Genomic DNA, 288,358 nt, shown 5'->3' on the forward strand with positions numbered 1-288,358 from the left:
GATGCATCCTTACACCCTTACTTATGTCTTTCTTTTAAAAAATATTTAGGAATAGACCAAAATAAAATCCGCTGCCGAGACCAAACATAGACGGCAAAACGAAAATCTAAATCGATCACCGGTGGACAATGGCTATATCTGCGTTAGTATGGCAAAATATGTAGGTCACAGCTGGGGCTGCGTAGCCACGTTATGAGAAATACTGTATTCTTCATTAATCTTCGAATTCGTTATTAGGCCCCCAATCGCGTAACTACTAAAATATTCCCATTTTCTCCAGCTCGTGCAAAATCTAACCGTTTTGCATAATGTTTGAATTTTTGTTAACTTATTTGATCTTGCACCGGTTACTAACCCGATTACGAAAAATCCCCCGAACACCGTAAGGGGAGGGGAGGGGGGGAGTTCTAGGCTTTCACCAGTTCGATAGTCTAAATCTATTTGAACAATAGTTTTTGTAAGTAAAAGGACGCGTAAGTAGATTCGTAGATTCTAATGTAGATAGAGTTTTTATATAGATCTAGTCGACTAGTTCGACTATAGCTTTCTAAATTCTAAATATTTTAGACTGCTTTAAGAGTGGAGGAAATCATACATAAAGAGTATTGTTGAGATGAGAGGTCATTATTGATATCTTAAATATCTAGATTAATTGATTATCTAGCCTAGGGCTAGGTCTAGACTAGAGTGTCTAGACTAGATAAGAGTTAAGAGTAAGACTAGATCTATCATCTACTCTTGTCTGAGAATGTCTCTAGATTCTATCTAGACTAGGTCTAGTCCTACCTAACCTAGTCCATAGTGACATAGGCCTAGTCAAGTGGACTCTAGATCTAGATTTATAGATCTGGCTCTACTTGGACTTGAATACAATTACCGTATTATCATTACGTTGTAAATACTTGTGATGATTTTCTTTTTTAGAGATTTGAGTTGGATTACGAGTACAGCAGAGACTTTAATTTCAATGCTTGCATTGCATGGTGATGGTCTGAATGTCAAAATGAACAAATAGCACTAAAATTGAGTCAAATTACTCAAAAGATGCCTCATGGAACTTATTATTATGGTAAAGATGTAAGTAACATTTTCAGGAAGTCATCACCCCAGACCCCAGCACATCAATGAAACTGTCAGTCTTCTTTGATTTTGATGATGACCTAAGCAACATGGGTTTATAGTACAGAACATTTTCATGATGTTCACATCTTAGTTGACTAACTTTGATGTTAACACCAGAGCACACAGAACACATACATGTTAGTACCTTGGCTAACTAACTTTGTTGTTATCACCAGAGCACACAGAACACATACATGTTAGTACCTTGGCTAACTAACATTGAATGTTAACACCAGAGCACACAGAACACATACATGTTAGTACCTTGGCTAACTAACTTTGATGTTAACACCAGAGCACACAGAACACATAGGGCCTACGTTAAATGTTAGTACCTTGGCTAACTATCATTGAATGTTAACACCACAGAACACAATCTTAATGTTAGTACCTTAGCTAACTATCATTGAATGTTAACACCACACTTCACAGGACACATTATATTAATTTTATTAAATTCTTATTTTTGAAAAGTATTGCAAGAAAATCCTAAAGACTGTCTTAGAAAGGAAACAAAATGAAGACTGCATCAGTTACAAAAAAAAAACCTCTTTGAGGAGATGAACTACCATTTGCCATGATCATCTTTTTTTTTTTATTAGAGCTATGTTTTTGTGAACCAGGTGTCAGAGATGTCCATACAGAAAGGAAGATGATTATGTTCAAACTCTGAACTATCTTCTTATCTTATATAATACAGACGTTACTTCAAAAAAGAAGATGATTTTGTCCTACTTGTCATGCATTTTGTCATGCATATTAACCAATGACCTAAATTCTGCCAAGTTACTGGTTTTCCTGGCTAGCTCAGGCAACCCATTCCATGCTCTAATAGCACTAGGGATGAAGGAGCATTTGTACTAATTTGTCCTAGCATATGGAACAAGGAATGTGCCTTTATCTTTGTGTCTTAACTATCATGACAACAGTCTGAAATGTATACCACATGTCAATGCAGTCATGATTGGCTTGGTCTGCACATTGAATTTATTAATAGTATATTCAATTACTCTATGAATATACACCATTAAGCTGTCTTATCTGTAAATAAATGATGATTCATAGGCTTTGATACTTCAGTCTGTCATTATTGTTAAAAGTTAAAATATTTTTATAACATCTTTATATTTATATATATTTAGTGAGAGATAATACTTCACAAAAATGGCAGGCGAAAAAAGTGCCTCTTCAGATGTACAAGCTAAACTTTGTCGAGATATCATCAGGTGTGCTAATTTTGCAGCCTTAAAACACAAAGATCAAAGAAGGAAAGATGAGATTCAGACGCCTTATGTTAATCATGTCATTGGTCAGTATAACCTTTATTTTTCTTTAAACTATTATGACAGAAAAAACAACAACTAACAAATTGTTATTAGCAACCTTGAAATTCCGATGTATCTAGAATCTGACATTTTTTTTACCTGATATTTTGATTGAATTTCAGTAACCCAAGACTCAAAAGTTAGACTCAAAAATAGTATTTCCATATAGTGGCTTAATAGCAGACAACCCTAGAATCTATATATATATATTTAATTCTCTTCATGGCTCAAGAGCTTGGACAAGAAGTAAAGGAAAGATAACTCTTATTTCTGCACGTCAAACTAGAGTTACCCCACATAACTTTAGTGTCAAAAAAAAAAGAGAGAGAGGGGGAACAAGTAGTATTCACCTGTCACTAAATAACAGGGCTGGATGTAACCATCGTGACCTAGAAGTCATGGAAAGATCACTCTTTTTTCTGCAAGTCGGACTAGAGTTAACTCAACATAGCGAATTATGCGGGACCAAGTTTGGGTAAGGAGGTCAAGTTTGGGTAGGGATGCGGATAATAAGTGAAAATTAAGAATTTGTATTAGAAAATAAATGCGTATTTGGATTTTGTTCATTCTTTACTACCTACAGAACTACTTTACGAGCTTTGCGTTTAGCAAAGCCATACAGTATATCATTAAAATTCTGTTTCCTACATAGATCACACTCAATAGCAAGAATTACCAAATGTTTCAATCTATCTTTGAGAATTGTTGACCTCAAGTAATTCTTCATTAGTTTGACGCCAGGAAAACCAGTGACTTGGCAGAATTTAAGTCATTGGCTAATATGCATGACGCATAGGACGTAATCATCTTCTTTTTTGAAGTAACGTCTGTATTATATAAGATAAGATAAGACGCACGAGAAGCTTCTTCGCCAGATTCCACAATTACGAGTATTGCATAATGCCGTTTTTTTTTTTTTTTTGTTTTTTTTTTCGCGCATGGGATTGGCATTTTTCCATTTATTATTGCTAATGAGATGCTTACTATTGTGTTTGTACCAAAACATATTATCATTCACTCTATCTTTGTTAGATTCAAAGTTTCTTAAAGGACTTACATTTAAAGTCAGTAATAGGCAACTCTTTTTGACCCATTGCTTTTAACACTGTAAGATTTGTTTCGTTTTTGTTATAGGGTTCAGGCATTTAAAAGATATAAAACTATAGTTTAATGTATTCTGCTACAGTTCCCACATTTATTCCTGTCTTATTACTATGGTAGAGAATCCCTGCAACAAAACTATGGCATCTCTAAGGTCCAGTGGTACACATTTTGGTGCTTGTTTACATGTAGGGGCATATCTAAAACTATTTGTGGCCAGAGATTTCTGATACTAGTTTCACACCAGAAAGTTGGTCAATGCATTATGATGTCTAATATGCTGTACACAAATATTACATATATATTTAATGTTTAGCAAAACTAACTAATTAGTCATTTAACAATTGGCATTTAATTATTTTGTTTGAAAGTGACGAGGGAAATTAATCCTTCAGTAATCACAGGTATGTAGGGTTTGTTCCCTCTATTTCTCAACACCCATTCTCAGATCAAGTTACAATTTTAAACAATTATTTTTTGTACCTAACAAAACATGAATCAGTTTAAAAAAAATAAACCAATTAGTCAATTAATTATTGGTTATTATTTTGTTTGAAATCCAATAAAAAGAGAAATAACTTCTGCATTATTTAGAGATAAGCTTTGTTTTTATTTCTTAAATATTGTGCTTGTTTTACTTTGAATTTCAAATTTTAAAAAAAAATTATTTTATCATTAAAAAGTAAATAATAACGAACTCGAGGTTCTCCAAAAAGAAAATGTAATAGGCCTACTTGCAATTTAAACTAAAGAAATATTCAAATTTTAAAAAACTACAACTAATATCATAATCTTGTTTTGATCAGGTGTAGCCCATATCTTAACCAATGAAGCTGGAATATCCGATATTTCTGTTATACAGGTAAATTGATAATTTGCTTGAAATTTAAATAGATTTGTCTAGTTTGCCCTACTCAAATACACTACACTGGCTTCCTATTAGTGCCAGATAACATTATAATAGTAAGGTAAAAAAAAAAAAAAAAGGTAAAGTAAAGTTTCCCTTTCAGACCTTGCAATCTATATGGCAGATGATGTTAGGGTCATCTGTATCTTTGGCCAATGGTGTCATGTGGCCAGCACAATGACTAACCACCTTTACTTTCCCCAACTAAAGTACCCATTAGAGTTAATTGGACTCTGGGGCGCCCTGAAATTCAAAATCGCAGTCTTCAACGAAATTCGAACCCAGGATCCCATGTTTGAAAGCTAATGAAACACTCCTGATAAGTAAAAATCAATGGGGCATATCTCTGCAAGTGTAAATATATATGTAAAATGTAAATTGATGACCAACCACTTCCAGGTTTGCTTGGGCCTGCCCATTTTCCTCTTTCCTTGCAGATTCCTTGCCTGCCTTCCAATGTTGGTACTTGGTTCATTATTTTTATTTTCATTCGTTGGAGTAATCTGGTAAAATATTTTATTAAGATGTAAACTTGACTAGTCTATATCTAGTTTACTAGTCTAAATCTAGATTTAGATCAAGTTTTAGACAGCATTTATATATATATATATTTTTTTAGGTTTGTGATATAGTTCACACTAGAACCACAGTTAATCGTTAAACGCAGAGAAAGAATTGAGAAAGAATCAAGTTTGTTATCTAAAAAAAAAAATTCATATTTTAAGTTAGCTAGCAAATTTAGTCTATGAACTTTATAAATACGGATCTATTAATAGACCTAAGAAATTTCTATATTGTTTAAATTTTAAATATGATTTTGTAACTGTTAATTTTCATAAAACAATATATATATTAAAGAGGTTAATTTTACATATTAATAAACCTACATTTATTTATGCAACTATTTCCTAGTAAAATCGGATACATAAGATAGCATAAGTTCAGAGCCTAAATAAATACACAGTTCTGAGGTAAAGTATCTGCTATTTTTCAGGTCTTCTTTAATTATAATCTGTATAGGCTTTGGTTCAAACTCCTCATATTTTTATAGAGAATTTTGTTCTCTATCAGTTACATTGAGATGTTGCTATGGTACAATCCTACATTCTACTCACTTTCCAACAAGTTCAGGCAAATGGTTCACCACTTTCAAGAAGAAAATGTACTTGAAAATAAATTTGAATTATTCTTTAAATGAGTTTTAATATATATTATTTTTCTAAATGCATTGTGCTTGCAGATAGTTTGTCAACAAAGTTATAGAAAATGAAAGTATTTGACTTAAGTATTTGTTTTATTTATTGAACTATACACAAGAATATAAGAAAAATGAAAAGAAAACAAGTTTGAATCATTTATTTTTACACCTCATTTTGTTTCTCTAGGAAGATTAGTAAGAACATTTTATTATCAGGAAACTGAATTCTATGTTCTGTTATGCTCTTGTCTAGGCTGCTTTATTACATGACACTATAGAAGACACAGGGACAAGCTTTTATGAACTTCAAGCTGAATTTGGTGAAGATGTTGCAAGTAAGAGAGTTATGTAAATTACATCTCTTTTTACAAAACTTATATCAATTCACTCAATTGCCTGGTAAAAAGTTTGTACACGTTATTTCTCCCACACCCATTCTCGGATCAAGTTAAAACTTTGCACAATTATTCATTGGCATAGACAAGACATGAATTAACAAGGTTACATAGACAGTTTGTGTGGAAACAAACTCAAAATCGGCCCCCGAAGTGGTCCTCCCAAGCAGGCTTCAATATTTTCAGAAAGAAAATCCAAATGAAATTTCATCAAAGACAAATGAGAGATAAGAATGGAGAAAGAAGGTTGACAGATCTTGTGTAGTGCCCCAACGGTCCAGCAGATCAAAGTTAGATGTGAACCTGGCCTAACTAGTTCCCCTTTCAGACCTTGTGGTCTATAGGGCAGATGATGTAAAGTTCATCTGTTTTTGTGGCCTACGGTTAACGAGGGTGTCATGTAGCCAGCACAACGACCAACCGCCTTTACTTTTCCCCAACTAATGTCAGGTACCCATTAGAGCTGGATGGACTCAGAGGCGCCCACAGATTCCGAAGTTGAAAATCCCAGTCTTCACCAGGATTCGAACCTGGGATCCCCGGTTTGGAAGCCAAGCGCTTTACTGCTCAGCTACCGCGCCTCCCCTGGCCTAACTGAAGTCTTATAATTGATGTAATTGTTTTGAAAAGGCTTAATCTCTTATTCAAATCCTAAAAAAAAAAAAAAAAGTTATAGAAAATACAGTTTAGAAGATTACTATTCGTTTTAAATTAATGCATACTTAATAGCCTTTTCTCTTTAAAAAACTGCTTGCATAAGTGATTTAAAAAATTAGATTTTTCGCGTTCAGAATAAAAAAAGTAGTCGTTGCATCAGAACTTTGAATATGGGTGGGCAAATTACGGCCCGCGGGCCATATGCAGCCCGCCGAAGTGTTTTATGCGGCCCTCGGACACCTAAAAAAATCAAGTGTGCCCACACATTACACTGATAAAAATGAAAATATATCAAAAATAAATAATTGTAAATATCTATAGAAATTATCGAAACTTTTTATTCTTATCACTTATAATGAAGAGTCTATAGAAACATTATCTCTTAACGTCATTCTAAAAAGTGCAACGTAAACCAAGATTATTTTAAATGGAAATATTTCGAAACATTCAGTCAAAGACACAAGCCCAGGCCAGTATTTATAAAGAACTGTGTGGCAAGTGTTGGGTTGGCTTGTACAAGATCGCAAGGGTAACAACCAGGGTTCGTAGCCTCCTTGAAAACCTGGAAAACACCTTGAATTTCATATTAAATTCAAGGCCTTGAAAAAGCCTTGAATTTTGTACAAAACGGTGAAAAAACCTTGAATTTTAAAACTGGACCTTGAGTTCTTTCCCTCCCGATACCTGGTGTTTATTTTCGTTTTTTTCCCAGTTACATTGAGCTGACCAGTGATGACGCGTCTACACCCCCTTTCAGCCACCTGTGAAGCGCGACCTCGTGATTGAAAACGACCTTGGCTCAAGCAAGCATTTCACTTAGCATTATTTTTCTGAAGGCAGTGTAGAAATGGTTGTTTCCTTTCACTGTTACGACTGAAGACGCGCTACATCTAGTCTGTAGTGACTATTGTCTATAACTAGAGCAATTAGCAGCCTAATGTGAAGGCTACACCCCTCCCTTGCCGAAAATCTTCTTGTTGTAACAGTAAGAGTGACTTTGCATGGAAAGTCCGTATATTATTTTATCTTTGTGTCTTTCTGAGTATTTTATTAGATTTTGTATTTGGAGATTATGATTCAGTGTTTAAGTATAATTGCTACCGGTACTTTACTTTTGATTCTTCTCACGATCCATCCTTCTCATCTAGCTAGAAATAGTATCTAGCTTTTGATCTAAGTTAGATCTAGTGAAGATAATTCGCGCTTAACCTGAAAACTCTGTGAATTTTAGTTAATTTAAGGATCTAGATACAGGTACATCTAATGTCTAGATTGCTCTAGAAATACGCTAGATTTTACATTTACGCTAAATCACTAGAATCTAGTGAAGATAATTCTCTCACAGCCGTTTAAAGTCTGCGAAGTTTAGTGAAATTGAGTTAGAATCTATAGAGTCTAGATCTACGATAGATTCAGTGAAGATAATTCGCACGCAGCCGTGAAAAGTCCGCCAATTTAGTGACTTAATTAGATCTAGACTGTAGAACAGTGACAGCCGTGAAAAGTCCGCGAAGTTAGTATTACTATTAGTGACTTAGCTCTAGACAGCCGTGAAAAGTCCGCAAATTTTAGGGACTAGATTTACGGTGATTCAGTGAAGATAATTCAAAAAAAGTCAGCGAATTTAGTGACTTAGACTTAGATCTAGACTTAATTTACGCTAATCCAATAGAATAGAGTGAATATAATTCTCTCACAGCCGTGAAAAGTCAGCGAATGTAGTGACCTAGAGTCTAGATCTACTGTAGATTAACGAAAATATTTTGCACACAGCTGTAAAAAGCCCATAGAGTTATTTTGGTTGTAATTTACTTAAAACTGACGGAAAGCAAGTCAACTGCTATAGTAGGAATGAAATATTTTTTTTACAAATCTATGTCAATTAAAGAAAATTTCCAACTTCAGATTGCCACACTTTTAGCTGAATTACATCTCATATTTTAAAAAAGTTATTTTTCTGTAGTGCAAGCTTGTGTGTGTTTTGTAATGTATTAAAAAGTTGCATTTAAATGCTTAGGAAACACTAGAGATGAATTTTGGAGGTATGATTTCAACTTATCAGCATACATTTTCATGGGGGGTTTTAAATTTAATATTTATATATATATATTGTTCTTTTTACATATTTATGTCATATGTATGTAAATATATATACATATATATTGCTTGCTATGGTGCAATGCATACCTTGAAAATCTAAAACTCTACCTTGAAAACCTGGAAAATACCTGGAAAATCATTCATGAAATTGGCTATGAACCCTGAACAACTACTGGAGCCAGTGCTTGGCTGAGAAAAACAGGCTTTCTAATAAAATAAAGAACTATAACTCAACCATAAATTCATTCAAAGTTTACACAAATCTGCATTGACTAACAAACATTATTGATGTAATACATTCACATATAATAAGGCATAGGGCCTGCCTTAAGCATAGGTGAACCATGCAGTTGTTTAGGGCCTATGATTGTTGAGAGCCCCGCACAAGAAATAGCGAAACTTGTCCTAACTGTTATTGTTGAAGAACATAAGATTTTTTATAAGCTGCATAATTAAAGTTTTTTCCCTGTTAATTTATATTTTACTTGGAGCCACCAAATTCACTTGGCTTAGCGCCTCCAATTTTCTGAGGCCAACCCTGACTGACAGTTTCGAAAAGTACTTGTAGATTTGGAAACAAAACATTCCGATGTTCGGTAACACAGTGGTATCCGCTGGCCTAGCATTAGAAGAATATGGAATCTCATGGAAACAATTGTTAGGTTCCTTGAAGGACATTGACTGTGACTTTGTTACTAATATTTCTAATGAAGAGTGGAATGAAAAGTGGAAGACAGACTTCATGTTTATCATTGGAGACATTACCATTTGTTGTTTACACATGAAATGTATATGCATCTTAGATCTTTTCAAACAAAACTATTCCATTCTTGAGGCCAGCAAGTAAAATTAGGCTTTATTATTTTCCTTAGCTAAAAGGTGAAACTATTTCTAGTGAAATGGTTGAAAAGTACAAGACTTATATGGATTCCTATAACATGAAAGAGAAGTTCCAGTCAGTTCTTTCGCGGGAACTCATGTATGTCAGAGCATTATATCGGCACTTAAAAAAACTTTGATGCTAAACTTTCACATTATTAGGACCCACATTCATCTGTGAACATGCTTTTTGTTTTGGTTTGAAAATGATCGAGGGAACAAGTCGACGCAAATTTTTAAAATGCGGCCCTTGGCAGAAAAAGGTTGCCCACCCGTGGTCTAGAATATAGTGATGTCAGATTTTCACTATCTTTTTTAGTTTACGAGATCTAAACGGGACGGACAGACAGACATTTCACAGAAAACTAATTAGTTAATTAAATACTTGTAATTAATTATGTAATCAATTATTTTGTTTTCATACCAACAAGGGAAATAAATTCTTGAGTATTCAGATACCAAAACCGGTATGGATAAATTTGTAGGGTTTTATTGGTAGTTTATTATCTTTTTATCATGAGGAAAAGAACTTCTACATTATTGAAATATATAGTTGTAAGGATGGGGTTCTTCCACTTAATAAGCTTTTGTTTTTAGTAAAGGATTGTTTTTAGATTTTGCTTGTTAGATTTTTTTTCAAATGACATTTCAGTTTCTATCAGACTTCAATGTAGTCTATAAGTTAACAAGTCTAATTAACAAATAATCAGTAGGGGACAGGGACAGCTACTTAATATCACTAAGCACTGAGTTAAGTTTTTAAAGATTTTATTTTAAAGAGTTTTTAATTTAATACAAGCAGTTAATTATAAAAAACATTAACAACCAAAAAAAGCTAACCATGGTTGTTTTAAAGTGTATTAACATGATCTTGTTATTATAAAGAAAGACATCTTTGTTTGGTTTATGTTTAGATCTAGTTAAAGAAGTCACTGATGATAAGACATTACCAAAAGAAGAAAGAAAACTTCAGCAAATACTTAATGCTCCAAAGTCAAGTTACAGAGCCAAGCTTGTGAAACTTGCTGATAAACTGTATAACTTGAGAGACTTGCGTCGAGCCACACCCGTTGGTTGGAGCAAAGAGAGAGTGGACGAGTATTTCCGGTGGGCTTCTCGGGTAGTGGCAGGACTTAAAGGTACTAACAAGGCTCTAGAGGACAGTTTGAGGGACCTGTTTGCTGAAAGAGGAATTACTATAACATAGTTCTATTTTTATCAACATGCATATTTCACTTCATGTTTTGATTGTTGTTTAATGGTTCACATCAATTAATTTATGTGTCTTACTGGTGACCTCATGCCACAGCCTTTCATTCCTTCAGTACTAGAATGGTTCACTATTGCATGTATGCATTGGTTGAGTGTATAATCATTCCACTCCTTTTGTGATGTTCCATTTTGAAGTCTTTGGTGTATCCAGTGCACAGAAGAGGAACATGTTGATAATCAATGTACCAATATATAAAAAAAGTTGTTGCACATTTTAGTACTGCAGTATGAAATGTATAGGCTCTTAATGCTTGTAGAACACTGTAGTTTAGATTACAACAAGGATTTTTCAAGTGTCCTTGATGAGGTTTATTTTGTCCATTTCAGTCTCTCCCAATCTTCTTAATTAATTTCTTATATTTGTCTTTAGGTTCCATTATATTACCCGCGTCCCCCCTCCCATTACTAAATTGCTTTCTTTTTGTTTTCTCTTTCTATATTTTGTTGCATTAGAACTGTAAACTGGATTCATAAATTTCAAAATGCAGGCCTATTGCTGTATAAAAAGTCCGAGTAGTTGGACTTAACTGGTGATCATTTGACTCACATAATAGTAAAAATGTTTCAATAAAGCAAAATATCTATGTTGTTATTTATGTCATTACATTTACAGCCTTGCTGTTGTGATTTGTAATAAATGGGCTCTTTTTTTTTATCATTGACCCAGTTTTAAATATTCCTTTTAAACTTTTGTGAGGTAGCTTTATTATTTGTCACAACATTATGACCTGCTCATTATGATATAACCTGAGTTACCTTTTTTTTCTTTCTTAACATTTAGAAAGAAATATATTTGCATAACTTCAAGCTAAATGAACAGTAAATTGAATGTCTTCATTTGTACATAATTATCTGAAGGTTAAAAACAAGGATTAATGTTAATGACATTCTACACTCTGTTTTTCAATTCATTCAAATAAGTGATGAGTATCAATATCCTAAACATTCTTTGATTTTGTTGGCTTACTTTTGTAAGTTTTTAACAGTCAAGTTTGCCTACTGAATCTTACTTATGAAACACTTTCTGTCTTGTGTGTTTTAGAACTGCTCAGATGTTAAACATACAATTTTAAGTGCTAATACTTCTTGATCATTGTCCAACAAAACCAGTACGGTATAATTCAATTAATCTCTGCCATTCAATAGCCCACAAGTGAGTGACTAAGTAGGTTGATATGTAAGCCAACCTCTAAGGTTAAAATGTGTACCCCAGTACTTTAATACAATTATTTCAAAACTATTCCCTATATACTTCTTGAATAGCTCACAGTTGCTTAGGAATTGTTGCTCTTTATAAAGCTCTTTAACATTATTACTATCTATAAATATCATGTTGTGATTATCTTGTTTGATGTTGTCATTTGAAATAGTTTCTTGAAGTGTTGATGTCATTGAATGTTATGTTTGTTCTCCAAATAATTTGATTTGTGATTTGGTTCTTGATGTATTGTAACTTAAGTCAATGAGCCTCAATGTTGATGATTCACAGTATTACTGATACAGCACTGGTAATTAGATATCTTAATTCAGCATTCAATTTACAGTAAACAAATATATTTGATGTGAGTATTATAACTAGGATTGTGAATAATTAAATATTCCTTTTTAAAATCCACTAATGTATGTGTGGCAAAAAAAATCCCAACTCATCTCATACTGTTTAAAGTGAATCATAGCAAGTGCAATTTGTGGAGGTAATAGCTGAAAGTTATGATATGAATTTATATTAAAATGTTGAAAATAAAATTTAGTTAATAAAAAAAAACACTATTTTACTACATAGTTCAGAATTTTATAATTTATTCTTTTTTTTTGTTAAACAATCTGTAGAATAAATCTTCTGTAAATTAAAAAAAAAAGATAAGACTTTAGAACTAGATATTGGTGGTGAGAAAGGAATTATGAAAAGCAACAATTACTCATTACAAATGTGTCCACTGTCATGAATGCTAATACTTGTTCACTGAAACAGTAAAAATCTCATTTCTTTATTTATATCCTACAGAATGTCAGACAAAATTAATTGGTGACAAAATAAAAGAAAATATGGATTATACAATTTAGTTGTATCCTTCAATCATAGAATACACAATTATATAAGGAAGACATTTCTTAAAGAAACAAAACAATGCAGAAGGAAAATACAAAATGTGAATCAAATGCTGCCAGAAGAAACAGTTACACAATTCAATGGATCCACCAGTCTTTCTACAAGTCACTTTTTAGTCTCAATGGATGCAGTAGTCTTTCTACAAGTGACTTTTTAGTCCCATAATTCAATGGATCCAGCAGTCGTTCTTTTTTATAAACTCTTTCACTTTCTTAATCTTACAGAAACAATCTTAACCAACAAAACCAGTTTTTTTTTAAAAAAAAAAAGGTCAATGTTCATTCCAATTCATTCACTCCAAATAATTTATAACATTATGTACAGACTAAATAAAACCCTACACATTACTAACCTCATCACAGATACACAACTTCAGATCAGTAATAAAAAAATAATTCTGTAACATTTTTGTCTGCAGATAAATAAAATACATACAAAACCACTGACCTATACATTGACTTTAAAAAATTTGAAAACTGAACCAAAACTTTGCTCAGCACAAGTGAGACCATTCATTATAGAAGGCCTGAATACTGACCTGCAATGTCACAACCTGTGGGCAGTTTAGACCAACAGCTCAATGTCACATCACAGGTCTATACAACGTAGCAACAAGGTCAGTGTTGAGGTCTTCAATAACGAATGGTCTCTGCACAAGTCCCAGCAGTGTGAGCCAGCCACATCGGTCACTAAGTACATGTTGTTGAAGGAGAACTTAGTGTTTGTCAAGCTGACACTACTAATTTAAAAGTAATGAACTCTTACTGAACTCTTTTAAGTCATTTAAAAGTAATGAACTCTTACAGGTCATTTAAAAGTAATGAACTCATATATTTGCAGCAGTTTCTCAGGGTCTTAAAAAATGACATAAAATTTTTCAATGACATCATTTATATGTTGTTTTTTTATTTATTTCCTTTCACATTTTGAAAGAATGGAGTGACACTTGAACTGGTTCATTAAAAAAAACACCAACTTGCTGTTGTACAATTTCTCATTTACTTCTGACTACATTTCAAATATGGTACCCCATACTAATTTGTATTTAAAACAAACATGACCAATCCTAATTTCAACTCCAAATTGATATATGTTCAATTTAGAAAAATAGTCACTTTTAAAGAAGTTGTAACTCTACTTCAGCTTCGTTACTAAAACATTACTGCAAAAAACTTGCACAAATCTTGACTGGCCCTCATAACTGAAGTTCAAACTTGTAAAATGAAAACTATTGAGAGTGTTGAGACATTGAGATTCAAACAAAATGACATAAAAAGATGCCATATATTGACATAAAGACTCATAATTCAATGAATAACCAGCACAAATATACAAATAATTACAGTCATTTTGATATTTAGTTTCAATATTTTTGATGACTTTTTGATAATCATAAAACAACATTCTTTTACTGACAGTTCCTTGGTTATGGATATGTCAAAAGAAGCACAAGTAATCTCCCTTGAAGTGAGGCTACTACACATCTGATGGAAATAACTTTTGAATGTTGCACAAATGAACAAGTAACATCAGCATTCATGTCAAAGTGTCTGCTTCTCACAGCATAGAAGTAATGGCACAGAAAACACTTCATGACCTGGCACTGAAGTTCCCAGAACTATTCCCTGAACTACTGCCACTACTAGTGTCAACAATTTTGGGACAGAGTTTTTCTGTTTTCTCAGCTCTGTCACCTGTTATTAGTTTCAGCATGTTAAACAAATTTTTCTTGACACGAAGAATTGTCAGACGAGATCTCGGATTTTGTGCCCAGCACTCACAAATAATTTTTGTCATTTCACACATAAGCTGTGGATACAAATAATATCAATGATGAACTACTACATACTATATAAATACAAATGGCTTTTTCAGGACACAAACAAAAACTTTACACAAATCCTAAAAATTCTTAACAAGCAAAAGATATTTGTAAAGATCTATAAAGAAATTGTATGAAATTTAAATGAGTACAAATTTAAAACTGGTACATACACAGTATGAAATGCTGACATTAAAAAATTAAAACAAATAAATGTTTTGATTCTATTTTAATATTGGTCAAACAAGCATTCTAAACAAATAAATGTTTGATTCTATTTTAAAACTAGTCTAACAAGCATTCTAAGTTGTTTTTTTTTTTAAATAATACTTTTATATAGAACATCTTATTTCTTATGCTCAATGCACTCTGGGGAAAAGGGGGGGGGGAATCAGAAGTCAGACTCCCTTAGTAAGGGTAAAAAAAAAATGAATTAAATTAACTGCTAACTCAATTGATAGGCTAGACTATAAATTTGGCTAAGGTATATTTTATAAGAGTGATATTTCACTGAGTATAGTTTTAAAAGTCTGGTACTTACAGGTTCTTTAGACCATTTGTTGGGAATGGGGGGCCGCTGTTGTTCTTCTGCTACTACACGTATCATATCCTCAAAGCCAGGATCAGCTGGTACCACATCCCAGTAGGGGACTCTGTACTCTTCAGCAAATGCTGATAGAGGAAAATATGGAAAGGAATGTATTTCACTTTACACATATTAAAACCTGTACCTTTGTGCTAGAATCAGAACAAATTAAAACACAAAATTCTTTTTCAATGAACTTCATTGTTTTTCTCCATGTTTTTTTTAATTTGTTGGTATAACCAGATGGGAGGAGGCTTCAGACATTGCCAGTGACAGATCATTATGGAGACAGCTTGCCGCCCAATGCGCCGAACGGCGCGGGAGGACCTAAGTCTAAGTCTAAGGGTTTCATAGAAATGACATGAAACTAATTTTATGCAACGCAAAGAAATATGACTAAGTTATCAGTTCCTTTTTTTCTTTCTTTATCCTAAAATATTTTTTACTTGACTATTCAATGAAGAAAATGTTTTAATTTAAAGTGCTTAAAAATTCCTTAAAAAAATAATACCACTAATTCTATCAAAAGACCATTTTCAAATGTATAGATTATATTCAAAGTTTCAAATATTAATAATTATTTACTAAAAGAAATATTACATCAATTTGTTTTCATTATATGCTTAAACAATAAATACTGTTTATGATGGCACAGGACTCACTTTCTATTAAATAGCAGAAAAAAAAACAACTAATTAGCATTATTAACTCTTTATCTCTGGCATTACTTTCCACATTCTGAGGGAAGTATTCACTTTGCCAATATAATTGTACATGTATCTATACACACATGTAGTACACTAACATATTATGGTTTTACTTTTATCAGAAAATATAACATCTGTTATAGAATATATTAGAATAGGATGTCTAAGAGAAGTGATTCAGTTCAAAGCACTATGAACATTTAGGGAGGAAAGACAAACGACTATGAGAGCATTCCAATAATTTGTTGTTTCAGAGACAAAGTGTTTAGTAACTACTCACGTCTTGCTCTTCTTGCTATTTCCCATAGAACTAAACCAAAGGAATAAACATCTGCACTTTTAAAAGATTCAAAGTAGGCTGGATTTAAAGATTCAGTCAGTACTTCTGGGGCCATATATCTCTTGGTGCCAACACGCTGAAACAGTAATGCAGGTATAAAGTTTAATGGATATTTGAAAAAGAAAAGAATTTTGTTCTAAACATTGCTAATTAACTTTGTTACCAGAAGGACTAAGCCATAAGATCAGGTCAACTTTGCATAAGTCATGATGTTTTTTTATTTCACCTTTTTTTAATACTAGTGTACCTTTCTAAATACAGTTTTTTCTTAGCATAATATAACTCAATAGTAATTTAACTAGTGATGGGAACAGACTTTACACAAATTTTAGGACATTTTTTCCCCTGCGTTTGTGAACCACCATGTTGTGGTGACCTAAATATGAATTTGAGGAATTCTTTTTAAAAAAGTAGAAATTAATTATATTTAATATTTTCTTTAAATATTGTCATAAATTAATGATACTCCATGAGCTTTACTACAAACATACACACAAAATCCATGCAAGGCACTATTGTATGTACAGCTTATTTTCATCTCTTGCCCTTGGCATTTAGACTAGAGCTTTTTATATCTAGTCCAAGCAGTCTGAACATTCAATAATAACCAGCCATATGGAGAAATGATTTAAAGGGAGAGAATGTACAACAGAATTGCATATTAAGTAGATTACTTTAACTTCATGGCTTCCTTGAGGGGCTTTCTTGCTAGCAAACATGGCAGTTGATGCAAGAAGTGAAGCCTAGTCTTTAGTACACACTACTACATCTACATCTAGACTGAAGTCAATTATCAAGTGATAATTAATGTAGTCTAGGTGCTAATCTGAAAATTTTGTTTTGCTTCCAGGAGATTTGTGATCCTAACCTTAATACCCCTAAAAAAATGTTATCATTTGTTGTCAATAAAATCTAGATTTGAACTATCTATCTCTATCTACTCACAATCTCACAGCAGAAGATCATCTTGTCTTGATATAGCTCTAATCTAGAATCTAGATTTAGAATAAGATCTAGATATTAGATCTAGATCTATATCCAATCTATTCAATAGCTGTAGACCTATACCTAAGATAGATCTAGTTCAAGATGTGCAAAGGCAAAGCGCACAACCAAGGCATAGACCATAGCTGCCTGATCTGTCAGGCACACCACACCAGGCATGACCAGGCATCCATTTTAAGGTCTAGATCTAGATTATATTATTCTTCTAAAAATTTTTGATGTTATTTTGTCAGAGAAATATCAGGGTGGAAAAAAATCAGAATTTCAGTCTGAAAAAATGTTCAAAGAAAAAGCAATATTCAGAAGAAGAAAGAAAAAAGATTATCTTTAAAAAAAATAATTTATAAAGACAATCTTTTCCCGTTCAACTTCCATTTTTGATACTTACCAGTTTAGTGAGATCTACATCAGTGTCCATTTTGTCATTGCGAACAGCATGACCTAGATCACCAAGACAGCATTGTCCATTATCTTTCACTAAAATATTCTTAGATTTGATATCCCTAGAGAAAACAAGAGCTATTGGTTAGTGTAAGCTTAATAAGTGAAGGTACTTGTAATAGTAATACAACAAATATTTGAGTGAAGTTTACTTGTAGTGCATCAGTTCAAAATATCTGGCTTCCAATTCATCATTTACTTTTACTGTGTACAACCTTTTTTCTGCCATATTATACATGACTTCTATTACTAGTAACAAAGTAATGATGTGTTATTGATATACTTTGTTTAACTCCAATGAAGCTTTGTTTTCAAAAACTTTTAATTCCCTACCTGTGGGCTATGGCTGGTTTCTCATGCTTTCCTGTTCCTTCCTTTATCTCATTATGGAGGTGGGCCAGTCCAGCAGCTGCCGAGTGAGCCAAGGTCAACATTTCCTCCATGTCAATGTCACTACGCTAGATGTAGACAACGTTGAAAATGGATGAGAATAATTAAAAACAAAATTTTCCAGGACAAATAATTACAAAAAACATAAACCAGATTACGAAGTGTTCCACCCAAGCAGGTAAAAAGGCAGGTTTCAATATTTTCAGAAAGTACATCAGAATTAAATCAAAGACAAATGACAGAAAATGGAGAAAGTAGGTTGATAGATCTTGTGTGGTGCCCCAGCTGTCCAACAAACCAAAGGATAGGTGAAAGTGAATGTGAAGTTAGATGTGAATGTGACCTAACTGATGTCTTATAATGAATATCTAATTGATCTAATTGTTTTGTAAAGGGTCAATCTCTTGTTCAAATCCTCAAAAAAAAAGAAAAAAACATTTCCGTAAAAAAAAAAAAATTCCTTTAGTTAAGTGTTCTATGGACACTGCTCAGCTATGCAGTCCTATCAGCTATGTAGTTCATGTGATAATATGAAAAACTACTTAGTAATTGTTGTTTAAATTATGTCTTATAAGTATACTATATAGATTTTTTCTCTTAAAAAAAAAGTAAACATTTATTTTTAGGTAAATCTAGTAATTAGTAGGACAGAACTTACATAACATAGCAATAAAAATGTAAAAAAAAAACACTTTTTGTTTTGACAAAAAATCTAAAACCATTTGCATAAATATGTTAAAAATATGGAAAATGGTCATCTCCCCTACTAAAGAGCCTCCAGTGTTTGTTACTATTAATAGTGAATAGTTGTAAAAGTGGTATATTTTTATGAAAAAACTGCTTGCATAACTAATTTCAAAATTAGATTTTTCGCTTTTAGAAAAGAAAAAAATAGCCTTTGCATTAGAACTTTGAATGGACTAATATATTATGATGTAGGATTTTCACTATCTTTTCTAGTTTATGAGATCTAAATAGGATGGATGGACTGACATTTCACAAAAAACTAATAGCGTATTTTCCCCTTTCAGGGGCCGCTAAAAATAGAAAACATGGTTAATATAAAAAAATAAATACGCCTGAGTGTCTTTTAGACTTAGGAATGTGATACAAAGAATAATAATAATAAATATTGAATATGCAAAATGATTGTAGAAACAAATGATTTAGTTTTAAAGTGTACAAAAATCATCACTGACCTGCAAGTAATCATACAAAGAACCATTATGATGATAATGAACAATTAACCAGTTCTGTGTACATGAGAGTATTCCTACAGTATCTGAAGCATAGTAGCCCAAGATGTTCTCATGGCGTAGCATTCCTGTGTTGTAGATCTCTGTCTCATGGTTCCAGCTGGTCTCATCAATGGAAGAAAATGTTTTCACTGCTACATCTTCATCCAGCCATTTCCCTCGCCATACTTCACCAAATCTTCCTTTACCTGAACAAGATATGAGACATTTTCAACTACCAGAACAAGACATCAAGATATGAGAAATTTTCAACTACCAGAACAAGACATCAAGATATGAGACATTTTCAACTACCAGAACAAGACATCAAGATATGAGACATTTTCAACTACCAGAACAAGACATCAAGATATGAGACATTTTCAACTACCAGAACAAGACATCAAGTTGAGACATTTTCAACTACCAGAACAAGACATCAAGATATGAGACATCTTCAACTACCAGAACAAGACATCAAGATATGAGACATTTTCAACTACCAGAACAAGACATCAAGATATGGTACATTTTCAACTACCAGAACAAGACATCAAGATATGAGACATCTTCAACTACCAGAACAAGAAATCAAGATATGAGACATTTTCAACTACCTGAACAAGACATCAAGATATGAGACATTTTCAACTACCAGAACAAGACATCAAGATATGAGACATCTTCAACTACCAGAACAAGAAATCAAGATATGAGACATTTTCAACTACCTGAACAAGACATCAAGATATGAGACATCTTCAACTACCAGAACAAGACATCAAGATATAAGACATCGTCAACTACCTGAACAAAATATGAAAAATATTCTTAACAAAAAGAAAATAAATTATGGCATCGCACTGTGAAAACTAGTGCACTAATTGCTGAGGACAAGAGAACAGCGCTGGCATAAGAAAAGCTTCAGAAAAAAAAGCAAGGCCAATGACACTAGCTCCAACTGGAATTACCTGCCCAGTATGCAGCTGAAAAATTCAGGCTCACATAGAACTCACCAGCCACATGAGGAGGCACAAAACTCCAGTGACAAAGCCCTCAGCCCCTTTTTGACAAAAGTGGTCATCATCAAACCACAATGGACAAACTATATAAATTATGAGAAATAGTCACTTCATTAAAGTATAGTTTCTGTAGTTAAATGCCATCAAACATTAAAGAAAATCCATTTTAGCAGAAATGACTTGTACTCATGTCGGAACATTTTAATAGAAGATAGCATGCTATTCAGTTTATAAAGGCCAAGTTGAGTGTCGGAACATTTTAATAGAAGATAGCATGCTATTCAGTTTATAAAGGCCAAGTTGAGATCTACATACAAAAAAGTAGGTTACAAATAATGTATGTTGAGGGTAGTTCTTTAGCAATTAATGCCTTATTTTCATTTTCAACTTAAGTCCAGAAATAAATTCTACTCTTCACTCCATACATTTTGGCACTGTTAACTCAGGTGTTTTGGATAGGGCATCAGAGATGCAAAAGAAAATTGAATACAAATACATTTCAGAACTATTTATTGGATTTAAAAAAAAACACTTTATTTTCAACATAGCAAAACACAAATTGCCTTTTGAAACATGTTTTAAACCACATGTGCATACAATACACAAGCTCAATTTAAAAAAAAAAAAAAAAGTTGCTTTAGCCCCTGTTTTGAATAACAGCAGTGGTGAAATAAGATTTTCTATTCTGCCTTTAGTCTCAATGTGACAGAAATACAGCAATGGCAGTTTTCTGTTTATTTTTTAAAAAATTACTTTATCCTTTTGGTTATTATGTCTGTTGGTTTTTAAATATGTACAAATGACTGACAATATTAAAGTGTATAATAACTGATGTCAGTATTTCCAGATTAACAAAATTGTAAGAAATCAAAACAAGTCTCTGAAAACTATTGAGTACCTACCAATCTTTTCAAACAAAGTAACTTGTTTACCAACAGTTCTGCGTACAAGTATAGGTTGACCAGAGCCACTTCCAGTTGACCATTGGTCCTATTGATATATTGATATAAGTAAACAAAATGGGGACATAGTAAGTGTACATCAAGAGAAATGTTTCTCTCTCTTTTTTTTTTATAGCATCAATAAGTGTGCTTGATGTTAAGACACTGTGTTGGCTTGATACAAAGATAAAGTGTATGAATGACTTTGTCTTCAAGTCTGAAGATTAAAAAATGAGTGCAGTATTTCAAGTGACTAAGCAGACCCAGATGTGACCTGCTTACTTTGTCAAATCTGCTGCAAACAAAGCCATCAAGACAATGTGTATATAAGGACTGTCAAGAGCAGGGGTGTGTAAGATGTGAGATTGTGTGTTTGTTTATTTGTTTGTATACTTGTGTGTTGTGAACTGTTTTATTATTATTATATTATTCAAGGGCGTTAATAAGGTTTCCAGTGGTCATTCTAGTCAGTTGGTGAGCTGATCTGGTCTTGGTCAGAACAGTTTTTGAGGGGGATGTATTGTATTGGGGTAATGTCTCAGCTCTCATTGACTAATTACTTATGATTTAAATGTATGTTACCTAGCTTTATGTTTTGGTGCATTTTAAACCTGTTAACACTAATTATTGAGAATAATTTATATTGCACATGACAGTATTGTAAATAAATTCTATAAAATATCATCACCTAGTGTTTCTTTTTAGTATCTACGTTGATCATACTAGATTACTATAAAATGATAATTATAGGTAACACTTTATTCATTTATTAAGCTTACACCCCACTGATTGAATTATACCCCTACACAAGTATAGAACTAAAACCTAGAAGTTCTTTACAAGGACAACATGAATGCCTATCCTAAAGACACTGTATTTGCTTGAAATGGAGATAATATTGAGACAATTTACCTGTTTGAGACCATCTTGACCTCCTTTGTACATGCAGTCATCTTCTAGGAGTCTTGCTTCAGCATTGGCCAGCAAACTCTCAGCCCTATGTTTGTACCAGAAGTGTCTTACAAATATGACAAGGAGGAAAAACACAACACAAGCAAGAAACACAGCACTGCCTCCAATCACCAGTTTCAATACAAAACTCATATCATCATTTTCTGTGGATTTAAGGGCAAGGATACAAGTAAACAATGAGAAAAACTTTTTTATTCAAACCACTAAAAATCAATTCAAGTTTCTTCACCACAATGCTATTGCAAAGTTCTAATTATTCACATCTTGATCCCGCTACCATCCCTTTAACACATTGATAGATCTGACATTTTATTCAACATCACAGAGTTTGAGTTTGAGTTTAGGCACATCAGCACAATTTAGGCCATGTTGAGCCCATTATCCTTTAAGGATCACTCTCCCTTTATACAACAAGGGCTAAATTCTATAGTATCTATACAGTTAAATCATTAAAAACATGGTCTATTCACAGTTAAAATAGTAAAGGTAGTAAAAATTTAATAATTCGGTCAAAATCTTATGTAAATATTATATGTTCATACAATTCATAAATCAGATCTTCGTAGACAACCCCACCTCCCAGACTCAACATCACATTTGAGCAATTTAAAGCTTTCAATATGAACAAAAGATAAGTTTTTCTTTCTTTCTAAACTTGACTTTTTCAAGCAAGCTTTAAATTCCTGATGTTTTAAATTTAAATTTTTAAATGTGTGAATACCAGCACAAACATTGATAGGTGATGACTGTTACAAAGAGTGATATGTGATGACCAACATAGACAGTGATCACTAGTACATTGGGTAATGTGGTGACTAGGACCACAATTGAAAGCTTTTTATTTTTTTTTTTCCAACCAGATATGAACTCATTAAATATCTTCAAATGCACACTTTGATCATGATTCTTTCAAGAGCATCATCACTGAGCCAACACTTTCTTGACCAAGCAATAAAATAACTTTTATAGTTTTTGTTGCATGTCAACATGAATCAAACAAAGAACTTACCAACAACTGTTGCTGGCATAGGGTCTACTGTTAACTCCTTGTTACAGTAATGACCCTGACAACACTTAAAAGATGATGACTCAACATTGGAGTAACAGTTCAGATTGGAATGCTCCACAGAGCCAAAACAATTTCTGACAATCAAGTAGTCTCCATTCACTTTCTGTTTGTGAACAAAACACTGAAAGCACAAAGGTTTCTAGTTAACATGGTCAAACAACTTTTGCTTTTACTTTCTTCTGAATATTTTCTTTCTAAAATGGAAAATCTTTGTAAGGAATCTATTGCATTAATATGTAATGACAGAACTCTATCCACTATCATGTAATAAATTTTTAATAGATCTAGACTAACAATGATAAATTTGTCCGATTGAAAATATTTTTATTAATTGCTTTTGTGTAGCACAACTTTCTTGCTTATAGTGGACCAGGTTTTTTTTTTTTTTTTTTTGGGGGGGGGGGGGGGGGGGGGGGGGATGGTTTCTAAGTTGCTTTTTAAAAGCTATTTATAAAAAAAAAATTGAACTCAAGGTCTAGAGACTCCATGTTGGGAGGCTGTCATGTTGGCCACAGAGCTATACAAAAACTATAAAAATAGGGGTTTTTATATACAAAAAGTCATAAAAACATTTTTAGCCAATGACCTAATTCTCTTATCTAACCACAGGCTGAATACATGTCTATATACAACTAAATGTATTAATGACAACCAATGGATAAACTAATTGGTTAATATTTAATGACTGATTCTTTTTGTGTCATCAACAATAAATAACTGTGCTAAAATTCAATTAGATAGTAAAATGGGAAGTGGGAGAAATAACAGATAGACAGAGTGAGCTGATAGAAGCTTTGTCACATCTTTTACTTTTCACAAAGGACATACATTCTAAGACAAAAACTTGGTCAGTGAAAGAAACATTGTTTAATTATTTTCACAAACTAAAGTATCAGATATATCTAGGCAAACTAGCATATGTCTATAGTAGTATAAACTCCAACAAAGTATTTATCTACAAATTAATGTAAAACAAAAATCTCTTACTTTGCCTGGAGTCCTGCAGAATTTATCATTGTTGGCTGGGCCACAATCTGGGGGATCACACACACATGTAAACTCTTGACTGCCATTCTGAGAAATAGGATTACCTGAGGAACAACAACAACAAAAAAATAGTGTTTTTTTTTTGTTGTATTTTTGCAAAATATGCAAAGCAGCTGAGCTTACTGAAAAAATACACAGACCAAACTTGATATATATGTGTCAAATCAAACTCTCCATTAGATTGAAATCTTGATGTCACTCCAATGCAATTAGTAAAGTTTTTTCTATATACTGTCACATGTAGTTACATTTGTTAATCAGATCAACTGATTATTCCTATTATACTTACCAAAAATATCTGACAACATAAAAAATGTTTATACAGTTGGAATAGCCATGATTCTGAATAAAAGAAACTGTGTCAGTAGTTTATAATGTAGTAGCTTAGAGCTCTTGAACAATAATTTCACCACAAGTATACAAAGGATGAATTAGTGTTATGTAAGTATATAAGCAACTAAACATTCTTTTGGGTTTACAAAAAGTCTTTGGAAACTTTTATAAGTGGAAATAAAATACTATACAAACTAACACAACTACAACCATATCTATCAACAACTACAACCATCTATAAACATAGAAAATGTGTTCAAACAACCCTAATTGCCAGTTCTTTAGAGCCAAGTATGATGAGATGATGTGGACATTGAAATGACATAATCAGGTCATTTATAATGAAATCACTTAGAGCTCTTAGTGTTACAACACTAAGCAACAGTTCATAGAAGTGGAAGTCTGTTAATAAATAGGTTGTGTCCCTTACGTAAGTAAACAAGTAAGTAGACATTTTTCAAGACAAATTCATTACTAGAAACAAATTCATTACTAGAAACATAATGAAACAAACAAGATATTTTAGTTATATAGCTCTACATAGATAGTGTGTGTAAACCAGGCAAGATGGTGTTTGCAATAAAGATAATATAGTGAAGTAACTAAAGGAGGAAAATATTTCATTCAATGCAAATAATGGAAAGGTTAAATGAAAACATCTGCTGAAAACTTGTAAGGATTTCAAAAGAACAAGGGAAGATAATTAGTGCTAGTGCTTATTTATTAGGCTGCTCAGTGCACAGTGTCATTAACACAATTAGGAAGCTTTTTTTTTTAATTAGCTAGAGTCTGGTCAGGGCAATGTTTAGTCTGGCTGCAGCATTAGAAGAAAATTAAGACCAGTCATTGTATCCCTCTATTCAACATAGACAAAAATCTACAGAAGATGATAAAAAAACAAAGCAAAACAACACCAGTCCATTTTCATCTAGGCAGTCTTCTGTTTGCTAGACAATGCAGGTCAAAAGGCCATGAGAAATGGATGACAAAAATTTATATATACATATATAAGTCTCAATAAACTACAAGATATTTCCTGTAGACTCAATAAACTAAGCTCATCCATGACACGACCAAAACGATTCAATGACAAATAGTTCACTGACAACTGATTCATCAACAATTAATTCATGACATCTGGTTCACCTGACAAATGGTTCGGAAAACTGGTTCACACACAAATTACTTATGAAAACTGGTTCACACACAAATGACTAATGACAACTGGTTCACACACAAATGGCTTATAATAACTGGTTCACACAACAAATTACTCACAGACAAATGGTTGTGATGAACCATTTATTGTGACCCCCCCCCCTTTCCCAAAAAACATACATAGTGATAGGCCAAATTCAGTAATTGCATCCCCATTGTGAGAGATGTATTTAAAGGATATCAAAGAAAGAGAATTTTGAGAAAAGTATTTACCTTCAGAAAAAAAACAACAAATCAGACTGTTTTTAAAAAAAGAACAGTTCACAATGAAGTCTAAAGGACGTGTTCACAGAGTTTTCTCCTAGTATGCTTGCAAATAATATACAGGTTGGCTTCATTCCATAGTAGCAGAACACTAATCATTTGTACAACAAGCTTTGCCTTTTCTAAGTAAACTGTATTACAAACATTCCTTTAAGTGGTTTACTTATTTTTAATTTCAGTAAGTTATTCAATGTTAAAATGTTACATTTCTTTACTGCATTCATAACAATTATGCCAGTACAATTTAGAATAGATATAAGAAAAGAAAATACAAATGTTTTTGTTTCTTAGAATTTGATGCTCACGGTTTTGAGCCAGAGGGCAGGAATGAAAGGCCAAAGCCCAACTTTTTCAGGGCTAAATGTCAGAGGGCAGGAATGAAAGGCCAAAGCCCAACTTTTTCAGGGCTAAATGTCAGAGGGCAGGAATGAGAGGCCAAAGTCCAACTTTTTCAGGGCTAAATGTCAGAGGGCAGGAATGAAAGGCCAAATTCCAACTTTTTCAGGAATAAATGTCAGAGGGCAGGAATGAAAGGCCAAAGTTCAACTTTTCAGGGCTAAATGTCAGAGGGCAGGGATGAAAGGCCAAAGACCAACTTTTTCAGGGCTAAATGTCAGAGGGCAGGAATGAAAGGCCAAAGTCCAACTTTTTCAGTGCTAAATGTCCAGGGTGTACTCCCGCAATGTATTGAGCCACCAATACAGAATATGATGCTTCAGAGGAGAGGGTTTGGGAAGGAACAAAGACCAGCTAGCCCTCTCTTCTTTTAGCACCTGCAATGCACTCAGTGCTTTGGAAGCCAACTGTTTCCCTATTTCATCTAATAAAACTTTCCACTAGAAAGCCAAAAGAAGGGTGGGAAATCATAACTTTGACCAAATGTTGCCATTAATTTGAATTAACACAAGATTTATTTGTGTCTACTCCACCTACATTTCTCTTGTCTATGATAACAACAAGCTGAAACTCACTGCAGTGGGTGTGAGTAATCAATGGCACTCTTGCTTACAATCAATATTTTGTATGGAAAAGGTAGGATTCTAGATTTTAGTAGCTAAAGCTTACGAAATGTTTTTTAGTGAAAAAAATATTGATACGTCTCCCTGCATTGCGGACCTCAGGGGCCACTTCTAAGTTTGTGTGTAACACTAACTCTCTTAAAACAAAACAAAATGTAATACTGCAATAATTTTTTTTCTATTGTTGCTACTGTTAATAGTAATGTTTTTAACAAGTCCATTTCAGTATTCTACTGCTTACGTTAGTAGTCATAATGTACATGTTATGATAAATTTAGTCTTATTCATTTTAAATAATATTTACACGTACTACGTTACTGCTATAGTGCCTATAGATCTATGTAATATATATGCTCTGACCATAGCATAGGCTTAGTATGGCTCATTTACTGTTACATTGTTAAAGATGATTCAGGCAGTTATAGATCTATCAATCTAATATTATTAACGATTTTAATTAATTATTTTTTTTTTGGCCACTGACACAAACAGCCTACTAGCTTAGGTTAGCCTGCAGACTGGCCCACCTAGAGACAGAAAAATGCACTAAAGGTCAAGCTAACTGGCAGCTAGATCTCTATCTGATCACGTGATGTTTGTTTTCATCTCCTGACATTCAGCAGCACACACAGCACAAGAGCCGTAACACACCAAGCACACACAGCTCTACAGCACAAGAGCCCTAACCCACCAAACACACACAGCTCTACAGCACAAGAGCCCTAACCCACCAAACACACACAGCTCTACAGCACAAGAGCCGTAACACACCAAACACACACAGCTCTACAGCATAAAACACACACAGCTCTACAGCACAAGAGCCCTAACCCACCAAACACACACAGCTCTACAGCACAAGAGCCGTAACACACTAAACACACACAGCTCTACAGCACAAGAGCCCTAACCCACCAAACACACACAGCTCTACAGCACAAGAGCCGTAACACACTAAACACACACAGCTCTACAGCACAAGAGCCCTAACCCACCAAACACACACAGCTCTACAGCACAAGAGCCCTAACCCACCAAACACACACAGCTCTACAGCACAAGAGCCCTAACCCACCAAACACACACAGCTCTACAGCACAAGAGCCCTAACCCACCAAACACACACAGCTCTACAGCACAAGAGCCCTAACCCACCAAAAACACACAGCTCTACAGCACAAGAGCCCTAACCCACCAAACACACACAGCTCTACAGCACAAGAGCCGTAACACACTAAACACACACAGCCTACAGCATAAAGCACACACAGCTCTACAGCACAAGAGCCCTAACCCACCAAACACACACAGCTCTACAGCACAAGAGCCGTAACACACCAAACACACACAGCCTACAGCATAAAGCACACACAGCTCTACAGCACAGGAGCCGTAACACACTAAACACACACAGCTCTACAGCATAAAACACACACAGCTCTACAGCACAAGAGCCGTAACACACTAAACACACACAGCCTACAGCATAAAACACACACAGCTCTACAGCACAAGAGCCGTAACACACCAAACACACACAGCCTACAGCATAAAGCACACACAGCTCTACAGCACAGGAGCCGTAACACACTAAACACACACAGCTCTACAGCATAAAGCACACACAGCTCTACAGCACAAGAGCCGTAACACACTAAACACACACAGCTCTACAGCACAAGAGCCGTAACACACTAAACACACACAGCTCTACAGCATAAAACACACACAGCTCTACAGCACAAGAGCCGTAACACACTAAACACACACAGCTCTACAGCACAAGAGCCGTAACACACTAAACACACACAGCTCTACAGCATAAAACACACACAGCTCTACAGCATAAAACACACACAGCTCTACAGCATAAAACAAACACAGCTCTACAGCATAAAGCACACACACATAAAACACACACAGCTCTACAGCATAAAACACACACAGCTCTACAGCATAAAACACACACAGCTCTACAGCATAAAGCACACACACATAAAACACACACAGCTCTACAGCATAAAGCACACACAGCTCTACAGCATAAAACACACACAGCTCTACAGCATAAAGCACACACACATAAAACACACACAGCTCTACAGCATAAAACACACACAGCTCTACAGCATAAAACACACACAGCTCTACAGCATAAAACACACACAGCTCTACAGCATAAAACACACACAGCTCTACAGCATAAAGCACACACACATAAAACACACACAGCTCTACAGCATAAAACACACACAGCTCTACAGCATAAAACACACACAGCTCTACAGCATAAAACACACACAGCTCTACAGCATAAAACACACACAGCTCTACAGCATAAAGCACACACAGCTCTACAGCATAAAACACACACACATAAAACACACACAGCTCTACAGCATAAAGCACACACACATAAAACACACACAGCTCTACAGCATAAAGCACACACAGCTCTACAGCATAAAGCACACACAGCTCTACAGCATAAAACACACACAGCTCTACAGCATAAAACACACACAGCTCTACAGCATAAAACACACACAGCTCTACAGCATAAAACACACACAGCTCTACAGCATAAAACACACACAGCTCTACAGCATAAAACACACACACATAAAACACACACAGCTCTACAGCATAAAGCACACACACATAAAACACACACAGCTCTACAGCATAAAGCACACACAGCTCTACAGCATAAAACACACACAGCTCTACAGCATAAAGCACACACACATAAAACACACACAGCTCTACAGCATAAAACACACACAGCTCTACAGCATAAAACACACACAGCTCTACAGCATAAAACACACACAGCTCTACAGCATAAAACACACACAGCTCTACAGCATAAAGCACACACAGCTCTACAGCATAAAACACACACACATAAAACACACACAGCTCTACAGCATAAAGCACACACACATAAAACACACACAGCTCTACAGCATAAAGCACACACAGCTCTACAGCATAAAGCACACACAGCTCTACAGCATAAAACACACACAGCTCTACAGCATAAAACACACACAGCTCTACAGCATAAAACACACACAGCTCTACAGCATAAAACACACACAGCTCTACAGCATAAAACACACACAGCTCTACAGCATAAAACACACACAGCTCTACAGCATAAAACACACACAGCTCTACAGCATAAAACACACACAGCTCTACAGCATAAAACACACACAGCTCTACAGCATAAAACACACACAGCTCTACAGCATAAAACACACACAGCTCTACAGCATAAAGCACACACACATAAAACACACACAGCTCTACAGCATAAAACACACACAGCTCTACAGCATAAAGCACACACAGCTCTACAGCATAAAGCACACACAGCTCTACAGCATAAAGCACACACAGCTCTACAGCATAAAGCACACACAGCTCTACAGCATAAAACACACACAGCTCTACAGCATAAAGCACACACAGCTCTACAGCATAAAACACACACAGCTCTACAGCATAAAACACACACAGCTCTACAGCATAAAACACACACAGCTCTACAGCATAAAACACACACAGCTCTACAGCATAAAACACACACACATAAAACACACACAGCTCTACAGCACAAGAGCCGTAACACACCAAGAACACATATAGTTACCAGTTGCTGTACACCCTCCCCCAGAACATTCTGGAAATAAAGAGCCGCTATAAGTTTTAAAAAATGGCACGCTAACATCCCCCCCCCTTTTCCCCCCTATTTCCAGTTTAATTCATTAAAGGGCCTACTTTCCAAAGCAATTAACTCTCGGCTGCTTTGAGCTACACAGAACAACACGGAGAACAATTCGACAAAGACACTTTCGTAGGTTGGTGTTTTTTTTTATGAATGAATTTTCTTTGGAGTAGACTCCCGTACGAGTCGTCTGACTGGTGACGGCTTTAGAAATGTCAATAGCTGAGAGATTTCTTCACACCCTCACTTCAATAGTCTGCTCAAACACAGGGGGCGGGGGGGGGGGGGGGGGGATTCCTCCAGGTGCTGGTTGACTGGGTAGAGCCAGCATCAATAGTGGCCCCACAGTTAATGTCCTAGACGTGACCTGGTTAGATCAACACTTGTAGACAGCAACTAGACTCAGACTCCATGTATTGTAAAGTGGGACCACGCGACCAGTAAACTCATGCAATACATTCATTTAGTTATTGAGTTCAAATTTTAAACAAGAAAAATATAAAAATTAATACAAAAAAAAAAAAAAAAAAACTTATATTAAGTGTAATTATATCACTTAGTCTGAATCAGTCATGTAATTAAATGTGTAATAGATCTAGCTAGGCTAACAAATATCACTTAGTCTGAATCAGTCATGTAATTAAATGTGTAATAGATCTAGCTAGGCTAACAAATAATAAATCTGTGCAATTAGATTTTTTTACCAATTGTTTTTGTTTAGCGCAACCTTATCACTTATCTGGACCAGTTTGAAAAGGAGGGGGGGGGGGGAGGAGGAGTATCTGTTGAATGTTACAATGATCGATTTTTTTTTAAAAAAAAAAGGTGTTCGACTTGACTTCGAACTGATGGCTCAAGCCTCCTCAAGCCAATACTGTGCCAGCTAAGTGTTATGAACCTATAGTTATCTATAGTATAGTTAGAATGATGCCATGGTCCAATTATCTACACAAATTATACATCCGTACTAAGAAGAATTGGTCTACTCCTGAGTTCAGTGGTATTTAGAGAGATCTGTGTGGAATTCCAAAAGAATCGTTAAGGGTTTACTATAAAATAATAAACTATGATCATAGATGCAGGTTTAGTTAGTACGATTCTACGTGTTCCTTTGGACATTTCTTTTTTAATTTCAAAGTCCGCAAAGTCATACACATACACTCTTACACTGTTAATTAGAATTTTTTTTTACCAGTTGCAAGAGAGGTAATACACACCTTGCTGCACATTAATACGATCTAAATATTTGCACTGAGCAATATAATACAGTACAAAGAAATATTGACCAAACGGTTCGGTTCACAGACAATTCTTTATGTTGAGTGCTTAAAAACATCGGAATTTTCTATATAGCTTTACGAGTCCACTTTACCACCAGGAAACTGAGATTTACTTTTAACGGTAAGATTTATTTTAAAAAAAAAGATTGTCAAGAATTTATTTGCTAAATTATAATGTTTTGAAACCGATACAATAGGTTTTTTTCTGATTAGAAAAGATCTTTCGATGTGTTGCTACTGAAGGACTGTGGTGATGGATATTAATAAAACTTGGTATTGATGTTCCTCAAATAGTAGCGGTGAAAGAAAAACAACAACTCAATGTCTCTCTATTGAAGAACGAAACAGTTCAACACATCGAGAAAACTCATTCACATTAGCTTTAACATGTCAGCTAAACCCCAGTGTCATAGTCTACTTTCATTTTCGTGTGACCATTCAAAAGTGTTAAGATAACATATAATTGATTTAGTTGCCAAACGTAACGAAAATAATGTGAAACTACAAAGTGACCAATAACATTTTATAAAAAAAATAAAAAAATAAATAAAAACAAGGTTACAAAAGACAGTTTAACTCAAAATCGGCCCCCGAAGTGGTCCACCCAGGCAGGCTTCAATATTTTCAGAAAGAACATCCGAATGAAATTATATCAAAGACAAATGAGAGATAAGAATGGAGAAAGAAAGTTAACAGATCTTATGTAGTGCCCCAACGGTCCCGCAGATCAAAGGATAGGTGAAAGTGAATGTAAAGTTGGATGTGAACCTGGCCTAACTAGTTCCCCTTTCAGACCTCGTGGTCTATAGGGCAGATGATGTAAAGTTCATCTGTTTTTTTTTTTTTTTTTTGTGGCTAACGAGGTAGCCAGCACAACGACCAACCGCCTTTACTTTTCCCCAACTAATGTCAGGTACCCATTAGAGCTGAGTGGCCTCAGAGGCGCCCAGAGATTCCAAAGTTGAAAATCGCAGTCTTCACCAGGATTCGAACCCGGGACCCCCGGTTCGGAAGCCAAGCGCTTTATCGCTCAATTTCTTATTCGAATCCTCAAAAACGCTTTCAGAAAAAAAAAAGTAGCCATTGCATCAGAACTTTGAATGGTCTAAAATATTGTGATGTCGGATTTTCAATATCTTTTGTAGTTTACGAGATCTAAACGGGACGGACGGACAGACATTTCGCACAACACTAATATCGTCTTTTCCCCTTTCGGGGGCCCTTAAAAAACAACTTAAAATCTGGGTTTATAGCAAAACTTTTCCTATACAAACAAAACTTGGGGAAACGAAAATGTTCTGTTTCCAAACTTTTTTGAAATTACAAACTGGAGGTGAAGATTTGCTTGCTTAATGTCACCACTTAACTGCTCTATATCTGAACCAAAGATTTGAAAACATTCACCGACTAGGTGTTCAACTAATTTGCCCGTGGACTGTCATACCTCAAACACAGTGCTTACTGAATTATAAAACGATAGGTCCAAAAAAAAAAGTTTTGGGAACCACTGGTCAACATTGTAGAGTCAAGACATTAGAATTAGATACAATTCGGAACCTTTTAGATTCTGGTGAATATGTATGCCACAAAAAAAAAAAGGGAAGGAGGGAGTGAACTCACTATGTGGAAGAATGGGTTGCAAAAAAAAGGACTTCAGTGACTATTCAAAGGAATGTGAACAATAGTGTTTTAGAGTCGCTTTTATTACCTCAGAGTCAAAGGTAAATAAACACAGCAAATCGCAGGCTTTGAGAACGAATAAAAAACAACTACAACGAGCTAGATATATCCTTAATGTGAGGACTAGGATTGTATAGCACTGGTTATTATCACAAGCTAGAAGTGTGAGGACTAGGATTGTATAGCACTGGTTATTATCACAAGCATGGAGTGTGAGGACTAGGATTGTGTAGCACTGGTTAATATCACAAGCATGGAGTGTGAGGACTAGGATTGTATAGCACTGGTTAATATCACAAGCATGGAGTGTGAGGACTAGGATTGTATAACACTGGTTAATATCACAAGCATGGAGTGTGAGGACTAGGATTGTATAGCACTGGTTATTATCACAAGCATGGAGTGTGAGGACTAGGATTGTATAACACTGGTTAATATCACAAGCATGGAGTGTGAGGACTAGGATTGTATAGCACTGGTTAATATCACAAGCATGGAGTGTGAGGACTAGGATTGTATAGCACTGGTTATTATCACAAGCATGGAGTGTGAGGACTAGGATTGTATAGCACTGGTTAATATCACAAGCATGGAGTGTGAGGACTAGGATTGTATAGCACTGGTTATTATCACAAGCATGAAGTGTGAAGACTAGGATTGTATAGCACTGGTTATTATCACAAGCATGGAGTGTGAGGACTAGGATTGTATAGCACTGGTTATTATCACAAGCATGAAGTGTGAGGACTAGGATTGTATAGCACTGGTTATTATCACAAGCATGAAGTGTGAGGACTAGGATTGTATAGCACTGGTTATTATCACAAGCATGGAGTGTGAGGACTAGGATTGTATAGCACTGGTTAATATCACAAGCATGGAGTGTGAGGACTAGGATTGTATAGCACTGGTTATTATCACAAGCATGAAGTGTGAGGACTAGGATTGTATAGCACTGGTTATTATCACAAGCATGGAGTGTGAGGACTAGGATTGTATAACACTGGTTAATATCACAAGCATAGAGTGTGAGGACTAGGACTGCAAAGCACTGGATAATATCAGACTTTGTGCACACCAAGTGTAAACTTTGAGAAGCTGCTAATTTAGTCAATCTGTACTGCAGGTGTCGAGTCAAAGTCTGCCGAGGTAGCCGAAGGATTGATGAATTTATCAGATGTTACAAGAGCTTCACAGAAGAAGGGTATGTGTGAATTGCTAGCACTTTTTGACTCGTGGTTGTTCCATTAAGTCTACAGCTGGGGAAGTAAGTCTTCTAGAAGAAGATTTTTACTGAAATCTCCACCAACCCTAATTTTTATTTTACTTAAGCATCAGTCACAAATCACACGTACATAGATTCATATATAGATCTACTGTCATTAATTTACTAGATATTTAGTCTTTTGTTAGTGCAGTGCGGGCAGTCTGAGAGTGTGTGAGAGAAAGAAGAGAGAGAGAAGGAGAGAGAGAGAGAGAGAGAGAATGTGTCAAAACTGGGGTGTGTGCCAGGTAAACTAGGTCCATGTTATCAAGACATGCCAGCTGTACAAACATGACCACAAATGTTGTCCAAAACTTGGCTTTACGACTTGTCTGAGAAAACACTAGAATGGGTTTCGGAGAATGAATTGGCTGAGGGGATTGGCTTTACAGCAAATTTATCTGGTCATTAAAATTAAGTCGTTGGACGCTTTATTCTCAATAAGAAAATGTTCCGAATATCTAGACCTTCCATTAAACAGTCACATTTACTTCGAAGTAAGCCTTTTTGTAGTAACAGTTTAAATCAGATGACGAGCTACTCGTGTAAAAGATGCTACTTTGAGAGATGTAAACTAAGGATCTCATCTTAAAATGATCTAATAGACAAATGGAATTAATGTGCACAGTTTTATAGTTTGGGCGAGATAACGAGGGTGGAGAGACAAAAATGTGTATTCCTTTAGATGTATATTTTGTCAACTTGTATGTGTGTAATTTTGTCTAACAGTAAAAGTGAGTTTCGAGCTATAAAATTAGAAGATTACAAAGAAAGTTTGTGTTTTCGTATAAACTCAGAGGCGCCTCCCGAATGGACGAAGCATGAGTTATCCCTAACCGGTACACGAAACTCTCATCAACCCTAGTTTTTCATCCAAATTGACGTGTGCGGGGCGAAAGTGTTGCCGTCGTGATTGTATGTTTGGCCAGCTGACCATTAGTACATCGTTAATTAATATTCAGTGTATTCAATGAAGTGGTTGCCATGAAGATCTGAAAGCTAAATGGATTCATTGATCATCTAATTAACACTTGATCTACGAACTAAGGGGTTGGAGAATGAATGATCAATAGCTCATTTGGCTCCTTAGGAAGAAGTCCTCCCATTTGATCACGTGTCTACGTCCTACTACGAAAGTCAAGACAGATGATGCATATATACATATATATATATTTGTGGCCACTTAATTATATTATGGTTCATGGCGAGGAAAAAACTATTAAGCATAAACTTGGATCTTGATATAATAGTCATAACCTTGTTGATTCATTTACCGAATTTACAGAAACGATTTTTTTTACATTTAGTACGTGAAAAATATGTCTTAACACAAACACTCATGCAAAACATAGATATGAATAATTCTTTTAAAAGAAATAATACAATAAACGTACATAATGTATTTCGCGCCAAAACGTCCTGCTTCGATAATTCACCGCCTACACACACACACATACATTAAGAATTAAGCCCAAAGAAGGAAAAAACAAACGCATCTATACTATACACTATCTTTCTGACAAGAACTAGACATTCGGTTTCTTGATTTTGTATACACTATACACAAAGACACTAGTTGGGGGGGGGGGGGAAGAGAAAATGTCAATGTGTCTTATTAAAAAAAAAAGAGTTAAATATAAAAATTACTTAAAAAAAAACAACAAAGCTATAGAGTGACATTGCAAAAATAAATGTGAATCAATCACGTAATTATTTTTTAATAGACCTAGACTAACAATAATAAAGTAGAGCAACTGGAAATGTTGTTATTAATTGTTTTATTTAGCTTATGGCTTAGTGCATTGTGGTCCTATCACTTTTGTGGACCAGTTTGGGGGGGGTGTCCTGAATGGTATCTGGAAGAACATTTCCGTGATGCCTTTTCAAAATCAATAAAAAAAAAAAAAAGTTGCTGAGTCTGAATTGAAACTCGACCCTCCACGAATGGAAGCAGACATGTTTAGCACTGAGCTATTCAAGTACTGATACAAGTTAGAAAATGTCTATTGTTACTTTAAAATTTTTAGCCAACGACTTAGTTCTCATAACGAAGTTTATCTCCCCTTAGTTAGCTTAATACATTTTCTACCTATAACAAAATTAGCTAATTACTACTAATTGTTTTTTTAAACTGATTAGTGTGCTGTCATCAACAATTAATAATTGTACAGTTTCAATTTGATCAGAGAATGGGAAGTGGAAGAAATAATGTGTTAAATAATGCACCCAGACAGACAGTGGAAGTGAATTAATATAAGCTTTGTAAAAAGGAATTATCAACTTGCGTTCATATAAATATATAACAATTTGGAGGACACCTGTGACCAATGGGAAACAAACAGGGAAACACAGGGGCACTTTTCATTAAAAATCTGCATTTCACTACTCCCAACTAACTACTGATCTGGAAGCCCTCCCACCCTGCCTTGTATTGATTAGAGCACCGGTAACCCACAATAAATTAAAAGTTAGTAGGATCTAAAATAGGTAAGGGAGAAGGTAAATAATGAACTCTTAAAGAACAAGGTTACAAAGACAGTTTGTAAGGAAACACAAATGCAAAATCGACCCCCGAAGTGGTCCACCCAGGCAGGTAAAAAGGCAGATTTCAATTTTTTTCAGAAAGAAAATCTAGTAAAGACAAATGACAGAGAAGAATGGAGAAAGAAGGTTGACAGATATTGTGTGGTGCCCCAGCAGTCCAGTAGACCAAAGGATAGGTGAAAGTGAATGTGAAGTTAGATGTGAACCTTGCATATCTGATGTCTTATAATGAATATCTAATTGATCTAATTGTTTTGTAAAGGGTCAATCTTTTATTCAAATCCTCAAGAAAAAACATTTCCTTAAAAAAAAAAAAAAAGTTTGATGTAGTGGAGTAGTTCACGCGATAATATGAAAAACTACTTATTAATTGTTGTTTTGAATTATGTCCAACTTATATGCATACTAAATAGAATTTTTCTCTTTAAAAAAAAAGAACTTTTTTGTGTGTAAATGTAGTAGTTAGTATGACAGAACTTACATAACTTAGCAATACAAATAAAATACAATAAAAAAAACATTTGCAGAAATATGGTACACACTCATCTCCCCTTCTAAAGAGCCTCCCGTGTTTGTAAGTATTAATAGTTGTAAAAGTGGTGTAGTTTTATGAAAAAAACTGCTTGCAAAAGTGATTTAAAAAATTAGATTTTTCTTTTTCAGAAAAGAAAAAAGTAGCCGTTGCATCAGAACTATGAATGGTCTAAAATATTATGGTGTCAGATTTTCACTATATCTAGTTTACGAGATCTAAACGGGACGGATGGACAGACATGCCACACAAAACTAATAGCATCTTTTCCCCTTTTGGGGGCCGCTAAAAAACACAATAGCAGATGCCAGGTAAGCCCAACTGTGCCTTGGAGAACTACACAAGTTAGCATTTGCCTATCACTGGTCAGCTTAAGTAAATTTGCCTTGGACAATGGCTACTATGGAGCAATTTACATAGATAACAGAGAAAAATGAGTATCCCCAAGTAATATTATACATTTAAATACATGTATGTATAAAAATAAAAGCATACTGTTTGAATATAATTTTAAGTTGCTCTTAGTGTTCAAATACAACTCCTAAACCTACCATGTCCTTTAGAGTGAAATAAACCCTACTAGCTAATGGCCATTAATCCATTCATCATTGAAACACCAACCCTGTGGGAGTTATTCTTATCCTACATTTTAATACATGTAAGCTTTCTTGGTTACAAATACGCCTTTTCATATTTTGCACAAAGCTAGTCACAGTGTCACAGCATTGCAGAGATTTGTGAGCTCAAACTGAAATAATATTTTAAGTTCAATATTACTTGAGCTCAATTGAAAGTTACCCAAAACACACACCCTTAACTACACTTTGGGGTAGTGGTAGACCTTGCTAAAACTGTGGGGCTTTTAAACAATACCTGACCTATTTTTGTAGTAAACATCATTTATAAGAGTAGTGTTTCTCACACTTTTACCAGGAACAGTTTAGAAGCAAAACAAAAAAGTATATTCATGCCCCAGATGAGAGAGAGCCCAAGAGTGAGAGATGTCCTCTAACACTACACTTCTATGAATGAAACTTCTGTTTTTCTTTAGCATTATTAACACTTTTAGGAGTGAAACACGTCTAGCACTACACTCTTATAAACATGTCTGTTATTTCTAGCACTACACTTCTAGGAGTGAAATGATCTATGATAATTTTTTTTTTAAATATAATATTTATATAATAATATATATATATGGCAGAATTTAACAGACTTTCCATTGAAAATGCATTTTTGGAGTTTATAGTTCATTATCTCTTTATATAGGCCATCTGTAGCATATTTGGTTATACCGAGGGATAGATTTTTGTTTGTGTAAGCTTCCTTAGCAAAATTTTGTAGAAATTTGTTTTTACAAAGATTTTATGAATTTGTGAATTTCACCAAGTATGAAAATGATGACCAACAGGTTTTACTTATATTATGGATTAATGTGATTCCGTTTGAAAAGGTAAGAAACATATTATTTTTATAATTTTATGAAAAAAATTGCTTACTTACGATTCAAAAATAGTTGTGTTGTAAGTGATAAAGAAAAAAAATGTAAATAGAAACATTGGTTTGTCTTAAAATTAAAAAGAAATAGCCTCAATGCCATTCACCCATATATATTGTTCGTTGTCAGATCATGTGTGCAGATTTATTTCTACTTAAATATTGCATACTTTAATTACTAAATGCATAATTTTAATTTAAGAAATCCTAATAATGCATTCTTTTTAGTAGTTTAATTAATATTTGAAATGTAGATCTAGACTTCTCTAGATTCTACATCTGATCTATCATCTGTCTGCAGGCCTTAGTTTGGGTATTACTGATCTAGTGGGGTGGATTTAGATATTTCTATGTCAAACATGGCCAAGGTTCCCTTCACATTTTTTAAAACTTAGGCAGACTTTACCACAAAAATTAAATTTAGTCAATTAGTGTAGGCTTAACACAAAAAAGTGTTAATAGATATCCCAGTTTTAAAATTGTCATAATTATCAGAACATAATTGCACATTTCTATGGAAAATTTTATTACATTATCTTTAAGCGTTAAAAAGTTATAGCAATTTAAATGTATAAGCTCCTCCTTTCGGTCACAATTTTTTGGGTATTTTAATTGGCTAATTTTCAGACACTAAAATGGTCATAACTTATGTTCTAATTAACCTAGAAGCATAAATGAGGTATCAATGAACTCCATTCAAAAAGATCTATCTAACTATACTAGTTTCATTTAGATTCATTAAAGTTGAAATTTTTATCAAAGTACCTAATATAGATCTATAAGAGTAAGAGTATTTTTTTTAAATAGTTTTTTTTTTCAATAATCTAAATAGTTGTTGTTTTTTTAGTTTCTTCTTCAATTATCTAAATAGGAGTATAGATTATAGTAGATGATCTAGCAATCTAGCTAGTGACACTAGATCATAGATGCTAGAGCTAGAGACACATTTAGTCAATTAGTGTAGATCTAGATCTAGTACCATATTAGGAGTCACTAAACTAAACAATTACAAGTATTACAAGATCAGATTTACTCTTAGTAGTCTTAGACTTAAGAGTACTTAGACTAATAGTACTAATACTTAATGAAAGTTAATGTCTTAATACTCTATATAGACTCTTTTATAGAGTACTTAACTTAGACTTCTTAGACTTAGAGATCTAGATCTACATTTAGATTAGATCCCATTGCCCGTGGATCATGCCGATTATGGATGATCATACTAGATCTACATTAGATCTAAAAAAAAAAAACATCTTAGAAACAATTTACTTTTTTTTTTTAAACTGACTCTCACTCTGACTGACTAAAAAAATAAAAACATAAACAGACTTGATGTCGCTCTGTGGCGCCGCTCTGTCGCAGAGCTTTTTCCGAAGTTACACGGCTTCACATGTTCTTATTTTCAACAGTATAAAATATATTCGAATGTTTTGTTAATTATTGATAAAAATGGATTAACACTTACCAAAAACTGATAGAATAATAGCCAAAAACACCAAAATATTCCAAAGGATCGACATCATTCCGCCATTTGCATGACCTCCAACCTATTGAGTTGCCAATGTGAACTATAACCTCTCATAAATTCAGATAAAGTACGGTGTTCGGCTAGTTTTCATCCCACTGTAATGAGCTGTGAGAGGTGGCGCGAAGAGACCTGATCTAGTGTGCGGGGATAATGCCAATTGAGTATGGCAGATGAAGCGGGTGCTTGCAGCTGTAAAATCATCTGTGTGTTGATCCAGAAATGCCTTCCTCATCGACTGCTCAATCTAAACAGACTGTGTTTTGAGAAGAAGAAAAAAAAATAGAGCAAAAGAATTAAGATTACAATATTAAGTGCAGGTGTATTTTAACAAAAATGCATTAATTGTTTGAATGGTTCTAAAATGTGGTTTCGGCAAAAGGCTTCAATTGAATCTCAAGATTTTCATTGAATATTTCATATTGAATCTTTTCAAAAATTCATAATAACTAAACTTTTAAAACACATCTCGGCCTGCAATATTAGACGGTTAAAGTAAATTCAATGATATGTCATCATCTGCGCGATTGCATTAATAAAGACATCATTGCTCGGTTGATTTATTCTAATAATAGTAATCGTTATAATCATGACATTTGTCTTACAATTGTGTGCATTGTACTTAACAATACACGAGAAACACGAAATATAAGTTTATTGTATTATCACGCCTACATGTGAATTGTACACCACAAATAATTATTTCATTGCTAAGGGTAAAAAATGAGTTAGAACTTGTGTCTGCTTCACTGTGACGTTTATATTTATAATCTTTAGATCTTTCTTATAAATGTTTCCTCGATTAGGTGTTCAAGTGGGGTTTGTTTGTTGCCAATCATCTAAATAGGAGTTTGTTTGCTTTAGTTGATTTTTTTTTTAATGTCTAAATAGGAGTATTTTTTTTTAATAGTTTTTTTTTTTCAATAATCTAAATAGTTGTTGTTTTTTTAGTTTCTTCTTCAATTATCTAAATAGGAGTATTTTTTTGTAGTTTTTTTTTTCAATGATCTAAATAGGAGTATTATTTATAGTTGTTTTTTTTTAATGATCTAAATAAGAGTATTTTTTTAAAGTTGTTTTTTTCAATGTCTAGTTGCCTAACCTGGCAGAGATGTTGAAACTTCCAAATCTGCAGAAGTTTTCCATTATCAGTTTTAGATAAATTGACTGCACATTAAAATAGCTTTTAAAAAGTATTATCCAAAGGATAGGCCTACACATGTAAATATGGTAACTATAATTTTTAGTCTTTATTGGTGAGAGAGGTTGAACCTCACCACCTGCAATTTGTTGACGGTATTTTGCTTTAGTTTTTCAGACTCCTGCTTGAATTTCACTTAAATTTTTATCTATTTTCATTTGAGAGCGATAAACTCAAAACCTGTCTTTGCTACGGTCATAGAAAGTGGCTCAAACCTCAAAACCCAGCCTGGCTACGCTCATTGAATGCGGTGTTGAAGGTTCGCTAAAGTTTTATTTATTGAAAACTCTCTTGGTTAAGCTTTTGGAATTTTGGTGACTGTAGTTTTGCTTTAGTTTAAAAAAAAAAAAAAAAAAAAAAAGCAGTCACCAAATGATTTTATTCAGGGGAAAAGGTGGTAAATGCCCGAAACCCCGCCCCCCCCCCCCCCCCCGCTACACTGGATTTTTTATATCCATTTGATATCCGGCGGGAGTCGGATGAGATCATATAGTAGAATATTATATTCGACCTGAGCCGGATACTTCTAAATAGCTTGTGTTACTGAACATTTTGCAAAACTTCTAAAGGTCATAACTGAAGCTGAAGAATTCAAGCCTTTGAGAGTAAATGCTACAAAAAAATGCTGGGTATCAGATACCAAGAAAAGAAAACAAATGAGTTAGTATATTTACAACACTCTAACTGGCAAAGGGGCCAGAGCCGGTGGCACTTTAAAAAGACGAAAGGTGAGCTGGTTTGTGTTTATTGTAAGACATGACTCACTATCAAAGTCATTTTTTAAGGTACAGTGGAAGGAGTACGAAGATAGGGTCGTCCAAAATAATGGATGGATAACAAAAAAAAAATGGACTGACCTCTCTCTTGATATCTTGCTAAGAACAGTTGCTGACCAGGAAAACTGTCACAACCCCGCACGATGAAAGTCAATTGACAGATGAGATGACAGATTTTCATATTTATTTTTTTTTCTTTTTACTTTTATTTATGTTATTTTTTAAAACTCTAAGAGTAATTGAGTTTATTAACAGATATGGTCCATCACAAACTTATCTGTGTAACATGTGTGTCTGTGTCTATGTACAAGGCCAACAACTGTGTGTGGGGGATGGTCAATATATAAATGTAAATTTAATCATTGTAAATATCTCAAAGGTAAAGATAGATAGATAGATAGATAGATAGATAGATAGATAGATAGATAGATAGATAGATAGATAGAATAACTAACATATTCATTGGTGGATACATGCATGGCCAGATGTGTGGCTAGATTGATTGATAGATAGATAGATAGATGCCTATTTTACTGTTTTGTGGGCGGTGGTGTTTATCCTGCATAATGCTTTACTTTATTAGATAAACCATAATCGTTTTGCTATTAAATCGGCCAATTCGATAGGAAAAGCTTTAGTATATCAGAATGAGAAAGCCACCTGGTTGACCGTAGGATAGCTTGACTCCAAGCTGTGATTGTTCTGTCCATCGGACACTATTCTGTATACAGTGTAGACAGCTACACTTCATGACCTGAAAACTGCGTTCCCTAGTCAATGAGCTGTGTATCCCATATCTGTCATAACATGGCGCACTGCTTGGTGGGTCTGATGTACTTCATAAACATATGCTCATCAACTCAAAGGCAAATAGATACACTTATCAAACTTATGCAACTGTAACTTAAGTTGTCACCCCTTGCAGATTGTAGATCTATGTGACATCCAAAATTTTCCATTCTTAATAAAAAAATAAAAATAATGCATGACTCGTTATAACTAAATTTTCAATAAACACTACATTTTAGATATTCACATAGATTGAACACTATATTAGAATTATAATAGGTTACGATACAGTGGTAAACCTTATTGCGAAGTCTGTAAGGAGTTATTGGGTTGGCACATGGGCGTAGCCAGGATTTTTTTTGGGGGGGTGGGGGGGGGGGTTTGGGGGGGGTTTTCTCTTCCCCCCTGGCCCAAAAAAAAATATATATCTATATATATATGTGTGTGTGTGTACATAATTAATCTTTATTACATTCTGACCCTTCATTCTTTCGTAAGACGTTTATTGTACCCTACAATAGGTTCTTCCTAAAGTTAGTGGGAAAATTGTAGACTCTCCGCCCTTGCCAGGAAGGGGGTCTGGGGGAGCGCTGAGAGAACCCCAATCGGGGATCGGGGCGGAGCCCTGCCGCCAAACACAATTTCCGGTATTGAAAACCAACAAAATGCAAATTCTGAGGTATCTACAGTGCACGATCCTGGTATTAAAACCCTTTTTTTTTTTCAAAAAAACTTATCTGCTATTCTTACTTACTTAGATCCACAGACGCCGTTCGGCGCATTGGGCGTCAAGCTGCTTCCACAAAAAAAACTGTCACTGGCAATGTCTGAAGCCTCTTCCTACCTGCTCTGAGGTCCTCCATGAAAGTTTGGCACCAAGTTACACCGAGATTTCCCATTTTTTTGCGCTTTCCTCGTAATGGCCTCAATGTCATCGCAACTATTATTATGCTTAATTCATTTTGTCGGAGAACATGTCCCGCAAACCTCATGCGACGCTCTGTCACGACCTTACTAAGGGGTTGACTCCCAGTTCGGCATACTATATCCATGGTTGAGACCCGATCTCTATAACTGACTCCTAAAATCCATCTTAGCCATATTTGTTGAGCCACATTTAGTCTTTTTCAATTTTGGCAGATGACTATTCACTGCACTTTATTAATGGAGCCCAGCCACTGGTAGAAACTTGTAACCTCTCTTGGCTACGCTATTGGTGATTGTAGTTTGTGTTAGATTTTATATCGAAAAGGGAAGTTTTATCGTCAAAATAATCTGTTAGGGGGTTTTAAACTAAAAAATCTCTGGAGTTGTTGTGTTTTTTTTAACATATTCAAAACTCCCTAAGCTACTCTTATATATAATTTGGTGGATTTAGTTTGTTTTAGAATAATATTGAAGAGAGAGGTTTTCAACCTCAAAACTCTCTGTAGGGGGATTTTAAACTCAAAACCATCTCGGGGTTTCAAAACAATTATATCAACTATAAGACTTCAGTTAGGCCAGGAGAGGTACGGTAGCCGAGCGCTAAAGCGCTTGGCTTCCGAACCGGGGGCCCCGGGTTCGAATCCTGGTGAAGACTGGGATTTTCAACTTCGGAATCCTTAGGCGCCTCTGAGTCCACCCAGCTCCAATGGGTACCTGACAGTAGTTAGGGAAAAGTAAAGGTTGGTCGTTAACCGTAGGCCACAAAAACAGATGAACTTTACATCATCTGCCCTATAGACCACAAGGTCTGAAAGGGGAACTAGTTAGGCCAGGTTCACATCCAACTTTACATTCACTTTCACCTATCCTTTGATCTGCGGGACCGTTGGGGCACTACATAAGATCTGTCAACCTTCTTTCTCCATTCTTATCTCTCATTTGTCTTTGATATAATTTCATTTGGATGTTCTTTCTGAAAATATTGAAGCCTGCCTGGGTGGACCACTTCGGGGGCCGATTTTGAGTTTGTGTTTCCACACAAACTGTCTTTGTAATCTTTTTAAATATATTTTAGAGGTATTTTTTAGAATCAAAAGCCGCTAAAAGGGGTTTTAAAGTCAAACGTAGAATTTTGAGTGTGTAATTTGCTTTTTTTTATATTGAATAGATATTTCTTAGCTTCAAACCCCGCTGGAGAGGGGGGGGGGGGTTAAAGTCAAAACCCTTTTTGGCTACACTCATATAATTCTGAGTGTGTAATTTGCTTTTTTTTTTTTTTTACATTGAAGAAGTATTTTTTAGCTTTAAATCGCGTTGATGGGGGGTTTAAACTCAAAACCCCTTTGGCTATGCTCGTAGAATTTTGAGTGTGTAATTTTCTTTTTTTTTTATATTGAAGAGATATTTCTTAGCTTCAAACCCCGCAGGAGGGGGGTTTAAAGTCAAAACTCACTTGGACTACGCTCATAGAATCTGGTGACTGATGTATGAATAGTCTTATATCGAAGAGGGGGTGTTTATCGTAAAATTCGGAGGGGGGTTTAAAATCAAAACCCCCCTTCACTATGCTCTTGGAATTTGGAATTGTCGTTTACATTTTTTTTGTTTTGTTTTAAAGAAGAGGGGGATTTAACTGTAAAACCCCCCTGGTAGGTAGTTTTAAACTCAAAACCCGCTTGGTTGCGTTGGGGCAAGAAATGGTTTAGTATTAAAATATCTCCTAAAATAAACAAAATCAAAGCAAAAAATCAGTCACTAAATTTCGACTCCTTCCCCCCTGCGGGGGGGGGGGGATTTCATTTTTTGTGGTGTTGGTTGGAAACCCTCCCCCTTGGCTATGCCCATGGTTTGGCATACGTAAGAAAATTACACGGCCATAGGCCTACATTTAAATATGTTTTATTGGTGCATGTAGACCACTACAATAGATTGAAGTTCTACTTTTAAAGTCTTTGTGCATGTAGACCACTACAATAGATTAAAGTTCTACTTTTCAAGTCTTGGTGCATGTAGACCACTACAATAGATTAAAGTTCTACTTTTCAAGTCTTGGTGCATGTAGACCACTACAATAGATTAAAGTTCTACTTTTAAAGTCTTGGTGCATGTAGACCACTACAATAGATTAAAGTTCTACTTTTAAAGTCTTGGTGCATGTAGACCACTACAATAGATTGAAGTTCTAATTTTAAAGTCTTGGTGCATGTAGACCACTACAATAGATTGAAGTTCTACTTTTAAAGTCTTGGTGCATGTAGACCACTACAATAGATTAAAGTTCTACTTTTAAAGTCTTGGTGCATGTAGACCACTACAATAGATTAAAGTTCTACTTTTAAAGTCTTGGTGCATGTAGACCACTACAATAGATTAAAGTTCTACTTTTAAAGTCTTGGTGCATGTAGACCACTACAATAGATTCAAATTCTACTTTACGACTTAGCTGAATTTAACCTTTTATGTCAACAGCTCACTTCGACGTGACATTTTCAATCTTATTGACACAGTCTTTTGTCACACGTTCAAACACAGAGTTTCATACTGTAAAACTGACTTTTTAATAGTTCTTTAATTATAGTTATATTAACATCTCGACTAAACTTTGAGAACAGTTGATCTGTCATCTCTAACCTTCCTTACTTCCTATCTATCTATCTATCTATCTATCTATCTATCTATCTATCTATCTATCTATCTATCTATCTATCTATCTGTCTGTCTGTCTGTCTGTCTGTCTGTCTGTCTGTCTGTCTGTCTGTCTGTCTGTCTGTCTGTCTATCTATCTATCTATCTATCTATCTATCTATCTATCTATCTATCTATCTATCTATCTATCTATCTATCTATCTGTCTGTCTATCTGTCTGTCTATCTATATCTATACATGTAAATATAGATAAATATATCCTTCTCGCTCTCTCTCTCACTATATGTAGGCCTATATATATGTATACATATATATATATATATATATATATATATATATATATATATATATATATATATATATATATATATATATATATATATCTTCCAGTACAATTTTTTTTTTGTGGGAGAATCAACGTGTACAAACTTTTTACTAGACAGACAAAGTGAATAGATAGAAGCTTTTGACTAGACAGACAAAGTGAATAGATAGAAGCTTTTTAAAAAAGTTGTACGACTTAAATTAGAACTCGAGTCTCAAGACTCCTCAAGGGGACTAATTCAACTTTTACCAACACATCTGTCAAGTGCTATTTATATCCCTTGTTCGATACCAAACAAAATAATTAATTACAAATAGTTAAATAACTGTAGTTGTTTTTTTTTTTTAAATTGATTCTTGCTTTGCCAGATAAAAGAAATAATTGTGCAAAATTTCAATTTGATCCGAGATATGGAATGAAATAAATAACGTGTACAAAGTTGTTCACAGACAGAGTGAGTTGATAGAAGTTTTGTAAACAGAGTGAGTTGATAGAAGTTTTGTAAACAGAGTGAGTTGATAGAAGTTTTGTAAACAGAGTGAGTTGATAGAAGCTTTGTAAACAGAGTGAGTTGATAGAAGTTTTGTAAACAGAGTGAGTTGATAGAAGCTTTGTAAACAGAGTGAGTTGATAGAAGTTTTGTAAACAGAGTGAGTTGATAGAAGTTTTGTAAACAGAGTGAGTTGATAGAAGCTTTGTAAACAGAGTGAGTTGATAGAAGTTTTGTAAACAGATTGAGTTGATAGAAGTTTTGTAAACAGAGTGAGTTGATAGAAGCTTTGTAAACAGAGTGAGTTGATAGAAGCTTTGTAAATAGAGTGAGTTGATAGAAGTTTTGTAAACAGAGTGAGTTGATAGAAGCTTTGTAAACAGAGTGAGTTGATAGAATTTTTGTAAACAGAGTGAGTTGATAGAAGCTTTGTAAACAGAGTGAGTTGATAGAAACTTTGTAAACAGAGTGAGTTGATAGAAGCTTTGTAAACAGAATGAAAATGAAGAGAAAGCGATATGATTAAATTTAGAGACGATAAAATGGAACTAAAGAAAAATGTAAGAAAATGAAATGAAAAGAGAGAAATAGTCTAGCTAGATAATGTCTACGACGCCATATTAAAAGATCACCGTTGCCAACTAAATAAGAAAACATTTCTTAATGCTAGAAGAGAAAAAGATTAAAAATGCTAGAAAACATGCAAAAGAAAATAATAAGATTTTAGAAATAAAAAAAAACATCTTGAGTCAGGATTTTGTAATTTTACCATACAAGATACAAGACACCTATTACAATAACAAACAGACAAGAAAACTCCTTTGCTCTTTTAGTGTGGGAACCATTGAATACAATTCTACTATCTGTTATAAACATTTCACATGCAAATTTAAGAGATATAAATATATATTTTGTATTCTACAGTTATTTGTGTTTTGCTTGGCGTAATGCACAAATTGTAAGCCAGATTTCCTTATGGATAATAAAGATTATTATTAGTATTAAAACTGCCAATTAGTCTATGGCTTGCTTTTCAATATTTCCGTATTCTGAAAACAAAGTCGTGTTATGTCTGGATATGTCTCGATGGATACAATAGGTTAGAACGTGAGATTTTTAGATTTTTAGATCTAGTATTCAATTGAGCAATTTTAGTTTATTCAGAAGATATTGTTTGTTTGCAAAATGTTTTACATGTTTCGGATGTTCTTTCAGATTGAAGATAATTTACTTCCGAAGTCCAAACCTCTCGCAGAACGACAGAGGATGGAGCGTGCGGAGTTTGAACCCGGGACCATCGATAAAGTCTGAAAGACAGCCCAGCACGCAAACCGCACGACCAGGCAGCCATTCAAAGACACTAATCCCTTGTCAATAAATCTATTCTTTACATATTTGCATGGGTTGTATGTTTGTAATACAAGTAAACATTCCACCTAAAAAAATAAAGCAAATTTAGGAAGCTCTCATCTAGTGCAGTGAAAGCTGCACTGCTCTGATAGTGGACCAAACTCTCATTCTAATATGTAGGAAAAAAAGTATTATTTATAATAGTGTTAAAGGTAGAGCTTTGATAATAAAAAAAAACATCTAAAATATATATTAGTAAACTAGATATCTAAAAATAATTTCGTACTTTTTAATAATTAGTAGCAAGGGACACTACCGTGTTTCCATAAACATTGAATAAAATCTAGGGGTTACCAGCCTTGCTATGTTTTTCTTTAAAAAATTAAAGTTAGTAATCATTGCTGAATCTTGAGAGCATTTTCAAAATTTTTAAATGGAATAATATTGAAACCATTTTTCGAAAGAAAGAAATTAAACCAATAAAAACGTTTTATAGCCATATCAATTCAAATTATCATCTAGTCGATCTTCAACATTTCTCAACCTCAATGGCTAAAAGCATGGGCGTAGCCAGGGGGGGGGGGTTGGGGTTCAAACCCCCTCCGAAATGAAATCCCACCGCAGGGGGGTGTCGGAGTTTTGTGACTGATCTTTTGTTATAATTTTGTTTATTTTAGGTGAAGTTTTAATACTAAACCATCACTTGCCCTAGCACAGCCAAGGGGTTTTGAGTTGGAAACCCCGTACCAGAGGGTTTTGAAGGGTTTTGAGTTTGAAACTCCCTACCATGGGGTTTTGAGTTTCCACCCCTCTCCTCTAGATGGCTTTTTTAAAAGTTTAAAACCCCTCAAGATAGTTTTGAGTTTAAAATCCCACTACAGAGCGTTTTAAGGTTGAAAGCCTCTCTCTTCAATATTATTTCTAAAGCAAACCACAGTCACCAATTTCTATAACCGTAGCTAAATGTGGTTTTGAATTTAAAAAAACAACAACTCAAGATATAGTTTAGTTTAAAAAAAACCAACAGATGATTTTGACGATAAAACTTCCCTTTTCGATATAACATATAAAGCAAAATAGTTACCTAATTCCAAGATCGTAGTCAAGAGAAGTTACACATGTCTACCAGTGGATGGGCTCCATTAATAAAGTGCAATGAAATTGAAAAGCACTAAATGTGGCTCTACAAAGATGGCTAAGACGGATTTTAGGAGTCTGTTATAGAGATCGGGTCTAAATCAAGGAAATCCTATGCCGAAATGGGAGTCGACCCCTTAGTAAGGTTGTGACAGAGGTTTGCGGAACATGTTCTCCGACAAAATGATTTACGCATAATAACAGTTGCGATGACATCCTAGTACAACTTGGTGCCACACTTTCATGGAGGTCCTCAGAGCAGGTGGGAAGAGGCTTCAGACATTGCCAGTGACAGATTTTTGCGGAAACAGCTTGCCAGCAAATGCACTGAACGGCGCGGGAGGGTCTATTTCAGTAAGAATAGCACATTAGGTTTTTTAAATAAAACTTTTTAATTGCAAAATAATGCACTGTAGGTACTCAGAATATGCATTTAGTTGGCTTTCAATACCAGAAATAGTGCATATGTACACACACACACATCCATCCATACAAACACACATATATATATATAAAAAAAATCCTGTCTACGCCCATGGCTAAAAGAATCAGAGAGGGTCTTGTGGCGTGGATAATGACGCAAGCGACTCAGACCACGCGCCTGATAAGAGAGGGTGGGGTGGAGGGGCTCTTTAGTCACCTTAAGCAAAATCATACGAATAAGGGACCTCTGCCACACCTACTAATGTATCAATCAATTCTAAAATGAAATTCGAGTGCTGGATTTCTTCGCACTCCTTTGCATTGACCAGGACTCTATTTATAAGAACTACTAGACATATTTTACACGCGACCCGCGGGTCTTTATTTGCGCATTACTGTCGATATAGTCACTGAGAGTGTTTTGTAAACAATTAAACGAAATAATAATGTAATAAGTAAAGCGAATGTGTCAATGTAAAAAAAGCTAATAGGCTTAAATCCATTTTTTTTTAAATTAAAACATTTGCTTTTGAATAATCTAGTGGATTGGATTTAGATGTATGTTAAACGTAGCTAATAATCCTTTCACGTTATTTCTCTTTCGCTACGAAAATAAAATTAGTTTTGCGAAAATGGTTTACCCGAAGTCGATACATTCTTATCTATTAAAAACGAAAAGAGCGATAGCTTTGTTAAATAAATGGGATTATAAAGTGAACAATTAAACGAAATAATTTTTAGTACGCGAGTCATGAATGAATATAGATCTAGGCCTATCTCAACTCGGCTTCGCAGCTTTCGTAAACGAATGTAGCTTTAGAAAACCAAATTTGAATGTTTATTTGATCAAAATATGAAATGAATGGACTTTAATTAATATGTTTATGTGTTAAAGTATAAGACTATCTGTGCGAAGAGAAGTTTTATCATCTTAGTGTTGAATTAGAGTTTTAGATCTAGGGATGGGATTATAAAGTAACAATAAAACGAAATAATTTTTAGTACGCGATTCATGAATGAATATAGATCTAGGCCTTTAACTCGGCTTCGCAGCTTTCGTAAACGAATGTAGCTTTAGAAAACCAAATTTGAATGTTTATTTGATCAAAATATGAAATGAATGGACTTTAATTAATATGTTTATGTGTTAAAGTATACAACTATCTGTGCGAAGAGAAGTTTTATCATCTTAGAGTTGAATTAGAGTTTTAGATCTAGGGATGGGATTATAAAGTAAACAATTAAACGAATTAATATTTAGTACGCGATTCATTACGGAATTGTCAAATGAAAGAATGTTCGTCAGGAAATCTGTAATCACAGATATAAGGAACTAATTAATGTAAAAAATGCTTTTGAAACACAAAATTGAAGGTTAATTTTATTATATAATGAAATCAATGGATCTTCTTTTGTATTTTCATGTGTCAAAATAAAAAACTATCTGCGCAAAGTGTGTTTCTTAAAATTAGATCTAGGTCTAAATCCTTTCGATCTTTTATCATGTCAACATTGTTAACCATGGCCTAGATCCATAAATACTATAGCTTTAATAGAGTCGGACAACTTTATTTATTTTTAGGGTCTTAATTTTGTTTTAGGGATACAATACATACACTACGGTCTAAGTTGGTACCCAAGAAACATTCCTGCCAAGTTTTATCAAGATTGGTCAAGCGGTTTTGATGTCTATAAGTAACATACATACATACACCTTACATTCTACTTTATAATATAGATTAGAAGCCTTTAACAGCAGAAATACAAAAACAAAAATAGAATAAAAGCGCTTAGTAGTCTTAAAATGATATTTTCGGTTTGAAATCTTACACGCTTCACTCACGGATGTACACTGAGGTGATAGGCAAGAACGACCTACCATCCAAAGAAAGATTTATTGCAGACCAGCACATAGTTAAAAATTAAAAAAAAATAGCATTTACACCCACAATTTCAATTTAAGTTGATCTTCTCTATCACGTGAACAAAAGTTGATCTTCTCTGTCACAGGAACAAAAGTTGATTTCTATGTCACATAAACAAAAGTTGATTTCTATGTCACATAAACAAAAGTTGATCCTGTCGCTTGAACAAAAAGTTAATATAGTATGTTATATGAACATTTTAATTTTCTCGCTGGTAGATGTTGCAGTTAGCCTTGTAATTACGTAATGAGTAACATGTTTGTTTTACATGTTTCAGATGTTCCTTCAGAGTTGAAGATAGTTTACTTCCTAGTACAAACCTCCCGCAGGACGACGGGGGATGGGAGCGGAAGGCTTTGAACCAGGGACCATCGATAAATCCAAACGACAGTCCAGCGTGCAAACCACACGACCAGGCAGCCATCGGGTATTCGGGTTACACACTAAGAAAAGGATTTTGAAATAAGATAAGCATAGTACAAACTTGCTAAAATGGCAGTCTGAAGATTTAAAGAAATGGCTCGAAATGTTGTAGGTCTTGCAGCGCGTTAAGAAACTTTGTAGACAAACTTCGGTTAAAACCATAATAATAATAATAACACATGGGAAAGGCAGATTGCCACATGCCATAGGGCGTGTAGAAAGTTAAAAAAAAAACGATTTTTTGTTTGTTGAGAAAGTCTAAACATATTTCAAGCCACAGAGTGAGGTCGTTCCGAGCTAATTGATGAAATAGGTCTATCATTTACATTTCATCAAGATGTGACAGGCATGCTTCTAGGTCTAATTGTTTGGTGCAATCACAGTGTGTTCAGTTATGCCTAACATGTTTGGTTTGATCAGGGTGTGCTAGGGTTTGGTCTAAAAACAATTTTTAATGTAATCAGAGTGTGTGATGGTTTGGCCTAAAAGTCATGTTTGATGTAATCAGAGTGTGTGAGAGTTTGTAGCGTGGTCTAGTACGATTTAACTTGGCTTGTCTTGGCTACCTATGAAGGGGGCTTGAGGTTCGACACCCGATTTGGGAAGAGTTGTGTTTACTGAGCGCCTAAAGGCAACACGGAAAACCTACTCCTAGATCCCCCCTACCCCCCCCCCCCAACTGGTCCACCAATGAGATTGGACCATAGCGCTCTGAGCATGCTATAAGCATGAAAGTAGCGCTATATAAAAGCGATAATTTATTTTATTTATTTTTAATCAGAGTGTGTGAAGGTTTGGCCTAAAAGTCAAGTTTGATGTAATCACAGTGTGTGAGGGTTTGGCCTAAAAGTCAAGTTTGATGTAATCACAGTGTGTGAGGGTTTGGCCTAAAAGTCATGTTTGATGTAATCAGAGTGTGTGAGGGTTTGGCCTAAAAGTCATGTTTGATGAAATCAGAGTGTGTGAGGGTTTGTAGCGTGGTCTAGAGGCTAAGTACGCTTTAACTTGGCTTGTCTTGGCTACCTATGAAGGGGGCTCGAGGTTCGAGGTTTGGCCTAAAAGTCATGTTTGATGTAATCAGAGTGTGTGAGGGTTTGGCCTAAAAGTCATGTTTAATGTCATCAGGGTGTGTGAGGGTTTGGCCTAAAAGTCATGTTTGATGTAATCAGGGTAAGTCAGTGTTATAAAATTAAGGGAATGTTTTATCATTGACTATACCTTACCAAGTACTCGCCCGACTAAATAGTTCATCCAGCATACCTTCAGGTAACATGGCCCAGGTAGATGTATGTCTGTTACAGAAATAGTAACACACATGGGAAACGACAGGAGAGATGAAGATGATGGAGGCTGTGATGGTTGGGGAGGGGGAGCGATAGATGCGTGAGTTGAAGGTGAGTCTGAGGATGTGTGGGGAAAGGAGGGCAGGGCTCCCACCACAATAGTTACGTTGGGTTATTTCCACTGTTGTTGAAACTTTTGTGCTGGAGAGTGTCTTTAAGCTAACAAACAAGCGAAGTCTGTAAGTACTATTACCTAATGGATTTTGAGTCTAACCTTATCACACTATGTCTTACTTTATCACTGTCGTAGTGTCTTGTCTAGTTCTATTGTGCGTTAGTTTATCACAGTGTCATAGTATCTTGTCTAATTACACTTTGTGTTACTTTATCATAGTGTCATAGTGTCTTGTCTAATTACACTTTGTGTTAGTTTATCATAGTGTCACACTGTCTTGTCTAATTACACTTTGTGTTAGTTCATCACAGTGTCATAGTATCTTGTCTATTTACACTTTGTGTTAGTTTATCACAGTGTCATAGTGTCTTGTCTAATTACACTTTGTGTTAGTTTATCACAGTGTCACCGTGTCTTGTCTAATTACACTTTGTGTTAGTTTATCATAGTGTCACAGTGTCTTGTCTAATTACACTTTGTGTTAGTTTATCATAGTGTCACCGTGTCTTGTCTAATTACACTTTGTGTTAGTTTATCATAGTGTCACCGTGTCTTGTCTAATTACACTTTGTGTTAGTTTATCATAGTGTCACCGTGTCTTGTCTAATTACACTTTGTGTTAGTTCATCACAGTGTCATAGTATCTTGTCTATTTACACTTTGTGTTAGTTTATCACAGTGTCATAGTGTCTTGTCTATTTACACTTTGTGTTAGTTCATCACAGTGTCATAGTGTCTTGTCTATTTACACTTTGTGTTAGTTTATCATAGTGTCACCGTGTCTTGTCTAATTACACTTTGTGTTAGTTTATCATAGTGTCACTGTGTCTTGTCTAATTACAGTTTATCATAGTGTTATTAGTTACTAATTACACCTTGTCGTCATGTCTCAATATCTTTCTCATTTTATAATTGTCTCAAATTTTTTCTCTCCTTATCAACTGTGTCTTAAACTATCATTAAGTTATTTTACGTGTCGTAATGTTTGTATACATCATCAAGTTATCTTAGTATCGTAGTGTAATTACCAATCAATGTATTGTTATCATTATTATTATCAATGTATTGTTTGATAAAAGTGTCATTACATGTTATATTAATGACTTTTATTTTTTGATTGTCCATTCCTTAGATTTGTGTGTGTGTTATAAAGGAGTAGTGTTGTTTGATATTGTGGGTCTAGTTAATTGTTAATATCTACATAGGCCTATGTTTGTGAAATTATCCTTGTAATAATAACTATATCTGTGTTTGCTGACAGTTTCAAAATGATCTCTACCCATTTAATGATGTTTTTTTAATCTATAGAGCCCTATTTTATCCATGTCATCACTACAGCCATAGAGGGCTATTATTACAACCAGATTAAATCAATAAAACAAAATGTAATTTCTGTTTTTATTAACCCGAATCAGCTTATAACAAAATTATTCTAACCAAGATACAGACATTTAGAACATTTTTACAAAGCTTAAAGCAACTCTCTCAGTCTGTCTGTCTGTCTGTCTGTCTTGTACAAATCTTGTACACTTTTTTCATATTTACCATTCTTAGATCAGTGGAAACTTTGCACATTTATTCATTGTCCAAGACAAAACATTAATCAATAAAACAAACAAACAACTAAAAAAACATTTAGTTTATTAGTTAGTGTTAATTCCTAAAATTTCTTTTATATAGAAAAATGGAGTACATCTTTCAGTATTGAGAAACATAAAAATAAATGTGCGATTCTTCCCCATATATAAGCTTTGTTTTTTTATAAAGTAATTTTTATATTTTGCACCCTGCGTGTCCACCGTTTGGTCAATTGGCAGGTTTCGATATTTTAAGCTCGTCAACTAAGAGGCTTACAAAAAGTCCATGACGTGATATGTGTGTGTGTGTGTGTGTGACAATCATAAAATATGAACAGTGACCTAGTCTTGTTGTAATTGTTAATAAAATATGAACAGTGACCTAGTCTTGTTGTAATTGTTAATAAAATATGAACAGTGACCTGGTCTAGTTGTAATTGTTAATAAAATATGAACAGTGACCTGGTCTAGTTGTAATTGTTAATAAAATATGAACAGTGACCTAGTCTTGTTGTAATTGTTAATAAAATATGAACAGTGACCTAGTTTTGTTGTAATTGTTAATACAAAGAACTAAGTGTACCTTTATGTTAAGAAACAAATAGGCACTACCTTAGCCATATCAGGGTCTGTCCCCCCCCCCCCTGGCACTACCTTAGCGATATCAGGGCCTGTCCCCCCCCCTGGCCCTACCTTAGCCATATCAGGGCCTGTCTTCCCTCTCCCTGGCCCTACCTTAGCCATATCAGGGCCTGTCTTCCCTCTCCCTGGCCCTACCTTAGCCATATCAGGGCCTGTTTCCCCCCTGGCCCTACCTTAGCCATATCAGGGCCTGTCTTCCCTCTCCCTGGCCCTACCTTAGCCATATCAGGGCCTGTCTTCCCTCTCCCTGGCCCTACCTTAGCCATATCAGGGCCTGTTTCCCCCCTGGCCCTACCTTAGCCATATCAGGGCCTGTCTCCCCCCCCCGGCCCTAACGTAGCAATATCAGAGCCTGTCTTCCCTCCACCACCCCCCAGGTTGAAGAGCAGGACATGAAAAGAAGTCAGCTGTAATCTAAAACATTCAGCAAGTTTGTGAGTCAGCTCAAGGTTTGTAGTGCAGACATATGTGCTCACCTTTCTGATCTGTAACAACTACAACATGGTGTCGGGAGAGAACTTTAGAGACTGTGTTAGTATTTACTTAGAAACTATCAAGTCAATGAGTAAAAGTATTCACTTAGAATCTGTCAAGCCAATATCAACTATGTCTACTATTCCATTGCCATTGTTAGTACTTACTTACAAACTATGAAGTCAATATCAACTATGGTAAGCCATTATATGTATTCACATAGAATCTATCTAGACAATATCATTTATGTTATGCTAGGGCTCTTTTTCTTAGTAATTTGTCAATGGAGATTTTCTAAGAACGCCGCTCTAAGCCTGATGTATGCATGTAGTTGTAGCTAATAAAGGTATTGGACTCACATTCGAGTGTACAATGTAATGAATTGGGCTATACAGACCACTGCCAGAACTCAAATAGTTGACGTCAGTCAAAATGTGCCACTATCTGGGTGTGTAACTAAATGCATTTAACACTGTGTTGCATGAACATCCCAACATTACTCAGGTGTGTCTTTTAAACGATTTAAAAATAACTTTTACTTAAGGTGAGCGCAGGTCAAGGTCATGTTTAAATTTAGGAAAGAAGAACGAGCCATGCATTTTAAAGGAAAAAAAAAAACAGGCGCAAGCAACTCGACTCTAGATAGGAATATATCAGAATGAAAGATTTCATTGAGATATAGAGCTAGTCGTTAGGAATGAAATGATCATAGTTCTCGCGAGAAGGATTTAACCAGACATGCGATAGCAGAAATATTTGTCCTTTAAAACTAAGACTAACTGGCCAGTGTGTATGTCAAGTCAGGTGAACCAAGTTACTTCGGGGACAAAGTATTCATGTCAAAAAGTCAACCTGCAACTAATTACAAAAACGAAACAAACACATTTAGTCTTAAAGTTCTACAAGTGAAGTATTATCCATTTCTAACCGTTGCTAAACTTATTTTTTCCCCTAGATTTATCAAGGCAAACGTTCAGAGTTTCAACTCCGCTCATCATCGTCAAACTCCAATTTTAAAGGGTTTAATATCAAACTCAGAAAGACACAATGATAAAGGCACATGTTCCATAAGCTAAGACAAATTTGTACAAATACTCCTTCTTCCCTTGGGCTATTACAGCATGGAGTGGGTTGCCTGAATCAGCCAGGAAAACCAACGACTTAGCAGAGTTTAAGTCATTGATTAATATGCATGACTAGATGCTCTTGGGACACGCGTCGGACCTAATCATCTTTTTTATGTAACGTCTATATTTTTTTAAAAAATAAGATAAGAATCAAAGACATATATCACATAGATAGAATAAGTTAACTGGTTAAAGAGTGAATCAAATGAAATAAGTTGGAAGAAATGGTTTAGAAAAGGACAATGTAGGATCCAGCAAGGGTTTTATCAGTTCTGCTTTGTGAGAGAAAAGAAGAATCTTATTTTTTTTTTTTCTTAGTAAACAACTTAAAAAAAAAAGTAAAATTGCTCATGAATTTTATTTTACCCTAGAACGTAGATCAAATTATAAACGAAGTAAAATGTTAATAGAAGTAAATTTCTTCAAGTTCAGGTGAAAGTATCTATTTATAACTCTCCTGAAGCAGGGTTCACATGCTTGCATGGTGATTGTTTCAAAGCTTTACAATCGGTTAAATGTTAAGCTAACTGGCACAAACGTATCCTGTATTTAGTCAGACAATAGATTTCCTTATATTGCTTGTGAAATGTATCGGTGGTTCAATGGTCTTTTCATGTCCTTACCAAGTCCTCTTGATCAGTGGCGTCACTAGGGTGGGTGTCACCCGGTGCGGTCAGCTCAGGGTGTCACCCCTCGCCCCCCCCCCTTTAAATCCTGTTTTTTTTTTTTTTTTGCTTGTTTGTTGAGCGTAATACATATATTGTATAAATACAACTATAAAAGGAGTATCTATTAAATTTTAGAATTGTTTAATAAAATTTATCTATAGTATACGGGGTTTGTGTAGGTGAAACTCTGCAATCATCCTTAATCTTCGGAATGGAAGACATTGCCCATTCATCTATAGTTCAATGTTAAAACAATGCAAGCATAAGTAAATTACACTGTTGTTGTTTTTTTCTGCATCTTAAACTTGAAAACTTATCATTAACTTGATCAAAGTTAATGTCATTAACGATTTCAATTTTTAATAAAATTGCCCTTTGTGAAACTGTCGTCTGTTCCTATGTCTCAAAAAGTTCTTATTTTTAATTTTAAAAATCCTTTTACACATGACGCCAAACATATGCAGATGTTAATAAACTGTTAAAGGCGTTGCTAAATGATTTAGAGATATTCTTTAAGGTCTTAAGTGGCATATACATCATGCACTATCATTTTATTTTCTTCTAGAATCATTGTTACTGCCTTTAGATCTCTTCTCAGTCATGGTATTTCAGTTCGAATGTCGCCTTTTGAAAACTCATCATATACGCCAGTATTTTGAAACTGACATCTACAATACTTCGTCGGTTGTTGAGCTAAATTTCTGGTTGGATTGCTCCAAATGTATCTGCCACTTCAATGATTGCTTCCAGTAGGACTTGAAGCTCAGCGTTAAAAATGATCAATGCACATAAGAATGAATCTCTTTTTTCTCTTCTTAAATAGTGAGTTTGGAACCTTGTGATTGCTCGCCTGACATTTACTTCTTGTTTTTAATATTATTTTCTGAACACTTTGAACTAACGTGTTATGCTTTTGTTAAAGCAAAGGTTTAATTAGTCACCACATTGTCTATAGTTTAAAGATAGGGCTAGTCTTGTGTATCTTTGGCCTTCTAGTATATCTGCCCCCCTTCCCCCCCCCCCAAAAAAAAAAAAAAAGATAGGTAAAATAAAAGATCAGTGTGTGCTATGTCAGGTGTGCTGTTAAACAAGATACAAAGGTGCTTACAGTCTTTCTGACTTTAATATCAAAAACGTTGTTTGCTAAAAGAATTATAGACTTTTTAACATTAAAGTTGTACTTTCAGTTATGAGTTTTGGTTGCATAACATTTGCACCATCTCATGGAAATTCTTTATTCAATAAAAACTCGTAGTTAATATAGTCACAAAATGTCAAATATTCTGCTTTTATAGAAACAGTCCGTGCAATATTTCCTTCCATTGTTTTTCTTCTTTACATCAATCATAGCAACGACTTCCTTTTCAAGTGTATTTGTAGCCAGCTGACCTTGTTTTCCAATTTTCTAATACAGATGAATTCTTCAAACGTCTCTTAATATTCATATTTCGGACTTTATTTCAACCACACATTAAATTAAGTCACAAATTTCTATTTCATTTCTATACAATTATTTGAAAATAGTCAACAACAAAAGAATACTGTTTTTTTTATTAATGATCAAATCGTCCCAATTAGGAAGCATAAGATTAGAAACATTCTTTTGGCATCTTGCGTACTTTTCCCTTTGCTCTGGATAATTTCCTTCGTAAATCATGTGGAATCTGCACACGCCAGACAGAAAAATCCCATAAAATATTCAAGTATACCATTTGAATGACACATTGTAACATTTCCTTCAGCTTGGCTAGAGTTTCTTTTACTGAAAAATGAAATTACATCACCATCTTCAGAAATCTAAATGGCCACTTAATTACTTTCCGATTCTAAAAATGTACAGAGTAATTACACGCGAGGTTTCAATAATATTTTATGTCGACATTTGTTCAACACTGACTATTGGTTGGTCTAGTACAGTGCTAGCTACTAATGCAATAGATTCGATACATTTGTTCAACACTGACTATTGGTTGGTCTAGTACAGTGCTAGCTACTAATGCAATAGATTCGATACATTTGTTCAACACTGACTATTGGTTGGTATAGTACAGTGCTAGCTACTAATGCAATAGATTCGATACATTTGTTCAACACTGACTATTGGTTGGTATATTACAGTGCTAGCTACTAATGCAATAGATTCGATACATTTGTTCAACACTGACTATTGGTTGGTCTAGTACAGTGCTAGCTACTAATGCAATAGATTCGATACATTTGTTCAACACTGACTATTGGTTGGTCTAGTACAGTGCTAGCTACTAATGCAATAGATTCGATACATTTGTTCAACACTGACTATTGGTTGGTATAGTACAGTGCTAGCTACTAATGCAATAGATTCGATACATTTGTTCAACACTGACTATTGGTTGGTCTAGTACAGTGCTAGCTACTAATGCAATAGATTCGATACATTTGTTCAACACTGACTATTGGTTGGTCTAGTACAGTGCTAGCTACTAATGCAATAGATTCGATACATTTGTTCAACACTGACTATTGGTTGGTATAGTACAGTGCTAGCTACTAATGCAATAGATTCGATACATTTGTTCAACACTGACTATTGGTTGGTCTAGTACAGTGCTAGCTACTAATGCAATAGATTCGATACATTTGTTCAACACTGACTATTGGTTGGTATATTACAGTGCTAGCTACTAATGCAATAGATTCGATACATTTGTTCAACACTGACTATTGGTTGGTATATTACAGTGCTAGCTACTAATGCAATAGAATCGATACATTTGTTCAACACTGACTATTGGTTGGTATATTACAGTGCTAGCTACTAATGCAATAGATTCGATACATTTGTTCAACACTGACTATTGGTTGGTATAGTACAGTGCTAGCTACTAATGCAATAGATTCGATACATTTGTTCAACACTGACTATTGGTTGGTATATTACAGTGCTAGCTACTAATGCAATAGATTCGATACATTTGTTCAACACTGACTATTGGTTGGTATATTACAGTGCTAGCTACTAATGCAATAGATTCGATACATTTGTTCAACACTGACTATTGGTTGGTATAGTACAGTGCTAGCTACTAATGCAATAGATGCGATACATTTGTTCAACACTGACTATTGGTTGGTATAGTACAGTGCTAGCTACTAATGCAATAGATTCGATACATTTGTTCAACACTGACTATTGGTTGGTCTAGTACAGTGCTAGCTACTAATGCAATAGATTCGATACATTTGTTCAACACTGACTATTGGTTGGTATAGTACAGTGCTAGCTACTAATGCAATAGATGCGATACATTTGTTCAACACTGACTATTGGTTGGTCTAGTACAGTGCTAGCTACTAATGCAATAGATTCGATACATTTGTTCAACACTGACTATTGGTTGGTCTAGTACAGTGCTAGCTACTAATGCAATAGATTCGATACATTTGTTCAACACTGACTATTGGTTGGTCTAGTACAGTGCTAGCTACTAATGCAATAGATTCGATACATTTGTTCAACACTGACTATTGGTTGGTCTAGTACAGTGCTAGCTACTAATGCAATAGATTCGATACATTTGTTCAACACTGACTATTGGTTGGTATAGTACAGTGCTAGCTACTAATGCAATAGATTCGATACATTTGTTCAACACTGACTATTGGTTGGTCTAGTACAGTGCTAGCTACTAATGCAATAGATTCGATACATTTGTTCAACACTGACTATTGGTTGGTCTAGTACAGTGCTAGCTACTAATGCAATAGATTCGATACATTTGTTCAACACTGACTATTGGTTGGTATAGTACAGTGCTAGCTACTAATGCAATAGATTCGATACATTTGTTCAACACTGACTATTGGTTGGTCTAGTACAGTGCTAGCTACTAATGCAATAGATTCGATACATTTGTTCAACACTGACTATTGGTTGGTATATTACAGTGCTAGCTACTAATGCAATAGATTCGATACATTTGTTCAACACTGACTATTGGTTGGTATATTACAGTGCTAGCTACTAATGCAATAGATTCGATACATTTGTTCAACACTGACTATTGGTTGGTATATTACAGTGCTAGCTACTAATGCAATAGATTCGATACATTTGTTCAACACTGACTATTGGTTGGTATAGTACAGTGCTAGCTACTAATGCAATAGATTCGATACATTTGTTCAACACTGACTATTGGTTGGTATATTACAGTGCTAGCTACTAATGCAATAGATTCGATACATTTGTTCAACACTGACTATTGGTTGGTATATTACAGTGCTAGCTACTAATGCAATAGATTCGATACATTTGTTCAACACTGACTATTGGTTGGTATAGTACAGTGCTAGCTACTAATGCAATAGATGCGATACATTTGTTCAACACTGACTATTGGTTGGTATAGTACAGTGCTAGCTACTAATGCAATAGATTCGATACATTTGTTCAACACTGACTATTGGTTGGTCTAGTACAGTGCTAGCTACTAATGCAATAGATTCGATACATTTGTTCAACACTGACTATTGGTTGGTATAGTACAGTGCTAGCTACTAATGCAATAGATGCGATACATTTGTTCAACACTGACTATTGGTTGGTCTAGTACAGTGCTAGCTACTAATGCAATAGATTCGATACATTTGTTCAACACTGACTATTGGTTGGTATAGTACAGTGCTAGCTACTAATGCAATAGATTCGATACATTTGTTCAACACTGACTATTGGTTGGTCTAGTACAGTGCTAGCTACTAATGCAATAGATTCGATACATTTGTTCAACACTGACTATTGGTTGGTCTAGTACAGTGCTAGCTACTAATGCAATAGATTCGATACATTTGTTCAACACTGACTATTGGTTGGTCTAGTACAGTGCTAGCTACTAATGCAATAGATTCGATACATTTGTTCAACACTGACTATTGGTTGGTCTAGTACAGTGCTAGCTACTAATGCAATAGATTCGATACATTTGTTCAACACTGACTATTGGTTGGTCTAGTACAGTGCTAGCTACTAATGCAATAGATTCGATACATTTGTTCAACACTGACTATTGGTTGGTCTAGTACAGTGCTAGCTACTAATGCAATAGATTCGATACATTTGTTCAACACTGACTATTGGTTGGTATAGTACAGTGCTAGCTACTAATGCAATAGATTCGATACATTTGTTCAACACTGACTATTGGTTGGTCTAGTACAGTGCTAGCTACTAATGCAATAGATTCGATACATTTGTTCAACACTGACTATTGGTTGGTATAGTACAGTGCTAGCTACTAATGCAATAGATTCGATACATTTGTTCAACACTGACTATTGGTTGGTATAGTACAGTGCTAGCTACTAATGCAATAGATTCGATACATTTGTTCAACACTGACTATTGGTTGGTATATTACAGTGCTAGCTACTAATGCAATAGATTCGATACATTTGTTCAACACTGACTATTGGTTGGTATATTACAGTGCTAGCTACTAATGCAATAGATTCGATACATTTGTTCAACACTGACTATTGGTTGGTATAGTACAGTGCTAGCTACTAATGCAATAGATTCGATACATTTGTTCAACACTGACTATTGGTTGGTATAGTACAGTGCTAGCTACTAATGCAATAGATTCGATACATTTGTTCAACACTGACTATTGGTTGGTATATTACAGTGCTAGCTACTAATGCAATAGATTCGATACATTTGTTCAACACTGACTATTGGTTGGTATAGTACAGTGCTAGCTACTAATGCAATAGATTCGATACATTTAAAAAAAAACAAAAACAAAGCAGTGTTCATATACATACATGAAGCTTAGCAAATATCTGAAAGTTATGTTTCACGTTTTCCTTGTGATATTAAAAATAATGTAACATTTTAAACATTTAGTCCAAAGTGCATTTTTTACTTGGGTGTCAGCCCCAGCACCCTCCTAGTGACGCCACTGCTCTTGATATCTTCTAGTGTCGTTGGAAGTTCGGTGGCCGTTTATCCACACACCTTGTACTAGCATTATCATTGTGAGGAGCTAAAAACAGGCCGCACTCTCTATAGAAAGCATACTTTTCAATCCGATAGAGTCCCCTTATTGCTTCTTCAAAAAAACAAAACAAAAAAAAAACAACCAACGTATAAAAATGTCCTTATTTCATGTTAGTGAAAAGACCTTGGCGATGTTTTATCACGCTCACATCTGCAATATTTTAAATTCTAATATCACTGCCTGGTATGGCAATGTGGACATTAAAAAAAAAAAAAAACTTCATAAAATCCTAAATGCTGATGGTTGGGAAAAAAACAAATCCCATTTTGGCAGTTGTTTGAGAAAATCATTCATAAGATTTTATAAATAAAAAAATCATCCTTTGGATCAGGATTTTGTGATTTTACCAACACAAAAGAGATACAAGACACCGATAGCAAAGACAAATAGACATACACATTATTTTGTTCTCTTGGCAACCATAGCATTAAATAAAATTCAACTATCTGATATAAACTTTTCACTTTTGTAAATTATGAGGGAGTCCTGTGTGAATGTATATTTTGGTTTTCTATAGTTATAATTTTTTTTAATGTAATGCACACATTCTAAGACCAGAAATAACAAGAAATAAAGGAAAGATCACTCTTGTATTTCTGCGAATTAGAGGTACCCCACGAAAAAAAAAAGAGGGGGGAGAACAAGTAGTATTCACCCGTCACTAAATAGCATGGCCGGACTTAACCATTGTGACCAGAAAGTCATGGAAAGATCACTCTTTTTATTTATTTCTACCCAAGTAACTTTTACGACGAAAAAAAAAAAGGGGGCAGAGAATAAGTAATCTACCCTGTATTCACCCGTCACTAAATAGCAGGGCCGGACTCAACCGTTTTGGGGCACTTTGCGAAACGGATTTCATGGGGCCAAGTTTGGGTAGAAATACGGATGCCGAGTGAAAATAAAGAGTTTGTATTAGAAAATAAATTCGTCTTTTCATTTTATTTATTCTTTACTACGTAAAGCGTGTAGCCAAGTCATACAGTATATCATAAAAAATCTATTTCCTACATAGATCATGCTCATTCGCAAGAATTACCAAATGTTTCAATCTATCTATGACAGGGGTGGGCAACCTTTTTGTATCGAGGGCCGCATTAAAAAAAAATTCGGAATGGCGGGCCGCACATACATATATATATATATATATATATATATATATATATATATATATATATATATATATATATATATATATATATATATATATATATATATATATATATATATATATATATATATATATATATAACTTAGAAAGATACGCTAGCTAACACGTTTCTTTCTTTTTTTCCCCACACTCCACGTTGAAAAAATACAACAAAAAATAGCAATTTTTGAAACCAATTTTACGATTTAAAAAAAAACTGCTGTTCTCTTTTTAAATCACAATATCCTCACAAATATACAGTTGTACTTAATGTGCCATTTTTTATTTTTTACACTCGTGCATAATGTTACGGAACTGTTAAACTATATTACTAGCTGTTGCCCTTGTGACTGCTGTCAAATTACAGTCAGTCAACATTGACCAGTGATTATCCTTATTTATTTTCCACAAAAAAAAACAAAAAAAAATGCTCACTGAATGAGACAATTTACCTTCCGGAAGTTAAATGTCGAGACGAGTGAAACCTGCTCTTGTGGAGTATCATCAGAGAATGCTGGCTATGTCATTTAATGGTGTATACAAAATCAAGAGGCCTGAACAAGACTCTAGTCCCAGAGCCCTCCAAAGACTATTCGGAGAACTGCCTGATCTGGAAGCCAATGTGCGGTTCATCTCAGATATAGGATTACTGATCTGAACCCTCCAACATGTAAAATGAGAACGAAGAGGAGCAAGAAGAACAGATGTATGTGTACCCAAATAGTATGAACAGCAGCAAAGTTTGTTTTTTTTAAAGTGTGGAAATACAGCTTCTGGCATCAATAAGACTCCCGTCTAAGTACTGACTTTAACTGAATCAGCTTCTGCGCTTAAGGTGAGCTGATGGTATTGAACAAGGTTCTTGACGTCTTAAAATTTGCTTTTACAAATTGCACAATTATGGAATCTAGTGTTGTACTTTTAATCATTTCACTAGAAATAGTTTCACCTTTCAGCAAAGGAAAATGACACAAATTATTTTCTTTTGCTTGCATGTAAAAATGGGAAACCTTGTTTGAAAAGATTTAACACACATTTACATTTCACATGCAAGCAATCAATTGCATTAGAGCTCATAAAAAATATAAAATCTTTTTTCCACTCTTCATTAGAAATATTGGTAACAAAGCCAGAGTCAATGTCCTTCAAGTAACAACAATTTCTATCTTAAGAATTCATATTCTTCTCATTTGCCTTGCCCATGCTAAGCAAGCGGATACATATAATTTATTTCGTTTATATATCGGAACTATCCGTAGTTACGATCCTTAGCTCTATTAAACTTCTTTACTATGCTTATCTAGCAATTGTAATGTTGAAATTTTATGCAGCTTTGTGCAAACTTTCCTGTTTAAAGTTTATGGTTGGAATATTTTTTATTAAACAAGGTTACAAAAGACAGTTTGTGTGGAAACAAACTAAAAATCGGCCCCCGAAGTAAAATGTTTTACATAATTCGGATAATCCTTCAGAGTTGAAGATAGTTTACTTCCTAGTCCAAACCTCCCGCAGGACGACGGGGGATGGGAGCAGGCAGGGTTTGAACCTTCGATCGTCGATAAATCCAAACGACAGTCCAGCGCGCAAACCGCACGACCAGTGGTCCACCCAGGTAGGCTTCAATATTTTCAGAAAGAACATCCGAATGAAATTATATCAAAGACAAATGAGAGATAAGAATGGAGAAAGAAGGTTAACAGATCTTGTGTAGTGCCCCAACCGTCCCGCAGATCAAAGGATACGTGAAAGTGAATGTAAAGTTAGATGTGAACCTGGCCTAACTAGTTTGTGGTCTATAGGGCAGATGATGTAAAGTTCATCTGTCGTTGTGGCCTACGGTTAACGAGGGTGTCATGTAGCCAGCACAACGACCAACCGCCTTTGCTTTTCCCCAACTAATGTCAGGTACCCATTAGAGCTGGGTAGACTCAGAAGTTGAAAATCCCAGTCTTCACAAGGATTCGAACCCGGGACCCTCGGTTCGAACTAAATAAGTTAATTTCTTTGAAAAGGCTCAATCTCATTTTCGAATTCTCAAAAAAAAAAAAAAAAAAAAAAAAAAAAAAAAAATTCCGCTATATAGAAATATGTTCACGAAAATGATGTTTATAAGATTACTATTCGTCTTAAATTAGGTCTAACATATAATGCATACTAATTAGCTTTTTCTTATAAAAAACTGCTTGCATAATTGATTTTTAAAAATTAGAATTTTCGCTTTCAGGAAAAAAAAAGTAGCCGTTGCATCAGGACTTTGAATGGTCTAAAATATTGTGAAGTCGGATTTTCAATATCTCTTCTAGATTACGAGATCTAAACGGGACGGACGGACAGACGGACAGACATTTCGCACAAAACTAATAGCGTCTTTTCCCCTTTCGGGGGCCGCTAATAAAAAACACTATTTTTCACAGTCAAAGATCGAGCTCCATCAGTTGTTACACTTGCCATCTTGTTCCAAGTCTACCCAACACTCAGAGATTGTGTCTTGAATTGAGTGTATTGATGTATAGCCAATAAGCATAATCTTCGTTTACTTGAAACTTTTAATAATGAGACAGGGCAAAACGGATTTCTGTAGGTGTCGACGGGCCGCATAAAACACTCCGGCGGGCCGCATGTGGCCCGCGGTCCGTAATTTGCCCACCCCTGATCTATGAGAATTGTTGACCTCAAGTAATTCTTCATTAGTTTGAGGCGCGAGAAGTTTCTTTCACTAGATTCCACAATTACGTGCATTGCATAATGTCGTGTTTTTTTTTCGCGTAGGATTGGCGTTTTCCATATTGAATAACACCCCAAAATGACAATTAGTCATTTTTATATATGTTAGGAGATTTGTATGAGTTTTCAAAAGATTTTAATTTTGTTTTTATATTTCCAGGACTTTTTCATATATTTTGCAATTTCAGGAGATTTCCAGGAAAATCAGGAGGCCGTGGGAAGTCTGTTATAAGTTATAAAATGGTTTAATTTAATAATTTAAACCTAAAATTAGTGCGGGTCTTATGAAAGTGCGGGGCTCACTGCGGTCGCATAGGTTGCAGTGGCATATGGCCGGCCCTGCAAAATAGCGGCGTTTGCTACGCCATGTGTCGACTAGTTATTATTATTATTATTAAATTGAAATATCACTAAAATTCCATATTTTTTATGCACATTCTTTCATTTTCCTTACGTCAACTTATTTTTAATTAGCCTTAGGCCTACGTCATTTCCGCTTCTGTTTAGACGCGCTCTAAATAAACGAACAAACAAACTAATCCTACTAGCATCAAAAAGATCTGAAGTCTATGTCAATATTTTTTTAGCGAGAGAGAGAGGGAGAGAAAAAGAGAGAGAGAGAGAGCAAGGAATGAGACTTTGTAGCACTGTCACTTCTCTACACCTGCACAAAAATACTGGGAGTTGGGATAAAAATTATTCAGGTTATAAAAAGAAATGACTTGAAACAAGCGTGTGAAACTACACATTTACTTTATTTGACAGTCATTTACTCTGTATTTTTAGGACTAAGTTATTTCAAGTACCCGCATTTTTCGATGCACAATTTTAACTTGAAAAAAAATGTTTTATTTTTTATCTAAAAAAAAACATGAATAACCTATTACCGATAATGATTTTTGCAACGTTTTTGCATAACATTAAATGTAATATAAGCTCAATAATATGGCTCAACAGTCTGAACACCAAGAAGTCATGGAAAGATCATTCTTTTATTTCTTCAAGTCAGATTAGAGTTACCCCACGTTACGTTAGCAGCGAAAAAAAGAGGGGGGGGGGGAGAACAAGTAATTTACTCTGTATTCACCCGACACTAAATAGCAGGGCCGACTTAACCATTATGGAGCCATATGCGAAGCGGATTTCACGGGGCAAAGTTTGGGTAGGGATACGGATAGTAAGTAAAAATTAACAGTTTGTATTAGAAAATAAATTCGTCTTTGCTTTTTATTCATTCTTTACTACGTACAGAATTACTTTACGAGCCTTGTGTGTAGCGAGGTCATTCAGTATATCATAAAAATTATATTTCCTATCAATAGAAAGAATTAGCTTATGTTTCACTCTATCTACGAGAATTGTTGACCTCAAGTAATTCTTCATTAGTTTGAGGCTCGAGAAGTTTCTTTCACCAGATTTCCCAATTATAGGTATTGCATAATGCCATTTTTTTTTATCCCGCATTGGATTGGCATTTTCCATATTGAATGACACCCCAAAATTAAAATTTTTGTCTATATATTTCAGGAGATTCGTATGAGTTTTCAAAAGATTTTAATAATTTCCTGAGATTTCCATGCATTTTTCGTATATTTTGCGATTTCAGGAGATTTCTAGAAGCTCCTGGTAAGTCAGGAGGCCGCAGGAAATCTGTTATAAGCTATAAAATGGTTTAATTTAATAATGTACACCTAGAATTAGCGCGGGTCCAATAAAGGTGCGGGGCCCACTGCGGTCGCATAGGTAGCAGTGGCCTAAGGCCGGCCCTACAAAATAGCGGCGTATGCTAAGCCGTGTGTCGACTAGCTGTATACTATTTTTTTTTTTTTAGAGTTTATAACTAACCAAACGAAAATGTGATCAATGGCTAGAGTTAGTCTGACTTTCAGTTACAACTTTCATTAGGAATATTTCGCAACAAAAATAATCATAAACTGAATATTTGGTACTATTAGCCCCTGTACTATTTGACACGAACTCACATTTATACCAAAAAATAGACAAATGTTAAATATAATTTTTAAAAGCAGTAACTTTATATTTTGAAATTTATTTCAGGGGACACAATCTAAGAAAATCAATGGAGTCGTTGGCTGAAAGAAAATCATTAATTTTGTCCCTTGTGTAGTGATACGGCATGGTTGCGTTGACCTTGTAGCCTGATCTTTCCAAGGATGCTGTCCGACTAACAAATGAGAACTGCATTAGTCTAAAAGAAATCTCTGCTTGAGATTGACACTGGTTTAGAGCCAAGAAAAGATGTCCACAGTTGGCCCACAAAAGGAAGGATGCTTCAGTGCGTGCGAAACAAATTAAAGGTAATAGATCTACTTTCTGTCTTCCTAAAGCTTGTCTCAGACCTGACTGGCAGCGTTATCAATCAGTCGCTGGGAAGGGTTGACAATAAGCGCCCCAAATTAATTAGATTAGAAACTAATTACTTACACTAATTGTGTGGTTTATCCATAAAAGTCTAAGTTAAATAAATGAGAAGAGATTTGAATCGCCCTACCGGTTCTCCCTAGGAGGGGGGTTCATGGATACGTTTAATCGCCCAAACACCTCCCTCTCATTTTTGTTTCTTTAGTTATGATTCAATTTTAGATTCGAAAGGATGTCTAAGTGGGTTAATATGTCAATAAGAAGCATATATTATTTAAATAAGCAAGTATATATATAGAACCCTATATCCTGTGTATGTATGTATGTTAGTGTGTGTCTGTTTGTGGTATGTGTGTGTCTAGGTCCAAGTCTTTATACGAGTCAGTTACTAATTATGTATGGAGGTGTTTTAGTGACAGTCACCTAATTATGTCAAGTTACTGGGTTCAATAGTTATGCATGCTCAAATGTTATGCTAAATAAGAGTTTTAAAAAAAATGGATGCATGAATGTTACTATGAATTATGTAGGTCATAACGGGGCGACCATTTGTGTGTGTGGTTTTAAATCCAGGTGGCAGCTTGTGGTTTTTATTCTTCTAATTTCGTTGACGTCCAGTTCTGATGTCAACGTTTGTCATTTTTATTTATTTGTGTGCTGTCTCTAAACGCCATAATGAAATCATTGACCACAGAAATTGTTGAATTGAATTTCACCTGGCCAATGACATTACTGTCATCTTTATATAGCTTAAAGATGTTTAATTCATCTATGCAACTTCAATGGTTTAACCACTTTAAAAACATGTTTGAGTCACTGGCGGATCCAGAACTTTGGAGTGGGGGGGGCGATTTTTTTCCAAACCCTAACCCTAACGCCCAGTAAACCCTAACCCTATGCATAAACGTGCGTACAGCATATATATAGTATATATATAGTATATATACATTATTTATCAATGGGGTTCGGGGAGAAGCCCCGACGTCAAAACCGTTTTCTTGCATTTTTCACGGCTGAAACGCATTCTTCTGATATCTACAGCTCATTACTTATTAGTGGTGTTCGGGGCGAAGCCCCGACGCCAAAAGCGATTTCTTGCATTTCTCACTGCAGAAACGCATTCTACTGACACCTACAGCTCATTATTTATCATTTCTATATATATTCGACATATGAGAATAAAATAAGACTATTTCTCAAACTTCGGCGAAAAAAACAGAAAAAAAAAACGGTCTTTCTCTTGCAAGCTTGGGGGTCTGGGAGAGCGCTGTAAGCTTCTTCAGTGGGGTTCGGGGCGAAGCCCCGACGCCCAAAAGCGTTTTCTTGCATTTTTCACGGCTGAAACGCATTCTCCTGACATCAACAGCTCATTATTTATCAGTGGTGTTCGGGGCGAAGCCCCCACGACAAAAGCGTTTTCTTGAATTTTTCACTGCAGAAACGCATTCTCCTGACATCAACAGCTCATTATTTATCAGTGGTGTTCGGGGCGAAGCCCCCACGACAAAAGCGTTTTCTTGAATTTTTCACTGCAGAAACGCATTCTTCTGACATCTACAGCTCATTAGGCCTACTTATTAGTGGTGGCCCAAAAGCGTTTTCTTGCATTTTTCACGGCTGAAACGCATTCTCCTGACATCTACAGCTCATTATTTATCAGTGGTGTTCGGGGCGAAGCCCCGACGACAAAAGCGTTTTCTTGCATTTTTCACTACAGAAACGCATTTTTCTGACATCTACAGCTCATTATTTATCAGTGGGGTTCGGGGCGAAGCGCCGACGCCAAACCGTTTTCTTGCATTTTTCACGGCTGAAACGCATTCTCCTGACATCTACAGCTCATTACTTATTAGTGGTGTTCGGGGCGAAGCCTCGACGCTAAAAGCGTTTTCTGGCATTCTTCACTGCAGTAACGCATTCTCCTGACCTATAGCTCATTATTCATTCTATAATAAAGTGTCTTTTGAATAATGAGAAAAATATTCTAATATGAATTTATAGTCCCTTAATACATTGCAAATACAACTGATTTGTTCTTTGAAAAGATTAGATACCCCACATATTTAGATTAAGGTTTTGAGGATCGCCGCCGAAAAAAAAAATTCGATTAATACTATTCAATAAAATTCTAGCATAAATTGTGAGTTATAGTCCTAAATTTATTTAACTAGAAAAATATGAGATAGAGTAAAGGTTGGAAAAAGTCGACTAGGAAAAGATTATCTGGCTTTTGAACTCATCTCAACCGTGACTGTTATATTTAAAAATTTCGTTTGAATTATAACTTTTCCAAAGCAAAGTCTTTCTTAAAATAGTTATGATAAATTCATGTCAAATTACACAAACTCTGTCTGGAAAGAGGAAGGGCGGTAAAATGAAAACGATTAATTCTCGCTCCTTTTTAAAATTTCAGCTATTGATTTTGCATTAAAGAATAGGGGATGGGCGACTCGATATAAGAATTTACTTTATAGCATATATAAATTATATTAGTGACAGATTTTTTTTAATTTTGTAATTTCTTACTATAATACAAAAAGAAAAAGTATTGATTTGTCTGATGGGGGGAAGGGGATTGCATGTATCACACTTCCACCTGTTTATATTATATAGATATTCGACTAATTTTGTTCACATACTATGATTTCTCCATAAAAGTAGGACCGCCCCCCCCCCACTCAAAGGGTTTAGATGGGAAGGGCGGTGGAGGTATTCGCTCTTCCCCTTCCAATCGGCCAACAGGTGAACGAAATTATACAAAGACCGGTTAAAATACCAATAACAAGTTTTAATCATATAGATATTTAATTGATTCTGTTAGCACGCTGTGATTTCTACAAATAGGCCTACATAGGACCGCCCTCCCCCACTCGAAAGTTTATGGTGGGGGGGGCGGATTGATGCCATCGCCCCCTCCCGACCCTACCAAATCGGCCAAAATACAAGAAGGGGGGGGCGAAATAATCTAAAAATAGGTTGAAATATAAATAATTAGTATATATTATTAATATAAGTAATAAATTCGCATACAAATTGTGTGAATTCTATACTATAATTTGTCCGGCCCCCCCCCTTCGGGGGGGGGGGTTGGCCGAGTGGGGGGGGCGATCGCCCCTACCGCCCCCCCCCTGGATCCGCCAGTGGTTTGAGTGTGGTATTGACTGTTTAACAATGTCAATCTAGTTATCAAAATGTTTTAGTTGCATCGGAAATGCAATCTGATGACTGAAGTTCCAAGTGTAGCCTGAGAGTTATGTGTAGCTGAAGAAATAACAGAAGCATAATTCTCATTTGAAATCATGAAAAGATTGAACACACTATTTTAACAAACTTCAATTAAATATTACATTCACACAATTAGATTTATAATGAAGCTTGCAACTTATTTTCCAATAGACTCCGATAAAAGTTTGTCTCCCCATTTTATAGGCTTTCAAATATAAACCTCTCGAATCGGACATAAAGTAAAACTTTTTATTTCTAATGAACTCCCTTTCATTCTCCAATTTTCTGTTCAAAAACTTAAATGTTCGTGAAGTCAATGTGCAAGTAAAATTCCTGTTTACACTTCTCTCGAGACTGACGCATACAGCACGTGACAAAGTGAAATCAATGATTGTCTTGAGCTCTGTGTTCTGATCTCTCTTTAACTGGCAAGATAGTTCTAGTTCGATGTAGTAAGACTTACACATACTAACAATAGTGTTGGTCACTATGTCTTTTTACAAAGCTTATAACAAATCACTCTGTCTGTCTGGTAAACATTTTAAACACGTTATTTCTCCCAAACCCATTCTCGGATTAAGTTGAAACTTTGCAAAAATATTTATTGTACCTAACAAAACACGAATCAATAAAAAACAACAACAACAACCGATTGGTAAATAAATTATTGGAAATTATTTATTTTGCTTGATTCCAATAAGGGAAATTGATGTTTCAGTATTAAAAGATATTGCTAAATATAAATTTAGTACACGTTATTTTTCCCACTTCCCATTATCGGATCAAGTTATTCCATTCTCCCTAGCACAATATGAATCAATAAAAAAAATAACCCAATGTTAAACCAATTAATTAATTAATTAATTGTAATCAATAATTTTGTTTGATATGGAAAAAGGGAAATAAATATAATACTGTAGTATTGGGAGATGTGGCTGTAAACGTGCAGTTCTTTCCCTTATACAAGATTTTTTTTCCCAATGATTTTGTTTTGCCTGTAATAAGCCTATAGCTCCTCCAGTCATCTTCTTGGAAGATAAGGTGTCTAGTATACCTTCAAGAAACAAAACAAGAACGCTGTATTCAGTAGACAAACAGAAAGTACGAAACAAAAAAATGTCTAAACAGTTCGCCTATCCAAAGTTGTTCTGTATCTCAGATGTACTGACCTTATCCAGGATACGTGTGTCATCCCCCCCCACACATCTCCCACCCTCTCTCCTGTATTTCACGTACCTCCTCAGCTGTAGAGTAACTGTAGTGTCGACTGTGTACGCGGAGTGTGCGCTGTGTTACTAGTGTGTTACTCACAGTTACAGAAAGTGAACGTGTCGTGACAACGTGTTCGTGATTCTAAAGACTTTGTTCCAATGAAATAGTGCATGTGTGTGATCAGTGGCGATGTGTTGACCTTGAACTGTAAGAACAACAACACTGCGTTGTCAGGTCCGTTCTTTTAGTACGATACATATATCTAGTTTTTATGTATTTTTGTGAAGCGTTTATCATGAAGAGAAAGAGTTGAGTTTAACGCTAACATTTTATTTAAAAGTAAGAGTTGAGTTTGACACATTCATTCTATTGAAGAGTAAGAGTAGGTTGAGTTTACATTCTATGAAGTGTCGGAGTGAATGATACAATGATTGGCTGTTTATTTTATTAGATCTCAGACTGACAAAAGTAATAGTCTACTATCAATGATTTTTTTCCTGCCTGCATAGTGGGGGAAGAAAAGGATGTCAACTATTTTAAATTCAAACTTAAAAAAGTTTAAACTTGTTTCATCAATTCGAACAGTTTTCAGATTTAGGATCTTGTTTTTCATTGTCTAATGAAGATTTACATTTTTAAACTGTTTATTTCTTAGAATACAGGCAACTCAATGTACAGTTACAATGTACAGTTACAATGTACAGTTACGTTATTTTCAGTCATTACATACATAAAAACATCTACATTTAGTAAGTGTTGATAATTACAACTCAATATTTCAAAAGTATTTCTTTGTTTGCGATCTTACAAAAAAACGTACATTCTGTTGTAGGCCTACTATAGATTTTTGTTTTCTTACTAGTTGTCAATTAGGCCACAAAAACACAAGAAACACAACATTTCAGCATTTGCAAAAGTCTCAACACAAATGTAGAACAAAATGTGACGGCAATAAAAAGGGAAAAAAGAAAATGGTGTCAATGGAAGGCCTACACCGCTCCCAGCTACTCAGTAGATCTAAATTTAGTGTATCTTGTAGATGACTCACAGAATTCTGTTTATTTATAGAAAGGCTAAAAAAAAAAGTGTACACTTATACAAGTTGGGTTAGTGACTCGGTCCATACAGGTCTAAAGTAAAATTAGTATTGGTTGGAAACTCACAATTTAAAAAATTAACTTTTTGTTTAATTTAAAACAGAAATATCACTATTTAGAAACATGAACTTAATGGTGCAACAATACCGGTCTCATTCCTACAATACCGGCCTCATTCCTACAATACCGGTCTCATCCCTACAATACCGGTCTCATCCATACAATACCGGTCTCATCCATACAATACCGGTCTTATCCCTACAATACCGGTCTCATCCATACAATACCGGTCTCATTCCTACAATACCGGCCTCATTCCTACAATACCGGTCTCATCCCTACAATACCGGTCTCATCCATACAATACCGGTCTCATCCATACAATACCGGTCTTATCCCTACAATACCGGTCTCATCCATACAATACCGGTCTTATCCCTACAATACCGGTCTTATCCCTACAATACCGGTCTCATCCATACAATACCGGCCTCATTCCTACAATACCGGTCTTATCCCTACAATACCGGCCTCATTCCTACAATACCGGTCTCATTCCTACAATACCGGTCTCATCCCTACAATACCGGTCTCATCCATACAATACCGGTCTCATCCATACAATACCGGTCTTATCCCTACAATACCGGTCTCATCCATACAATACCGGTCTTGTCCCTACAATACCGGCCTCATTCCTACAATACCGGTCTCATCCCTACAATACCGGCCTCATCCCTACAATACCGGTCTCATCCATACAATACCGGTCTTATCCCTACAATACCGGCCTCATTCCTACAATACCGGTCTCATTCCTACAATACCGGTCTCATCCCTACAATACCGGTCTCATCCCTACAATACCGGTCTCATCCATACAATACCGGTCTCATCCATACAATACCGGTCTCATCCCTACAATACCGGCCTCATCCATACAATACCGGTCTCATTCCTACAATACCGGCCTCATTCCTACAATACCGGTCTCATCCATACAATACCGGTCTTATCCCTACAATACCGGTCTCATCCCTACAATACCGGTCTCATCCATACAATACCGGTCTCATTCCTACAATACCGGCCTCATTCCTACAATACCGGTCTCATCCCTACAATACCGGCCTCATTCCTACAATACCGGTCTCATCCCTACAATACCGGTCTCATCCCTACAATACCGGTCTCATCCATACAATACCGGTCTCATTCCTACAATACCGGCCTCATTCCTACAATACCGGTCTCATCCATACAATACCGGTCTCATCCCTACAATACCGACCTCATCAATACAATACCGGTCTCATTCCTACAATACCGGCCTCATTCCTACAACACCGGTCTCATCCATACAATACCGGTCTTATCCCTACAATACCGGTCTTATCCCTATAATACCGGTCTCATCCATACAATACCGGCCTCATTCCTACAATACCGGTCTCATCCATACAATACCGGTCTCATTCCTACAATACCGGCCTCATTCCTACAATACCGGTCTCATTCCTACAATACCGGCCTCATTCCTACAATACCGGTCTCATCCCTACAATACCGGTCTCATCCCTACAATACCGGTCTCATCCATACAATACCGGTCTCATTCCTACAATACCGGCCTCATTCCTACAATACCGGCCTCATCCCTACAATACCGGCCTCATTCCTACAATACCGGCCTCATTCCTACAATACCGGTCTTATCCCTACAATACCGGCCTCATTCCTACAATACCGGCCTCATTCCTACAATACCGGCCTCATCCCTACAATACCGGCCTCATTCCTACAATACCGGTCTCATTCCTACAATACCGGCCTCATTCCTACAATACCGGTCTTATCCCTACAATACCGGCCTCATTCCTACAATACCGGTCTTATCCCTACAATACCGGCCTCATTCCTACAATACCGGTCTTATCCCTACAATACCGGCCTCATTCCTACAATACCGGTCTCATCCCTACAATACCGGCCTCATTCCTACAATACCGGTCTCATTCCTACAATACCGGCCTCATCCCTACAATACCGGCCTCATCCCTACAATACCGGCCTCATTCCTACAATACCGGTCTTATCCCTACAATACCGGCCTAATTCCTACAATACCGGTCTTATCCCTACAATACCGGCCTCATTCCTACAATACCGGTCTCATCCCTACAATACCGGCCTCATCCCTACAATTCCGGTCTCATCCCTAGAAGCCTAGATAATGTGGGGCTGGGGTTGGTCATGTTTCGACAAGTCTCTGCTGAACTTGATACCTACTTATACTAGCCAATGAGTTAACAATTTGATGGAATATTTCTTGACACTTTATGCCTGGCTACTAACTAGTGTCTTTGTATCACTGATCAGAACATAAGCTGTTCATTTGAAATGAAACAGTTCCCAGCAGCCACTGATACTATGAATGTTAACGAGGGGTAAGAGTATCGACAGTAAAACTCCAAGTTGTAGCTCCAACATATCAATACATTTATATTGGCCTAAAAATAACGTGAATATTATTTTTCAGATCTGTTTAAATCTGCAGATCGTGCTTATTTTATAAAGAGGCGCTTATGTCTCAAACGTCTAATTCTTGATACTGAGGCTCATACTATAAATAGGTTATCAAGTTGTTACTTTATCTGATAGCAGAGACCTACACCAATGTCTGTGCACATGCCTGACTCTTTGACACCACTTTGGTCAACTGAGTTACGTTGAAAACTTTCTATCTTAATGGAGTCTTAGATACCAAGTGTATACACACTACGTGCACGTAATGTCACTTGTTTACCTTTCTAGAGGACCTCCTTTACATCGACTTCAGTTACAGCGACTTCACTTACAGCGACTTTAGTTACAATCTGGTCCTCCTTTATTTCTTGCTTTATTCTTGTTGATATCTTGTAACCAGACTCTCTGAGTGTCCCTATTGTTTTTTTTTCGAGTAGCAATAACCCAGGAGGTGTCTCGGTAGATGACTGAGTTTGAAACAAATCCTGCCTTCAGGGGAAATTTATACAAATTAAATTAGGTAAATATCAATAACTTTATACTGCAGCTACCAATTTATCTTACAAAACAAAGTCGACTTGAGCAATATTTGGGTCCCTGGGCAAGCGTCGGATGCAGACCACGCATATTTGTTTGCGGGGCTGATGAATAAACTCCCAATCACGCTCCCCAGTTAAGTTTCCAACATTCTGAAAGACTTAGCGAGCATAAGTTGAAACCATAGCTCTGTCTCTTTTCAACATGTTACAGACATTTTCATGTACAAACCATTATGTAGCTCCTTTATAGACAACATCACGTACAGCCATTATGTAGCTCGTTTATAGACAACATCACGTGCAGCCATTATGTAGCTCGTTTATAGACAACATCACGTGCAGCCATTATGTAGCTCGTTTATAGACAACATCACGTGCAGCCATTATGTAGCTCGTTTATAGACAACATCACGTACAGCCATTATGTAGCTCCTTTATAGACAACATCACGTGCAGCCATTATGTAGCTCCTTTATAGACAACATCACGTGCAGCCATTATGTAGCTCGTTTATAGACAACATCACGTACAGCCATTATGTAGCTCCTTTATAGACAACATCACGTGCAGCCATTATGTAGCTCCTTTATAGACAACATCACGTGCAGCCATTATGTAGCTCGTTTATAGACAACATCACGTACAGCCATTATGTAGCTCCTTTATAGACAACATCACGTGCAGCCATTATGTAGCTCCTTTATAGACAACATCACGTGCAGCCATTATGTAGCTCGTTTATAGACAACATCACGTGCAGCCATTATGTAGCTCGTTTATAGACAACATCACGTACAGCCATTATGTAGCTCCTTTATAGACAACATCACGTGCAGCCATTATGTAGCTCGTTTATATACAACATCACGTACAACCATTATGTAGCTCATTTATAGACAACATCACGTGCAGCCATTATGTAGTTCGTTTATCGACAGCATCACGTACAGCAATTATGTAGCTCCTTTATAGACAACATCACGTACAGCCATTATGTAGCTCGTTTATAGACAACATCACGTGCAGCCATTATGTAGCTCCTTTATAGACATCACGTACAGCCATTATGTAGCTCCTTTATAGACAGCATCACGTACAGCCATTATGTAGCTCCTTTATAGACAACATCACGTGCAACCATTATGTAGCTCGTTTATAGACAGCATCACGTACAGCCATTATGTAGCTCCTTTATAGACAACATCACGTACAGCCATTATGTAGCTCGTTAATAGACAACATCACGTGCAGCCATTATGTAGCTCCTTTATAGACAACATCACGTGCAGCCATTATGTAGCTCCTTTATAGACAACATCAGGTACAGCCATTATGTAGCTCCTTTATAGACAACATCACGTACAGCCATTATGTAGCTCCTTTATAGACAACATCACGTGCAGCCATTATGTAGCTCCTTTATAGACAACATCAGGTACAGCCATTATGTAGCTCCTTTATAGACAACATCACGTGCAGCCATTATGTAGCTCCTTTATAGACAACATCAGGTACAGCCATTGTGTAGCTCCTTTATAGACAACATCACGTACAGCCATTATGTAGCTCCTTTATAGACAACATCAGGTACAGCCATTATGTAGCTCCTCTATAGACAACATCAGGTACAGCCATTATGTAGCTCTTCTATAGACAACATCAGGTACAGCCATTATGTAGCTCCTTTATAGACAACATCAGGTACAGCCATTATGTAGCTCCTCTATAGACAACATCACGTGCAGCCATTATGTAGCTCCTTTATAGACAACATCACGTACAGCCATTATGTAGCTCCTTTATAGACAACATCACGTGCAGCCATTATGTAGCTCCTTTATAGACAACATCACGTGCAGCCATTATGTAGCTCGTTTATAGACAACATCACGTGCAGCCATTATGTAGCTCGTTTATAGACAACATCACGTACAGCCATTATGTAGCTCCTTTATAGACAACATCACGTGCAGCCATTATGTAGCTCGTTTATATACAACATCACGTACAACCATTATGTAGCTCATTTATAGACAACATCACGTGCAGCCATTATGTAGTTCGTTTATCGACAGCATCACGTACAGCAATTATGTAGCTCCTTTATAGACAACATCACGTACAGCCATTATGTAGCTCGTTTATAGACAACATCACGTGCAGCCATTATGTAGCTCCTTTATAGACATCACGTACAGCCATTATGTAGCTCCTTTATAGACAGCATCACGTACAGCCATTATGTAGCTCCTTTATAGACAACATCACGTGCAACCATTATGTAGCTCGTTTATAGACAGCATCACGTACAGCCATTATGTAGCTCCTTTATAGACAACATCACGTACAGCCATTATGTAGCTCGTTAATAGACAACATCACGTGCAGCCATTATGTAGCTCCTTTATAGACAACATCACGTGCAGCCATTATGTAGCTCCTTTATAGACAACATCAGGTACAGCCATTATGTAGCTCCTTTATAGACAACATCACGTACAGCCATTATGTAGCTCCTTTATAGACAACATCACGTGCAGCCATTATGTAGCTCCTTTATAGACAACATCAGGTACAGCCATTATGTAGCTCCTTTATAGACAACATCACGTGCAGTCATTATGTAGCTCCTTTATAGACAACATCAGGTACAGCCATTGTGTAGCTCCTTTATAGACAACATCACGTACAGCCATTATGTAGCTCCTTTATAGACAACATCAGGTACAGCCATTATGTAGCTCCTCTATAGACAACATCAGGTACAGCCATTATGTAGCTCTTCTATAGACAACATCAGGTACAGCCATTATGTAGCTCCTTTATAGACAACATCAGGTACAGCCATTATGTAGCTCCTCTATAGACAACATCAGGTACAGCCATTATGTAGCTTCTCTATAGACAACATCAGGTACAGCCATTATGTAGCTCCTTTATAGACAACATCACGTACAGCCATTATGTTGCTCCTTTATAGACAACATCAGGTACAGCCCTTATGTCGGTTATTTTTAGTAGAAAGTAGAAACCACTACGTATGTAGGTCATTAAAGAAAGAGCTTCATGCATACATGATGCAGTAAGTCATGCATTGGCAGCATAAATTAGAAACCATTATGAAGGTCATTTCAAAAGAGTTTCACGCAGAAACCATTCGGTCATTTATAGACCGGCACACACCACTGTGTAGTTCTATTAAACTTAACCCAGTCAAACAACTTATACTATATGTGCAATCTTACTTACATACTTCTAACATAAATGATAGCATGACCAGGGGCATGCATGACCATACTTACATCATGTTGTCATCAAAGATTTATCTTCTTTTTAAATTATCTCCCTTTTCCTGACCATCAAGGAGATAACCCAATCAGTAAATGTCAGAATACAGAGTTATATTTAGACTTAGTTGCCTCACTCTCAACATTACAACTGCATCAACCGCCTCTCTTTTATCTCTCTTTATTTTTTCTCTCTATATATTTTTTGTTTTCTCTTTCTTTCCAAAAAAAAAAAAAAAATAATAAAAAAAATATTCAGAAACAGTCTTCGATCTATTTACAATTCTAATTGGTTTGAAATTTTAGAAAAAATGTAGAAACATTTACAAATGTAAAGTGGCGTCTCATCTTTTCTTAAGGTTCCCTTATATTGCTTCCACATTTCTCTAGATCACTTTCTTCTCTCTGTATTTTATTTCTTCAACTATGTCTAATGATAAAACATGAAAATGAAAACGAATTTGGAACATTCTAGTAGATTCTCTCCATAGCTCTAGGACGTATGATTTCTGGACAACAAAATGATTTCTAAGACCCTCGTAACTTGAATGTTCTATAGTGTAGACTGCTACAAACTGTATGATGAATGCTGCTATATGTTTCTGGTTTCACTTTGAACTGGGTAAAAAAAGGGGTGGGTAAGAAGTCATTGGATTTATCCGAAGACTTGTTACACAGTGAGATGTTATGAAATAAACACATCTGGATTTAAAGTAGTGGCGCTCTACGCGTATTAGAAGGGAGGTATTGTTCTAAGTAAATCCCATTGTTGAAAAGTGTTCACATTTAGTTAAATTTAAAAGTCAAAGAATAAAATTATTATTGAAGCAATTTTTACATTTTATAATGCTACTTCTGTCAATATTAATCCAAACCAGCTATACACTTTCTTTACTATAATAGCAGACACACACTTTCTTTAATGCAAGACAGTCATACACTTTCTCTACTCTAATAGCAGACAGTCATACACTTTCTCTACAGTCTACTCTATAGCAGACAGTCATACACTTTCTCTACTCTATAACAGACAGTCATACACTTTCTCTACTCTATAACAGACAGTCATACACTTTCTCTACTCTATAACAGACAGTCATACACTTTCATTACACTATAGCAGACAGTCATACACTTTCTCTACTCTATAACAGACAGTCATACACTTTCTCTACTCTATAACAGACAGTCATACACTTTCTCTACACTATAACAGACAGTCATACACTTTCTCTACTCTATAACAGACAGTCATACACTTTCTCTACTCTATAACAGACAGTCATACACTTTCATTACTCTATAGCAGACAGTCATACACTTTCATTACTCTATAGCAGACAGTCATACACTTTCATTACTCTATAGCTGACAGTCATACACTTTCTCTACTCTATAACAGACAGTCATACACTTTCACTACTCTATAGCAGACAGTCATACACTTTCACTACTCTATAGCAGACAGTCATACACTTTCTCTACTCTATAACAGACAGTCATACACTTTCTCTACTCTATAACAGACAGTCATACACTTTCATTACTCTATAGCAGACAGTCATACACTTTCATTACTCTAATAACAGACAGTCATACACTTTCTCTACTCTATAGCAGACAGTCATACACTTTCTCTACTCTATAACAGACAGTCATACACTTTCATTACTCTATAGCAGACAGTCATACACTTTCTCTACTCTATAACAGTCAGTCATACACTTTCTCTACTCTATAGCAGACAGTCATACACTTTCATTACTCTAATAACAGACAGTCATACACTTTCTCTACTCTATAGCAGACAGTCATACACTTTCTCTACTCTATAACAGACAGTCATACACTTCATTACTCTATAGCAGACAGTCATACACTTTCTCTACTCTATAACAGACAGTCATACACTTTCACTACTCTATAGCAGACAGTCATACACTTTCACTACTCTATAGCAGACAGTCATACACTTTCTCTACTCTATGGCAGACAGTCATACACTTTCTCTACTCTATAACAGATAGTCATACACTTTCATTACTCTATAGCAGACAGTCATACACTTTCATTACTCTATAGCAGACAGTCATACACTTTCTCTACTCTATAACAGACAGTCATACACTTTCACTACTCTATAGCAGACAGTCATACACTTTCACTACTCTATAGCAGACAGTCATACACTTTCTCTACTCTATAACAGACAGTCATACACTTTCTCTACTCTATAACAGACAGTCATACACTTTCTCTACTCTAATAACAGACAGTCATACACTTTCTCTACTCTAATAACAGACAGTCATACACTTTCACTACTCTAATAACAGACAGTCATACACTTTCTCTACTCTGTAACAGTCATGCCGAAACATGTCGACATAGAAACAGACTTAAAAAGAACTAAGAAACCTAAACAAGACCGTTGCTGTCAATTGATCAATGAAAGAAAAGGTTTCAAGTACACACTGACCTATGTAAAGTAGAAAACGACATTTGATTTTACGTCTCTCCTTTCAAATAAAATACTCCTACAACATCTACACGCACATCTACATGAACACACACACAGGACAGCGCACACCTATGTATTCATTTCCACTTGTACGTAGATGAGCACTCTCTGTAAGTTACCTGAAGCCAGTTGCTTCATAGACTTGCTGCCAGGAGAGTGGTTGTTCATTGAGACCCTGGCTGATACATTTCTACTCTAGGCACATCTATCTGGATGCGCGCTAGTTTTATTTCCAGAGATAAAGTTTACATTGGTGTGATGGTGTTATTTCTAGTGATATGGTTTACATTGGTGTGTGATGGTGTTATTTCTAGTGATGTGGTTTACATTGTTGTGTGATGGTGTTATTTCTAGTGATATGGTTTACATTGGTGTGTGATGGTGTTCTTTCTAGTGATATGGTTTACATTGTGTGGTTTGACTAGCACAATATTTTCTAATGAATTATTTTTGTCTTTGAATCTTTGGCTTGCCTTGTACAGTTGACTAAAACATACAAGTTCAAACTGGATTGAAATGCTATCGTCTAATTTAAACATGATCAAAAACTGATCACAAAACAATGTTTGATGTGAAGATTTTGTTCTAAAATCAAGGAATTGGAGATAGAAGAAAATATTTTCTATGGTTACAATTAATGTAAGTCGTCCTCCCCTCATGGAATTAAATAATAATGTTACACAAATACAATCAACACAATCCTATCGGGGGTGAGAGTGAGGGAAAATAACAAACGGAAGAACGTTTCAACCTGAAATGGAAGTTTGCCGGACTCACAACGTCTAAGTGTCCATTGGTCACAGCTGATGGTGTTTAGAAATGAAGAAACTTGCCATGAACTTTCTGAAGGTGAGAGATGCTGCATGTTGTTTTTGTTTCTAGTGCATGACGTCACAGAGTTGTCCAACCAAAAGTTACACTAGAAAGTAGTGTGTTTAATGGATAGGAGGAAGTGTTTGTGTGGAGAGATCTCTACACACTTAGAGTGCCACCAAGTAGACGTAGAATTTCCTTCTACAGTAAATCTGACATAGTGCATCGAATGTCGACGAATGTTGTTTTTCTGTTAAGCTTTATTGAATTAAAGAATAGCCTAAAGATATACGCTACAGCATATATCTGCATGATATAGTGCTACAAACATTCTGGCTATATTTGGGTGGAAAGTCACGCCCTATGGTACACATTTGTAAAATCCTTTCTTAAGTCATTGTACAATGTCACAAAAGCACTCCAGTGTAATCTCATTCCAGCTAGAAACTCATTCAGTCTTAGACGTGAATGTGAATTAATAAAGTGCTAACGAAGAACCAATTACACCAAGATAAGTCACACACCTACCGCCTCTTTTTTTTGTTCTCTTCCCACGAATTGCATTTCTTGTGTTTAAGACAGACTAAAACAAAGGCACTGGGCTAGCATGTGAACAGCGAAGGATGTCATTACGTCCCTTCTCGTCTGCTATGTTCTACGTAGTAAAGTGAAACACTGCATTCATCCTTAATTGTCGGAATCGAATTGGTTTCGTAACTCAAACTGTGTCCATCTAACTTACGTTCTGTCCATAGATCTCAGACGTCCGGAAGATTCTAACTTTTGGGACACATTGCAATTTTAATAAAATATACACTGCTTTTTAAAAACAATATCTGGGTCCTATGGATAGTCGAATCAATTATTTATGTAGCCTAATCTCTAAATGTATCTTAATAATTGTAAGTAATAAGCCAACACCATCGGGTATCTTGTCACCAGTGTTGCACATTGATATCGCTTTTTAGTTATTTGTTCATCAATAGACTAAGATTAGCCTAGGCCTTCTTGTTTTTCTTCGGCATTATTTTTCTACGCATATTTTAAGCAAAAAAGAATTAAAGATGAAACTGTAAAATCACATCAAAGTCTAAACCACTTTTACTCGTTTGTTAATTTGTATTTGTTTACACTACATATTCAATTATTTAACATGCCCCCCACACACACACATTCATAGTGTTAATGATTTTGTCAATTGTTCATTTTCTAATACTAATTATTCAGTAGGTAGTTCATTCTATTCGGTTATTCATTCAGACAAAAAGTTATTAGAACGATCATCAAATCCCCGGGGAATAAGTTTGTATGGACTTCATGTTCATTGTATTCAGGGAAGTTTTATACATTTATGTCCTTCTTGTACTGTTCATTGTATTCAGGGAAGTTTTATACATCTATGTCCTTCTTGTACTGTTCATTGTATTCAGGGAAGTTTTATACATCTATGTTCTTCTTGTACTGTTCATTTTATTCAGGGAAGTTTTATACATCTATGTCCTTCTTGTACTGTTCATTGTATTCAGGGAAGTTTTATACATCTATGTTCTTCTTGTACTGTTCATTTTATTCAGGGAAGTTTTATACATCTATGTCCTTCTTGTACTGTTCATTTTATTCAGGGAAGTTTTATACATCTATGTGCTTCTTGTACTGTTCATTTTATTCAGGGAAGTTTATACGTCTATGTCCTTCTTGTACTGTTCATTTTATTCAGGGAAGTTTTATACATCTATGTCCTTCTTGTACTGTTCATTTTATTCAGGGAAGTTTTATACATCTATGTGCTTCTTGTACTGTTCATTTTATTCAGGGAAGTTTATACGTCTATGTCCTTCTTGTACTGTTCATTTTATTCAGGGAAGTTTTATACATCTATGTCCTTCTTGTACTGTTCATTTTATTCAGGGAAGTTTATACGTCTATGTCCTTCTTGTACTGTTCATTTTATTCAGGGAAGTTTATACATCTATGTCCTTCTTGTACTGTTCATTGTATTCAGGGAAGTTTATACATCTATGTCCTTCTTGTACTGTTCATTTTTTTTAAACTTTCCCTTATTTAATGACAACGCATAGATTTGTTTACGGTCAAACAGAAGAAGTTCAATTACTTCTTTCCTTGTTGTGGTATGATCTGACTGCAATTCAAATAGAATTAGGTTGAGTCAGTTTCAACTTGTTCTTGCACTTCTAACACAAGATTTAGCAGTAACAAAAATAAATTCGTGTAGTTCTGATTCTAGTGTTGGAGCTCTGAGAGATCATTGGATCAGTAGCCAAAACGATCTGACTTCTTGCTTATGGGTTCAGGCAAGTGTTAAAGGTCATTGTTCATGTCCCAGATGAGAACATTCTGGTAAGCAGTTCATCTCGTCTCATCAAAGTATGACTTGAGCTCTTATTGAAAAGTCTTCCAATAGATAGGTTAATACAGACACACATAATACGAGTATCATTGAGTACACATCTAGTTGTGTCTCTGTATAAGTGTGTGTCTCTGTATTAGTCTGTCTTTCTGTATAAGTCTGTGTCTATGTATTAGTCTGTCTCTGTATTAGCCTGTGTCTATGTATTGGTCTGTCTCTCTGTATTAGTCTGTCTCTCTGTATAAGTCTGTGTCTCTGTATTAGTCTGTCTCTGTATTAGTCTGTCTCTCTGTATTAGCCTGTGTCTATGTATTAATCTGTCTCTCTGTATTAGCCTGTCTATGTATAAGTCTGTCTCTCTGTATAAGTCTATGTCTCTGTATTAGTCTGTCTCTCTGCATTAGTCTGTCTCTCTGTATTAGCCTGTGTCTCTGTATTAGTCTGTCTCTGTATTAGTCTGTCTCTCTGTATTAGCCTGTGTCTATGTATTAATCTGTCTCTCTGTATTAGCCTGTCTATGTTTAAGTCTGTCTCTCTGTATAAGTCTATGTCTCTGTATTAGTCTGTCTCTCTGCATTAGTCTGTCTCTCTGTATTAGCCTGTGTCTATGTATTAGTCTGTCTCTCTGTATTAGTCTGTCTCTCTGTATTAGTCTGTCTCTCTGTATAAGTCTGTGTCTCTGTATTAGTCTGTGTCTTTGTATTAGCCTGTCTATGTATAAGTCTGTCTCTCTGTATAAGTCTATGTCTCTGTATTAGTCTGTTTCTCTGTATTAGTCTGTCTCTCTGCATTAGTCTGTCTCTCTGTATTAGCCTGTGTCTATGTATTAGTCTGTCTCTCTGTATTAGTCTGTCTCTCTGTATAAGTCTGTGTCTCTGTATTAGTCTGTGTCTCTGTATTAGTCTGTGTCTCTGTATAAGTCTTCTCTCTGTAGAAGTCTGTCTCTCTGTATAAGTCTGTACTTGTGTAGCATTGTTACCATTAACGTCACAGTGTCATTACGTGTACAGTAAATGTCTGTGATTGTATATTTATGTAACAATGTGTTATTCTCTTCGTCTTTTTTATTTTTTTTTATTTTTAGTATTTATACTACTCGATGTCTCAGTCTACAGGTTTCACTGTCATTCAATGCATCTCTATGTAAGTCTACGTGTCTCAGACTCTGTTAGTCTACATGTCTCAAACTCTATTAGTCTACATGTCTCAGACTCTGTTAGTCTACATGTCTCAGACTCTTTGCTAGTCTACGTGTCTCAGACTCTTTGCTAGTCTACGTGTCTCAGACTCTGTTAGTCTACGTGTCTCAGACTCTGTTAGTCTACGTGTCTCAGACTCTGTTAGTCTACGTGTCTTAGACTCTGTTAGTCTACGTGTCTCAGACTCTGTTAGTCTACGTGTCTTAGACTCTGTTAGTCTACGTGTCTTAGACTCTGTTAGTCTACGTGTCTCAGACTCTTTGCTAGTCTACGTGTCTCAGACTCTGTTAGTCTACGTGTCTTAGACTCTGTTAGTCTACGTGTCTCAGACTCGTCTAATATTCTACAATGTTTCAGACTCTATGTTAGTCTTACGTGTCTCAGACTCTATGTTAGTCTACGTGTCTCAGACTCAATGTTAATCTTTGTGTCGCAGACTTTATGTTAGTCTCTACATGTCTTAGACTCTATGTTAGTCTCACGTGTCTCTGTGTGGTGTCTGTTGTAATACATGCGTAGCCAGGATTTTTTTTTTTGAGGGGTGGGGTACAATTTATACTTAAAAAAGACCTAAAGTCATCTACGGTATTTGGGAGCGTTTTTTTTTTTTTTTTTTGCAGAGCCCTGGTGCCAAACATTTTTTTCCTTGTAATCGGAACTAAAAAAAAAAGAATTCTGCGAGGTGTCTACAGCTTCATATTTTTCTATTGTTCTAACAAAAAAGTAAAGGTCAACTTAATCTAACTTTATTCACATTTCCAGGATGTAATAAGAAAAAAGGGCCAGTCTAAAAACTATCCTAGAACCAATCGAATACTTCGAAATAAGAACTGAAAAGCAGAAGACTAGTCAGATAGTGTTAATAGAACAACTCTCTATGTCGAACAGTCGGGTCGGAGAAAAGTGAATTTACGGGTCAAGAAGAAAAAGTCCATGGCAAAAAAAAAAAAGATATATAGCCTGGAAACAAATCAACGGGCGTAGCTGGTGGGGAATGCTCTCTTTCTATCTCTCTCTCTCTCTCTCTCTCTCTCTCTCTCTCTATATATATATATATATATATATATATATATATATATATATAGAGAGAGAGAGAGAGAGAGAGAGAGAGAGAGAAAGAATCAAGGGCAAAAAAGCTCAGTATTTTGTTTTAAGCTGTAAATAATGAATTGTTTCCCTTTTCTAATAGTTTTCACGACAAAAAAAAAAGGCACACACACACAAAACACTTTGTTAGAATGTAAAAAAAAAATGTTTATTTGGAACTATCGCAGATTTTCAATGACTACAGACCGTAAAAGTTTCAAAATGGAAAACCATTTTTCAACAAACCTTTGTAGAGCTTTTGAGCATTTAGTAATCCATTGAAATACAAATAATCATCTTCTTTTTTGATAGTAACGTCCGTATTATATAAGATATCCAAAATCTTTTTTAAAATCATTTTTTTAATTTCGGATTTGCCAGCAAATGTCAGTTTTCAACAAATCCAGATATGTTCCCTTCTGTATTTGTAGCTCCATCCGTCGTAGTGTTACATAGTCTTGATGTACGAACTTTCAAAATTGTTGGACACTAGGTCATGACCATATCTTTTCGCCTTTAACGATCGCATGCTTGCTAACTTTTCAGTAACAAAAACAATTTCATGACTGTTCCTTATAAACAATACCAATGACACAAAAACTTTCAAGGTTCACATCTGTAACTAATTATAAGAAATGTATAATCAAATGATGGAAAAGTTTGTCTTCGATGTACTCCAGAGAAAGGATTTGTTGAGTGTGTTACAATGAAAAACAGTTCCGCTAACACTAACCCTAACCATGTCTCGACGTTCATAGCTCAGGAAGGGAGGCAATCATTATAAAGTAAAACAAACTAGATCTATAACTTGAGCCCAGGATGTAGATCTAGGTTACGTGCCATCCATTACATTCTTCAGTTATCTGCTCCTTCTGCGAGCTCGCATGTCGCCTGTTTATGTCCTTGGTTCTTTTGTCCTATAGACTGTAGCTTAGGAGTTGGTTCTTTTGTCCTATAGACTGTAGCTTAGGAGTTGGTTCTTTTGTCCTATAGACTGTAGCTTAGGAGTTGGTTCTTTTGTCCTATAGACTGTAGCTTAGGAGTTGGTTCTTTTGTCCTATAGACTGTAGCTTAGGAGTTGGTTCTTTTGTCCTATAGACTGTAGCTTAGGAGTTGGTTCTTTTGTCCTATAGACTGTAGCTTAGGAGTTGGTTCTTTTGTCCTATAGACTGTAGCTTAGGAGTTGGTTCTTTTGTCCTATAAACTGTAGCTTAGGAGTTGGTTCTTTTGTCCTATAGACTGTAGCTTAGGAGTTGGTTCTTTTGTCTTATAGACTGTAGCTTAGGAGTTGGTTCTTTTGTCCTATAGACTGTAGCTTAGGAGTTGGTTCTTTTGTCCTATAGACTGTAGCTTAGGAGTTGGTTCTTTTGTCCTATAAACTGTAGCTTAGGAGTTGGTTCTTTTGTCCTATAGACTGTAGCTTAGGAGTTGGTTCTTTTGTCCTATAGACTGTAGCTTAGGAGTTGGTTCTTTTGTCCTATAGACTGTAGCTTAGGAGTTGGTTCTTTTGTCCTATAGACTGTAGCTTAGGAGTTGGTTCTTTTGTCCTATAGACTGTAGCTTAGGAGTTGGTTCTTTTGTCCTATAGACTGTAGCTTAGGAGTTGGTTCTTTTGTCCTATAGACTGTAGCTTAGGAGTTGGTTCTTTTGTCCTATAAACTGTAGCTTAGGAGTTGGTTCTTTTGTCCTATAGACTGTAGCTTAGGAGTTGGTTCTTTTGTCCTATAGACTGTAGCTTAGGAGTTGGTTCTTTTGTCCTATAGACTGTAGCTTAGGAGTTGGTTCTTTTGTCCTATAGACTGTAGCTTAGGAGTTGGTTCTTTTGTCCTATAGACTGTAGCTTAGGAGTTGGTTCTTTTGTCCTATAGACTGTAGCTTAGGAGTTGGTTCTTTTGTCCTATAGACTGTAGCTTAGGAGTTGGTTCTTTTGTCCTATAGACTGTAGCTTAGGAGTTGGTTCTTTTGTCCTATAAACTGTAGCTTAGGAGTTGGTTCTTTTGTCCTATAGACTGTAGCTTAGGAGTTGGTTCTTTTGTCTTATAGACTGTAGCTTAGGAGTTGGTTCTTTTGTCCTATAGACTGTAGCTTAGGAGTTGGTTCTTTTGTCCTATAGACTGTAGCTTAGGAGTTGGTTCTTTTGTCCTATAGACTGTAGCTTAGGAGTTGGTTCTTTTGTCCTATAGACTGTAGCTTAGGAGTTGGTTCTTTTGTCCTATAGACTGTAGCTTAGGAGTTGGTTCTTTTGTCCTATAAACTGTAGCTTAGGAGTTGGTTCTTTTGTCCTATAGACTGTAGCTTAGGAGTTGGTTCTTTTGTCCTATAAACTGTAGCTTAGGAGTTGGTTCTTTTGTCCTATAGACTGTAGCTTAGGAGTTGGTTCTTTTGTCCTATAAACTGTAGCTTAGGAGTTGGTTCTTTTGTCCTATAGACTGTAGCTTAGGAGTTGGTTCTTTTGTCCTATAGACTGTAGCTTAGGAGTTGGTTCTTTTGTCCTATAGACTGTAGCTTAGGAGTTGGTTCTTTTGTCCTATAGACTGTAGTCTAGGAGTTGGTTCTTTTGTTGTACAACTTGTAGGTCAGAGAGGACTGGGTGCCGAAATCGACCCTGGCATTACATAACGCTTCGACCCTATGCATTTAGTGTTATCTGACCTATAATAATTACATTTTGATAAACAGAAAACCAAACAGAAAGCTTGCTTGCAAACGTGGCTTTCTACATATATATATTTATAGAAACTCTATAATGTGTAAGATACAGTACATTAGCACATTGCACACCCTATCCCACAAGTGCATCCTATCGTATCTACAGCACCCTATCCCACGTGTGCATCCTATCCAAATTAGCCCCCCCCCCTGTTCACATGCACACCCTACCCCACATGCATAGGGGGGGGGGGGAGCGGCACATCGTATCTATCCCCAACGTACATCCATCCTATCCCAGTTAGGATGACTACTTTCTCCACCAAACACCCTATCCCAGTTAGGATTACTACTTTCTCCACCAAACACCCTATCCCAGTTAGGATTACTACTTTCTCCACCGTACATCCTATCCCAGTTAGGATGACTACTTTCTCCACCATACACCCTATCCCAGTTAGGATGACTACTTTCTCCACCATACACCCTATCCCAGTTAGGATTACTACTTTCTCCACCATACACCCTATCCCAGTTAGGATGACTACTTTCTCCACCACACACCCTATCCCAGTTAGGATGACTACTTTCTCCACCGTACACCCTATCCCAGTTAGGATGACTACTTTCTCCACCGTACACCCTATCCCAGTTAGGATGACTACTTTCTCCACCGTACACCCTATCCCAGTTAGGATGACTACTTTCTCCACCGTACACCCTATCCCAGTTAGGATGACTACTTTCTCCACCGTACATCCTATCCCAGTTAGGATGACTACTTTCTCCACCGTACACCCTATCCCAGTTAGGATTACTACTTTCTCCACCGTACATCCTATCCCAGTTAGGATGACTACTTTCTCCACCATACACCCTATCCCAGTTAGGATTACTACTTTCTCCACCATACACCCTATCCCAGTTAGGATGACTACTTTCTCCACCGTACACCCTATCCCAGTTAGGATGACTACTTTCTCCACCACACACCCTATCCCAGTTAGGATGACTACTTTCTCCACCGTACATCCTATCCCAGTTAGGATGACTACTTTCTCCACCGTACATCCTATCCCAGTTAGGATGACTACTTTCTCCACCGTACACCCTATCCCAGTTAGGATGACTACTTTCTCCACCATACACCCTATCCCAGTTAGGATGACTACTTTCTCCACCGTCCACCCTATCCCAGTTAGGATGACTACTTTCTCCACCACACACCCTATCCCAGTTAGGATGACTACTTTCTCCACCATACACCCTATCCCAGTTAGGATGACTACTTTCTCCACCAAACACCCTATCCCAGTTAGGATGACTACTTTCTCCACCATACACCCTATCCCAGTTAGGATGACTACTTTCTCCACCATACACCATATCCCAGTTAGGATGACTACTTTCTCCACCACACACCCTATCCCAGTTAGGATGACTACTTTCTCCACCGTACACCCTATCCCAGTTAGGATGACTACTTTCTCCACCACACACCCTATCCCAGTTAGGATGACTACTTTCTCCACCGTACACCCTATCCCAGTTAGGATGACTACTTTCTCCACCATACACCCAGTGTCCCAGTTAGGATGACTACTTTCTCCACCACACACCCTATCTCAGTTAGGATGACTACTTTCTCCACCACACACCCTATCCCAGTTAGGATGACTACTTTCTCCACCATACACCCTATCCCAGTTAGGATGACTACTTTCTCCACCACACACCCTATCCCAGTTAGGATGACTACTTTCTCCACCACACACCCTATCCCGGTTAGGATGACTACTTTCTCCACCATACATTCTATCCCAGTTAGGATGACTACTTTCTCCACCATATACCCTATCCCAGTTAGGATGACTACTTTCTCCACCATACACCCTATCCCAGTTAGGATGACTACTTTCTCCACCATACACCCTATCCCAGTTAGGATGACTACTTTCTCCACCACACACCCTATCCCAGTTAGGATGACTACTTTCTCCACCATACACCCTATCCCAGTTAGGCTGACTACTTTCTCCACCATACACCCTATCCCAGTTAGGATGACTACTTTCTCCACCATACACCCTATCCCAGTTAGGATGACTACTTTCTCCACCATACACCCTATCCCAGTTAGGATGACTACTTTCTCCACCATACACCCTATCCCAGTTAGGATGACTACTTTCTCCACCACACACCCTATCCCAGTTAGGATGACTACTTTCTCCACCACACACCCTATCCCAGTTAGGATGACTACTTTCTCCACCGTACATCCTATCCCAGTTAGGATGACTACTTTCTCCACCGTACATCCTATCCCAGTTAGGATGACTACTTTCTCCACCGTACATCCTATCCCAGTTAGGATGACTACTTTCTCCACCGTACATCCAAACCTATCTACACTCTATCCCCTGTTGTGCATGGTATCTTAACTAATATATTATTAAGTCGGGAGTTTGCGAGACGGTCTAATAATAGGCAGAAATGTTAAGATGGCGTCCAAAAATTCTAGGCCTAAACCCATAGACATAAATAAATATAGACTGGAAGTAGGAAGTTATTTTTATTTGGGGGGAGTCAATATGTTTTATGTACTCTATCTATGTGAAAAAAAATGGCGGCGATTGAGCTATAAATTCTAGGACTAACATTTCAGCCAATATATACCTTTGATCTTTAGTTTTGAAAAGTGCAAAACTGCCATATTCCCAATATTTTGTCTTTGTTTCATAATCATAGACATAGGCAAATATATATAGGTTTGTGATGTGGATCTACAAACTTTTCTTTTCCCAAATATTTCCGATAATAATTTGTTCTTTATCGTCCAGTCTATATATATATATGTGTCTATGCCTAAACCTCTAATTTACTGCTCACACAAAATATTTATAATCAATCTACAATCTATTGGAAAGTGACTTTAAAGGAACTTTCACGTAATGGTAACTACGTAAATAAAACTACAGTTGGACCTACACCTACAAGGTAAAGAAATATAATAGAAATATAACATAATATATATATATATGTATAACAACTTAAAAAAAAATGGATAAATTATGATGTTTATTTTCTTTTGTTTTATTGGTTAAAAAGAAATCAATTAAAAAATAATAATGATGAACATATTGATTTAGTAGACTGTAAGATTCTTGCTTGATTCATATCAAAAGTAAAGTAGCAATTATTCATAAAACACTGAACCATAAGCTTCAAATACAAAAACAAATTCTAATAAAGTACTCAAAAATACACAAAGTTAAAGGTACATTTCTCGTTCCATATGCTAGGACAAATCTGTACAAGGACTCCTTTATTTAAAAAAAAAAGTTATACAGTGTATGCATTCTCTACTAACAAATTATTTCTGAACTGTTCGATGTGTAAATGAAAGAAATCTATCAGGCGTCAATGGCGCACAAAGTAATTCAAAATAGTTCATTTGTGTTTTCTGTTGTTTGTGAAGTCATAGAAAAAGGTCTCGGAATAAAGACGTCACTCAAAAAGTTTTTTTTTAATTGATTTATTACAAAATTAAGTGGAACTTCTATATACCTACAACCAGTCAGACTAATACTAGAAGGCTACAAAATGTACCGATGTAGGTTCAGTGTTGACAAACAAATCATTTTTAAAAATCCGTTAGAAATAGAGGTGCTGGAATTCTCCTAGATCGACCCAATGTAGATAAATTAATTTATACTGGCAACCACTCAGAATTCTACAGACAAAAAAAGTAGCAAGAGCTCTAGCAGCTATTAAACCACAAACATAACCACAAACATAACCACAAACATAACCACAAACATAACCACAAACTTAACCACAAACATAACCACAAACATACGCTGAACAGATCCAAACTTTTGAAAAAAATAAGACCCTTGGCCATTATAACCCTCGAGCACTTCCATAGCTCCATAGCATAACTTCGTGGCGGGGAAAATCTTGGGATCTTGCAACGAACCTATAATAATGTGACTTGTGGCCAAATCTATAAGTCACGTTCGCTAACTATGTAACCTCGTAACATTGGAAAATTCGATACTGATTTGTAACTTCTGGGCCCCTTTAGAATCTATGTCCTGCTGAGGATATTTCCACTAACACATCTTTATAATCAGCGTGTCATCCATAGACTCCAAGAGGTTTCTTGGTTGAAGAAGAAACCCAAAGGTGTCCACATGGTACTCCAGCCTTTGGAATCTGTCCTTCATCCTCATATGAAGTCTATCCAGTACTTCTGTCGCAACATGTTTGAATTGCAGTTCTATTGACAGCCCTACATCAGAACTCAACTCCCCATCAAGTCTTTTCTTTCTTCTGGTTATTTTGATTACAGGAAATCCATAGCATTCACTGCCTTCTTTTGCTTTTTTGATGGATTGGCTGATCAGTTTCGTCCGTTTCTCATCATTTTGGCAGAAAGCATGAAGGGTTGTGGGAAGCGTGGTCGAGAAGCCAAGTGCGCTTGAACTTGGCTTGGCTTGGCTACCTAGAAGGGGGCTCGAGGTTCGACACCCGACTCGGGCAGAGTTGTGTTTGAGCTGAGTTGAGCGCCTAAAGGCAGCAAGGAAAACTAACTCCTAGATACCCCCAACTGGTCCACAAATGAGATTGGACCAAAAGCGCTCTGAGCATGCTATAAGCATGAAGTAGCGCTAAATAAAAGCTATCATGACATGAGATAATAAATAAAAAGGGTTTTAATTTCTTTACCAGCTTCCCGTATGTACAGTCCAGACGTTTGTAGTTTCTTATGAACTATATTAATTGGGGCGGAGATTTTACCAGAATTCCAAAAAATTCATAATTTTCCACTGCGTGAAGAAGATTCTGTGCACTGCTTCTAGTGTCCATTCTTTCAGTTGTTGATTCAGAAAGTTTCTCCAACAGCTTGATGATTTTGTCGAGATGCCAGGAAACTGCCGACGTAGCTTCTTCTCTTGCGGACCACCTTGTATTACTCTCCTTTTTTAAACTCCTGGCTCCAGCTTCTTTCAGTTTGGCCCATCTCTGGGGTGAATTGGAAAAAGGCTGAACAATTCATGTACAGTTAAAAACAAATGTGACCATTGTTTGATCTATCTCAGCAGAATGAAGAGTTGACAGGTTCAGAGAGTGATTATCACAGTTTAGAAATGTTGCCTTTGGATTTATGTCTAAAAGACGTTTCTGCAGACCAGACAGACGGCCAATCATTGTGGCTCTGCACAGATAAAAGTCCAGTCCAATGTCTTTTAGAGTTTTCAAAGCAAGTTCTTCATAATATAGTCCATCAGGTTTCAAAATTTCAAAATAACCAATGAATGATTCTTTTATTTCGAAATCCAAGTAACGAACTATTAGAGATACCTGTTCTCGATGAGAAACATCTGTGGCGGAATCAAGCATCATAGAAAAATAACAAAGTTGATTGAATTTCCCGACAATTGATTCGCTAACTTTATTGCCCATCAAGTTAATGAACTCATTTTTGAACTTCTGGTGGCAAATAATGCATCTTCCCATATTCGTTTCTATGTAAATGGTGTTTCGTAACTTCATCAAGTTCTGCAAGAAATTTCAAAGATGCTAGGAAGTTTCCAGGATTGAGTGAAATCAGTTTTTCGTTGTTACCACGTAAGTTTGAGTTTGTTTTTACTAAGTACTTAATAGCTGCTTTTATACGCTTCAGAATATCTCTCCAATACTGCTGATTTTTCAAAATTTACGCATGAAACATAGACAGTTCATCTGGTTCTGCCTTAAGCTTTTCTTCTTCTAGCTTCCACTTCAAATAAGCGTGTTTGTGCTGGACTCCTTCTTCAAGTTCTTTCAGTCTCTCTGGTTTCTTCCATTTGGTGAAACCAACTTCAGGTTTGCTCAATGCACTAGATGTCTTTTTTGATGCCTCAGAAAACAGAACACATGCAAAACAAAATAGACATCCCAAGTGTGGAGAGAAGAGGAGCCAAGATCGATTGTGAATTTCTCCTGTTGGAAGCTTTCTAGTGAACCATGATGATGACAAATTCGTGATTTATTTTGGGTAAGTTCTACTGGAAACAGATACCGTTCATCTTTGTTTGAAAATAATCTACACTTTAACACAATCTTTGCTCGCAGTTCATCAGATATAATTCCAGGCTGGATAAATCCGAAGTCTTTGTACTTAATTACAGCTTCTTCCACTTCTTGAGAAAGTGATTTTGGAAGACCATCACTTGACTCATCACTTACTTCAGATGTTTTCTCTGACTGTGGTAAAAGGTATTCCCCTGGAGTCTCTTCAGCACTACTACCTTCATCAAGAGACATTTTCTGTTCTTCTGCTGCTGTATCTTTGTATGAATCCTCTGAATAGTGATACTTTTTTTTGACACGTTCATTGTCTCCTTTGTTTTCAGTGCTCTTATCAGGTTTCTTCTTAAACGATAAGGATGATGAAATAAATTACCCTATATAATACATTACTTCCTGATAGTAACACGGCACTAGTCAGTGCTATGGAAGTTATTCCTTAAAATTTAGAATAACCCCTCACGGAAAGAGTTACTACTCTGGGTGGAATACATGCAACAGGGTCACTGACTTATATAACCACGTGAACAGTTAGATTACATGACAGTGACGTATTATTTAATTCATTTAAAAAACAAATTCTCCCCCTACCCTAGCTACGCCACTGAATATAAGCCTTATGGTGTTTTTTAATCGCTTAGTGTGTGCTAAGCATTGAAACTCGTCAGATGCATGGAATGTACATGGGAATCCATTATTGCGGAATATGTGGATAGTAGGCTATACACAATAAGATCTTTTACTATAGGTAAGGTGAAAGAAAGCAACGTTGGCGGGACTTGCAGCTCCATCAGCCCACCAGGCATTTACCAGAATGCCCATATAGCCAGTCTAGGGGTTGGTTCAGTTGTTGTACAGTCTGTAGACTGTAGTCTAGGAGTTGGCTCTCTTGTTGTACAGACTCTACGTTGTAGTCTAGGAGTTGACTATTTTGTTGTACAGTCTGTAGACTGTAGTCTAGGAGTTGGCTCTCTTGTTGTACAGACTCTACGTTGTAGTCTAGGAGTTGACTATTTTGTTGTACAGTCTGTAGACTGTAGTCTAGGAGTTGACTATTTTGTTGTACAGACTGTACGTTGTAGTCTAGGAGTTGACTATTTTGTTATACTGTCTGTAGGCTGTAGTCTAGGAGTTGACTATTTTGTTATACAGTCTGTAGACTGTAGTCTAGGAGTTGACTATTTTGTTATACTGTCTGTAGGCTGTAGTCTAGGAGTTGACTATTTTGTTGTACAGACTGTACGATGTAGTCTAGGAGTTGACTATTTTGTTGTACAGACTGTACGTTGTAGTCTAGGAGTTGACTATTTTGTTATACAGTCTGTAGGCTGTAGTCTAGAAGTTGACTATTTTGTTATACTGTCTGTAGGCTGTAGTCTAGGAGTTGACTATTTTGTTGTACAGACTGTACGTTGTAGTCTAGGAGTTGACTATTTTGTTATACAGTCTGTAGGCTGTAGTCTAGAAGTTGACTATTTTGTTATACTGTCTGTAGGCTGTAGTATAGGAGTTGGTTCATTTGTCGTGTTTAAAAAAACATGTTTGATTTATGTTCCAAAGCATACAGGTCATTATAAATGAATACATGTTGATATATGAGTCAAGCTAGATCTATGCATTTGTACTAATTGATGTTGAATACATTTGTGCCACGCATACAGAGTATGTGGCCCAAGAAGTTAACATTCCTTTGTGGTTTTCATATTTTCTTATAAACATATTTTTTTACAACCGAATCTAAGATGTAACATTATACATGAACCTCTATTCTTGACTTTTCTTGTGTAGGTATTTAGAATCAACTCAGTATTGTAAAACATTTTTTTTTCATTATATATTCCAATTGTTACAATTTTGAACCACACAACATTTGACTATAACAATTAAGTAGACTCTGATTCACTAGAAGTTTAGGTTCTAAAGCTAAAACTCAAGATCTAGCTGCAGAGCCAGAGTATTTGACTTGCACTGGTGAAGTCTAAATATAGCATCTCACCTGGCTTAAAAAAAAAAAGACTGAAAAAAAAACCTCGAGAAAGGAAGAAGGGTGAAGTTTTCCAATCTGTTCGTCCAGTTGAGTTGTTGGCATCAAGTTGTGCAGGTAGTTTATTCTGTTGAAAGTTAAACCAAGACAACAAAGAGGCAATATATCGTGATATACAATTCCTTGGATGAACATGCCAATAAGAATTCTATTGTGATGAAGTGGACACAGTCTTTCATTATAGACAGACTTAGTTCATGGTTCCAACAGGTCACCTTATGACTAGAAAGTGCGCTGACAAAGTTGACTGTAAGTAGATTTGTTCGAGTCATTGTGCATGTGTTTTTGTCAAGACTTTCAGCTCAATCAGTTTGCAATAGAAGTGTCTGTGTGTGTGATTGTAAATATAATTGCAAATACAATGATGTATTTTTGTTCTATTGTTTAACGTTTGTAGGTTGATGTTATTTAAGTCTATTTTTTGTGAAACTGTAACACGAGAAGCTACATCCAATAGCCTACATTTTTGTTTAAATCAACTTCTCTGGAGACTATATCAAAACAACAGAATTGATACAACTGTTATGAAGTGTTTGTGTGTGAATGTGTTGGCTGAGAGTTTCTGACGAAACCTTCAAGTTGAATTGAAACAAACGAGTTGATTCAAAGGGGAGGACGACTGATAAAACCGAGTGTACCGAGTAACAGAATGACGTGAAGTGAGCTTCAATAGCTCAATATTTTGTTCGAGCTACATTGAAAGTGAAAACTGGGTATATTTAAAAAAATATAATTTCATTTTCGCGATATAAAAAAAGATGTTTTATTCATTTTAATCACGACTTCTGTATTACGTCTTACAAAATGTTTCGTTGGACTAAATGTCTAAAGCCCTTAGCACAAAGATTTCTCAGTCAACAAATTGTGTAGTATTGTACATATTGGCTATAGCGAAATTTAGTCCGAGAGTTTAGTGTTACAATCTAGTGTCGTCCTTTTCCCACATTTTTAGTTTATTTGCACTTTGTATGTTCCATCTTCTCACTACATTGTATGCTCAATGCGTGTACTAGCTAAGTTCATTGTTACTAACCCGATTGTGCGAAATTCCATTGACGCCTGTGACATGTTTGAGTGCCAGATAACATGATGTTTTCGACGCTGATTTTCATGGCTGAGATTGTGTTAAACAGACAATGCGTTTCTGATGTTCTAATTTTGTACGATATTCTCTATTGGACAATCTCAGACTTCTCAAAACAATATCATGATGAGGAGATACTACTTCAAAGTATAAACAAACTCAGAACAATATGATGATGTGGAGATACTACTTCAAGGTATAAACAAACTCAGAACAATATCATGATGTGGAGATACTACTTCAAGGTATAAACAAACTCAGAACAATATGATGATGTGGAGATACTACTTCAAGGTATAAACAAACTCACAACGGAACTCTTCTTTCAATAAATACAAAGCTTTAATTCTGGAACATTAATAACACTACATAAATGTACAATACTATTCAATTTCAATTCTTCGACTCTAGTCGCAGATCTCTCTCAAAATTTAATCTGCAAGTTTTTAAATACTGCCTCTTGTCCCTTTTTAGCAGCATCATCCAAAACTATTTTAAAAGCTTACGGAAAAACCGTTATCGCTTTAACTAAACTTGGCATTACTTGTCAACATCATACAGCCATGACCTTGCGCTGCAAATATTCAATCTATAAATAAACTTAGTGCGCCAGCTGCTTTACGTGACAGCGTCCTTATTCCCAGAAATTCAAATCTACGTCGTTGGACGTGACGTTATATTAACACTTTGAACAGCTCTAGCCTAGCACTCTCATTCGTCCATGTAAAATGTTACCTTAAATGTTGTAGTTAAAACAAGACTTGATGATGCTCTGTGTTGTATGTATGTGTGTGTGTGTGTGAGTGAGTGAGTGAGAGAGAGATAGAGAGAGAGAGAGAGAGAGAGAGAGAGAGAGATTAATTTACTCGATCTACTATTTTAATGTAAATTCATCAAGTTGAAAAATGTCCAAATGTTGTCCATTGAACTTTATTTTTGAACATATTATATACTCACTTTAGATTATGTTTTCCTGACGAGTTTTGTGAATGCGATCCTAGCTGTGCACATTTTGCCAGACTTGTGAATCATTGTCCTGTTTAAAATTTGTTGTTTTCTAGCGCCAGACTCACGTTCAAACTATTTTCTTAACTGCCAGTAAAGTTTGTTAAGTTGGAGCTCTGCCAGACTTGCCAACACGTGCTGCCTGCACGAGACTAAGGGTTCAATCAACTTACCCAATCTGTTGTGAGCTACACGCACTCTGTTTTGTTTTTCAATTCCATTTAGTCACTTATTCAAAGTTATCTTAGTCAACTCAATCAATTCTGCGAGTTAATTTTTATTAGTGAATTATAAGTGATTTTTTAAATATATTATTCGCATATTAACCTATTACTACTACTACGTACGTACTGGAGCTAAAAGATAAGTTACTTCTAGATACGTAATGGAGCTAAAAGATAAGTTGCTTCTAGATACGTGGTGGAGCTAAAATATACGTTACTTCTAGTTACGAAATGGAGATAAAAGATAAATTACTACTAAATAAAAACTGGAGCTAAAAGATACGTTGTTGTTTTCTTCCTCTACACACACACACACACTGACATCTATTGCCTACAGTGAAGCTATTGGGAAACAAGGCTAACACGTGTCTGACAATGAAATAAACTTTCATATTGATAAACATTAATCATTCTGTAGACTTACTTTAAGTTTAGATTGTATGTTTTTCTCATTTTAAAATGTGGTGTAGTTGTCAGCCAAAGTAAGCTACTTAATGTGCTAAACAAGGTTTGCTACAAGACCCCAAAGTTAGGAGCCTAGATCTATGTATAGAGCACATAAACTTGATTTGGCTGCAACAGATATGTCAGTGTGTTCTCTGTTGCCACTTGTTGAGATCTTGGACTTTCTTATTGTTTTCTTTTTAATCTAATTATAGATGTATGACTCATATAATACCCCCCCCCCTTTCCACACACACACTTCTGTCTTACAACCACACATTGCTACTGCGGTATAATCATTTGAACTTATAAAAATCATTCTTTTTTGTAACTCATCCAAATCTTTTTTTACAAAGCTAATATCAATTCACTGTCTGTCTGTTTGTGTGTCTGTCTGGCCAAAATTTTGTACACGTTCTTTCCGAGACATCTAAGCTCGGATCAAGCTGAAATTTTGCACAATCATTTAATATAAACTTTGTTTTTTTTTAAGTATTTTTTTCTTTATTTGTTCTATTTCCTTTGTTCGCTCTCTCCTCTAAATCCTCCTAAAGGTACCAGTGAACCACCAAGTGATAGAGATTACCTAGATCTAGAATTTGGTTTTAATCCTATCGACATGTTGACTACTTGACTAATGTAGGTCACTAGGTAATCGCTTGGTGAGCGTCGGTGTTACAAGAATGTGGTTTGTAGTCTCCATAGTGAGGTCAGGTGGCGATGGAAGAAATTGTTCATCGTTAGGAGTGAGAGCCTAAGAAAACGAATATATCATCTACTAATGTGTAACTTTAACGCTGGGATTTTTTTTTTTTTTAAAAGGTAAATCTGAAGCAATTTAAATCAATTCCCGCTAATAAATCTCATTGTATTAATAACATATTCCCAATGCATTTTAAAATTATGTACACACGTAGGGCCGCCCTTGGCTAATTGGAGACCCTAGGCGAAGTAAATTTGGTGGCACCAAATTACCCCCCCCCCCCCCAAAAAAAAAAAAAGAAACAGGGAAAAAAATGCGCTAAGTCTTAAACGTCTTACAAACCTGCCCGTCTATATCGTGAATTCATGAATCACAATTCCCGTAGTAGAGAAAGTGGTCTACTAGGTTTCAGATCTGTTCCAAGTTTCGCATTTAAAAAAAAAATAAAAAAATTTTAAAGTTCTGTGCGAGCCCCTCACCAATTGGAGGCCCTATGCGGCTGCCTAGTTTGCCTACGCCAAGGCCATTCAATTATAAAGGAAATTTTTGAAAAAGTGAAACATTTTTAAAAAATACTTTTTTAAAACCTCGCTTACATAGAGTAAATTGTGTCCATTGTTCTGAATCCATTGAGAAATTGATTTTTAATGACTGAAATTTGAACCAACTTGCAATACCGTCCTAGAGGTTTGTTGTTCACAAAGGATAAATGGTTTGGTTTGACTTTTTCAGGTTCAATCCGAGAACACTATTAGATTGGTCAAGTAGGTAGCCTGTTTTGTCATCTTATTGGTAATTTTGGTGGACCTTTATGCTTTCATGCTTAGAACTCTATGGTCCAATCATTTTGGTGGACCTTTATGCTTTCATGCTTAGAACTCTATGGTCCAATCATTCTGGTGGACCTTTATGCTTTCATGCTTAGAACTCTATGGTCCAATCATTCTGGTGGACCTTTATACTTTCATGCTTAGAACTCTATGGTCCAATCATTTTGGTGGACCTTTATGCTTTCATGCTTAGAACTCTATGGTCCAATCATTTTGGTGGACCAGTGTGGGTGTGGAAGGTGGGTCTGCTTTTTCAAAGCAATAAAAAAAAAAAAGAAAGTTGATCAAGTCTGAGAATTTATGATGTAAGGCCGACGTGATTTGTTATTGAGCTATGCGAGTACTTTTAAAAATAGAAAGTTTATATATAATATTTACCTTGTTTGTCCGGGTGCGATTGTGCGTGATTATTGTCACGCAGGGCCGGTCCTACAGATGCGGGGCCCATTCTGAGTTGTGATAAGGATAATAAGTGAAAATTAAGATTTTGTATTAGAAAATAAATTCGTCTTTGCATTTTATTCATACTTTACTAAGTAAAAAATCACTGTCAAATTAACTTTACGAGCCATCTACAGTAGATAGTAGTTTTCCGACAAAAGCCGATAAACATTGAGATCTGTCTTTCAGATTTACTATCGACAAGCAAAATATCACTTTTTTTTTTCTAAAAGGTCGAGATGGATTTAGATCTATATTTGTAGGCCAGTGACTATTAAAGTAAATTAAGAATTTGAACTTCGTTTTGGTTAAAATTCGCCATATTATTATATTTTTATTAAACGAAGCTGACAATGCCATTTTTTTTTTAAATCGCAAGTAGGATTGGCGTTGTCCTTATTGAATATCACCCCGAGATGGCAATTTTGTCTGTTTTTACGGAGACTTGCATCAGCTTTCAGAATATTTTAATTTCGGGAGATTTTCATGACCTTTTCGTATATTTTTACAATTTCAGGAGAATTCCAGGAACCCTTTAATAATAAGTTAAAATGGTTTAATTTAATAATTTACACCTAGAGTTCGCGCGGCCTCATAGGTTGCAGTGGCCTAAGACCGGCCCTGTAATGTCACGGGTCTACCGCCGTCGATTTAGTTCATTTTCCATATTAAAAAATAATTAATTACGACTGTATTGATTGAGTAATTTGTTAATTTTTAAAATAATTATTGTGTTATCATAAACAATGAATAATTGTGTCAAGTTTGATGGATACGATACGAACATGGAAAGTGATAGAAATGACGTATACACGATCTTTACCAGACAGACGGACGTGACTTGATAGTAGCTCGGTAATAAAAATGAAAACAATTGTTTTTTTCTTAGTAATAGGACGTCGCAAACCAAGAGCTTTGGTAAACTAATTCTCTGTTTTATTCTTTACGTTCTATTTGTTACTGTTTGAAATGAAAACAACTACATCAACAAAAATTTAAATCGGTACTAGGTTTTAGTTTCTGTGAAAATATCAAGATAGACTTCTAGCCTGTGTATTGAAAGAAGCAATATAGTAATTATGTCTATTTGTTTCTTTGAGAAACCTAGAATTGTTACTTGAAAATATCAAGATAGACTTGTAGCCCGTATATTAAAAGAAGCAACATGGAAATTCTGTCTATTTGTTTCTTTGAGAAACCTAGAATTGTTACTTGAAAATATCAAGATAGACTTGTAGCCCGTGTATTGAAAGAAGCAACATAGAAATTATGTCTATTTGTTTCTTTGAGAAACCTAGAATTGTTACTTGAAAATATCAAGATAGACTTCTAGCCTGTGTATTGAAAGAAGCAATATAGTAATTCAGTCTCTTTGTTTCTTTTGTAGACCGCTGACGAGAAGCTGCGAAGTATCGGCAAGCATCAACCAGCTACTGTGGTACAGACGCAAAATTTCACATTTTACAAAAGTCCACCAATCCAAGAGGAGGAGAAACGTCAATCAAAGCAGAAGGAAGTGACGCAACAAGACAAAACCGAATGTCAAGCCATAGTGACACCGTTAGATACAAGCACTAAAGAGTCCAGCGCCATGTCCAGCCGCGCTATAGCCAGAGGTCTCAGAGAGCGAAACACTGTACGCGGGGCGGATGAACTGGAGAGAGCCGAAATCAAAAGAAGGTCCCGGAGCGAGGGGCCAAACAGGAGGGTTCGTCAGTCTATGGATGAGAGAGAGGGCGGTAAAAAACAAACATACGATGGAGGTGGACGATACAGGCGCGAGTTGGACTCACCAGATTCAGACGACAGTGATGACGTAATGAGACCAGCTGCCCACGAGTCAGACAGCGAAAGTGATAGAGAGAAATGGACCAAGAACCCATTAATTGTTAGACGAGTGAAAAGGTCTGACAAGAAAGAAGGTGAAAAACGTTACAGTGGCGCTGAAAAAAGCAGCCATTTTAAAAACAACGAATCGTATTTCCAAGATCCTAACGGAAGCGGTGGTAGTCAAGGGGGAAGTAATTCTGGTTCTAGAGATAGCGGAAGAGGAAATAGCAAGTACCAAAAGTTAGAAGAAATGCGAAAACGTAGACTTAATTTATCTGTCACTTCAGATGAAGAATCTACACCAGCATCCAGAATCTCCAGACTACGACAGAGAGCTATACAAAGTGGTCTTGGGGAACAAACTCAGACAAGTCTCCATCCTATCCGGCCCGTTGATGTTAGCCAGTACGATAACGTTAAAATCCTTCGTCAACAAAATCAGAACAATGCTGTAAGCCTTCTACAGAAGAATGTATCCAACAGTTCGAAATCCAATCCTCCCCAGCACACAGCAGTGAAACAGCTTTCAGCCAATGAATCCAAATCATTTCTCCAGTCGGCACAAAATCAAAAGTCAGTTTTCAGCAACGTACAAAACCAGACTCCATCTGGTCAGACACCAGTCTACCAGCAAGCCGGAGTTGTGCATAGACACTCTTTCACTCAGCCCACTTCAAAGCAAGCTCCGGCCAGACCTCCCCCTCCTAACATTTCAGGAACCCGACAGTCTTTGTATTCAGTTCAAGATACAAACCGCGCTCTCTACAACAGTTCTCCCGAAGTAACAGTTCGTAAGTTTTCAACTCAAGTTCGGATTCCTTCAGCTGATTCAATTCTTGAGTCGAATCCTCCAATGAACTCAAGGGTGACAAATCAGAACATTTCATATACACAAAATACTGGCGCTTCCCAGGCAGCGCCAAAGTCTCAATTTAATGAGGTGGTTGAGTTGAGGCTCAAAAACTTTCGCACCGATAAAATGAGAGCGCAGCAAAAACCTTCTAAATCCGAATTGATCCAAGCTGATAAGTATGGGATGAGTGAGGACTCGCTAGACGAGTTGATCGAATCAAACATTCAATATTTGGACAGTGAATTAGACAAAGAAAAGGCTAAAAGGAATTCTCAAGTTGTGTCCAGATCGTCCAGTTTACCAGATCCTAGAAGAATGACAACGAATGCTTCATCTGGCCCAACTCTTCAAGAACCACGATCTTTTCAAGTTCAGGCTAGTACCAGCATTCAGTTTCATGTTTCCTTGCCTATTGACAGTCGTAATGACAACCAATCCGGACCACCTCTAATTAAGATCGCACCATCCAATAGCATCGACTATCACACGCGTGACAATCAGTTTCGTTCACAGCCTGATGTCGTTCCCAGAAAATATTCCTATGACAGTCATGCCAAGACATCCAGACCAAATAGTGAATATTTTGATCGAGACGACCTGTCCAAATCTGACAGCCAGCTGAATGCACAGGTCGTTATACCAAGTTATATGGGGAACAATCTTCATCCTAACCAAGCTTACGCCCGTGGGTGTATGAGTGATATGAATCTAAGGTCCGATGTGGCGAGTTCTTTACAAGTCCCATTAAGTGAAAAAGGAATGTTTTCCGATGTTGAGTATGACATTGAAGTGTCTGAGCGTGTGAAGAAATGGGAAACGTACATGAAGGTACAGGACTTATCAAATGAAAAGAAAAATGCGAACCTTACAACAATACAAGAAAACAATGAAATTGAAGCACTGATGCTTCCCAGTGAAGTCCGAAAGTCTGTCTTATTAAATAAACAAGGAGAGTATGGAATGTATCCTAAAGAAACCAAACCTTCGCTGCTAACCAAACCTAGAAACTTCAGCTCTGACACGTCTATTAATAAAAGTAGTGATTCGCCAAAACTGTTTTCTGTAGAAACCAATGCCCATAGGTTTTTCCAGGTCATTCAAGACCCACAAACACAACCTAAATTAGGAGCACACTCACATAGTATCAGCTCTATCTTGCGAGCCCCAATTACGATAAACGCAAATAAAAATTTCATGAGTGCAAAAGAACTTCACCAATACATGTTGGCTAATCGCCAAAGTGCCCTGCCTGCTACAAGTGGTCCAATGATAGCTTCTAGTCAGGCAGTGATTCATTACGCACCTGGCTACAGTCCTTCATCGTCTCAGGATGAATCATCGTCTCTTACCAAAAGGTCTCCTGTGTTAAAGCAAAGGGACTCGTTGAAACGTGTTTCCAGATATCAGGATGAACTGGAGGAGATTAGCAACGTTAAATCGGATTCTGTCATAAGTTTACGTCGACGTTTTGATACAGATTCTGCCACAGTGACGTCAGAGGATGATCAAAAGTCGGTCTCCACTGTCTCCGCTAGACTAAGCCGACCTTCTCAGAATGATTCCGAGTCATCTGATTGGACTAAAATGATACCAGGATATCAAAGTAAAATCAAAGATTTAGATGTCTGGTCTCCTAATCTTGAAAGTACTCAAGGAGTACCAGTCAGTATTGAACGTGTAACCGCCAGAACTCTGCAGACGATACCTTTTTCAGAAGATCCTTTCTGGAAGGAAATTGAGGAAATGACAACCTTTGACCCTAGTACTATGGCTGGTCATTTAAGTTCAGGGAACGCCCAAGACAGAAGCCATTTAATAGAACAAGTCAAATCCCAATATCAAGTGGAACTGATTCCACCGCACAGTTCTACTTTACCCAACCAGCCCAGAAGTAATCTCTTGTCCAACAAGGACCGAATGCATAGATCCAAGTCTTTGTACACACCAAACATCGCTCCTCTAACCATCAATGTGGACAAAATGTCTAGCACTATCAGCGCCTTAGACGATGTACTAGATGACATAAGCAGATCTTCCATTGAGAGGAAACAGTTAAGTCCCAAGAAAAGAGCGTTTGAGACCGAGTCCACTAAGGTTGCACCGCTTGCTTCAGTTTACACTGAAGGGAATCAGTCAGGCTATAAGCTAGGAACAAGTCAACATGGCTTTGTGAAACCTAACAACGAGCCTGCAACTAAAGCCTTTGATGTAAACAGTTTCAACCAGATTAAAACAGAGCAAGTATCTGTGTCAAAGCAACCTTTACAGTTTTATCAACAACAAAGGCAACAAAATCAACAAAACGGAGGCTCTCAGCCTAACCGCCAGTCTCAGATGTTACCAGGGGCCAACAATAACAACTACCAGCTTGATCCAGACTTGTTGAAACAAAAACTACTTAGCACTGGCCTAGTTGTTGAGACAGACACAGAGGATAGCGTGCCATCAGCAACTTACCGCAATAGCTCAGACATTGCTAGGTCATCTTATAATGGAGCAACTTATCCAGCCAACACACAGTTTCATGACTCTGCACCAACCTATATACCGAAACCGATAGAAAGTAATCCACAGATCAAATCATTTATTCCTAAAGGCTCTAGCGCACTGGATGAGATTCAAAAAGCTCTAGAACCATTCAGTACATCCTATCAGCCAGGGCCAGAATCATTGTATGGCACTTCCACTCTGGAGTCATTTAAAAGCTCAGGTTTTGATACAACCAGGGGTCCTCAGACTAAATCAACTGGATGGTCTTATCAACCCCCAGCATTGGAATACAAATCCTATCAACCCAGTAGAACAGAACGGATGTCTTCCACAGAGCCATCATTAGCAAGCACAACATCAAACACCTTGCAGAAAGTCAATGAATCCATGGATGATTTGAAAGACTTAGCCCAGACAGTGGAGAAAAGGATTAACATTATTAAAGCCAAGCTTCAGAGCGCTGATGAAAAAAGTCTTGATAACATTTTAAGCTCGTTGAAAAAATTAACCCCTGAAGTGAAGACTGGAGAAGAGGATGTAAGTTCTTTTGAAGATTATTACACAAACAAAAAGTCTAAACTCTCTGATGCTTTATCGGAACTTGATAGAATTTACAAAAGTTTAGAAATAAGTCACGAAGAAATGGCCTCTGTAAAAGAAAGAGGAAAATATAAACACTATCGACCCACTAAATCTAGTGACTGCTTTCTGGCACCCCAACCCAAGTCTGAACATCTCAAACCAATGCAAACAAGAATCTCTTCTTTCTATATTCCTGGACTTGACAACAGAAACAAACAATTAGATAAAGACACAGAATCGGAATTCGACATTTTATCAAAGTCTTTCCAAGCTATTGTTGATGAAGTTAATCAGACAACAGACTTGTTTTCCAAGAACAGAGCAGACAACACGGCTCCAGAAACACAAAAGCAGACCTTTAAAATAACTTTAAAGCCTGGAGAGTCTTCACAATCAAGTGTAACTCCCAAATCTATTTCTGGAGTACACGATCCTTATAATGATTTCACTTCGAGCAAAACTAACAAGTCGCAGGAAGTTAAACCTAAATTTGGTAGATTTAGATCTAAATTACAAGAAACCGGGGAATCAGATCAGAATATTAACACAACAATATCTAAACTGCAAGAAACCGGGGAATCAGATCTAACTATTAAGACAACAAGATCTAAATCTGTTCCAGAGTTACAGTCTGGAAATTCAGAGGTAGCAGATTCAAAATTAGAAGAATCAAGTTCTGGTGACAGTATAATAGCTACAAGTATGTCAAACAGTGCCTTGACTAACAACACATCTACACAACAGGCTGTCTCCAAAGGTCAGCGCAGTAGAGTCAGGCCTGTTAGAGATAACAAAATTATTCAAGACGATAGGGCAATACGCAGGGGAAGTAATGAAAAAATAATGCCTTCACCTCAACCTTCACCTAAAGTGACTAGGAAAATAATTTACAACAACGGTCTCGACTTAGACAAAAAGCAAAGCAACTCTTCGTCTTTCCAAGATGTGTCATCAGATGGTGCAATACTAATTCTTCCAAAAGAACAACTGCACAAAGTCAAAGCAATGGCTCAACTTCCAGATAGTAAACGTCAAGATTCTGATCAAAACTCTGTTTCTCTGACAGTTCTGTCCCCTGCAACTCAGAAGAAGATCCCCCCACCTACTGCAGCCAAGCCAGTCAATCGTCCAGAATTAATCAATAATCCAATCAAATCTCAAATATTTCCTCCATCTAAACAAGAGCTCCAGCGGGTAAATGTCAATCTTCAACTGAATACAAACAATGACAGCAGTGGCAGCAGTGGTGTGACGTTGACTTCCTCTACAGCTTCAACTGCCAGCATCAACCTCACCCCACCAGTATTTGATGGAGCACCACCCAAACTTCAGCATTCTCTCAACGCAGACTCTGAAGGCAGCCAAGGGGGTGGTCAAAGATCCAAAAGAAAACTTGGATTAGGAGTAGCTCTGATGTTAGACAAGTTCAGTGCTGGTGAGGAGGGGGGAGATCAAATGAAGAAACGTCTGGGAACACGTAGTGCCCCAGATCTGTGCACTTCTGGTGATGGGCTGGAGAAAGCTGCCAGTGCTAAGAATGAAGATACAAAGTCTGTCTTACAAGTTCAGTTGTCAGGAAATCAATTAGCTAAGCCTATCAGTTTAACTGTATCAGAAAAGTCTCCATTGATGAGAACCACTACAGTGTCTTCATTAGAAAGAAAATTGACAGATCCAGAGAGTAAAGGTCATAGTTCAGGGACATCATCTCCATCATCCCCTATTAATAAGCCCCCACAACATCCATGGAAAAGATTATTATCTGACCCTGACAGAGCCATAGAGTCTACAGAAACAGCTAGCATAGGATCACCCAAAATTATTTCCAAGATCTTCAAAACAGTCAATGTGGAAGGTGTTGTGTCTAAAGTATCAGAAACAAGTCCTGTTGTCCGAAGAGTTCGCCCCAGCAATCGTAAAATTCAAACTGAAACAGATAACATCAGACCACACAGTTTTCATGAGCTTCTCTCTTATTTTGAAACTCGGCACAAGAGAGTAGATCAACTCAGAAAATGTGCCTCTGCTGATGCTGTGTACACTCAAGTCCTGGTGGATAAAATGTTTCAGTCTGAACCAGACCTGTCCATATTAGAGAATGACCTTGGAAAGAAAAATGTTGTCTTAAAGTTGGAAATGAAAGTGATAAGCTGATTGCCATGTGATTGTGTACATTTGTATTTAGCTTGATTTGTAGACATTGCTTTCATTTACCTGCATTTCACCAAATAGATAATTTTAATACATAATTTATTGTATCGGAAAGTATCATATAACATCTATCTGTCTCTCACGTTCTCTCTCTCTATATACATATATATTTATATACTATTTTTGATTTACTTATGGATCTGTAACATTTGAGCTCATAAACTATGGAAATAATGGTATGACCAATCTTAACTTACCAAATACAATTTATGTTTTTTTTATTTATAAAAAAAGATAACATTGAATTTGTTTTAATCAAACAATGTGCCAATTAAACTGTGAACAAACAAATCTGCCACTGCGCAAACTATTATTTATGCATTTTTCGACCTTTCGACAAACAAAAATTTGACTGCTGGTGCTTTTTTTCTTTTGCATAAATGCTTACGTAGTGGAGTTTTGGTTTCAATTCTAACAAGTAGTAGTGCCTTTTATCCCAGTTGCTACTAATTCTATATCTCTATATTTTATTTTATATATTATTTTGGTCCATTAGATTTACTCCGAAGACATATTCAGCTGAATATTTTGACTGGAGTTGTTATCTTAGCAATTTTTATTTGACTAAAGATGGGAACATGTTATTTCAAAAAGTTGTAAGATTTCTTTTTGTGTATTTATGTATGTTCTTGTATTTATTCTCTATGTGTGTTAGTTTTATAGAAAGAAATAACAATGATTGTCAATTGTTTTCTTGTATCCTGGTTTTTAGTTGGGATATTCTGATCTTAATTTGAACATAATATTTATATTCAAATAAATGAAGTCAAAATGTATTAAAAAAAAACAATCATGTCTAGTGTGTTTGTATGCTGTTTGACCCTAAACTGCATATAATTGGCAGGTAACAAAAAGCATATAAATGTAGAGATAAGATATTGATAAGATGTAGTAATACAATTTTGAGTGCTTTTATCTCAATTGATAATGCTCAATGAGAAATTACTATCTTTTGTTTAGAACACGATTTCATATTTAAATTTGAAGTACCATTTACAAATCCTAAAAGCTAGCTTTACTAAATAGATTGGAAATGAACACTTAGGGACAATAGGGTGAAGAATCATTGGAGGACAGAATGGACTAAAAAGTCTTTATTGTTCTAAAGTATAATGTTATTTTGTGTATTCTCTTTGAGATGTATTATGCTTGAATCATTTTTCTCAGCTGTTAAAAATATAAGCATACATTTGATTAAGAGAAAATATTTCTTAAATAATTCAGCAATAACAAAAATGTATATTGTTGTGATAGTACTTTAGTATGATTGTAGTTACATAATGAAACAAAACTATTTAAATATGAATCATGATTGTATTTAATTCAATTATAGTCTTGTGAATGCAGGAATATAGACTCAAACAAAAAAGTAAAATTTTCATGCCATAACTAAAAATGCAATAAAAAATTTTTTTTTGTATTTCAAACTATTTTTTTTAACTGTTGTCCATGTAAGGAAAAAAACAACAAAAATACGCTGCCAGTTTGAGTTGTCAATATAGCTCTCTATTTTAATGCTGCCAATGAAGTGAATGCTTATGAAGGTATGATATTGTATAAAGCTTTTGTCAGAAAATTATTTATATTTAATTATATATTAAACTGTGGTGCTATTTATTTTTTATGTTTCTAACTGCCAGTATTATCTTACAGTATTATTGTAACCTATACTTAAGACATTTTCAAAGAATTTAAATAACTGCTAAAAATGTAAGAAATCCTTTTGGTTTTTTTTTGCTTTAGTTCACCATTGAACCAATCTCTTAAAAGAACAGAGATTAGAACTTTGTTTCTATTGTCATGTAAACTTTGCCATCATGTTTTGATTCATTTTATCAGCAAACATTTGCATTACATTTAAATTGAGTTTTGATGTATGTCAATAACCTTCATAGTAGAAGGTAGCAATCTGATTATAATAGCAGTCTAAATGTAGTAGTTGTTATTAATTTATTGTCTCTTATAATTTCTATTACAACATATCATTGGGTTCCAGTAGTGTATATCAATTAGTCTGTGGTTAAACATGAACTGATCCAGATGTTGAAATAAGGAATGTCATGTACTTTGCATGTTACAGTAGAACACAATAGTACTAAGGCATACTGAGTGACACTATTAAAATGAAACATTTGTTAAACATCTTGACCTTGGCTTTTTATTTCAACTGATGGCTTGTTTGGTATTTTATTTAAATCCTTCAATTCAATACAACACAAGACATTGTTATAGACATTGATTTTAATTAGTCAGTCATTAGGTTGTTAAAAATGGTTAGCACTGGCATGTATATTTTGGAAATATACCAAACTAATATATATTTTTTTTATTGAGCATTTCTAACTCAAGGCAAACAATGATGTATCTCCAACTGAAAAAAAAAAACAAAAAAACAATCATATCATAAAAACTTAACATTATTTTATAGATTATAAATTGGTACACATAATTTAGCAATTATAAACAAACAAATATAATATTTATAGATTTTTAACTATCAGTCTTCCTGTTTTTTTTTAGTCCTTTGTTTAAAACATGACTGTCATACAACCCACATTTATATTTTAGGATCTAAACATTTTTATTTCCACTATGAAGTTATGAAGTGAGTTTGATAAATGTTTCATTCTTTTAAGACAGAACAGAAAAAGTTGTAAGTAGAAACTCAATATATGGCTGGCATTTCAGAAAAAACACAAGATTATACTTTTAAAGAAAAAGAGAGCCACCCGCCCTCAAAAACAAATCAATGAGACTGATAAATAAATATTGTAGGAAAGTCTGCTTCTCCTGAATCAGTTGACTTTTACATCACTAGATAGAACAGGGAGGGGGGGGGAGGACAAGTTTTTAGTAGTTGATAGTATCAAATCATTTCTGAAAGAGTACAGCTTAACATATCAATAGTGTAGCACCTACCAGATCTATTTCTCCAATAAATTGATTTCCTTCTCTACCTGGACAGTGACCAATAGTCAATGGATGTGGTGAACTAAGAATAGTTCCTAAAACATATAAACAATACAAATAAGTATAGTTCCTAAAACATACAAACAATAAGAATAGTTCCTAGAACAAACAAACAATTTTCATTTCAGGATAGCATTTACAAAAAAAATTCATTTCAGAACACAATTATTCTATTGTATCAAACAACCTTCATTTCAGAATAGCCTTACTTAAAAACAAATAATTTTATTGTGGGGTATCATTACATGCAAACAATTATGATTCCAGGATATCATTACATACAATTAACATCTTAATAATCAAGTCTTCTTCACAACTAACCTGATAAAGGTTTTTTCATAACAAATCCATTGACGATTCCAGTTAGATGTTGGCCATCATATTTTAACCACACATCATTCATGCCGTCATGCTAGATTGAGAGAGAAACATTCTAAAAGAGTAAAACTATTGATCAGCATGTAGGAACAACAAAAGATGCTTGTAATTTTAAAAAAATGTTTGTAAAATGTTTTACATGTTTCAGATGTCCCTTCAAAATTAAATCTACATTCAAGCCTCAACCTCCCACAGGACAATGGGAGATAGCAGCAGACAGGGTATGAACCCAGGACCCTTCAGACCTCAATGACTGTCCAGCATTCATATCGCACAACCAGGCAGCCATTTTATATGAAATTTATAAGAAGCTTGCATTTAAGCTGAAGATCCTACACTTAAAAATCCTCCTTTAGCTCTAGAATTTAAATTTTGAAGTTACTAGGAATAAATATCTGACATCTACTGTACTTGTTGCTTGCAACTTCATTATCTGAATGAACTTTAACATGCACAATACAACATAAGATCAAGAAGGAAAACTTTAAGCTTTTTAATAAAATCTATCCATAGAGTAGTTTATTTATATATCTAGTGCTTTTTGAAAAGCTAGCAACAACTAGGTATCATCAAATAAATTATAACTTTGTGAGATGAGTTTATGATTAGTATAAGAAGCGAATATAAAAGCTAATAAATTTATTAAAAACTTCTACAAAGATATCCCAAAGCCTAAACAAACTTTCAGTATAATGCATTAAAAACTATAAACAAAGCCTGTCAAGTTTGACTTTGAAGGCAATAGTTACAACTTATACAATAAATACTGCCTCAAATAAACAATGCCACAAATCCTTCCAAAAACAAAGGACTATTATTTTTTTTAATTGAAAATAATAGTAATAAAAACTAAATTTGTGTAACTCACAATTGGCAATGTAACATTTACACCATTGGTGTATTTAGATGTCTTAACTGTCAACATGATGTCATTATCTGATGTTAACAACTGAATGGATGAAGCACAATTAGACAGTACATCCATGACTTCCAATGTCTTTGCAGCTCTTCTAGTTCTAATGTTACCTAGAAAATTATTACAAATATAAGTAGGTTACATAGACTAAGAAATATTACCAAACAGATTACTAGCAATAAAGATTTAAAAAAAAATGTGAATATAAATACACAAATGACTTCTTCTGTTTTACTATTTGTAAGAAAAGATTTCTATTATAATCCTTTTTTTTATGTTACCAGTGAACAATTCTTCAGAATAACCAATTATCTAATCAAAAATGTGGTTTTTCTTTTTGCTAAGACTTAATTAAATTTAAATGGGAAACTATCTGTCAACATGTCATGCCACAAATAGCTGGAGGGAAATGCCATAACACTTGCTTTTTTTTCTTCATGATCCATCAATTTTCACAATATTTGCATTTTTAATATCAATACTATATCCCCCTCCCCCCAAAAATAAAATAAAAGGAAATGTGTGTATGTTCTTTTTATTGCATCTTAATTTTCACAATAGTTTTCCTATTATGCGATTGATTTGTACATGTTACAATAAGCAAAGCACATTTTTGGGGATCGCCCATGAAATATTAATGGCCAGTAATTAGTATTTATCCTGTTATTTTTAGATATTCTATATTTTTGGATGAATTAAAACAAAGAAAGATTCTGTTGATTAGTTTAAAAATTTTGGAGTTATACTCTAATAGTAGTTGAGAGTTACACTCTAATTAATAGTAGTTGAGAGTTACACTCTAATAGTAGTTGAGATGTTTGAGAAATAAAAAAAAAAAAGAACCTATTTGGTGTCAGTGGTCTGTCTACACAATCATTCAATTAAAACTAGTCAGTAATTTTTTTCAATTTAGCTTCCTAATGAATTGTCAGCAAATTAAAGATATTCTTAACCAATGTTTAATTAGTAGTGAATTATTTACCTTGAAAGCGTGTTGGGTCTAAGTTTTGTTGAGCCAATAAAGTCAGTATATCAGAGCTCAATGGTCCACTACCATGTTGAACACTGCCATTAGGCAGAGTAATCTCCCATTGTTGCTTCAGATTGGAACCTTGACTGAGGAAAGAATTCTGTGTGTCACCTAGTGATTGGTGTCCACTTGTTTGCACCAGCTGGTCAGGTAACTTTGTAAAGATATTTTAGTTACAATTCTATTATCATAATACTAGAGAACATATAAATTACATATAGCAGGTTATTAAAAAAATATTTCAATTTAAAATGAAGGAGCATAGCTGCACAGATTATTAAGAAATTTAAACTCAGAGCTGCCTGCAGTGAGGATGATTTTATTGCTATTAATGATTTTCTTTCATAATGATCCTCTTTTATTTCAGATATCTTTAAAAAGGACCTCAGTTTAGAGAATGTGTTAACATATTATTGTCATTATCAAGTAATAATTGAACTCACCATACTATTGGACTCAGTGTAGTGTTTCATGATAATATCAAGTATATGTTGTGGAATGGAACCTGTGCCAGATTGGACATCACCATTAGGGAGTTCCACTTTCCAGCCATTTATTGATGACATCTACATAATAAATGAATATTTGGTAAGATTAGAATTTAGAATGAACAAATAGCTCTTACAGTTTCCAAGGCATGAGATAAGGTCTATAAAGTGTAGAGAATAAAATCTGTGATTCCAGATGGTTTTGAATCTTTCCTACAGTAAACATTCCAAAGCAAAAAGAGTTCAGCAACATTTTCATTCATATGTTTTTCAGAAGCGATCTGCCCTGCTTATGCAAAGTTATAAAAAATATATCTATATATATATATAATAATTTGAATTTCATACAGAAAAACAAAATTAGATTTATGAGTTTTTATACTGTTGAAAAAAAAAGTTTTTAAAGTACCTGCGGAAGCATTATCTCCCCTTTAATAAATTGAGCAATGCCTTGTGGCACAGATCCTTGACCTTGAATTAGTTTGACTCCATCTGGTCTAGAAAGATGCCATATTGGAGAGTGTCCATCTCTACTGGTAGACTGGAATAGAGTAACTAGTGGATTTCCAGCATAAAGTTGTACCTTGTCAGCAGGAATTGTTTCCCCTAGTCAATACAAAGTTTTTTTTTGTTTTTTAAAGACTTAATTGACAGTAAGCTACTTATTTAAAATAAGAATAAATTAGAGTTTAACTACAGAGTAGAGACTATAGATTAACTATAGAGAATAAAGAATGAACTATATGTATATTATTAGAAAATAAACTAAATATTAATGATAAATAATAAGCTCTACATTCACTTTGACACCAATGTCTTTGATACAATGGAAAATAGGAACTACTAGAACGAGAATAGGTTACTTTATAACAATAAAAAAAAATACTTTGTTTTGAAATGAGGTTCAAAGTTATCATTGAGTGTGTTAATGTTAGAGACTGTAGTCTAAATAGAAGCTGATCAAGTAGAAAGTAAACCTAAATAGAAGCTGATCAAGTAGAAAGTAAACCTAAATAGAAGCTGATCAAGTAGAAAGTAAAACTAAATAGAAGCTGATCAAGTAGAAAGAAAACCTCTATTAACAGGAGAGTAATGAGATGTTTACACAGAGAGATGTTCAGTGAGTTTTGTTTTAATTTTGAATTCAAAGTTAGTGTTAAGAAACATTTTTCTTTTCTTCATTTTTTTTTTTTTTTAAATTGATCAATTAAAAACTTTTTGTTGGTTAGAAAAGCCCTTAAAAAAAGGGATGTTTTATACATTATAATGTTATGTTAATCTAATGAGACCTTTTCCTGAGTCCAGCACATCTCCACTGGCAGAGAGAATTGACCATACAGCGGATGTTTGCTTAGGAGACAGCAAAGAGGATAATTTAAAAGTATCAATCAAATTGCTTGGAAAACTGCCAGTTCCATGTTGAAGCTCAGATCCATCTGGTTTAGAAATGTTCCACCTGAATGAAGCAAGGCAGACTATTAAGTAGTTCATTAGATAGGGCAGTCAAATAAAAAGTCAAAACACAATGGGAGCAAAGAGTGCAAATAATAGGTTATTGACACAATAATAGCTCTGCCCCTGCATTAGTAGTTTTGGTGGTAATAGTAAATATTATGCTGTTCAGCGCTGATAAGATTCTTATTGTGGTCCACCTTTAGCGTTATATGATATATCCACACCTCAAAGCTGTACTATTGCAAATTATTATTAATAAAATAAAAAATATTTAGTTTTTAATTTTTTTTTTATGACTGATGCCTATTACCACATGAGAGATAGAAACTGTTGATTTCCGCTTCAGTGACAAGAGAAACAAGCCAGCAAGGTGCTCGGTGGGGTAGTCAAATGGTTGTTCCTGTGATTGGAAGATATACCTGGTGAAAAAATTGACCATGACCCTGTGGTAGTGGCAATGGAAAATCGTCAACAATAAGTCTTGTAGGCAAAATCTGGCAACCAAGAGATTGCTAACTATGTTTGTGCGTCCTCATTTCATCTATAAATAAATAGCCATCTTTTATTGATAAATCCAGCTTGAGTTGCCTCCCTTTTGGTTAATACATTGTTGCTCTATGTTTTTAGATTAGTTTTGTGTCCTTATTAAGACCATGCAGTAATTGGACAAACAAAAAGATTGTCACATACACAACAGATTGTCACATACACAACAGATTGTCACATACACAGACACAACAGGCTGTTACATACACTACAGAATGTCACATGCACAGACACAACAGATTGTCACATGTACAGACACAACAGATTATCACAGACAACAGATTGTCACATACACAACAGATTGTCACATGCACAGACACAACAGATTGTCACAGACACAAAAGATTTGTAACATACACAACAGATTGTCACATAGATAACATATTGGTATTTGCTTTTCTCTGCTGGGGGGAAAACTTTTTTCCTTTATCTTTATCTGTTGTTCCTAGCTATTCTTTCTTATGCAAAACTTCTTAACTTATTCAAAATAAAGATTACTTTATTTCAATTAGCAAAACTAATAATAACTCACTGTAGAATTACACCCCCTTGATCATTGAATCGTATTAGTCTACCATCAATGAACCCTTCATATCGACTGATGACTTCAGGGGGAATTACTCCCTCGCCTTGTTGTAGAACAAAGCCATCAGGATTAAGAAAAGCCCATCTGTGTAGAACTGGTGGCATCAGTACAAATCCAAACTTCTCCTGGCAATAGAAACAGTTAAAACATTGAAGGTTTTTCCAAAAAGTGTTTTCATCCTTTGCTATACAAGAATATTTCTTTTATCATTAAAAACCTTTTTTTGAAATCTGAAAAAGCAAAAGCATTTCAAAATATATAGATAAAATAAATAAATAAATACATTTTTCAAAGGCATTTTGCTAGTGATGTAAATTCTTATTCAAAATAATAGTGAAATCATGAATATATTAAATAGTATTTTATTCACTATCACAGTTTAATCTGAAAGCTCTTCTTTACAGTTTCAGCCTTAGGTTTTTTTCTCACGAGAAAAACAGCCTAGCGTGTCAACACTCTAAATATTTCCAGCTGTTGTTCTAAACTTACTTGAATAGCCGCTGGTACACTGCCCAAACCAGTTTCTTCAATCATACCTGTGCTGCCATCTACATTAACTGACACAACAGTCCATCTGGAAAGTATTGAATTTTTCAACCCTTTATGAGCTTCTTGAATCAAAAGTTTTCCTTTTCCATTAGAGATGTATAAAACCCCATTCTCCATGACAGAAGAGTTCATGTTTCCTAGTTTTCCCAGCTGAACAATATTGCCAGATAATTGCATGTTACTCCATGTGTCATTTGTTGTAAATACATAACTTGGATCTCGTACTATTGACCCATTTTTGATGAATGTCATCTTTTCCAAGGCTTTGCTTTCTGAGCCTACAAAAGAAAATGACATTTTGATAACAATTAATTTAGTTTTACTTTTAAAAAATACTTACCAACAAAATGTATGAAAAATCTCTAAAGTAAAACATACCAGAAATGTGAATCTTGTCTGAAATATTCCTCAAAAGTTCACTGTTCAAAATCTCTGTAGAATTGTGTGTGTTGTTTTCTTTATTTAACCAGCCTTGGAATCCCCAATTATTGGATGTAAAAGTCTAAAGAAAAAAATATCTTTTCATCTAAAAAATATTTTTAATTATTGTAGTATATGAAATATTCTTTAACAAGCTGAAGGCAAGATATTTATTTCAAAGATCATAAAATCAGGAGTAATATTATGTTCAAAACCAGTCAACATCATCCTCAGTTCTCATAAAAGAGTTGCAAACCTTCTTTCTACTAATAGTATAATTTTAGAAAAGAAAAAAAAATTAGTTAAAAAGAGTATAAAATAATTTAGTATATATGTATACATATAGCCTGATATGAACAAAATTATATGTCATCTAACATTTTAATCATTTTTTTTTAAATTTCTTAGCTTTGATTATAAAATATCTAGAATTAATTGTTCACTCTTTGAAGAAACAGTTTTGCATCCAAGCATTACAAACAGTTTATTACATAATATCATGTACTAGATTTCATTATTTCTCCTCTAGACCTATAGAACCTACTGCCCTGCCTGACTCATTTATTGTTATTGTCCCCATCAATACCATCTAATAACTTGATGGTCTAATTTGTTGTTCTATTGAAGGATTAACTCTAAAACTCATCCAAACAGTTTCTTGTCAGTGTGTCGGATGGCTGTCTCAACTAGTCCATCATACAAAAGAACTTGTTTCAGCTATGTCTAAATACTGATTTATGCATAAATTATTTACTCATTGTAAGTGATTATTACAGATCAAATGACTGGAAAAATGTTTAAAATGCTTATATATTATGTGCAACAATGCTTTTTAAGGAACCTGTATGTTGCAAGACTTTGACTTATATGCCCCCGCCTCATTTGGCCCATTAGGCATCAAGCTATCTCTATAGAAATCAGTCTCCAGCCGAAGCAGGACATTTTGGCGCAGGCCTTTTGGTGCGGCCGTTTTGGTGCAGCCGTTTTGGTGCAGCCGTTTTGGCGCACGGTAGGTTTTGGCACGAAAAGTTTTGGTCACATTATTTTCGTTAATAGTATTATTATTTTAAAAAGAATGATAATATCTATGTTTCGTATGAGTGTTTTTGTTAAGATGTATTTATCATTTACAGAACAATAGATACTTTTGTCCGTTATTTTTGGTATTTAAGTTTGTTATTTAATTACTCTTTGATCACTAACATTACACAAGACCAGGCAGCAATCCATACTTCACAGTTAGCGTGCATGAAATAATCAAAGTTATTAAAACTTTTTTTCGTGTGTGTCGGGGGGCCGGGGATATTGCAGTAGTACATATAGGACAAGCAGTACATATAGGACAGGCAGTACATATAGGACAAGCAGTACATATAGGACAGGCAGTACATATAGGACAAGCAGTACATATAGGACAGGCAGTACATATAGGACAAGCACTATAAAACCTCTTTCTGCATCTGCCATACTAGCGTAGATCTGTGAGAATATAGAAAGGGAGATTCTGAATGTTCCATTCACGAAAAGCTTTTTTTTTTGACTGCTCCAACTGCCATGAATGAAATGACGAAAGTTTTGCCAGTCTGTCAGCGTGCTGGACAAATGATTAGTGAATGTTATAAAGACGTAGTGGTGAAGAGATTGGAGGAGAGGGGTAGACCTTGGACCGCTCTCGAAATAAAAGATTAAGGATTATAAATTTGCACCTAGGGATGTCAAGAGGAGTGCTAGAAACAGATTATCGTCTTACCTTTGAGAGAGGGAAGGGTGGAGGAAAGTGAAATTTGCCCAGAAGAGAGGGGTGGGATAGGTGTCACAGTCCAAAGGAGATGATCGCCAGACGCATGACGCCAACGACCAGTGCTCGGTGCTGGTCTTGTCTTCACTTGTTTGACTTGACCTGCGTCAAGGGGAGATGTGTCACCCAAATTATCCCTACCCCATTTCTCAAAATACCGGTACGGTATATCTTTTAAAAGTATCTTAGCTTGTTCGGATATAAAAAATGATGTCAATTCTTTTTTTTTAAATGTCTATTGGACAGAAATAGAAGAATGCCATCCAGTGCGCTTAGCTGAAATCATATATAATTAAAGGGGAGGTGGAGCATGTCATTACTATTCAGGAATTCGACTTATCATATATTCGTGAAATAAGCAAAACCTTTATAAAAAACAATAACAACAACACAACAACAAAAACAATTCGCTGGATGGTGTTAGAATTTATACTATAATACCATACTATACTAGTATGAAATAAACATTGTTATAAAAGCTACGCTGTTACTAAATTATCTTCAAATTATACCTCACTCCAAGACGTCCTCTGCGCCAAAACGGCTGCACCAAAACGTCACGTCTCCAGCAAGTTTACACTCTCTTCCCAACTCATGCCCTCGGCACATGTCAGCACATGTCTCTGTCTCCATTTTTTTTTCAGCCTCCATGTCATTGCTCCCCTTGGAAAGTATGAATCTTTCTGAGAACATGTCCACAAATGTTATGCAAGACTAAGTCACAACCTTGCTGAGTAGGCGAGTGCCCATTCAGCATCAAATTTCTTTGTTTGTGACGTGATTTCTGTTTTTCTTAAACTCCATCATTGCTGATGAGCCACATTCTCTTGATCTTTGCAATACATTCATCTCTCACATTTCTTGCTGTTGGTAGGATGATTAGATTAAAGAGGTGACCTTTTGTCTCAACACTAAAAGGTAGTCTTGTCCGAATAAGCCATTACCTTTGGAAAATAGCCCCCACCTTTCCTATACTGCATCAAGGATGCTATATATTTTTACAATTGTTGTTCCAATACATTTAAAAACAAAAAAAATAAATTTGATTAAATTTTCAACACATGTACCGGAAGCTCAAAATTGGAACCAGTGAAATCTACCCATGTGGAGTATCACCAGAGAATACCGACCACGTCCTCCAAAACTGCTCTCTTTACCAAGAGGCCAGTATAAGACATTGGTCCCAAATCACCCCAATAGAAAGAAAACTATATGGAGAGCTCCCTGATTTGAAAACCACTGCGCAGTTCATCTCATGTATTGGTCTAGTCATCTGAACACTCCAACATAACAATGAGAACGAAGAAGAAGAAGATTAAATTTTGTTTTGCAAATAAAGCAAGTTCAAATATTCTAGAAAACTAAAACAATAACAAATAAATTAAATATTAAAAGGTCTCAAGAAAAAACACATATATCAAGAATAAGAAGCAAGTAAATAAGAAGCCCACATACTTGTCCAGGTTGTACATTCCTAATGACTCTATATTTTAGCCTAATAAGAAGTTTATCTCCAAACTCTTTATTAGCTGTATTTGGCAATGATATGAGGCTGTTATTAGTAAATACAGCTGAACCAACAGTGGACAAGCCAACTCCTTTGACTTCAATATGTTGATGATTCTTTGAACTGTCATCAAAAGTACCATTAAATGTTAACTTGACAGCTGGTAAACATCCTGAAAATGGATGTTAAATAAATTTTATTTTACAATCTGTAAGTCTGCTGATCAGTAGGTCTGTAAGTAAAAACAGTAAAAGAGGCAGATTTTTAAGAAGTCATTTGGACAGAGAAAGTAAAGAAGCTAACAAACACATCTATCTCCCTATCAATTGACATCCGGCAGACAATGGTTTATGTTTGTGCTGGATGTGGCCAAGTATTTAGGTTGCAGCTAGAGCATTCCTCATTAATCTAAAGACTCAAAGACAAGCCTTATTATTATCATTAAAAGTATTAAGCAACTAAGGAAAGTCAGAAACATATTATCCTAACAAGCTTAAGACAAATATCTACAATAAATGGATTACAAAGTTAACTTATCAACAACTTTGGACATTCAAAATTGGGCAGCAATTTCTTGATAGATCTAATACCCAATATAAGTTTTCTTTGTATTAATCTGACTACCATCCCATTCTTGCAAGCCTAAATTATTTTGAAGTCTCATCCTACTAAACAATTCAGTGGAGCATGTTGATGGTAATTTCTTTAAATTAACTCATTGCAATAAAACTATACTCAAGGTCATGTCTCTAGTATCAAACTGAAAACAACATTTACCAATTTGTGGTACAACCAGACTGACATCATAAGTGCAGGCACAATGTTTATGGCTGTACATCTGGCCAGGTTTACAATTCCTTCTGATATTTCCTTGGCCTGGTAGGATCTCTAAATAGCTATAGTAACTTTGATGGTCAGGACGAAACTGGCAAGCACCTGGCAAGGAAATTCACTATATAAATGGTACATTTCAAATATGTATTTGAAAACTTAATGTTTAGAGATCAAATTAAAATATTATTATAACTGATAACGTTTATATATACTTCATAGAAATATTCAACATAGACAAAAAAGTCAGTCCAATTTTAATTACCTTGGTTGTATATAGTTACATCTAAAGGACAAGGATCCTGACAAGAGGGATCAGGGATACATCCAGGCCCATCCCTGTACCTGTAACCAGCTTCACAGCATAAAGGACTGGACCGTCCAGTCACGCAGCTCAAATAACTTCTACAATTTGCAGTATCAGATGTTGTAGGGTACCTTTTCAGGTTAGGTGAATTCTTGCACTTATCTAGATAACAATGGGAGGGGAGAATATTTCTTGTTAGAAAATAATTTTATCAGCAAGTGAGATAATTATTTACACAGTAAATTTTGTTCCATAACAAAAGTTTTTTGTAGACCTATTTCTATATCTATTAGTTTATTTCAAATTTTATTTAATAAAACATATTTCAATCTTTCGTTCGACATGTTGTGGTATGATAGCATACTTTAAGTATATCTAAACTGACCAGCTGGGCAATGCACATATCTGGCATCAAGACAGGAGACAGCCTCATGACTCCAAAACATTCCAAATGGGCATGACTTGATGCTTGGTGTGTATGAAGCACCATTTGGCAAACACAAAACATATTTTTCACAGTCATCTGGTAAAGGGTTGAAGCCGACTCCACCCTCAACCAAACACTGTTGACACAATGCTAAAAAAGGCAAAAAAGAAATATTTAAAATGAATATGTTAGATATAGCCCTTAAAAGACTCTTTATCTTTGCATTTTTCTAGAAATAATTAAGTCTTTAAGGAAAAAAATTAATATAAATCTCAGTCATCAATAATAATTAACAAACCTGGAATTGTAGGTTGAGTAGTAACTCTTGTTGTTGTAGTGGACAAACTTGTAGACAGAGTTGTGTTTTCTTGAATTACTGCAAACAAATAATAAAATTCAGTAAAATAAAGATGGGAAAGAAAAAAGCAAAGAACAACATTTTAAAAGGACTAAGTTATTAGAGCTAAGAACAACATTTTAAAAGGACTAAGTTATTAGAGCTATGAACAACATTTTAAAAGGACTAAGTTAAAACTAAGGGAAGAAGTAACTTTTAGAGCTAATAACCAAGTTTCATTTTATCTTCCTTAAACATTGTATAGAATTGTTGTTTTTTTCTTTTATTTGTTGTGACATTTGAAACAGCAACTGACCTATACAAATGTTGTCTCTCAACACTTTCACCATGCCAATGAGATATTTATAATCTGGAGCATCAAACATTGACTGTGCTGATGTGGCCATGTCTAACATTTCCTCTTGAACAACTTGATTGCCAACACCCACAACAAATATCACAATGCCCTTTAATAGAGGTGAAAAAAAAATTTTATCAAACATAAAATATGAATTAAGGATGTCAATGTAAATTAATGAGATAGATCAGCACATGGTAAACCACATTGACATTAATTAAGATTTATCATCATCAATAAAATCATCTACTATGTAGGTAATGTCTTGACATTAAATCCAATGTTAATCGTAATCTATAAATACACACACTAATCATCCCTTACTGCTCATGTAACTTCCCCCTATTGACTTTCTTGTGAAGAAATTAAGAGTACAAAACTTCTACAGTATATAGTAAGACAGCTTTGGTTAGCCATGTAAATATGTGACTAATTAAATAATATTGTAAAGGAGAACAATTAATTATTTATATATTTTAAATTTTAATTTATACAATTTTAAATGACAGGGAATTCTGTTTTCAAAAATTGTTTCCATTTCCTACAAATGTAAAAAAAAAAATCCCATCAAAATAATTCTTTTTCTCTTTTAAATAATACTATATTTCAACATAAGTATAATGCCATTTCTATATATAAACATGAATATTACTGTAAAAACTTTGTTTACCTAGTGGTAAGTTTGATGAAAACAAGTGATGAGCTGTTGTTTATGAAAGTTAAGATAGTTGTCTATCTCAATTGGTAGAATGACTATGGGCTATAGCATTGACCTCTCAATGAGATGAGGTATATATATAGCTCATTCATCGTGGTTTGATGATGACCACTTTTGTCATCCAGGGGGATGAGGGCTTTGCACTGGGATTTTGTGCCTCCTCATGTGGCTGGTGAGACCTATGTGAGCCTGGAATGTTTGGCTGCAAACTGGGCAGGTTATTCCAGCTGAGCTAGTGTCATTGGTCTTGCTTTGCTTCTCTGGGGCTTTTCTTCTTTTCTTTTGCCAGCACTGTTCTCTTTTCCTCAGCAACCTGTGCACCAGTTTTCACAGCACGATGCCATGATGCGGTAAGATGTGGATGTAGAGCACTACTGTAGAGAGACATTACTGTCTACATACAAATCAGGTTAAGATGACATTTGATTTGGTGTTAGAGGAACCCGCTTTCTTTTGTTTGGCACACTTATCTTCCAGAGCTGAAGCTAATGCTAACTTTGTCAGCATTTCTCTCCACATAGTGTAGTCTAGGGCTATGTCTTCTCAGTAGTCAATATCAATGTCCACTGCATTGATTATATCCAGTTTTTCTTATTCAACTTCCATCCGGCAAATATGACCAAGCCAGTGTAGGCATCATACAGTTATACAAACAGTTATAAAAACAATAATTTTCAAATGTTAAGTAAATAATTTTCTTTAATTAAAAAGCTAAAAAATTAGACACTATACCTTTTGTTTAGCAAGATGAGCCTGACGTTTTGTTTCTGAAGGATTTGAGCTCTTTCCATCAGTGATTACAATCAAAATATGAGGGACATCAGGACGTCCTTGTGAAGCTAGCATACTATTTACAGTCTCTATACCCAATGCTGTGTTAGTTTTAGCAATAGGTGGTTGAACCAGTGCTGATGCTGATGCTTTTAATTCAGCTTTATCTAGGTGAAAAACAACTGTCAATGTTAATTTTAACAAAAAAAGTAAAATTAGAAATATTCCTTCAACTTATGTTTTCTAAAGTCTTTTTATAAACACATTTAAAAAAAGCAGACAAATTGATATGGTATAGTACACATGAAACATACATTAAAATCACATTGAATTCAGTCTCAGGGAAATGCTTCAAAGGGAAATTACAAACTACAAATAAACTTCAATCAAATGATATTAAGAAGTGGACAAAACCAACAATGCATTACAATTTCTAAGAGAAAAGAGAAGCTCACACCGTTTTAATTCCTGATAATATCGCACTGAACAATAATAGTTATTTTTTACAATTTCATTTTAAATCTTTTTTTTTTCTTGTCTCTTCTTTTCATAGTCTAGTAGATTCTGATAAAGAATGTTTTGTTGATGGCCAATGTCCTTTCCATTTTCATTTAAAATTACATTGCAAAAAGAGAGGTCACTTATTAACTTACTCAATTCAATATTCTTATTAACTAGCATTTCAGCTAAGCAACAATCTTTTGTGATTCTTTAAAAACCATGAAATCATTTTTATTTAAACATTATAATTACATTAAAATTACAATTTTTATATATCTTTAAAAGAATAAACATTTCTCATCATGTGTATGAAAGATGGATTGCTTGATGAAAGTAGATATTTAATTATCCATATGAAAGATGTTTAAATATACTTTTATGCAATAAAGTCTGCAAACAGATTTGAAAGTAAAAAATAAATGTATGCAAATCCAAAGAGTACTACCTCATAAATTTATTTTTTTAGAACTGAATTACTTACTTTTGAATGGTGATAAGGGTACAATATCACCAATGTCAGTTCCAAACACAACTAAACCAACATGTACTGACTCCATACCAATGTCTATACTGTTGATTAGATAAGAAATAAATTGTTTCCCTTTTATCCAGTCTGCTGGGGAAACACTGTAGGAGCCATCAATTAGAAAAACAATGTCTGCAGGTTTGGAGCATGGAAATGCTGGAAATAAAAAAAGTTATTTTTATTGGCTGTAAAAATCAACATTATTTTTTTAGAATAATAATAATAATATTGTTACGTATTTCTGAATCTTCTGGCTAGATGTATTAGTTGGCACACAAATAAAAACACAGCAAAGAACTTGACGACTAAACTTTCAGTTTCATATAACTTTAATGACTATTAACTCTAACAATTTACTGTAACATGTAGCGTAGAAGACTGTACAATATCTGTCAGTTTACAGTTAGCTATACTTCGTTGCAATTCATCTCTTCACTTCGTTGCAATTCATCTCTTCTCAACTTGCATCGAGCCGTATTCCACAGAACAGACCAACGACACACTTCCCAGTGTCGCTCCAGGTCTCCCAAAGCAGAACCAAGACGTACTCAAGTCTATCGAATCAGAGCCGTACACGTCTTACATCGACTGTATCGACTGTAACGGCTCAAGTCCACTGTAGTTCGCTGTATAGACTTTTAACGACAGTAGTCCACTCCAGTTAACTCTACCCTAGTTAACTTGCATCGAGTCGTACATATCTCTCTTCTACTGTCTCGCACAGTAGACAACAGTACCGACGACTCACTCACGACTCAATACGACTGACTTTCACATTAACTCTCTGGCTTATATAGAGTCCCTAATCGCTTGTCCAAAGTTGCACAAACACGGCTAATATCCTCTGGAATAACACGTGAGGAAACGTCACATCCTGTCTTTGCTTATACACGTAGATTCCAGAAAACATCGGCTGCAGTGTCATCTTGCCGGGGTCACAAGTTGTGACCTCTATCTGTCACTGGACATTGCTAGTACCTTTTGGAATAACATGTAAGGACACGTCACATCCTGTCTCTGTTTATACATGTACATTCCAGGGAACACCTGCTGCTGTGTTATCTCGTCGGGGTCACACGTTAACCTCTTCCTGTCACTGGTCATTTGTAACACTATAAAATAATATTTAGAATAATGCATACAACTTAAAATGTTCATTAAAATTTGATAAAGCATGAAACTGAAAAAACAAAAACAAAACAGTATTGTAAATTGCATAAGTAAAAAGTCTTTTTCAATACATGTTTATCAATTATTTCTTATATTAATAACAATTTAGCTTTTATTGGTCTTTTTTTTTTCTTAGTTGTTGACTTGAGATATAAGTTCATTCTTATAAAGTTATCAAAAGCTGAAAAGTAGTTGACATTTTGTAAGCATTACTTAGATTCTAGGAAAACAGACAAACTTACGTGAGACATAAGGACTAGTGGTGGGTTCCATTGTAGTTGTTGTTGTAGGACTGGTTTCAATAGTAGATGTGGTCGTAGGTATGACTGCAATACAAGTATAGCATACTTTAAAGATAATGATTGTTTAAAATAGGATGTCCAAATTATCTCTACTTTAGAACCAGCGCATGAAGACAATTTAAGATATGGTGACTAAGTTCTTTTAGCAACAATTCACAACAACAAAACTTAGAACTGTAAAGGGTATGTGAAATAAAAAAAATAAGTTCTGTATCAATGAGAAGTCACAGAATAGGAATAAGTGTCAACTAGAAAAAAAAAGTAAAAGAAAAGAATGGAAGTAAGTCTGTAGCCTTAAACTACCTCATAGTCATAGAAAATTAAAACGTGTTAGAGTATTAGAAGTTCAAAGCACAAACTTATATGTTTCTGGCACTTTAAAAAAAAAATCTAAAACCATCTATATTTTTAGAATGTCAACATGAACATTTGCAGCCTGACACTTTGGTGCTTTTTCTATTAAAATAACTGCTGTCCTGAGCAAAAAGAAAAGTTAAACTCTGTAGACAATCTTGCAATTACCATGAGAGAATATTTAAATTCACATAAAATAATATCTTTAATTTAAATTAGAATATATATTTTAGTTTGTGATAATACATATTTTAGTTTGTGATAAGTTCAAAGTGGGTAAGGCCAGTAAGGGACAACATTAATAGATAGAACATAAGATTTGAGCCTACAGTTTAGAAAATGAGCTGACACAAAATTAATCAAATAATTTACTAAGCTCTTTTAATTTACTAACTTTCACAAATAAGATCTTCCAGCTGTTTCACTACGTTATGGAGACCTGAGAAGTTTTGAACTTGAAAAAGACGATTCTCTGAACCTGCTATAGCTTCTAGTTCTTCAAGAAATGTTTCATTGCCAACTCCTAATGCAATCATGTCAATGTTAAACTCATTCCTCGCACGTTGGGCTTGCTGAAAGAATGAAATGTCAATAGATCTAACAACCTAAAAAACTATCAACATAATAAACAGACGTTTCTTGTCATCTAATAATAGTACTAAGAGTTGCCTTCGCTGTGGACATCATCGGAATAGAAGATTATCAAGCCTACATCCTAAACTAAACCTACATGATGACTGAGGATATGCTGCACAATTGTGAGGGCATTAGAAATTATTTAACACAATGTAGGGCATCGCTCTACTGTCTATTTAAGGCAGGAAAAGTCATTGACCGTCTTAGACTACCACTGACGGATCGCAAAGTGTAAGATTTTTTTTCTTCAAAAAATCAGATGTAACTATTGGGGCAACCTTAGAAATTAAAATTATAGACCTCCTTTTTTGCGCAGGAAACAAGACAAATTGAAATCGATATCTCTATAATAAAATGTGAATACGGAGATAAGCAAAAAGAATTCTTAGTCTCTAATGGAAATATCCATGAACATATCCATAGACATAGATCTAGATCTATATGTATGTCTATTGGTCTACCTTTTGGGGAAAAAAAATAAAAACTAATTCTAGGAGAATTTTGTTTTTACCATCAAAAAGAGTAAGAAAAAAATGAATTGTCTGTAAATTATTCTAATCTAGATATCTATATTTGTAAAATATAATTCAACATGACTGGGGTGCGAAAACTGTTTGGGAAGGTGTGTGGAAGAGGCAAAAAAAAAATATATTGAACTTCAGCAGACATGTTTAAAGAGAATTACACAGGGTGCCTGGAGGCGATATGAATGTTTGGAATAGATGGACTTTTTTTTTTTTGAATGGAATATCGACGATGTGATATGTAAGTCAAAGTAGGCGGGGGGGGGGGGGGGGGGGGAGTTAAACAAGATTTTAAAACGCATTTATCAAAATGTTTGTGTGTGTGTTTTTGGAGGTCTACATTTCGCTCTCTGATATTGGAAGTTTACAAACGATGGATCTCTGATGCCACCTTCTAGATAGACTTGCAAAGTCACATGACTGTTAGCATGAATATCGGCATTTGTATAAGATGGAGTTTAGGCTTTGCCCCTTCTTCTGTCAGTGCTAATAGTTACTTAGGTTCAATATCTGACCCACACGTGAAGGTCAGGAGTTGGCTGTTTGTCAGCTAAATTATACCCAAATATGGGAAAGGTTTCGGGAGACAAGTCTGAGGAAAAATCAGGCGAGGCGCCGGTGACTCTTGGGCAGCTTGCAGATCCCAGTGTTAGACTTTGGAGTAGCCTGCGTCGCCGCTGATTAGGCAAGTGCCGTTCCTTTATACACCAACTGAGTTTCAACTATATCTAATGGCCAGGCATGGCATTGACACCATTTTTAAGACGTGAAGTGCTTATAATTACTACATTTTCTGTCAGGAGGAGCTCATTAGCCTTGGAGACTGCTAACCCTAAACTGTATCAGCTGTCTGCCCTTCTTGGATGGAGATGGGGGATCTGTTGTTTGAGTGACAATATTCTGACTAGAACCAATGCCCATGCTCTCATCTCATCCTTCCAGATGAGTCTTTGTCGTTTTACAAGTGAAGGCGGCCAGCAATATGAAGACGACAATCAGACAATACCTTATGTAGTTCTACATCCTTGATAAATGTTACAACTTACACTGATAGTCTGTTGGACATCAGAGGATCTCCCATCAGTGATGATGACACCAATTTGTTTAGCATCAAAAACATACCTGCCTTGATCAGAAGACATTTTAATCAATGTCTCAATGGCTTTGGCAGTGTTTGTGCCTGTGAAGATTGAAGGCGGAAATTTATGTCGTAAGACACTGTCAATGTTTAACACTATAGCGTGAAAGATTTATATTAAAAATCTACTTCTAGACCAAGGGGTCTACTAATGAGTCAATACAACTTAAAAATATTAAAGTTCTGTTCATAATCAAGATTATATAATGAGATATTTTGACTTTTTTTATCTTTCAGATGTACTTCAGATCCTACAAAAAGAAAGTATTTTGAAGCACAATTCAACTAAACAATGTTTTGTTTATTTTATTTTCAAATCTTACCAAGTTCCATATGAGCAGCTTCTTCAAGCATACGTTTTAATTCTGCTTTAGTCTTGAATGGTTGTAAATCTATAACCTATAGACATAGATTAAATTTGTTTATAACCTAACGTATGAGTAGTTCTAATAAATATTTCAAATGGCTTAATTTATATAGCAGGTGACGCTTGGATTTAACACTGGAAATCCTTAGAATGTCCAGCATCGTTGATTTATGAAATCATTGGTCCACTTACTAATCCGATATCCGTGCTATAAACAATGACCCCAACGTGTATAGCGTGTCTGTCCACATGGAGACTGTCTATTAAAACAGACACGAACTTTTTCTCTTGCTCCCACTCCTCAGCCTTGATACTGTCTGAAGAGTCCATTATGAAAACAACATCAGCTGGGACATCACAGCGCTTGTCTAGAGTGGGACATAGAGCAAGCAAAGTAATGTTATGCTAGTTTCAAATAATACCAAGTGTTGTTACGATAGTTTAAAATAAAACAAAGCAATGTTGTGCTAGTTTCAAATAAAACAAAACAATGTTAGGATAGTTTAAAATAAAACAAAGCAATGTTATGCTAGTTTCAAATAAAACAAAGCAAAATTAGGATAGTTTAAAATAAAACAAAGCAATGTTATGCTAGTTTCAAATAAAACAAAGTAATGTTATGCTAGTTTCAAATAAAACAAAGTAATGTTATGCCAATTTCAAATAAAACAAAGCAATGTTATGCTAGTTAAAAAACAAAACAAAGCAATGTTATGATAGTTTCAAATAAAATAAAGTAATGTTTATAGGAAATTCGAAACATTCGCTTTTTTAACATAAAATTTAATCTACAGCATATATTTTACCCGGAACATCTGAATTCTTTTTACAAAGAAATGCCAAGATGGTAAGAGAAGAAGTGAAGTTTAATAGTCCAGTAAAGTTCAATAGTCCAGTGAAGTTCAATAGTCCAGTGATGTTCAATAGTCCAGTGATGTTCAATAATCCAGTGATGTTCAATATTCCGGTAATTAATTAATTTTTGGGTGTGGTGGCTGAGAGGTAAAGAGCTTGGCTTCCGAACAAAGGGTTCTAGGGTTCGAATCTCGCTGAAGACTGGGATTAGGAATTTCGGGATTTTAAGCCCAGCTTTAAAGGCTACGTGGCATTAATTGGCGAAAGGTAAAGTTGGTTGATTGATGAGCTGGCCACATGACATTCTCGTTAACAATCGGCCATATGAAAAGATCTATCTGCCCTATAGATTGTAACTTCTGAAAGGGGTGCTTTATTTTTTTTAAGTTACAATTTTGCACTCAGTGCAATAAGAAGCTTAGATTGGAAAATAAATGCCAGATTAAACGATCTCAAACAATAATGGATTTTTTTTTCCTCGGAATAAATAGTCACTTAAACTGTAGGCTATTTGTCTTTTTGAAAGAATATTTTTAACATATACTTTTTTAATTTATGCCATATTTAACCGAAGTAAAAAAAAATAAGCAAAGTAATATAATAATGAAGTTTTAAAATAAAACTAGTTGGTGAATGCAGCAAACAGCCATTCCATAAGTTGTTGTCTTCTTGTTTCTCGCATAAGTTCATTGTATGGGCTTTTCTTTTTAATGTCCTAATGAGCTAATTAAAGAAAACATTAAGTACATCTATATATTGATCCAGATGTTTGTTTGAAAATGAAGGAGGAGTTGAAATGAATGTCAAACACACACATACAACTTACCAATGGTGACGGTTGCTTTAAATGTCATCGCTAAATCACACATAACTTACCAATGGTGACGGTTGCTTTAAATGTCATCGCTAAATCACACATAACTTACCAATGGTGACGGCTGCTTTAAATGCCATCGTTAAAACAAAAGTAAGTAACACTGTCTTCATTGTTTCCAGAGTGTGTTCCTACAACATCAAATTGTAACACTATCTGAGTGTTCAAGCACTGTCTATACTGAACTTCAATATTTGACAGTACACGTGAACAACAGGTACAGAAACTGCAAGCGCCAAAGCTTAACGTTGAACGAGTTTTGTTAGCCAATGGAGAAAGCATTTCGATAGACTATTTCACTTTCAACTAGCTTGACGGCCCTTAACAGGTCTGGCAACATGGGCAAGACATAAACTTAGAAACAAGTAGGACAGTAAACCTTTCGACTTGACATCATCCAGTCATGCATCAAACGTTATTCATTGTGCTCATCAGCAGTAGGCATGTGAACAAACATTACATGATAAATGCATTGAAAGAAAATATTTGTGTAGAAAAATTAGTGAACATTAATTTACGTAAACATTTGACTAAATTAATTATTATTAAGAACATGTGGGTTTCAACGAAACTATATCTTAGATCAGGAATTTGTTAATACATGGGATATTGATCATATCGTTACTCTGTTTTGTTATTTTTTGGATACAAGCCAGTTATTTGTTGGGGGGGGGGGAGGAAATGGGGCCCCGGGGGGGGGGGGGGGAGAATGACGAAAGGGAAGAGAATTGCCAACTTATTCATTCTAGGCCTAATCTATTGAATAACCAACTTAGGCTATTCATTCTAGACCTAATCTTTTGAATAACCAACTTATTCATTTTAGACCTAATCTATTGAATAACCGATTCATTCTATGCCTAATCCTAATCTACTGAATAACCAACTGATTCATTCTAGGCCTAAATCTATTGAATAACCAACGTATTCATTCTAGGCCTAATCTATTGAATAGCCAACCTATTTATTCTAGGCCTAATCTATTGAATAACCAACGTATTCATTCTAGGCCTAATCTATTGAATAACCAACGTATTCATTCTAGGCCTAATCTATTGAATAACCAACCTATTTATTCTAGGCCTAATCTATTGAATAACCAATGTATTCATTCTAGGCCTAATCTATTGAATAACCAACGTATTCATTCTAGGCCTAATCTATTGAATAACCAACGTATTCATTCTAGGCCTAATCTATTGAATTTCTGTTGTTGTTTCTTTCAAAATGTTTTTCGCTAATCATTTTTAGATTTCCTTTCAATAACAACTATTGTACAACCATTATCATTCTAGCATTAAACGAATTGTGGTTATAAACTTGTACAAATGCTGTAAATGAGCATTTGCCTTTTTAAAAAAAATCTTGTTTAATTTTGTTTCGTTCTCATAACCCCAAACTTGTTTTCAAGAACTCGAAGCTCTCTTTCATTGTGTATTTTTACAGTGACTGTTTTTTTGTCCTAATCAACTCTTAAGGATAGATCGTAATCACCCTATAATGTCTCAATCAACATCTCTAAAAGATTCTATAATGTCTCAATCAACATCTCTAAAAGGTTCTATAATGTCTCAATCAACATCTCTAAAAGGTTCTATAATGTCTCAATCAACATCTCTAAAAGATTCTATAATGTCTCAATCAACATCTCTAAAAGGTTCTATTAATGTCTCAATCAACATCTCCAAAAGATTCTACTTTATTCACTAGATGTGTGCCTACTGATATGTCAAAATACTGGAAGCTCAATATCTAGCCTGCTAGGGAACACAAAACTGCATATTGAAAAATACTTTTTAAATTGTATGTGTTAACTTCAAATTAAAAAAAAAAACTACAAGATTTCCTTTTATGGCTGCCTTTGGTTCAAGAAACGATTATATATGAGCTCCGCCAGATGGTTCACTGTTTTACTTGAATTGGATCAAAAATATTTACTACAATGTCAGCCATTGAATCCTGTTTAAAATAGATCACTAAGTTGTATCTCAGATATGCATGACTGTGACCTAGAGATTGAGTTGGCTTCTTTTGTTAAGTAGTGACATGCATGAATGTGACACAGGAAAAAGGTCAAACTGGATTGACCAGACAGTCTACATTACATCTCCGACACAGTGCTTGTTTTCATTTGAAACAATTTACATTCGCATTTTTTAACTGGAAATGTCAAAACTATGGAATTATAAGGACAAAAAAAGAAAGTATGATCATCATGTGTATGAGTAATTTTATTCTAGGTTTTAAAAATGTGTAAGTCTAGGTGAAACGTTCCCATCACTAGGCTACTGAGACTTGAAACGTTTGATACATTTTTACCGTTTATATTGCTTGTTTTTGTACCACTGGGCGGTCCATAGGTAAGCAATGTCAGTAAAAGGTAGGTTTTAATATTTCCATCGTGAATATCGTAAGTACAAACTATTAACAGGAATAATCATACCTCCCTTCACACTAAATGAAACGTGTGACAATCATACCTCCCCACATAAAAAAACTAGAAGTGTGACAATCATACCTCCCTACATAAAAAAAAACTAGAAGTGTGACAATCATACCTCCCCATATAAAACTAGAAGTGTGACAATCATACCTCCCCACATAAACGTGTGACAATCATACCTCCCTACATAACAAAAAAAAATTGGAGGTTTGACAATCAGATCTCCCTTCATAAAAACTAGACGTGTGACAATCATACCTTTCTACATAAAAACTAGACGTATGTGAGGTGAAATCGTTGCGACGCGTCTGTATTGTTTGTCCACTTGATGATGTTCTTGTATATTATATAGTACGTTTATTTTCATTCGACGATGACATTATTGTCATCCAGGGAGGTTGAGGACTTAACACTGCATGCTCTGTGACTTATGAGACCTATGTCGGGCCTAGTATTCCAGCTGGACCTTGTGCGAGTTGCTTGATTTTCTTCTTTGGCACTTTTCTTCAGCCAGGCTGTTTCACAATGTGGCGCCATGATGCCCAATAATTTGCTTCCGTCTCCCAGGTGACAGGATCCATGATGAAGGTGTCCTAAAAGCTAATTTTTCTTTGGTCACCTTGTGCTCGCTTTTTATCCATTAGCAGGCCGTAAAGGAGCCTTTAGAGATGTGGGAGTTGCCCATTCTGCAGACGTAGCCTTCTCATCGCAATTGTTACTGGCAGACGACCAGTGATAGCGAGGGAATAAATATGACGTAGCCAACTGACAGTTACCTTTTATTGTGCCCTAAAGTTCTGCTCAATAACTGAACCACAGAACATCATCAGTAACTTCTCAAAGCATGTACGGATTTCAGTCTCACAAAAAACTACCAAGAAGATATAGAGGTCATCTACCTGCCAGCTTCAGAAATAGCCTCCAACAATCAGAATAATCAGACAAGTGATTAAATGATCATCTAGTTTAGGGTTGACTTTTGGACAAAGGCTTTTAAATATTGTTGTAAAAATGGCATGATCAGTGCATGCCCATGTTACAGCATGCTTAGTGCATATCCATGTTATAGAATGCTCAGTGCATGTCCATGTTATCACAGCATGCTCATATTATAGCATGCTCCTTGCATGTTCATATTATATCATGCTTAGTGCATGTCCATGTTACAGCATGCTTAGGACATTCCCATATTATAGCATGCTCAGGACAACTTCTATTATAGCATGCTCAGTGCATGTCCATATTATAGTATACTCAGGACAACATATAGCATGCTCAGGACAACTTCATATTATAGCATGCTCAGGACAACTCCATATTATAGCATGCATAGGTCAACTTCTATTATAGCATGCTCAGGACATCTCCATATTATAGAATGTTCAGGACATCTCTTTGTTATAGCATGTTCAGGACATCTCTGTTATAGCATGATCAGGACATCTACAATAGTGTTCGCAGCTATTTTCTTGCTATGATGGAACACAAGTGAAGTAAGATGTCTTATTAAAAGACAGCATGACCTTCAGTCTGGTAACCAACTTTTGACCCTTCAGCTGCTAGCTCCATCTGTAAAAATTTATATTTGCTTTATCCAATCTCTGTAGCACTCAACACAATTTGTCTGATAAATATTTAATATGTGTTTGGTCTGACATTAATGTTAACAAACAAGAAATGTTTCTAAACAAATTTATTTTAGTAATCTTCAGTATGAGTAAAGCTTTGCACTGCAGGAGCATACAAGAAATAGAAGGGGGCATGAAAGAGAACAGAATGATATGCACCAGTCAATCAATCAATGGAGAGAGTTCTCATGGAGATCTGGTCAACATAAAAAACTATTGGATGGCTCTGCACATCATACTCTATAGACAAATCCAATTTTCATTTGACATGAAGTTGAACATAAGAGCACTAGAGCTTGACAAGTACAAAGACACAGCATACATACATTGAACGACTGATTAGTATCATTGAATATAAAACAGATTCCTAAGATGACCTGCACACATTGACTAATTCATAATAAAAACAACATCTAAGAATGGGAAACAATACTAAGACAATGAATAATTTAGTTGCAGTACTACACTGAGTGATTGTAAATAAGAATCACATCATGTAACTGAGTAGATGACATTTGAAGTCACATTTCACTTTGATATAAAATGTTAAATCTTGCCAACCAGGATAAAGAAAAAAAAACAGGCTAGATGAGTAAAATATAAACTAAAAAAATAAAATAAATACAACACAATTTTAAAACATTCTTTACATTGAAAATGGAATACAATTTTTGTTTCAACCAAGTCCAAAACCAATAGCTTGCCCTACATAAAATATTTGTGACAACTAAATCAGTAATTGGATAGTTTTGTAAATTGATATGAGTTCTGATCTAACTTTGATTGACATTACTGAGAACTATATAGTATATAATGACATCAGAACTGCATATCAATGTCAATAGGTGCACACACACGCATGCACAATGAATGTGAAAGACTAGAATTACGGTTGGGATTAAGTACACAATATATCTAAGAGAGATAATCAGGTCAGAACTGCAGCTAGTTCAATAACAATAATAGGAAGAAGGGTCTTAGTGTTGTAACTAACAGAAACAGAACTAGGAAATATTTGAAGCATAATAGTTTAATAGCTTAATAACTGTTTAATAGTTTAATAGCTTAATAGTCCCAGTTATATTTTCTTTTATAAAAGAAATCCTTTATAACAAAAAATCCCCAAAATAACTAACTTCTACTTTTTTTTTAAAATCCTTAATAAAAAAATCCTTAAAAAAAAACAAAATGAAACTAACTAGAACTTTTATATTTTCTAATCATTCTAGAGACTTAATCCATTAACTTTTTTTTGTGTGTGGAAAACCTTACTTACAGTTTATGATTGTGAAAGTTGTATAATAATTATTCATACATTTGTAATCACAGATTTTTTTTGTTTCTTGATTATTGTTCCATAAACTGCTCAACTGTAAAACAAATATTTTCTTCCAGTTAACAAGACCTAATACAGTTTTATAAAAAATATATATCAGTGAAGAAAGAAAATTCCAGACAAGATTTTAGAGTCTAATTAACCCCATATATGCTGCTTTTTAAAACAATGTTCTAATGTAAAGAAGACAAACATTTTATAGCGCAAAACTCTATACAGACTAGTCATGTACATTTCCTAACCAAACAATCTGTTCTGAACTCCCTCATTGCCTCAGCAGACAAATAGTCTATTTTTTGTTTACTTCCAAAATAATGATTTAAAAAAAAAACAAAATAAATGAAAATAGCTAAAAATTTTAATAGTAAAGAAAATGTATGAGAGAAACAAATGGAACAAGCAGAAACTAGGAAACATGCCTAGACAAGAAATCAAAAATTGCAAATTGTAAAAAAATCTGAGAAAATACAATGTATTAAAAAGTCGTAAATAGAAATGCTTCCATTGTAATTCTTTTTACAAAGATGGTTGTTCCTTAACCCAGCTCAAAGTTCCACGATATCAGTATACCCTAAGTAAATTTTTAAAAAATGTATAAAAAAAAAAAAAAGATCTAATACTAATAAATAAATAACTTTAAACAAAAACAAAGGAGTTTAATTTAAAAAATATATACTTTTAAAATTGTCAAAAAAAAAGAAATTAACGGCTTTACACATTCAGCTTTCACTTTGAAAATAAAAAAAAGAGTCACCATGCTCTCCTCGTTGTCAAGGAGATGTGATGAGGTCTCCTCATGGGAAAGTTTTAAAAAACTGCTGCCAGCATCCCAACACAATATAGTACATTAGGACTCTTAACCTAAACAATGCATCACCATTAGAGTTAGTGGGGTTTCAACAAACTCTAAATATAGAAACCAACATAAAGGTTTTTATAATTGCTCTTGAACAGATCAAGGCTTAATATCGGAGTAGGCAAAGCTTCCTAAAGTGATACTATCATCTCAATCATTTTTACAAACTTAGAAAGAGAATTAGGGAAAAAAGTGAAAAAAAAAAGATTTATTGAGGAGTAATAGTTATTAAAGACTACTATTTGTGACCATCTTAAAGTCAGACATCTTGTTTAAGACAAATTGAAGTTAGTGTGAACATGAATAAAAAAATCTTGAGAAAGACTTATGAATACAAAATGTAAATCAAAACAAAACCTTAGTTCAATAATAGTGAATGTATTGCACACAAGTGTTATCTTTTAGGATTTCTCATTCATTACAGCAGTCATGTTCTTTACTCACTACTAATGTGTGCTATCCAAAGGGAGAAATAATAATAATGTGCTAATAAATGGATCAGTTGAAATCCTTCTGTTGGATAGAGCTATAAATGTTATATATATATATATACATATATACCCCTACTACAAGTAAGATCCATGTAACAAGCAAACTACAGAGTGGTCTAAAGCAACCACATACAAAATCAATACAAATAATGAAATGCTCAACATCTTAATTACAGATATTCAATGCATGTTCAATGTAGGTAGATAAAAAACAAATACAATACAATTAAATATTAGAGAAAGTATTAAGAATATTTCTAAATATCCTACGTTAAGTAGACCTAATCTTTAGAAAAACAGTCTACAAGAGGACCAAACTTCAACAAAACTCTCTAGAAAATGCATTTAAACTACCAAAAATAATAGCCAATATTTTAAATTCTAAAAAACATGGAAGGCACATTTTCTAAGGAAACAAATTGCTGACCTGATTATATTTCTTTTTGTTTGAAAAAAAAATGCTTCAAAGAAATGATGGTAGGTTACTAATTAGAACAGATGGTCATGTGATTGCCAGCTTGAAGATCATGGATTGAAACCCTGGTGGTGATTATGATATTCAGTTAAAGTTGGGGCTAAAAAACAAACACTTTAACAGGCACCTGAGTTTAATTGAAAAAATATAAAGAGCTCTGGTTATTCAGATAACAAATAATCTCCCCTTAGCCATGAAACTAATGAATCTTCTTAGGGAATAGTACTTTATACATTACAGAAAGAATTTTAAGAAATGTCCTTTTTCTTATAAAAACAATGTCCTAATAATTTAGTCAGTTTGTGCAATCAGCTTTTGAATATTATATTAATCCTCAACTCTCAGCCTTCCTTCATTTTTGAAGAAGGCAAACTTATATTTTTGTTTCCAATGTAGGATAAAATAATACTATACTTCAATGAAGAACAGAAAAGAGAAAGCTAAAAGAGAAAGTTTTCATTTGTAAAATACTTGTTTAGGCAATCTTTGTTGCATGAAATTAGTGCCAATCAAGCAACTAATGGACTGCCTAAAATAGTCAAAAAACTAATGTCCTAGAAAAATTTTAATCTACCTTATTATAAGATAAAACTTTAGAAAAATATAGGTATAGGCTATAGCAGCATGATGCAAATGTAAGTGTCCAGACAAAAGGTATAAACTACATTATAATTTGTATTGTCTAATAGGATATTGTAAAAAATAAATCTGATATTCTTTTTTAAATATCACAATAAATAAGTTGCACATCAATAAATGATAAAACATTTCAAAAAAAAAAAAAAGAAGATAACATTTTTATAATCCTATGCAATTATTACCTGTGACATTAATAAAATAATTCATGTCAACACTAAAGAATGAATGCATGAAAATCAATTGGTATATATTGAAATTTTCAAATAGTACCAATTATGAATAAATATTTATTTCAAGTCACAGTTTATAATTCTAGAAGCTGAAAAATGGAAGAAAAAAAATTATAATATGTATTTTAAATAGGAATTTTATTTTTGAATCTTTTTTGATTAATTAAAATGTTACTTTTACATTATGCCTTTATATTGGAGGTAGTTTATGACAAATATAAGCCTCTCTTAAACACTGAGCTATTTTAATACCATATGACTGGCTGTTTGTTTTATATAGGCACAGTACATATAAAACTTTCAATTAACCACTTAAATGAAAATGAAGAGATTAATAATCAAGCAGAGCTTCAACTTATGTCAGTACAAATAGTCTGGATTCCAGTGTATTTATTTATTTATATGATCTAGGAGCTAGCTGAGAGTGTCTCATTTCAGGACAGCAAGAGGTGATATGGTTCATCAAAATGTAATGGAAACAAATCTATTCAATGATTAGAGTTTTACAAGACGATGTAATAAAAAGTCAACATAAAGAAATAGCAGTCAGTTTGCTAGCACTGAAACTACAGACAAACCTTTGAGTTCTATCATTTGGGTAAAAGTGTATGATATAGTGGATTAGTAAGAGAATCAATCCCATTGTTCAGTAATTAACTAGAGTTGATATGCTTTTAGTAATAATGAACAATGAATAATTTGCAATGTTTATATCATGATAAAATTGTTTAGATCTGAATTTATACTTTAATAACAATAAGAGTATCAAATACATTAAATGCCGCAATACTAGAAAACAATTAAAGTCCTATAGTCTGATGTGAGGTTCAATATACTTGTTTGGTTTCAACCCTCTCTCAAAACAAACTCAGCCAAGAGATTTCAATGCTCAAGTCATATCTCACAACCTATACACAGTGCACTTTGACCTGGGATGTAGTTTCTACATGGACACAGGCGTTGCAAAGTGTCCATGCTGCCTACACAACTAAAAAGCAGCCTCTCATCTTGAGTGGTGCAGGTACCAGCATTGGTGTCATAGGCTGGGTAGTAGATGTTGGAGGAATGAGCCACTGATTTACATTCTGTAAAATTGGAGAAACTTTCCTTGGAGTTGAGCTCTGGAAAGTAAACTGGCTCACATATATGATCTGTCAAGAGAAGATATCAGAAATAAATATCTGGTTCCTACTCAACCTTCAATCTTAGTTTGAAATAAAAATACCAAAAGTAAAAAAAGTAATAAGAGAGCACTAGCAATATTCACAAAGGAATACTTGAGTCTTAACAGATAATTGTGTTTTGGAAGTGCACATTTCTTCGAGTTAAAATCAATCTAAGCATGGTGTATCTAGAGATGGGACCCATGTTGTCCAACCATCTTTATTAATTGTAAGGTTTTGCTGCACTTTTGTCCTGATTAAGGCCAAGCTGATTTTTTTCCCTTTCAATGTAAAGCATTTGAATACTTTGAATACTTTGACATATATATATATATATCAGCAAGACACACCCAATAAAAAAATGTACTTATGACTTATGTACTTATGACCCTAATATCGAGTAGTAGTTGGTTTTTTCTACCCGTTCTATCCTTTACTTTCAAGCTCATTATCAAAACTTTGTTCAGATTTAGCTGAAGCTATTAGAGCATGGAATGGGTTGCCTGAGCTAGCCAGGAAAACCAGTGGCAGAATTTAAGTCATTGGTTAATATGCATGACTAAATGCATGACGCATAGGACATAATAATCTTCTTTTTTGAAGTAAGGTTAGGGTTAGGGTTAAGATAAGATAAGAAGCTCATTTATCAAAACTTTGTTCAGATTTAGCTCAAGCTCATTATCAAAACTTTGTTCAAATTTAGTAATCTCCTGAGTATTTGTCTTAGCTCTCTCATACTGGGTTGACTCAACAAACTTAATTTGTGATCTTTTTGTTTTTTGACAAAAGAGAGTGTTGAAGGGACTGTTAATTTGGCTTTTTCTTTTTCTAATCCTTTTATTCTAAGATTTTCAGCAGCAATCCTCACTATAGAAGTCGCCATACTTTTGTTTGGTGGACAGTGTTATCAATTCATATAACCTTACTTTATCAATACTTTTGCATAGTATTTCAAGATCTTTGACTATTCTGTCAGTTTTTTAAAGATATTCGCTTCTCTTATCATATATTACAGACATAACTTCAAAAAAGAAGATAATTACATCCTACGCATTTCTTGTGTCAATCTAGTCATGTATGTTAATCAATGACTTAAACTCTGCCAAGTTGTTGGTTTTCCTGGCTGATTCAGGCAACCCATAAGTGTACATGTTTAATAATATAAGTTACATTTATTCTCAGCAATAAGACTTCCAGCACTCCTACATCTAATAAATTGAATATGTTATAGACTACTTTCTAACCATTGTCATCCATGGGTTCTTCAGTAACTATATGAACTCATCAAAAAGATTGCCGTATTAATACAAACTTGCTATTAGCTAAGCATCCCACTCTGTCTACTGTCCTAACTTAAACTTACTTCCAGTCATTCTCTCTCGTTCATCGCAACTAACATATACAAGTAGAATTAGATTATACATACCCAGACATACACATTCATCTATCACAAAGATAAATAAGAAATTAACTATTATAATGATATGCAGTATTGGGATAAATATTAATATAATCTCATACTTCCTTTTCAACACACGATTATAGATATACAAATCTTTTATAGTGTTCCATTCTGATATATACAATCAATTGTGCAGCATATAAGACAATACTTACTGAGTGACCAACAAGCATCTTTACATGATTGTCCTTTCTCTGCAAAAACAAACTGCACAGCCTCTTTCAATGGCCATTTAGTTAGACCTCGTTGGAATGAACAGAAGTTTTGATGTTGAATATAAGCATTCATACGTTGTAACATTCCCTCCTCAGTGTACTCATTGGGTAAGTAAGAGGAGAACTGGGGAGTCAATAACATTAAGAACTAAGTGATTATGTTGAAATCTAAGATTGATTTTTTTCTTGAAACTTTATTTGATTCTTACACATTTTTGTTCTACTGTTTGTTTTAAAGGTTTGGTGTTATCTCTAAAGGTTTTCAAATATAGTTCCCTGAAAATGAGAAAATATAATCTTTCTATTTTTATTTGATATTTTCTATTTGATTTTTTCTTGATTTCTCAATATATTCATTATTTGTAACAATGTGAGAAATTTGGGAGCAATTAAAATGTGATTGTTATCTTATCTTATATAATACAGACGTTACTTCAAAAAAGAAGATGATTACGTCCTACGCGTCATGCATTTAGTTGTGCATATTAACCAATGACTTAAATTCTGCCAAGTCACTGGTTTTCCTGGCTAGCTCAGGCAACCCATTCCATGCTCTAATAGCACTAGGGAAGAATGAGTATTTGTACAAATTTGTCCTAGCATATGGGACGAGGAATGTGCCTTTATCTTTGTGTCTTTCAGAGTATTTTATTAAATTTTGTTTTTGTATTTGAAGATTATGGTTCAGTGTTTTATGTATAATTGCTACTTTACTTTTGAGTCTTCTGTCCTGAAGGCTTTCTAAATTTAGTGATTTTACTAAAGGTGTTACTCTAGTCAAATGTGAATATTCGTTTGTTATGAATCTCACTGCTCTATTTTGTGTCTGTTCCAGTTTCTTAATGTTTTCTTGAGTTGAGGGGTCCCAAATGGAGGATGCATATTCTATTATTGGCCTAACCAAGGTTAAATAGCATTTTAGTTTTATTTTGTTATTTGATTTAAAGAAATTTCTTTCAATGATGCTAAACTTTACGTTGATTAATAAAAAGCTTTGAAATAAATAGGACATTTTTTAATACAAATCTAAAAAATTCCTTATTCTAATAAGGATGGAACAGCAGCATCATTGTGGCAATAATATTAAGAAAAACTATTACATGTTAATATCCTAAAAGCACTGTTTGATAAAGGAAATACTGAACTTTATTGGTGAGTTAATATTATATATTCTTAACAGATTTGTATTGTACTTATAATATTTCCAATATAGAAATTTTCATTATAATGATAAATACTTGAGTTAGATGAACAAAAATTTAGGGGTACCTGGGTCATCGCTTTTTAAATGCATTTATTGAGTTGGCTCAAATCTTATTCTATTTATTATACAAACCAATCAACAAAACAAAAAATGTGGATTGATAAGAAAGTGAATATACCTTGTTATCTTTTAAAATATTCTTCAAAACTTGCAAAACTTCATCAGTATTATTTGGGTTGATAGTGTAGACATAAGGTTCTCCAATAAAGGTCTCAGCATATGGATGTTGTGATGTAACCTGAAAGTGACATCAACATTTATTATTCAGAAAATAGATCACTATGTAAAATATTCAACTGTAGGATAATAACAAATGTGTATGCTTAAATAACTAAAATATGAGCAGCTTGATAAATAGCACTTGAGTTTGATGTGTTTAATTACAAAATGTAAAAATGTTTAAAGTTGAGAAAGCGTGGTTGAGAGGCTAAGTACGCTTGAACTTGACTTGTCTTGGTTACCCATGTAAGGGGGCTCGAGGTTCGACACCTGACTTGAGCAGACTAGTGTTTACTATAAGCATGAAGGTAGCGCTCTATTAAAGCTATATTAAGTTTTAAAATGTATCAGTTGACGGGCACTAAAACCAAAAAAAAAAATCTTAATAAAAAATAAATAAACTACACATGACGTCACATGCTTTTTTTTAAAAATTAGAGTGCAGTATTTCAATTGGCTGTGCAGTCCCAGCTGCAACCTATACATTTTGCCACCTTCAGACATAACCATTGTCTGCCAGTAATCGATTTAGGTTCTCTTTTCATCATCTATGTCTTTCCTTGGCAGTAAATTTTCTTTTAGTCTTTAATGTGTATCTCATGGCCTTTGAAATAAATCTTCAGCTGTATAATTCAGAAACTGCCTTCTGCCAGGTGCTCTCTTCTAAGTCATAAAATAGGTTTGCATTATATAAAAGTGAACAGTTTCTGCTACAAAATATTTGAAGATTGTGATAGAACATAATTTCATGACGGTCCAGTGATGCCAGTAAGGACTTTATTTAATATGTCAATTATTATTAGCATGTTAAAATTATAAAATACATAATGTCAGGTTTAAATGCGTACACTACTTCAGGTATACCAGTAAAGAGAAGTTCACAAACCTCTCTGTGAGTTGGTTTGCCTTTAAAAAATTTATGATTTTTGCTGCTGTGAGGAGGATTGAACTTTGGATTCAGGAAAACAGCTCCATTGGCTATAGCTTCTAAAGGAGCAGGACCTTCATAGGGAAATCCTAAGCCAACAAATATCTGGGGAAAGAGATACATTTGCTAGAACACAATTGATCACATTACATATTTAGAAAGGTTGAATGAAAAAGTTACAGATCAATGTAAGAAAATGTTTCAAAGCCATTTGCAGCCATGGAGGTGGGGTTCTATCTATGCCAATGGTGCCTGAGCTGGCCTTAAAAGCATTTCCTAGGGGCACTACTCTCACACTATCCAAAAAAAAAAAAAGATTACTTAGGGCAAACTGTTATCCTGTCCTGTGCAGTACAGTAGTGCCACTACACTGCTCATGCTGTATTTATCAGAACATTGCTAATTCCAATGTACCTTTTATCCATATGCACGACTTGGCGTGAATTGTGCCAATATGTCAAAAACTTTGATCATATGCTCATGATGGAGCATAAAACATATAGTTCAATTAAAAGCATATCAAGGTAAGTCAATGAAAGCTGCCTGCCTACAACCCAAGGTCTTGAAAAAACAACTTCAACTATGTTTGAAGGTCAAAACCCTATTTCTGTACCTTAACAATAAATCCCCATACAGTAAGCTCTGGGAACAAGTGACTGTAATTATATTTTTAAATATTAAAACTCAATTCCAAACAAATAATAAGCAACAATCTACATTCTTTGTGTAATCCCTGATTAAGAAAGTGATTAAGATTCTAGTTGGTTATATAAATATTAAATATAATGCTAAGAAATAAAGTGTCTTTCTTTTAAAAGAGTACTTTAATGCAGGATTACTTTGGTTTTCTGTAAAAGTTTGTGAAGGTCAACTCCAGTCATAATGCCATGATTGATGACATAGCTAGGGACATTCTGTAATTTGTTGTCACTTTCTTCATAGACAGTCCCATGGACTTCTAGCATGGAGTGGATGACATCTAGATACTGCTCTTTACCCTAATAATGACAAAACATGAATTTAATGAATTTTTATTCAATTTAAATCAATGAAGCCAAAAAAAAAAAATCTTTACATTTATAAAAGTAAGAGCAGAATAGTAAAACAATCAATAAAACAATTTTTTTTTTAATCAATAATTTTTATAAAAAATATTTAATATGCAAATATACATGCTACTTAAAACACAGAAGATGAATTGAAGGTTTGATTACCTGCCACATGTAGTCATTTTTACCATACACTAAAGCAATGTTTTCTTTAGGAGTAAGATTTGTTTCACTGTCATTCAGAACTCTGTCCACAACAAAACCCATAAATGAATTATCAGGGGAATGTGCTGAAATAAATCATATTGATTCAATGAAAACAATAGAAGTTAGGAAGATGCTAAACTTCTCCAGTTTATATATGTTTTGTTGTTATTAACTAACAATATACTTACGAAACATGGTGTAAAACTGTTGTGGGTTCAGGTCCTGACCACCCCAAGATGATAATATTTTATTTTGCTTGGCAAAGGCATGATGATTAAATGCTGGCTCTGTCCCAAATGAATCAACAACTCGGAAGAGACAGCTAAAGAACAAACATTTGGTAGAATTAATTTGTTGAAGTTGAATGGTTTTATTCATTAAATTGGTTAGATCTATAGACATTTTTATAGTAAAGTTATGATTAAAGATATCAAGCAAAATAGATACAAAACAAAAATAGTGTTATGTTTAAAATAAATGTAAAATAACAATAGTCTACTTTCCAATTATTAAAACATATTGATACCTAAATTTAGCATATCCAGCTTTAAGTCTTTTCTTAAATTGTATAAGTCCCATTATATCAGTGTATATTAAATTAACTGGCAATTCTTTCCTGCTCTGACAGGGTGTTTTAGCTGCTGGTACATGATTCAGGATTCTGTTATGAAAAAAAATGTAGCATTAAAATCTAGAGAAATAGTATATATACACACATTTAAGATTGTTTTATCAATATATTTTAGTGTTGTGTCTATTTTAAGATTTTAGGTGATCAGTAAAGATGGTATATAAAATGATGAATCACAAAAAAAAAAAATATACAACTAACTCAATAAGTTGCTCCACTTCACTAGTAACAGTCAGTTCATGACCTAATATATACAAAGTTGAGATCAAGTCACTCCACTGTACTAATTCACCCAAAGGTCCACCTAAATAAAGAAATAGTTAACATAAGGTCAGTGATGAAATTAAAAATAATAGACTTTAAAAACTTTAGTTTTCTTTCTAGCTGTGGTATATTACTATTAAAAAATGAAACATAAAACAAGACACCCTGAATCAATAAAATGATAATCGACTGTTTATTTTTTAAAAACGTAATTAAAGAGACAGAGAGAGAGAAAGATGGAGAAAGAGAGATATTGTGTTATAGAATGAAATGTTTTAGTCTATGTATAGTACCGGTACTGCATATCTTTTTTTTCTTCAGACTATTAAAAAAACAGCAATTAAAAATTACTGAAATTAATCCCTTAATACAGATACAAGTACTTTTTTGTTAGAACTAGAAGAATACAGTGAATGCACCACAATTTGAAAAATAGAAAATAAAATCAACGCTGAGATAAGATAAGAAGGTGTGGTGACTGAGTGATAAAGCGCTTGGCTTCAAAACCAGTGTCCCAGGTTTAAATGCTAATGAAGACTGGGGATTTTTATTTTTGTGATCTTTGGGTGCCTCTGAGTTCACCCAGCTCTACTGGGTACCTGACATTAGTTGGGGAAAATAAAAGGCAGTTGGTCATTGTGCTGGCCACATGACACTCTCGTTAACCTGGGCCACAGACACAAATGACCTTTACATCACCTGCCCTATAGATCACAAGATCTGAAAAGGGGAACTTTACTTTTTTTTTTCTTTACTTTACTACACTGAGATTTAGAGTTACTAGAAGTACAATACATAGGCATTGAAGATCATAAGCAGAGGGAGGGGAACATGGAAGAAATGTTTGGAAAGTTAAAGAGTAATTCTAAGTGTTCAGTAAAAGATAGGTAGAGGTACTGGGTACTGCAGGCTACTCTTTTTGTATGTAATGTGCACACATCAATCATTTCTTATCAAGTATGCTTGTCAACACAATTTCCTATTTTAATAATTTAGCAGACAAAATTACTTTTTAAAAAAAATTGGTGTTAACCTTTAAACTGCATTTCAGCAAATTTCCACCCAGACTGTTTACTCAATAAACCAAGGTGAATCAAGATCTAAACAAGAGAAAATATTTTTTTTTACATCAAAGGTCAAAGGTTATAAAAGGAAAGAATACTAGTTAAACTATTTAAAACGATTGGTTTCATCAACATTTATAAATAACAAACTTATCGTACTCCATCATTTTTTTTTTTATGTCTAGCTGGGTATGCCATATTAGCATTCGGATGTGCTAATGAAATTATAACAGTCATCAATTGGACATCCCTAAAAATATATGTTAGTGCCAAGCACTATTTCTAGTATTGAAAGCCAACAAAATGCATATTCTGAGGTATCTACAGTGCATTTTCCAGCTACTAAAAAGTCTGATTTCAAAAACCTAATGTGGTATTCTTACTGACTTAGACCCTCCCGCATAGTTCGGCGCATTTGCCGTCAAGCTGTTTCCACAAAAATCTGTCACTGGTAATGACTGAAGCCTCTTCCCACCTGCTCTGAGGACCTCCATGAATGTGTGTACTAAGTGTGTACTAAGATGTCATCGCAACTCTTATTATGCGTAATTCATTTTGTCGAGAACGTCCCCCAAACCTCATGCGACGCTCTGTCACAATCTTACTAAGGGGTCGACTCCTAGTTCGGCATGGGATTTCCTTGATTTAGACCCGATCTCTATAATTGACTTCTACAATCTGTCTTAGCCATCTTTGTTGAGCCACATTTAGTGTTTTTCAATTTCGGCAGATGACTATTCACTGCACTTGATTAATGGAGCCCCGCCACTGGTAGAAATGTGTAACTTCTCTTGAATATGCTCTTGGAATTAGGTGACTGTAGTTTGCTTTAGATTTTATATCGAAAAGGGAAGTTTTATCGTCAAAATCATCTGCTGGGGGTTTTATACTAAAAAATCTCAGGGCTTAGTTGTTATTTTTTTTTAATTCAAAACCCCATTTAGCTACGATCATAGAATTTGGTAACTGTAGTTTGCTTTAGAATAATATTGTAGAGGTTTTCCCACCTCAAAGCGCTCTGTATTGGGGATTTTAAACTCAAAACCATCTGAAGGAGAGGAGTTTAAACTCAAAACCCCCAATTGGCTTGGCTACGCTAAAATAATTTTAGTGTGTAATTTGCTTTTTTTATATTGAAGAGGTATTTTTTAGCATCAAACCCTTCTGAAGGGGGATTTAAACTCAAAACCCCTTTTGGCAACGCTCATAGCATTTTGAGTGCGTAATTTACTTTTTTTTAATATTGAAGATGTATTTTTTATCTTCCAACCCGCTGGCGGGGGGTTTAAACTCAAAACCCCTATTCTGCGCTCATAGATTGTAGAGTGTGTAATTTGTTTTTTTTTAATTGAAGATGTATTTTTTAGCTTCAAACTCGACTGGAGGGGAGTTTAAACTTAAAACTGAGTCAAAACCCATTTAGATACGCTCATAAAATTTTGAGTGCATAATTTGCTTTTTTTTATATTGAAGAGGGGGTTTATTGTAAATTTTGGAGGGGGTTTTAAAATCCAAATCTTCTTTAACTGTGCTATTGGAATTTGGGGATTGTCGCTTGCATTTTTTTGTTTTGTTTTATAGAAGAGGGGGATTTAACTACAAAAACTCCTGGTAGGGGGTTTTAAACTCAAAACCCTCTTGGCTGCGCTGGGGCAAGTGATGGTTTAGTATTAAAATCTCACCTAAAATAAACAAAATCAAAGCAAAAAATCAGTCACTAATTCAAGCACATAAGATACTAGATCCAATGAATTAGAACTAAACAATCAAATAAATCCCTATCAGTTTGAAGACGAGCCAGAAATAAACTGACTCATTGAAAGGAACTCAGAATTATTTGCATCAGCAAGTACTAGATTTAGATTTAGTAATTATTTTAAATCTTCCTACGTCAGCGCTTGAAAAGAAAAGTATATCTCGTGGGAGATCTAGATCTAATAAGAATAGTCTATTTCCAGGCATTGACACACTAATCTATATAGATCTATATGATTAGCAACCATTGTTTGTTTTTATTTCATTTTATTTTGCTTTTGCAGGGAATAGCATACTTTTAGATGATAAACCGTACTCTGGAAACTGTAATCGTGTCCATTTGCATACCAAATACGCAAGATATTTTGTACTTGTAGGCTTCTCTGCTAGTAAAACCTGAAATCACCTTTTGTTTTTGTCGCCCTTGAAGATCATATTTAGATACCAGATTTTTGGCTGCACTGCTCCATCTGTGCCACATTCTGCTAATACGCATTCTAATCCATGCATAACCTTGTCTGTCATTCGGATCAACTAATAAATTCATTAACCCTTGAAGGTCAACAGTAACATTGGCCTGAGAAATACAAAGGAATAATAATAAAAGAATAAAATAGACTATTAGTTGTTTAATGTTTTAAAAATTATAATATAATATAATTAAATATAATTAAAATATAATGAAAATAGTTTCTTTTAGATGTTAGTGTACAAAGTAACATTTACTAGTTTTCATTTATTGTTTACTTTCTACTATTAGCATTTAAAATAGCTAACAATATATATGTTAAGCAGTTAATATTCTTCATTATTTCTGACCAGGAAAGAAACAAAAATAAACTCCAACAAACAAATAAAACCTGATAACAAGTTCAATAGACTTACATATGTTATTCTGGTATCAACCAATGTTTTATTGTGAGTGCCTGACCAGGCCTGGCGTGGACAAAAGTCTTCAACCTAAAGGGACACAAAATCTTTAGTGGATAAGAATTATACAGCGCATTTTTATATACCAGGTATCATGTTTAAAAAATCAACATATAAAAAATAATTTTGTAACATTTCTCAAAAATACTACTGTCAATTGAAATAATTTAAGATATTACAATTATGATGAAACTTGAGTAACAAAAGCTGAATCAGTAATCAATATCAATATCAGAAAAAGAAATATTTTCCAAAGTAATAGAATTTTTATTTATTAACAGCTTCAACATATAGAAGATTCCAACTTCCGTAGCCTAAATAATGTGCCTCTGGGGAAATATCCATTAGTGGAAACTGGATAAGGGAATAACAGGCAGCAAAACAAACAGCTCGCTTAAGAGTTATCCTGAGCGAGCTTTTTTTTTTATGTTGCTCAGGGTGAGGATGGAACAGATCTCCCACAAACCAGTCTAGCAAGTCCACCACACTGTCCGCAAGGGGGATTGTCAATAAGGGTCTAAACTGATATGCCTTCCTCCCAATGCATTTTGGTGCTTACAGTATAGGAATATGAAGAAATTCAATGTGGTTAGCTTAGCACTTGGCTGCTTATGACCAGCAGACCAGATCTAGGGTTAACCCAGTTCAAACCAAAATGGTTGCTGTCAATTTTAGAACCCTCTGACAAAACTTGGGGTAAAGAGTTCCCAGTCTTTGCCGGGTGGTTGGATAAAGATCCTTTCTAACAATCAATTAGATAAAGGTGCTTTTACCGTTCAATTATAAATTTATAAAGCTGTCTGCAACTCTAAATAAAACTTGCACAATGGAAATCAATTCGTAACTAACATTTGCAAATGACTTAATTATTTTTTTTATGAATAGGCTAAAAATTGAGTTTTCAATAGAGTTTTTTAAAAACAATTAGTTAAAACTTCAAATTCCTAATAATATACAAAGATCAACAAATCAATTTCTGGCTATAAGTAAAAAAATTATAAGAAATTTTGTACGATCACTTTTGATTGATTTATATGGTAGAGAAATTTCCCTAAAATCCATTTTAACTTATATTACAAATACAGGCTTGAACTTGCTTTCAAGCAAATATTTGTATTTAGGAAGCAGGGACCATTATTTTTGTAATCTTTTGTTTTTATTAATATCTGCCATAGTCTTCACAAATATAATGTAAAAGTAACTTAATTACATTTTATGCAGATAATAATAGTTTAATGTATAAAATATAACAGACAAAAAAAAAGTCTTCTTAAATTTTACCTCACTCAAGTACATGATGATAGAACAATTCGAGCCATCCACTCCATAACCTTTATAACAAGGATCAGATTGCCACATTTTTTGCATCCACTTGAAATCATAAATATGATTGAAATAGTTGTAGTAAAAATGCAATAATTTCAATGAAATTAAGACCATGAAAGGCAATGAAATGAATTCATAGAAAAAAGGAATCAATTTAGTTTTTAACAAAATAATGAAAGCTCAGAAATAAAAAAAGACTCAAATAACACATTATAATTTAATTGGTGAGTAGTTAATATCTGAGATAATTGAAACACAAAACCAAATCAAATGATTGGTTCTATTTTAAATAGATTTAACAGAACATTATTTTCAACTATGTATGATGTCCACTCAACCAGCTCAAAATCAGCTTTCCTGTTTGACATGAACAATTCAAGCCATCGAGCTAATACAATTCTTGATGTAGATTTTAGGACACCAGGAGAAATATAGATTGTCATTCACAAATAATTCCCAAATTTCAATAAATTCTGGCCAATGGAAATAATAAAAGAGCTGCTAAAGTATTATTCTATTCAATAATTTCCAAAATACCTGAAGATTACTGCATCCTAGTTTGAAATTTATGCTAAATAGAAATTTGAAATATTTTAAGCCATTAGCTTTTGTGGGGGAAAAAAACTACTTCATTCAGATAAGTTATTTATATCAATAAAAAGAAAATAAGCCAAAACCATTTTAAAACAACAACACTTGAGTTAAGAATCATTTTTAAGTTTTTGGTTTGCTATGTATTAGAAAATCATGGAACCATTAATGATATGCCAAATCAATTTATTTTTTGGTCAAAGCTGAGGTGGAGAAATAGATGGAATTGATAGACAAATCTAATACAATGTTATCTATTACCTCAATATTTAAATGTAGCATGATCTCTATTACTATAAGCCCTGTGGGAATGGAGGAAGAATATTAGGTTTTTCTTGATGCTTTCTGTGGTTGCTAATTAGCATAATTGGACTCTCAATTCCTGGATCAGACTTTTTCCTTTTATGATTTTTTTCAGCCCCTTGGTACTGCGGCCTAATATTTATGAGGTATATTTCAATTAATAAATGGAAATAAGGCAAAGTATTCAGATGCTTCACTACTCAAAGATCCTTACTTGAAACTGAATAATTTGTCTGCTTCCTAAAAAGTACTAGACACCTTAAAATGCTTATCAGTAAACACTCTAAGGTGTTTGTATATAAACAAGTAAAATTCTACTACTTTATCTGCCCATAGGATCATAAAAGGGAACTCAATTCAACAGTATTTCATCTTTACAACTTGAACTATTTATGTTAACAATTTCAGTGCAATATGTTTAAACTGATATGCTCAGTAGTCTACAAACCTCTATTTTCTGACCACAATGTGGATATTGTTCCATATCTTCTTCTGTCAATTCACACTTTTCTGATTTTCCTTGTAAAAGATCTGGATGAAAAATAAGGTATAGAAAAATAGACTTCCCTTTGTCAGACGTAAGATAATTTTGACAACAGACACACATTCTAACATGCTTAAACAGTTTCTATTTGTTCAGTTTTGTTTAAGATTAGAATACAGAATTTAACGAAAGTATTAATAAATGTTTCCCTATTTTGAATGGCTAAGTAGGTGAAATATAAAGCTTCTTATTCATTTCTGTAAAACCTTTCTATTCCCACATTTATTGAATAAACAGTAAAGTAAAACCTTTGTGTTCAGATATTAAGTAGCATACTAAAATCTTTACATTCCAGCATCCTTTGAATTAATAGCAAAATTGTTAATGTGTATTCCAATAGTACTTCAGTGAAGAGTATGTTAAAGCATTTGTATTTCAGCATTTATTTTTTTATCTATAATCTAATTTTTTCAATGTGCATTAGTTTTTTCATTTTTATATGAACTAACAAAAATGGTTGAGCCAAGATAAAAACTTCTAATTAGACAATGAATTAAATTAACATGCTTAACATCAATAACAAGATGAACATCATTAGAACTAATACAATTGAAAAAAAAATGTAAATAAATGCTTTTTGGACAATATTTGAGAAGTTGGAATTTATTCATAAGGTCAATCATATGGCCAGATTAATAATGCCACAACACAAATTTTTGAAGGCTACTTCCTGAAGCTTCTCTTTCATGACAAAATGTCCTTTCTTCAAAAGCTATTGCCTACTTTTAAAAAAAAATAATAGGTTACTAGATATTTATTAAATAAAAGATTTTAACCAATGCCTATTAAAAATAATTAGTCTGGTACGCATTTAAAAAATAATGTACATATTACCTTGAGCAGACAAAACAGCATTCCGCCTTCCATCTAGTCCAGCACCCATTAGAAGATGGGGAGAGAGCAATGTAGAGTTGTCACTCAGTAAGGAGCCATTAGTTACATTGTTCACAAATATCTCTAGCCTGTTAATACGAGCCAACATAGATTCTAACAGAACAGCTATTGTTTTCTTCAGATCTGAATAAAGAAAAAATAAAATTTAAATGAGAAAAATGAATCCCTCTATAATAGATAAATGGCTATGGGGGTAACAGAAATTAATTATGCTGTTGTTATAATTGATTTACAAAACAATGTCACTTACCAAATGCAGTGAATCTCCCAGCATATGGACCATCAACAATATCTCCATTTTCCTGAGCTAAAGCTTTGATATACTCCTCACTTAGTTGAACTATTTCTGCCTAAGCAATACATCAACAATATAAAGAGATCAAACTCAAATAAAATAAGAAGAAACTTTAGGAGAGAGATACAACTTTTATAAAAACAAACAATAAAATGCAATTCTAAAAATTATGCTTGAAGTGGTGCACTTCCCATAAAACACTCAAAAACTAATTGACACATAACTAACATTTTGCAATAAAATAATACATACTAAACTGAAGGTCCATATTATTTATTATTTCACAAAATAAATTGCAATGTATTTACCTAAATGAAAAAATAACCCATAGATACTTTTCAGAAAAAAAACAGTAATGAGTTTTTTAGTCTTATACAGCCTTAAGTTTTAGAAAAGCCCAGGAAGTGGTCTTCACAAACACATTCAGTTCACTAGCACTAGAGTAAGCATAACAGTCTCTACTTGAAATATTGAGCCATTAGTATAACTACCTTGACTTCATTACTGCTTCGGCTTTGAGACTGGCTAAATACCAAGGAGATGTTGACAAAAGTGAAAGACCAAAGTACACCAAAGACCACCAGTATCAACAGCACACGGCGTACAAGTGGTATTCGCATCATTCTTAGAGGCCATTTTGTGGTAGAATTTTTCACCATGGCATTAATGGTGCAGCTGACAAGGACCCATTCATCTGGAATCAAAGTAGAACAAGTGTGTATCAGTTGTAACAATACTTATAGTAAATATTAGAAAAGATGAATACAACAAAGCTCATACTTGTGGATGAAATGGTTTGATTGAAATGAGTTTTACATCAAAAGAGACATGGAGAATTCATAGTAGAATCAATCAAATCATTAAATAGAAACAATCTGATATAAGCTTTTCACATGTAAGTTATGAGTGAGTCTGGGGTGAATGTACATTTTGTTTTTTTTATAGTTATAATGTTTTGTTTGGTGTAATTCACAAATTGTAAGACAAATTTCCTTACTGACAATCAATATTATTATTATTATTAACTTGATAATTTTTTATAGGCTCATGAACTAGCATTTTAATCTTATTTATTAATAAGTACATGCTATACCATACTATACAACTTTCTTAGTAAACTGAAACTGCATTATAAACTATTTATTTGGGTTCTCCACGAGCAGCTACTGTAGACTGATGCATTGTGTCTCATATTAATGAGTTAACAATTAAACTTGAGTGTTTATTTGAAGTGTCTTTAGCCATTAGGTGTACAGTAGATTGATGTGGATTCACACTGAGTCAGTACTAACTGAGCCATATTGATTTTGTATTGATTATAAAACACAGGTTACAGGTTTATGTCAAGCCTAGCTATGTGTATGAACCTTATTAAAGGTATATATAAGAATTGGAAATATACTCTCATTAGATAACATCAATTTGAATAATACAGTATATTTCAAATTTTAAAAAATCTGTCACAATGTAATTTAAAAGTCTTGTCAAAACATCAAAACATAATATGAACAGTAGTGTCACAACATTAATAGTCACAAAATAATTAAAGAGTAATGTCATACTCATGTAATGTTGTCATGCTGTTAAATACACATCATCTGCCTAGTCTTTCTTTGTTCATTAGTATTGTTGTTTCTTGGTCTACATGTACTTTATCATTGATATTGGATCATAAAAGAATTCATCGTAAAAAAAATTTAATGGGAAAGCATTCAAAATTAGTTATTTTTAATGCCCTGATTGAGCTGCTGTTAGTTTCATGATTAATGCAATGTGATGCTGGTGCATGGAAAGTAGGCTATTTAGTAGACTAAATGTTTTCAGTGTTCAGCAGATCAAATCAATAGTTATTAGCCGGCAGCCAATGCAATCTTGAACAAGGTTGAAAGAATAAGGTGCATGTAAATAGTTCATTACGTTCACCCACACAGTTGGCAAAGACTAGATATTTGAGAGCTGGACATTAGAAATGTAGACAATATAAATACAATCATGTTATAGGGATGGTGAGGGAAATGAAGTATAGGTGCCTGTGTGTGAGGTAAGGTCGACAAAAAATGTCTTTTTTTTTTTTAGTTTGTGTTCTCCGTCCAGCAGACATTGGCTTTAAGTGTTTACAGCCTTTCCTATCAATAGGTTCTATCACACAAACTGACCGATAAATGATGTATTCTCATGCATACAGTTAATACAACCAATGGTGTTCGTATCTTCAATACTATTCATGTGAAGCCTGTTATCCAGGATTCCTTAGGATCTGTAAATTTTTCTTTTAAAAAAGCATTTTTCTGTGATGAAAACACTCTCGCGACACGGAATGGACAAAAAGAATGACTCATTAGAAGCTTTTTCTCCCAAAGTAAGAACTAAGTTTGAGTTTTGAATTTAGGCACATCAGCAGAATTTAGGCCATGTCGTGCCCGAAAAGTAAGAGCTAAAGAAAACATTCGTTGCTGGCATGTGTTGAAGCAAATAATGAGCTCCAGTAAAAAGTCGATTTGTCTGAGAAACATGATGATCCGCCTTTGATTAAATGATATGTTTAATAAATTAAATTGTCCACGGCCTTTTAAAGTTTCATCATCATCTGTCCCTTGTTTATCGACAAGTTTATTTAGCCCAAGTGACTAGTCTCTTTAGTCCAAGTTTATCTAGAAGAGTCTCTTTAGCCCAAGTTTATCTAGACTAGTCTCTTTAACCCAAGTTTATCTAGACTAGTCTCTTTAACCCAAGTTTATCGACAAGTTTATTTAGCCTTATTTCTTCGTTCTTGTATTATCCAGCTTCACATCCAATAAAAAAAAAAAATATAGTTACCATTTTCTGGGCTCCATTAATAAAGTGCACTGAATAGCAGATTTGTTTTTTGACCTACAATTTTATATACAAGAGTAACGCACTCTAGATACCTCAGAATTTGCTTTTTTTTAGTTTTAAATACTGTAAATAATGATTGGCGCCGAGGCTTCGTCCCGTACCCCATCGGGAGAGCTCACAGCATTCCCTCAGACCCCTATCTCCCCCAGATTCCTATCTGGCATGGGTGGGGTGTCTACTGTCTTTCTACTAACTAAAGGAAGAGTCTATTCTAGAATAAATAATAAAATAATACAATGAAGATTACTTACGTATAGACATACACATACATATATGTCGAGGGGGGGGTTTACCCGCCCAAACCCCTCCCGCCCCCAACCCAGAAAAAAAATTCTAGCTACGCCCATGATACAGTTCATTATATATCAAATAATGTAACATGTAATAATTTGCATTAGAGCTGCTCATTTTGAAATGCGTTCAAATTACTCTTCTCCTTATGTAGTGTGTTCAATGTCTAGGTTAAAAATCAAACACAAACATAAATTAAACAATATCTGGAACAACTTCATAGTTCTTCATAGTTCATAGCACGGAAAATACATGTAATATAAGTTAGAAGAGCAAACAAACATTCGTTGGCATTGATTTGTTTTTCACAAAATCATCCGGAACAGTCTATTATAGATACTTAAAACTATTGCAATGTTTTGGAAGGAACATTAAAGGTTAAATCAGATTTTCAATAGCATTTAGTGTTGTTGTTTTTTTATATAAACATAACGGACAGACCGACCAATAGACAAAACGCACAAAAATAAGCGACTTTTAAACAAAATATATATAAAATCTGATTATTTAAAAATTTCAAAGGAATTAGTTTAGCACTATATCATGTCACTGCGTTACGCTACTGCATGAAAGTCACTGCATAAAAAGTTCCATTTTAAAAAATGTGCGTGATATTTACATACAGAGTGCATTTTTAGCCTTGATAAACAAACATAAATGTGTTCTTTATTTTTAGCAGCTAGTTGACCAGAAAAAACACATATAACTAATATTTACATTTGTTATGAACATTTCTTGTACATTTTATAAATATATTTGACTTAGTGATACTGAAAATACACAACAAATTGTCTTTCTTGTTAACATATTGTAACATTGCCTCCCTTACATTTACGTAATTGTTTTAGAATTGGTGTATTTTTATGAAAAAATCGCTTGCATAATTAATTTTATAAACTAAATGTTTGCTTTTAGAAAACCAAAAGTAGCCATTGCACCTAAACTTTTCAAGCTGCATCGCATGGTGAAATAATATTTTTCATTTCTGTTCTAGTTTTCGAGATCTTAAGTGTGACATTGTGCATAAAATTAATAGCGGCTTTTTCCCTTACGGGGGCCGCTAAAAAATGAAACTGAAAAATATATTTCTGTGTGCTACTCCGTTCCTTGTCATTGTTGACATTTCCAAAGTTTTTTTACGATCAAAATCCAAAACATTAAAAGTAGAGAAAAACTAATCTTTTGGCGAAACACTAAAAAATTCCAGTTTGTTCAATACTCATAAAATGAAGGGGAATACTTATGTGTAGTTAGGACTAATAGTGTAATAGACTTATGCATAGTTAGGACAATAGGAATATTAGACTTATTTGTAGTTAGGACTATTAGACTTATGTTTAGTTAGGACTATTAGACTTATGTTTAGTTAGGACTATTAGACTTATGTTTAGTCAGGACTATTAAGACTTATGTTTAGCTAGGACTATATGTACATCTAAATCTATTAATGAATTATGGACATGGTTATTTATCTATGTTTATGAGTAATTCGACAAAGAATGCAGGCTAATGAATGCATACAAACTCACAAATCCTATGACTCTGATTGTGCTTAGCTAGTGTCTTTGTTGACATAAGGAAATGGGTGAGAGAGAGACCTACTTTTAAAACCATTTGTCGCCCCCCCCCAAGTGCCACCAACAACTGTGTCCAACTGAGCAATGTGCAAGGTCAACTAGAACTGATAAGGTAACAATACACTGTCAAATCTCTGATAAGAATTTCACAGATAGCCCCCTCCCCAAAACACACACCACTCTTACCTATCACCCTCCCATTTGGGCATAAGCCATATTAACTCTTTCTCTCCGTAATTATTTTAATTTAATGAGTTCAAATCAGCGTTGGTATCGTACATTAGGAGAGAAAGAGTTAACTACATGTTGGCATACCAAACGTATATGATCCTGTTTTTTTCCCCCTGATGGCCCGTAAATTAAATACTAATGTTTATTTTAGTCATTGAACAATGACTCTAAAGAGCTGCGGCGTGAAATACATCAGAATAATTGTTCAATGCAGTACTTAAAAAACTAAAACATCGGCAATATACTTGTGGTAACTAAGAATACAGCAATCAGAAGGAGGAACCTCGATCAATATTTGGTGTTAAATTACTGGAGAATGTGTAAAAGGTCGAGAAATCTGAAATCGACTTATTTCAAGTTCTCAGCGGCACAGAAACCACCTTCCTCAAGAGATAGAGACTCGAAATGTTCTTGCGATGATCTAGAGACTCGAAATGTTCTTGCGATGATCTAGGACTCGAAATGTTCTTGCGATGATCTAGGACTCGAAATGTTCTAGCGATGATCTATTATGTGAGACAACACGTGTACACTTCAAAAACTCTTGATTCAAACTTTCTGAACCAAACTTTCTGAACTAGATGAGAGCATGTCTAGATCTACTCATTCAAGTTGTTTAGTACCTTTTATCTTCTGATGATGGATGATGAATTTACAATCCAAGTGCTACATGTTGTATTTCAATTGACAATCAAAATGCCACATGTATTTCCATTGACAATCTAAGTGCTATATGTATTTCCATTGTCTTTAACAAGTGTGTGAAAAGAAGAAACTTCAGGCCAGCAAGTACTTGTCTCCTGTTGATGTCCTATGTTGAGACAAGCTGCAATCCTGAAATCAAAACAGATTGAGCCAACACATCTTGATGAAGAGATTGAAGCCAGTGCAACATAACAATGTGAAGTGACAGTGCTACATAACAATGTGAAGTGACAGTATGCTTAACTGACAATACGTTTCAGGGAAGCAAAACAATAGTCTCAAAATAAAACTAAAAAAAACAAACGTTTAAGGAGTGACCTGGAAAGAATTGAAACACGTCAATTGATACAGAGACACGTTTAAGTCAATCAGGTTGTTATGAGACACGTTTAAGTCAATCAGGTTGTTATGAGACACATTTAAGTCAATCAGGTTGTTATGAGACACATTTAAGTCAATCAGGTTGTTATGAGACAAGTTTAAGTCAATCAGGTTGTTATGAGACACGTTTAAGTCAATCAGGTTGTTATGAGACACGTTTAAGTCAATCAGGTTGTTATGAGACACGTTTAAGTCAATCAGGTTGTTATAGTTAAATCTCATAAAAGTAAGAAAAAAAAAGTTTAATAAATCAATGTCATGAATCAAAATATTTTAATGCAATGCGTAGCACCCGAAACTTCGAGAAATGTGAACAATTGAATTATGAAATGACAGCTAATAGATTTAGTGTTGAAATGTGAACAATTGAATAATGAAATGACAGCTAATAGATTTAGTGTTGAATCCATTTTATGATATGACAGATATTGATTGAAACCGTCATTTAAATCATAAGAACAGCTGCTGACCGGGGAAAATGGAGGGATTTGGTTACGCGAACTGTCACAGCACCCCTATGATGACAATGTACAAGATATCCTCCATTCCTAGTTTATTAAATACTCTCAATTCTATAGGTAACAAAAATGATATCATCCTAAGAACATGATCTAGATGCCCTAATTATTTGATGCGCCCCAGGTAGAAAGGAAAGTTTGTTAAGCTCCCGATTGTAAAGAAAAACAAACTCAAACACTATTGGCGCTGTTCACTGTTTCCGTGACATTTTAACAAGCTCTCGTATGAAAGAGATTGCATTGTGTTGTACTTCTAAGGAAATGTTTTCCCACTGCTGAGCCCCCATTCATCAAGGCGAAATGGTCACGCTGACCCTTTCTTATGTAGGTCAATGGCCAGACGCTGTACATACACTTTCTAGGCTTGTAAGAAACCGAAACATTTATTATCCTCCAGACACGATTAAGACATAGCAAGCAGGATTAGAGACAGCAAAGTAGTTAGCACAACATGTATAGGCCTAGAGAGAGAGATTTTACTCCTTCATAAACAACCTTTCGGTCACGATTTGAACATCAGAGAGAAGATACGAGACCCCAATCCCTCTTTTGTTCCCATAAGCAATTAAATCATTGATGTTCACTTCACATGTAATGTTTAAGTAAAACTGTGGTAGGAACTAATTTGAATCCATATTCCAGTTGACAGTGTATGTTTCATTTGCTCTCATTTGTGATGTGTACTGCACAATTGTAAGACAAATTTCATCCAGGTTAATAAAGACCTACACACCTATTCTACATTAGTGCCCCCCCTTCCCCAACTGGCCTCACAAATGACCCTGAGATTGGACCATAGCGCTCTGAGCATGCTAAGCATGAAAGTAGCACTATATAAAAGCTTTTTTTTTTCCCATTAACATAACAGAGGCAACCAGCAGCTAAAGCCTGCATGTAATACTAAACCCTTTACCTATTATATCTAGGCGTGTTTCTCCTCTAAATGATTGTACCGACATTTTAAGACGCTACTGACTTATTAAGACATGTTTGGTTAGTGAAGTGTAACGACTCGGTGAAAAGATCATTCTACCGAGATATGTTTATTTAGACGAAATGTACAGTTTAAACAAAGACAGTTATCTTGTTGCAGCATTTCAAAGAAAAATGATAATAATCAACACTAAGGAAATAGATATTTTACAGCAATATCATCTGATCCTGATCATTGTGATCTGTACTTTAGCACAATTCTTGGTTCTGGACCAATAGTAAAGAAAAACAAATGCAAAACAAGAAAAACAAGAAGAATTTATACGACGTGTAATGTATTCATTAGTTGGGATCAGTCATGTAATTAAATTTGTAATAAATCTGTATGATTAGAATTACTTTTACCAATTGTTTTTGTTTAGCGCTATTTCATGCTTTTAGTTTTCTCAATACGCTATCATCCTATCACTTAACTGGACTAGTTAGGAAAATGGGGGGGGGGGGGGGGGGAGAGGGAGAAAGGGCTATCCTCAAGCCGTCAAGCTAACCACTCTGCTAATGAGGTTCTATGAATATAGAAGATTGTTTGGTTATGTATTGTTTGTTTCAAAATCACTTTTAAGCGGCAACCTATAAAGGGGACTAATACAGCTTATACCATCACTTCCGTCAAGTGCTATTTCTTTCTCTGGACGAGATACCAAACAAAATAATTAATTACCAATAGTTAATTAACTTATTGGTAATTTTTTTTTATTCTTGTGTTGTCGGGTAAAAGAAATAATTGTGAAAATTTTCAGCTTGTTCCGCGATTGGGTGTGGTAGAAATAACGTGTACAAACTTTTAACCACACAGACAGTGGGTTGATACACATTTTTTTTTTTTTTTTTTTTAAAAACATAAATAGATAAAATAAGAAGCAAGGGCTAAAGGCTTAGCATGGTGTGCTTTGTCCATGAACTATACAGATGGGTTAGTCACGTGACGATAGTATCACTCATTTTAGTACAGAGAGAGAGAGAGAGATGGGAGAGGTCTTTCCAGGGTAACCCGTAACCCAAGACCTGGGAATGTTTCAAAACAATATAAATATAGAGAAAGTATAACGTTCATTTTCATTTCGTAACACGGAGGTTTGTATGATAAGTAGTTTAGTAGCTGACAGTTCACGATGGTATCAACTCAAACAAAGGACAGGCTATCGTTCTACCACATAAACCGTTTGCCAATGAATCGTTAGCGAAGTCTTTTTTTTAAGTATTTGCAGTCAACTCAAGTAAAAACTGTTTAGAAGCAGCAACGAAATGTAAATGCCAGATTGTCATTTGTGTTGAATTCTTTATTTTTCCATTCAACAAAAATAAACGAAGTACTAAATAAATTGATAAGACAGTTCAACACTGAGATGAACTAAACATTTACCCAATTTTTTTTTTCCTGAGTAAAAAGAAAAATGCCAAGTTTATGAGTCAACGATGGTTTTTCTCCAGGGACCGATGTAATTATAGGACTATATTTTAATGGAAATAAACGTATATTCATCCGATTTTGTTTCTGTATTTGGTGTCTTATTAGAAAGAAAATGCTGGAAGCATGTCTTAGGTATTTTCACCGCTGGTAAATAATGAATTGCGTGAACAAATTTCTATTGAATGCATTCATGGATAGAAAAGCAGAGTGAATTATTATAAATTTGTTTTGTATATTTAGTTAGCCTTCTTCTATTCATGTACTAAAAAGCAGTGTGAGTACATGTTTAATTATCCCCATACATTAATGCACCAAATAGCAGTGTGAGTACATGTTTAATTATCCCCATACATTAATGCACCAAATAGCAGTGTGAGTACATGTTTAATTATCCCCATACATTAATGCACCAAATAGCAGTGTGAGTACATGTTTAATTATCCCCATACATTAATGCACCAAATAGCAGTGTGAGTACATTTTTGGTTAGCCTCTTAACGTTCGTGATTCTACTAGTATTTAGACTGACCACGACTTGATTACTAAAACATAAAAATATTTCAGACAATCATACGTTCAATGCAGTAACACTCCATTAGGCTTGACAATGAGATCCTTCAGCACAATGATATCTCGCGGGTAATAGTGTAGGAGACGTAGGGTGTCCCTTGAACTCAACAAGCCTGGCCTAGATTGTCAGCTGATTGTATACACGCTCATTGATAAACTAAATGTGTGACAAAGTCTGTGGGGTAGGAAGTACATGGGACTAGCACGTTGTAACCAACACACACATAGTGCACGACTAGGGTCTTGATTTAATTTTTAAAACACTTGGATTTACTTTGATAGAGATATTGATCTAAATATAGCCTTTTACTTTTAGTAGACTTTGACAAAGAATGTCATAGGCTGTTTAAATAGCTTTTTTTTTTTTTTTGACTATTATAGGAAGTAAACAAAAGAAAAAATAAACTTGAAATGTATATAAGTATTTTGCTTTCCTTTTCTAGAAGTAACAGCTGGTTGAAAATATTGTCAGAAAGCGGAAGTTTAATTTCTTATATTAGGGATTTTACACTGATACAAACACACACACGCAATGAAATCCCCTCGCAGGGGGAGGGGGTGGAATTTAGTGACTTTTTTTTTTTTTTTTTTTTTAAGCTTTGATTTTGTTTATTTTAGGTGAAATTTTAATGTTAAACCATCTCTTGCCTCAATACAGCGAATGGAGTTTTAAGGTTCCCTTCTTCTATAAAGCAAAAAATAAAGCAAACGACAGTCACCAAATTACATAAGCGTAGCCAGGGGGGGGAGTGGAGTTTAAAACCCCCTCCAATTTTTTTTAAAGATAAAACCCCTTTTCAATATAAGACTAAAGCATCTAATACAACAGACACCTCATTCTATGAGCGTAGCCAACAGGGGTTTTGAGTTAAAACAAACAAACCTCCAGACAGAGGGCTTTAAGTTACCCTCGCCCTAAGGGTTTTGAGTTTTACCCCACCCTTTTTTTTTCCAGCGGGATTTGAAGCTACGGGCCACACCTTAAATATAAAATTAAAGCAAACAACAGTCACAAAATTCTATGAGCGTAGCAAAGGGGGAGGGGTTGAGATTAACCCACTCCTGCAGAGGGCTTTAAGTTTTAAGCCCCCTCCAGATGGTTTTGAGTTTAAAACCCCCTACAGAGAGTTTTGATGTTAAAAAAAAACTCTTCAATATAATAATAATTGCCTCATCATCATCATCAAACTCCATTTTAGTGAGGGCTTGAGAGGCTCAAATCCTCTCTTGTAAAAGCCCTGGGCAGAAACCTTGCTGTATTGCGTAGAGCATACACCATCGAGAATTTTTGGTTTCCCAGACCTGTCGAGACGGAGATCAGCAAGTCTGGGGCAATGATCGCCTCGAGCCTTCGCAAAGTATTTAAAGTGATAATTGGCTCGGGCAGACCAATACCACTTTTTAAACTAAATGCAGTCCACAGTTGCACAGAAGTCTGAGACGGCTGTGAACAACAGTTATAGGTTTTATATCGGAGTTTCCGTCTCCTGGGCTGGCTGCCGACCAAAGCTAGTCTGCCCATTGGCTTAATTGCAGTTTTATGTTTAGATCCAGGTCAAGACTCCGAAACGTGACGTAGAAGGTAAATGGCAAATATGGCGCTAATATATGTGAATAGAGATTTAGTTCAAGACAATCCACAACGACAATTTGTGTAAACTAATTAAAACTATATGATTCAATATAATTCTAATGCAAACTACGGTCATCAAATTCTAAGTAGCTAAGGAAGTTTTAAGTCTGTTAAGAAAAAAAAAAACAACTCCGGTGATTTTTTAGTTTAACCCCCCCCCCCCCCAAACAGATGGTTTTGATGATGAAACTTTCCTTTCCGATATAAAATCTAAAGGAAACCACAGTCACCAAATTCCATGAGCGTAGCCAAGAGGGGTTATAAATTTCTACCAGCCGATGGGCTCCATTCATTAATAAAGTGCAGTAAACAGGGTTTCTAGACCAATGTCAATATGAAATTCCAGGAGTTTTCCAGGGCATTTTCAGGAGAAATTTGTAAATTCCTGGACATAATATTCGCGCCAAAATATTATATAACAATAGTCAAAGTTAATGTATTTTAGGTTTAATAATTAAATTAAATTACCATGCTCATGGGTATACATTCCTGCCATCACTGTCCAGAGTTTAGAAAATTCAGTGCTCACAAGCTGGCTAAAGAAAGTATTCAGTCTATCAGAGGTGACACTGAAGAACTGGGAGGCAGAACTTGTGGTTAAAATGGAATTGTCATTGTGTACATTCAGATTTAATGCTATCACAGTCATCTGCACTGATACGGTCAAGCAGAATCAAGATGCTCAAAGTGGCATATAAATCATTTAAGGAGCTATCAAAATCTTGCAAAGGGTACCTATTTGGGCTTTTGCCATTTTCAACTGTGGAAAATAGCATTCTTCAATGGAGATTTTTCAACGAGTTTGAGAACCTCTGTCAGTTCTGCTTTTCATCTAGAATTTAAAAGATCGCTAACTTTAGTTTTGATTTAGAAGATTTTTGGTGTCTGTCAAATCTACACTAAGCAGTGTTGCAACATAAGTACATGCTTTGAAAACAGCTGGTGTCATACATCTTTGCGACAATGACTGAAGCATGCTAAAGAGGTCTTGGGTCATAATGCATTAAAGGGCAACCAACAATAGTGCATCTGATTGATATTTTTTAGAAAAGGTTGCAAAACCTTTGCAATTGAGATGAATCTTTCAATTCTGGAAAACAGCCGTTGAGGTGCTCAAAAGACTTTGATTGCCTTCTTAGCAGTAATTTAAGACTGTATGAATTTGTACTGGCATAGCTGTGGGTGTAGGACAAGTAACAGTCACTGTGACTGTGGCAGCCTTATTTTGACAATGACGGTAACCATCTAATTTAACAGACTCTCGCTTGTGCTTATCGGATTTCGAATGCGATTCACGTGCTGCTTCACGAATGTTTGAAACGATAATTTTTTTTATAATGACAACTAAAAGCTTTAGTGTCACTGACGGACGATTTCTGAAGCCAAGATTTCTAGATCTAGAAATCTAGATAGATCTAGATTATATCTTTTTCAAGCCACAGTTTTGCACAGTGCATTAAACGACGTCTCGAATTTAGGCATTTTAATACAAACTTGGTTATAGATTATTATAGAATAGTGAATAGATCTAGATCTAAATCTAGTATTCAAGAACAGTCCAATGATCGAACAGTCAAGTCTTAAGGATATTTAAGATTCTTGTATAAGACTAGATTCTAGATCTAGCTTAGATTGAACACAGTGCCACACACAATAAGAAACTAAGATTACATCTAGTCTAGATCTATATCTAGACTAGACCTATTTATCAAATTCAAATTGCCAGTGTACAGATGAAATATGATCTAATAATGTAGCCCGATGAAAATATAAGGGCACAAAATGAAACAGAAAAAAAATTAAGTCTAAAAAGATATGTAATGTAGTTCTAATTTGGATGTGTTCATTGAGAAATCGATCTGATAACGATACTAGATCTATATACTCTATATGTAGATATCGATCAGATCTATATTGTCAAGGAACAGTAATCACATTCTGCGCAAACACGGAAACGCTAATTTCGCATTTATTTCCGCCACGACGGCCCATCCGCGGCAATGGTGCCGAATTTTTTAAAAATTTTTGGGGGGCCGTTTTTTTTTTTTTTCGATCAACAAAATTCCAGGACATTCAAAGAGATATTTTAAAATTTCCAGATTTCCATGACTTTTTGGTTTTTTTTTGAAATTCCAGGACATTGGTTTTGAACCAATTTTTTTTAAAGCAGGATAATAATAATAACAATAATAATCTTTATTATCATTAAGGAAATGTGTCTTACAATTTGTGCATTACACCAAACAAAAAACAACAACAAAAAAAACATTATTACTATAGAAAACCAAAATATACATTCACACCATACTCACTCATAATTTACATGCGAAAAGTTTACATCAGATAGTTTCTATTTAATGATTTGATTGCCAGTGGAACAAAAGAGTTTTTGTGTCTGTTTGTCTTTGCTATCGGTGTCTTGTATCTCTTTTGTGATGGTAAAATCACAAAATCCTGACCCCCAAAAAGTGATTTTTTTTTTAATTTCTAGAATCTTTTTTATGAATGTTTTTCTCAAACAGCTGCCCAAATGGAATTTTGTTTTTTTGCCAATAACTTTACCAGCTGCATTTTGGATTCTGTGAAGTTTATTTTTAATGTTCAGAATGCCATACAGACAGTGATATTAAAACTTAAAATATTGCAGATGTGAGCGTGATGAAACATAGCCAAGGCCTTTTCCCTAACATTAAACGAGGACAGTTTTCTTATTAATCGTAATCTTTGCTGCCTTTTTTGTCTAAGTATTTGCAGTACAATTTAATTTATTGTCTAAGATAGTATTTCAATGGTCTCTCAGACTACAGAAACAATATCATTTTCTTTCTTTTCCCTACGAAAATACATCATCATTTCTTTGGTGTTGTTGTTTTTTTTACATTTAATAATAAAAAAAAATATCTTTACAGTATTTTTCAATGTGTTCTATTTCTCTGAAATACTCGTTTAAGTCGGAACTTTCTGAGAGCAGGGCAAGAAGAGCCGCGTCATCAGCGAAATTGTGAAGGAGTAAAAAGGACTATCGAATTGAAATGTACAACAGTGTACAAAATAAACCACAATGGCGATGTCACAGTCCCATGTATTATATTGGACTAATCTTCAACGCCTCCATTTTTTTTTTTCAATAAGTAAATGGAGTTGTTTGGTATTTTTGTTTTAAAGACCGAAAAAAAAGGTGCCCTGGCTGGGAAGGGCGGGGTGTCTACAGTCTTTCCACTAACTCCAAGAAGAACCTGTTCTAGGGTACAATAAACGTCTTCCGATAGAATAAAGGTTGGAATGTAATAAAGATTAATTACGTACACACACAATTATAAATAGGCTAAATAAATATATAAATATGGATGGCAAAAAATCCCCCCCCCAAAAAAAAAACAACAACACCTGACTACGCCCATAGTTTCGATTTTTTAATTTTTTTTTTTTTGGATTCCATGTAACAAACAGCAATGGCACCAAGACCTTTAATGCCTGTTTTTTTCTATGTCGTTCTATGACTTGGCTTCCATACACAGACATTGGACCAAACGTAAAAGAGAGACCTAAACAGCTAAGCTTATAAATGTTTTAAAGAACTGAAATGATTGCGTTTGTAAGTTGAAAGATGTTGGATTGACAACCAGTGTTAAAGTGTAAGGGCCTATATAGCCTGAAATAGGAATGTCTCCAGTTGATGAGTTTTGTTATGTTTCCATGAGTCTATATACAGTCTAGTGAAATGTTACCAGTAAGCATAAATAAGAAATTCTCTAGTAGCATTTAGAAATACAGTGTATTTGTTATGAATAGTTGTTTTGCTTTTCAACTAAGTGTTTATATTTCAGTGAAACAGTACTACTCGACATGTTTGTCCTTGCATGTAGGCCTGTACCCTAAATTTGTGTCATCATGTCTTTTCCTGTGCTGGATATTACGCTCTATCCGACTAACTCAATAATGAACATGATTTTCATCTGAGATTACGCCCACAAAACTTTCCCGCCCATATTAATGGAGTACAGAGACATGGATAGGCAATGAAACTGTCATGGTTGATGAATGCAGGATTGAATACTTTTGTAATTGAAGATTTTATTTAGTTAAACACATTTGGAATGTTAGGTAACAGGCAGTGACTTGAATTTTAAAATCTACTTCAATCTAGATTATATATATATATATATATATATATATATATATATATATATATATATATATATATATATATATATATATATATATATATATATATATATATATATATATATATATATATGTATATATATATGTATGTATGTATGGTATGGTATGGTATGGTATGGTATGGTATGTATGTATGTATGTATGTATGTATGTATGTATGTATGTATGTATGTATGTATGTATGTATGTATGTATGTATGTATGTATGTATGTATATGGGAAAAAACGCTAATTACTGCCATTTGTCTGAAAAATGCCAGGTTTAGATCCCTTTCTGCTATATAAAACAAAAATTAAGTAATTAGTACTAAATGATTAACTAATTGGTTAATTTTTTTATTGATTCGTGTATTGTCATCGACTATGAATAATTATGCAAAATTTCAACTTGATCCGAGACTGGGAAGTGGGAGAAAAAAACGTGTGAAATAAAGGGATTAAATCCATACAGACATAAATCTTATTAAGTAGCATTTATTCTCTTTATTTCGACATCAAACAAAATAATTAAATAATAACAATTAATTAACTAATTGGTTAAATATTTTATTGATCCATGTCTTGTCAGGTTCAATGAATTAAGTGTGTATAGTTGTAACTTGATCCAAGAATGGGAAATGGGTGAAAAAAACATGTTAAAACTTTTTACCAGACAGACAAACAGAGTTAATATAAACTTTATATTTAAATAAGTTCATTCCTGAGAATGCTCGAGTGCCTTCCATTACAATTATATGAATAAATCTGGTCCTGACAAGCCACTAAAGCTGATGCCCCATAGTTCTCCTAGTCCAAAACCTTATCAAATCCGCCACACGAAACAGATGAACCTCATCAAGATCAAACCAACACTATTGTGAAGCCGATAATACTCTATGGGAACCACCGACACCATCTTGAATTAATTAATTAATGCCTGCTTCGGGAAGATTCTTATGGTCCGCTGGCCATACATGATCGCCAATGAGGAACTGTGACAAAGAACTAAGCAATGGCCTATTGAAGAAGATATCCTTCTGAGAAGCTGATGATGGATAGGTCACACTTAGATGGGCCACACTTTTCTCAAAACTGCACCAAACTTCACAAGACTTTACCTGGAACCTCCAGGAAAGAGGAAGCGGGGGGGGGGGGGGAGTACAGAAATAGATGATATCGAGATTTGAATGCAGATGCCATGCAGATGGGCAAGATGTGGGGACAGTTGAAGATAATCGCCTGGAGGTACCTGGTGCTCCGAACAGGACCACATGCAGAGAAATAAGATGAGAACTGGCAAAATCGCATACAATCCAGGTCATAAGGTTCTACAAATGTTAAAGTTGAACAGTCTATTTTCCAAGGCCAACTAAGATGGGCACAAGGCCAACTATGATGGGCACAAGGCCAACTAAGATGGGCAAAGGCCAACTAAGATGGGCACAAGGCCAACTAAGATGGGCACAAGGCCAACTAAGATGGGCAAAGGCCAACTAAGATGGGTTCAAGGCCAACTAAGATGGGCACAAGGTCAACTAAGATGGGCACAAGGCAAACTGTCCTCATCTGTTTTACAAGTTTCAGACGTTCTTTGAGATGTGTAAGTCCTAGCACAAGTCTCCTGCTGGACTGCAGGGAGAGTCGCTAACAGTCCTAAGCTTACAACCTGTCAGCCATCCATTTTGTTAATAAACCTATTTTCAAACTACACAGAGCTATATAACGGAGAAAGCTGGATAATCACCATAGACGTAGTTAATAAAGATACACTCAACTTTCCATCAAAGAATGTGAAATCAACGAATTAAACTGTGTGGGGGGGGGGGGGGGGGGGAAATCTCAAATAGGTCAAAGCTGTGAGCGTTACTTTTTAAGCTTGGAACAAATTGTTTTTTTAAAAAAAATGAAATCTCTCCACATATTAATGTCCAGTCTTCAAGAGATACCTAACTATTATAAGTAAAAGTTGTTGGCCATTTTGTTGCCTATTTACACGACTTCCTCATCAAGCAGTGCCTATAAAAACTAATTTGAATACAAGTTTAAACCTTATAATATCTAGTAGGCCTGGTAAAAATGTAAAATGAGTTTAACCAAGACTTTATAATTAGCTGATAAAAGAAGGAATTATTTGTGTAAAGAATACATTGCTCATTTAGTTGACAACTGAATCACCTGCATGGATAGTTCATGGTGGTTATAATTAACAGGTATCCATTTAAGTCCTCCCCCCCCCCCCAATTTATTACATTATTTTAAATATATCCAATATCCACCACCAATAACATTATATTTAATATGTTTAAATATGTTTTTAATATTTTATATGAGAGTTGGCAGTGTATCATTGGTACATATCAGTACAGATCACAAGGTGCAGAATATTTTATTGTCATAATGATTCAAAACATCAACAAATGTAAGACTGATTCATATTCATAATTGCAACATTGATTCCTATGACACATAAGGAAAAGAAATCCAACAGAAATATTTATTTAGAGTGTCTTAGCATGCATTTTTCCATTCTGGCAAAAAAATGGTCAATATCTATCAATAAATCCAGTGTCAAAGATAAAACAAATAAGGAGTAGATGGTGTTAAACTCTCCCTTTAATGATAGCCCTGGTCAGTGTCTTTTACTCTAATAAACACAAATCTGATTGTTGTACTTTTATCTACATGAAAATTAATTACTAGCTTACTGAGCTATGAAATATAGTTATATACTCATGGTTTGTGCATCAAAAGGTCACTTGTGTAGTTGTGTGTTCTTTAGTCCAGCCTCCTAATTGAAATTTATTTCCAAGTAAGCAAAATATTAACAGGTTACCCATGTAGAGGTGTGGCTTGAAGTCCAGCCCCCTACACTAATTAAGATTGACCTCTAAGTAAACAAATTCAGTTCTCTCTATACAGTGTCAACATGTTGATATTATGTCCACCCCCAATTGACTTAATGTGGTCACCTATCTATTTACTCAATCTGAACCAGTGATGCCCAACCTAATTCAATCTGTGGGCCATTTTAATTTCCAACACTCGTGTCGCGGGCCATATGATCAAAAAGGTAATAAAAAAAAAAAAACTTGAAATTGACCTGACACTATTTTATTAGAAACCCGTGGGTTTAGTACTAACATTGATAAATTGGGATATTTGAAATTTATCTTTTATCCATGTGTCAGAAAATGTCTTTATTTCTCTACTTAAATTGTGAGCAACCTAGTAGATAGCCTCACCACTAATTTCCTTGTCTCTTTTTGGTAAATATTCCCATTGATCCTACAATCTCTAGGCCTCTAGGCATAGTTTAACAATCTTTAATTCACAGCTCAATCCAAAAATGCTGTCATATTTGTTCAATGGTTCTGGTAGATTCTTAATTAACTTTTCATAGAGGCATAAATGTTAAAGCTTGTGGTACCAATCCATCAGAGATTGGTGTCATAATGTAGGTAAAGATACATTTTTCAACCTTTTATTTTATAAAGGAGGTGGGGAGATTTGACACACTTTTTTGTACAAGATATATCCTTACAGCTAGACAGAGAGATACACTCTCACAGGTAGTCAGACATCTCATCATCATCATGTCGTTAAAATGTTTCAATGTCAAGACTAACAAAGTAAACAAACATTCCAACCACTGATGCTATGAATGTAATGTGCATTTTGTTAGAATACATATTTAGTACATTTAAGAAAGTCATCAGAGTGGTAATCTCACAACCAAAAGGGTAGATATAGAATAAGACAAGAAGTATGACAAGTTTAGAGATGCTAAGAGTAGTTACAATATGGACTCTTAGTGTAGAGGACTCCATGACAATTTTCCTTGAAAATAATTGTTTAAAGTTGATTAAAGTATTATCAATTTATTTGAAGGGCATCAGAGAGAGACTAGCAGATTTGCGAAGTCACATGATATAGAATAGCAACAATTTATAATAATAAGTTTCATTTCTGAACTATAAAATTTACATACTATATGTTATTTTTGTAATAAAAGATGTTTTGTGCATATTCTTATATTTCTAAGAACATTATTTTGTTTTAAATATAAACTTTCATACATTCCATAACATACACAAGTGGAACCATGTCCATTTTATATATTAAATGTAGGTACTACTGTGTACTTTTTACTCTCCGGCCAACTATCCTGCAGTGAATATGACCACATAGTGAAAAAAGGCTGGATATTTGGACAGAGCCGAAGCTATTTGGTGCATCCTTATTTTAGATAGATCTATAATCCAGATTTAGATCTCTAGATTTGAAGAGAATAATTATTACTATTGGTGTGAATAGCCTACATACAGAAATCTCAAGATCTAGAATTTAGAATAGACATATATATATACAGTGCTTTTTTTTTTTGTGACGGTACGCACAGGTACTATGTCAAAGTGGGGGAAAATATATATATATATATACATACATACTCCTGCTTAGACTTACCAGAGTCTAGTTCTCCTAGAGTTAAACTAACAGACTATTCTTATTCTTCATATTGCCTTTATTAATCTATTCCAGAATCTAGATCTCTAAATTATTAAGATGTCTAGAGTAGAGATTACACTAGCTAGTAGAGCTGCTGCCTTGTCGTGTGGTATGTTAGCTGGACAGTTTTTCTGATGTCTTGATGTTCCCGGGTTCATACCCTGCCCCCTGATTTCCCCCAAAGGGTTAGGGTTAAAAGGTTGTTTGTTTCTAAAATGTTTTACATGTTTCTGATATTCCTTCAGAATTGAAGATATTACTTCCTAGTACAAACGAATGGCTGCCTTGTCATGTGGTTTGTGTATTGGACTGTCATTGGGACTTATCGATGGTCATAAGTTCAAACCTTGCCCCCTCCCATCCCTGTCATCCTGTGGGAGGTTTGGACTCTAGAGGAAGTATATTATCTTCATTCAGACATTTTATATATTTTATATCAATCATTTGCTGATCTAGATCTACTAATAACTAGATCTAAATATATATGTAAAATATCTAAAATATTTATGATCGAGAATCTAGATGGAAAATCTATCATGTAGAGTCTAGATTTAGAAAGAAATCTAGTCACTAGTGTAAATCTCTAAAATAATGACAAATAGTCTACTTAAAACTGCATTAAATTAGTAGTATACAGATTAGCAATTAGATTTAATAATTTAAAATACTTAAATACAATTAAATATTCTTCAAATTGAAAGCTCTGCAAGGCGTCAATATTTACAAAGTTTTAAGATATTATTATAAAAATCTTTATAACTTGATACTTAAATGATAATGTAGCTCACTAAGTCAACTGTGAGTCACTAATTAAAACTATCTCTATGTCAAGATTGACTAGATATGATAATTTAAATTTAGATAATAATCTAGACCTAGACTAGAGTCACTAATCTAGAATCTAATCTCTAGATAATAGATTATCATTATAATATTCTATCTAGAATCTAGATCAACATATATATAGATCTAGAATCTAATGATATAGATCATCTTGATTCATGAGTCATTCATAATGTCATTGACTGTTATTAGTGTTATTAGTTTAGTCTTAGTGTTATTCACTGTTTACGAATCAGTCGAATGGACTAGACTCACTAGACTAGATCTAGGACTAGAATCTAAGATGACTAAGAATGTCGAGCTAATCTAGATTCTACAATTCTAGATAGAATACTACAACTAGAGTCTAGAGACTAGAGTCTAGATCTATTCTAATTAATATTTTTAAAAGATCTAGAATCTAGATCTAGATTCTAGTAGTTATTAAGTTATTACAGTAGTAGACTCTATATGTATAGATCTAGGGCAATCTAGGGTCAGTCTATATCTATTATAATTATATAATTTAATAATAGATATAATTTAAATAATCTAGTCTACACTACAGTCTAAGACTCCTAAGAGGCTAAGACTACAGTAGTCTAGTTACTAGAGTACAGTTAAAATAAAATAAAGAAAAACTTACTGTACTGTAAATATTGTAGACTTTTAATGTAGACTAGATCTAGATTCTGGGTTAAGAAAATAAAGTGCCAAATGAATTAACTCAGAAATCTTTTATTTATAATTGATCTATTATTACACTCGACATGTTCTCGTTTAACATAGATCTAGATCTAGAACTAAGTCTGAGAGTAAAAATAATCATCTTTTTACGTCACTTCATTGTTTATTTCCTGACGAGATGGGAAGGCGTGTTGCTGATGGGGAAATCTTAAAAAGAGTGATTTCTAATGAATTGAATCGCTAGTAACTAGTTGAATCGGTATGAGTATGTGCAATGTCGTCCAGATCTAGACTCTAGAAAGCTATATTTCAAGGGTGTACTCATTACAAAAAGTACATATATATATTCTATAGGTCTAGATATAGACCTAGATACTCCTTATTATGCCTTATAACTTATAAACTAGATCTCATGGGCGTGGCTAGGATTTTTTTCGGGGGAGGGAGGCAGAGGGTTAGCTAGCAATGTGCGGGTGTTACGGGGCATAGAACTGGTAAAATGTACCATTTGCGGAACATTCTTCAAAGGGGGCTTTCGATTGGAAGTTTTACCGTTTAATTTCTGTTAGTTTATTGCGGGAATCTGATAAGCGTGTTAAGTCAATAATTTATTATCTGCAAGAACATCAAGTACACCCTTTTTATAGCTTATAACCTTAGATGAAGCGGAAGCTTATAATAGATAATAGTCTTTATAGACCTATTATTGAGATCTAGGTCTAAATCTTAAGTTAGGCCTATGTTGATAAGAGCATTAGGATTACTAACTCAAGAAAAAAAAAATCCAGACCCTCCCTGCCCAAAAAGTAAATAGACTGTGTGTCCAACTGATTTTAACAGCCTGGCCTGTCAGACGTAGGCCCTACTTTGGTAACTAGATCTAACTGCATGTATTATTCTGGATCTTTTCTTTTATGAAATTTTAAACTTAATTTTACTGTAAGATTTTCCGTTATATATAATATTATTTATAAAAAGTCAATATAGCCTAATAATTTGAAAAAAAAAAAAGTACCCTTCTTTTCTAAAGGTTTTAATTCAAGACAAAAATACAAACACACATATTGTGTGTCTTTGTAACCTTGTTTATTATATTTTATTGTGAAATAACGTTTAGGCCTTTGTAAGAAACATTTTCCTTATTACTGATTTTATTATGGAGAAAGTTTTCTACAGGACCCAGGAAACTACAGACCAGTATCACTTACCAGCATATAGGCCTACACATGTAAAATCCTAGAACACATAATATTTAACAACATCATAAACTACTTAGACAAACATAATGTCCTCACCCCATACCAACATGGCTTTAGGAAATATCGATCATGTGAAACACAACTAATAGGACTAATTGATGATTTTTCACAAGGTTTAGATAATAGTGAACAAATAGATGCTATCTTACTAGATTTTTCCAAGGCTTTTGACAAAGTTCACCATCATAGTTTGCTTAAAAAATTAAAATATTTCAGCATTAATGGTCCAATGCATCAGTGGATTAAAGATTTTCTGATAGGGAGAGAACAAACTGTAATAATAAATGGCTCTAAATCAACACTGATAACAGTAAACTCAGGTGTACCTCAAGGAACAGTCTTAGGTCCACTACTATTCTTAATTTACATAAATGATTTACCAAATTTGATTACTTCAGGAACAAAAGTTAGATTATTTGCAGACGATTGCATAATATATAGAACAATAAAAACAACACAAGACACAGATATTTTACAAAGAGAATTAGATGAATTACAGAAATGGGAATCAAATTGGAGCATGTCTTTCCACCCAGAAAAATGTCAGTTGTTAAGAGTAACAAAAAAACTAAAACAAATTAATTCCACTTATCTTATTCATGGTAAACCAGTAACACAGACTAAAAACGCAAAATACCTAAATGAAAAACTGTCATGGAATCCACATATTGATGAAACTATCAAAAAATCAAACAAAGCATTAGGGTTTATTAAAAGAAATTTCTATAAATCAAATAAGAACATAAAACTAAAATGTTATTTAACCTTGGTTAGGCCAATAATAGAATATGCATCCTCCGTTTGGGACCCCTCCACTCAAGAAAACATTAAGAAACTGGAACAGACACAAAATAGAGCAGTGAGATTCATAACAAAAGAATATTATCCACATTTGACTAGAGTAACACCTTTAGTAAAATCACTAAATTTAGAAAGCCTTCAGGACAGAAGACTCAAAAGTAAAGTAGCAATTATACATAAAACACTGAACCATAATCTTCAAATACAAAAGAAAAATTTAATAAAATACTCTGAAAGACACTAAGACATTCCTCCTCTCATATGCTAGGACAAATTTGTACAAATACTCCTTCTTCCCTAATGCTATTAGGGCATGGAATGGGTTGCCTGAGCTAGCCAAGAAAACCGGTGACTTGGCAGAATTTAAGTCATTGGTTAATATGCATTACTAAATGCATGACGCGTAGGACGTAATAATCTTCTTTTTTGAAGTAACGCCTGTATTAGATAAGATAAAATAACGCATTCATGTGTCAATGACTAAAACTATCCTAAGTCGTAGATTTTCCTGGCTGATTCAGGCAACCCATTCCATTCTCTAATTGCACTAGTGAAGGAGTATTTGTAGGAATTTGTTGTAACATAAGGAATAATAAATGTAGGCCTACCTCAATCTATTTCATTAGGTTTTGATTTTCTATTTGTAAATTATGATTTAGTGTTTTATGTATTATAGCTACTTTACTTTTTATTCTTCTTACTCAATCTATTATATATATATCTATAGGCCTATATGAAAACAGTTTTAACTTTATTGTAAATCTACTTTGTGTTGTTTACCCTGATATAACAGAATATGTGTGTGAATAGTTTTAATGTCTATTAGTCGAAATAATTAACTGGGAAAATTTGAAAAATATAGGTAAAACAATTAGATATTGTGTATTTTTCCTTCCAAGAATGTGTCTTGTCCATAATTATGTCAGACCTATACCCCTGATGAGTGATGGCCTTGTAAGACCATCAAATTTATATTCATAAAATGTCAATAATTGGACAAACAGTTGTAAATGTCCTTAAAAAAAAAAAGACAAAAACTTGAAATTTTACTTAATGTTGTATTCTCCTTTAACTCAGTTCTGTGACCACAAGTAAAAAATGTATTGACAATGCTATCATAAATTTATCATGTGTTTTATTTCATAGATACAAATTTGACCAATTAAAAAAAAAAGCATTTAACTGTAAAACAAAAAAATAAAAGGCACAAAATATTTTAATAAAAAAAGAAAGCACAAGTAAATTTGATCATTAAATGTGAATGGTTATTGAATGACTACATCCTAGTCTTGTCTAGGAATTGTGAGTCAATGACTACATTCTAGTCTAGGACTCACAAATACTATCTCATTCATAAGTAAATGTAATACACCAATCTGCTATCTGAATACAAATTTTGTATTAAACTTAAAACTAAAAGCAACAACATTAAAATAAAATACCCCTCCCCTTTTTAAAGTTGAAACTTTTGTTCAAACGTTTGTTCTATTTAATGGATATAATAATCTTTTAGTCAATCTGGGTACAAGTAAATGAAACATGGCAGACATAAAAATATCACTTTTTGAATAAAACAAATACTGGGAACTTTATGTACATACATCAAATGTACACTTTTACATTATATACATTTAGAGAGAAAACAACATTTACAAATATCAGATAAGGTTTCAGAATTGAATACATTGAATGAAGCCATGTAGAGCAGCTAGAGAGGTGCAGTAATGAAACTTTTTCAATCTATTTCCTGTGTCTTAATGGTCACAGAATCCAGATGGCACATAAAATGTCCAAGGTTCAAATGTGTTATATATTTTTTTTTACGTAAGTTGATCCAATACTGGAAATTATTTGTCTTCTTGCTATCATCAATGTATTCATTTTTTTTTTTTTGCTTGCAAAGAGTGAAAACTAAAAGTTAATATAATTTTCATGAATATTATTGGTAAGCATGGTAAACCATGTCTAATTTGTTTGTCTTATGATGTAACCACATGTTGAACTGCTGCTGCCTCCTACTGACTACAACCATCACAGACTTTTTATATACAGTTTTGCTCAAAACACACAGCAGATTGAGCAGCTGTTATTTAATTTCAGGGCAATAATAATTGACATATGTTGAATACAATGAAATGCAACAAACTATGTAGCTTTAATTTACATATATCAGGGATTTCCTGTGTTCAATGAAAAACACTAGAATTAGGCTATACATTTCATCACAATGGAAGTCAAAGACAATGTACTATAACAGGAGTCTGTACAAATATTATTACATCACTCAGTTCTTTAAAAAAAATAACTCAGAACATTAGTAGCATTATGGTCTCCATAGTAACAATGGACATTTAATACCACTAGACACAAAAGGGGCTGCTTTGTTGTTAATGATTTTAGTAATTAATAATTTAAGTAATTAATTAAGTAATTACAAATCTATGATCTATATAGTGTTAAGTTTCAAAATACAAATCTCTCATAAACAAGGTAATTACAACTCATGTTCTATATAGTGTTGATATATAGTTGATTTTTATCCAAATGACAAATGGGTACTATCATTTTAACTCTTTCAGTGCGAATTATTTTGATCAAAACAATTGAGTTTTCCTAAACTAATAAAAATCTTCAGTGTGGTTAGAGTTACTAAAACTATCAGTAACTTTTTTATGTTATAATATAACTTAACATTTGATTTTATTTTACAAGAAAATTGGTCTCCTCCAGCAGCGCTAGTGAAGTTACTCCTTGAGAGTAATCCCGCAATGAAAGAGTTAATGATTATAACTAAATTAAAAAAAAAAAATCAAACTCAATGCATCTATCTAAGTAATTATAAAATAACTTATGTTTCAAACACACAAAAGTGTGTCATTAGTTGGACAGCTTCCTTAATTAAGTCTCAAAATCCTCCATAAATTCTGCAAGAACTATCTGAGAGAAAGTTGGTCATGGAGACATCTGCCTTGCCCCAAAGCTTAACCTAACAGTAAATGTAGATACAACATAAATATCAAGTATATGTAAGTATAAATATATTGTTTATAGATAATAAATTAATAGAATACTCAGTCATTCTACATAAAGTATAGCTTCCATAGCTACCAATTAATTTAAGATTCTAAAAAAAAATAATTCAATTAAAACCTAGTTTACTTCATTAGGTAAAACAAATACATTTTCTTTTCTTTTTAGCAACGTAACTGTTTAAGTAGGCTGTAATATAGATATCAATTAAATTTATGTTAGTATTTTAAGAACATCAGCTTTTTTCACCATCATCATTATCATCGTTTTCATCATCCTCTTCATCCTCCACAGCCATCACTACATGGTAATCTTCTGCCTCATTTTCAACAGCCCCACTTTCATCATCTTCATCTTCTTCCATCTCCTCATCATCTTCACATTCATCTAATGGTTGGCCTGAGTCTGAAAGTCAAAATAGTTAAATAGTTTGTAAGTCATATGCTCAAATAAAGATTGTTAATGATTACAATTTATAAAATCAAACTAAAAGTAAAAGTGATAATTTGATTTAAATCCAAAAAGTGTGCATGTGTCAGGGATAGGGCATCATAATATGGGTCCAATTCAAGTCAGTAGTCTATAACAGAGAACACAGCAATGCGCAGAATGAAGAAGGTTCCAGAGATAGAAGCAAAGAGAGCCATTTCAATTCAGTGTAACAGATAGAGAGAAGCAAAGAGAGCCATTTCAATTCAGTGTAACAGATAGAGAGAAGCAAAGAGAGCCATTTCAATTCAGTGTAACAGATACTAGAAATCACTGGTTAAAAATATGTTAGGGGTATTGTTGAAGTGCAGCCAGTTTATTGGAAGTTGTAAATAAAAAAAAAAGGATGTTCCATCTTAAAAAAACAATATATAGCCTGGGAACAAATAAACAGGCAAAGTCAGTAAGCAATGTTTATGTATCTATTATATAAGATCCTTGGCCCTGATGACTCCCTCATTGACTGATAATTGTCAAGAATGAATGAGAGGGATTATCCTTAGATCAAAGTGATTATCAAATGTGTTGTTGTTTTTTTTAACCAAGAACACTGTGTGTGTGGGTAGAAAAACTTGAAACAGAACGAGTTTAGTTAATGATAATGTGCAACAGTTTAGTTAATGATAATGTGCAACAGTTTAGTTAATGATAATGCGCAACAGTTTAGTTAATGATAATGTGCAACAGTTTAGTTAATGATAATGCGCAACAGTTTAGTTAATGATAATGTGCAACAGTTTAGTTAATGATAATGTGCAACACATTATGAAGAATAAAGAATAATTATAAAGAATGACTAAATTTAGATCTAAAAATAGGCCTTTATTCAAAAATTGTTACAGTGTATGTGCATGTTTGTTTTAGGGGGGATTGGGGGGTGTATAAAATGGTTTGTGAATATGGGTTATTGTAAATAAGGTGCCTCTCTAGATCCAGATCCATGACTGACAAAATAAAAATAATTATGTAAAGAGTAGACAGTGATTTTTCTTCTTTCAAACTGTTCCGTGGGCATTTCTTTTGAAAATATTGTGTGTACATGTGGGGGAAATTATAGCGAAAGGAGATGGCCCCCAAAAAAGTGATGTTGGGGTGGGGCATTTCATTAAAAATAGTGTGTGTGTGGGGGGGGGGGTGTTATAATGTAGGCAGACAAAAAGGCTACAACTTATGGGCCTAAGAAATGTTTGTTCTTACTCAATATTAAGGGGTTGCGCATTGTTGGACTAAAGGTTGAAAGAAACAAAAATAAAAGGAGACATATAATTTGAGGGCTAGAAAATCGTGTTCTTTGAAATTCAAGAACAGACGTTCCATTAGAATATACAAGGGTCTAAATGTCTGTTGTTGGGGGAGGTACGCTTCATTTGGGCGGGGGGGGGGGGGGGGCATTATAAAGCAGGCTGATGAGAAGGCTACAACTGATGGGCTTAAGAAGTGTTTGTGCATACTCTACAGTAGGAGGTTGCAGACATTTTGTAGGATGAAAATTTCAGTCATGCTATTCCATCAGTCCAGGTTGGTACTGGGAGTCCAGAGTGAAGCATTACAAGTCCAGGATGAGACAGAGAGACCAGTATAGAGTTTAGTATGGTTATGTATATTTATATGCTTAATACAAAGGTCAATAGTAAGAAAAAAATATTGGCTCTGGAATTAAGCATTGAATTATAAGGCTTGTCTTCAAGTAATCTTCACATAAAATACATTTTTCACATTGAAAAACATATAATAAAAACAAACATTAACTTGAACTTAAATTTCTTACAATTAACAAACAAATCAAATAAATTTATTATCATTTCTCAAGTAAAGTTATAAAACAAAATACCTAGAGAGCTGGATACACCATCAAGTTGACGTTTAGCACTATGAGTTCTGATATGCTTAGTCAAATGGTCACTCCTCATAAACCGTTTTGTACATTCTGGACATTGAAATTTCTTTTCTCCTGTATATTAAATAATATAAAATAAATAAACATGTTGAAAGATCTGTACATTCTTTTCATAGATCAATGTTTTTAGAGCATTGCAGCACTGTAAAAAAAAATCATTCATTTATATGTTATAAACAATTATAATTTTCATTCACCTTTTCTAGCAACTGAAAATCTTTGGAGTATGTATACTGTACATATGTATGAGCAATGGGTAAAAAAAAAATGTCTATTGATTTTTTTTAAAATTTAATTCAACTGGCAATTGACAGAAGAGGGCAAGTTATTGTGTGAAGGGACGTGTAATGTTTTAATTTACAAATATCATTTTCTTGGCTGTGTGCTTAGACAAAATAACTATTAGAGAAATTATAATATTTTCTTATTAATTGGTGATAACAGACATTAGTTTTGACCAAAGTTTTTAAATTAAAAAGATGTACACACTTGTGCCAGTGAAACCTATTTTTTAAAATTGATAAATAGGTTGCAAGCATAACCTCGCATGTAATTATAACAACAACCAAAATTAAAATAAAAACAAAAATAAGGTTCTTAGGACATATTTTAATTCCCTATTATATTCTGAATCATTCTCAATAGCACTGTACACATTTTACCTTATAGCATACACAAATACTAATATAGAATATATATATATATATTATAGTAAATATTCCAACACAATGTTAACCTCCTATTGTTACATAGTTAGGTAGATAAACCAACTAAATGATATTTTCAATCATTATAGTTGACATGTGTAGCAGTTACTGCTTAGCAATAAAAGTTGCCAGAAGGCATCAATTTTAGGTTGTTTCATCGACAAATGCAATGCAATTTTAAAATTCCCTATTTTTTCTTTTACTAATGCTAAACTAAGGAACATGAGCTAAAGTGATAGTGAGGTTATCTTATATGTTTTATTTTGTATTTTCAGCAAGTTGGATTTTTATGATTTTGTGAAAATGTTCACTTGCTAGCCCCTAAAATGGAATAACATTTAGGCTATAATTGAAGAAGATTACAATGGGCATATTAGTTTCAATGACTACTGTATAATATTTAAAATGTATGATTTTTTTTACTATATTTTAAAATGAAGATTTTTTTTATATTATTATTTTGTGAATTTTGTAAGAAAATAAAAGGTAGAGTAATACCCGTCTCTTGGGGATTGGGTAAATATTTCTAACTACTGCTTAACCCTTTGGACCCTCAGTTACCTGCCCTTAAATCCCCATTACCCTGAGCTCCTGGGAAAAAATCACACTTAGCACAAACATGCACAAAATCATAACTATGTATTGAAAATATAAATGGCACAATTTAATTTAAATAAAAATATGTTACTATCTTTATTTCAAATATTTTTTCTTGGTATGCAAGTTTTCCCAGCATATAGAATTTTCTTTTATACACAGGTAAATTTGAAGAGGTTACCACCAATATTTATATTTATATATATCTTTTTACAGGCCAGCTATAGAAATCGGTGTCTGCGGACCATCCATCCATACTACATTTTATCCACAAACAACAAACATTACTCCAGTAGATGCTTGAGACAATTAAAGATGAATCAAATTTAGATCTAGATACCTTTTTAGGATGACTGCTCACCTTCATAATTCATTGGATGGACATGGTACAGGTGCAGATCAAATCTCTCTCTAATTATCATTTCACAACTCATTTCATCTAGATCTAGATGATTGTCATAGTCAATCTCCACTTCCTTATCATTATAATCTATTTCTAGATCTAATATGTCATCCTAAGAATGTTGAGTATATATATAGTTCACTGCTTCATGCATGTGAATTTTTTTCCGTGTTGTGATTACTGTATCAGCAGCGCATGATTCTCATTTTGAAAATCAATTAAATATTTTAAAAGATACAACACCATGAGTTTAACAGTCCTACTTGACATTTTTTAGCATTTAAAACGAAAAGAAAATATGAATGGAGCACCAGCGGACAATAGTTATGCCTGAGCTAGATGTGGCAAAATATGTAGGTGGCAGCTGCAGCTGCGTAGCCGTGGGATATACTGCAGTTCTCATTAATCTACAGACTTGAAGATAAACCGTATTATTACTATTAGTACCAGATGACTGAGTCTTGCTCAGTTGAATAATTTCTCAAGGAAGTATATATTCCCAGTCATTTTGGAAATATTTTTGAAATTACGAAAATGAACAATCGGGTATAGACTACCAATCTGAAGAGTTGCTTTGTGTTCTGTTAGTTCTAAATGTAAGTGTTTTTGTATGCGACAGTAGACTTTAAAGACTGAATGCTTTGTAATAATTCACCAGCAAAATAAAATATTACCCTGCATAATAAGACTATATTATTTTAATTATTCTATCTAAACTGGGAATAGTTAGTTATTTGCTTTGAAAAGAAAACTTGACCTATCAGATTTATAGATGACATCTATATGTTTACATGTCACAATAAATATATAAGTACACAATCAACTGTATTGGAAGGTTTGTACATAAAGGTGAAGGGATTCAAGTCACCAATTAGTACATTTTAAAACCATCCAACACAAGAATACTCATAACTTGTGTTTACTTGTAGTGCTGTTTGTTTTTTCAATATTAAGTGACTTAAAAGAATAATATTTCTATGCAATATTTTATTTATCATTCTTGACTTGAGGTATATGGTGTGCTGTAAACACCAGGCTTAGAATGCTAAATTACACTAATGGAGATTACACAGCTAGAAATCCAGATTCCATAACTGGTTAAAGGAGGCACAACCATACATTATTTGGCCTAGGATTGGCCACTATTTTAAAGTGTAACACATACTTATTTAGTAATAAAAAACATTTCTCTGATACATCTACAGAAATTGTTAGATCTAGTAATGAAGAACGGATGAAGCAGCTACTTTCCCTTTGCTTACGGTAGAGCTTGTGATAACTATTAATATAACCAGTGATTAAAACTGTATTCTTTGCTAGTGGTTTCCGTACTTCTATATGGTTGTGAAAGATGGACACTGAACACTGAGGCTGAAAGAATAATCCAAGCCTTTGAGAATAAATGCTACAGAAAAATGTTGGGTTTCAGATACCAGGAAAAGAAGACTAATGAGTATATACTGTTACAAGTTAACACTCTGGCTGACAAAAAAGAAGAACCCATCAATACAGTGAAGAGGTGAAAGCCAAGCTGGTTTGGTCATATTGTAAGATATGACTCACTGTTAAAAGTCATTCTTCAAGGCACAGTGGATGGAGCATGAAGAAAGGGTAGTCTGAAGAAAAGCCTGCTGGACAATGTAAGAGAAAGGACTGGCCTCTCTCTTGATATCTCTTTATTTCACAATTCATTATTTTTAAGTTTAGTAAATGTACTCTTAATTCTCACCTGTATGAGTTCGTTTATGTCTCTGCAACTCATCTGATCGGGTAAATCTTTTACCACAAAACATCCAGCTACAGACAAAAGGTCTATCACCAGAATGCCATCTAATCATAGAAATAGAAAAATAAAGTATAATTTCTCAGAATCAACAGAGATAAACAATCAATGTATGTCTTTTAGATAAGGTACTTTGAAAATGATATAAATAAAAAATGTTGCAAAGAATAGTGTGAAAATATGAAATTACAAAACCAAAAACTTCAACTAAAATGTTTTTTGTTATCAACTAATTATGACTTAAATTCAAAACAGTACATGCAATGAAATTCTAAAAGGAAAAAAAAAAGACTAAAATTTTTGGTAATAAACCTTCATTTCATTAGTTACCGAACAACAGTGTAGATAGAGAAGCAGATAAGAGTAAATAATAATAATAATAATAAGGCTTGTCTTCGAGTAAATAAGTCGAAAAAGTCATGGAAAGATAACTCTTTTATTGCTGTAAGTCAGAATAGAGTTACCCCACGTAACTTTCATGGTGACAGAGAGCGAGGCTCAGAAAAAAAAAAAAAAGAAGGGAGGGGCGTATGCTACGCCGTGGGTCAGCTCGTTGCATATAATATGTCTATATATTGATAAAATGATTCATTAAATTTTTAAATACCAAAAAAAAAAAATCGTCTACTATTTGTGTAGGCTATGTGTTCTTGGAAAGTACAAATTGTAAGTTGGTTTACCTTAGATGAGCTCGCAAATGTGATGTTTTTCCATAAACTTTACCGCAGCCTTCCATATGACAGATGTGTTGTTTTTTCTTCTTTTCTCCTTGATGTCTATAGAAAATCACAAGATAATATTTTATACATTTAAAAAAAAAAAGTAGTTTTAAACTGCATTATGTTTAAAAAGTTTTAAATGAACTAAATTTATTACTGCTAAAAAAAGTGAAATAATTTGTTTGAGTACATCCCATTCACATTGTACATTACTTGGATCCCACATCCCCTACTTTGTCTACCACTTATTCAATCTGAATATATCGAACACAAGTAACACAACTCTTACTCTACAAATTGTTATACAACATGACTATGAGAGGCCATGGAAGCTTAGTAATTTTTATTTTATTTTTAATACCATGAAAATATTGTACTTTTACAATAGCCTTTAAATTTCAACAAAATCTCATAAATGATGGCATGGTGTCTTCACATTTAGATGTTGAAAATTAAGGCAGCAATCTAGACCTAAGTGCACCTTCAAGTGTTGGTCAAAGTTCAAGATGCTTTTGGTCCAGCAATTTGTGCATGTCAAAGATTTACATAAAAAAAAAAAAGAACTATAGTCAAACACACCAATGCCTTAGAAATTAATTTTCTTAAATAGTTTATTAAAAATCTCAGGTATCACTCAGGTGATACTGGACAACTACAAGGTCAGGTAATAAGTGAGAAAGACAGACATTGACAATCTAGACCTAAGTGCACCTTCAAGTGTTGGTCAAAGTTCAAGATGCTTTTGGTCCAGCAATTTGTGCATGTCAAAGATTTACATAAAAAAAAAGAACTATAGTCAAACACACCAATGCCTTAAAACTTAATTTTCTTAAATAGTTTATTAAAAATCTCAGGTATCACTCAGGTGATACTGGACAACTACAAGGTCAGGTAATAAGTGAGAAAGACAGACATTGACATTAAAATCTTAGGCTAGGAACTCTGATAAATGATTCAGTTTAGACATCAGACACAAGATATATAGGCATTAGTGGCATCATAGGGCCAATACAGAAGAAAAATGTACAGTACACTAAAAACACAGTCGGATAGTGCATGTTTGTGATGTAGGATCACAACATCATGAGCAAGTGCTGTACAAGTGAATGCAGTGTGTTATTCATGAAGACATCAAGTAAAACATAAGTTACTGTTAGTGTCATGAGAAAAGTGAAAATCGTCGATAATTAGCAATGCATTTTATTTAGTAGCTTTAATAAGTTGTGGCAAAATATGAATTACTGTTTATATCTAAAAGCTAGTGGCAATTAATGTCTAAATAAGTGGTGATTATCAGGTCAGCTGGGGTCAAAGTCATATAGTTGTGTGGAAAAGACTTGACATACAGTTAATTCATGGTGACTGTTTAAAGCTTTCCGGTTCAAGAATATAAAAACTTTTTGAAGTGTTTATTTCTTCTAAGTCCTATTTATATAACATTTGCACTTTTTTGAATTTATCAAAAGTGCAGTAGAGATAATACAAATTTATATCAAATATTGTACTATACATGTGTAATAGACACAAATATTTGTGTTCCAAATTGTTTTCTTTTGCCTGACTCCAACAGAGAACTTACTTTTCAGTGGAAGTACAGTTTGGACAAGTGCAAGCAACTCGCCTGACCCTCTTCCCTGTACTAGGAGTTTCACTGCTTGAGCCAGAGCCTACTGTACTTGTAGGTGCTGCAACTGTGATAGAGGAGGCTGCGACACTAACATTGGCTGTGTTCTGTGGTGCATTGTTGACAAGCTGCCATTTTGTTGGATCATTGGGGTCTTGTTGAATCTGGGCTGATGCTGCAAATGAAAAAAGTTTAAGAAAGTCAAAGTATAGATTCAGTTAAAAAATGACATGGCATTTTTAAAAGCAATCTGACCACTGTGGCAAGTGTTTTATTGTTTGGTATTGTTCTGGGTTGAAAGTTGAGGATACTTATTAAGTGATTGCATTTTTTTCGAGCAAATACCCAACACAAATCGCAAAATAAGTAAAAAACAAAATCATACAACCTGCATCCTTATATACCAAACATGTGTAAAGCCTGACTTGCCGTAAGCTACCGGTACATACAGTACTATTATCTGTACTATTTGTTTTCTTTAGAATAAGATGTTCATAGAGCTTTCCAATGTAAATTTCCCAACCACACTGCAAACTATAGAAGGTATAAAGACCTATGGGACTGCGAACTATAGAAGGTATAAAGATCTATGGGTATGTCCATAGTTTCCATTTTGCAATGTTTATGAGTAAAATAAATTCTGTACACCCTACACAGATGCCATTCGTTTGTAAAATCTTCTGTAACCCACAGGTTACAGACACAAAAATATGGTATTCTCTAATTTGTTGCAAATTTCAAACAATGTTTTCCAGAAAATTCAAAAGAAAAAATAAGTCATGAGTACTTTTCATGGATATAAAGTTCCTGACATACCTCAGATTAATTGCAGTCACACATTAAACAAATATCAACACCAATAAATGTGAAAGCAGTAGTAAACATGAAATGTATTATTACTTACTAATGACACCTTGACTGACAGGAGCAGCTGTTACTTGAACATTTTGTGGTGTATTCAGAGGGATGGCACTTAATGTATTCCCTGATGTACCAATAGCTACTGCACCAAGGTTGGAAATGGAAGCACCATTAATAATATGTCCTGACTGGTTCACTGTCTAATGGGGAGAAAAAATGAAATAAATGCAATACCAAATTTTATTATTTAATAAAAGGTATATATTATAAGAGTTCAAAACTTTAACTGTTTGATGGATACAAATTTAAAGTAATCCTTTAAACAAAATATATTAAAATAAGAATTATTTTCAGAAAGTAAAAAAAAAATAAATAATAAAATCAATGAAAGTCTTTCTAAGGCATTTCCTAAGAATAGAGTGGCGGGAGTAGGTTAATTGAATATATATATATATGTGCTCATCTAATGGTAGTCTTGTTTTGAATTTGTATTTTTTTTTAAATTAAGAATTACTAATAAAACCAGGAGAAGTCTGTAATTTATATACCATACATTATATTTAATCAATGTCTAATGCCACTCTGCAGGAAATTTAGGAGATAATTTGTACAAAAATTAATAAGCATGTTTAATATATAAAATATATTTTACTATTTTAAAAAATATATTAATACAATTATTTTAAGAATTTCAAATTACAAAATTTGTAAAGGCCAGAAACTATTTTAGCAGGGACACTCAATTGTTTTTAAAATATTACTTTAAAGTTATGTGATCTTTAGCATTCTAAGGTTCTATTACATCTATATACTTTCACTCATGGGAATTTTAGGTCAACCTTAGTCTCCACCAGAATTATCACTAAAATATTTTAACCACTATTGAACTATTTTAATTTTTTAAAATGTTGCAGCGAATAGATACAGCAAAAAAAGTAAAAAACAAAGTCCTGACAGCAGCAGGAATTTTTTGGCTTTTTTTTTTTTTTTTTTGGAAGATCCAATTTTAACACACACACACACGAAAGATCTAATAGCTTGTTTATTTTAATTAAATATAGCTGAAGCAGAAAGTCAGATACAATATCAGTAAACACTTGTGAAGTTATTTGACCAATACAATTGGATGACTGCCTGGCCATGTGGTAGGTGCTTCAGACTGTCAAAATAATGGTACCGAGCTCGAATTCAGCCCACTGCCGTACCCTGTAGGAGGTTTGGACTAGTAAGCAATAATCATCTTTTCAGAAGAAGCAACCCAAGCATGTAAAATATAAAACAGTAGCTTAAAATGGGATTTACTTTTTACAAATCCTACGATTAGCTCTCATTTTCTTCATGGATGAAGGTGGAGGTTGGAAGTTAATACTAGTGAAAAAATAGTGAAAAATTTAAATCATTTTCTTTTTCAAGCTAAAAATCTGCACATAGAAGTATGAACCAATTTCCAGGTTGATAGAGTGTCAAGCTAATAATGTCAATGCTAACATTCGATACCCATGCTTTAAAAAAAAAATTATTTTTTTTGAGACAAATAAAAATACAAATTTTAATTTACAAAATTATTATTAGGAATTGGTTGTAAATATTTTTTTTTATAATTACTCATTTTTTTCTAGGGCTTTTGCAAACATGCATATAGCATTCTATATTTTATATGCAAATATTATCAGAATGCAGGGCATCAAATTTTGTTTGTTTGGATTTAAAAAAAAACTCTATAAAGAATTGTGATTTAGTGAGTATGTGATTGGACTGTTGAGCTTGTATGCATGCTAATTTACTAGCAAAGCAATACAGTTTGACTAATTAAGGGCACAGTACTAACTTGTATCCCTGGGATACCCTGCAGACCTTGTAATGCTGGGTACGCTTGGAGATTTTGTAACCCTTGTAAGTTTTGTAACTGTACAGTTCTGGGAGACTGCATAGTAAGTGCCTGCTGTTGGTAGAATTGACAGAGTCAATTAGTTTTTGGACAACAACCTAACAGCCATTGATATTACAAAACTACATAAAATATAGAGAGACAATAAGAAATGTGATGTTGTCCACAAAATGCTTTTTTTTTGTCCTACTTTTACAAAGCTTATATCAACTCAAACTATTTGTCTGGTACAAAGTTTGTACACACCCAATTTCGGTAAGCTGAAATTTTGCACAATTATTTCTTTTACCTGACTAAACAAAAATCAATAAAGAAAAAATGCATCAATTAATTATTTTGGTCTCTTGAGCAAGGGAAAGAAATTGTACTTGACTAGGATGAATTTGTGCCCTCCATACTTTGAGAAAATTTTGAAACTAACAATAGAAAACAAGATATATATATATATGTATAGATAACCTTCTTTGTACAGGTTCCCCGACAATTCCTTCACCCAACATATTGCTCAACGACAATTGCTCACCGACAGTTAGTTCACGACAAATCGTTCACCCGACAAATTGTAGCTTTTTATTTCCCCCCAAAAAAATAATTAGTTTCTTTGTTCATTTTCTTTTTTTTTTCTTTATTTTAAAAATACTCAAAGATAACAATAAAAAAAAACTTTCACCAATGTTTTGCAAACGTGTAGATGAATGTAAAAAACAATGACTGGTCAATGAATTAATTCTTCTTTTTATAAGTATTGGTTCCCTGTCCGATAAAGTTTTATTACTCCTAGAGCCACCATTCTGTCTATCACTCAACTAGGTGTTAACAAGAGTATCCAGCTGGATGGGTAGATAAAAAAATGGGGGAGGCATAGGTAAAGGAAGGCCCTAAAAAGTGTTGACCATAACGGCATTATGGAATAGGTATGTTAATTAAAAATCTGGATCGCTTTTGAGAAGATAAGCAAATGTGGATGGGGGCGATTAAGACTACACATGAGGGACATGAGTGTAAAAGAAGGCCTACATGATGAAAGTAAAAATGTTGCCTATAGTTAAGTAAGGTCCCATTTAAATAGTTCAGCAAGCTTGTTGTAAGATCATATTTTTATAGTACCATTTTTATCTCATACTGTCCTCATTAACAAAGAATTAACAAAAAAAAATTTAACAAAGAAACTCAGATTAGGACCAATCTCTAGCAATCAAAATTTTTTTTTGGTGGGTGGGAATAATAGCTACAAAAGTTTTAATGTAAAAAAAAAAACAAAAAAAAAACGATATGTTACTATCCAGTGAACAATTTGTCGTGAACCAACTTCCATGAACAAATTGTCTGTGAGCGATACGTCGGGTGAATGAATTGTAGGGTGAACGAAAAGTAGTGAATGATTAGCCAGTGAATGAATTGTCGTGTCCCCCTTTTTACATTTATAAGCAATTCCCTGGCACAGTGGTTAGTGTAATGGCTTGAGGAGGTTAAGTAGGCTTTAACCCTCACATTTGAATTCAGGTCGTTCACTTATTTTTTTTTTTAAATGCATTTAAAAAGCGGTCACCCAGATACTCCCTTCTTTCTTCCTCCACCCCTTTTCCAACTGGTACAGACAAAAGATAGAATCATAGCGTATTGAGAAAGCTAAAAGCATGAAAATGCTCTAGACAAAACGAAAAGGTAAAAATACTTCTAATCACACAGATTTATTATTCTTAGTATAGATCTATTACAAATTTAAATGCATGACTGATCCAAACTAATTGATACAATTATGCATAATATTTATAAGCTTTGTTTTTTTTAAAAGTATTTTTTATGTTTTTCTTGTTAATTTAACTGTAACTAGAGATATTTACACATTTATATTACATTTTCCAAATATTTTTTTATTACAAATAAAACCTAAACCTAACTTAATCTAAGCTAAACCTAATTATGATTCCTCTTTTTTTTTTTTTTTATTTCACAATTTTATTTATTTTTTTATCAAACGTTTAGGCTTTTATAGCTCAATATAACATTTTCATAACTATAAGAAACAATCTCTTAAAACAATGTGAGCATTCAATGTGAACTGGCTGTAATCAATAATATTTAACATTTAATGTATTATATGATGCAAATGAAGTTAGATCACTACAAAATAATTTTTAAACAACATATAAATTAAACATTTTATATTATAATTGAACTTTTAAATTGTGCCTATTTCCTTAAATATTTATACAATTTACTAAATAAATGTTTCTTACCTGTAGCAAATTTATCTGTCCTTGATTTGTAAGCTGGATTCCTCCAATATTTTGAACATTGGCCATACCTTGAAGTAGCTGATGCTGTGCTAAGACATTCTGTATCATTGCTGCATTCTGTGAGCTGATGGATGTTGTGGTCGAAGAGCCTGAAGATGCTGTGATGGCTTGTGGATAGGCAGGAACTGAAAGGGTGGGGATGGACAGCTGGTTTTGATTTGAGGGTTGGGACAGTATCATTTGGCCCTGAGGTGTGTTGATTACATTCAATGTCTGAACCCCTCCTCCATTTGCAGCTAGGGTTAGGCCTGATGCCTTTGATGTATTTGGGAGACTTAACTGTGATAGACTGGGTTTAATGTCAATCTTCTGATTGTTGTTTTGTACATGGTTCTGCGAATCTTCTGACTGACCAACAGTGATTGTCTGCTGCGATGTCTGGTTTTGGGCTTGTGAAGCCATGAATGTCTGTAGTGACTGCGGTGTTGTGTTCAATGAGACAATGCCATTCCCTCCAACCTGTTGGATGTGTGTCTGAATTGGAATGTTTGGAGTAGGTAACTGAACAGTTTGTAAAACAGTTTGTCCATTTATTGAAACAGGCACCTGAACTAAATTTGGCAGTTGGGGAATAGCTTGGAATCCAGGAATCTGAACAGCTTGCATTATGTTGCCATTTTGTCTCACTGCTGTGTTTTGCATTCCTCCTAAACTGATTAAATTTCCACCTATGTTGATAAAGTTGCCTAATCCTCCCAGTCCAGAAACATGTTGAAATAAATTGGCTGGAGCTGCTGTTGGTGCTGGTAGACCTTGTGTCCTTATTAAGTGGCCTGATGGGGTTAATAGTGTTTGTTGTGCACCTTGAAAATTAGGCTGCGTTTGTCCAGCAGAAGAAGGAATTATGAATGCTTCTTGAATAAAAGCATCTTGTCCATCTATGTTGACAGTTTGATATGATGGCATAACACTGTATGTCAACTGGCCATTAGGGCCTTGTGTGGCGATAAGTTGTTGACCTTGAGAAAACAGCTGACTGCTTACGTTGTTAGGTAGAGATGCTTGTTGTAATACATTGCCAGCATTTAAGGCTTTACCGTTTGTATTTACTATGGCACCATTAGGCAACTGCATCCATCCGGCCATTGCATCTGTAGTACTCCCACCTTGCCCCGCCCCGACCACCCTCAAGCTGGAATCCCCTCCCTGTCCATACCCCTGTTCTTCACTTTGGGCGGGCGATCCAATTTTACTACAGGTCGCCGCCAGCATTGCGAGGGGAGAGGGTTGAGCGTCCTGCAAGGCGGAGCCAGAAAGGGGTGTTGTTAGAAATGGCGGATCTGATCAAGAAAATAACTAAATCTACGACTTAAAGAAATAAACTAACGTGTGAAATAAGTAAGACCTACCTGTGCTGAACTAGTAACGGCTACGTAATCAGAATTACTTCTATTACCATTAGCTGTGGCCATAATTCGATTTAACAAAGAATTAGAACCAAAACATTTTATTTCCACCACATGAGAGAAAGGCACAAAGAATTGTTTTGACCTGGGAAGTGAAGACCCAACCTTCGCACAACACACTTGTATTCGTGCCCTTCTAGTTAAGAACATTTGCGATAATTTAGAAAATTTGAAAACATTTTGAAATTTCTTCTTATTATTTTATTGTCCAATTTAACTTGTATTTTCATATTTTTCAACTTATAAATTAAAACTCACCAAAATTAATTGAAACTATATTTTCTCTCGCTATTTTCCTTTTTGTTGAGTGTGTTGCGCGTGTGTCCTAGTTTTGCTTTGATTGACAGCTGGAACACCCAGCTGCCACGATCAAAAGACCTAGCATTATGCGTTCCCTCCCATGTGTTTGTAAAAAAAAACAACCTAGAGAGCTTTAAAAAAACACAGATATGTGTACACAAAAACATGTAAAAACCCAGATTAACTTGCTACTTCGACGACAAATGTTTTACTACGAAGATCTAGATGTATCAATTTAGATGTAAAATAGACAATTTAATTACGTTCAACAGATTATTAATGACATAATAATAAAAGTACCGGGTAAATATAATTAAATTAACTAGTAACCTATCGGGTAGAAATAATATTATTAACGTGTTTGTAAAATGTTTGATGTTCCTTCAGAGTAGAAGATAATTTACTTCCTAGTCCAAACCTCCCGCAGGACGACGGGGAAGGGGAGCGGGCAGGGTTTGAACCCGGGACCATCGATAAGTACAAACGACAGTCTGCACGACCATAAAATAAGCTAAGCAGTGTAGGAATTTCGACGTGACACCAGTGAATATATTCTATGTGACGTGACAACATTGAATGTTGTCAGTGTGACGTGAAGAATGTAAGCCTATTATATAGCGTTCTTTGAGTGAGAGTTGGCCATGTGACATGACACAAGTATCCTAAGTGTTGGTCATGTGACGGTGTGACGTGACAAAAGTATCCTAAGTGTTGGTCATGTGACGTGACAAAAGTATCCTAAGTGTTGGTTTTGTGACGTGACACAAGTGAATATAGGAAAGGTTATATGACGTGATTTGAGTGAGCGTTACGTGACGTCACACAAATGAGTGTTGACGTGACTCTAGTGAATGCATGAAAGATGATGTGATGTGACACATGTGAGTGTTGGTTTTGTGTCCTAGGCAAAGTGAATAAGGTGACCCCAAATGAAATATAAAAAACAAAAATTAAGATAGCAAAATACGCAATGAATTATAAATCGTCCTGTATCTATATCTAAATCAACAAATAAGTTAAATTCATATAGAAACAAGTCTTGAAGCCTGGCATAAGCAAACTAGGCAGTCGTCTACAGCCTCCGATAGGTGGGGGCCTCGCACAGGACTCAAGGAAATATTTTTTATAAGACAAAAATGTGAAAGATGGATCAAATCTAAAAACTAGCAGAATTCTTATGGCTACTAGCCTAGCTCTAAGTCACTATAGACTGTCTCTAAGATAAAAGTCATTCAAAGACACTCCAGCGTTAACTATAGACTGTCTCTAAAAAGAATACAGAGTACTACCGAGCACTGTGACGTCACTGTGGAAACAATAGCGCGAGACTCTCTGTATAGAGACAGAAAAAGAGACATGGTAATTCATACAGGCTCCAGCTTGTCAAAGAACATTCCGGGCAAAAAGAGGCATCAGCAGCCTCACGTGAAGTCAATGTAGTTAAGTGTAAGTGTATAGTTTCATAGTCAAATTTGTTTTCATATTTTGATTTCAAGCAATGCACAACATACGTGCGGCTACATACTTGAGATAGGATGGCTTTAGCCATGTGACTATTAGTTACCTTCAAATCGGTAATTCAAATATGCGCACATCCTTAATATGTTATGGAAAAGCTATTTCGAGGTTTTAAATATTTGAAACAAAATCTTTTAATAAAACAAAAATCTACACATTCTTGCTCTACATCGGATGAAAAAGTTTTAAGTTTGTTTCATTCTTGTAACTGACGTGTCAACAAAAAAATAAAATGAAAATCAGAGAAAAAAATCTGTTCGAATCCGTAGACATGTAATGTTTGAATCTATGAATATAGAATCTGTAAATCTATATAGGCTACTCTTTTTATTTCGAGAACTTTGGTCTAGAAATAAATCATAAGAATATTTTTTTTTTAAAGTCATGGGCAGGGGCTACCTCCATATATTCTCAACCAAACTTCAGTAAAAATTATGCTTAACTTAAGCTATGATGAAAGACATAAAAATAATAATAATAACAATTCGCCTCTGAACAGAAAATAACAGAATGAGACATGTTAATTGTATCTATCGCATGCCCTTGAGGAGTGTCTGAAAATTAGATCTAGCAAAACATGCTCATGTGGAATGTCTGAAAATTTGATCTAGCAAAACATGCTCATGTGGAATGTCTGAAAATTTGATCTAGCAAAACATGCTCATGTGGAATGTCTGAAAATTTGATCTAGCAAAACATGCTCATGTGGAATGTCTGAAAATTTGATCTAGCAAAACATGCTCATGTGGAATGTCTGAAAATTTGATCTAGCAAAACATGCTCATGTGGAATGTCTGAAAATTAGATCTAGCAAAACATGCTCATGTGGAATGTCTGAAAATTAGATCTAGCAAAACATGCTCATGTGGAATGTCTGAAAATTTGATCTAACAAAACATGCTCATGTGGAATGTCTGAAAATTTGATCTAGCAAAACATGCTCATGTGGAATGTCTGAAAATTTGATCTAGCAAAACATGCTCATGTGGAGTGTCTGAAAATTTGATCTAGCAAAACATGCTCATGTGGAATGTCTGAAAATTTGATCTAGCAAAACATGCTCATGTGGAGTGTCTGAAAATTTGATCTAGCAAAACATGCTCATGTGGAATGTCTGAAAATTTGATCTAACAAAACATGCTCATGTGGAATGTCTGAAAATTTGATCTAGCAAAACATGCTCATGTGGAGTGTCTGAAAATTTGATCTAGCAAAACATGCTCATGTGGAATGTCTGAAAATTTGATCTAGCAAAACATGCTCATGTGGAGTGTCTGAAAATTTGATCTAGCAAAACATGCTCATGTGGAATGTCTGAAAATTTGATCTAACAAAACATGCTCATGTGGAGTGTCTGAAAATTTGATCTAGCAAAACATGCTCATGTGGAGTGTCTGAAAATTTGATCTAGCAAAACATGCTCATGTGGAGTGTCTGAAAATTTGATCTAGCAAAACATGCTCATGTGGAATGTCTGAAAATTTGATCTAGCAAAACATGCTCATGTGGAATGTCTGAAAATTTGATCTAGCAAAACATGCTCATGTGGAGTGTCTGAAAATTTGATCTAGCAAAACATGCTCATGTGGAGTGTCTGAAAATTAGATCTAACAAAACATGCTCATGTGGAGTGTCTGAAAATTTGATCTAGCAAAACATGCTCATGTGGAATGTCTGAAAATTTGATCTAGCAAAACATGCTCATGTGGAGTGTCTGAAAATTTGATCTAGCAAAACATGCTCATGTGGAGTGTCTGAAAATTTGATCTAGCAAAACATGCTCATGTGGAGTGTCTGAAAATTTGATCTAGCAAAACATGCTCATGTGGAATGTCTGAAAATTTGATCTAGCAAAACATGCTCATGTGGAATGTCTGAAAATTTGATCTAGCAAAACATGCTCATGTGGAATGTCTGAAAATTTGATCTAGCAAAACATGCTCATGTGGAATGTCTGAAAATTTGATCTAGCAAAACATGCTCATGTGGAGTGTCTGAAAATTTGATCTAGCAAAACATGCTCATGTGGAGTGTCTGAAAATTTGATCTAACAAAACATGCTCATGTGGAGTGTCTGAAAATTTGATCTAGCAAAACATGCTCATGTGGAGTGTCTGAAAATTTGATCTAGCAAAACATGCTCATGTGGAGTGTCTGAAAATTTGATCTAGCAAAACATGCTCATGTGGAATGTCTGAAAATTTGATCTAGCAAAACATGCTCATGTGGAATGTCTGAAAATTTGATCTAGCAAAACATGCTCATGTGGAGTGTCTGAAAATTTGATCTAGCAAAACATGCTCATGTGGAATGTCTGAAAATTTGATCTAGCAAAACATGCTCATGTGGAATGTCTGAAAATTTGATCTAGCAAAACATGCTCATGTGGAGTGTCTGAAAATTTGATCTAGCAAAACATGCTCATGTGGAGTGTCTGAAAATTTGATCTAGCAAAACATGCTCATGTGGAGTGTCTGAAAATTAGATCTAACAAAACATGCTCATGAGGAGTGTCTGAAAATTAGATCTAGCAAAACATGCTCATGTGGAATGTCTGAAAATTTGATCTAGCAAAACATGCTCATGTGGAATGTCTGAAAATTTGATCTAGCAAAACATGCTCATGTGGAATGTCTGAAAATTTGATCTAGCAAAACATGCTCATGTGGAATGTCTGAAAATTTGATCTAGCAAAACATGCTCATGTGGAATGTCTGAAAATTAGATCTAGCAAAACATGCTCATGTGGAATGTCTGAAAATTAGATCTAGCAAAACATGCTCATGTGGAATGTCTGAAAATTTGATCTAACAAAACATGCTCATGTGGAATGTCTGAAAATTTGATCTAGCAAAACATGCTCATGTGGAATGTCTGAAAATTTGATCTAGCAAAACATGCTCATGTGGAGTGTCTGAAAATTTGATCTAGCAAAACATGCTCATGTGGAATGTCTGAAAATTTGATCTAGCAAAACATGCTCATGTGGAGTGTCTGAAAATTTGATCTAGCAAAACATGCTCATGTGGAATGTCTGAAAATTTGATCTAACAAAACATGCTCATGTGGAGTGTCTGAAAATTTGATCTAACAAAACAGGCCCATGTGAAGTGTCTGAAAATTGGATCTAGCAAAACATGCTCATGTGGAATGTCTGAAAATTAGATCTAGCAAAACAGGCCCATTTGGAGTGTCGCATGAGAACGCAAACCATGCCATTCAAATCTTCATTCTTTATCCAGAGGCTCGAACAAGGTAATGGCACCAAAAACCATTATGGACGAAAAACTGTATGGATTTGGAAACCACCTCTAACTTAATAGGCCTAAATAAGAACACAGAAGAAGAAAAAATAGGGACATCCGCTTAACCCAAGGATTAACTCTTGTATTCACCGTGTTAACCCTCTACTATTCCACTTGACTATCTACCAATTAAGAAAGGCTAGAAACGCTTACATGCATCCACGCGTAATTGATGATTAGATAACTTATTGTAGGCCTATATATGAAGGGAAAAAAATTAAACTATTATTAGCGTATAACATAACATATACATAAAATGTAAAGATAGTTATGCCTTCGTAACATAAGAAAATACAATAACTATAGAAAACCATGCTGGACTAAAGTACAAGCAAAAGACGTTTGGGGCGCAATTAAGGCCATCTTCGATTTTTTAAATTTTTATTTTACTTGTTCAAATCTACGTACCATTAGAATACATTTAAACCGTGCAAAACTTAAATCTTGTAGAGAAAAACCAAGCATACTTAACACGGCCCAAGTCGATCGATAATTTCAGCCGCGCCCATCCGGTATTTTCCACCAACGCAGTGTGCTCGCTATTTTCTTCTCGTTATAGGCTACTTTAGATATCTGACTTCTCCTTGCAGTTTCTCTTGTGACAAATGGATATTTAAGTCTTGTATTTCAGTATTTGGATCCAAAGATCTAGATTTACACCTTTTTTCCCCCCCCCGAATACTATCAACCCTACATCTCAAGTCTAGACTTTAGATCTAGATCTAAATAAATTGGGTCTCGAATAAAAAATAAATAAAAAATTGAGACATGGCATTTAAAAAAAAAAGTCTGGACTTAGAAAGATCTAGGGCTATATGTCTTCTTTAGTGTCTGTGTCTGTTTGTAATAGACTACTGTTCATGGAACCTATAGGCCCACTGATCAAATAATGAAAATATTAACCTATAAAATAATCTAAGTCTAGTCTTGTATAGTCTATCAAATCTAGATCTTAAAATGAAATAGTCTAGCTAGGCCTAGGGCCTAGTTGCGAAAAAGAGAAACGAATACTTAGCATCTAGATCTAGATATCTAGATACACCTGTCACGACCTGTGACTTATGGGGGCTTTTAAAAAGAATGGGCGAAAACTTAAATCTAGAAGCTAAGTCTCGATCTAACATTTTTTTCCAAGTCAAAACGGAACCCCAATCGTTATCGATCAAGCCATGGGCGTAGTCAGGACATTTTTGTTTTTCGGGATTGGGGTGGGTAATATTTTTTTAATTTATCTTCTCTTCGCTGTACACACACACACACACATAGATAATAATGTGTAAAATATGTGTGTGGGGTGAACCCCTGCCCCTAGGCTTATACGCCCATGCCCTATGCCATGTTTAATAACTCGTAGGCGTCACAGGTTCATTACCTCGCAAAATTATAACTTATTAAACTTTTTTTTTCATTGCCCTACAGAGATGTATAGCGGTTGGTTTCCAAAGCGAAGTGTCTCGGGTTCGAATCCTGGAATTTTGAATTTCAGGATTCTTAAGTTGCCTCCAATGTGAAGATATGAGCCGGAGGCTCTTTAAACTCTAGTCTAGCATATCGAACAAGAGTTCACTCTGCCAGCCCGCCTGAACAATGGAGTTCTGTTTTGAAACGGTTTCTTGAGAAAAGTCGTGTGAAAAGTTGACGTGGTATTTGAAGGGGCTCTCTTCGCCTGCGGGACTCGTATTGGAAACTTTTGGGCCTGTTGTTTCCTCTTACAGCAGTTGAGGCTAGATCTATATAGCCTGGTGGATTGTTGTGTAGGTCATATTATGATACCTTCGTAACCGTGGGCCACAGAAACAGATTACCTTTATTTACATCATCTACGGTGATATATAAGACTAGCTATTATAGATCTATAGCCTATGTCTTAGTTGAGGATCTAGATCTAGTTTATATAGATCTGTAAGAGGCAAATTGATTCTAGTAAATAGAAATTTAGATTCTAGATAGGCCAATAAAATTGTATATCTAATCAAAATACGCATATGGCACGCTTAATTGCTTTAACTGACATAGAAGAGAGCACCTGGCTGCAGGCGGCTTCGGAAAGAGACAGCTAAAAATCTTTTACTGAGGTCTAGGGATACACACTTGAGATCAAAATAAATCCACAGCAGGGGACAGACGTAGACGGTGAAAAGAAAATACAGATCGACTACCGGCGGACAAAGTATGTCTGCTCTGAGTATGGCAATATATGTTGTGTCGCAGCTGGGGCACCTTGTCCCATGAAATACTGCTCTCTTCATTAACTCTAGACTCGAAAACAAGTCTTATTAGTATATGTTATATAAAGTATTACGGAATCACTACTCACACTCATGACGTCCATAAACATTCAATCGTATTGATTGTGAACCCTAGATCTTAGGCCCTATTCTAGAGAGTGACTTTTCTTATAGATTACAGACGTTACTTCAAAAGAGATTACTTCTGCCGCATTTTATGTGTCAGTCTATAGTTATGCACGTTAATCAGTTCCACGAATCAGTGCTAAATCTTTGTGGTTTTTTTATGGCTGATTCAAGCAACCCGCTCCATGCTCTAAAGGTAGGCCTATTAGGGAAGAAGGAGCATTTATATGAATTTGCAACAACTTATACAGACATATGAAATAAGAAATGTGTCTTTATCTTTGTGTCTTTCTGAGTACTTTTTTTTTTATTTGGTTTTGTTTTATCTCAAAATTATAACTTATTAAACTATTTTTTCTATACAATAGTCTTTTTTTTTTTTAAATTATTATGTGCAACTAGATTATCTTGATTAGATCATGATTAGATCTCATTGCGTTTGTTTCGTAGACCAACTTGTAGCTCTATATATCTAGGTCATAGACTTATATATACTATAAGTCTATGATCTAGGTTCTCTAGATTTTCTATTGGTTTTTCTTTTTATGAAATGAATACAAACTAAAATCAGGAGTTATCTTTCTTGCCAGTGACGAAACGAACTGGCTTAGGTTCGATAATTAGACTAGATATATCTAGAGTCTAGTCAAAATAATAGAGATAATAAACTAATGTAGTCGCTGTGGTGTGGCCGTGTGAAACATCTGTATTTTTTTAATTGGGGATCTAGATCTACATCTATACCATTATCTTTCTCTCTACTACTACTACTAGTCTTACTAGACGGTAACCTAGACTAGAGTTAGACTTTAGACTTAGACTACTCAACTCAGGACTCAGACTCAGTGACAGTCTTGAGTCTACTGACTCTGAGTGTGATACTAGTGATAGTGATAGACCCTATTTTTATATTATGCCGACATGGCAGGCTCTGCTTTGAAGAGATTAATGGCAGAGTATAAACGTAAGTACTAGATCTAGATCTAAGCCAGCTAAGCTTATATATATTTTATGGCACGATTAGGAATTAATTAATTATTAAATTAATATCTTCAATCTAGATTCTAGAGTTATATATAATATTTATTTGTTTCATTATTCATAATCATAGAATTTAGAAAGGAAAAATTTTGATTTACTCATTTAGACTTAGAATCTAGTAGAGACAATGACATAGAAAAGAACAAGGCTAGGATTTTAGGAAGAATAGCGAAATGTAAACTGACTACTTTGGATGGCTTTATAGAGAGTGGCAGGTTTTTATTTTTTTTTTAGGAACGTACAGATTTAGCTTAATGACATTCGACAGTTCCCTTTGTAAGTATAAACTTCTAATTCAATATTCACTATCAGCGTTGACTAGATTATATTGTTGGCGTTTCACCCATGTTATTGATTTTATTTTAGAGTTACCTCTGTGTGACTTATCTGCATAAGACACAGCGCAGAAGTGCCTAACATAGACATAGAGCTGATTTTCTACTGTTTTTTATGTTCATTCAGAATTGATAATTATTAATGTCTAATTTATATCTTCCTCAAGCTTAGCCCAAACCTCTAGTAGGGGAGGCAGTGCCAGTGGTTCAAAACCAAGAACATCAAAGTGACAGTCCAGAGCGCATACCACATTACCATCCATCTACTTTGTTTCTGTTTCCAAAAAGAACAGTAAAAAAAATCAAAGTCTAGGTCTCTATATTTTAATTTAGATCTAGATTATTGTCATATATTATATCTAAAGAAGAACACTTTAATCACATGCTAGTCCACACAGCAGCTCGGCCACTTGAAAGATTAGTAAAGCATATTTCCTTCTACGTTAATAGGCGTTGTAAGTCTTAAAAGGAGAAACATTTTTTCTTTAAAATTCTTTATTCTGTCTTCATAAACTGTCAGTTTCCAGTCATTTCATCTGATTATTTCATCCCCTTGTCATTTCATCCTTTGATTTTTTATCTATCATATAATAATTGTAAAAAATTATGAAATCAGCAATATTTAAAATATTTATTTTTATTTACATGACAAAATCTATGATACATTAAATAAAATTCAATGTAAAAAAAACAAAACAGAAACAATAGATAATCAATTCATGTTTGATGTTGGAGGTGGCAAGAATATTAAGAATAACACAGTGCAGTATTATGATAGAAATTGGGGTATCATTAACGTATAATATCTACAATAACAAATTTGATCAGATGTACTATTATAAGAGGGCCCACAGAAACGCTTCAAAGACCAGCTTAGGCGCCAACTTGCCTTAGCTGACATAGAAGAGAGCACCTGATTGCATGGGGCCTTAGAATGAGATAGCTGGAGGTCACTCACAAAGGTGCAGGATACACATTTGAGACCGAAAGAAAGTCCGCTGCTGAGGACGGACGCAGATGGCAAAAAGAAAATCTAAATGGACCACCTGCGGATAATGGTTATGCTTGCCTTGGTTGTGGCAAAATATGTAGGTCACAGCTGGGGCTGCGCAGCCACAGGAAATACTGCATTCCTCACTAATCTTCGGACTCGAAGACAAGCCTTATTATTATTATTATTATTATTATTATTATTATTATGTTAGAAATGAACGAGTAGTCATTCTCTGGCGCTGCCAGGGTCGAGTTTCGCTAAAGAGAAAATAGTTTCCACTGAGGAATTTTCTGGTGATGTGGCAGGGTTAGGGTTAGGCAGGTCTGCAGCAGTACCGCCCCCTGACAGGCAACAAAGATGTTCCTAGGAATGTTAAGGGCCTTGAAGGTGTCTGTGAGGTCAGTTTTTATTATCCCCTCGGTTGATATAACAATGGGGTATATTGTTATTTTGGACAATTTCCATAGATGCTTAATCTCCAAGCCTAGGTTCCCATATTTTCTTTGTTTTTCTATCTCAGTTTTTCTTAAATTATGAGACAGTGGTACGGCGATATCGATAATGGTAGCGGTTTTTTCTTTTTTATCGATGAACAGCAGATCCGGGCGATTGAAATCTACAGTTTTGTCGGTCAGAATAGGCCTATCCCAGTACAGCAGATGTTCAGTAGACTCGAGAACCTCTTGTTCTCTTCTTCTTATTATTATTATTGTTATTATTATATATATATATATATATATATATATATATATATATATATATATACTTCTTTATAATGTTATACTAGACTAAACTGACATATCTAGTCTTCTGTCAGAATGTGTTTGTTTTATTTATTGGGCTTTTAGAAGACTAAAATTTCTCTTCCATTTGATGTAAATGATGATGTACGTTTTTTTCTCCTCAGAATTAACATTGAATCCACCTGAAGGTATTATTGCTGGTCCAGTTGATGAAGAAAATTTTTTTGAATGGGAAGCTTTGATTATGTAACTATACCAATCATTTTTAGGTTTCATTTAAAATAAAGCAGTTTTAGTAAAATATTTAAAAAATTATTTTAAATACAGAAATAAAGTATTTTATATCTTTGCTGTTTTATTAGGGGACCACAGGACACATGCTTTGAAGGGGGAGTATTTCCAGCACGATTAACGTTTCCACCTGATTATCCTTTAGGTCCTCCTAAAATGAAGTTTAGCTGTGATATATTTCATCCAAATAGTAAGTTGTGATTATTTCACTATTGTAATTTTTTCATTTCTTAATTTGATTAGCTATTTTTATAATGTCTTTTCCTTGGATTTTGCTTATTTTTAAAACATGTTGCATTGCCTGGAATAACTGTTTCATTTGCAAAGTAAATTCTCTCCTAACTTAATGTATAGTACATCTTCACTCACTGAAGGTCCTGTAATCTTCAAAATAAATATCTTTACCTTTTGCCATTCTGTAGTGTTTGTTATTTAATATGATACATATATATGTATATAATCTCTTATTAATGCTTCATATTAAGTTTGAGGCTTTTTCTCATTTTTTTTTTTAATTTTAGTTTAAAAGTATTTTTAGTAATACTTTTCTCAGCTAAATAAATAAAATATAATCTGTATGTAAGTGATTCATGATACTATTGGTTCCTGGTCATTTCATCCCCGGTCACTTCATCACCGTTCATTTCATCCCCTGGTCATTTCATCCCCTGGTCATTTCATCCCTTGTTATTTTCATCATCTGAACATTTTATCTAACAATTAGTAATTGTAAAAATCATGAAATGAGGAATATTTAATATATTCATTTTTTATTTAAATGACAAAAAGTGTAACATATTAGGTAAGAATAAAATTACAATTAAATAAACTATAAAAATTTAACATGTATAAATATACAGGTAATGTAAAAAAGTGTTATCCTGATATGGGTGAAATCAGCCTTTATTAGAAAAATAAAAATAAAACCTTATTTCAAGGCTAAGAATGACGCGCCCTATTTCAAGAAAGAGCGATTGAAAAATAAAATAAAGTGAAACATGGTTGTACTTCCACCACATCTTGGCCTTTGATGATAAGTTATCAGCGGCATGGTCATAATGATTCTAATCACTTTTTAATCTTTCAAATGTTTTTACTACTTCCACCAAACCTTAGCCTTTCATCATTACATCATGCGCAGGATAATATTATAATATTACAACCCCCACATCCAATGGAAGCGCTATAGCTAAGTACACACCAAGATTTACAATATATTATAAGATTTCTCATCAAGAGTGTGAAGTGGAAGAGGAAACACTATAAACAAATTAGTAACATGTGAAAAAATATCAAAAAGCATTCTACATAATCATATTTATATATTAGATGAAATGAGGGCTTAAAGTCAAAGCCTTAACATCACAATTAAACAATGAAAAAAGTAAAATATTTAATTGGGGATGAAATGACCGGTCACCATACTTTTATTGTTACTGAATTGTGAGCTGAGAAAAGATGTAAAAATAATTTAATGGGTATGGTCCATATAGAGGTTCTGAGAAATTACACAACTTTTATTAGGTACTCAAAGCTAATTTTTCAAAATGGTCATATAGCTTATTTTTAAATTAATTTGGTTCTAAGACCAAGGATACCAAATTTATGCATATAGCCTAAATAGTTAGAAAGTTACACATTTTTTAAAACATTTTTTTTCCCCCTTCAAAATTCATGTTTTAATAGACATGTAAAGAAAAACTATAAGACTCCCAGAGATGACACTTACTAAAATACTAAAAACATACATGTACATGCAGAGAACACACTTAATGTTTTTCAAAATTTTCATCTAATGTTTTGATTTCATTTACTTTCATATTTTTTTAAAATGTCCTGCTCTTCCATTAGAATATTTAATGACATCTTTAAGTCAATTGCTAACTAATGATAGTGAAAAAGACATTTGGATTTCTTTGATATATTAACATACAAAGCTATTTAGTTCAATGCTATTTTGTTATTCCTTTTGAATCTTGAAACTATATGCCTATGAGATTAATTGAAAATTAGAAATCTAGGTGTGGAAAAATGTTTATACAAGGCTTCCTTATCTCTGCAAATTGAATGACCAGTAATTTCTTTTATATCAAGCTCTTCTAAATATTTATTTATGACACATTCACTATCTTAACAATGAAGTCTACATACACATATAAAATATAAACTGTAAATCCTCACCAACTACAAATGAACTATAATTTTGAAATCTAAATTAATATATTTCATGAAAGAAATGTCTGACAGCAAGGCTCATGAACCCTAGCCCAATATATCTTTCAATTATTTTAACAAAATATTGGGCTAAGGGAATGTTTTTCTTTGATTTGCACAAGTATTAACCCCCATCCTAAACTAGATGAATATATGACTAAATACTTATTGGCTTACTCCATTAATGATAAGAGAAAATATGATTTTTTGTTGTAACTAGAGACTATAAAGCATTCACATGTAGATCCTGATCTAGCACTTTCTATATATTTAAATTATTTTTATTAGACCTATCTGAACTAGCAAAATAAAATAATAACATATTTAAACTGAGTGTAACATATGGCTGAGTGGCATAAACCACTTGGCTTGACCCTAAACCTTTTCCAAGATACTCCCTACACCCACATGTTTAGAAATGAAATTGGGCCAGAGTGCACTGCGCATGAAAAATGTGCTATATAAATTTAATAATTTATTTTCAACCATGCTACCTGATTATAAAAGAATAAACATTTTTAAAAAATATGAACATATTAATTTCAGTTTATCCAGATGGTAGAGTTTGTATTTCCATACTTCATGCACCTGGAGATGACCCCATGGGTTATGAAACAAGTGCTGAGAGGTGGAGTCCAGTGCAAAGTGTAGAGAAAATTTTATTGTCAGTTGTTAGCATGTTGGCAGGTGAGAACTATTTTGACTTGATTCATGCTTTGATTTGGTTTACAGTTTAAAGATACTATGGGACAAACTAGGCCAGGTCATGCTTGTTGACAATGCAAATACCAATGTACATTCAAAACACATTAAAACATTCTGTAAAACCTAACCCAAGTAATTTTTCACACTGCATTACAATTTCTTATTCAGTTCAATCTCATTTATGTACTTTAAGAATATTTCAGGATTCCACTGTTGTTAAAAGTGACTTTAATATTCATTTATTTTCTTAAGCGCTGGAGAACATTAAGGTTGCAATCCTCTTCTCTCAAAATACAAGAGCGGGGAATGTGTGTTCAATTTACATTAAATATGTCTCAAGGCGCATACACATATTTGAGTCAATGGTGTTGATAGCTTCTGCTTGAGTTAAGGAAGAATTTACTGCGAGGAAACTGGCCAATTTTGGAGTAAACAAATTTTGATGCAGATTGTGCATTGAAATAATTCTGCAGTATGGCACCATTCTTCTTTTTCTCCTGTCTTAGGCTCCTTAGCATTGTTGCTCTTAAGCGTTATACCAGCATGCAGAATCTTACTCAATGTTTTCCAATCTGAGGCAATTTCCTTTTACATATTCTCATTGATATCTGTTGTTCTGAAGTCCCATTTATAGGCATCTCTGTAGTTCCCTCTGCAAGCACAACATTAAGGAATTCATTGGAATCTAGCATGTGGCTGACAGCTCAATCTTCTTTTATCAAAAGTGCATATTGGGTCAGTTTCAAAGTTTCCTACTTGAAGACATAATCACATGATTCATAGCAGACAGCACATTTGAAAATTGGTTAGTCATGCTCTTGATGCATGTATGTTCACTAAAATTTTGCCAATATAAAACAAATTACCCAGGCATTATAGATTAGCATTTTGGTTACCATTTTGAATATTACATTTTCCTAAAGAAGCTTAGAGAGTTTATTGTAATTAAGTTTAAGTGTAATTAATATGTATGAAAAGATTAAATATGATTTATTCTATACAATTTAAAAAGAATTCAGCAACTTTTTATTTAAGTCACCACATTTGTACCAGTTATAAAATGTAGGTGTAGAAAATTTCCTAAAAATTTTGTAGATTCTGTTTCCATCACTGCATTTCACTAAATATATTTTAGTACATCAAATTGTGTTAACACAAGGATAAACTCATGAAAACCTTGATTTATCAACTTACCAACATGAATATATTCAAAAACTACTTTTTTCTTTTTGGATCTAAAATTGATTTAATAATCATTTCACAAAGAAGTTCTAGCTTTCATTTAATGACCCATCATTGAGGAACTATTAGTGAAGCTGTGTAATTCCACTCTTTTAGTTCTAAGCTCAAAACTCTCACTCATACCAACTGCTATGGAGCTTGCTTAGGTTGGACCTGAATCAGATTTGTTTTGCATGAGTTTCTTATTAGTCTCTTTGCCTTATTGTTGAGCTATTTAGTTTTTCTTTGCTTCTTGTCTGGAAACTCCAAACACCCACTTTTTCTTGTAGTTTTGGGTACAAAATAACCTAGATGTAATATTTGAAATAAATGTTACATAGTTTTGCTGTTCATTTGTTTTCTACAGAGCCTAATGATGAGAGTGCTGCCAATGTTGATGCTGCTAAGACTTGGAGAGATGACAGAAAGGGATTTGAAGAAATCGCCAAAGTAACAGTTAGGAAATCTCTTGGCTTGTGATAAGATCCTGGGAGACTGAGAACATCTTTACATTTTGGTTGAAATGATCAGGTGTACATAAATGGACACGTGCTGTACTGTTCAGTCATAGAATAATCCTTTTTACTTTTGAGATCCTGTTCTACAGTGCTAGTCATAGTGGTTTAGTGTTCAAACAAGCCTTCTTACTTTGAGATAAAGTAATACAATTGTACTCATCTGCTGTGTCATAATTTAGTTTGAAAGTATATATTTGTTTCAAAAACTTGAGAATAGTGTAATAATTTCACTTTTTTTTTTTAATTGCTAGAGCCATATTTTTTTTTTATTGGCATATAATTTTTAATCAAGATTTTTTTTAAATATTAAAATGGTCGTTGACATCAACATATTTGTCAGAGATGAGGACATGCTCATGTACATGCAATGTTGTACAATCTCTGAAAATGTCAGTGAGATATCAGTGTTTGTCTGATCCCATTGTCTCGTTTAATATACTTTAAAACAACAAATATTGCCACATTTTGCTTTTTACAAAGGCATTATTTCATAAGAATTATTTTGCTATCTTTTAGTTTAAAACGAAAAGCCACAGAAAAATTGAAGTAATCTTTGTTTCAGGAGCATTGAAGTTGTTTTATTGTTTTTGTTTTCAATTGGGATAATGAAACAGCTATAAAGTTAAAAAAATATATATATATAGCTTACTGGCAACCTGCTGATTTACTGGTTTGAATTTAGATCTATGTTAAACATGGAGAATGTTCCCTTCACATTTTTTTATTTTGCCACGAAATCAAAAGTAGAGTGAAAACGGGTTTACCCGATTTGTTAAAAAGTTTCTTTTTTAATTAGAGATAGAATTAGGTACCTTTTGTCTATTTTTAGGGGTCTCTGGTAGTGGTAGGAACATTAAACACACACTATGGTTTCCGCCATGATCTAAGGAACATTTTTTGCCAAGTTTTATCAAGATTGGTCAAATGGTTTGATTTCTATGAGGGACATACATACATACATACATACGCCTTACTTTCTGCTTTATATATTAGATGGGAGTTGTTGCCAGAGTCAGAAGACAACAAAAAATTGTTCATTTGGACTGACAGAGTTATCTACATTCTCATTGATCCACTTGAACATGAATATTTAGATATTATGATTAAAAGATGGTAAATTGGTCTGTGTTGTTAACCATTGTAAAGTTGATATTGTATGATGATTACATCAACTCATAATTAAGTTTGTAACCCTTTATTTAGAAATGTTGTTTACTTGTACAAGTCATTTGAGTTTCTTGCTTTGTCAATGCAAGTATTTGAGAGTGAAAGTGGTTTGACCTAAAGACTTTGTTGAACTGGCATTATGAGTGAAAATAAATCAATCCCTTTGAAAGTGTTTCTCATTGTTTGATGTATTTTAAACAATAATTGTATATATTCAATAAATAATTGAACATTTATCCATCTTTGTATCTATTATTTCTGTTCATTAAATTGTTAAAAAAAATGTTTAGTAAAGGCTGTTACAATTCTAACTCTAACTCTACAATTCTAATTCTCTAACTCTACAATTCTAATGCACTTGTTACAGCTTTACACGAGTTAGTAAAGAAAACAAAAATATGGTTGTTTATTTGTCTAACATAAGATGACTACAAAAAAAAAAAAAGTGGAACTACTTGTTAATAATAATAAGGCTTTTTTTTTTTTTTTTTTAGTCCGAAGATTAAGAAAAAGTGCAGTATTTCACGTTGTGACTGTCAAGGTTGTGTTAAAGCCTTAGCTCGTTTGCCCGGGCCCCTGACATTCAACAGGCACCTTCGTGCTTACAATAAACAGTCAACGAGATATTAACAATATAAATGTTTAATGAGATGAATAGACTATGATGACAAAGTGATGAAGTAATATCCTCGTAGTTAAACGTTTTACAACATAATTGTTATATTACTTCAATAATCATTCTCCACCTTGCTGTCCCACTACGTAGCACATTAATGTTCACAACACAACACACTGCTGACTCGACTCTAGTATGATAAGTATCTAGTGTAGACTTCGAATCCAATACTAACTCCCTGTAGAGACAAAAGTAAAGACAAACTAAAAAGGTCTAGTATACTATGGCATCAAAACAACTGTGAAATGCAGTCATGCCCCAAAACCCTTTTATAGAAGAAAAACTATACGGAGAACTGCCTGATCTGGAAACCACTGCTCAGTTCATCTCAGATAGGGCGTATAGGATTACTGATCTGAACCCTCCAACATAAAAAATGAGAAGAAGAAAGGTCCTCACCATGATGGGTTATCATGTGCTACACTTTGTTTTATAAAGTACAGACGTTCCGTGAGAGAAACAAAGATAATTAGATCTACGTCCTACGCCTATCCATGTGTCATGCATAGTGTCAGTTCTTCTTTCCTTGAAGAAGCTCGTGTATCAGTTGAACCCACTATCCCCCCGGAGAGAGCTTTCCAATGCATGCTCAACCAAAAGCAGTGGATACGTAAAAGTGGAACTCAATGAGGGAAGTCACTAACCCTAACAATGGTCTTTCAATTTTAGCTGCACTTTTTCTTGACCCCGTTCGACCAATTTTTAGCGGCCCCCAAAAGGGGTCTGTTCGTCCGTCCCGTTTAGATCTCGTAACCTAGAAAGGATATTGAAAATCTGACATTATAATATTGTTACGAATCTCCCTATCCAGGCTCTCTGCAAACTGCACCAAACGACATCACCAACTTAAAGAACTTGACAACTCTGGGCTTGAAAATAACGTAATAGTTTAATGTCAATAAATAACAGCCAATGCTGTACAATTGGCAGCACGTAAAACAAGACTGTACAAATATCTCTCCGCCGTATCAACTCTTGCACTGGTCTCTCTGTCTCGTCTCGGACTTGTACTGAGCCGTTGTAACGAACTGTAGATCGGGAAGTTGTGACTCGTCACGGTTGACCGCTCGTCTAGCGCTGGCCTGGGGCGATTTGCGTCGGCTGACTATACACACACACCACTACCCCCATCTGTGCCACCACCAGGTTTATAACACTGCCCCTCCTTAGATCTGTCCGTCCCGGGCAGATCCAGCTTCATCATAGTACTTGTTGAGTCTGTCGATGTGGACGACCTTCAGGCCAGCGCTTGGAGTCACCTCTGACCCGAGACTAACCTGGAAAAACCAAATAGATAAAACACAGAGTAAAGGCACCCAGAGACTATCCCTCTTGAAAAAATTAGCTGGCACAGATTGGGGAGCTAATCACAACATCCTGAAAAAGACCTATACCAGTTATGTAAGACCTGTACTAGAATATGGTGCCTCAGCTTGGGGCTCAGCAGCCCAAACCAATCTAAGAAAAATAGACAAGGTTCAAAATATTGGTCTAAGGATAATGACAGGAGCAATCAAAACAACACCCATAAGAGCTATGGAGGAAACCGCTGCCCTGATCTCTCTGGATGAAAGAAGAGAAATAAAAATCCTTTCCCAATTCACTAAATTGGAAACCTTGAAGAGACATCCACTCAGAACAAAAATCCACAAAACTGGCACAAAAAAAAACCGTCTCAAAGGGACCAATTTCATACAGGAATCTCTAAACCTAAAAAAGAAACACCAACTTGAAACAAGATTACAAAGAGAGTTTGTGTTACACAAACTCAGAGGCGGACCCCGTCGAAGTCGGATCCCTGTCGGATCTGCATATTCGCAAATAATATTCAAGAGGTGATTTAATTTTGATGTAAAATGTTTTACACGTTTCGGATGTTCCTTCAGAGTTGAAGATAATTACTTCCTAGTCCAAACCTCCCGCAGGACGACGGGGGATGGGAGCGGGCAGGGTTTGAACCCTGGGCCATCCATAAATCTGAACGACAGTCCAGCGCGCAAACCGCACGACCAGGCAGCCATCCGATGGTCAAAAGTAATAATGTTTCAAAGATTCATTTGCCGTAAATTTAAATTTAAATTTAATAAAAAAATAGTAGATTAGTTTTAGTATATTAAAACATTACAATATTGATCAAAACGTTTGGAAATGAAAATCTACACTTTTTTTTTACACTTTAAGTTTAGAAATTGAAATTCTACATCTTAATCTAGTCTATTTTAGTCTAAACTAGATCTAGAAATTCTAGATCTAGACTCTAAAATAATTTTAATTAGAATATAAATCCAGATCTAGATATACTGTAATAAAAATCTAGATCTAGTTTAAAAAATCTAGATTAGATCTAAATCAAGATATCATTCCTTTTTTAAACGCGAGTCACATAACGAAGCTTAATAAACATTACTATACCGAGTTCTTTTTTCATTTCATTTGAAGAATTAATTCCATATAACGTCAGAGGGAAAAAAAAACACTACGTCACACGGCCTAGCTAGACTAAAAATCGCCTTCATCTATAAGAGCCATTTATCGAGTGTTCATAGACTTTGGTGCACCGAGTGCGTTCTTTAAGCATTTCATTTAAAGAATTCATTCCATATGACGTCAAAGGAAAAAAAAACACTACGTCACACGGCCTAGCTAGAATAAAAATCGCCTTCATCATTACGAGCCTTTTATCGAGTGTTCATAGACATTGGTGCACCGAGTGCGTTCTTTTAGCATTTCATTTAAAGAATTCATTCCATGTGACGTCAAAGGAAAAAAAACACTACGTCACACGGCTTAGTTAGACTAAAATATGTTTTCATTAATACAAGCAATTTTTTCGAGGGTTAATAGACATTGGTGCACCGAGTGCGTTCTTTTAACATTACATTTAAAGAGTCCATTCATATGACGTCAAAGAAAAAAAATTCCATTACCTCACAATAGGCTAGTACCGGTACCATAAAAAAAATGTCTTTATTTACACGAGATATTTAACGAGGGTTCATAGACATTGGTGCACTGAGTTCTAATAGATATTATTTAAAAAGGATCAAAGCCACATTGTTTTTGCGTTTTGTCTGTCAGTCGGTCTGTCCGTTATCTTGATATAAAAAAAACAACTAAAAGTTATTAAAAATTGATTAACTTTTATTTTACGTTTCAAAATATCGCAATAATTTTTAGGTATGAACACAATTGAAAAGATTATATAATAGATTGTTCCGGATGTTTGTATAAATAGTAAAAGAAAAAGAGAATTTCAGATAAATGTAATACCGTTAATTAAATTTTTTGGATGGTCTCGTATAAAAATTAGATGTACTACAGCCACGTGGAGAGATTTTCATACCTTACTTTGGTGTTTGGATTCTGTTTTCCTTAAAAATCGGAACATAATATTAACGATAATTAGATTTTTTAATGTTTTAGGTAGAAAGTTAAATGTACTGTAAGAGAGTAGTGAGTTAAAATATTTTTCATAAAAATCCGTAAAAACATTATTTCGTAAATGAGAAGATTATTTGTTTATTAATTAGAAGAGGGAGTTCAAACAATTATTTAGCGTTAGTAGATTTTTAAATAAATTCGGAAATTTCTGGCGACGATTTGTAAGAAACAAAATCCGGAACTTTCTTTATCGATTACAAAACTTCTATGTTATGTTTTACAAGAAAATTAAATGTCTAAAAAGTAATTTTCAGTAATCAATTCTAGTAAATTACTTTTTTTAAAAGCCTTATGCGATTTCAAACAATCATTAGGCATAATTCATGTTTTATAAAACAATATCCGGAACATTTTTTACACTTAATGAAATATAAGTCAGTATAGAGATTATGATTTAGCATTAATATGCTATTTACATAAAAAACGGAACAACATATTATTGATAATGTGTTTTTGCAACGTTTAAGCATGGAAATTGAATGTAATATAAGTTAGAAGAGCAAACAAACATTTGTTGGCGTTGATTAGTTTTGCACAAAAAAATCCGGAACAATCAATTTTAGATACTTAAAACTATTGAGATGTTATGGGAGGAACATTAAAGGGTAAATCAGATTTTCAATAGCTTTTAGAGTTCTAGTTTTTTAAATCTAATCGTGACGGACAGACCGACCAACAGACAAAACGCACAAAAATAAGCTTCTTTTATTCGGATGGGGGCACTAAACAAAAAATAAATAAAATCTGATTTTTAAAAAAAGTTTAAGGAATTGGTTTAGCACCTGATCATGTTGCGACATTACGCTACTGCACGAAAATCGCTGCATAAAAAGTCCATTTAAAAAAATGTGCGTGATATTTACATACAAAGTGCATTATTAGCCTTTATAAACAAACAGAAATGTTTTCTTTTAATTTTAGCAGCTAGTTGACCAGAAAAAACGTCTTTAACTATTATTTGTATTTGTTGTAAACATTTCCTGTACATTTTAAAAATATATTTGACATAGTGATACTGAAAATACACAAAAATTGTCCATCTTTGTTAGCATATTGTAACATTGCCTCCCTTACATTTACGTAATTGTTTTAGAATTGGTGTATTTTTTATGAAAAAATCGCTTGCATAATTAATTTTATAAATTAAACGGTTTGCTTTTAGAAAACCAAAAGTAGCCGTTGCACCTAAACTTTTCAAGCCGGATTTAATGATGAAATAATATTTTTCATATCTCTTCTAGTTTTCGAGATCTGAGTGTGACAGACGGACAGACGGACATTTTGCACAAACCTAATAGCGGCTTTTTCCCCTTACGGGGGCCGCTAAAAATTACTCTGGAATCCTCGATACACTGTAATGAATCTCCACCCTGGGACGAAAGCCCTCTTCCTACTATAAGGGACCATATTGAAATCATCCAAGTTCCCGTCACAGTCAGATTGTCTTTCTAGCCTATGCGAAAACAACTCTCCAAAGCTTGCAAAACTCCTCATATATTAAAAACCTCAGAACAGCACTTACAAAGCTCAACAACAACAGCAAAAACCCACTGTTATTCAATGGATACCAGATCATATACAACTAGAAAGAAAAGAGAAGGCTGACACACTTGCCAAGAGTGGGAGAACTAACTCACAAATAAACTCTGCACTCTATCCAGAAGAAATGAAGAAATTAATTGTAAATAAAATAAATGAGAAATGGACGAGCTCTCATCCAAACCGCAAGAAAGATGACGCTTACAATAAGCTATCCCGACAAGACCAACGTCTAATCTTTCGACTCAGGACCGGACACAACAGATTGCGACAACACATGTACCGGAAGCTCAAAATTGGAACCAGTGAAATCTGCCCATGTGGAGTATCACCAGAGAATGCCGACCACGTCCTCCAAAACTGCTCTCTTTACCAAGAGGCCCGTATAAGACATTGGCCCCAAATCACCCATATGGAGAGCTCCCTGATTTGGAAACCACTGCGCAGTTCATCTCATGTATTGGTCTAGTCATATGAACACTCCAGCATAACAATGAGAACGACGAAGAAGAAGAAGATGAAGAATGCAAACGGTTATAGATTTTTTAATAAGTATTTTTTCGTATTATAGCGTAAACTGCTTTTATTGAGCGCCTAGAGCTGCACAGAAAACTCATTCCCAGATACCCCTTCCCCCACTGGTCCACAAATGAGATTGGACCAAAGCACTCTGAGCATGTTATGAGTATGAAAGAAGCGCTATATAAAAGCCATAATTTATTTATTGCATTTTCAATCGAAAGACTGAAGGACATTTTTTTTAACGTAAATGTTTTTTTTGGTCTCTTTACAAAACAATTAGATCAATAAGAATAATCATTATATTACATCAGTTAGGCCAGGTTTACATCTAACTTCACCTTTACTTTCACCTATCCCTTGGTCTTCTAGACCGATGGGGCACCACACAAGATTTGTCAACCTTCTTTCTCCATTATTCTCTGTCATTTGCCTTTGATAGAATTTCATTCTGATATTCTTTCTTTTTATCTGCCTGGGTGGACCACTTCGGGGTCCGTTTATGAGTTTGTGTTTCCACACAAACTTTCTTTGTAATCTTGTTTAAATTAATAATTAATAATAACATTAGTTAGTTATTAGTATATTTAATAATAATAGGGCCTAATAATAATAGTTTAGTTTGCTTCCAGCAAGTGTTCTATCAGGCTTCTTAACGGGAGTGTCAGCAAGATATCGGTTCCGCATCAGTTGTCAGCAAATAAAAGTAGGTAACAGTATGCCGTGGGAGAAGAAGGTGGGAGGCCTAGAAGTATTCACCATAAATAAGTCAAAGAAATATGTAAATCACTGCATTGAACCAGGCGAACTAATGTTGCAATCTTTGGGCTGGATTAAAATGGCGTTTATGCCTAGAAAATGTAAACTTTGGTAGTTAAAATGTGATCTTAAACCGATTTCGTAAGTATATTCATCATCTTTTATTACATTCACAAGTTAAATAGAAATATCTTGGTAGACACAATAAATGATCATATAGGGCCGATGTGTATTGTCTATCAGTCTTATTTACTTTCAAACATCTCAATTTTTAAGTGATTTCAGCTTGATGTTTGAAATACTGATAGAAGTATAGAGTATAACTATTTGAAATAGAAATGGAAGATTCTTTTAGAAAACATTCTTAGAGAATGGCTGCCTGGTCGTGGAGCACAGCTCTGTACTGGCGTTCAATGGTCTCGATGGTCCCGGGTTCGAAACCTGCCCACCGCCATCTCCCGTCGTACTGAAGGAGGTTTAGGCTAGAATATAATTATCTTCAGATATGTTAAATGGAAAGAGTGAGTTCAAAATTCAATACAAAATTCAGTGTGCAACTTGAGAAACTAAGTTATAGTTTGTGTTACAAGGTAACCAGGGATGAATTACATCTCTCATCTAATAGAATTTTAATTTTACCAAGCTAGGAATTATAAATCATTGCCATTGAAGGTTTTTAAAAGGTTTTATACGACTAATAATAGACTCTTTGAACAACATTTGTATGCATAATAAACTCTCTAGCCAGACTCCTGGTATAAGTATAAATCTACATCATAAAAAAAACTTTTTTTTTAACATGCCATAACATATAGCACAGTAAGCACACTAATACTTAAATAACACACTTAATACTTGAATAACACACTTAATACTTAAATAACACACTTTTCTAGTGTCGATGAGAAAGTTGGGTGTGAGAACAAATATCAATCATTTTGTTTACAGTTATTGACATTCTGATCGATGTGCTTATCAAATTCGATCGATACCAGACCATCGTGGAAAATTGTGCATTGAAGTGAGACAGACTATATAGGCCTATCAATTAGATTTTTAAACAAGCCAATCGAATTATTTGTAACCATTAATTATTGAATATTATCCCAGATACGTAAGTCTGTGTTTAATACGCAATGAGATGAATTTGGGATCTAGAATTAAAGGCAAAGATTTTAAGGGTCGTTTCTATACGAAACTTCACATATCATAGGGCTATTGTGAGTTATTTACATTTATAGTGACTGGCTATTGGGACTCATGTGAAATTTCGACTTACTGGATCATTGAAGATCTATAGTTGACTACCTTAGTTTTTAAAACTTTTTTTTTTACTGTAAAGTTCTCTAGGTTTTGTGGTTATGTGAGTTCTGTATGACTCCCAGAATCCTCTTACATGCTGCAATTATTAGAGTTTTCTAAATACTTTAAATAAACGAATTTCCTTGATATTTCGACTATGAAAGTTTCTCTTTGAGCTCTCTAGATGTTTCGAATGATAAATCTTTGAGGTAATCTACAAGTGATGCCAACAAAAAATGGCTGAACTTCATACCACGAGTTCTATCGGCTACCAAGTCTTAAAAAAACTATTGTGTATACATTTTAATGAATATTTAATATTTATAAATTGGAACTCTTCATGAATCAAAAATATTTACACTCAAAATCTTCATTTATGTAGGTCTTTATGTTTGTATTTTTAAATAGGCTAAGATACAATGTTAAAGAATAAATCTACATGCATTATTAATCAAAGAAGTTATTTAACTGATTAAAAGTCAAATATTAAAATTTAGCCTAAATGTAAGCATTCTGCCATCACAACGTAATGCAATTCAAATCTGGAGGAAAGGTCTGGCGTCATCAGGGTGGATACGGAATAATGCCATGAATGAATTTCAATTCTAGACATGTAAGTAGACATTAAATCTAATGGTTTTTAAGTGTAGTGTAGGCTATGCTTTGCAACTGTAATATTTGCTAAGTAGGCCTACTGATCTGTATAAAGCTTTTTTGTTATTTCAATAAAATTGGACAATCATTAAAGAATTATTTATTGCAATCATCATTCGGTAGACCAGTTTTGGGATCGTATTTTAAGACTACACTCACCAAAAGTAGGCTCTCTAGTTTTGAAAGACAATTTAATGAAAAGGGGAGTATTTTTTGTTTAGCGCTCATTTATGGTAGTTGACATGAAACGATTAAATGGCCAATGGGCTTCTGGGAACTCATTCTTACTTTCCAGTATACCCTGGATACTGTAGAACGTCCTCATGTAAAAAAAAAAAAAAGAGGTGTAACAAAGTTTATTTCATGGAGGAAGAGAACAATGAAATAAACAAAAACTACTTCTTTCTCTATGAATTATGAAAACTACTTCTTTCTCTATGAATTATGAAAACTAATTCTTTCTCTATGAATTATGAAAACTACTTCTTTCTCTATGAACTATGAAAACTACTTCTTTCTCTATGAATTATGAAAACTACTTCTTTCTCTATGAACTATGAAAACTACTTCTTTCTCTATGAATTATGAAAACTACTTCTTTCTCTATGAATTATGAAAACTACTTCTTTCTCTATGAATTATGAAAACTACTTCTTTCTCTATGAATTATGAAAACTACTTCTTTCTCTATGAATTATGAAAACTACTTCTTTCTCTATGAATTATGAATAAAACGTTCTCTTCCTCAGTAGTCAGCCTACTAGCTTGTAGTAATAGAAAAACGATAATCTGTTAGACACCTTATTTATATAGGTTAGTTATTTTAGCGACGCACCATAGATGACGCATATTGAACGGGACTAGTGACGTTTGGGATATGTTGGGTTAGAGACCGGAAAATCAGTTAGCAATAGAATATTCCAGGGTAACGACGTGTTTAGTGACAGAGACTTCTACTGTGGCCTTTTATCATAATAAACCAATGTACAATTGTTCGTCAGTGTTGACTACATCTCTTCACTAGTTATAATCGATGTGCCAGTTCTTGTTTGACTTGTTGGTCAACTGCACGTAATACACCCGAACAATTACACCCAAACGATTGCAGAGTAATTGGTTGACTTCAAGACAGCCTGAACTAGCAACATCACAGTGGCGACCCCGAACCTCGAAGCCCGACGAACATCGAACCGAACCTCGAAGCCCGAACCTCGAAGCCCGACGAACATCGAACCGGACCTCGAAGCAGAACGTTTACTCAGGTGAGGGTCGTGCACTCGAAGATATAAGATTTCATCGGAGTACGGCTGAACACAGCAGTATCGCAGAGTGACTTTGTTTTAGATCTACAAGTAGTCGTCGCCTGTTTGATCGCACGTTCAACGAGCCGTTAACTCAGGGTGACCTTCGTCAGGACAGTAATCATCGTAACGTCTGGTCTACTTAACCAGTATATTCTCAAAGCCTGATCTTCATATGCTGAATCGACCTACAACCAGAGAAACCGTTCATTCATAACGGGTGAGAGATCGTTAGTGAACCTGTTGGACATATTTTTTTTTTTCTTCGTCATAGGAGCCACATCGAGTATCAAGTTTTACCTCGTCAGTTTCGAGAAGGACAGTTTGCCCGCTGTCAGAAGTATTGTGAGTACTACAAGTTTGGTAGCTAACTAAATCGAAATCGCTCTGTCGTCTTACCCTTGGAGAGATTCTTGTGGAGCAGTTTGCTCATTGAACCGGTTGCTTGCCACGTTTATAACGGTCACTGTGTCTAACCTTTGGAAGGTTAGTAAAATCGTAATTGCTGAACATTGATATATCTAATATTCGTCGGTCTAGACGATATCTAGACTTGTTGATAGTGAAGTTGTGGAAACAGCTACGTCCACTTAATTTCGTTGAAAACCGTTAATCGTCTAACGGAACGTCGTCGGAGGTGACCTTGGTTTCACCTAGTCTACATTGGACAGTTGGTCTAATGAAGCAGAGTACAACAGCAAACTTCGTCGTACTACCAGAGTAGCAGCAGAAGCAGTGAACTATTCTTAGAGAACCGTTATTCGTCAGCCCAGATCGAGTCATCGTCAAGAAAGTCGTTATTCGTCAGCCCAGATCAAGTCATCGTCAAGAAAGCCGTTATTCGTCAGCCCAGATCAAGTCATCGTCAAGAAATTCGTTATTCGTCAGTCGTCCAGATCAAGTTGCCGTCAAGAGACTGTTATTTGTCAGTAGTCGTCTACACAAGTCAAGTCATCGCCAGAAGAACCGTTAACCTATTCGTCAGTAACTGTGTACACAAAGTCGTCGGAACTACACATACGGTCATCAACAGTCGTCGAAGAAACTAGAACATTTTGCTGTGGCATATTAAGACATCTGTGGCATTACGTGGGATACTGGTAGCACCGGAGAACAGAGTCGGAACTAGAAGAGAGGCAGTGGAATTTGTTGTGATCTAGCATATTCGGGAGTCCGAACAAAGGGATCTTTCTTATCAAAAGCTAAGTGCCATTTTTCTTATTAGTATATGTTTAGATTGCCCTTAGAAATAGATTTTGTCTAAATTTGGTACGTTAGCCTGAGTAAAATCAGGTGGTGCGCCTTAAAACCCGTCGGGGTAGAAGACGTAATTTAGATGAAAAGCTATATTATACGTTTAGAGTTGTAATTTGTTTTGTTTGTGTAAACGTCATATCCGTTGTTGCCTGGTTACTTCGTGACGTTATCATTGTGTGCCATATTGTCACATCCCAACCCATAGCGATAGTCTCATTTAATTATTTCATTTGTTTATATTATTTTAAATTATTTATTTTTATTAATTTAATTAGATCTGTATTTTTTTTCACTTAATGATAGAAAGTGCGGGTAGGATTCTTTTACTGTGAATCAGACTAAAATAATTTTAGTTTGAGCGGTTAAAATCAAATATGATTTTGCCATGAGAATAATGCCGAAACTGGCTATGTAGTCAAACACTGTCGTCTGGCTAAATTTAGATCTGCAAATTGTTGTACATCTCTTTGGTACAATTAAATCATCTAGACTCTAATTTGAGAATATTATTAATTGAAAGATGAATGAAGGTAGTACATTCTAGATATATATATCTTGTTGAAGGTATATTTGACACTGTATACACATATTTATTTCGCATGGTTAAATAGAACCATAATTTCTGGATCTAGATCTATCTTATCTACTCTAGACTATCTAGACAGTCTTAGAGTCTACTGAGTACTCTAGACACCTCAGTCACATCAAATTTTAAAATTGATCATAGTTATTCATACTAGATCTAATAGTCATAGTGCTCTTGATAACTATAGATCTAAATAGTATTATTATACATACTATAATATACTAGATTTAAATTTGTGTGATACTAGACCTAATATACAGATTTGAATATAACCATAATAACTCAGACTAGATTTATACATTTACTAAATCTATAGATAGAGACATAACATTTAAAATTTGTATAAAAGTGTGGAAAAACTTAAATATAAAATAAGTTTAAAGTATAGCCATAACCAATATAGGCTAAGTAAAAATATATAAATTTGAGTGAAAATAAAATACAATGGCTACATCATCATATGTGGACCTTAAGGAGGTTAAGGAAGCAGCTATGCAGGATGGAAAGGCCATGGAGTTAAAAGGAAAGGACTTAGCAGCTTATGTACAGCAAGTTGTGAGGGAAGAAACAGAACGTCAAAAACAAGAAATAGAGAGACAGAAAGAAGAAAAAAGACAAGAGATAGAAAGACAAGAAAGGATCAGAAAGGAAGAATATGAGCAAGAAAGGCAAGACAAAGAGAGAGAAAAAATTAGAGAACATGAAGCTAAAATGGAGAAGATGAGATTGGATGCAGCACAAGCCAGAGCTCAAATTGAACAAGGAAATAACACAAATAACTCAAATAGTACCACACAAAGAGACAACCCTAATTCACAGACATGGCTAAAGAGAAAGATACAAAGTTTTGATGAACAGAAGGATGACATTGGTGATTTTCTGAAAAGATATGAGGCAAAAATGTCTACATTTAATATGCCTGAAGAAGAGTGGTCTGAAATACTGATGGACTTTGTTCATGGTCAAGCTCTAACAATATGCCAAAATCATGACCATCATATTGATGATAGCTATCAGGTTTTAAAAAGAGAGTTACTGAATGCCTATGGTCATAATGCTACAACATTCAGAAAGAAATACTTTGACAATATACCATCATTAGAAATAGAACCCCAAACTACCATTAATATGGAAAAGGATTTTTTCAATAAGTGGGTAAAATTAGAAAAAGTGAATAACTCTTATGAGGGATTAAAAAATTTTATTCTAGTGGACAACTTTGTAAATAAATGTGATCCTCAATTACAATCTTTTATTAGAGAAAGAAACCCAAAAACTATAGATGAAATAACAGAGATAATGAGAGTATACAAAAATGCCTATCCAAATAAACCATTTTCTGATAGAGATAAGAGCAAAGTAGATTTAATAGGATACACCAAAGAAAATGTTGATAGAAGTAGAAATAGAAATAGATCAAATAGTGGAAATAGAAAATATAATGAAATAACCTGTTTTAAATGTCAAGGAAAAGGTCATATAGCAGCTAACTGTAGAAGAGGGAATAGTAGGTCTGGAAGTAGAAATAGATACAATGAACAAAATAACAGTAGATATAGGAGTAGAGATAGGAATGACAGGGGAAATTATAGAAATAGGAGTTACAGTAGGGAATACAAAAATAAAGGTACAGATAGGATATATTTCATGGAAGGAAATAGGAACAATTTTGCAGTGTACCCAGGGTTTGTAGATAGAATTCCGGTGGAATTAATCAGGGATTCAGGTTGTAACACCTTGGCAGTAAAAACTAAATTTGTCAAACCTCATTGGTATAAAGGGTTTACTAGGAAAGTAGAATTAGCAGATGGCACTGTAAGGGAATTTAAAGCTATAAGAGTATACATTGAAACTCCATTTTTCACTGGCTATTGTGATGGCATTGCAATACCAGAAATGAGATATGATATGTTAGTAGGAAACATAAAAGGAGTTAAAGAATGTTCAAGAAAAGAATTAGAAGACTGGCAAAACAAATACAAAAACATAAGACAAAATCATGAAAACATAGAAACACAAAATATAACAAGTATGATAATAACAAGATCAATGGATAAACAAGATAAGAAACAGGAAAATACAATAAATGTAATAAGTAATGATGAAGAAGAAGAAACCAGTAATGTAATACAAATAGAAAATACAGATGTTAAGGAAAAAGAGATAGAAAATGAAACACAAAATAGTCTTGAAACACAAATATCTCAAAATGAAAAAGAAACAATACCCACATTTGCATTAGAACAAATGAATGACAATATTATTGGGAAAATTTATTCAAGAATATCAGATAAAAACAATAATAATCCAATGGAGAAATTTTATATAGAGAATAAAATATTGTTTAGACAAACAAGTAATGATAACAAGAAAATAAAACAACTTGTCTTACCACAGAAATATTGGAAAGATGTTTTAATTATGACACATGATAATAATTTAGCAGCACATAGGGGAGTAAAGAAATGTTATAGGAATTTGTCAAAACAAGTATTTTGGCCCAAAATGAAAGCAACAATCAATAAATACATAAACTCATGTGACATATGTCAAAAGAGATCTAACAAAAGCCTAGTGAATAAAGCACCTATTCAAGAAATGGATGAACCTACAGCACCATTTCAGAAAGTATCTATTGATTTAATAGGTCCTTTAATTCAAACTGAAAATAATAACAAATACATTCTAACAGTAATAGACATGTTTAGTAGATATCCAGAGGCAATCCCATTATCAAATACAAGTGCAGAAAATATCATTAATGCCATAACTCAAAAAGTAATTACAAGACATGGTATACCTAAAATTATATTGAGTGATCAGGGATCTCAGTTTAAGTCAGAACAATTTAAGAAATGGACTAAACAATACAATATACAGCACATATACTCTTCGGTTTACCACCCGGAGAGTAACGGTTTATGTGAACGATATGGTGGTTCATTAAAAAGATCACTAACAAAGATAATTCAGAATAATCAGAACAGGTGGGATCATTACATTAACTATGTACTATTTGCTCATAGAAACAACATCCATGAAGCAACACAATTTTCACCATATGAAATAATACATGGAAGAAAACCTAGAGATGAATTAGATGTTTTTAAAGAAAATCTAATAGGAAATGAGAATAAATTAAATAATGACAGTGAAACAACAATCACAACAGAATTGAAAGAAATATGGACTCAAGCATATAACAACAATAAGAAGTACAAAGAAAGTGCTCATGAGAATATAAATAAGAAAAGACAATTGAAAACACTAGAAGTAGGAAACAATGTATTAATATTGATAAATGACCTGAAAAATAAAATTGGTAAACAATGGAAAGGTCCATTTAAGGTGATAAAACAAATTAGTGATGTGAATTATCAAATTGAAATAAATGGGAAAAGTAAAACATATCACATAAATAATTTGAAACTGTATCATGATAGAGAAGATGAGTTAATACAAAACATTCAGGAGGAAATAGAAAATAAATTTTCAGAAAGAGAAGAATGCTTGATGATAATAACAAATGAAAATCATAATGAAAAGGATATTAAGGAAATACCTGTAATAGAAACAAAAGAGAATCAAACTTGGCAAAAGATTAATCTTAATAATCTAACTAAGGAAAAGTCAAAAGATATAACTAAAATAATACAGGAATACAAAGAAATTTTTTCCAGTATACCAGGAAAAACTAATATTATTAAACATGACATTAAAGTAACAGATCCAAAACCTATCAAGCTTAAGCCATATAGAATACCGCTACATTTACAAGACAAAGTAAAGAAAGAAATAGACAATTTACTAGAATCAGGTATAATTGAGCCATCAACATCTCCTTATGCTTCACCAATTGTGATAGCCAAAAAGAAGAATGGAGATATAAGGTTATGTATTGATTATAGGAAACTTAACAACATCACAGAATTTGACCCATATCCAATGCCAAATATAGAGGATATTTTACATAAATTAAATGGAGCAAAATTTTTTACTAAATTGGATTTAACTAAAGGTTATTGGCAAATACCTTTAACAGAAAATGCAAAACCTTACACAGCATTTGTAACACCATATGGTATTTTTCAATGGAATTATATGAGTTTTGGATTAGTAAATGCACCTGCCACATTTAATAGAATGATGAACATGATAATTGGAAACAAAGAAAATGTTATTTGCTATTTGGATGACATATGTATTTTTAATAATAGTTGGGAGGAACATTTGGTAGATGTAAAAGAAGTATTCAAAATAATAAAAGAAAGTGGACTTACAATTCAAGCAGAAAAAGTAGAAATAGGATTGGAGGAAATAATTTTCTTAGGACATAAAGTAAATAACAACATGATTAGCCCTATTGAAGATAACATAAAGAAAGTACTTAATATTGAAATACCTACAACAAAAAGACAAATTAAAAGCATATTGGGAATAGTAAATTATTACAGAAAGTTTATAAAGAACTTAGCAGAAATAGTGAATCCATTAAATGACTTACTTAAAAAAGGAAAACCTCAAAAAGTAGTCTGTAATGAGGAATGTGTGAAAGCTATTGACAGAATTAACGATGTTTTTAGTCATGAACTAATATTAAGACTACCTGATAAAGACAAAATATTTTATGTCACAACTGATGCATCTGGTAATGCTATTGGTGGTTGTTTAATGCAGAACTATGATAACTTACATCCTATATTATATGTAAGCAGAAAATTGTCAGAGGCAGAGAAAAAATATAGTGTCATTGAAAGAGAAGCCTTAGCTGTAATATGGGTAATTACTAAGCTAGAGAGCTATTTAATAGGAAGGAAATTCATATTATTAACTGATCATAAACCTATTCAGTATATACAGCAAAAGAGCATGAAAAACAGTCGTGTTTATAGATGGTTCTTAGCACTACAGGAGTATAAATTTGAAGTGAAAGCTATTAGTGGATCTGTGAATATTGTAGCTGATCTATTGTCTAGAATGACATTGAAGTGAAATAATTTTGTAAATAAACTATGATTATATTGAGTATGTAATATATATTAATATATTGACACCATTTATATGTTATGGAAAAGGGAGATAAGTAAATTTGATGTTAAGCATTTAAAAGTAAGTATGGATATTTTTTTTGTGTGAATCATTTCATATATCATTGACGAAAGTTAGTTCTATGGAAAAGGGTGAGTATAAAAGAAAAATGGACAAAAGCGTATAAAAGGGTGGTAAGAAAAAAAAAATTTATTGAATGTGTAAATAAAGTATATAATTGTTTTTTGAAATATTGTATTTTATCAGATTACTGCCAGTGAAGAACATTTGTGAGTGTGTGACGTGCCCATAAGATGCCACATTTTCTTGTATTATGAACTATTATGAACATTGACATGAATATGAGGAACTGTCAAGATGAAGATGTCAAGATGAAGATGTCAAGATTTTATGTTTGTTTGTCTTCCCATTAAATTGAAAATGCCCTTGTAAGACTTGACAGTAGTGGAAAAATATTGACATATTTTTTTTTCAAAGGGGGGAGGAATCTGTTAGACACCTTATTTATATAGGTTAGTTATTTTAGCGACGCACCATAGATGACGCATATTGAACGGGACTAGTGACGTTTGGGATATGTTGGGTTAGAGACCGGAAAATCAGTTAGCAATAGAATATTCCAGGGTAACGACGTGTTTAGTGACAGAGACTTCTACTGTGGCCTTTTATCATAATAAACCAATGTACAATTGTTCGTCAGTGTTGACTACATCTCTTCACTAGTTATAATCGATGTGCCAGTTCTTGTTTGACTTGTTGGTCAACTGCACGTAATACACCCGAACAATTACACCCAAACGATTGCAGAGTAATTGGTTGACTTCAAGACAGCCTGAACTAGCAACATCACAAATGATTACATTTGTCTTATAAGACTTGACTGCTCATTCTTGTCAGTTTAGTATTATTGATAATTATTCTCCATAGGACTTGCTTGTTCATGATTTTCACTTTAGTCTCTATAAAACATGATCTTTCAGGTTGAATAATATTTTATCCTTTGCTGGACTAACAAGAAGATCCGATGAAGATCTGTGTAGTCAGTTTAATTATTTATGGAGTGCCATCGTTCTAGCAGCCATGGGTGGTTTTGTCACCTTAGTGCAGGTAAATGCATTGTGAAGAATTGAGTAATTATCCCATATAAAAGTATGCACTTTATCTTAGGACTTTCGTGCTTAAAATATCTGTTTAAGTAAAAAGCTTTCCAGTGTATCAGATAGTGCATACGTGTTACATAATTAGAAATAGTGGGTTTTTTTTTCCTATGGGGCCACCATATAAATCTCATCTGCGGATGTACCATAGAAAGCTCCTCTACCGCTATACCGTAGAAATGCTCTCTATTATGTTAATGTTGCGCCAGCAGGCAGCAGTCGTGTTTTTTCGTCTCTCGTTTTGGAGGATTTTTGTGTTGCTATTTTCTAGAGCTAAGTGATCTTTCTTATACCATTAGATTTGTGTTGATTTCGTCTATAGATTGGTGTATTTAGTTCGATAGATTTAAGTCACGTTAATTAAATTTAATTAGTTTTTGTATTCATTTACTATCCTTTAGTTTAACAAGCATCTATATAAACAGTAACAGAGTGATACTCATAGCCCGAGGGATTGATGTGCTTGGTAAAACCGTGTACCGTGGCCACTACATAGCAGTCGGAGCGCAAACCTGTGTGTCATCAGTCCTAGTGTGTCAAATCACCGTACTGGAGTCATGGACGCTAATCTATTACGTCGCATAGGACGCACATGTGTGTTACTCAAATCACGACTAGACAGCGAGGTTTTCCGAAATATTCGTCGACTTGGCATCGGGCGTAAACTGCCGACAGTTCGTGGGTCTAGGGCTGGGCGTCTTATTCGCCTATGGTATAACCTACCGCAATTCAACTCAACAGATACATGTCACACAGTTTCCAGGACTCTTAACTGTGTTGTTAACCCCACCCCTACCCCTGTCATTTCTTCTACGACAGAGTTCAGCAGTTCCCTACTAAACTGTTTTATTAACCACCCCACCCCTATTGCTCCTCACACAACAGAGGTCAGATGTCCCCATCAAAAACCTATAATTCGGGATATTACTCCTCCGGTGTCTTCAAAATGTGCTACGCCTCTGGTGACTATATCCTCCAGTCTGCTTAAAATAATGCACCTCAACGCCCAGTCATGCAGTAACAAAGCTCTTGAGCTTGCAGACACCATCACTGATGATAGCTACGACATCGTTTTCCTTAGTGAGACATGGTTTAAAGAAGTTGGTGATGAGCCAAGAACCATTGAGCTAACGCCACCAGGCTTTATTTTAAAGAGTCTACCTCGAAAAACAGGCAGCGGAGGGGGCTTAGCAATACTGTACAGAGATAGTCTAGCAAAGTATGTAACAATAAGACCTGAAAGCTCAACGTACACGACCTTTGAGATGTGCGAGTTTCGCCTTTCCCACCACAGTAGAACACTGACTTTTATTTTCCTGTACCGCCCACCACCAAGCAAGAGAAATAAATTGACAACAAAAGTTTTCATCGAAGAATTTCAAGACCTCCTTGACAGTCACATATCAACAAAAGATCTATTTGTCATAGGCGATGTGAACTTGCATTTTGACAGTGAAAATGAGACATACGCGATGTCGCTGAAAAATGCGCTAAAGGATCGCAACTTAGACCAACTGATAAATGTTCCGACACACGTCAAAGGCCATACTCTTGACTGGATTGTTACAAATGCAAGTGAGCTTGTAGCCAAACTCAATGTCTCAGACCGCGGCTTGTCAGATCATTTTCTCGTAAACTTTGAAATGCGCCTATCAAAAGCAAAAAGGCCAAAGAAAAACGTGACTTCCCGTAAACTTAAAGCCATAGATATTGCCTCCTTCAAAATGGACGTGACCTCTTTGCTGTTGCAACAGAGCAACACAGACGTTCTCAGCAATTACAATTCTTGCTTGAAAAAGTTGCTGGACAGCCATGCACCTCTTGTCACTCGTACAGTCTCAGTTAGGCCATCTGCACCCTGGTTGACGGAAGACATAAAGACTGCCAAACTTATTCGCCGACGTGCCGAACGTACATTTCAAAAGACAGGTCTGACGATACATCGACAAATATACATACGAGAAAAAAACAAGGTTAACCGTATGATTAGAGACGCAAAAGCTAGTCATATTCGACAAAAAATCGAAAATTCTGATTCTTCAAAGGAGCTATTCAGGATCACCGCTGAAATGTTAGGGGGAGCAAATAACGAACGTTTGCCGTCATCTATCCCATTATCTGAACTTCCTGATTCCTTCAATAGATTCTTCATTGGGAAGATTGAGCAGATTAGAAATGACATGCCATCCCTCTCATCACAGCTTGACCACTCTCCAATTTTTCAAAATACTCCTTTTTGCGAGTTTCAGCGTGTATCTGAAGATTATGTCAAAAGTACTATTTTGAAGATGCCAAATAAGTCATGTGACCTTGATCCCATTCCAACCTCCTTGCTCCTTGAATGTTTAGATGAGCTTGTACCTACAATTACCAACATTGTGAACTCTTCACTGACTTCAGGCATTGTACCACAGCAATTTAAGCATGCACTTGTCAGGCCATTATTAAAGAAATCCAGTCTTGACCCGGAATGTCTAAAAAACTATCGCCCGGTTTCAAATCTTCCCTTCCTGTCAAAGCTTCTGGAGCGCATCGTGTTAGTGCAAATTCTTTCTCATCTTGAACAGTACTGTCTCTTGGAAGAATTTCAATCAGCATATAGGAAGTGCCGTAGCACAGAGACAGCAGTGGTCAGGGTACTAAACGACTTACTTCACAATTCCGACAAAGGCCACATATCAATTCTTTCTATGCTGGACTTGTCCGCAGCCTTTGATACGCTAGACCATGAAATTATGATGGCCAGATTCTCTGCAACTTTTGGTTTAGCAGGAGTCGTCCTAAAGTGGCTTGGATCCTACCTGACGGAACGCACCCAAAGTGTCGTTGTTAGCGGGACGGAATCAACAAGCTTACTTTTGAAGTACGGAGTACCCCAAGGATCAGTTCTAGGCCCAGTACTGTTCACTATGTACACATATCCACTCAGCGGTGTCATACGGCCAACCGACATCTTATACCATTTCTTTGCCGATGACTCACAGTTATACGATTCATCAGTACCCTCAGAGGTGTCGCATCTGGCAGAGAAAATCAGTAGTACCGTTGCCAGGGTGAGCGATTGGATGGTTGAAAATAAACTCAAGATGAACGAAGACAAGACAGAAATAATTAAGATTGGCACTAGGAACAATGTCTCAAAAGTTGAAAGCACAGATTCTCTCTTTATCACGAACTGCCATGTTCCTTTTGTCCATGTAGTGCGGAATCTTGGAGTTTTCTTCGACTCAACACTATCTTTCGACCCACACATAAATCAGCTCTGCAAAGGTCTTTATCTGCAGCTGCGCAGATTAGGCCAGATCCGACCATATTTAACAACGGAGTCAACAAAAACGCTAGCTGTAGCATTCATACTCTCCCGCCTTGACTACTGCAACGCCGTGCTAGCAGGTATACCTGATGACAAAATAGCCAAGCTGCAACGTATACAGAACAACGCCGCTCGAATAGTCCTTAAAAAAACTAGACAAGATTCTGCTACTACGCTCTTGCGCACGCTCCATTGGCTTCCCGTGAAAGCGAGAATCGATTACAAGGTCGCCACACTTTGTCATCAGTGTATATATAACAATGAGATGCCCTTGTACCTTAGCGAACTCATTACTCCATATGTCCCCCAGAGAACCCTGCGCTCAATGGACTCAACGCTTTTAGTAGTGCCACGTTTCTCCCTCAAAAGCTACGGTCTGCGTGCTTTTTCAGTTCACGGACCAAAGGTTTGGAACTCACTCCCCATTGATCTCAGACAGACAACATGCTATACCACTTTTAAGAAGAACATTAAGACCTACTTGTTTAAAACTTTTTTAGATTAACTGTTATTTTAGCAGTTGTGTTTATGTTTGTAATGTTGTTACAGCGCCTTGAGCCTACATTTTGTTTGTTAACAGCGCTTTATAAATAAAATTATTATTATTATTATTATTATTATTATTACTGCTCCATATAAATCCCCTATATCGCTGTACCATATAAATCTCATCTTTGCCATTGCACTTCGAGCACGATACAGGTGTCGATGTATTCATATTTGTAAAATCCCTTTTCCGTTTTTGAGATCTAAAATGACAGACTAACGAACAAACAGACAGCACAAAAATCTTTTACCAACGTGGGGGTGGGGGCGTTAAACATTTTCTTACAATCAAAAATGTCTATTGAATGTTCTATTTATTTAAGTTTTTATAATGCAAATTTGACGCTAGAATTGAGCTTTTCATTAGTTATTCAGGCCTAAATTCTAAGACTACTACAGTAGCAAAAGAGACAGACACCTTTATATTGTTTTGGTTGATATGACTAAAGCCCTTGACATGGCCAGCAGAAGTGGCATTTTCAAAGAAAATAGATTGTCCTCCCAAAAACCTGAAATTCATTGTGTACTTTCATGAGTGAAATTCAATGAAGCACAGTCAGCACCTTTTTAGGTTGGCAGAGGTGTCAAGCAGGGATGTGTACTCACACCTACTGTGTTTGGCCAATTCTTTTCCCGGCTACTGCATTATGCTTACAGCGACACCAACTTCGAACTCAAGGCCTTGAACTATTCAAGTACTTATAAAAGATATTTTAAAGTCTATTGTTAATTAAACATTTTTAGCCGATTTTTTCCACAATGTTTATTTCCCTATAGCTTAATACATTTTGTATAAAAAAAAAAACAACAACACTAAATTACTAAACTACGACTAATTGATTTAATTTTTTTACATTAATTCATGTGTGTTACCAACAATGAAAAAATGTGCACAATTTCAACTTGTTCCGAGAAAGGGAGTGGGAGAAATAATATGTCACAAATATCAATCAACAAGAATGTCCCCAAAATAAACAATACGCTTAAAATAGTTATAACTACTTCCATATTTATATTAGTACGCAGGGACTCCTATTGCCTGTTGGTGTCCAGCGGAGATGCCGGAATTTCAATGTAACTACACTCGTGCCTTGTGTTGGGTGAAACAGAATAACTATTACGTTCATGAGGTAGGAGACAGCTCTTGTTTCTTTGTTAAGTTCAACAGATATTAACTTCAAGCTAAACAGATATTAACATGGGAGACATTACTTAAGTTCAACAGATATTAACTTCAAGCTAAACAGATATTAACATGGGAGACATTACTTAAGTTCAACAGATATTAACTTCAAGCTAAACAGATATTAACATGGGAGACATTACTTAAGTTCAACAGATATTAATTTCAAGCTAAAAAGATATTAACATGGGAGACATTACTTGAGTTCAACAGATATTAATTTCAAGCTAAAAAGATATTAACATGGGAGACATTACTTGAGTTCAACAGATATTAATTTCAAGCTAAACAGATATTAACATGGGAGACATTACTTGAGTTCAACAGATATTAATTTCAAGTAAAAAAAAGATATTAACATGGGAGACATTACTTGAGTTCAACAGATATTAATTTCAAGCTAAACAGATATCAACATTGGGGACGTTACTTAAATTCAAATCCCCCCTCTAGTATGTTGGCCGATTTGGTGGGATGCGGAGGTGGCGATGTATATGCATATATATTTACTTTACGCGCTTTTATGCATAGGGTTTGGGTTTACTGGGCGTTAGGGTTAGGGTTTGGACACAAATCGACCCACCCCCACACACACACACACTCCTGGATCCGCTAGTGGCACAATGACCAACCGCCTTTTACTTTCCCCCAACTACCCAACTTAAGTCAGGTAGCCATTTTAGTACGGTGGACTCAGGGGCACCCTAAAATCCCTAAATTCTAAATCACAGTCTTCACCAGGATTCGAACCCAGGACTCCAGATTTGGAAGCTAAGCGCTTAACCACTCAAACCACCAGACCCCACTTTCCTAGTTAAGCTCAACAGATGGGAGACATTTCTTACTTGTTTCCTAATTACGTTCAACTGTGTTTTTAAATTCAGAGGAAGTCTACATATGTTGAAAAGATAAAATAAAATTATCTAAGGAAGATTTAGCTAAGGAAGAATTTATTTGATCTTTTGTTTTGTTCCCTAGGATGAAGACATAATACCTAACCAAGAAGGCCACTATAGTGAAAGCATTGCTTACTACCCCTGGGTTCCATGGATACTCTTCTTTATGGCCTGTTTGGTCAAGCTACCACATTATATCTGGCATTCTTTCGCCCACTCTTCTGGTCTGAACCTGGTCAAATTAGTTGAACTAGCAGACTCTCACGAGGACATTGAAAATTTAGCTCGAATTTTAAGGTTATGGCTGGTACGAACCGGAATCCCACGATCCAGTAAATGTAGCAGTGTAAAGTATTTTCTTGGAAGCATAGGCTTCTTTTGGCTAGGCAAGCAACATAAGACCTATCTGGCAGGACTAGTGCTATTCATTAAATTCACATACTTGCTGGTAGCTCTGGCCATGCACTATAGTTTAAATGTTTTCATTGATGAAGATTTTATGTGGTACGGATTTGAAATATTTGAAAACTACCTAAGGGGTGTTCCACAATTTTCTGCCAGGTTTCCAGCGCAGACTCTTTGTGACATGGAGATAAGGCAGTTCGCTATAGTTCATCGTTATACTATTCAGTGTATTTTACCCATCAATAGGTTCAGTGAGAAAATTTTTATTTTTGTCTGGTTTTGGTTGCTTTTGTTGATCATACTGAATGCATGGAGCTTGTTCAAATGGTCCATTCGGTTGCTTTCGCCAGCAGAAAGACTTCGTTTCGTGCAAGCTTATGTTGAAATCACTTTGCACCTAATTGAGCGACAGAAGCTAGGAAGTAAACCAACGGAGGACGCCCACTATGACACAGTTTACAATCACAGCGTATTTACCTACCCAAACGTGAACATTTCTGTGTCCAGTCTATCTACGGTCAAGGCGTCAGACGGCAGTCTTAAAACTCGAAAACGCATTCAGTCAACTCTACATGAACTTTTCTCGCAAGGGTCAAGGCCGCGCCAAAATTTTCGAATTGAGGCGAGTGAGAAAGAGGCCGAGGAATTTGAATTGCAAGAAAAGTTATATGCCATGGAAGAGAGACGCCAAAAGAAAATAATAAGAATAACCAAGCGAATAATGAAGAGATTTGGCCACGATGGCGTTGTTGTTTTCAGAACGTTGGAAGATGCTGTCGGTGTTATCATGGCAAATCAAATTTTTCAGGAACTTTATGAGCAGCTGAACTCTTCTCTTCATTACTCTTAGAAGTCATTGAGCACACGCTAGCACCAAAACATCAACGTATTCTGTGGGACACAGACCTATTTCATTGTTACATCTAGTTCACTTTTGTACATGTTTTAATTCGATTACACTCATTGACACAGTTTTTCAGTAACAACTGGATGTATTCACGTACAATTTAGTTAATTCACACTCTTTTTTAGCTCGTTTATGGAACTTTTGGCAATTATTAGTTCAAAAGCCTTATTGGCATTGCTTACAACCTTCCCACTGACCAATATGCAGGCCTATATTTATATTTAATGCCTATATGGCTATATTCCTATATAGACATTCAACTCTACATGTAGACTAATGAAACCAATCATTTGAAAAAAAAAAGGTTCCGTCCAAGCCCCCAAAAGGCATGACAGGGGTAGTCCACCCTAACTAAATTTCTATATAGACTTGTGCGCAAAGAGTTGTTTACACATATTAGGGCCTACTTTGCATTATTGTTACTGACCTAATAGACTAAATACAATTATTTCATTGTTTTAATCATTTAAACTGAAATTTTTAAAAATAAAAATTAAATAATTTTATGTATTTGTTTCAATGATATTCTTTAAACTATGCTAATATGCAATGAACTGGTATATTTTTGAATGTATTTTAATTAGATTATTTTTTTCTAAATGAAAAGTAACTTATTTTCAAAAGGAATGTGTGCTTGAAACATATTAGGGTGTAGTATCTTTTTTTTTTATATAACTAGATACATATAACATAACTATTTATGTATTTTATTTAATTAGAGAACAAAAGATGGATTATTTTATCAATTTATTATCATTAAACACAACAACAGATACATTTATATACTGTTATAAACCTGGTGGTGGCACAGATGGGGGTAGTGGTGTGAGTGTAGTCAGCCGACGCAAATCGCCCCAGGCCAGCGCTAGACGAGCGGTCAACCGTGACGAGTTACGATGGTCAGCCGAGTCGAGTGTCAACAGGACGGTTCGGGAAGGATCGCCGTCGTGAACAGAGCTCAGGGGCGTCACGAGGCATGTAGTCATGTGACGAAGCTAGAAACGTTTTAAAGTGTTACGTTATTTTGGAGCCCTGAGTTGTCAAGTTCTTTAAGTTGGTGGTGTATTGTGCAGTTTGCAGAGAGCCTGGATAGTGAGATACGTAACAATACTATTTCAAAATATAAGAGCTAATGTCACACAAAGATTTGGGTGGAAAAAAATAAGTATCTTTGACTTCAATTTTGAATTAATGATTCCATTTGTTTCTCTCTTCCTTGTTATCATAATAACCCGAGGCAAATATACAGTAATTGATTTTAAAAACATGTTTTAGGTTTTTTATTGACTGTATGGTTGAAATTGTATTTGGAATTTAAGGAGTCATATGCTACATTACCTAGCTACATAAGAATTTTAGGCGTTTAAGTATTTTAACTAATATAAAGAATATAAATGTTGTCTGTCAACATTCAGTAAGCAATGGAATCTAAATGATTTCATATCAACAAGCATTCTGTCCTGTGTCTATTTGAAGTCATGCAGACATGTAGAGTGTTTCAGTGGCTGTTATGTCAACATGCAGTAAGTTTTCATATTCTCAGGTCAACACTTAGTGAGTCATGATTGGTAAGTATATATTGAATTCTAGAGGGTCATCTTTGCCATGTTCCAGACCTGTAATAAAAAGGTTATATTATTCTTTTGATTATCAGCGCATTCATTTTCAAACATAGTTTTGATTATATAACAACAAAAAGATTTTTTAAAATAAAATCTCACCCATTTCACAACTAGAAAAATTAATAAGTAATTAAATAAATAAATTAATTAATTAAAACTTAATAATTAATACTTTCAAAAGGTTCCGTAAGGTTGTCATGGCTGGAAATGGTAATGAATATAAGCACTCCATTATCTATAAAAATGCTTGTTAATCTCATTTAGTCTATAACAACCAGTGCAACTCCTGGCTTTCATGATTGTTTTCATTAACAGAAAAAAGAGCTAAGGTGATTAACTGGCATCTAAACCAGTAAGCTTTGGGCAGGAGGGGGCTCGTTAGCCAAGGGTGGCTACCCACCTAGAAGGAAAACTCTGGATTCAAAGCTCTGCTGCCTTGCAGCTATACCCAATCATGTGAAAGGAAGTCAAAAATCAGGAGCTGGCAATTCTTAGGCAGTTTGAGAACTCAGTGCTACATCCTGGCAGAGCCTACAACGCCGCTGACCCCAAACAGTATCAATACATCAGCTGCATGGAGAGGAGGGAACTGATGTGTAGGCAACATCGTTCTGACCACAGCTAATGCCCAGGTATTCATCACATCAGAAATGAGATGATCCATAGTCGCTTGACGAATGAAGGAGGCCTTATCTATATCTTTTATTTTCAAGATAAAAGATTTAAACATGCAGCGAGTTACTACAGCTGTTTATTGTCATGGTGGATATGGACAGGTCAAAAATCTGCATTGTCAAGTTTCACAATGGTCTAAAAGCTATAAAGCAACTTCACCTCAATCACAATGTCCCAGCACCATGTTGAAAATCAGCGTTTTATTTTTTACTTTTGAAATCCATTTTTAAATAAACTTTAAAAACGTTTTAACTAAGTGTTAAAAACAATATAAAATTACGTCTGCATTATAAATAAATGTCCAACAAATGTAGTCAAGATTAAAGCAAGAAAGGAATGAAAGAAACATGTCCACAATAACAAGTTTTACCTTGCTTAACAGAACAAGATATGGACAAAATTTTACACACGCAATATCAAAACTGGACACACACACAAAATGAAATAAATACTAATAAATAAAACAAATGTCACCTTTTAAAATGTCACAGTGACATGTTAAGGTTTGGATGGATGGTCATCATCTTTTTCTTCTTGGCCCATTGTCAAAACATCATTCATTAAAAAAAGTTCCTTGTCTGAAAAAAAAATTTTAAACTTCAAGAATTACAATTATTATTGTATGGAGTCAACCCAAGACCAATACATACATTATCAACATATTACAATAAAAAATGTCACATTCGCCACTCAACCGGTCAGAAAAGATGTTTGGAAAGCTCCATAAGCTCACTCAGAGTTGTCCGGGGCGAAGCCACTAGCGCCAATCGTTTTTCTACATTTCTGAGCTTCAGAAACTCTTTCTTCTGGCGTCTACTACGCATTATTTTCCTCATAATGGAAAGATTACAAGTCAAATAGAAATAAATTAAGAAGGCCTGGGACATGTTGATACTAAATTGTGAGACATTCGAGGTAGCAATTTTTATTTTTAAAAAGCATTGCATTTTTCCGACTTGGGTGTCACCCCCTAGTGGGTGTCATCCGGTGCGGCCCGCACCCCCGCACCTGCCTAGTGACGCCACTGTTAGTGCATTTTATATTATCATTTCAGTTAGTAAATAACTGCTTTGGAGTGCTTTCACTCATGTTTTCAGCCAGTCAGCCAAGAGGGTGTGGCACGAGGACGATGGGACTTTTAGGCTGTTGACTATTCTAAAGAACTAAGCTGTCAAATCACCTTTCAGGCTTTTGACCACGCTAAAGAATATGGCTGTCAATTCACCTTTCCCACTACCATACACCCCTTGTCAATATACAGTCTGTCTTCTTAAATGTTCCAGATCTGAAGTAAGTCACGAGGGAAATGTAGTCTGGTCAACATAGAGAATGTCACAGTGGCTATGTGATGTCAGGTCAAAGTAGAGAATGTCACAGTGGCTATGTGATGTCAGGTCAACGTAGAGAATGTCACAGTGGCTATGTGATGTCAGGTCAACAAAGAGAATGTCACAGTGGCTATGTGATGCCAGGTCAACAAAGAGAATGTCACAGTGGCTATGTGATGTCAGGTCAACAAAGAGAATGTCACAGTGGCTATATGATGTCAGGTCAACAAAGAGAATGTCACAGTGGCTTTGTGATGTCAGGTCGACGTAGAGAATGTCACAGTGGCTATGTGATGTCAGGTCAACAAAGAGAATGTCACAGTGGCTATGTGATGTCAGGTCAACAAAGAGAATGTCACAGTGGCTATGTGATGTCAGGTCAACGTAGAGAATGTCACAGTGGCTATGTGATGTCAAGTCAACGTAGAGAATGTCACAGTGGCTATGTGATGTCAGGTCAACGTAGAGAATGTCACAGTGGCTATGTGATGTCAAGTCAACGTAGAGAATGTCACAGTGGCTATGTGATGTCAGGTCAAAGTAGAGAATGTCACAGTGGCTATGTGATGTCAGGTCAACGTAGAGAATGTCACAGTGGCTATGTGATGTCAGGTCAACGTAGAGAATGTCACAGTGGCTATGTAATGTCAGGTCAACGTAGAGAATGTCACAGTGGCTATGTGATGTCAGGTCAACAAAGAGAATGTCACAGTGGCTATGTGATGTCAGGTCAACAAAGAGAATGTCACAGTGGCTATGTGATGTCAGGTCAACAAAGAGAATGTCACAGTGGCTTTGTGATGTCAGGTCAACGTAGAGCATGTCACAGTGACTATGTGATGTCAGGTTAACGTAGAGAATGTCACAGTGGCTATGTGATGTTAAGTCAACGTAGAGAATGCCACAGTGGCTATGTGATGTCAGGTCAACGTAGAGCATGTCACAGTGGCTATGTGATGTCAGTATGCTGAAAGTAAAAGAAATACATGTAAAATAACTTCAGCATACAAAGAGAATTTCAGTACTTACAAACCCATTTTTCAATATTCTACTTCTTACAATTCAAACTCCACGTTATTCACAGTGTCCCGGTGACATCTTCATACATGTACTTGATACGACTTGAAGTAGGAACATCATCTGAAATCAATAGTTTCAAACTCAGAGAATTAAATTTATTTTCAAGAATGTATTTAAGTAAGTAAAGTAAGTAAGTAAAAAAACAAAATTTGCGACAGTATCTGTGGTTAGCTTTGGTGCATGTGATGTGTAATCCTTATACAACGTATATCTTGACTACTTCATTTTCACAGTCTATTCATAATTGTGCATCAGTACATACATTATTTATATTTTGTTCTATAACATCTTATTCTTAATCTCTCACTAATCATTGGTAGTATTACACTTTCTAATGTAAGAATATGTTAAATATTAAGAATGTACGATATACCATGAGTGAAGAGTGTAACACATTTTTAAATATAACTATTTATTTGTAACCATGAAACATAACTCTGCCCTAATCTGGATTCGTACTCGTGACCCCTAGAATGAGATTTGATTGAGGGATAAACGCTGTAACAACTAAGCCACACATCCATGTAAGAACTGACAGAACAAAAACTTAAGAAGAGACGGACTTTCACTCAACTTAATAATGAACTGTTGATTCATTGACTACGACAAAAAGTTTTGCACATTTATTTAAGACAAATTATGGTGTATTTTAAAATATTTTTTAAAACTTCAATTCTATGGAAAGTAGGAAATTGAATTAAATTTTATCAGTAAATTTGCTCAAAAAAAAAAAAAAAAAAAATTAAAACATCGGAATTCAACGAGATGGTCTAATAATGGGCAGAAAATGTCAAGATGGCGTCCAAAACTTCTAGGCCTAGACTCTACTATCCATTTGGCAACTGCTCGAGCTTTTTGTACAATTATAAATAGGATTAACCTATCGAATGAGTAACAAAATCTCCATTTCTACAAGGTCGGATTTATAATTCAAAGGCCCAAATATGATTTTCAGATATTTTTAAAAGGTATAACTTCACTTTAAAGCAGTGATTCCCAAAGTGGTCTATATAGACCCCCAGGGGTCTACGAAGACTTCCAAGGGGTCTACGAAAGTGAAAAAACAAATTGGGGGTCTATGAAATGTCCGAGGGGGTCTATGATAATAGATTTCATATAAGCAGGTCGTGACTTTAATTTTTACATCCCATTAATGTAATTCTTCACACTAGATATAATTTAATCATTTGAATATTTATCCTGCTATTCAAACGAAAACTTGTTGTATTTAATTTCAATATTTATTAAAATAACTTAATTTTGTCTTCATGTAAATAATGTTTAACAAAAAGAAATGTAGATTGTACAGCGTTGATTATTTAAAATTGCTCATTCTTTCCTTGTCAACCAAGCGGTTACCGATTGCCTTTTTTATGACGATAGGAAACTAATTACGCTTGAGGGTCATCTGCGACAATATCACCCAGATAAAAATATATAGATTTGAAAAACTTTTGAACATTCAAAGATAAAGTTCAGAATAGACCCACAAAATCTCTATTCAACATCATGTAGAGAAGATGGTGGTTTGTGAGTCTTACATTATCTGTTCACTTATAGCAAAATAGGGGTGTGGTGGTAGTGGTTAAGCGCTTGGCTTCCGTAATTGGGGTCCTGGGTTTGAATCTCGGCGAATTTTGAATTTCAGGATTTTTACGGCTCCCCTGAGTCCACCCAACACTAATGGGTACCTGAATTATGTTAGTAAAAGTAAAGGCGGTTGGTCGTTGTTCTGCCCACATGACACTCTGCTCGTTAACCGTTGGCCAAAGAAATAGATGACCTTAACATCATCACAATGTCTGAAAGGGGAAATTTACTTATTTATAGCAAATTGCGGAAAACTCCATAGGTAAAACAATGGTTTTTACCAACTGTTGTGGTTTTAAAAACTGTTTTACACAAACCTACATCTGATATTATTAAAAGAATTTCTTTAAGCAACAATACAGTTCAAGGTTGCTTCGGTGACATGAGTTATAAAATTAAAAGCTTCATATGTAATTCTTTGCAAACGCCATATATAAGTTTGGGCTCAGCAGCGTCACAGGTTCTGACAGGATGTAATGATGTGTGCTGTAAACTGCACAAGAGTCGCAGCTCCTTATTTTTCCTCAGGATTGACCCACAAAACCTTTCCCATGTTTGAGTTGCAAGGTTGGAGAGTTTTGAATTCAGTTTTACTTTTGCTAGGTGGGTAGCCAGCCAAGACTAATAAGCCCTTCCTGCTCGAAGCTTACTAGTTGAGGCGACAGTTACTCGCCTTAGCTCTTTCTCTCGATAGTGATAACATCTTCGCGGACTCAAATATTTGAGCAACACGTGAAACAAAAGAAAAACACGAGAAACTCTTTGCGAAAATTTCCATAATGATACTTAAGGCCAGTGTGTTTAAAGATTCCAGCAATACATATTGCTATTTTAATTGGTTTTGAATTTTTGAATTTTATCAATAAAAAAGAGAGATCTCTAAAATCTCTAATATGTAGCTTTAAATTACTTTTTTCACTTTTCAATTCACTACAGATAGAAATTAGGAGGCGTTTTGGCTGAGCAGTAAAGTGCTTGGCTTCTGAACCAGGGGTCCAAAGTTTGAATCCTGTTGAAGACTTGGATTTTTAGTTTCGGGATCTTTTGGGCGCCTCTGAGGCCACACAGCTCTAATCAGTACCTGACATTAGTAAAAAAAAGTAAAGGCGGCTTGTCGTTGTGCTGGCCACATGACACCCTCGATAATCGTATTCCACAGAAACAGATGATCTTTACATCATCTGACCTATAGACCACAAGGTCTGAGAGGGGATTTTTACTTTACTTTTTGTACAAATAGAAATTATTTTTAAACAATGTTGAATTTGCAAAAATTTGAAAGTTAAGCAGGGGGTCTACCGAAAACCAGAAAACATGGCAAGGGGTCTACGAGACAAAAAAGTTTGGGAACCACTGCTTTAAAGGGTTAACCATTACTTGCCCTAATGCAGCCAAAGGGGTTTAGAGTTTAAAACCCCCTCCTAGAAGTATAAAGTCTATAAGTAGGGTCTATTTTATGCTACCTATCTAAACTAAAGTTGCATAGAAAACATTTTTCTTGTTACTTTTTAATCTAGTTACGAAATTTTAAAGCATTGTCGTCCAGCACATTTTGCAAGAAGGTTGTTGAAAGCGGCTTATACATTGAAATCAATCATTATTTTAACACAGAGCGGAGATAAGCGTTTATTTAATTCTTGATTTTTTAACAAAATTTGACTTGTACTGATTGATTCTCCTGAGGTGACAATGAACTTATCTTTTTTTTAAATTAAACTTTGACTTTAAAAAAATCAAGAAACGATGCCTGGTTATTGAGGGGTCGAAACATTTTTGTCAATATTTCCACGTAAAAGATTTACGAGAATGAGAATTGTGTTTAAATAAAACAAACCCTGAAGATTACAGGAGAGAGTCGAGTCAAGAGAAGGAGTTAGCCTTCCAGAGGCTAGGAATGAGAGATGGTCATTCACACCTCCATTCCCCCTCGCCACGCCCCGCTGTAATCAACTACATGCTCATTTGATCTCATCCACTCTGCATATTGTCTTGTGGCTCCTTTAGCTATTGTTTTGTAACCTCTACCAAAGTGAGGCCACAGTCCTTCGAGGGAGCTCTTCCTTCTTCCTTACCACGAGCAATGTTCTCGGCACCATAGAAGTTCCCATGTGATTATGATTCCTTTTCTCTGTTCTCTTCTCTTTTTTCCTATTGAGACCTTTCCAAAAGAGTGACACTATGAGGACGGTGAAAGATTTACACCTAATGTTGCTAACGCTTTCTCCACATATAGAATACCGTGCAATGTTCACGCTGGCTGTTTCGTCCATTGGGTGTAAATGATCTTAGTGATTATATGAATAGTTTGTAAGTCCATAACCTCTAAAATACTTGTCTCTTTACATGCATTGTAAACAGTGTAACAATGGGTTAATTTATCAGGAATCTCGGATCAAGCTGACATTTTGCCCACTTATTTCTTTTACCTGACAACACAAGAATCAATTTAAAAAAATAATCAACTAGCAAATTAAATATTGGTAACTAATTTTTTTTGTTTGGTATCTCGAAAAAGGGAAAGTAATTTTACTTGACTGAAGTGTGGTGATATAAGCCCGGGGTCGGCACATGCGGCTCTTTCGATGTGAAGTTATGAATCTTTTTAACGAATATTAAGCGCCGATTCGATCTCTCAGCCACTTGTACTCGCTTTTCAGCACACACACCCTCATTACACGCGTCGTCAGTGTTGTCAGTCCGTCGGAAGCTCTCGAATGACGCCGTCGTCGGATGTTTCTATAAAGGTTTCAATTCGCTTTGACGCAAGACCTTAGTGCAAGTGAACAGCTTTAAAATGAATGCCGCGAGTAGATTCGGCGAATGGGATAATCTTCCAGATTGCTACAGTGAGGTGAAGATGTTGGCATTTGGAGTGCTGATGATCTTTGGATCGACATATTCATTTGAGCAAGCGTTCTCTTGCATGAATAGAATTAGAAGTAGAGTAAGAAACCAAGTAACAAATGAAAATTTAGAGTCGTGTTTGAAACTAAAAACTAAAAACAAGTTACCGTATGAGCCAAATGGATCCAAACTTTCTAAAACCACGCTAAAGTATCATCACCTACATCTGTTCAGCGTAATTATTTGTTATTGAATTACAAGTTAGTAATGTAAGTAAATGTTGAACTGCTTTAGTTGTTACCGAAATAAAAAATATGTATCTAATAATGCCATATATATATATAATCTAATATTTTTTTCATTTAAAAAATTCATTGTCCCCTTTATAGGTCGTCGCTCTAAATAATATATACAATCTTCTCTAGTCATAACTACCTCACTAGCAGAGTGGTTAGCACGTCGACCCGAGGATGCGTGAGCCACGAGTTCGAATTCAAGTCGTTTCCTTTTGTTTTTTTTTAGCTTTCAAAAACCAATTTCAGTAAAAATCCACTAATGATATCCCTTCCTTTCTCCCCAGCCCCAAGTAGACCAGAAAAGTGATAGGATCGTAGCGTAGTTCAGATCAGTGGATTAAGTTAACCATTGGGAAAAAATATCTTTCATATTTTTTTAAAATAGCTAGCTTTCAACTGAATGTTGAAAAGTTACAAGCTTGATAGCCTATACATGATCTAAAATCCTTTTATTAAAATTTGCAGTATCTAATAAATGAAACAATACTATTTGAGCCCTATATTGAACCTATCAAACTAAAGATACAATATCTTTTGTAGTTTTGTAACTATCACGAGCAAATACTCAGAGTCTTTGCCTTAGATCTATAGTTAATTCAATGTTTTCAATTTCCAGAGTTATATAATATGAACATCTCTGATTTTATAACACGATAATTTCAAATCTTAAATAAATGTGAAAGCTTATCATTCCCCTGTTCATTATCAAGTTGATTCAAATTCCATCTCTTCTTATGTTATTTTTCATGTCACATCTGACATGGATGTGTGGCTTAGGGGTTAAATCGTTTGTCTCTCAATCAGACGTCTATCTAAGGGGTCTCGTGTACGAACCCCGAATCCGGCACAGGTTTTCACAAGAGATGTTAAAAAAAAAGCAATTAATTTTAATTGTGTGCCGTTAGGATGTATTAGGAATGGTGTATTTAATGGTTCTAAAAAAATAATTAAATATATAAAAAGGGTCGGTATTGGGTTAGTATCTAATAAAGATACTAAAAGATACTATAGTTTCGTAAATATCACTCAATATTACTATTCCTCTGCGGGCCATGTTGTCATTACTTTAGGCTCTCCCCTCCTCCCCCCCCCCCCCCCCAAAAAAAAAAATCTTTCTTGCCTAATTATTATTCCATTGAATTTTTATTATTTCATCGATCTAATTAGTATTACATTGACCTAATTATTTTTTCATTGATCTATTATTTCCTATTGTTTCCCTTCTGCATTAAAACCCATTCCATACATATATCTAGCAGAATTATATGAAAATAAATCTGATATTTTTTATTAATTACATTCCACTTTATACATAGTCTATCAACAAAGTTCTAAAGAGAACATTATTCTCAGTCTCTTCATTTTCGTCGTTAATTATAGGTCACTATAGAAATAGATTTTAAAAACAACAACAAAAAGTGTGGATGTACAAATCATGTTTTCATAGTTTCATACATATTGATCTGTGTTTTCATAGTTTCATACATATTGATCTATGTTTTCATAGTTTCATACATATTGATCTGTGTTTTCATAGTTCTCATACATATTGATCTGTGTTTTCATAGTTATCATACATACTGCTCTATGTTTTCATAGTTATCATACATATTGCTCTATGTTTTCATAGTTATCATAGTTTCAATTAAGCCGTTTCTTTACACATTTCAACGCCTTCCTGGCATCTTGAAAGCGAAGAACGAAAGTTACCTCTGCAAGGCCAAGATGACCGTAGAGGACACGCCAAAGTACAGAAGTGTTATACTGCTCTACTGATCGGCTGAGTTGCGCTACACGCTAGATAGCCAGATAGCCGTTAATCTACCAATGGACTTTGTCGCTGTATCTGCTGTTGGTCTGTTCCAGCTTCATTTGTATAGACGACTACCTGGAACAACTGTGCCTGCTTCGGAACCAGCAACCGGAACCAGACGCCACAGCACCGAAGAACCGGAGCCAGACGACAGATCACCGAGAACCTGAGATGAACTCCTATTGAAAAATCAGAGCAGGAATGACTAGATCATCATCGAGAACCAGAACCTAAGCGAAAGAATTGTATAAATCACTGGCAAAATCTAATTAATTATTCTTATTGATTCATGTATAGTCTTTGACTATTCTTAATAATACAAACTTTCAACGTGATCCTAGAACGTGTACATAAGGGGAATAATTCCACCTATACAGACAGAGAAATAAATTCAACAATATTTCAATACTAAACAGAAAAATTAAATACCAATGACTAATTAACTAATTGGTGCCTGACCATCTGGCTTTAGATTTATGAATATCCAATAGAGGGCTTAAGATTCCTGGTGGTAAAGTTACTTATGCACCAATATTTCAGATGGGGACCATTTCCTCAACTGTGTGTCATTTTGTATTCCAATCTCTCAGCTGATGTCAAACTAGACTCACTTATTTCCCTGTTACTTTCCCTCGTTGATTTTAAATTTCAGGCATCTAGATTTGTGAACATCAGATGTTCTAGGGGACAGGAAGTCTGGAATAAAAGCTTTCTATCTTTCACGTGTTCTTATTGAATATAATGCTTGCTGTTATTTTCTCGTTTTTTTTAGGTTTAATTCATAGGCGGCTTCTTCGACATCTTTACCTTGAAGATGACCACAAAAGTTGTTTTGTATATTTATGTCTACTTGAGATGGTTATATTGCGCTGCTCTCTCCTACACTGTGTGTGGTTTTGAGCTCACCCTTGGAGCCGTGATTGACCACTGATAAGTTTGAGATTTGCATCTCCGTATTTAGAGATATCAGGCTGTGAGTTGGAACTGAGTGTGCATGCGTGAGGTGTATTCATTTGTACAATAAATAATGCATTAACTTATTATCACATGATTTGTATACATTTTGAATATTAAGTATCTGTATTATGTATCAAATATTGTTATTGTTCAAGGATCGTTGACCACATATTTGCAGTTCGGTTATTATGCAACTTGGTTTGATGTTTATTCTTTGATTAATACATTGGTCTTCCGAAGTAGGAAATGCGGTTCACCATATAGCTAGGCCAGTAAAAACCTCTTTGACAAGTTTATTTTTAAACTATGAACTAATAGATTATTATGTAGCAAATGCAATGTAATCGGTTTAAATACAATTTAAAACTATTTATTAATATTTCCATGATCAGTTTATTTTAAACAATCCTAATTGAAAACATATTTCTTGCTAAGTAAACATATTTTGGATGTTAATTTTTTTTTAAATAAAATGTTTCATTTTCTCTTTGTGTTTGTTCCAAATTAGTGTATAGTGTCTTTTTATACAACTTCTTTAACTATTTACATAAGCAATATAATAAAAAGCCAAACAACAGATGGTTTATTTCATCAATTTAATATCTTTAGAACCAACTGACACTTTGTATACAATTTCAAAACAATCAAACATGAAGAATGGTTAGGATTCACATTTTTTTTTCTCTCTGAGGAAAATAAAACAATTGATATCAAATCTTACTAAAACAATTAACTCTATCTATTTTGAAATAGTAGAATGCATTTATCCTTTCATATAAATTTCAAATAATGGAATTTCTGTAAAAAAAAAAATAAAGACATATTTAACATATTTTTAACATAGGAGACCCCTTAGACAACCCAACTCGAATGGATACCTGGCATACTGTATGGAAGTAAAAGCAGTTAGTAATTGTGATGGCCACATTGTCAGGGGCAGGTATGGCGAGAGTGATTGTGTTATTTCTTTGTACTATTTAAGTATGAAAGAGTTATATCCCTTTGTTTATTTCTCCTCTTCTCTCCCCCCCCCCCCCCCCCCCCCCAGGCATGAATGTGAACAGTATACACGTGATGTTTTTGAATGGTAGTTTTTTTCCGCTGGTTGATAGAGTGGATTGGTAGTTCGTTAGTTGTATTATGTTCCTGGACTGGTGTTTTGTGTATTTAATATTTACTGAGGTTGATATCATTTTTTGTGCTAAATCAGATACTATTAAAGTATTAAAGTATTACTTGTGTTATTCATATATATTTGGAGTCATAGTTTGTTTGTGATAATTATTCGTATTTAAGTAACCCCCTAACGAGCCTAACGAGCCAAGTCGAGAAACACACCAACCAAGTCCAGCCAAGCATAAGTGAACCCTGACACACATGACACTTTATTGATTGCAAGGTGTAAAAGGAAAATTTTACATTATAATTTTACATTATACGAAAAAAGTACAGTTCTGGAGAGCCTTCTTTACTTTCTTGTTTCTTGATCTGAAACAGAATAGTTATTATAATCAAAAAGATATAAAGATATTTATCTGCACTAAAATAATAAAAATATTTCAAAAATTTTTAGTGAAATCATGGGGCTAATTAGCAGATAAACACTCGGCTACAGAACTATAGGTCCAAGGTTTGAATCCTTGTGAAATGAGATTTTAAATTTTGGGATATTTGATTGACCAGCTCAAATAGTTACTAAACATAGGTTGGAGAAAAAATTAAAGTGGTTAGTCGTTGTGCTGGCCACATGACACCCTCATTAACTGTGGGCCACACATACAGATGATTTGAACATTATCTTCCCTATTAATATCAAGGTGTGAAAAGGAAGTTTTACTTTGGGACTAACAAGTATCTACAAATATTTAAATATATTATATCTAAAATTTAAAAAAGGGAAATCACCAAAAACAATCTTACCTTTTTCACTTCCAAATAAGACTTTCTTGGACTAGAAACCTCTAAAAAAAATACTTTCAAACTAAAAGAATTAGACTTTTTCTCCAAAAGATTTAAATAAAAACTATATACTGAAAGAATAAAAGTAAACTTAAAAAAAACTATAAGAAAACAACTTCAAAAAACATAAAAAGCATGCACTAAATAGACGGTACAAGACAAAACGAAAACATTTGTTGGCGGCCGTCATGACAAAACAATTCACAAGCAAAACAAGACATTATACGAAAAAAGAAAAATGTTTAAATAACTTCACCTTAATGGTAATGCCACAATGACATGTACAGTTCTGGAGAGCTCTCTTTACTTTCTTGTTTCTTGATCTGAAACAGAATAGTTATTATAATCAAAAAGATATAAAGATATTTAGCTGCACTAAAATAATAAAAATATTTCAAAAATTTTTAGTGAACTCATGGGGCTAATTAGAAGATAAACACTCGACTACAGAACTATAGGTCCAAGGTTTGAATCCTTGTGAAATGAGGAGATTTTAAATTTTGGGATATTTGATAGACCAGCTCAAATAGTTACTTAACATAGGTTGGAGAAAAAATTAAGATGGTTGGTCGTTGTGCTGGCCACATGACACCCTCATTAACTGTGGGCCACACATACAGATGATTTGAACATTATCTTCCCAATTAATATCAAGGTGTGAAAAGGAAATTTTAATTTGGGACTAACAAGTATCTACAAATATATAAATATATTATTTCTAAAATTAAAAAAAAGGAAATAACCAAAAACAATCTTACCTTTTTCACTTCCAAATAAGACTTTCTTGGACTGGAAACCTCTGAAAAAAATACTTTCAAACTAAAAGAATTAGACTTTTTCTCCAAAAGATTTAAATAAAAACTATATACTGAAAGAATAAAAGTAAACTTAAAAAAAAAACATAAGAAAAATACTTCAAAAAACATAAAAAGCATGCACTAAATAGACGGTACAAGACAAAACAAAAACATTTGTTGGCGGCCATCATGACAAAACAATTCACAAACAAAACAAGACATTATACGAAAAAAGAATAATGTTTAAATAACTTCACCTTAATGGTAATGCCACAATGACATGTACAGTTCTGGAGAGCCCTCTTTACTTTCTTGTTTCTTGATCTGAAACAGAATAGTTATTATAATCAAAAAGATATAAAGATATTTATCTGCACTAATATAATAAAAATATTTCAAAAATTTTTAGTGAATTCATGGGGCTAATTAGCAGATAAACACTCGGCTACAGAACTATAGGTCCATGGTTTGAATCCTTAAGAAATGAGGAATTGTAAATTTTGGGATATTTGATTGACCAGCTCAAATAGTTACTTAACATAGGTTGGAGAAAAAATTAAGGTGGTCGGTCGTTGTGCTGGCCACATGACACCCTCATTAACTGTGGGCCACACATACAGATGATTTGAACATTATCTTCCCTATTAATATCAAGGTGTGAAAAGGAAATTTTAATTTGGGACTAAAAAGTATCTACAAATATTTAAATATATTATTTCTAAAATTAAAAAAAGGAAAATAACCAAAAACAATCTTACCTTTTTCACTTCCAAATAAGACTTTCTTGAACTGGAAACCTCTGAAAAAAGTACTTTTAAACTAAAAGAATTAGACTTTTTCTCCAAAAGATTTAAATAAAAACTATATACTGAAAGAATAAAAGTAAACTTAAAAAAAATATAAGAAAACAACTTAAAAAAATATAAAAAGCATGCACTAAATAGACGGTACAAGACAAAACGAAAACATTTGTTGGCGGCCGTCATGACAAAACAATTCACAAACAAAACAAGACATGCTACGAAAAAAGAATAAGGTTTAAATAACTTCACCTTAATGGTAATGCCACAATGATATGTACAGTTCTGGAGAGCCCTCTTTACTTTCTTGTTTCTTGATCTGAAACAGAATAGTTATTATAATCAAAAAGATATAAAGATATTTATCTGCTCTAAAATAATAAAAATATTTCAAAAATTTTTAGTGAATTCATGGGGCTAATTAGCAGATAAACACTCGGCTACAGAACTATAGGTTCAAGGTTTGAATCCTTGTGAAATGAGAAGATTTTAAATTTTGGGATATTTGATTGACCAGCTCAAATAGTTACTAAACATAGGTTGGAGAAAAAATTAAGGTGGTTGGTCGTTGTGCTGGCCACATGACACCCTTATTAACTGTGGGCCACACATACAGATGATTTGAACATTATCTTCCCTATTAATATCAAGGTGTGAAAAGGAAATTTTAATTTGGGACTAACAAGTATATACAAATATTTAAATATATTATTTCTAAAATTTAAAAAAGGGAAATAACCATAACAAATCTTACCTTTTTTACTTCCAAATAAGACTTTCTTGAACTGGAAACCCCTGAAAAAAATACTTTCAAACTAAAAGGATTCGACTTTTTCTCCAAAAGATGTAAATAAAAACTATATACTGAAAGAATAAAAGTAAACTTAAAAAAAATATAAGAAAACAACTTCAAAAAATATAAAAAGCATGCACTAAATAGACGGTACAAGACAAAACGAAAACATTTGTTGGCGGCCGTCATGACAAAACAATTCACAAACAAAACAAGACATGCTACGAAAAAAGAATAAGGTTTAAATAACTTCACCTTAATGGTAATGCCATAATGATATGTACAGTTCTGGAGAGCCCTCTTTACTTTCTTGTTTCTTGATCTGAAACAGAATAGTTATTATAATCAAAAAGATATAAAGATATTTATCTGCTCTAAAATAATAAAAATATTTCAAAAATTTTTAGTGAATTCATGGGGCTAATTAGCAGATAAACACTCAGCTACAGAACTATAGGTTCAAGGTTTGAATCCTTGTGAAATGAGGAGATTTTAAATTTTGGGATATTTGATTGACCAGCTCAAATAGTTACTAAACATAGGTTGGAGAAAAAATTAAGGTGGTTGGTCGTTGTGCTGGCCACATGACACCCTTATTAACTGTGGGCCACACATACAGATGATTTGAACATTATCTTCCCTATTAATATCAAGGTGTGAAAAGGAAATTTTAATTTGGGACTAACAAGTATATACAAATATTTAAATATATTATTTCTAAAATTTAAAAAAGGGAAATAACCATAACAAATCTTACCTTTTTTACTTCCAAATAAGACTTTCTTGAACTGGAAACCCCTGAAAAAAATACTTTCAAACTAAAAGGATTCGACTTTTTCTCCAAAAGATGTAAATAAAAACTATATACTGAAAGAATAAAAGTAAACTTAAAAAAACTATAAGAAAACAACTTCAAAAAATATAAAAAGCATGCACTAAATAGACGGTACAAGACAAAACAAAAACATTTGTTGGCGGCCGTCATAACAAAACAATCCACAAAAAAAACAAGACATTATACGAAAAAAGAATAATGTTTAAATAACTTCACCTTAATTGTAATGCCACAATGACATGTACAGTTCTGGAGAGCCCTCTTTACTTTCTTGTTTCTTGATCTGAAACAGAATAGTTATTATAATAAAAAAGATGTAAAGATATTTATCTGCACTAAAATAATAAAAATATTTCAAAAATTTTTAGTGAAATCATGGGGCTAATTAGCAGATAAACACTCGGCTAAGGAACTATAGGTCCAAGGTTTGAATCCTTGTGAAATGAGATTTTAAATTTTGGGATATTTGATTGACCAGCTCAAATAGTTACTTAACATAGGTTGGAGAAAAAATTAAAGTGGTTGGTCGTTGTGCTGGCCACATGACACCCTCATTAACTGTGGGCCACACATACAGATGATTTGAACATTATCTTCCCTATTAATATGAAGGTGTGAAAAGGAAATTTTAATTTGGGACTAACAAGTATCTACAAATATTTAAATATATTATTTCTAAAATTAAAAAAAGGGAAATCACCAAAAACAATCTTACCTTTTTCTTTTCCAAATAAGACTTTCTTGGACTGGAAACCTCTAAAAATAATACTTTCAAACTAAAAGAATTAGACTTTTTCTCCAAAAGATTTAAATAAAAACTATATACTGAAAGAATAAAAGTAAACTTAAAAAAAACTATAAGAAAACAACTTCAAAAAACATAAAAAGCATGCACTAAATAGACAGTACAAGACAAAACGAAAACATTTGTTGGCGGCCGTCATGACAAAACGATTCACAAACAAAACAAGACATTATAAGAAAAAAGAATAATGTTTAAATAACTTCACTTTACTGGTAATGCCACAATGACATGTACAGTTCTGGAGAGCCCTCTTTACTTTCTTGTTTCTTGATCTGAAACAGAATAGTTATAATAATCAAAAAGATATAAAGATATTTATCTGCACTAAAATAATAAAAATATTTCAAAAATTTAAGTGAATTTATGGGGCTAATTAGAAGATAAACACTTGGCTACAGAACTATAGGTCCAAGGTTTGAATCCTTGTAAAATGAGGAGATTTTAAATTTTGGGATATTTGATTGACCAGCTCAAATAATTACTTAACATAGGTTGGAGAAAAATTAAAGTGGTTGGTCATTGTGCTGGCCACATGACACCCTCATTAACTGTGGGCCACACATACAGATGATTTGAACATTATCTTACCTATTAATATCAAGGTGTGAAAAGAAAATTTTACTTTGGGACTAACATGTATCTACAAATATTTAAATATATTATATCTAAAATTAAAAAAAGGGAAATAAACAAAAACAATGTTACCTTTTTCACTTCCAAATAAGACTTTCTTGAACTGGAAACCTCTGAAAAAAATACTTTCAAACTAAAAGAATTCGACTTTTTCTCCAAAAGATGTAAATAAAAACTATATACTGAAAAATAAAAGTTCAAACCCTGCCCGCTGCAATCCCCCGTCGTCCTGCGGGAGGTTTGGACTAGGAAGTAAACTATCTTCAACTCTGAAGGAACATCCGAAACATGTAAAACATTTACAAAACAAAAGTAAACTTAAAAAACTATAAGAAAACAACTTCAAAAAATATAAAAAGCATGCACTAAATAGACGGTACATACAAAACGAAAACATTTGTTGGCTGCCATCATGACAAAACAATTCACAAACAAAACAAGACATTATACGAAAAAAGAATAATGTTTAAATAACTTCACCTTAATGGTAATGCCACAATGACAAGTACAGTTCTGGAGAGCCCTCTTTACTTTCTTGTTTCTTGATCTGAAACAGAATAGTTATTATAATCAAAAAGATATAAAGATATTTATCTGCACTAAAATAATAAAAATATTTCAAAAATTTAAGTGAATTCATGGGGCTAATTAGCAGATAAACACTCGGCTACAGAACTATAGGTCCAAGGTTTGAATCCTTGTGAAATGAGGAATTGTAAATTTTGGGATATTTGATTGACCAGCTCAAATAGTTACTTAACATAGGTTGGAGAAAAAATTAAGGTGGTTGGTCGTTGTGCTGGCCACATGACACCATCATTATATGTGGGCCACACATACAGATGATTTGAACATTTTCTTCCCAATTAATATCAAGGTGTGAAACGGAAATTTTTCTTTGGGACTAACAAGTATCTACAAATATTTAAATATATTATATCTAAAATTTAAAAAAGGGAAATCACCAAAAATAATCTTACCTTTTTCACTTCCTAAGAAGACTTTCTTGAACTGGAAACCTCTGAAAAAAATACTTTCAAACTAAAAGAATTAGACTTTTTCTCCAAAAGATTAAAATAAAAACTATATACTGAAAGAATAAAAGTAAACTTAAAAAAACTATAAGAAAACAACTTCAAAAAATATAAAAAGCATGCACTAAATAAACGGTACAAGACAAAACGAAAACATTTGTTGGCGGCCGTCATGACAAAACAATACACAAACAAAACAAGACATTATACGAAAAAAGAATAATGTTTAAAAAATTTCACCTTAATGCTTATGCCACAATGACATGTACAGTTCTGGAGAGCCCTCTTTACTTTCTTGTTTCTTGATCTGAAACAGAATAGTTATTATAATCAAAAAGATATAAAGATATTTAGCTGCACTAAAATAATAAAAATATTTCAAAAATTTAAGTGAATTCATGGGGCTAATTAGAAGATAAACACTTGGCTACAGAACTATAGGTCCAAGGTTTGAATCCTTGTAAAATGAGGAGATTTTAAATTTTGGGATATTTGATTGACCAGCTCAAATAATTACTTAACATAGGTTGGAGAAAAATTAAAGTGGTTGGTCATTGTGCTGGCCACATGACACCCTCATTAACTGTGGGCCACACATACAGATGATTTGAACATTATCTTACCTATTAATATCAAGGTGTGAAAAGAAAATTTTACTTTGGGACTAACATGTATCTACAAATATTTAAATATATTATATCTAAAATTAAAAAAAGGGAAATAAACAAAAACAATGTTACCTTTTTCACTTCCAAATAAGACTTTCTTGAACTGGAAACCTCTGAAAAAAATACTTTCAAACTAAAAGAATTCGACTTTTTCTCCAAAAGATGTAAATAAAAACTATATACTGAAAAATAAAAGTTCAAACCCTGCCCGCTACCATCCCCCGTCGTCCTGCGGGAGGTTTGGACTAGGAAGTAAACTATCTTCAACTCTGAAGGAACATCCGAAACATGTAAAACATTTACAAAACAAAAGTAAACTTAAAAAACTATAAGAAAACAACTTCAAAAAATATAAAAAGCATGCACTAAATAGACGGTACATACAAAACGAAAACATTTGTTGGCTGCCATCATGACAAAACAATTCACAAACAAAACAAGACATTATACGAAAAAAGAATAATGTTTAAATAACTTCACCTTAATGGTAATGCCACAATGACAAGTACAGTTCTGGAGAGCCCTCTTTACTTTCTTGTTTTTTGATCTGAAACAGAATAGTTATTATAATCAAAAAGATATAAAGATATTTATCTGCACTAAAATAATAAAAATATTTCAAAAATTTAAGTGAATTCATGGGGCTAATTAGCAGATAAACACTCGGCTACAGAACTATAGGTCCAAGGTTTGAATCCTTGTGAAATGAGGAATTGTAAATTTTGGGATATTTGATTGACCAGCTCAAATAGTTACTTAACATAGGTTGGAGAAAAAATTAAGGTTGTTGGTCATTGTGCTGGCCACATGACACCATCATTATATGTGGGCCACACATACAGATGATTTGAACATTTTCTTCCCTATTAATATCAAGGTGTGAAAAGGAAATATTTATTTGGGACTAACAAGTATATACAAATATTTAAATATATTATATCTAAAATTTAAAAAAAGGAAATCACCAAAAACAATCTTACCTTTTTCACTTCCAAATAAGACTTTCTTGAACTGGAAACCTCTGAAAAAAATACTTTCAAACTAAAAGAATAAGACATTTTCTACAAAAGATTAAAATAAAAACTATATACTGAAAGAATAAAAGTAAACTTAAAAAAACTATAAGAAAACAACTTCAAAAAATATAAAAAGCATGCACTAAATAGACGGTACAAGACAAAACGAAAACATTTGTTGGCGGCCGTCATGACAAAACAATTCACAAACAAAACAAGACATTATACGAAAAAAGAATAATGTTTAAATAACTTCACCTTAATGGTAATGCCACAATGACATGTACAGTTCTGGAGAGCCCTCTTTACTTTCTTGTTTCTTGATCTGAAACAGAATAGTTATTATAATCAAAAAGATATAAAGATATTTATCTGCACTAAAATATAAAAAAATTTTAAAAATTTTTAGTGAAATCATGGGGCTAATTAGCAGATAAACACTCGGCTACAGAACTATAGGTCCATGGTTTCAATTCTTTTGAAATGAGGAATTGTAAATTTTGGGATATTTGATTGACCAGCTCAAATAGTTTCTTAACATAGGTTTGAGAAAAATTAAGGTGGTTGGTCGTTGTGCTGGCCACATGACAGCCTCATTAACTGTGGGCCACACATACAGATGATTTGAACATTATCTTCCCTATTAATATCAAGGTGTGAAAAGGAAATATTTATTTGGGACTAACAAGTATCTACAAATATTTAAATATATTATTTCTAAAATTAAAAAAAGGAAAATAACCAAAACAAATCTTACCTGTTTTACTTCCAAATAAGACTTTCTTGAACTGGAAACCTCTGAAAAAAATACTTTCAAACTAAAAGAATTAGACTTTTTCTCCAAAAGATTTAAATAAAAACTATATACTGAAAGAATAAAAGTAAACTTAAAAAAACTATAAGAAAACAACTTCAAAAAATATAAAAAGCATGCACTAAATAGACGGTACAAGACAAAACGAAAACATTTGTTGGCGGCTGTCATGACAAAACAATTCACAAACAAAATAAGACATTATACGAAAAAAGAATAATGTTTAAATAACTTCACCTTAATGGTAATGCCACAATGACATGTACAGTTCTGGAGAGCCCTCTTTACTTTCTTGTTTCTTGATCTGAAACAGAATAGTTATTATAATCAAAAAGATATAAAGATATTTATCTGCACTAAAATAATAAAAATATTTCAAAAACTTTTAGTGAATTCATGGGGCTAATTAGCAGATAAACTCTCTGCTACAGAACTATAGGTCCATGGTTTGAATCCTTGTGAAATGAGGAATTTTTAATTTTGAAATATTTGATTGACCAGCTCAAATAGTTACTTAACATAGGTTGGAGAAAAAATTAAGGTGGTTGGTCGTTGTGCTGGCCACATGACACCCTCATTAACTGTGGGCCACACATACAGATGATTTGAACATTATCTTCCCTATTAATATCAAGGTGTGAAAAGGAAATTTTTATTTGGGACTAACAAGTATCTACAAATATTTAAAAATATTATTTCTAAAATAAAAAAAGGGAAATAACCAAAAATTTTTTACCTTTTTCACTTCCAAATAAGACTTTCTTGGACTGGAAACCTCTGAAAAAAATACTTTCAAACTAAAAGAATTAGACTTTTTCTCCAAAAGATTTAAATAAAAACTATATACTGAAAGAATAAAAGTAAACTTAAAAAAAACTATAAGAAAACAACTTCAAAAAATATAAAAAGCATGCACTAAATAGACAGTACAAGACAAAACGAAAACATTTGTTGGCGGCTGTCATGACAAAACAATTCACAAACAAAACAAGACATTATACGAAAAAAGAATAATGTTTAAATATAACTTCACCTTAATGGTAATGCCACAATGACATGTACAGTTCTGGAGAGCCCTCTTTACTTTCTTGTTTCTTGATCTGAAACAGAATAGTTATTATAATCAAAAAGATATAAAGATATTTATCTGCACTAAAATAATAAAAATATTTCAAAAATTTTTAGTGAAATCATGGGGCTAATTAGCAGATAAACACTCGGCTACAGAACTAAAGGTCCATGGTTTGAATCCTTGTGAAATTAGGAATTGTAAATTTTAGGATATTTGATTGACCAGCTCAAATAGTTACTTAACATAGGTTGGAGAAAAAATTAAGGTGGTCGGTCATTGTGCTGGCCACATAACACCCTCATTAACTGTGGGCCACACATACAGATGATTTGAACATTATCTTCCCTATTAATATTAAGGTGTGAAAAGGAAATATTTATTTGGGACTAACAAGTATCTACAAATATTTAAATATATTATTTCTAAAATTAAAAAAGGGAAATAACCAAAAATAATCTTACCTTTTTCACTTCCAAATAAGACTTTCTTGGACTGGAAACCTCTGAAAAAAATACTTTCAAAATAAAAGAATTAGACTTTTTCTCCAAAAGATTTAAACAAAACTATATACTGAAAGAATAAAAGTAAACTTAAAAAAACTATAAGAAAACAACTTCAAAAAATATAAAAAGCATGCACTAAATAGACGGTACAAGACAAAACGAAAACATTTGTTGGCGGCCGTCATGACAAAATAATTCACAAACAAAACAAGACATTATACGAAAAAAGAATAATGTTTAAATAACTTCACCTTAATGGTAATGCCACAATGACATGTACAGTTCTGGAGAGCCCTCTTTACTTTCTTGTTTCTTGATCTGAAACAGAATAGTTATTATAATCAAAAAGATATAAAGATATTTATCTGCACTAAAATAATAAAAATTATTCAAAAACTTTTAGTGAATTCATGGGGCTAATTAGCAGATAAACTCTCTGCTACAGAACTATAGGTCCATTGTTTGAATCCTTGTGAAATGAGGAATTTTAAATTTTGGGATATTTGATTGACCAGCTCAAATAGTTACTTAACATAGGTTGAAGAAAAAATTAAGGTGGTTGGTCGTTGTGCTGGCCACATGACACCCTCATTAACTGTGGGCAACACATACAGATGACTTGAACATTTTCTTTCCTATTACTATAAAGGTGTGAAGGAAATTTTAATTTGGGACTAACAAGTATCTACAAATATTTAAATATAATATTTCTTAAAATTAAAAAAAGGGAAATAACCAAAACAAATTTTACCTTTTTCACTTCCAAATAAGACTTTCTTGAACTAGAAACCTGTGAAAAAAATACTTTCAAAATAAAAGAATTAGACTTTTTCTCCAAAAGATTTTAAAAAAAACTATATACTGAAAGAATAAAAGTAAACTTAAAAATCTATAAGAAAAGAACTTCAAAAAATATAAAAAGCATGCACTAAATAGACGGTACAAGACAAAACGAAAACATTTGTTGGCGGCCGTCATGACAAAACAATTCACAAACAAAACAAGACATTATACAAAAAAAGAATTATGTTTTAATAACTTCACCTTAATGGTAATGCCACAATGACATGTACAGTTCTGGAGAGCCCTCTTTACTTTCTTGTTTCTTGATCTGAAACAGAATAGTTATTATAATCAAAAAGATAAAAAGATATTTATCTGCACTAAAATAATAAAAATATTTCAAACATTTTTTGTGAATTCATGGGGCTAATTAGCAGATAAACACTCGGCTACAGAACTATAGGTCCAAGGTTTGAATCCTTGTGAAATGAGGAGATTATAAATTTTGGGATATTTGATTGACCAGCTCAATAGTTACTTAACATAGGTTGGAGAAAAAATTAAAGGTGGTCGGTCATTGTGCTGGCCACATGACACCCTCATTAACTGTGGGCCACACATACAGATGATTTGAACATTATCTTCCCTATTAATATTAAGGTGTGAAAAGGAAATATTTATTTGGGACTAACAAGTATCTACAAATATTTAAATATATTATTTCTAAAATTAAAAAAGGGAAATAACCAAAAATAATCTTACCTTTTTCACTTCCAAATAAGACTTTCTTGGACTGGAAACCTCTGAAAAAAATACTTTTAAACTAAAAGAATTAGACATTTTCTCCAAAAGATTTAAATAAAACTATATACTGAAAGAATAAAAGTAAACGTAAAAAAACTATAAGAAAACAACTTCAAAAAATATAAAAAGCATGCACTAAATAGACGGTACAAGACAAAACGAAAACATTTGTTGGCGGCCGTCATGACAAAACAATTCACAAACAAAACAAGACATTATACGAAAAAAGAATAATGTTTAAATAACTTCACCTTAATGGTAATGCCACAATGACATGTACAGTTCTGGAGAGCCCTCTTTATTTTCCTGTTTCTTGATCTGAAAAAGAATAGTTATTATAATCAAAAAGATATAAAGATATTTATCTGCACTAAAATAATAAAAATTATTCAAAAACTTTTAGTGAATTCATGGGGCTAATTAGAAGATAATCTCTCTGCTACAGAACTATAGGTCCATGGTTTGAATCCTTGTGAAATGAGGAATTTTAAATTTTGGGATATTTGATTGACCAGCTCAAATAGTTACTTAACATAGGTTGGAGAAAAAATTAAGGTGGTTGGTCGTTGTGCTGGCCACATGACACCCTCATTAACTGTGGGCAACACATACAGATGACTTGAACATTTTCTTTCCTATTAATATAAAGGTGTGAAGGAAATTTTAATTTGGGACTAACAAGTATCTACAAATATTTAAATATAATATTTCTAAAATTAAAAAAAGGGAAATAACCAAAACAAATTTTACCTTTTTCACTTCCAGAATAAGACTTTCTTGAACTAGAAACCTCTGAAAAAAATACTTTCAAACTAAAAGAATTAGACTTTTTCTCCAAAAGATTTAAATAAAAACTATAAACTGAAAGAATAAAAGTAAACTTAAAAATCTATAAGAAAAGAACTTCAAAAAATATAAAAAGCATGCACTAAATAGACGGTACAAGACAAAACGAAAACATTTGTTGGCGGCCGTCATGACAAAACAATTCACAAACAAAACAAGACATTATACAAAAAAAGAATTATGTTTAAATAACTTCACCTTAATGGTAATGCCACAATGACATGTACAGTTCTGGAGAGCCCTCTTTACTTTCTTGTTTCTTGATCTGAAACAGAATAGTTATTATAATCAAAAAGATATAAAGATATTTATCTGCACTAAAATAATAAAAATATTTCAAACATTTTTTGTGAATTCATGGGGCTAATTAGCAGATAAACACTCGGCTACAGAACTATAGGTCCAAGGTTTGAATCCTTGTGAAATGAGGAGATTATAAATTTTTGGATATTTGATTGACCAGCTCAAATAGTTACTTAACATAGGTTGGAGAAAAATTAGGGTGGTTGGTCGTTGTGCTGGCCACATGACACCCTCATTAACTGTGGGCCACACATACAGATGATTTGAACATTATCTTCCCTATTAATATTAAGGTGTGAAAAGGAAATATTTATTTGGGACTAACAAGTATCTACAAATATTTAAATATATTATTTCTAAAATTAAAAAAGGGAAATAACCAAAAATAATCTTACCTTTTTCACTTCCAAATAAGACTTTCTTGGACTGGAAACCTCTGAAAAAAATACTTTCATACTAAAAGAATTAGACTTTTCTCCAAAAGATTTAAATAAAACTATATACTGAAAGAATAAAAGTAAACTTAAAAAAACTATAAGAAAACAACTTCAAAAAATATAAAAAGCATGCACTAAATAGACGGTACAAGACAAAACGAAAACATTTGTTGGCGGCCGTCATGACAAAATAATTCACAAACAAAACAAGACATTATACGAAAAAAGAATAATGTTTAAATAACTTCACCTTAATGGTAATGCCACAATGACATGTACAGTTCTGGAGAGCCCTCTTTACTTTCTTGTTTCTTGATCTGAAACAGAATAGTTATTATAATCAAAAAGATATAAAGATATTTATCTGCACTAAAATAATAAAAATTATTCAAAAACTTTTAGTGAATTCATGGGGCTAATTAGCAGATAAACTCTCTGCTACAGAACTATAGGTCCATGGTTTGAATCCTTGTGAAATGAGGAATTTTAAATTTTGGGATATTTGATTGACCAGCTCAAATAGTTACTTAACATAGGTTGAAGAAAAAATTAAGGTGGTTGGTCGTTGTGCTGGCCACATGACACCCTCATTAACTGTGGGCAACACATACAGATGACTTGAACATTTACTTTCCTATTACTATAAAGGTGTGAAGGAAATTTTAATTTGGGACTAACAAGTATCTACAAATATTTAAATATAATATTTCTTAAAATTAAAAAAAGGGAAATAACCAAAACAAATTTTACCTTTTTCACTTCCAAATAAGACTTTCTTGAACTAGAAACCTGTGAAAAAAATACTTTCAAAATAAAAGAATTAGACTTTTTCTCCAAAAGATTTAAAAAAAAACTATATACTGAAAGAATAAAAGTAAACTTAAAAAAACTATAAGAAAACAACTTCAAAAAATATAAAAAGCATGCACTAAATAGACGGTACAAGACAAAACGAAAACATTTGTTGGCGGCCGTCATGACAAAATAATTCACAAACAAAACAAGACATTATACGAAAAAAGAATAATGTTTAAATAACTTCACCTTAATGGTAATGCCACAATGACATGTACAGTTCTGGAGAGCCCTCTTTACTTTCTTGTTTCTTGATCTAAAACAGAATAGTTATTATAATCAAAAAGATATAAAGATATTTATCCGCACTAAAATAATAAAAATTATTCAAAAACTTTTATTGAATTCATGGGGCTAATTAGCAGATAAACTCTCTGCTACAGAACTATAGGTCCATTGTTTGAATCCTTGTGAAATGAGGAATTTTAAATTTTGGGATATTTGATTGACCAGCTCAAATAGTTACTTAACATAGGTTGAAGAAAAAATTAAGGTGGTTGGTCGTTGTGCTGGCCACATGACACCCTCATTAACTGTGGGCAACACATACAGATGACTTGATTATTTTCTTTCCTATTAATATAAAGGTGTGAAGGAAATTTTAATTTGGGACTAACAAGTATCTACAAATATTTAAATATAATATTTCTAAAATTAAAAAAAGGGAAATAACCAAAACAAATTTTACCTTTTTCACTTCCAAATAAGACTTTCTTGAACTAGAAACCTGTGAAAAAAATACTTTCAAAATAAAAGAATTAGACTTTTTCTCCAAAAGATTTAAAAAAAAACTATATACTGAAAGAATAAAAGTAAACTTAAAAATCTATAAGAAAAGAACTTCAAAAAATATAAAAAGCATGCACTAAATAGACGGTACAAGACAAAACGAAAACATTTGTTGGCGGCCGTCATGACAAAACAATTCACAAACAAAACAAGACATTATACAAAAAAAGAATTATGTTTAAATAACTTCACCTTAATGGTAATGCCACAATGACATGTACAGTTCTGGAGAGCCCTCTTTACTTTCTTGTTTCTTGATCTGAAACAGAATAGTTATTATAATCAAAAAGATATAAAGATATTTATCTGCACTAAAATAATAAAAATATTTTAAACATTTTTTGTGAATTCATGGGGCTAATTAGCAGATAAACACTCGGCTACAGAACTATAGGTCCAAGGTTTGAATCCTTGTGAAATGAGGAGATTATAAATTTTGGGATATTTGATTGACCAGCTCAATAGTTACTTAACATAGGTTGGAGAAAAAATTAAAGGTGGTCGGTCATTGTGCTGGCCACATGACACCCTCATTAACTGTGGGCCACACATACAGATGATTTAAACATTATCTTCCCTATTAATATTAAGGTGTGAAAAGGAAATATTTATTTGGGACTAACAAGTATCTACAAATATTTAAATATATTATTTCTAAAATTAAAAAAGGGAAATAACCAAAAATAATCTTACCTTTTTCACTTCCAAATAAGACTTTCTTGGACTGGAAACCTCTGAAAAAAATACTTTCAAACTAAAAGAATTAGACATTTTCTCCAAAAGATTTAAATAAAACTATATACTGAAAGAATAAAAGTAAACTTAAAAAAACTATAAGAAAACAACTTCAAAAAATATAAAAAGCATGCACTAAAAAGACGGTACAAGACAAAACGAAAACATTTGTTGGCGGCCGTCATGACAAAACAATTCACAAACAAAACAAGACATTATACGAAAAAAGAATAATGTTTAAATAACTTCACCTTAATGGTAATGCCACAATGACATGTACAGTTCTGGAGAGCCCTCTTTATTTTCCTGTTTCTTGATCTGAAACAGAATAGTTATTATAATCAAAAAGATATAAAGATATTTATCTGCACTAAAATAATAAAAATTATTCAAAAACTTTAAGTGAATTCATGGGGCTAATTAGAAGATAATCTCTCTGCTACAGAACTATAGGTCCATGGTTTGAATCCTTGTGAAAAGAGGAATTTTAAATTTTGGGATATTTGATTGACCAGCTCAAATAGTTACTTAACATAGGTTGGAGAAAAAATTAAGGTGGTTGGTCGTTGTGCTGGCCACATGACACCTCATTAACTGTGGGCAACACATACAGATGACTTGAACATTTTCTTTCCTATTAATATAAAGGTGTGAAGGAAATTTTAATTTGGGACTAACAAGTATCTACAAATATTTAAATATAATATTTCTAAAATTAAAAAAAGGGAAATAACCAAAATAAATTTTACCTTTTTCACTTCCAGAATAAGACTTTCTTGAACTAGAAACCTCTGAAAAAAATACTTTCAAACTAAAAGAATTAGACTTTTTCTCCAAAAGATTTAAATAAAAACTATAAACTGAAAGAATAAAAGTAAACTTAAAAATCTATAAGAAAAGAACTTCAAAAAATATAAAAAGCATGCACTAAATAGACGGTACAAGACAAAACGAAAACATTTGTTGGCGGCCGTCATGACAAAACAATTCACAAACAAAACAAGACATTATACAAAAAAAGAATTATGTTTAAATAACTTCACCTTAATGGTAATGCCACAATGACATGTACAGTTCTGGAGAGCCCTCTTTACTTTCTTGTTTCTTGATCTGAAACAGAATAGTTATTATAATCAAAAAGATATAAAGATATTTATCTGCACTAAAATAATAAAAATATTTCAAACATTTTTTGTGAATTCATGGGGCTAATTAGCAGATAAACACTCGGCTACAGAACTATAGGTCCAAGGTTTGAATCCTTGTGAAATGAGGAGATTATAAATTTTTGGATATTTGATTGACCAGCTCAAATAGTTACTTAACATAGGTTGGAGAAAAATTAGGGTGGTTGGTCGTTGTGCTGGCCACATGACACCCTCATTAACTGTGGGCCACACATACAGATGATTTGAACATTATCTTCCCTATTAATATTAAGGTGTGAAAAGGAAATATTTATTTGGAACTAACAAGTATCTACAAATATTTAAATATATTATTTCTAAAATTAAAAAAGGGAAATAACAAAAAATTTTTTTACCTTTTTCACTTCCAAATAAGACTTTCTTGGACTGGAAACCTCTGAAAAAAATACTTTCAAACTAAAAGAATTAGACTTTTCTCCAAAAGATTTAAATAAAAACTATATACTGAAAGAATAAAAGTAAACTTAAAAAAACTATAAGAAAACAACTTCAAAAAATATAAAAAGCATGCACTAAATAGACAGTACAAGACAAAACGAAAACATTTGTTGGCGGCCGTCATGACAAAACAATTCACAAACAAAACAAGACATTATACGAAAAAAGAATAATGTTTAAATATAACTTCACCTTAATGGTAATGCCACAATGACATGTACAGTTCTGGAGAGCCCTCTTTACTTTCTTGTTTCTTGATCTGAAACAGAATAGTTATTATAATCAAAAAGATATAAAGATATTTATCTGCACTAAAATAATAAAAATATTTCAAAAATTTTTAGTGAAATCATGGGGCTAATTAGCAGATAAACACTCGGTACAGAACTAAAGGTCCATGGTTTGAATCCTTGTGAAATTAGGAATTGTAAATTTTAGGATATTTGATTGACCAGCTCAAATAGTTACTTTACATAGGTTGGAGAAAAAATTAAGGTGGTCGGTCATTGTGCTGGCCACATAACACCCTCATTAACTGTGGGCAACACATACAGATGATTTGAACATTATCTTCCCTATTAATATTAAGGTGTGAAAAGGAAATATTTATTTGGGACTAACAAGTATCTACAAATATTTAAATATATTATTTCTAAAATTAAAAAAGGGAAATAACCAAAAATAATCTTACCTTTTTCACTTCCAAATAAGACTTTCTTGGACTGGAAACCTCTGAAAAAAATACTTTCATACTAAAAGAATTAGACTTTTTCTCCAAAAGATTTAAATAAAACTATATACTGAAAGAATAAAAGTAAACTTAAAAAAACTATAAGAAAACAACTTCAAAAAATATAAAAAGCATGCACTAAATAGACGGTACAAGACAAAACGAAAACATTTGTTGGCGGCCGTCATGACAAAACAATTCACAAACAAAACAAGACATTATACGAAAAAAGAATAATGTTTAAATAACTTCACCTTAATGGTAATGCCACAATGACATGTACAGTTCTGGAGAGCCCTCTTTATTTTCCTGTTTCTTGATCTGAAACAGAATAGTTATTATAATCAAAAAGATATAAAGATATTTATCTGCACTAAAATAATAAAAATTATTCAAAAACTTTAAGTGAATTCATGGGGCTAATTAGAAGATAATCTCTCTGCTACAGAACTATAGGTCCATGGTTTGAATCCTTGTGAAATGAGGAATTTTAAATTTTGGGATATTTGATTGACCAGCTCAAATAGTTACTTAACATAGGTTGGAGAAAAAATTAAGGTGGTTGGTCGTTGTGCTGGCCACATGACACCCTCATTAACTGTGGGCAACACATACAGATGACTTGAACATTTTCTTTCCTATTAATATAAAGGTGTGAAGGAAATTTTAATTTGGGACTAACAAGTATCTACAAATATTTAAATATAATATTTCTAAAATTAAAAAAAGGGAAATAACCAAAACAAATTTTACCTTTTTCACTTCCAGAATAAGACTTTCTTGAACTAGAAACCTCTGAAAAAAATACTTTCAAACTAAAAGAATTAGACTTTTTCTCCAAAAGATTTAAATAAAAACTATAAACTGAAAGAATAAAAGTAAACTTAAAAATCTATAAGAAAAGAACTTCAAAAAATATAAAAAGCATGCACTAAATAGACGGTACAAGACAAAACGAAAACATTTGTTGGCGGCCGTCATGACAAAACAATTCACAAACAAAACAAGACATTATACAAAAAAAGAATTATGTTTAAATAACTTCACCTTAATGGTAATGCCACAATGACATGTACAGTTCTGGAGAGCCCTCTTTACTTTCTTGTTTCTTGATCTGAAACAGAATAGTTATTATAATCAAAAAGATATAAAGATATTTATCTGCACTAAAATAATAAAAATATTTCAAACATTTTTTGTGAATTCATGGGGCTAATTAGCAGATAAACACTCGGCTACAGAACTATAGGTCCAAGGTTTGAATCCTTGTGAAATGAGGAGATTATAAATTTTTGGATATTTGATTGACCAGCTCAAATAGTTACTTAACATAGGTTGGAGAAAAATTAGGGTGGTTGGTCGTTGTGCTGGCCACATGACACCCTCATTAACTGTGGGCCACACATACAGATGATTTGAACATTATCTTCCCTATTAATATTAAGGTGTGAAAAGGAAATATTTATTTGGAACTAACAAGTATCTACAAATATTTAAATATATTATTTCTAAAATTAAAAAAGGGAAATAACAAAAAATTTTTTTACCTTTTTCACTTCCAAATAAGACTTTCTTGGACTGGAAACCTCTGAAAAAAATACTTTCAAACTAAAAGAATTAGACTTTTCTCCAAAAGATTTAAATAAAAACTATATACTGAAAGAATAAAAGTAAACTTAAAAAAACTATAAGAAAACAACTTCAAAAAATATAAAAAGCATGCACTAAATAGACAGTACAAGACAAAACGAAAACATTTGTTGGCGGCCGTCATGACAAAACAATTCACAAACAAAACAAGACATTATACGAAAAAAGAATAATGTTTAAATATAACTTCACCTTAATGGTAATGCCACAATGACATGTACAGTTCTGGAGAGCCCTCTTTACTTTCTTGTTTCTTGATCTGAAACAGAATAGTTATTATAATCAAAAAGATATAAAGATATTTATCTGCACTAAAATAATAAAAATATTTCAAAAATTTTTAGTGAAATCATGGGGCTAATTAGCAGATAAACACTCGGTACAGAACTAAAGGTCCATGGTTTGAATCCTTGTGAAATTAGGAATTGTAAATTTTAGGATATTTGATTGACCAGCTCAAATAGTTACTTTACATAGGTTGGAGAAAAAATTAAGGTGGTCGGTCATTGTGCTGGCCACATAACACCCTCATTAACTGTGGGCAACACATACAGATGATTTGAACATTATCTTCCCTATTAATATTAAGGTGTGAAAAGGAAATATTTATTTGGGACTAACAAGTATCTACAAATATTTAAATATATTATTTCTAAAATTAAAAAAGGGAAATAACCAAAAATAATCTTACCTTTTTCACTTCCAAATAAGACTTTCTTGGACTGGAAACCTCTGAAAAAAATACTTTCAAACTAAAAGAATTAGACATTTTCTCCAAAAGATTTAAATAAAACTATATACTGAAAGAATAAAAGTAAACTTAAAAAAACTATAAGAAAACAACTTCAAAAAATATAAAAAGCATGCACTAAATAGACGGTACAAGACAAAACGAAAACATTTGTTGGCGGCCGTCATGACAAAACAATTCACAAACAAAACAAGACATTATACGAAAAAAGAATAATGTTTAAATAACTTCACCTTAATGGTAATGCCACAATGACATGTACAGTTCTGGAGAGCCCTCTTTATTTTCCTGTTTCTTGATCTGAAACAGAATAGTTATTATAATCAAAAAGATATAAAGATATTTATCTGCACTAAAATAATAAAAATTATTCAAAAACTTTAAGTGAATTCATGGGGCTAATTAGAAGATAATCTCTCTGCTACAGAACTATAGGTCCATGGTTTGAATCCTTGTGAAATGAGGAATTTTAAATTTTGGGATATTTGATTGACCAGCTCAAATAGTTACTTAACATAGGTTGGAGAAAAAATTAAGGTGGTTGGTCGTTGTGCTGGCCACATGACACCCTCATTAACTGTGGGCAACACATACAGATGACTTGAACATTTTCTTTCCTATTAATATAAAGGTGTGAAGGAAATTTTAATTTGGGACTAACAAGTATCTACAAATATTTAAATATAATATTTCTAAAATTAAAAAAAGGGAAATAACCAAAACAAATTTTACCTTTTTCACTTCCAGAATAAGACTTTCTTGAACTAGAAACCTCTGAAAAAAATACTTTCAAACTAAAAGAATTAGACTTTTTCTCCAAAAGATTTAAATAAAAACTATAAACTGAAAGAATAAAAGTAAACTTAAAAATCTATAAGAAAAGAACTTCAAAAAATATAAAAAGCATGCACTAAATAGACGGTACAAGACAAAACGAAAACATTTGTTGGCGGCCGTCATGACAAAACAATTCACAAACAAAACAAGACATTATACAAAAAAAGAATTATGTTTAAATAACTTCACCTTAATGGTAATGCCACAATGACATGTACAGTTCTGGAGAGCCCTCTTTACTTTCTTGTTTCTTGATCTGAAACAGAATAGTTATTATAATCAAAAAGATATAAAGATATTTATCTGCACTAAAATAATAAAAATATTTCAAACATTTTTTGTGAATTCATGGGGCTAATTAGCAGATAAACACTCGGCTACAGAACTATAGGTCCAAGGTTTGAATCCTTGTGAAATGAGGAGATTATAAATTTTTGGATATTTGATTGACCAGCTCAAATAGTTACTTAACATAGGTTGGAGAAAAATTAGGGTGGTTGGTCGTTGTGCTGGCCACATGACACCCTCATTAACTGTGGGCCACACATACAGATGATTTGAACATTATCTTCCCTATTAATATTAAGGTGTGAAAAGGAAATATTTATTTGGAACTAACAAGTATCTACAAATATTTAAATATATTATTTCTAAAATTAAAAAAGGGAAATAACAAAAAATTTTTTTACCTTTTTCACTTCCAAATAAGACTTTCTTGGACTGGAAACCTCTGAAAAAAATACTTTCAAACTAAAAGAATTAGACTTTTCTCCAAAAGATTTAAATAAAAACTATATACTGAAAGAATAAAAGTAAACTTAAAAAAACTATAAGAAAACAACTTCAAAAAATATAAAAAGCATGCACTAAATAGACAGTACAAGACAAAACGAAAACATTTGTTGGCGGCCGTCATGACAAAACAATTCACAAACAAAACAAGACATTATACGAAAAAAGAATAATGTTTAAATATAACTTCACCTTAATGGTAATGCCACAATGACATGTACAGTTCTGGAGAGCCCTCTTTACTTTCTTGTTTCTTGATCTGAAACAGAATAGTTATTATAATCAAAAAGATATAAAGATATTTATCTGCACTAAAATAATAAAAATATTTCAAAAATTTTTAGTGAAATCATGGGGCTAATTAGCAGATAAACACTCGGTACAGAACTAAAGGTCCATGGTTTGAATCCTTGTGAAATTAGGAATTGTAAATTTTAGGATATTTGATTGACCAGCTCAAATAGTTACTTTACATAGGTTGGAGAAAAAATTAAGGTGGTCGGTCATTGTGCTGGCCACATAACACCCTCATTAACTGTGGGCAACACATACAGATGATTTGAACATTATCTTCCCTATTAATATTAAGGTGTGAAAAGGAAATATTTATTTGGGACTAACAAGTATCTACAAATATTTAAATATATTATTTCTAAAATTAAAAAAGGGAAATAACCAAAAATAATCTTACCTTTTTCACTTCCAAATAAGACTTTCTTGGACTGGAAACCTCTGAAAAAAATACTTTCAAACTAAAAGAATTAGACATTTTCTCCAAAAGATTTAAATAAAACTATATACTGAAAGAATAAAAGTAAACTTAAAAAAACTATAAGAAAACAACTTCAAAAAATATAAAAAGCATGCACTAAATAGACGGTACAAGACAAAACGAAAACATTTGTTGGCGGCCGTCATGACAAAACAATTCACAAACAAAACAAGACATTATACGAAAAAAGAATAATGTTTAAATAACTTCACCTTAATGGTAATGCCACAATGACATGTACAGTTCTGGAGAGCCCTCTTTATTTTCCTGTTTCTTGATCTGAAACAGAATAGTTATTATAATCAAAAAGATATAAAGATATTTATCTGCACTAAAATAATAAAAATTATTCAAAAACTTTAAGTGAATTCATGGGGCTAATTAGAAGATAATCTCTCTGCTACAGAACTATAGGTCCATGGTTTGAATCCTTGTGAAATGAGGAATTTTAAATTTTGGGATATTTGATTGACCAGCTCAAATAGTTACTTAACATAGGTTGGAGAAAAAATTAAGGTGGTTGGTCGTTGTGCTGGCCACATGACACCCTCATTAACTGTGGGCAACACATACAGATGACTTGAACATTTTCTTTCCTATTAATATAAAGGTGTGAAGGAAATTTTAATTTGGGACTAACAAGTATCTACAAATATTTAAATATAATATTTCTAAAATTAAAAAAAGGGAAATAACCAAAACAAATTTTACCTTTTTCACTTCCAGAATAAGACTTTCTTGAACTAGAAACCTCTGAAAAAAATACTTTCAAACTAAAAGAATTAGACTTTTTCTCCAAAAGATTTAAATAAAAACTATAAACTGAAAGAATAAAAGTAAACTTAAAAATCTATAAGAAAAGAACTTCAAAAAATATAAAAAGCATGCACTAAATAGACGGTACAAGACAAAACGAAAACATTTGTTGGCGGCCGTCATGACAAAACAATTCACAAACAAAACAAGACATTATACAAAAAAAGAATTATGTTTAAATAACTTCACCTTAATGGTAATGCCACAATGACATGTACAGTTCTGGAGAGCCCTCTTTACTTTCTTGTTTCTTGATCTGAAACAGAATAGTTATTATAATCAAAAAGATATAAAGATATTTATCTGCACTAAAATAATAAAAATATTTCAAACATTTTTTGTGAATTCATGGGGCTAATTAGCAGATAAACACTCGGCTACAGAACTATAGGTCCAAGGTTTGAATCCTTGTGAAATGAGGAGATTATAAATTTTTGGATATTTGATTGACCAGCTCAAATAGTTACTTAACATAGGTTGGAGAAAAATTAGGGTGGTTGGTCGTTGTGCTGGCCACATGACACCCTCATTAACTGTGGGCAACACATACAGATGATTTGAACATTATCTTCCCTATTAATATTAAGGTGTGAAAAGGAAATATTTATTTGGGACTAACAAGTATCTACAAATATTTAAATATATTATTTCTAAAATTAAAAAAGGGAAATAACCAAAAATAATCTTACCTTTTTCACTTCCAAATAAGACTTTCTTGGACTGGAAACCTCTGAAAAAAATACTTTCAAACTAAAAGAATTAGACATTTTCTCCAAAAGATTTAAATAAAACTATATACTGAAAGAATAAAAGTAAACTTAAAAAAACTATAAGAAAACAACTTCAAAAAATATAAAAAGCATGCACTAAATAGACGGTACAAGACAAAACGAAAACATTTGTTGGCGGCCGTCATGACAAAACAATTCACAAACAAAACAAGACATTATACGAAAAAAGAATAATGTTTAAATAACTTCACCTTAATGGTAATGCCACAATGACATGTACAGTTCTGGAGAGCCCTCTTTATTTTCCTATTTCTTGATCTGAAACAGAATAGTTATTATAATCAAAAAGATATAAAGATATTTATCTGCACTAAAATAATAAAAATTATTCAAAAACTTTAAGTGAATTCATGGGGCTAATTAGAAGATAATCTCTCTGCTACAGAACTATAGGTCCATGGTTTGAATCCTTGTGAAATGAGGAATTTTAAATTTTGGGATATTTGATTGACCAGCTCAAATAGTTACTTAACATAGGTTGGAGAAAAAATTAAGGTGGTTGGTCGTTGTGCTGGCCACATGACACCCTCATTAACTGTGGGCAACACATACAGATGACTTGAACATTTTCTTTCCTATTAATATAAAGGTGTGAAGGAAATTTTAATTTGGGACTAACAAGTATCTACAAATATTTAAATATAATATTTCTAAAATTAAAAAAAGGGAAATAACCAAAACAAATTTTACCTTTTTCACTTCCAGAATAAGACTTTCTTGAACTAGAAACCTCTGAAAAAAATACTTTCAAACTAAAAGAATTAGACTTTTTCTCCAAAAGATTTAAATAAAAACTATAAACTGAAAGAATAAAAGTAAACTTAAAAATCTATAAGAAAAGAACTTCAAAAAATATAAAAAGCATGCACTAAATAGACGGTACAAGACAAAACGAAAACATTTGTTGGCGGCCGTCATGACAAAACAATTCACAAACAAAACAAGACATTATACAAAAAAAGAATTATGTTTAAATAACTTCACCTTAATGGTAATGCCACAATGACATGTACAGTTCTGGAGAGCCCTCTTTACTTTCTTGTTTCTTGATCTGAAACAGAATAGTTATTATAATCAAAAAGATATAAAGATATTTATCTGCACTAAAATAATAAAAATATTTCAAACATTTTTTGTGAATTCATGGGGCTAATTAGCAGATAAACACTCGGCTACAGAACTATAGGTCCAAGGTTTGAATCCTTGTGAAATGAGGAGATTATAAATTTTTGGATATTTGATTGACCAGCTCAAATAGTTACTTAACATAGGTTGGAGAAAAATTAGGGTGGTTGGTCGTTGTGCTGGCCACATGACACCCTCATTAACTGTGGGCAACACATACAGATGATTTGAACATTATCTTCCCTATTAATATTAAGGTGTGAAAAGGAAATATTTATTTGGAACTAACAAGTATCTACAAATATTTAAATATATTATTTCTAAAATTAAAAAAGGGAAATAACAAAAAATTTTTTTACCTTTTTCACTTCCAAATAAGACTTTCTTGGACTGGAAACCTCTGAAAAAAATACTTTCAAACTAAAAGAATTAGACTTTTCTCCAAAAGATTTAAATAAAAACTATATACTGAAAGAATAAAAGTAAACTTAAAAAAACTATAAGAAAACAACTTCAAAAAATATAAAAAGCATGCACTAAATAGACAGTACAAGACAAAACGAAAACATTTGTTGGCGGCCGTCATGACAAAACAATTCACAAACAAAACAAGACATTATACGAAAAAAGAATAATGTTTAAATATAACTTCACCTTAATGGTAATGCCACAATGACATGTACAGTTCTGGAGAGCCCTCTTTACTTTCTTGTTTCTTGATCTGAAACAGAATAGTTATTATAATCAAAAAGATATAAAGATATTTATCTGCACTAAAATAATAAAAATATTTCAAAAATTTTTAGTGAAATCATGGGGCTAATTAGCAGATAAACACTCGGTACAGAACTAAAGGTCCATGGTTTGAATCCTTGTGAAATTAGGAATTGTAAATTTTAGGATATTTGATTGACCAGCTCAAATAGTTACTTTACATAGGTTGGAGAAAAAATTAAGGTGGTCGGTCATTGTGCTGGCCACATAACACCCTCATTAACTGTGGGCAACACATACAGATGATTTGAACATTATCTTCCCTATTAATATTAAGGTGTGAAAAGGAAATATTTATTTGGGACTAACAAGTATCTACAAATATTTAAATATATTATTTCTAAAATTAAAAAAGGGAAATAACCAAAAATAATCTTACCTTTTTCACTTCCAAATAAGACTTTCTTGGACTGGAAACCTCTGAAAAAAATACTTTCAAACTAAAAGAATTAGACATTTTCTCCAAAAGATTTAAATAAAACTATATACTGAAAGAATAAAAGTAAACTTAAAAAAACTATAAGAAAACAACTTCAAAAAATATAAAAAGCATGCACTAAATAGACGGTACAAGACAAAACGAAAACATTTGTTGGCGGCCGTCATGACAAAACAATTCACAAACAAAACAAGACATTATACGAAAAAAGAATAATGTTTAAATAACTTCACCTTAATGGTAATGCCACAATGACATGTACAGTTCTGGAGAGCCCTCTTTATTTTCCTGTTTCTTGATCTGAAACAGAATAGTTATTATAATCAAAAAGATATAAAGATATTTATCTGCACTAAAATAATAAAAATTATTCAAAAACTTTAAGTGAATTCATGGGGCTAATTAGAAGATAATCTCTCTGCTACAGAACTATAGGTCCATGGTTTGAATCCTTGTGAAATGAGGAATTTTAAATTTTGGGATATTTGATTGACCAGCTCAAATAGTTACTTAACATAGGTTGGAGAAAAAATTAAGGTGGTTGGTCGTTGTGCTGGCCACATGACACCCTCATTAACTGTGGGCAACACATACAGATGACTTGAACATTTTCTTTCCTATTAATATAAAGGTGTGAAGGAAATTTTAATTTGGGACTAACAAGTATCTACAAATATTTAAATATAATATTTCTAAAATTAAAAAAAGGGAAATAACCAAAACAAATTTTACCTTTTTCACTTCCAGAATAAGACTTTCTTGAACTAGAAACCTCTGAAAAAAATACTTTCAAACTAAAAGAATTAGACTTTTTCTCCAAAAGATTTAAATAAAAACTATAAACTGAAAGAATAAAAGTAAACTTAAAAATCTATAAGAAAAGAACTTCAAAAAATATAAAAAGCATGCACTAAATAGACGGTACAAGACAAAACGAAAACATTTGTTGGCGGCCGTCATGACAAAACAATTCACAAACAAAACAAGACATTATACAAAAAAAGAATTATGTTTAAATAACTTCACCTTAATGGTAATGCCACAATGACATGTACAGTTCTGGAGAGCCCTCTTTACTTTCTTGTTTCTTGATCTGAAACAGAATAGTTATTATAATCAAAAAGATATAAAGATATTTATCTGCACTAAAATAATAAAAATATTTCAAACATTTTTTGTGAATTCATGGGGCTAATTAGCAGATAAACACTCGGCTACAGAACTATAGGTCCAAGGTTTGAATCCTTGTGAAATGAGGAGATTATAAATTTTTGGATATTTGATTGACCAGCTCAAATAGTTACTTAACATAGGTTGGAGAAAAATTAGGGTGGTTGGTCGTTGTGCTGGCCACATGACACCCTCATTAACTGTGGGCCACACATACAGATGATTTGAACATTATCTTCCCTATTAATATTAAGGTGTGAAAAGGAAATATTTATTTGGAACTAACAAGTATCTACAAATATTTAAATATATTATTTCTAAAATTAAAAAAGGGAAATAACAAAAATTTTTTTTACCTTTTTCACTTCCAAATAAGACTTTCTTGGACTGGAAACCTCTGAAAAAAATACTTTCAAACTAAAAGAATTAGACTTTTCTCCAAAAGATTTAAATAAAAACTATATACTGAAAGAATAAAAGTAAACTTAAAAAAACTATAAGAAAACAACTTCAAAAAATATAAAAAGCATGCACTAAATAGACAGTACAAGACAAAACGAAAACATTTGTTGGCGGCCGTCATGACAAAACAATTCACAAACAAAACAAGACATTATACGAAAAAAGAATAATGTTTAAATATAACTTCACCTTAATGGTAATGCCACAATGACATGTACAGTTCTGGAGAGCCCTCTTTACTTTCTTGTTTCTTGATCTGAAACAGAATAGTTATTATAATCAAAAAGATATAAAGATATTTATCTGCACTAAAATAATAAAAATATTTCAAAAATTTTTAGTGAAATCATGGGGCTAATTAGCAGATAAACACTCGGTACAGAACTAAAGGTCCATGGTTTGAATCCTTGTGA

At 34.1% G+C, this 288,358-nt stretch overlaps 8 protein-coding genes across 27 annotated transcripts; 4 read left to right on the top strand and 4 right to left on the bottom strand.

The window, feature by feature from the left end:
- The first annotated feature begins 391 nt into the window (after positions 1–391).
- LOC106078606 (guanosine-3',5'-bis(diphosphate) 3'-pyrophosphohydrolase MESH1-like) lies at positions 392–12,734 on the top strand. 2 transcript variants are annotated; one of them, XM_013239525.2, is made up of 6 exons: positions 392–457; positions 925–1,077; positions 2,265–2,431; positions 4,355–4,410; positions 5,907–5,988; positions 10,599–12,734. In XM_013239525.2, exons 3-6 carry the CDS (start codon positions 2,287–2,289, stop codon positions 10,889–10,891), a joined length of 576 nt encoding a protein of 191 aa, XP_013094979.2. In that variant the 5' UTR covers positions 392–457; positions 925–1,077; positions 2,265–2,286; the 3' UTR covers positions 10,892–12,734. The 2 variants fall into 2 exon arrangements, with proteins under 2 accessions (XP_013094979.2, XP_013094980.2); XM_013239526.2 differs by having other exon boundaries at positions 397–473.
- Positions 12,735–13,330: 596 nt separating this feature from the next.
- Positions 13,331–41,639, bottom strand: LOC106078605 (activin receptor type-1-like). Its single transcript, XM_013239524.2, has 11 exons — positions 41,479–41,639; positions 24,584–24,687; positions 23,537–23,717; positions 22,468–22,670; positions 21,517–21,604; positions 19,557–19,801; positions 18,301–18,425; positions 17,915–18,029; positions 16,462–16,597; positions 15,430–15,560; positions 13,331–14,875 (listed from the first exon to the last, which is right to left on the bottom strand). Exons 1-11 carry the CDS (start codon positions 41,534–41,536, stop codon positions 14,657–14,659), a joined length of 1,605 nt encoding a protein of 534 aa, XP_013094978.2. The 5' UTR covers positions 41,537–41,639; the 3' UTR covers positions 13,331–14,656.
- Positions 41,640–55,321: 13,682 nt separating this feature from the next.
- Positions 55,322–119,290, top strand: LOC106078594 (uncharacterized). Of its 8 annotated transcripts, XM_056013603.1 has the most exons (4): positions 55,326–55,472; positions 71,873–72,132; positions 87,086–87,452; positions 108,959–117,677. In XM_056013603.1, the coding sequence occupies exons 3-4, from the start codon at positions 87,423–87,425 to the stop codon at positions 115,478–115,480; spliced, it is 6,552 nt and encodes a 2,183-aa protein (XP_055869578.1). In that variant the 5' UTR covers positions 55,326–55,472; positions 71,873–72,132; positions 87,086–87,422; the 3' UTR covers positions 115,481–117,677. The 8 variants fall into 8 exon arrangements, 7 of the variants coding, with proteins under 7 accessions (XP_055869578.1, XP_013094952.2, XP_055869581.1 ...); XR_008775252.1 differs by lacking the exons at positions 87,086–87,452; positions 108,959–117,677 and adding an exon at positions 119,034–119,290 and having other exon boundaries at positions 55,322–55,472; XM_013239498.2 differs by lacking the exon at positions 87,086–87,452.
- LOC106078595 (uncharacterized) lies at positions 117,761–140,179 on the bottom strand. Of its 3 annotated transcripts, XM_056013608.1 has the most exons (26): positions 140,137–140,179; positions 139,229–139,307; positions 137,640–137,815; positions 137,404–137,479; positions 136,989–137,122; positions 135,177–135,354; positions 134,369–134,452; positions 132,912–133,112; positions 131,891–132,096; positions 130,399–130,549; positions 130,044–130,121; positions 129,704–129,895; positions 129,277–129,480; positions 128,958–129,116; positions 128,129–128,352; positions 124,834–124,957; positions 124,396–124,733; positions 123,853–124,031; positions 122,609–122,775; positions 121,729–121,925; positions 121,275–121,397; positions 120,784–120,985; positions 119,754–119,911; positions 118,829–118,919; positions 118,457–118,542; positions 117,761–117,908 (listed from the first exon to the last, which is right to left on the bottom strand). In XM_056013608.1, exons 2-26 carry the CDS (start codon positions 139,287–139,289, stop codon positions 117,882–117,884), a joined length of 3,816 nt encoding a protein of 1,271 aa, XP_055869583.1. In that variant the 5' UTR covers positions 139,290–139,307; positions 140,137–140,179; the 3' UTR covers positions 117,761–117,881. The 3 variants fall into 3 exon arrangements, with proteins under 3 accessions (XP_055869583.1, XP_013094955.2, XP_055869584.1); XM_013239501.2 differs by lacking the exon at positions 140,137–140,179 and having other exon boundaries at positions 139,229–139,459; XM_056013609.1 differs by lacking the exons at positions 139,229–139,307; positions 140,137–140,179 and adding an exon at positions 139,129–139,134.
- A 3,118-nt stretch (positions 140,180–143,297) lies between these two features.
- LOC106078612 (alpha-1,6-mannosylglycoprotein 6-beta-N-acetylglucosaminyltransferase A-like) lies at positions 143,298–183,971 on the bottom strand. Of its 5 annotated transcripts, none has more exons than XM_013239539.2 (18): positions 183,704–183,971; positions 162,870–163,072; positions 162,334–162,433; positions 162,024–162,206; positions 161,094–161,176; positions 159,707–159,796; positions 158,381–158,455; positions 157,902–158,072; positions 155,710–155,776; positions 154,614–154,716; positions 154,308–154,442; positions 153,970–154,103; positions 153,740–153,864; positions 153,365–153,523; positions 152,484–152,630; positions 151,497–151,616; positions 150,055–150,238; positions 143,298–148,425 (listed from the first exon to the last, which is right to left on the bottom strand). In XM_013239539.2, exons 2-18 carry the CDS (start codon positions 163,035–163,037, stop codon positions 148,169–148,171), a joined length of 2,301 nt encoding a protein of 766 aa, XP_013094993.2. In that variant the 5' UTR covers positions 163,038–163,072; positions 183,704–183,971; the 3' UTR covers positions 143,298–148,168. The 5 variants fall into 5 exon arrangements, with proteins under 5 accessions (XP_013094993.2, XP_013094994.2, XP_013094991.2 ...); XM_013239540.2 differs by lacking the exon at positions 183,704–183,971 and adding an exon at positions 182,194–182,611; XM_013239537.2 differs by lacking the exon at positions 183,704–183,971 and adding an exon at positions 174,034–174,339.
- Positions 183,972–186,922: 2,951 nt separating this feature from the next.
- Positions 186,923–203,885, bottom strand: LOC106078610 (transcription factor Sp4-like). 4 transcript variants are annotated; one of them, XM_013239533.2, is made up of 10 exons: positions 203,452–203,885; positions 202,043–203,338; positions 199,743–199,856; positions 197,958–198,114; positions 197,009–197,228; positions 195,391–195,486; positions 194,657–194,757; positions 191,155–191,274; positions 189,084–189,239; positions 186,923–188,790 (listed from the first exon to the last, which is right to left on the bottom strand). In XM_013239533.2, the coding sequence occupies exons 1-10, from the start codon at positions 203,656–203,658 to the stop codon at positions 188,786–188,788; spliced, it is 2,472 nt and encodes an 823-aa protein (XP_013094987.2). In that variant the 5' UTR covers positions 203,659–203,885; the 3' UTR covers positions 186,923–188,785. The 4 variants fall into 4 exon arrangements, with proteins under 4 accessions (XP_013094987.2, XP_013094986.2, XP_013094985.2 ...); XM_013239532.2 differs by having other exon boundaries at positions 186,923–189,239; positions 199,743–199,853; XM_013239531.2 differs by having other exon boundaries at positions 186,923–189,239; positions 203,452–203,884.
- Positions 203,886–211,558: 7,673 nt separating this feature from the next.
- LOC106078611 (ubiquitin-conjugating enzyme E2 G2) lies at positions 211,559–220,450 on the top strand. Its single transcript, XM_013239536.2, has 5 exons — positions 211,559–211,949; positions 214,263–214,344; positions 214,461–214,579; positions 217,150–217,290; positions 218,897–220,450. The coding sequence occupies exons 1-5, from the start codon at positions 211,907–211,909 to the stop codon at positions 219,007–219,009; spliced, it is 498 nt and encodes a 165-aa protein (XP_013094990.2). The 5' UTR covers positions 211,559–211,906; the 3' UTR covers positions 219,010–220,450.
- Positions 220,451–227,117: 6,667 nt separating this feature from the next.
- Positions 227,118–246,729, top strand: LOC106078648 (innexin unc-9-like). Of its 3 annotated transcripts, XM_056013795.1 has the most exons (6): positions 227,118–227,289; positions 228,097–228,262; positions 228,948–229,063; positions 238,278–238,404; positions 243,333–243,443; positions 244,475–246,729. In XM_056013795.1, coding segments are annotated over exons 3-6 (1,413 nt in total). In that variant the 5' UTR covers positions 227,118–227,289; positions 228,097–228,262; positions 228,948–229,061; the 3' UTR covers positions 245,648–246,729. The 3 variants fall into 3 exon arrangements, with proteins under 3 accessions (XP_055869770.1, XP_055869769.1, XP_013095053.2); XM_056013794.1 differs by lacking the exon at positions 228,097–228,262 and having other exon boundaries at positions 228,859–229,063; XM_013239599.2 differs by lacking the exon at positions 228,097–228,262.
- The last annotated feature ends 41,629 nt before the right edge of the window (positions 246,730–288,358 follow it).

The sequence above is a fragment of the Biomphalaria glabrata genome, chromosome 16 (assembly GCF_947242115.1).
Source record: "Biomphalaria glabrata chromosome 16, xgBioGlab47.1, whole genome shotgun sequence".
NCBI classification, from domain to species: domain Eukaryota; kingdom Metazoa; phylum Mollusca; class Gastropoda; family Planorbidae; genus Biomphalaria; species Biomphalaria glabrata.

Excerpts from the sequence above, each read along its gene's own strand:
- LOC106078606 (XM_013239525.2), top strand. The coding sequence starts at position 2,287 with ATGGCAGGCGAAAAAAGTGCCTCTTCAGATGTACAAGCTAAACTTTGT. Across the intron at positions 4,411-5,906 it reads CCGATATTTCTGTTATACAG|GCTGCTTTATTACATGACAC; the intron begins GTAAATTGATAA and ends GCTCTTGTCTAG. Across the intron at positions 5,989-10,598 it reads ATTTGGTGAAGATGTTGCAA|ATCTAGTTAAAGAAGTCACT; the intron begins GTAAGAGAGTTA and ends GTTTATGTTTAG.
- LOC106078605 (XM_013239524.2), bottom strand. The coding sequence starts at position 41,536 with ATGATGTCGATCCTTTGGAATATTTTGGTGTTTTTGGCTATTATTCTA. Across the intron at positions 21,605-22,467 it reads GTCAAGATGGTCTCAAACAG|GACCAATGGTCAACTGGAAG; the intron begins GTAAATTGTCTC and ends ATATATCAATAG. Across the intron at positions 19,802-21,516 it reads TACTTTGTTTGAAAAGATTG|GTAAAGGAAGATTTGGTGAA; the intron begins GTAGGTACTCAA and ends TATCTTGTTCAG.
- LOC106078594 (XM_056013603.1), top strand. The coding sequence starts at position 87,423 with ATGAAGAAACTTGCCATGAACTTTCTGAAG. Across the intron at positions 87,453-108,958 it reads TTGCCATGAACTTTCTGAAG|ACCGCTGACGAGAAGCTGCG; the intron begins GTGAGAGATGCT and ends TTTCTTTTGTAG.
- LOC106078595 (XM_056013608.1), bottom strand. The coding sequence starts at position 139,289 with ATGAAGACAGTGTTACTTACTTTTGTTTTAACGATGGCATTTAAAGCA. Across the intron at positions 133,113-134,368 it reads CACTAGTCCTTATGTCTCAC|CATTTCCATGCTCCAAACCT; the intron begins GTAAGTTTGTCT and ends TTTTATTTCCAG. Across the intron at positions 129,896-130,043 it reads TACTCAACCTACAATTCCAG|CATTGTGTCAACAGTGTTTG; the intron begins GTTTGTTAATTA and ends TGCCTTTTTTAG.
- LOC106078612 (XM_013239537.2), bottom strand. The coding sequence starts at position 174,214 with ATGACTGTGATAGCATTAAATCTGAATGTACACAATGACAATTCCATT. Across the intron at positions 161,177-162,023 it reads TGCTGTTTTGTCTGCTCAAG|ATCTTTTACAAGGAAAATCA; the intron begins GTAATATGTACA and ends TTTTTCATCCAG. Across the intron at positions 154,717-155,709 it reads TGCTGAAATGCAGTTTAAAG|GTGGACCTTTGGGTGAATTA; the intron begins GTTAACACCAAT and ends TTCTTTATTTAG.
- LOC106078610 (XM_013239531.2), bottom strand. The coding sequence starts at position 203,658 with ATGTTCTTAACTAGAAGGGCACGAATACAAGTGTGTTGTGCGAAGGTT. Across the intron at positions 194,758-195,390 it reads CATTTGCGAGCTCATCTAAG|ATGGCATTCTGGTGATAGAC; the intron begins GTAAACCAACTT and ends TTCTATGATTAG. Across the intron at positions 189,240-191,154 it reads TGGTGTATCCAGCTCTCTAG|ACTCAGGCCAACCATTAGAT; the intron begins GTATTTTGTTTT and ends TTTGACTTTCAG.
- LOC106078611 (XM_013239536.2), top strand. The coding sequence starts at position 211,907 with ATGGCAGGCTCTGCTTTGAAGAGATTAATGGCAGAGTATAAAC. Across the intron at positions 211,950-214,262 it reads ATTAATGGCAGAGTATAAAC|AATTAACATTGAATCCACCT; the intron begins GTAAGTACTAGA and ends TTTTCTCCTCAG. Across the intron at positions 217,291-218,896 it reads AGTTGTTAGCATGTTGGCAG|AGCCTAATGATGAGAGTGCT; the intron begins GTGAGAACTATT and ends TGTTTTCTACAG.
- LOC106078648 (XM_056013795.1), top strand. Across the intron at positions 238,405-243,332 it reads GTTTTGTCACCTTAGTGCAG|TACGCAGGGACTCCTATTGC; the intron begins GTAAATGCATTG and ends TATTTATATTAG. Across the intron at positions 243,444-244,474 it reads ATAACTATTACGTTCATGAG|GATGAAGACATAATACCTAA; the intron begins GTAGGAGACAGC and ends TTTGTTCCCTAG.